The sequence below is a fragment of the Oncorhynchus kisutch genome, linkage group LG14, assembly GCF_002021735.2.
Source record: "Oncorhynchus kisutch isolate 150728-3 linkage group LG14, Okis_V2, whole genome shotgun sequence".
NCBI classification, from domain to species: domain Eukaryota; kingdom Metazoa; phylum Chordata; class Actinopteri; order Salmoniformes; family Salmonidae; genus Oncorhynchus; species Oncorhynchus kisutch.
This window is the reverse complement of record NC_034187.2, coordinates 28,800,768-29,056,136: the sequence shown is the minus strand read 5'-3', so window position 1 is coordinate 29,056,136 and position 255,369 is coordinate 28,800,768. Positions and strand designations below refer to the sequence as shown.

At 43.0% G+C, this 255,369-nt stretch overlaps 6 protein-coding genes, 1 long non-coding RNA gene and 3 pseudogenes across 13 annotated transcripts; 7 read left to right on the top strand and 3 right to left on the bottom strand.

Annotated features, from left to right (window-relative positions):
• The first annotated feature begins 46,906 nt into the window (after positions 1-46,906).
• Positions 46,907-56,067, top strand: LOC109904027 (zinc finger protein 658B-like). Its single transcript, XM_020501088.2, has 2 exons — positions 46,907-47,542; positions 53,537-56,067. Exons 1-2 carry the CDS (start codon positions 47,377-47,379, stop codon positions 54,535-54,537), a joined length of 1,167 nt encoding a protein of 388 aa, XP_020356677.1. The 5' UTR covers positions 46,907-47,376; the 3' UTR covers positions 54,538-56,067.
• Positions 56,068-63,016: 6,949 nt separating this feature from the next.
• On the top strand, positions 63,017-77,327 carry LOC109904026 (uncharacterized). Its single transcript, XM_020501087.2, has 4 exons — positions 63,017-63,273; positions 67,924-68,376; positions 74,232-76,472; positions 76,612-77,327. Exons 1-4 carry the CDS (start codon positions 63,108-63,110, stop codon positions 76,929-76,931), a joined length of 3,180 nt encoding a protein of 1,059 aa, XP_020356676.1. The 5' UTR covers positions 63,017-63,107; the 3' UTR covers positions 76,932-77,327.
• Positions 77,328-93,204: 15,877 nt separating this feature from the next.
• On the top strand, positions 93,205-97,511 carry LOC109904028 (sushi domain-containing protein 6-like). Its single transcript, XM_020501090.2, has 7 exons — positions 93,205-93,445; positions 93,817-93,968; positions 94,359-94,550; positions 94,669-94,863; positions 95,051-95,213; positions 95,558-95,955; positions 96,066-97,511. Exons 2-7 carry the CDS (start codon positions 93,851-93,853, stop codon positions 96,089-96,091), a joined length of 1,092 nt encoding a protein of 363 aa, XP_020356679.1. The 5' UTR covers positions 93,205-93,445; positions 93,817-93,850; the 3' UTR covers positions 96,092-97,511.
• A 4,298-nt stretch (positions 97,512-101,809) lies between these two features.
• Positions 101,810-114,905, bottom strand: LOC109903283 (sodium/bile acid cotransporter-like; annotated as a pseudogene).
• On the top strand, positions 113,908-127,055 carry LOC109904031 (protein max-like). 4 transcript variants are annotated; one of them, XM_031788204.1, is made up of 4 exons: positions 113,908-114,101; positions 123,789-123,896; positions 124,253-124,421; positions 124,596-125,483. In XM_031788204.1, exons 1-4 carry the CDS (start codon positions 114,066-114,068, stop codon positions 124,781-124,783), a joined length of 501 nt encoding a protein of 166 aa, XP_031644064.1. In that variant the 5' UTR covers positions 113,908-114,065; the 3' UTR covers positions 124,784-125,483. The 4 variants fall into 4 exon arrangements, with proteins under 4 accessions (XP_031644064.1, XP_020356684.1, XP_031644063.1 ...); XM_020501095.2 differs by having other exon boundaries at positions 113,915-114,101; positions 124,238-124,376; positions 124,596-127,055; XM_031788203.1 differs by having other exon boundaries at positions 113,917-114,101; positions 124,238-124,421; positions 124,596-127,055.
• LOC109904029 (elongation factor 1-gamma-like) lies at positions 115,109-116,635 on the bottom strand (annotated as a pseudogene).
• Positions 127,056-135,916: 8,861 nt separating the features above from the next.
• Positions 135,917-155,919, top strand: LOC109904030 (ras-related protein Rab-15). Of its 3 annotated transcripts, XM_020501092.2 has the most exons (8): positions 135,925-136,166; positions 137,423-137,521; positions 153,567-153,627; positions 153,807-153,867; positions 154,003-154,080; positions 154,246-154,335; positions 154,428-154,493; positions 154,850-155,919. In XM_020501092.2, exons 2-8 carry the CDS (start codon positions 137,515-137,517, stop codon positions 155,006-155,008), a joined length of 522 nt encoding a protein of 173 aa, XP_020356681.1. In that variant the 5' UTR covers positions 135,925-136,166; positions 137,423-137,514; the 3' UTR covers positions 155,009-155,919. The 3 variants fall into 3 exon arrangements, with proteins under 3 accessions (XP_020356680.1, XP_020356681.1, XP_020356682.1); XM_020501091.2 differs by lacking the exon at positions 137,423-137,521 and having other exon boundaries at positions 135,917-136,166; XM_020501093.2 differs by lacking the exon at positions 135,925-136,166 and having other exon boundaries at positions 136,607-137,521.
• An 800-nt stretch (positions 155,920-156,719) lies between these two features.
• Positions 156,720-163,400, top strand: LOC109904535 (glutathione peroxidase 2-like; annotated as a pseudogene).
• A 2,181-nt stretch (positions 163,401-165,581) lies between these two features.
• LOC109904033 (signal-induced proliferation-associated 1-like protein 1) lies at positions 165,582-254,155 on the top strand. Of its 2 annotated transcripts, none has more exons than XM_020501098.2 (21): positions 165,582-165,829; positions 218,959-220,520; positions 220,769-220,899; positions 221,945-222,133; positions 222,412-222,586; positions 226,369-226,472; positions 226,655-226,812; positions 234,234-234,813; positions 236,574-236,848; positions 239,543-239,794; positions 239,890-240,039; positions 240,362-240,501; positions 240,952-241,031; positions 241,566-241,936; positions 248,345-248,569; positions 248,867-249,023; positions 249,275-249,476; positions 250,562-250,705; positions 250,836-250,944; positions 251,206-251,284; positions 252,236-254,155. In XM_020501098.2, exons 2-21 carry the CDS (start codon positions 219,074-219,076, stop codon positions 252,377-252,379), a joined length of 5,112 nt encoding a protein of 1,703 aa, XP_020356687.1. In that variant the 5' UTR covers positions 165,582-165,829; positions 218,959-219,073; the 3' UTR covers positions 252,380-254,155. The 2 variants fall into 2 exon arrangements, with proteins under 2 accessions (XP_020356687.1, XP_031644061.1); XM_031788201.1 differs by having other exon boundaries at positions 250,562-250,714.
• LOC109904034 (uncharacterized) lies at positions 177,823-179,251 on the bottom strand. Its single transcript, XR_002257121.2, has 2 exons — positions 178,989-179,251; positions 177,823-178,177 (listed from the first exon to the last, which is right to left on the bottom strand). It is a non-coding gene; the product is annotated as an uncharacterized LOC109904034 (long non-coding RNA).
• Positions 254,156-255,369: the final 1,214 nt, after the last annotated feature.

Below are 255,369 nucleotides of genomic sequence, written 5' to 3'. Positions count from 1 at the left end.
CATCCGGCCGTGTTTGGGAGTCCCATAGGGCAGTGCACAATTGGCCCAGCGTCATCCAGGTTTAGCTGGGGTATGCCATCATTGTAATTAAGAATGTGTTCTTTACTAACTTGCCTAGTTAAATTATATATATATTTTAAATAAGGTGTAGCACATTGAGAAACGGAAACTTAAGTAAGTAAGCTTAAGTAAATGAAGGTTAGGTACATTAGCCTACTGACAAAAAAATATACAATTAAGAAATAAGAAATTATTCTGATTGTATAATTATTCTTAATTTACAGATGTAATGTTTAAGAAAAGTCTTTATTTTTGTTATGTTGCACAAACAAATTTCACTCTACAGGAAAAACGATTGATTGTGTATCCATAAAACCAGGGTCCAGTCTACTCACGAGACTCCCTAGAATACCAAAAAAAAAAAAAAAGCTAGGGATCAATTCCAATTTTATTGGTCACATACACATATTTAGCAGATGATATTGCGGGTGTAGCGAAATTCTTGTGTTCCTAGCTTCAACAGTGCAGTAGTATCAAACCATTCACAACAATACACACTAATCTAAATGTAAAAGAATGGAATTAAGAAGTATATAAATATTAGGATGCGCAATGTCTGACTGACATTGACTAAAATACAGTAGAGTACAGTATATGAAATGAGTAAAACAGTATGTAAACATTATTACAGTGACTAGTGTTCCATTAAAAGTGACCAGTCATTCCATATCTATGCAGATAGGGCAGCAGCCTCAAAGGTGCCGGGTTGAGTAAGCAGGTGATAGCCGGCCAGTGATGGCTATTTAATAGTCTGATGGCCTTGAGATAGAAGCTGTTTTTCAGTCTCTCGGTCCCAGCTTTGATGCACCTGTACTGACCTCGCCTTCTGGATGAGAGCGGGGTGAACAGGCCGTGGCTCAGGTAGTTGATGTCCTTGATGATCTTTTTGGCCTTCCTGTGACATCGGGTGCTGTAGGTGTCCTGGAAGGCAGGCAGTCTGCCCCCGGTGATGCGTTGGACAGACCGCACCACCCTCTGGAGAGCCCTGCGGTTGCGGACGGTGCAGTTGCCATACCAGGCAGTGATGCCACCCGACAGGATGGTCTCAATTCTACCTTGTTGCGCCTTCTTCACCACACTGTCTGTGTGGGTGGACCATTTCAGATTGTCATTTATGTGTACGCAGAGGAACTTGAAGCTTTTCACCTTCTCCACTGAGGTCCTGTCAATGTGAATAGGGCCATGCTCTCTCTGTCTTCTGAAGTCGACACAACCTGCCTGGTATGGAAATTGCTTGGCCTCTGACCGCAAGGCACTACAGAAGGTAGTGCGTACGGCGCAGTACATCACTGGGGCTAAGCTGCCTGCCATCCAGGACCTCTACACCAGACGGTGTCAGAGGAAGGCCCTAAAATTGTCAAAGACCCCAGCCACCCCAGTCATAGACTGTTCTCTCTACTACCGCATGACAAGCGGTCCCGGAGTGCCAAGTCCAGGACAAAAAGACTTCTCAACAGTTTTTACCCCCAAGCCATAAGACTCCTGAACAGGTAATCAAATGACTAACCGGATTATTTGCATTGTGTGCCTCCCCCAAACACTCTTTTATGCTGCTGCTGCTCTCTGTTTATCATATATGCATAGTCACTTTAACTATACATTCATGTACATACTACCTCAATTGGGCCGACCAACCAGTGCTCCCGCACATTGGCTAACCGGGCTATCTGCATTGTGTCCCACCCACCAACCCCTCTTTTACGCTACTGCTACTCTCTATTCATCATATATGTATAGTCACTTTAACCATATCTACATGTACATACTACCTCAATCAGCCTGACTAACCAGTGTCTGTATGTAGCCTCGCCACTTGTATAGACTCGCTACTGCATATAGCCTGTCTTTTTACTGTTGTTTTATTTCTTTACCTACCTATTGTTCACCTAATACCTTTTTTGCACTATTGGTTAGAGCCTGTAAGTAAGCATTTCACCTGTTGTATTCAGCGCACGTGACAAATAAACTTTGATTTGATTTGAAGTCCACAAAAAGCTCCTTCGTTTTGTTGAGTTTATTTTCCTGGCACCACTCCGCCAGGCCCCTCACTTCCTCCCTGTAGGCTGTCTCGTCATTGTTGGTGATCAGGCCTACTATTGTTGTGTAATCTACAAACTCGATGATTGAGTTGGAGGCATGCGAGGCCACACAGTCATGGGTGAAACAGGAGGGGGATGAGCACGCACCCTTGTGGGGCCCCAGTGTTGAGGATCAGCAAAGTGGTGTTATTTCCTACCTTCACCACCTGGGGGCAGCCCATCAGGAAGTCCAGGACCCAGTTGCACAGGGCGGGGTTCAGACCCAGGGCCCCAAGCTTATTGATGAGCTTGGAGGGTACTATGGTATTGAAGGCTGAGCTATAGTCAATGAACAGCATTCTTACATAGGTATTCCTCTTGTCCAGATGGGATAGGGCTATTGCATCATCTGTGGATCTATTGGGGCGATATACACATCGATGTGGGCCAGGGTGTCAGGTAAGGTGGAGGTGATATGATCCTTAACTAGCCTCTCAAAGCACTTCATGATGACAGAAGTGAGTACTACGGGGTGATCGTCATTTAGATCAGTTACCTTTGCTTTCTTGGGTACAGGAACAATGGTGGACATCTTGAAGCAAGTGGGGACGGCAGACTGGGATAGGGAGATATTGAATGGGTCAGTAAACAAACGGCACAGGAATGAAATCATCAATATGTATTGATCACATCTTTACTAGTGCTGCAGAAATGTGCTTGAAAGCAGTATCCAGATCCATCGGATGTAGTGATATTAATATAGTAGCCATATCTACGAAAACCAAAGTTCCAAAGGCTGGGCCTAATATAATGTATAAGAAGTCATACAATACGTTTTGTAGTGATTCCTGTTGTTGAATATCTTTTGGTCCGTGGTGTTTAATGAGGAGCAAACAGACACTGCACTTGACACATTTATGAAATAGCTTATTCCAGTTGCTAATAAGCATGCACCCATTAAGAAAATGACTGTAAAAACTGTTAAATCCCCATGGATTGATGTGGAATTGAAAAATGTAATGGTTGAGAGGGATGAGGCAAAAGGAAAGGCAAATAAGTCTGGCTGCACAACCGAATGGAAAAGTTATTGCAAATTGAGAAATCATATGAGTAAACTGAATTAAAATAAGAAAAAAATACACTATGAAACCAAGATAAATGAAATAAAGAATGATAGAAAAAAGCTTTGAAGCACCTTAAATGAAATTCTGGGAAAAAAGGCAAACTCAGCTCCATCATTCATTGAAACAGATGGCTCATTCATCACAAAACCAACTGATATTGCCAACTACTTCAATTATTTTTTAATTGGCAAGATTAGCAAATTTAGGCATAACATGCCAGCAACAAATGCTGACACTACACATCCAAGTATAACTGAATAAATTATGAAAGACAAGCATTTTAATTCCATAAAGTTAGTGTGGAAGAGGTGAAAAAATTATTGTTGTCTATCAACAATGACAAGTCACCGGGGTCTGACAACTTGGATGGAAAATTGCTGAGGATAATAGCGGACAATATTGCCACATCTTCAATTTAAGCCAACTGGAAAGTGTGTCCCCTCAGGCTTGGGGGGAAGCAAAAGTCATTCCGCCAACTAAGATTAGTAAAAAAAACTTTACTGGATCAAATAGCCAACCAATCAACCTGTTACCAACCCTTAGTAAACTTCTGGAAAAAATGGTGTTTGACCACATACAATGCTATTTTACAGTAAATGAATTGACAGCAAACTTTCAACATGCTTATAGAGAAGGACATTCAACAAGCACAGCACTTACACAAATGACTGCTGATTGGCTGAGAGAAATATTTGACAAAAAGATTGTGGGGGCAGTTTTGTTAGACTTCAGTGCGGCCTTTGACATTATCGATCATAGTCTGCTGCTGACAAAACTTATGTGTTATGGCTTTACACCACGTGCTATATTGTGGTTAAAAAGAGTTAACTGTCTAACAGAACATAGAGGGTGTTCTTTAATGGAAGCCTCTCCAACATAATCCAGGTAGAATCAGGAAATCCCTAAGGCAGCTGTCTAGGCCCTTTACCTTTTCAATCTTTACAAATGAATTTCCACTGGCTTTGAGGAAAGCCAGAGTGTCAATGTATGCAGACGACTCAACACTATACATGTCAGCTACTACAGCGACTGAAATGACTGCAACATTTAACAAAGAGTTGCAGTTAGTTTCAGAGTGGGTGGCAAGGAATAAGTTTGTCCTAAATATTTCTAAAACTAAAAGCATTGTATTTGGGACAAATCATTCACTAAACCCTCAACCTCAACTAAATCTTGTAATACATAATCTGGAAATTGAGCAAGTTGAGGTGACTAAACTGTTTGGAGTTACCCTGGATTGTAAACTGTCATGGTCAAAACATTTATACAACAGTAGCTATGATGGGGATAGGTATGTCCATGATAAGGCACTGCTCTACCTTCTTGACAGCACTGTCAACAAGGCAGGTCCTACCTACCCTAGTTTTGTCACACCTGGACTACTGTTCAGTCCTGTGGTCAGGTGCCACAAAAAAAGGAAAATTGCAATTGGTTCAGAACAGGGCAGCACGGCTGGCCCTTGGATGTACACAGAGAGCTAATGTTAATAATATGCATGTCAATCTCTCCTGGCTCAAAGTGGAGGAGAGATTGACTTCATCACTGCTTGTATTTATGAGAGGTATTGACATGTTGAATGCACCGTGGTGTCTGTTTGAACTACTGGTGCACAGCTCGCACACCCATGCATACCCCACAAGACATGCCACAAGAGGTCTCTTCATAGTCCCAAAGTCCAGAACAGACTATGGAAGGTGCACAGTACTAAATATGAACCGTCCAGAGTAGTGATTGCTAATCAGGCGGGCAGGTGCGGGCAGCAATTGGTTGAAGAGCATGCATTTAGTTTTACTAGCATTTAAGAGCAGTTGAAGGAGAGTTGTATGGCATTGAAGCTCGTCTGGAGGTTTGTTAACACAGTGTCCAAAGAAGGGCCAGAAGTTTACAGAATGGTGTCGTCTGCGTAGAGGTGGATCGGAGAATCACCAGCAGCAAGAGTGACATCATTGATGTATACAGAGAATAGAGTTGGCCTGAGAATTGAACCATGTGGCATTCCCATAGAGACTGCCAGAAGTCTAGACAACAGGCCCTCCGATTTGACACATTGAACTCTGTCTGAGAAGCAGTTGGTGAACCAAGTGAGGCAGACATTTGAGAAACCAAAGCTGTTGAGTCTGCTGATAAGAATGTGGTGATTGACAGAGTCGAAAGCCTTGGCCAGGTCAATGAATACGGCTGCACAGTATTGTCTTTTATTGATGGCTGGTATGATATCGTTTAGGACCTTAAGCGTGGCTGAGGTGCACCCATAACCAGCTCGGAAACCAGATTGCATAGCGGAGAAGGTAAGGTGGGATTCGAAATGGTTGGTGATCTGTTTGTTAACTTGGCTTTCAAAGACCTTGGGAAGGCAGGGTAGGATAGATATAGGTCTGTAACCGTTTGAGTCTAGAGTGTCTCCCCCTTTGAAGACGGGGATTACCGTGGCAGCTTTCCAATCTTTGGGGATCTCAGAAAGAGAGGTTGAACAGACTAGTAATAGGGGTTGCCACAATTGCAGTGGATAATTTTAGAAAGAGAGGGTCCAGATTGTCTCGCCCAGCTGATTTGTAGGGGTCCAGATTTTGCAGCTCTTTCAGAACATCAGCTATCTGGATTTGGGTGAAGGAAAAATGGGGGAGGCTTGGACAAGTTGCTGTGGGGTGTGCAGAGCTGTTGACCGGGGTAGGGGTAGCCAGGTGGAAAGCATGGCCAGCCGTAGAAAAATGCTTATTGAAATTCTCGATTATCGTAGATTTATCGGTGGTGACAGTGTTTCCTAGCCTCAGTGCAGTGGGCAGCTGGGAGGAGGTGCTCTTATTCTCCATGGACTTTACAGCATCCCATAACTTTTTAGAGTTTGTGCTACAGGATGCAAATTTCTGTTTGAAAAAGCTAGCCTTAGCTTTCCTAACTGCCTGTATATATTGGTTCCTAACTTCCCTGAAAAGTAGCATATCGCGGGGGCTATTCGATGCTAATGCAGTGCACCACAGGATGTTGTTGGCATGGTCAAGGGCAGTCAGGTCTGGAGTGAACCAAGGGCTATATCTGTTCTTAGTTCAAAAATTTTTTTATGGGGCATGCTTATTTAAGATGGTGAGGAATGCACTTTTAAAGAATAAGCAGGCATCCTCTACTGACGGAATGAGGTCAATATCCTTCCAGGATACCTGGACCAGGTCGATTAGAAAGGCCTGCTCGCTGAAGTGTTTTAGGGAGAGTTTGACAGTGATAAGGGGTGGTCGTTTGACCGCGGACCCATTACGGACGCAGGCAATGAGGCAGTGATCACTGAGATCCTGGTTGAAAACAACAGAGGTGTATTTAGAGGGCAGGTTGGTCAGGATGATATCGATGAGCGTGCCCGTGTTTACGGATTTAGGGTTGTACCCAGTAGGTTTCATGATCATTTGTGTGAGATTGAGGGCATCTAGCTTAGATTGAAGGATGGCCGGGGTGTTAAGCATATCCCAGTTTAGATCGCCTAACAGTACAAACTCTGAACATAAATGGCTTGCGATCAATTCACATATGGTGTCCAGGGCACCGCTGGGGGCTGAGGGGGGTCTATAACAAGCGCCCAACAGTGAGAGACTTATTTTTGGAAAGGTGGATTTTTAAAAGTAGAAGCTCGAACTGTATGGGCACAGACCTGGATAGCATGACAGAACTCTGCAGGCTGTCTCTGCAGTAGATTGCAACTCCACTCCCTTTGGCAGTTATATCTTGGCGGAAAATGCTGTAGTTGGGGATGGACATTTCAGAATTTTTGGCGGCGTTCCTAAGCCAGGATTCAGACACGGCTAGGACATCAGGGTTGGCGGAGTGTGCTAAAGCATTAAAAAAACTTAGGGAGGAGGATTATGATGTTAACATGCATGAAACCAAGGCTTTTATGTTTACAGAAGTCAATAAATGATAGCGCCTGGGGAATAGGAGTGGAACTGGGGGCTACAGGGCCTGGGTTAACCTCTACATCACCAGAGGAACAGAGAAGTAGGATAAGGGTACGGCTAAAGGCTATAAGAACTGGTCATCTAGTGCGTTGGGGACAGGGTTCTGGGCGTGGTAGAATAGATTCAAGGCATAATGTAAAGACAACCTATGCGTTGGGTGACGATGAGAGAGGTTTCATCTCTGGAGGCATCAGTTAACCTCGGTGAGGTCTCCGTATGTGTGTGGGGTAGGACGAAAGAGCTATCTAAGGCATTTTTTAGTGTGACTGAGGGCTCTACAGTGAAATAAAACAATAAAAACTAGCCAATACAGCAGTAGACAAGGCATATTGACATTAGAGAGAGGCATAAAGCAATCACAGGTGTTGATCAGGAGAGCTAAGACAACAACGAGTAAATGGCGATGAATGGGCGAGGACCACTAGCAGCTGGTTAGGTGGCTAGCTCCTGATGGAATTTCCAGTTATAAAGAATAAAAATAGCAGATCCGTACCAAATTGGGTGAGGCGGGTTACAGGGAAGTAAATTTAGTTTGTAGATAGAAAGAGAGATTAAGATATATACGAAAAAGACCGGCTATTTACATGGGATAAGACACTGGAAAATACATATACACGTCCTACTTCGCTGTCATCTTGGATTTAAAATAATAATAATTAAAAAAAAATGACCAAGGTTTAATCCACAAAAGCAATGTTACAACAAAAAAATAATTGTGACATGTGTAACGAAAACGGCAGATGTAGGAGAAATGTTCTAAAGATCGACTAACATTTTATCCGTTCGACAGGGGTGGGTTTTTATTTTGTGGTTGTAAGGCCGGTTGGATGCCAAATCTCTAAAACGACGTTGGAGGCAGCCTATGGGAGAGAAATGAACAGTCAGTTCTCTGGCAAAAGCTCTGGTGGACATTCCTGGAGTCAGCATACCAATTGCACGCTAACTCAAAACTTTAGACATTGTGTTTGTGTGACAAAACTACACATTTTAGAGTGGCCTTGTATTGTCCCCAACGCAAGGTGCACCTGTGTAATGATCAGGCTGTTTATGTCAAGCCTGTCAGGTGGATGGATTATCTTGGCAAAGGAGAAACGCTCACTAAGAGGGATTTAGACAAATTTGTGCACAAAATTTGAGAGAAATACACGTTTTGTGCAAATGGAACATTTCTGGGATTTCACCTCATGAAACATGGAACCAAAACTTTACATGCTGTGTTCATATTTTTGTTCAGTATTGCTTACAAGAGTGCAAATTTCACATCACGGACCATGGCGATAAGTAGGCACATGAGAATATTTAGAATATGGCAAAACGTCAATTCTTGCATTCAATTCAATGAGCAGGGCATACAGATTGTCGTCACTTTATTTTACTAATAAGTTTATGGAAACACTTCAACCACTTCATTTCTATTCGACATTCTGGCTTTTTAGGAAAATGTACAGCATTTTTTTGGTGTGACGACATTTTGTCCAGCTGTTTTTATGAGAGGGGTCCAGCTGTAACATCATGCCTTAACTTATATAAAATGCATCAATTTTACAATGTATTATTTATTATTGAATATTTAAAAATAATAATAATAATTTAAATATCATGTTTTAAAAGATTCCTTTCGAAATCCCCACTTCTCCTTATATGGTTCCTTTCAAAACCACACTCCTTTCGACCACCACTTTTCCCAAGAGATGACATATCAGTAGGTGGCAACCAAAAGACCCTGAGGAATGACTGCTCTGAGACATGATGTCGCAGCTGGACCGTATTGGTTTTTATCGACAACACAGTTCAATGGAACTGCACAGTGTAAGACAATTGTCGCTATCTATTTTCATTTCAAATTTTCTACAACAACAAAAAAATCAGAAGACCAACATCCCAGAGTCGCTTCTTCAATGTTGACGTTGAGACGGGTGTTTTGTGGGTACTATTTAATGAAGTTGCCAGTTGAGGACTTGTGAGGCGTCTGTTTCTCAAACTAGACACTCTAATGTACTTTTCCTCTTGCTCAGTTGTGCACCGGGGCCTCCCACTCCTCTTTCTATTCTGGTTAGTGCCAGTTTGCGCTGTTCTGTGAAGGGAGTAGTACACAGTGTTGTACGAGATCTTCAGTTCCTTGGCAATTTCTCATATGGAATAGCCTTCTTTTCTCAGAACAAGAATAGATTGTTCTTGAAGAAGAAAGTTCTTTGTTTCTAGTCATTTTGAGCCTGTAAACGAATACACAAATGCTGATGCTCCAGACACTCAACTAGTCTAAAGAAGGCCAGTTTTATTGCTTCTTTAAATCATAACAACAGTTTTGAACTGTGCTAACATAATTACAAAATGGTTTTCTAATGATAAATGAGCCCTTAAAATTATAAACTTGGATTCGCTAACACAACTTGTCATTGGAACACAGGAGTGATGGTTGCTCATAATGGGCCTCTGTACGCCTATGTAGTTTCCATTAAGAATCAGCCGTTTCCAGCTACAATAGTCATTTACAACATTAACAACGTCTACACTGTATTTTTGATCAATTTGATGTTATTTCAATGGACAAAAAATGTGCTTTTCTTTCAAAAACAAGCACATTTCTAAGTGACCCCAAACGTTTGAAAGTTGGTTAGGACATCTACTTTGTGCATGACACAAGTAATTTTTCCAACAATAGTTTACAGACAGATTATTTCACATATAATTCACTGTTTCACAATTCCAGTTGGTCAGAAGTTAACATACACTAAGTTGATTGTGCCTTTAAACAGCTTGGAAAATTCCAGAAAATGATGTCATGGCTTTAGAAGTTTCTGAAAGGCTAATTGACATAATTTGAGTCAATTGGAGGTGTACCTGTGGATGTATTTCAAGGCCTACCTTCAAACTCAGTGCCTCTTTGCTGGACATAATGGGAAAATCAAAAGAAATCAGCCAAGACCCAAAAAAACTGTAGACCTCCACAAGTCTGGTTCGTCCTTGGGAGCAATTTTCAAACGCCTGAAGGTACCACGTTCATCTGTACAAACAATAGTACGCAAGTGGGACCATGCAGCCGTCATACTGCTCAGGAAGGAGACGTGTTTTATCTCCTCGAGATGAACGTATTTTGGGGCGAAAAGTGCAAATCAATCACAGAACAACAGCAAAGGAACTTGTGGAGATGCTGGAGGAAACAGGTACAAAAGTATCTATAGCCACAGTAAAACGAGTCCTATATCGACATAACCTGAAAGACCACTCAGCAAGGAAGAAGCCACTGCTCCAAAACAGGCCATAAAAAACAGACTACGGTTTGCAACTGCCCATGGGGACAAAGATCGTACTTTTGGAGAAATGTCCTCTGGTCTGATGAAACAAAAATAGAACTGTTTGGCCATGATGACCATAGTTATGTTTGGAGGAAAAAGGGGGACGCTTGCAAGCTGAAGAACACCATCCCAACCGTGAAGCACGGGGGTGGCAGCATCATGTTGTGGGGCTGCTGGAGGGACTGGTGCACTTCACAAAATAGATGGCATCATGAGGAAATAAAATTATGTGGATATATTGAAGCAACATCTCAAGACATCAGTCAGGAAGTTAAAGCTTGGTCGCAAATGGGTCTTCCAAATTGACATTGACCCCAAGCATACTTCCAAAGTCGTGGCAAAATGGCTTAAGGACAACAAAGTCAAGGTATTGGAGTGTCCATCACAAAGCCCTGACCTCAATCCATTAGATCATTTGTTGTCAGAACTGAAAAAGCGTGTGTGAGTGAGGAGGCCTACAAACCTGACTCAGTTACACCTGCTCTGTCAGGAGGGATGCGCCAAAATTCACCCAACTTATTGTGGGAAGCTTGTGGAAGGCGACCCGAATTGTTTTACCCAAGTTAAACAATTTAAAGGCAATGCTACCAAATACAAATTGAGTGTATGTAAACTTCTGACCCACTGGGAATGTGATGAAAGAAATAAAAGCTGAAATAAATCATTCTCTGTACTATTATTCTGACATTTCACATTCTAAAAATAAAGTGGTGATCCTAACTGACCTAAAACAGGGATTTTTTACTAGGATTAAATGTCAGAAATTGTGAAAAACTGAGTTTAAATGTATTTGGCTAAGTTGTTTGTAAACTTCCGATTTCAACTGTACGTACGTACGTATGTATGTATGTATGTATGTATGTATGTATGTATGTATGTATGTATGTATGTATGTATGTATGTATGTATGTATGTATGTATGTATGTATGTATGTATGGGGGACAGAGGAAGGGGTAATCATTCAAAAATCATGTCAACCCCTATCATTTCACACAGTGAGTCCATATGCGGTGCATTCGGAAAGTATTCAGACCCCTCGACTTCATCCACATTGTTACGTTACAGCCTTATTCTGAAATGGATTAAATTGTTTTTCCTCAATCTACACACAATACCCCATAATGACAAAGCAAAAAATGTTCCATACGTTTTTGCAAATGTATTAAAAATAAAAACAAATACTTTACTTACAGTTTTCAGACCCTTTGCTATGAGACTCGAAAATTGAGCTCAGGTGCATCCTGTTTCCATTGATCATCCTTGAGATGTGTCTACAACTTGATTGGAGTCCACCTGTGTTAAATTCAATTGACTGGACCTGATTTGGAAAGGCACACACCTGTGATATAACGTCCCACATTTGACAGTGCATGTCAGAGCAGAAACCAAGTCATGAGGTCGAAGGAATTGTCTGTAGAGCTCTGAGACAGGATTGTGTCGATGCACAGAACTGGGGAAGGGTACCAAAAAATTCCTGCAGCCTTGAAGTTCACCAAGAACACCATGGCCTCCATCATTCTTAAATGGTAGAAGTTTGGAACCACCAAGACTCTTCCTAGAGCTGCCCGCCTGGCCATACTGAGCAATCGGGGGAGAAGGCCCTTGGTCAGGGAGGTTACCAAGAACCCGATGGTCACTCTGACAGAGCTCCAGAGTTCCTCTGTGGAGATGGGAGAACCTTCCAGAAGGACAGCCATCTCTGCAGCACTCCACCAATCAGGCCTTTATGAAAGAGTGGCCAGACGGAAGCCACTCCTCAGTAAAAGGCACATGACAGCCCGCTTGGAGTTTGCCAAAAGGCACCTAAATGATACATTTACATATGTAAATGTGATATCACAAAAAATAAATTTGCAAAAGCCTAAAAAACAGTTTTTGCTTTGTCATTATGGGGTATTGTGTGAAGATTGATGGAAATAAACATTTTAATACAAACGTAACAAAATGTGGAAAAAGTCAAGCAGTCTGAATACTTTTCGAATGCAGTGTAATTTATGTGATTTGTTAAAGGGATACTTCAGGATTTTGGCAGTGATCCTGAAGTATCTAATTCCCCAGAGTCAGATGAACTTGTGGATACCATTCTTATCTGTGTCCAGTATGAATGAAGTTAGAGGTAGTTTTGCGACCCAATGCTAACTAGCATTAGTGCAATGACTGGAAGTCAATGGGCATCTTGACTTTGAATCATTGCGCTAATGCTAGTTAGCAATTGCACTAGGATTATTATGGATTATTGTTAAATTTAGGAGTCAGGGTTAAGGTTAGTGGAAGGGTTAGCTAACATGCAAAGTAGCTAAAAAGTAGTATAAAAGTTGCTAAAGTTGTCCATGATGAGATTCAAACTCGCAACCCTTGGGTTGCTAGATGTTTGCATTATACACCAACCTATCCACCCCACCTTAAGTAACCATCTCTTATGTAACCATACCAAACGTACCATATCATAATCATTTGAGTGTCCCGGATTTACATTTACTATGTCACGTCTGGTCTATGAGACGAGGCTGATAAAATGGGTACTTGTGTGAAACTCTGCATTTGGGTTGAGTGTGCAGTCCGGCAGTGTCAATTATGTGTGTGCTTTGAATATATGGCAACTTTGTGTGAAGTAAATACACTAGGCTTCCAAGCGACAACGTGCTATTTAATTTTTTACAAATATACTGCTGCACATGTTGTGTATTTTATGGAATTGTATTCATACGACATTGGGGGGAAAAAAATTAATTTCCCGGGTCTTGTCATTTTATTTTTTCAGTAAATGTGAAGTGAGTTCCCGGGCCGTCCCGGTGTGATGATATAACTCGATCAGGTGATATTCGACGATACAAGCACTTATTTCAACGTGAAATCGTCCTCCTCTTTCGCTCTGCAAGTTTCTTCCTCTTCTTTTACTTTAACCTCTTCCTCTTTCACTGTAAACTTATTCCTCTTCCACTTTCACTGTAACAGCCTCACCCGCTACTTATTTTTTAACAGTGACAGCATCCTCTTCCTTCTCTTTAATGAGTGTCTTCCTCCGTACAGCAGACCTCCTCTTCTTTAGCAAGGGGGAGTAGCTTATTGGGCTCAGGGTCTGGGATGTTAGCTAGTAATTTAGCATTACTAGCGATTAGCTATGTTAACCAGCTAGCATCACTAAGAACGTACATATGAAATGGATTAACTCATAGTTAAATTCGCAGACTGTTTAAACAGGTTAATACACACAAATAGTTTAAATAGCTTCAATGTTTCGCTTATGTTGTCTAGCAAGTTACCGAGGTGGCTGAATTAGAAGCTGTGTTGTTGTTGAAGAGTCGTTAACACCTGCTGTGTTCCGGTCGAATTGGACCGATTTACAAGTTCTCTCTCTGAAAAATGTAGTTCATTTAATCTGATTGTCATAAGGTTCCATGACTTTGTCCACACAGAGCATCTGAACACACAATATACATGTTGATGATTTTCATTACATTGTGGGTGTTTTATTTAACTTTTGTACACCTGTGGTGTTCCGGTCATTAGAAATGAATGGGTGAGACTACAATTAGTGTATAAAATTGAGTTAAGGCACATGCCCATTCATCAGATGGACACACTTCCTCTCCCAGACCCCCCCCCCCCCCCCCCCCCCCCCCCCCCCCACACACACACACACACACACACACACCTCACTCCCCTTCTTGGCTTCCATGGCAACCCCCACTGGAACCTTTCCCCAATAGAATCTTTCCCCCACAGGAACCACACCTGTGTCACGCCCTGGTCTTAGTATTTTGTGTTTATACATTTATTTGGTCAGGCCAGGGTGTGACATGGGTTTATTTTGTGTTGTGTTTTTGTATTGGGGTTTTAGTAGGTATTGGGATTGTGGCTGAGTAGGGGTGTCTAGCATAGTCTATGGCTGCCTGAGGTTCTCAATCAGAGTCAGGTGATTCTCGTTGTCTCTGATTGGGAACCATATTTAGGTAGCCTGGGTTTCACTGTGTGTTTGTGGGTGATTGTTCCTGTCTCAGTGTGTTTGTATTCACCTGATAGGCTGTATAGGTTTTCACATTTTCCGTTTGTTGTTTTTGTATTGTTCGTGTTTTTGTCTTCATTAAAGATGTCTCGAACTAACCACGCTGCATTTTGGTCCGACTCTCCTTCGACCCTTCGACGGAAGAAAGCCATAACAACCTGTTGGCATTCTCACAAACAATTGCAACATTGTTTCAATAATATTTAGAACTTTTCTCGCAGCTCTGGTATATAAAATCTTTTTTGAGGCCTTGCTCACAATTCATTCTGTGGCAGCACAATGACCAAATGATATACTTGATCATATCTTTGATCATGACACTGGTGAGGTGAGAATCCTTGTTAAACTTTGACACAAAGTAGTCTGTGATAAATAGCACAATATATTTATTTATTAGTATTTATTATAGGCAAAATAATCCATACATTATGCTTTTTTTCACTCAAAAACGAGTCGTATGAGCTCAGGCCAATGAGGCCTACAAGGCCATAAATAGCAAACAGAAGTTCAAAACTTGTAATGTTCACAAGAATGTAAATTGATGCAAAGATCTAACACAACATTAGGTGATTATATATGTATTATTATGGATTTATAATCAGCTATAATGGGGCAGTCATTTTGGACCAGGAACACAGAATTAATTAACGTGAAACAACACAACAGGGTGACTAGTTACCACAGCCACACAGTCACACACCCCACCCATTTATAAAATGCATCTTCTTAAAATGTGATTTTAAACCTTAACCACACTGCTAACCTTATGCCTAATCTTAAATTAAGACCAAAAGGCTATTTTATTATTTTGGGGAATTTTTACAATATATCCAATATTGACTGTGGTAAATAGTGGATGCCTTGAGGAAAGGTCAGTGCTATCCTGGCTCATTTGGACATCCCTACCCTAAACACTTAAACTTCAATGGAGATTTTTCATGCCAATCCCAGATAGCACAGAGCCTTGAAGAAGCGTCCACTAGATTTTACGGCACCCTAGAAGCACCTGAAAGACTCACATCACCATCTGCTGGGTAAAGCAGTTTAGGAAAAATGTTTTTTTTTTATATTGGCAAATAATGTAATTTTAACTTCAAAAGAAAGCTCATATTTCTTACAAATATTTTAATATACAAAAACATAGATCCTTAAAATATGAATATGTACATGATGAATAAATACTGTTATATGTTCATTTGTTTTTTCTCGGTTTGTTCTTTTTTCACATTCATATTGATGTGACCATACTATTCCCTTAGGGGGGAATTCCGACCCGAGTTAAGCGTGCGTAAATGGAACGTAATTGTCTTTAATGCACTTTTCTCTGACCTTGAATTTAAGCATGAGAATAGTGTAGCTTCAGTCCCTCTACCTGGGCTCAAACCAGGGACCCTCTGCACACATCGACTGTCTGCATCGTTACCTGCCTTACAGAGCAGGGGAAACAACTACTTCAAGGTCTCAGTGATGTCACCAATGTAAAAGCTATTGGCGCGCACCCCGGTAACTAGCTAGCCATTTCACACCGGTTACACTTACCCCCCACCCTTTGATGCCCATTTTACCTCCCCCTTTTCCTCAGTAACCAGTAATCCGGGTCAACAGCATCAATGTAACAGTTTTGCTGTTTTCCTCACCCCCAACCTGGGCTCAAACCAGGGACCCTCTGCACACATCAACAACTGCCTCCCAAGAAGCATCGTTACCTTATCACTCCACAAAAACTGCGGCCCTTGCAGAGCAAGGGGAACAATTACTTCAAGGTCTCAGAGCAAGTGACATCACCGATTGAAACGCTATTAGCGCGCACCCGCTAACTAGCTAGCCATTTCATACCAGTTACAATAGCATGCTATGCTATTTGTTTGGGGTGGAGATCAAATAAATTGTGTGATAGAGGTGTGTCTTCCACACAATTTATTATTTTCTAATAATTCCAAGCTCAAGGAAAACAAATAAGGTCGAAAAAGCATCTACTTTCTCCATGCACTGGGGCATCCTGAGTGCCGCAGAGGTGTCACTACAGACCCGGGGTTCATTCCCAGGCTGTGTTATGACCGGGGGACCCATGAGGAGGTTCACAATTGGCCCAGCGTCTTCCGGGTTAGAGGAGGGTTTGGCCGGCCTGGATGTCCTTGTCCCATCGCGATCTAGGAACTCCTTGTGGCTGGCTGGGCACATGCACGCTGACATGGTCACCAGTTGCATGGTGTTTTCTCTGACACATTGGTGCGTCTGGCTTCCAGGTTAAGCAAGCAGTGCAGCTTTGCAGGGTTGTGTTTTGGAGGACGTATGGCTCGACCCAATATTTTTATTTATTTTTAATGATTTTTCCTTATAATCCCTGGGCACTAATGTGAAACCAGTCATATGGAAGCAAACTGAAAATCATATCAACATGACATATTGCGGCCCATTTTCCACAGTGAAGTAGGCTATAAATAGCTATGGCATTATTCAGAATCTTAAATTGTATGTCCTGATAATTTGCAGGGATGAAAGAGACCTGGCTTTTCTCAGATTTATTTTACAATTTGTATCATGTTAAATAATTAGCCACTATCGGGAGTCACCATCAGTAATACGATACAAAATTCTTGCAACCAATAGAATGATATATACAGTGGGGCAAAAAAGTATTTAGTCCGCCACCAATTTTTTGGCCCACTGTATATGGGATACAACCATCCCAGGTTTGCAGATTTTGCTGCGAAGAGACAGAATCATTAGATCACTTGTTTTGGAACTGCAGCTTGTTTTTGGTCGATGGTTTAGGGATGGCTGAAGAGTTGCAACATTTACCTGGAGCTAACTCTGCAGATAGCACTGCTGGGTGACTTGAAAATCCATAGTCCATTGATCAATAATATCATACTCTTAGTAAACATTTTCATCTTTAATTTACAATCTGTAGAAAATATGAGAATGGAAATGTTCAGAACTTTTGTGAAACATTACAACACAGTTGAAAAATATATGTCGATTAGAAATCAAAACTGGATGGTTTTCAGAGATAGATGGGAGGTGTTGAGGGTAGCTGAAGGGTGGGACAAAAATGTTTTTTAAAAAAGAGAACATGGAAAATGTCCGTAAAATGTATATTGTATGTATAAGCTGAAAGTACAAGCCTAATTAGGGGAGGTAGCATTAGGGGGAAAAAATTAAGGAAAAAATATATGCGGGATTGGAAATGATGCACACAATTACATTGATAGAATCCACAATGTGCAATATTAAAGCTGATCATTATTGCTCTCTCCTCACTCGCAAAATTTCTGTCACATCTTGCAACCTATAGCAAGCTGCTCTATCCGCAGTGATTAGTGAAGTAATTTAATGTCAAGCTAAAAGTACATTTCTAAGGTTTAAAAAGGAACAGAAAGGGACCATATAAACCGGAATATTGTTTAGTTTGGAACCGGGTCAGAACTAACTGTTCAGAAGTAAATAATTGGAAAGCCAGATTGAAACTGATATAATCTATGTTGAAACTCACATACTCCCATATTACATTTATGTTAAGACATAAAAAAACATGTATATTTACACTGACTATACCAAACATTAGGAACACCTTTCTAATATTGAGTGGCACCCACCCCTTTTGCCCACCGAACAGCCTCAATTCCTCAGGGCATGGACACTACAATGTGTTGAAAGTGTTCCACAGGGATGCTGGCCCATGTTGATTGCAATGCTTCCCACAGTTGTGTAAAGTTGGCTGGATGTCCTTTGGGTAGTGCACCATTCTTTATAGACACAGGAAACGGTTGAGTGCGAAAACCCCAGCAGCGTTGCAGTTCTTTACACAAACCGATGCACCTGACAACACAAGAGGCTGCTGGACAGCTCAAAATGTCTGGAACTGAGAGTATGGAATGGCATCAAACAGATGGAAACCATATGTTGGCTGTATTTGATATCATTCCACTACAGCCATTACAGTGAGCCCATCCTCCCTAAGTAAGGGGCCAACAACCTCCTGTGTCAGGCACCTACTACAAACCGCACTAACCCTATTATTTGTGATGTAAATTGAGTATATAGTATGCTTATTGGTCAAAGTATGGATTTAGATAGTATGCCAGAGGTTCCCGGATATCGTACTACATTCACCAAAATACGAAGTATAACATAGTGGACACTATTTCCATACTTTCCGGGCCCATAACATAATACTTCAGGAAAGGGGCATGGCTTCACAACCAGCTAAAGTCCGACGAGAGTGGATACAAATTCATTGTTTTAACTATTTCTGACAAATGTTAAGAAAATGTTGAGCAATGTATTAAAGTAATGACTTTCGAATAAGTTACGTTACACGTTATGTTGGATGACAATTTGTTGGCTACGCTATCCTTACGAACCTCAAAGCTATCATTTAGAGGACGACCAATTAATCAGCACGGCCGATTAATTAGGGGCGATCAAGTTTTCATAACAATCGGTAATCTGCATTTTTGGACGCCAATTATGCCCGATTAAATTGCATGCCATGAGGAAACAGTCTAGATGGGGTGATATAGAGCTGATGGAGGAAATTAAACTGGATCAGTCTGTATCTGGAGTTCAATGTGGATGTAACACCATCCCTGCATAGGTCACTCCATAGACCCTCATCAAGATCAATAACCAGATCTTTTTCCCATCTAAGTCGGGTTTATCTATCTCAGGCAGTGTTAGTCCTGACATAAGAGCATTCTATACACGGGAAATGGTCTTGAACAGTGGTTGGTCTACGTGGCAGAGTTGTTCAACAGGTGACATCTTAGGTAGGTTCCATTGTCCCTTGAGAGTCACCCTAATAAAGTTTCATAGTTGTAGGTAGCTAAAGAAGTCCCTGTTATGCAAGTGGTATTTCTGTTTCAGCTGATCAAAAGACATAAGTACTCCCTCCTCGTAACAATGTTCCAGAAGAGTGATCCCCTTATCAGACCATGGTCTAAAGTTACTATTCTGGAAAAACATAGGGTTCAATATATTGTTCCATAAAGGGGTTTTAGGGGAAAGGAATCCCCCTCGTCCGAACAGCTCATGCAGTTTGCACCATGCCAGGACAGACTGTATGATTAAAGGGTTGTCTGTGATGGTTTTTATAAATTTTCTGTCCCATTTGTAAAACAATTCTGCCCCAGTGTCATCATTTACCTCAAGCTTTTCAATGTTCAACCATGAGGGAGAGGGACCATTGTCAAACCTCTGAGCCAGAAACCTAGACTGTGCAGCCCAGTAGTACATTCTAAAATTGGGGAGGTTTAAGCCCCCTTGACTGTAATCAAGGGTCAGTTTATCCAGGCCAACCCTAGGGGTTTTGCCGTGCCAGATAAACCGTCTGGTCAGCTTGTCGAGAGAGGAAAAGAATGCTGCGGGAACAGGGATAGGGAGAGATTGAAACAGATATAGAAATCTGGGCAGGACATTCATTTTAATTACATTGATTCTACCCAGTAGAGTGAGAGGTAAATCCATTAATTTACAAAGGTCACCCTCCACCTTTTGCAACAAACTGGCCAGATTGAGTTTATAGAGGTTGTTCAGATTACCATCCACCATTATGCCCAAATATGTGAAGCCCATAGGCGACCATCTAAAAGGAAACTTGTGCTTGATGGTATGATGGTCAAAGACAGATGGTAAGATTGAGCTTTTATCAAAATGGACCTTATATCCAGAGAAAGAACTATAACACTGTAGTAGGATCTACAAGTGATAGAGGGAGTGTTCTGGGTTTGTTAGAAATAAAATAAGGTCGTCCGCAAAGAGCGATAATTTATGGGTATGGGGGCCCACCTCAAAGCCATGTATGTCAGGGCACGTTCTAATAGCCTCATCCAACGGTTCGATGTCGAAGGCAAAGAGGTGGGGGCTAATTGGGCAACCTTGTCTGTTAGCCCTATAAAGAGGGAAAGAGGAGGAAGTAATCCCATTGGTAGCAATCCTAGCTTTAGGAGATTTGTAGAGTGATTTTATCAAATTTACAAACACGGTACCTAAACCGAAAGAGGTATGGCCATTCAACCCTATCAAAGGCCTTTTCAGCGTCGAGGGAGACTGCGACACTAGGTATTTTGTTTTTGTTAGCAAGGTGAATTATATCAAAGAACCTTCTGAGATTATTGGAGGACAATCTATTAATTATGAAGCCAGTCTGATCTGGGTTGACCAACAGGGGAAGACATGACTCCAGTCTCTTAGATAGCATCTTGGTGACCAGTTTACAATCTGTGTTAAGGAGAGAGATTGGTCTATAGGAGGCGCACTTTAGCGGGTTTTTCCCTTTCTTGTGGATTACAGTAATCACTGCTTGAGAGAAAGACTCTGGAAAGCAGTTGTCTTCCCTGGCTTTTTTAAGTACCTCCATAAGGTAGGGGACGAACAGCTCCCTAAATTCTTTATAGAACTCTGGAGGGAAGCCATCCTCCCCAGGAGATTTATTAGAAGGTAAGGATTTAATGGCCTCCAACAATTCAGGAACTTTGAAGTGTTCACTCAGGCGCTCGCTGTCTTCCCCTGACAGGCATGGGAGGTTGAGAGAGGAGAGTAAGGAGTCGATCTCTGATAGATCATCGCTTGATTGGGAAGTGAAGAGGTCTTCATAGTATTTCTTAAAAGTATTAGTAATTTCAGTAGGGTCAAAAGATATCTCATTTGTAAGAGTTTCTATAGCATTAATTGTCCTCTTACTTTCCTCTGCTTTCAGTTGCCATGCCAATACTTTGTGAGCTTTCTCTCCAAGCTCGTAATAATGCTGTTTTGATTTAGTGATGGCCCTCTCAGCTTGATATGTGTTCAGAATATTATATTTAAGTTTTTTATTTACCAAAAGCCTGTATAGATCTTTAGTCGGGCCTCTTTGGTAGGTTTTCTCTAGCTCTGAGATTTCAGATTCAAGGGCACTCAGTTCCGCACCGTGTTTTCTCTTCAGCCCTTTAGTATAGGAAATGAACTGTCCCCTCAGATAGGCCTTCAATGTGTCCCAAAGAATGAAACTGTCAGGAGCGGAGGGTTTGTTTGTCAAAGTAAAAATATTGATCTGCTCTTTGATGAATGCACAAAATTCAGGTTGCTTTAGGAGTGTAGAATTTAGTCTCCATCTATATGCACCATTTACCTTGGTAGGAATGGAGATTGATAATACTAGAGGAGAATGGTCACTAAGCAATCTGGGGAGATACTCGACATCTAACACTCTATGAAACAGTTGTGTCGAAAGTAAAAAGTTATCTATGCGTGTGTGTGTCTTGTGTGGGTGTGAATCAAAAGAGTAGTCCCTATCCTGTGGGTGCAACTGTCTCCAGATATCTAGTAAATTGAGATTTTTCATGAATGACATGGTGAGCTTGCCGGCTTTGGTAAGAAGTGAGGGTTTATCAAAGGACCTATCAAGAACTGTATCTAAACAAAAATTAAAATTTCCTCCAACCAGTAGCCATCCTGGTGGTGCTTGAGCAACCTGAAGGAAGACATTCTGAATAAACATATGGTCATCGAAGTTAGGAGTATAAATATTCAATAGGGTCCAAATATTCAATAGGGTCCAAGACTCTGAAAACATATGCCCCTGCACCAAAACAAACCTGCCAGAGGGATCAGAGATAGTGTTGTTGACGCAGAAGGGGATGTTTCTACTTATCAAAATTGCAGTTCCTCTTGCTTTGGAGTTAAAAGAGGAAGTAAAAACTTGTCCTACCCATTCCCTCTTCAATTTCTTGTGTTCACTGACTGTAAGATGTGTTTCTTGTAAAAACATAATGTCAGCCTTTAATTTCTTAAGGTATGTATAGACTCTTTTCCTTTTAAGGAAAGACCTTTTACGTTGAATGTTACATATTTTAGTGGATTAAGCATAGGTTGGGTTTCAAATATGTAACTGAATGGAAATCTATCATATGTAGATAATTAGGAAATGTTTCAACTTTGGTTTGAGCACAAAGGTGACCTGTGTGTCTCTTTAGGAAGGAAACAATAAACTTAGAAAAAAGGAAGAAAAATAAAATAAAATAAAAATCCCACCCACCCCGATAAAACAACAATCCTAACAATCAAACATGAATACACTTGTAGAGATACGTTGCTGCTCGCTTTCCATCTTGCTCTTACTAGCTAAACCTTGGCGTAAACTAAAACCTGCGAGCTCTAAGTTGAAAACAAACGTTGTGAATAGATATTTATGGCTGAATATTTACTGCCCACGGTAAGGGCTGCTTGAGTCTCTTTTCGAAAGATGAACATAAATAAGGGGGAAAGCAGTGGGCCTAAGCCCACTTATTTGCTTCGCCCAGTGGATATGGACTAAAACAAAATATACTCTCCTGTAAATGTAATAGAACTCACCCCTGAAAGATACGGTTAGTTGAAAATGTACAAATCAATTATAGTGACTGGAAGATACCAGCAGTTCAGTAAGAGAAAACAAACAGACTGCATTTTATCCCCCAGAGAGACCGTCCTGGCTCAGACGTTGTTCAGTTCTTTGAGAAAAGTGTGCACTTCTCCCGGTGTGTTGAAGACACATCCGCGCAGGGTGGATGAGGTAGCCGGTGATGTTCTTCTCCTTCAGTGCTTTGGCGGCAGGTCTGAACTGCTTGCGACGTCTGGCGAGGTCCGCGCTCATATCCGGGAAAAGGCTGACCCTCTTTCCATCGATGGTGATGTCCCCTTTGGCTCTTGCGAGTTGCAGTATCTACTCTCGGTCTTGGAAACGGAGGAACCTGATCAGGACGGCTCGTGGGGGCTCATCTGGCCGGGGTTTCGGCGCTGATGTTCTGTTGGCGCGTTCGATTTCCAGAGGCTTGGTGAAGTTGATTATGCCTATGACCTCCGGGATCCCTAGAGTGAAGAAACGGACCGGGTCACGGCCCTCGCTGTCCTCTTTCAATCCCACCACACGGATATTACTACGTCTACTCTGGTTCTCCATCTGATCTACCTTGTTTTTGAGGTAGGCATTGTCCTTTTGCAGTTGTATCAAGACCTGGTCATGTCGAACGATGGTATCTTCAACTGTGCTAATGCGCAACTCTGCCTCAGTCGTTCTCAAAAGGAGATCATTCATGGGGGATTTCAGGTTGTCAATGGAAGAATGGTGTTCAGCCGATTTCTTATCAATTTTCATAGAAAGACCTTTGTTACCATCCTGAATTTCCCGGAGGAGAGTAGCCAGCATGTCGGCAGGCTCGCAAGAGGCTGCTGAGAGCAACAGTCTGGAACTGTCGCCTGAGTTATGAGGGCTAATGCTAATCTTGCTAGCTGTATCGTTATCTTGGGAATCAACAACGTTTGGGTTGTCCTTCTTGCCTCTCGGTCGGAGTTCCATGGCTCTTTGGGAAGGTACTTGACAATTTATCAGCCGATGTTAGAATATTGTTTTAATGTTGTTATTTAGGTACAAATAGAATAACTTTGAAGAGCTCGGTTTGTCAACGGCTGCTCAGCTCCGCGGCATCACGTGCTCCCCCTGGATTTGTTCTTAGATTGACTTTAAGTCTGTGTGATGTGAAATATCAATTTCAACACTCGGAGAAGAGGTAAGCATTATCTTTTGTGTATTATTTTATGCCTTTTCAGGTCCCCTAACTGGATGAAACTCTTTCCACACTGAGAGCATTGGAATGGCTTCTCTCCTGTGTGTATTCTCTTATGTACTTTCAGGTTCCCTAATTTAGTAAAACTCTTTCCACACTGGGAGCAGTGGTAAGGCTTCTCTCCGGTGTGTGTCCTCTCATGATTTTTCAGGGTCTTTAACTGGATGAAACTTTTTCCACACTGGGAGCATTGGAAAGGCTTGTCTCCTGTATGTATCATTTTATGTTCTTTCAGTTGCCCTAATCGGGTAAAAGTCTTTCCACATTGAACGCAGTGGTGTGGCTTCCTCCCTGTGTGTTTATTCTTGTGTTCTTTGAGTTGCCTTAACCGGGTAAAGCTCTTACCACACTGGGAACAGTGGTATGGCCTTTCTCCTGTGTGTGTCCTCTCATGTGATTTAAGGTCCCCTGATTGGGTATAACTCTTTTCACACTGGGAGCAGTGGTAGGGCTTCTCTCCTGTATGTATGATTGCATGCTTTTTCAGGTTCCATACATTGATGAATCTCTTTCCACATTGAGAGCAGTGGTACGGCTTTTCTCCTGTGTGTATTTTCTCATGATCTTTCAGTTGACCTGCGTGGATAAAATCTTTTCCACACTGGGAGCAGAGGTAAGGTTTTGTTCCTGTGTGTGTCCACTCGTGTTTTTTCAGGCCCGCTGATGAAAAAAATCTATTTTCGCACTGGGAGCAGTGATAAGGCTTCTCCCCTGTATGTATCCTTTCATGCATTTTCAGGCCCCTCAACTGAGCAAAACGTTTTACACATTTTGAGCATTGGTAAGGCTTCTCTCCTGTGTGTGTCCTCTCATGCATATTCCGGTCCCATAACCGGATAAAACTTTTTTCACACTGAGAGCAATGGTAAGGCTTCTCTCCCGTGTGGATTCTTTCATGGTCTTTCAGCTTCCCTAACCACCTAAAACCCTTTCCGCAGTGGGAGCAGTGATGTGATCTTGCTGGTTTGGGCTTCTCTTGTTCTGTTTCCCCTGATGGATTCTTCCCACTGTCAGAGCAAGAGTCTGGTCTCTGTCCTGCCAAAGACAAACAGCATTTAGTTAAACAGAGAGACCTGAATGAAAACGTCACATGATAATAACACTTCTATGAGGTTTAATCCAGTTTTTAAAATATTTAATCCAAATCAAAATGTGGATTCGTTGTCTTCATTCTGTCCTCTTAATTGATTGAAAAGATACGTAAATGCAAGATCACAACCAAATGTCATGACATTAGACATGAGTTGGTTGTTATGATAGGCTATGCGATATGGTATCAAAACTATTTTAATTGGATCAGTCTTTCTTATCTAATAACAAAACACCTAAAGGACCTTATAACACCATTGAAATTCTACAAAACAAATCATGTAGAGCTTCAGCCTGATATTGCTGTTTACTAATCTGTATCATTCCATTTCTCTGTTCCCACAGTGGGAGGGAGTGAAAGTGGCTGGCTCACACAGCAGCCGACAGCGAAACAGGGACAGGCAGATACTTTCAAAGCAAGGCTTCCTGAGTGGCGCAGTGGTCGAAGGCACTACATCGCAGTTGCTAGCTGTGCCGCTAAAGATTCTGGGTTCGAGTCCAGGCTCTGTCGCAGCCGGGCCGCAACCGGCAGACCCATGGGGCGGCGCACAATTGGCCCAACGTCATCCGGGTTAGGTAGGTTTTGGCTGCCAGAGGTGTCCTTGTCCCATTGCGCACTAGCGACTCCTGTGGCGGGCCGGGCGCAGTGCATGCTGACATGGTTACCAGGTGTACGGTGTTTCCACTGACACATTGGTGTGGCTGGCTTCTGGGTTAAGTGGGCATTGTGTCAAGAAGCAGTGTGGCTTGGTTGGATTGCGTTTCGGAGGACGCACACCCCCTTTCATCCCCAACTTCGATCCTGTCTCATCAATGCAACTCCCCAATGGGCTCGGGAGGCGAAGGTCGAGTCATGCATCCTTAACACCTGCCCACTTAACCAGAAAGCCAGCCGCACCACTGTGTCAGAGGAAACACCTGACGACCGAGGTAAGCCTGCAGGCGCCTGGCATACCACAAGGAGTCGCTATGAGCCAAGTAAAGCCCCCCCATCTACTGCTCACATTAGTGTCCACACTGCAACACATAGCAATACTGTTGTTACATCCTTTCTCTTATTTGTGTGAAATCTGACCATAACAACTGTATACAGTGTCTCAAAACTGTCAGAATTGCCCAATATCAATTAATACGGAAAAAGAATATACTGGACAAAAATATAAAACGCAACATGTAAAGTGTCAGTCCCGTGTTTCATAGGCTGAAATGAAAGATCCCAGAAATTTCCCTACACAAAAAAGTTTTTTTCTCTCACATTTTGTGCACAAATTTGTTTACATCCCATGTTAGTGAGCTTTTCTCATTTGACAAGAAAATCCATCCACCTGACAGGTGTGGCATATCAAGAAGCTGATTAAACAGCATGATCTTTACACAGGTGCACCTTCTGCTGGGGCTGCAATTGGCATGCAGACTGCATGAATGTCCAACAGAGCTGTTGCCTGAGACTTCAAAGTGAATTTCTCTACCATAAGCCACCTCTCCAATGTCGTTTCAGAGAATTTGGCAGTACAGCCAACTGGCCTCACAACTACAGGCCACGTGCAACTATGCCAGCCCAGAACCTCCACATCCGGCTTAATCCCCTGTAGGATCTTCTGTCTGAGGAGGGGGAGAGGGGTGCTGAGGAGTATTTATATCTGTAATAATGCCTTCGTGTGGGAAACTCATTCTGATTGGCTCCCAAGTGGGTTGGCCTATGCCCTCCCCCCTTTTTCTTCTTCTTTTTCTCACCTTCATTTAACCAGGTAGGCTAGTTGAGAACAAGTTCTCATTTGCAACTGTGACCTGGCCAAGATAAAGCATAGCAATTCGACACAATATAACAACACAGAGTTACACATGGAATAAACTAAACATACAGTTAATAATACAGTAGAACAAAGAAAACAAAAAGTATATATATAGTGAGTGCAAATGAGGTAAGTTAAGGCAATAAATAGGCCATGGTGGCGAAGTAATTACAATATAGCAATTAAACACTGGAATGGTAGATGTGCAGAAGATGAATGTGCAAGTAGAGATACTGGGGTGCAAAGGAGCAAGATAAATAAATAAATACTGTATGGGGATGAGGTAGGTAGATAGATGGGCTGTTTACAGATGTGGACAAAGTGTCTCCTTTTGTTGTTTTGCATCCATAGACCTGCAGATGTAACACTTTTCTATGAATGTCTTAACCCGTTTGTTCATGTCTTGCCAGTATACACATTCTCTTGACCTCCTGAGAAATCTTTCAATCCCAATGTGAGAAGAGTGAATCCAGTTAGTTATTTCACCTCAGAGGGTCTGGGCTAACAGCACTCTCTCCTCTGAATAGGATTCCATCTTGAACACTCAGTTCATCTTGAAACGAGTAGTAGTGTATGACATCACTTTTCGCCATCTCCAGCATATCACCCTCTCCCGAAATCAAAATATAATCTGCCATGACGTGTTTTCCGGGTAAACCCTCCAACGCTTCGCTCAATTTCCTTAGGAACATTTCAGGTTGCTGGGATAATCCCCATTGGCATCTTCCATCATTCATTTGTATCTCCCACAGTGTAGAGAATGTAGTCAGATAGCTTGACTCTTCTTCTAGCTGTACATTCCAGAAACCATTCTTGAAGTCACACACTAAATACTCTTGCTTTTGATAGGTCCAGTAAGATGACATCTACTGTTGGTAGAGGAAAGTGACTTATCTTTAGTGGTCTGCAGTATACACATATTCTCAGTTTACAATTGTACAATCACAAGGCTGCTTATCCAGTCTGTGCTTTTCTCCACCAGTGTAATAATCCTTCTGCCTTGAAGGCTGCTCAACTCTTCATCATTGTGACTGGAACTATTCTTCCTTTAGGTAGTTTCACTGACTCCACCTTGTGGTCAATCTCAAACTTGTAGATTCTCCTGTGAAGAGATCGGAATATTCTCTCTTTTATGTTCTCAATAGTCCAATGACCCTCTGTTTCAATGCTATCCACAGCAAGACTGCTCTCAAACGGCACTTTCACTAGGTTCATGGCCTGAACTGCTTTACTACCTAGTATTGGCTCTGTTTGTCAGTTTAATCTTGCATTTTCCCAGTGGCTCTAGTGTGATCTTGTTGTACATCACTAAGACTTGTTTTGTTTTCTCAAATTTGAGTGACCGGGTTCAGAAGATTTATCAGGATAATATTACAGCTTGCTCCACAATCTAACTGAAATCTCACTAGTTGTTTGCCAATGAGCATTGCTGAAAAAAACTGACTAGGTCTCGTCTGTTGTGTATTTTACAATGTTTACACTCTCTGCAGTAACACTCAGAATTTCCTTGTATTTCTCGTCTGTCTCAGCCACTTTATCCACCGATTTTCCTTTCCCTTGCTTTGACATGCACTTTGCAACAAAATGATTGTCCTTCTCACACTTTTTACACTGCTTTCCAAAAGCTAGGCATTTCTTTTTATTTCTCTCGTGTGTTTTCCCACAGAATCTGCATGAGATTGGTAGGAATCTTAGAACTTTCAACATCCTTTCAATTGGGTTCAAGTCCAGTGTCTGAGAAGACCATTGTAAAATGTTGACTTAGTGGTCAATTAACAACTTCTTTGTGGATTTTGATCTTTGCTTGGGGTTGTCGTCTTGCTGGAAGATCCACTTCTGGACAACTTTCAGCCTCCTGGCAGACGCAACCAGGTTTTTGGCTAAAATGTCCTGGGGCTTAATTTATAAATGCTGCGCAATATATATCCCAAAACGTGTGTGCACCCTACCTGCAAGCAGGGTAGGATTAAATCCATTTGAATTCACCTTTTGATTTGAACGAATCCCTCCATACATATTTGCCCAGTGTAGAAGTGCTCAGAAAGTGACCTTTTGGACCTGAATTCCAAAACATTCAAGAAATAAAAGGTGCTCAACGTTGCCCTATTTGGCTTACCATGAGACATCTACGTCTTTTTCACTGGAAAAGATAAACGGTTGAGATTGATACAATTTTAAAATCTTAGAAACAATGCTGTCAAACTATTTGATCATTTGTATTAAAACATTTTTTTCCCCCAATTGCGTAAACTTGAATGTTTTAGCATAGAATCTATTTTACATCATCTGAGGTTGTGTTGTGCCCTCCATCGTTTGAGACAACATGCTCTTGAATACAGGGTGGGTGTCATATTTTGGCTGACAATACAATTTAAACGTCAACTTTGAAAATGGTACCAAAGATGGTACCAAAGATGGTTGCTGGTCCACACAGAGAATGTTGACTTGAATGGGAATATTTGTTGTTATACTCTAAAGGTCAAAAGTTTTAGAACACTCATAGGTTTTTCTTAATTTTTACTATTTTCTACATTGTAGAATAATAGCGAAGACATCAGAACAATGTAATAACACATATGGAATCATGTACAGTTGTGGCCAAAAGTTTTGAGAATGACACAAATATAAATTTTCACAGTCTGCTGCCTCAGTTTGTATGATGGCAATTTGCATATACTCCAGAATGTTATGAAGAATGATCAAATTAATTGCAAAGTCCCTCAGTGTCATGCAAATGAACTGAATCCCCCAAAAAACATTTCCACTGCATTTCAGCCCTGCCACAAAAGGACCAGCTGACATCATGTCAGTGATTCTCTCGTTAACACAGGTGTGAGTGTTGACGGGGACAAGGCTGGAGATCACTCTGTCATGCTGATTGAGTTTGACTAACAGACTGGAAGCTTCAAAAGGAGGGTGGTGATTGGAATCATTGTTCTTCCTCTGTCAACCATGGTTACCTACGAGGAAACACATGCCGTCACCATTGCTTTGCACAAAAAGGGCTTCACAGGCAAGGATATTGCTGCCAGTAAGATTTCAACTAAATCAACCATTTATCAGATCATCAAGAACTTCAAGGAGAGCGGTTCAATTCTTGTGAAGAAGGCTTCAGGGCACCCAAGAAAGGCCAGCAAGCGCCAGGACCGTCTCCTAAAGTTGATTCAGCTGCGGGATCAGGGCACCACCAGTACAGAACTTGCTCAGGAATGGCAGCAGGCAGGTGTGAGTCCATTTGCATGCACAGTGAGGCAAAGTCTTTTGGAGGATGGCCTGCTGTCAAGAAGGGCAGCAAGGAAGCCACTTCTCTTCAGGAAAAACATCAGGGACAAACTGCTATTCTGCAAAAGGTACAGGGATTGGACTGCTAAGGACTGGGGTACAATAATTTTCTCTGATGAATCCCCTTTCCGATTGTTTGGGCATCCGGAAAAAAAACTTGTCCGGATAAGACAAGGTGAGTGCTACCATCAAACCTGTGTCATGCCAACAGTAAAGCATCCTGAAACCATTCATTTGTGGGGTTGCTTCTCAGCCAAGGGAGTGGGTTCACTCACAATTTTGCCGAAGAACACAGCCATGAATAAAGAATGGTACCAACACATCCTCCAAGAGCAACTTCTCCCAACCATACAGGAACCGTTTGGTGACGAACAATGCCTTTTCCATCATGATGGAGCACCTTGCCATAAGGCAAAAGTGATAACTAAGTGGCGCGGGGAATAAAACATTGATATTTTGGGTCCATGGCCAGGAAACTCCCCAGACCTTAATCCCATTGAGAACTTGTGGTCAATCCTCAAGAGGCAGGTGGACAAACAAAAACCCACAAATTCTGACAAACTCCAAGCATTGATTATGCAAGAGTGGGCGGCCATCATCATGTGGCCCAGAAATTAACTGACAGCATGCCAGGGCGGATTGCACAGGTCTTGAAAAAGAAGGGTCTGCAAATATTGACTCTTTGCATCAACTTAATGTAATTGTCAATAAAAGCCTTTGACACTTATGAAATTATTGTAATTATACTTCTGTATTCCATAGTAACATCTGACAAAAATATCTAAAGACACTGAGGCGACACTGATCAAGTGGTTGGTGCACAACGACTGACCAGCATGGTAGTTGGAGTCTCACATGTATTTGGTTCTATGAGATTCCCATGGAGTGAAATAAATGTAAATTATTTGGTCATGTGTATGTAGACAGGAGGAGTATTATATGCCAGCTGAGCCTCAATGCTGCAATTGTGGTGGTGAACATGCACCTAAATGCTGCAATTGTGGTGGTGAACATGCACCCGCATTTATGAAGTGTCCTGTTAGGGTTAGATTAGGGCCTAATGAATTTAAATTGACTGATTTCCTTATGAAATGTAACTGTCTTTTTTAATGAGGCGCACTCATAACAATGGTCATAAAACTGTACGAAATGGTCTATCATCGTAGGCTATGTAGCAATGTCACATAGATATTTTAATTACATTTTTGACAAAGCATTTTTTTAAATATTCAAATAACCGTGCCCATCCCTAGAAGTCTTTTGAGTAGTTATATACTTTTTGCCATGTAGCAGTGTAGATAAATACTGGCGCAAGTCAATACTTCTTTTGCTCAAATAAAATATGAGTCAAATATTCTTTTTTTGCCATCAGACTTACCTAATTCTCACTTGAAACATAGTTTGTGTTTAATAGGCTAAATCAGTGGTTCCCAAGCAGGGGTACTAGGACCAAATCAAATCGTTATTTGTCACATGCTTACTTACAAGCCCTTAACCAACAATGCAGTTTTTAGTAAATAGAAAATAAAAGTAACAAATAATTTGGGGTACTTGAGAAAACTCATTGGCCTACTGTTAAAATGCACATGAGGGGGTACTTCAGGGGCACTCCTGGCAGGGCAAAATTCAGTTGGTTGTAAAGTGACAGAAAAAGGTTGGAAACCACTAAATTATACATGCTGTTAACATCTGATTCCAGAGTGATGTGTTCTTTCAATTTGTAGTCTGACAGTTCAGATTTAGATATAATTTATCATGAAGTAATTTGAATGTAGTGATACACTTTTCAAAGTGACTTTAGTAAAGTAAACTATATTTTTTATTAAGGATAGCTTTAGCGTAGCTTAACTTCTTCCAGTGTGAAATAATTGGTAGCTTGGTAAGCTATATTTTCAGAGTAGTTCGCCAACACTGTAGGTAAGCATGCAAATCGTGCCCTTGGTGCCATCATTACAAAGTGTAAAGACATGGGTGGCCTATCTTTTTAAATGTTTTACAAAACTGTTTGATTCATTAGTACTACCTATTATTAATTATGCTGCAGCAGTATGGGGAACGGAAATTATACTTAATTCTGTTTTTAACCATGCTTGCCGATTTTAACTTTGTGTGGGTAAATACACACCAAATGCTGCTATTCAAGGCGGTATCGGTTGGAAAATTCTGAGTCAAAACTGGCCAGCGAGTGATTTGAAATTGTTGCATGTTGCGTTTATATTTTTGTACAGTATAATTATGTTCTGGCCCCATGACCATCGGCTTGGAGGGGCGCACCGATTGGTGTCACACCTGTACTGGTTGCCGTCTCATTAGTGGTAAGGTGTTTCACCTGTGCTGGCCCAGGTGCTATTTAAGAGTGGCTGGCCCAGTGTTCCAGATAGATGCGGAGGGTGAACAACTTTAGTTGATGCGCCCTATTTTGAACTCTAGACAAACAATCCTTCATCTAATCTTTCCAATTTCAGTTTTTGCCACCTTTGTGGTTTGCTTCCTGTCTAAGTTTGGTGTGCTTTTAAGTTTTGTTTGCCTGTTCTTGGGCAAATTTAGTGGGCGCTCATGGTGGGTGTCTTTTAGGTTCCAGTTGTTATTTTTAGTCAACTTTCAGTGGACACCCCCCAAGACTGTCTTTCTGAACCCCTCCTAAAACCCCACCTGTTTCATTTTGGTTGTTGGTCAGTGACTGTTAGTTCCCCCTTCTGTTTGAGTGACAGTTTCGTTTTATCTTGCTTGGGAATGTAACAAAATGGGGGCTCGTCTGAGGTCTTGTTTCCCATGAGTATGGTAGTCGCTCTAGTCACCTACTCTGAAGCTCTGATGTGCCCAGATATGTGACCAAAATACACTATTGGGTTGTTTGTCACTGACATCCACCTTGAGCTGTTACGAGACTGGTGGAATCATTTTGAAAGTTGCATAAACACACAGGCTAATAAAAATCAATAAAGCCATGGACTTCAAGTTGGATGCATTTGTAGAAAACCCTACATGGGAGATGCTAGATAAATGTACAAAGACGAATCTGCTCATTATTTCAAAGCATTATGACATCAAAGTGGCTGACAAGACGCCATCTTTGATTTTTTTATTTTAAATATATGTATATATTTTTTATTGGACAACACACCTTCGTCTTGTCAGACGTCTTTGTCCTTCGTCTTGTCGTGTCCCATCCCATGTATGTATATTTTTATATATTTTTCCAAACTTCAAAATACTCTCCTGCAAACCGCCTCACCCAATGTGGTGTGGATCTGTTTTTTCTAAAGTATTTTTATTTAACTCGGAACCGGAATCCCCCAACAGAAGCTAGCCAGCTCACTAGCTACTAGTTGGTACTCAGCTAACCACTGCTAGCGGTCATCAGCTAACTTTAACTCGGAAAGCTCTCACCAGTTTGTACAACGCGACTCAAACCAGAGCATACTGGACCTAATTTCTCTCCATATCCCCGAATTCCTACCGCAAGCTCTGGACCTTTTCACCTGGATCATCGCGGCTAGCTAGCTGCTATCCGAGTGACTACTCCTCACTAACGTCTGTCCCGAAGCAAGCACCAATTAGCCTGGAGCTAGCCCATGCTAGGCCCATTCACCCAGCTAGCTGAAGAGGCCCATCAGCCACTCCTGGGCTACAATACCCGGACCCCTTCTACTGCCAGTATGGGGCACGGAACCCCGCCGATCCTTCACGACTGGACTATGACGTAATCTGCTCGAGGGGGTACTCAACTGTCCCCTACATCACAACGTCCCCTGAATGCCCATCTAGAGCATATTGGACTGTTAGCTGAATAGATCCATCAGACAATATCTTGGGCCATTATACCTATTTTGCCAATTGGACTTGGACCCCTCTGCAACTCAGAATCCTTCTAATCCATCACGACTGGTCTATCGACATCACTGCACGCGGAGGCTAAAACAGACTTTCCTCCATCGAGACGTCCCTCTAAGGCCCTTCTGCTAGCTTGCTAGCCCCGGCCTGCTAGCTGTCTGAATCGCCGTGTCGCCAGCCCAACCACTCACTGGACCCCTGTGATCACCCGGCTACGCATGCCTCTCCCTAATATCAATATGCATTGTCCATTACTGTCCTGGTTAGTGATTATTGTCTTATTTCACTGTAGAGCCTCTAGCCCTGCTCAATATGCCTTAATCTTTCTGGGATCGTTCGGGACGCAAGCGTCCCACCTCGCCAACAGCCAGTGAAATTGCAGGGCGCCAAATTCAAAACAACAGAAATCTCATGATTAAAATTCCTCAACCATACAAGTATTTTACACCATTTTAAAGATACACTTCTCGTTAATCCAACCACAGTGTCCGATTTCAAAAAGGCTTTTCAGCGAAAGCAGAACAAATCATCATGTTAGGTCAGCAACTAGTCACAGAAAGCATTCAGCCATTTTCCAACCAAAGAGAGGTGTCACAAAAAGCAGAAATATAGATAAAATTAATCAGTAACCTTTGACGATCTTCATCAGAAGACACTCCCAGGACTCAATGTTACACAATACATGTATGTTTTGTTCGATCAAGTTCATATTTATATCCAAAAACCTCAGTTTACATTGGCGCCATGTTCAGAAATGCCTCCAAAACATCCGGAGAAATTGCAGAGAGCCACATCAAATAACACAAATACTCATCATAAAATTTGATGAAAGATACATGTTTTACATAGAATTAAAGATAAACTTGTTCTTAATGCAACCGCTGTGTCAGATTTCAAAAAAGCTTTACGACAAAAGCACAATATTCAATAATCTGAGAACAGGGTTCAGCAACAAAAGCAAGCCATACAGTTACCCGCCAAATTGTGGAGTCAACAAAAGTCATAAATAGCATTAGAAATCTTCACATACCTTTGCTGATCTTTGTCGGAATGCACTCCCAGGACTCCCAAGAAATGTTTGTTTTGTTCGATTACGTCCATATTTCTGTCCAAATACCTCCTTTTAGTTTGTTTCTTTGGAATAATGAACTAAACGCGCAATGTGCGAGCGCAAAATCCAAACGGAAGTCAAAAGAGTTCCATTACAGTTTGTAGAAACATGTCAAACGATGTTTACAATCAATCCTTAGGGTCTTTTTATAATAAATCTTCAATAATATTCCATCCGGACAATAGCGTATTCATTACAGAGGAAAAAGAAGGAACGGCGCGCCCGCGTGACCGCGCAGTAAACAACTGATTGGCCTCAGCCTAGTCCACTTGTTGAAACAGCTCTCATTCGACACCCTTCCACAATAGAAGCCTCAAACAACTTTATAAAGACTGTTGCCATCTGCTGGAAGCCTTGGGAAGTGCAATCTGGCCCCATAGACACAGCGTATTGAATAGACAATCACTTAAATGAAACTACAAACCTCAGATTTTCCACTTCCTGGTTGGATTTGTCTCAGGTTTTCACCTACCATATGAGTTCTGTTATACTCACAGACATCATTCAAACAGTTTTAGAAACTTCAGAGTGTTTTCTATCCAATAATAATAATAATAATATGCATATATTAGCATCTGGGACAGAGTAGCAGGCAGTTTACTCTGGGCACCTTATTCATCCAAGCTACCCAATACAGCCCCCGTCACCAAGAATTTAACCAACCATTTAGTTACACCTCCCACATATGCGGTGACATCACCTGGTTTAAACATCTCTAGAGACAATATCTCTCTCATCATTACTCAATGCCTAGGTTTACCTCCAATGTATTCACATCCTACCATACCTTTGTCTGTACATTATGCCTTGAATCTATTCTATCGTGAACAGAAACCGGCTCCTTTTACTCTCTGTTCCGAACATACTAGACGACCAGTTCTGATAGCCTTTAGCAATACCCTTATCCTACTCCTCCTCTGTTCCTCTGGTGATGTAGAGGTTAATCCAGGCCCGGCTGTGCCTAGCTCCACTCCTACTCCCCAGGTGTTCTCATTTGTTGACTTCTGTAACCGTAAAAGCCTTGGTTTCATTCATGTTGACAATCAAAAGCCTCCCTAAGTTTGTTTTATTTACTGCTTTTAGCACACTCTGCCAAACAGGAAGTCCTAGCCGTGTCTGAATCCTGGCTTAGGAATCTACTGCAGAGATAGCCTGCAGAGTTCTGTCTTACTCTCCAGGTCTGTCCCAAACAATTCGAGCTTCTACATTTTAAAAATCCACCATTCCAGACACAAGTCTCTCACCGTTTCCGCTTGCTATAGACCACCCTCTGCCCCCAGCTGTGCCCTGGACACCATACGTGTATTGCCCCCTGAAAAAAAACAGAAGAAATCCAACCAGGAAGTGGGAAATCTGAGGTTTGTAGTTTTTCATCTCAACCCCTATTGAAGATACAGTGGGATATTGGTCATGTTGCACTTCCTAAGGCTTCCACTAGATGTCAACAGTCTTTAGAACCTAGTTTGATGCTTCTACTGTGAAGTGGGGCGAATGAGAGGGGATTGAGTCAGAGGTCTGGAAGAATGCTTTGAGCTCGTGATGCTCGTTCACGTGAGAGGTAGCTCTCGTTCCATTGCTTTTCTGAAGACAAAGGAATTCTCCGGTTGGAACATTATTGAAGATTTATGTTAAAAACATCCTAAAGATTGATTCTATACATCATTTGACATGTTTCTACAGACTGTAACGGAACTTTTTGACATTTCGTCTGCAAATAGTGAATGCGCTTCGTGAACAAAAGTAGCTATTTGGACATAAATTATGGACATTATCGAACAAATCAAACATTTATGTAGAACTGGGATTCCTGGGAGTGCATTCTGATGAAGATCATCAAAGGTAAGTGAATATTTATAATGTTATTTCTGACTTCTGTTGACTGCACAATATGGCGGATATCTTTTTGGCTTGTTGGGTCTCTGAGAGCCGTACTCAGATTATTGCATGGTTTGCTTTTTCCGTATAGCTTTTTTGAAATCTGACACAGTGGTTGCATTAAGGAGAAGTGTATCTATAATTCCATGCATAACACTTATTTTCATCAACATTTATAATGAGTATTTCTGTAAATTGATGTGGCATTCTGCAAAATCACCGGATGTTTTTGGAACTACTGAACATAACGCGCCAACGTATACTGAGATTTTTTGATATAAATATGAACTTCATCGAACAAAACATACATGTATTGTGTAACATGAAGTCATGAACATGAAGATTATCAAAGGTTAGTGATTTCTCTCTCTATTTCTGATTTTTGTGACTCCACTCTTTGGCTGGAAAAATAGCTGTGTTTTTCTGTGACTTGGCTCTGATTTTAATTATGAGATTTCTGTTGTTTGAATTTGGCGCCCTGCACTTTCACTGGCTGTTGTCATATCGATCCCATTAACGGGATCTCAGCCCTAAGAAGTTTTAACACCCCGGCCATCCTACAATCTAAGTTTGATGCCCTCAATCTCACACAAATTATGGATGAACCCACCAGGTACAACACCAAATCCGTAGATATCATCCTAACCAACCTGCCCTCCAAATACACCTCTGCTCTTTTCAACCAAGATCTCAGCGATCACTGCCAGCATCCGTAATGGGCCTGCGGTCAAACGACCACCCCTCATCACTGTCAAACGCTCCCTAAAACACTTCAGCGTGCAGGCCTTTCTAATTGACCTGGCCCGGGTATCCTGGAAGGATATTGACCTCATCCCGTCAGTAGAGGATGCCTGGTTATTCTTTAAAGGTGTCTTCCTCACAATCTTAAATAAAAATGCCCCATTCAAAACAAATTGAACCAGGAACAGATATAGCCCTTGGTTCTCTCCAGACCTGACTGCCCTTGACCAGCACAAAAACATCCTGAGGCGTTCTGTATTAGCATCGAATAGCCTCCGTGATATGCAACTTTTCAGGAAAGTTAGGAACCAATATACACAGGCAGTTAGGAAAGCTAAGGCTAGCTTTTTCAAGCATACATTTTCATCCTGTAGCACAAACTCTAAAAAGTTCTGGGACACTGTAAAGTCCATGGAGAATAAGAGCACCGCCTCCCAGCTGCCCACTGCACTGGGGCTAGGAAACACTGTCACCACTGATAAATCCACTATAATTGAGAATTTCAATAAGCATTTTTCTACGGCTGGCCATGCTTTCCACCTGGCTACCCCTACCCCGATCAATAGCCCTGCACCCCCCACAGCAACTCGCCCAAGCCTCCCCATTTCTCCTTCACCCAAATCCAGAGCTGATGTTCTGAAAGAGCTGCAAAATCTGGACCCCTACAAAATCAGCCGGGCTAGACAATCTGGACCCGCTCTTTCTAAAAAAGTATCTGCCAAAATTGCTGCAACCCCTATTACTAGCCTGTTCAACCTCTCTTCGTATCGTCTGAGATTCCTAAAGATTGGAAAGCTGCCGCGGTCATCCCCTCTTCAAAGGGGGAGACACTCTAGACCCAAACTGCTACAGACCTATATCTATTCTACCCTGCCTTTCTAGGGTCTTCGAAAGCCAAGTTAACAAACAGTTCACCAACCATTTTGAATCCCACCGTATCTTCTCAGCTATACAATCTGGTTTCAGAGCTGGTCATGGATGCACCTTAGCCACGCTTAAGGTCCTAAACGATATCATAACCGCCATTGATAAGAGACATTACTGTGCAGCTCTCTTCATCGACCTTGGCAAGGCTTTCGACTCTGTCAATCACCACATTCTTATCGGCAGACTCAACAGCCTTGGTTTCTCAAATGATTGCCTCGCCTGGATCACCAACTACTTCTCCGATAGAGTTCAGTGTGTCAAATCGGAGGGCCTGTTGTTCGGACCTCTGGCAGTCTCTAAGGGGGTGCCACAGGGTTCAATTCTCGGGCCGACTCTTCTCTGTATACATCAATGATGTCGCTCTTGCTGCTGGTGATTCTCTGATCCACCTCTACGCAGACGACACCATTCTGTATACATCTGGCCCTTCTTTGGACACTATGCTAACAAACCTCCAGACGAGCTTCAATGCCATACAACCCTCCTTCCGAGGCCTCCAAGCGCCATATACTACCCACCACTGCGACCTGTATACTCTCGTTGGCTGGCCCTCGCTTCATAGTCGTCGCCAAACCCACCTACAAGTCATCTACAAGTCTCTGCTAGGTAAAGCCCCACCTTATATCAGCTCACTGGTAGCACCCACCCGTAGCACGCGCTCCAGCAGGTATATCTCACTGGTCACCCCCAAAGCCCATTCTTCCTTTGGACGCCTTTCCTTCCAGTTCTCTGCTGCCTTGACTGGAACAAACTGCAAAATTCACTGAAGCTGGAGACTCATATCTCCCTCACTAGCTTTAAGCACCAGCTGTCAGAGCAGCTCACAGATCACTGCACCTGTACATAGCCCATCCAACTACCTCATCCCCATACTGTATTTACTTATTTATCTTGCTCATTTGCACCCCAGTATCTCTACTTGCGCATTCATCTTCTGCACATCTACCATTCCAGTGTTAAATTGCTATTTTTTAATTACTTCGCCACCATGGCCTATTTATTGCCTTACCTCCCTTATCCTACCGCATTTGCACATACTGTATATAGACTTTTTCTACTGTATTATTGACTGTATGTTTGTTTATTCCATGTGTAACTCTGTGTTGTGTGTGTCGAACTGCTTTGCTTTATCTTGGCCAGGTCGCAGTTGTAAATGAGAACTTGTTCTCAACTAGCCTACCTGGTTAAATAAAGGAGAAATAAAAAGTTTGAAAAGTAAATAAATATGTAAACACTCCCTCTTCAAATTAGGGTTGATTGGAAAAAGCTGTTCAAAAGATGACATTGTACTTATTACCTTATCTTATTACCCTGTCGAAGGCCATGCAGCCAAAATGTGTCAGAGTTTTAAAACTTTGTTTCCATTGAACATGCCATACAAATAAAGGCATTTTAATGAATTATTTGAAGAGTGCCTTGGCCCTTCTTTCTTTTTGATGTTGAAACCATACTTCGCCCGCTACGATCAGAGATGTCGGTGGAAACCGGTAGTGATGTTCTGCCTGTAGCCACTGCTGTAACTGGAGACTATAGTCCTCCTCAAGAGTATGAGGAAAGCCCAATACACCCTGTGCTGGTTGGTCGGTTGTCTGTCCCAGAATCACCCAGAATGTACCGCACGTCCATGTAGTGAATCTGTTATTCAATGTGTTTGTATGGGCTGATAGCAGTTAGGCCAAAAACAATTTTACATCAGATAATTTTTAAAATATTTTTTTTGATGCTTCAAGGTATCTTAAAATTAAAAATCAAAACAATGAAAATATAAATGGTACACATTCGATCCATTAACGTTTTGTTGGTGGCCCTCACTCTTTGTAGCCAGTACATAACATATTCAAGTGTAGAATTTAAGTAAAGTGCCACTTTAAAACCACACATTAGTTCAACAACTGAAGACAGATTTTGTGCCCCTGTTTTTAGGACAGTCCGCCTACTTACTGGTGTTAATCAGATATTTAGTCTCCTCTTTTTCTTCATCCTCTTCTTTAACTGTGACAGTCTTCCCCTCTTCCTTTAATCCCTCAATCTCCCCTTTCATTCCAAAAACGTCCTCTTCTTCCTTCACAGAAACATCCTCCTCCTCTTTCACCCTGAAAGCTTCTTCCACTCCTATCACTGTGACGGTTATCTCCTCTTTCACTCCAAAAACGGCATCATCTTCTTTCACTCCAACATCCTCCACCTCTTTCACTCCAAAAGCTACATCCTCTCCTTTCACTGTAACATAGTCTTCCTCCTCTTTTATCCCGAAATCCACTTTTTCCTCTTGTTTCACTGTGATAGTAATTACCCCTTCCTCTCCTTTCGCTGTAATATTGTTCTCTTCTTCTTTCACGACAATGTTCAGACCCAGAGCTTCTTTCTCCATCCAGCAGACATCTTCATTAGCAGGGGAGGAGTAGCTCGTCATGTTCGGGGATGTAGCTAACGTTAGCTGGTTAGCATTAGCGAATAGCCTAGTTCAAGGCTATCTTAACCAGTACTAACTAACAACGTAAATATTACATGAAATGGAGTAACAAGTAAATATGCAGACAGTGAGTTCAAAATCGCTAAAGTTAATATACAAAAAAAAATTCTAAAGAGCTCAGATGTTTTGGTTTAATATACGCTGGCAAGTTACACCGCTGTGACACAGGCAAGAATACGTACTTTTGGAGTCACGGATTTTGGAATCCTTCAGAATAAGAGTCCCGTCCTGTATACTTTGTAAATGTATAATTTGGGTGAAAGTGAGGGAAAATGTGCACAATTATTTATATATTCTATAATAGTTATCATACAAAGAATAATTACAGGTATTGCTATAAGATATGTCATTTATTTGTCATTTTTACAAGCTTAAATGATCAACAATGTTTTTGTTTGGTGTGTACTCCTATCATTTATTGCATCAAAAAACAACTTCTGTCAGAAAAAGAGTGTCCATTATACTCATGAGCACTTTTGGGTTTCGGTCCAAACACTTAAAAGACACAGCCTCGTCCACTTACCCTAGCCTTATGGGGATTTAGAGGTTAACCCATGCCCTGTGTGTCCCCAGGTGCTCTCATTTGCTGACTCCTGCAACTGTAAAAGCCTTGGGTTCATGCATGTTAACATCAGAAGCCTCCTCCCTAAGTTTGCTTTATTCACTGCTTTAGCACACTTCACCAACCCTGATGTCCTAGACGTGTCTGAACCCTGGCTTAGGAAGGCCACCAAAAATTCTTCCATCCCCAAATACAACATTTTCCGTCAAGACAGAACTGCTAAAGGGGACGGAATTGCAATCTACTGTCGAGATAGCCTGCAGAGTTACAGTGCCTTGCGAAAGTATTCGGCCCCCTTGAACTTTGCGACCTTTTGCCACATTTCAGGCTTCAAACATAAAGATATAAAACTTTATTTTTTTGTGAAGAATCAACAACAAGTGGGACACAATCATGAAGTGGAACGACATTTATTGGATATTTCAAACTTTTTTAACAAATCAAATACTGAAAAATTGGGCGTGCAAAAGTATTCAGCCCCTTTACTTTCAGTGCAGCAAACTCTCTCCAGAAGTTCAGTGAGGATCTCTGAATGATCCAATGTTGACCTAAATGACTAATGATGATAAATACAATCCACCTGTGTATAATCAAGTCTCCGTATAAATGCACCTGCACTGTGATAGTCTCAGAGGTCCGTTAAAAGCGCAGAGAGCATCATGAAGAACAAGGAACACACCAGGCAGGTCCGAGATACTGTTGTGAAGAAGTTTAAAGCCGGATTTGGATACAAAAAGAAGAAAAAAAATTGAACTTTTTGGCAACAATGCAAAACGTTATGTTTGGTGTAAAAGCAACACAGCTCATCAACCTGAACACACCATCCCCACTGTCAAACATGGTGGTGGCAGCATCATGGTTTGGGCCTGCTTTTCTTCAGCAGGGACAGGGAAGATGTTTAAAATTGATGGGAAGATGGATGGAGCCAAATACAGGACCATTCTGGAAGAAAACCTGATGGAGTCTGCAAAAGACCTGAGACTGGGACGGAGATTTGTCTTCCAACAAGACAATGATCCAAAACATAAAGCAAAATCTACAATGGAATGGTTCAAAAATAAACATATCCAGGTGTTAGAATGGCCAAGTCAAAGTCCAGACCTGAATCCAATCGAGAATCTGTGTAAAGAACTGAAAACTGCTGTTCACAAATGCTCTCCATCCAACCTCACTGAGCTCGAGCTGTTTTGCAAGGAGGAATGGGAAAAAATGTCAGTCTCTCGATGTGCAAAACTGATAGAGACATACCCCAAGCGACTTACAGCTGTAATCGCAGCAAAAGGTGGTGCTACAAAGTATTAACTTAAGGGGGATGAATAATTTTGCACGCCCAATTTCAGTTTTTGATTTGTTAAAAAAGTTTGAAATATCCAATAAATGTCGTTCCACTTCATGATTGTGTCCCACTTGTTGTTGATTTTTCACAAAAAGATACAGTTTTATATCTTTATGTTTGAAGGCTGAAATGTGGCAAAAGGTCGTAAAGTTCAAGGAGGCTGAATTCTTTCGCAAGGCACTGTATGTCATACTATCCAGGTCTATGGACCTTCTCTTCCTAAAATTATCTGCCGAAATTGCTGTAACCCCTATTACTAGCCTATTCAACCTCTCTCTCGTATCGTCTGAGATCCCCAAAGATTAGAAAGCTGCCGCAGTCATCCCCCTCTTCAAAGGGGGTGACACTCTAGACCCAAACTGTTATAGACCTATTTCCATCCTGCCCTACCTTTCTAAAATCTTTAAAACACAAGTTAACCATTTAGAATCCCACCATACCTTCTACACAATGAGAACTTTCTCTCAACTGGCCTACCTGGTTAAATAAAGGTGAAATAAAATAAATATTGTGATATTTGTTATGAATAAAGTGGGCTTTCTTTGGACCAAAACTCTTGACTTTTTTTTTATAAACAAATTGTACTACAGTGTATTGACAATTCTTCAAAGTGTCCACCAGAAGGAATTTTATAAGGTATTTTGGTATGACAATGCATCCTATGACGCAGGACTATATTGTAACCATATAGTGTCCAGGCACCCTGGACCCTTCGACCACAGAAAAAGTCCAGCAACACTTTCTATGACCTAGCTTGTTGTTCAAACTCATCTGATTTGTATTCTAGGGACTGTAATGATTAGACTGGACCCTTGTTTTATGGACACACAATCAACGTTTTTTCCAATACAGTGCTATATTGGTACAGTCTATTACAATGTATTGCATTGGGGGCTATGGAGGGGGCGGAGTGAAAGCCAGCAGCAGGCTGTGCAACATAGTCCCCCTCCAAAACAAATCATATTTGGTTAGTAGAGACCCTACTGAGTATTTCCCACCCCACTTTAGCAGAGACAGGGAGCAAGGTTCTCTCTACAGTGCTATATTTGTACTGTATATTGTCCAGGTGCCCATGCAACTTATTTGACCATAGTAAAAGTCCAGCAACACTTGCTATGACCTAACTTTTTGTTCTAGCTCACCTGTTTTGTATTCTGGGGGCTCTAGTGAGTGCATCTATCCAGTGTATGTGAGAAAAAGATATGTATATTTTTTTTATTTTTGACTGGACCCTGGTTGTATGGACACACAATCAAATGTTTTTCCTGTACAATGCAATCTGTTTGTGAAATACAATAAAAATACAGTAAGACTTTTCTTAAACATTACATTTAAAAATCGCAAACTTGAACAATAACACCAGTAAATAAACAATAATAATATGATCAAAATAATTATGTATTTATTACATTTTTTATTGTATATATTTTTCTACCAGTAGGCTATTATTAAGGTCTTGACATGAATTTACTTACGTTCCAACCATTTGTTAATGTGCTCCACCTTATAACATTCTTTATCTTATATAAAGTAATAATTCTCTGCAAAAAAGGATTGACTTCATATCATACACATAACGTTTTACCGCGGAGAACAAGGCACCAACCGACATGGTCGCTCTGTTTCTAGCTAGCTCCTAGCCAACTTTGCAGTATTTTGTTTTTTGCTCAGAACGTTTCTTGTAGTATTACCTACAGACAGAAATAACTTTTGGATAATAGATCGGCGGTCACTCACCAGAATTTCGAGCAGATATTTGACTTCCCTGACTTGGATCCTTTGTTTGAACTTCACGAGGTAGCTCTATTCATCCTGGGGGCTGCACCAAAATGCTGCCCCCGGAGAAAAGGTAGAAGGAGTGGAGCCCTAGTCAGACTCAGGCAGCGTGCATACCAACCACCGTTTACGAGTATATTACTCGCTAACGTTCAGTCCCTGGACATCAAAGTAGACGAGCTCAGGGCGAGGATCTCCCTCCAGAGAGAAATCAGGCACTGTAACATACTCTGTTTTACAGAAGCATGGCTCTCTCTGGAGATATTGTCCCTGTCGATTCAGCCAGCGGGGTTCTACGTCAATCGCGTGGACAGGAAGAAAGAACTAACTGGGAAAAAGAAAGGCAGAGGGGTTGGACAGATGGCAGCATTCGAGCAAAACTGAAAATATAAACCACCACATTTAACCATGGCAAGGTGACTGGGTACATGGACGTGTATAAACAGACCAGCTACATCCTCCGTAAGACAATCAGAGGCTAAACGAGGAGGTGAGAACCGGAGTGGTGGAGTGGTGCTGGGAAAATATCCTCTCCCTCAACGTCAACAAAACGAAGGAGCTAATCGTGGACTGCAGGGGACAACAGAGCGAGCACGCCCAACGCATCACTGGGGGCACATTGCCTGCCCTCCAGGACATCTACAGCACCCATTGTCACAGGAAGATCATAAAGAACCTCAGCCACACGAGCCATGGCCTGTTCACGCTGTTAGAAGGTGGAGGCAATACAGTTGCATCAAAGCTGGGACCAAGAATGAGAAACCGCCATCTCCAGGCCATCAGACTGTCAAACAGTCACCACTAGCCTTAGTCCTAGCCGGCTACCACCCAGTACTCTACCTTAGAGACTGCTGCCCTATGTACATAGTCATTGGACACTGGTCACTTTAATAATTTTTTACATACTATTTCACCCACTTTATATGTATATACTGTATTCTTGTCATAGATCATCCTATAACTACTGCTGTACACACCTTTTCTATTCATATACTTTTCATACTGTCATTACACACCATTATATGTATATATACACATTACACACCTATACATTATCTGTATATATTCTTATATTCTGGGCTTTGACATTGCACATTCTGCTATTTTTTTATTACTTTATATCTTTTTTTCTGGATTATGGGTGTATTTTTTTATTGCTTGGTATTACTGGTAAAGTGAAAGGGGGTTACCTAGTCAGTTGTACAACGGAATGCCTTCAACTGAAATGTGTCTTCGACATCTTCTGAATCAGAGGTGCGGAGGTCTGCCTTAATCGACATCCACGTCTTCGGCGCCCGGGGAACAGTGGGTTAGCTGCCTTGCTCAGGGGCAGAACGCCAGATTTTTTTTACCTTGTCAGCTCGGGGATTAGATCCAGAAACCTTTCGGTTACTGGCCCAACCCTCTATTGCTATCTGAGCAGCTAACCGATCTCTGCAGCTGTACATAGTATATTGGTAAATAGCCCACCCAATTTTACCTACCTCATCCCCATACTGTTTATATTTATTTACTTTTCTGCTCTTTTGCACACCAATATCTCTACCTGTACATGACCATCTGATCATTTATCACTCCAGAGTTAATCCGCAGAATTGTAATTATTCGCCTACCTCCTCATGCCTTTTGCACACAATGTATATAGACTCTCTTTTTTTCTACTGTGTTATTGACTTGTTATTTGTTTACTCCATGTGTAACTCTGTGTTGTCTGTTCACACTGCTATGCTTTATCTTGGCCAGGTCGCAGAACTTGTTCTCAACTAGCCTACCTGGTTAAATAAAGGTGAAATAAAATAAACATACATTCTGACCAAATGCTGTTCATTCATGATATTGTTTGAATCTTGTATAGAGTAATGACATACAGTCGACTTCTGATGAAGAATGAATTCTCCCAGATCATCCTATACTTATGATAACCACTGGTTGTCTACATGAAGTAATCGTTTCCATTTACTACTGGTCTGTAGGCTGCCTTGAAGCGTAGTAAAACCTCCCATCCGGATGGCGGGGCTGTTGTACATTTCGGGGCTCGCTACCCACTAAAAACAAAGAACGTTCTCAAAATTCCTTGACTAGACCGCGGAAGTAGGATTGGAGACGACTTTGTTAAGACAAACCAGTACAAAGAGAACCAGTTTTAGCCTGTCTTCATTAAGAGAAATCCCCGATCACATTTGTAGGCGACGATGGCTAGCTAAGGTCATGAGTAGAAATGCGTCATCGGGTCGTCTCGTGCCGAACTGCGCATGCGCCAGCTGTTAACTCAAAGGAGCTCCTTCGATATTAAGTTGTTTTTGACCTTAATGAAAATTTCACGAGGTTGAAGTAATTACATGTTCAACTGCTTAAAATATTGACTCGAATCTAGGTTGTACCTCTAGATTTCGAGAATTTTATTCAACCAAGGAATCATTTTTACCCTTCTGTCATTGACTTGTCAAACCACGGCGTGGTCCGTTTCGCAAGTCTCGCGACCTTTGGGTGGAGTAAACAAAGACACACTACTGACTGAACAGGCTACCGAACCCACAATCGACCGAAATGTCTCAACTACAGTTGTTGCGTGTATTTTTAAATGAGCGTTTAATGGCGGCTGCTGTGGAGATTTTCGGGGCAGTTGAGAAAACGGTGGTGGAGTACGAGGAGGAGAATGATCGGCTACGGAGACTTCTGCGGGTCACACCGGAGATAACACTATGCAGAAAAGGTTCGTATGTAATTTAGCTATGAAGATTCACTGATAGCTAGCTATAGTTCTACCGAATTAACTATTTAAGCTAACAGGAATCAAACATTTTAATATATTTTTAACCCCTAGGCAACCCTGGTCCTGGAGCGCCGCAGTCACTTCATGTTTTTGATCTAACCGACCTGGAAGACCAGGTGTTTTGAATTTAGGCAATCATTGAACTGATCAATTAGTTCAATTGGTCAGGTGTGGTGGCTAGTTGAAACAAAATCCTGCGGCACACCAGGAAACAAGTTGCCTACCGTAAACAGTTACCAACATATTTTTGACCTCAAGGAGAAACTTATTGGAAAAAGCAACAATCATAGTTTGAGTTTATTTATTCTTGCTCACAGATAAAACTGAAGAAATGCAGAATTTATATTACTAATAATTGTAAAACACTCATTTAAAATACATAACACATAATACTGAACGCTTGAAACATTAACAGGACATTTTTCATGATGGAAATTGAAGTATTAATGTGATTTTTAAAACATAATTTTGGGGCCTGCTTAGCAGGCGGTTCTTACGGGCAGTTATACAGGACAGTTCGTGGCTGTTTCTCAGGAGCCTGGTGGTGCAGTTACCTTTGAGGGAGCAGGTCATTCAGCAGGCCACCACCCTTTGCCTTCTTCTGGTGGTGTAGCTGTGGAGCCAGGAAAGTAACATTGGACACAGGAGCTTTGCGTGATCATTTTGATCAAAGGCTTTGGGCAAGTTTATCAGCAAGTTACACCCTCACCATTGTTGGTTTTCTGGAATCTGTAGCTGTCAGCCAGGAGTGTGGCTTTCACAGGGGTGGTAGTAGTGCTAGACTTGGTAGGTAGGCATACTGATTCGTGCACGCTGATAAAACTGTTGGCATTAGTTCTTTTTAAATGATGAAGCTCCTGGATTTTTCCAAGGCATGAAGTTAATGAGTCCTTTGTTAATGAAGTCCCATCATTCCTTAGGGTTTTACTTCTATAGATCGTGGATTTCAAATTTGTAGTAGTTTGTCTTTGCTTCCTTGATAAGAATTTGTGCTGTGTTTCTGTATTTTCTCAATTTCATAGTTTTTTCCCCATCTGTTGAAAATATGTATTTTCCTGATGGCAGCCTTTATTCGTTCAGTCATCCAGGGCTTGTCCAGTGTTTCTTATTGGCATGCATACATCATGTGCAGTTTGAATGCAGGAGTGATACGTCTCCACCTTTGCATCGATGCTCTCCACCTCATAATATATGTGGGGCGGCAGTGTAGCCTAGTGGTTAGAGCATTGGACTAGTAACCGAAAGGTTGCAAGTTCAAATCCCCGAGCTGACAAGGTACAAAATCTGTCGTTCTGCCCTTGAACAGGCAGTTAACCCACTGTTCCTAGGCCGTCATTGAAAATAAGAATTTGTTCTTAACTGACTTGCCTAGTAAAATAAAGGTAAATATATATATATATATATATGGCAGACCATGCAGTACTGGCCATACATCGTGCCAAGGCCTCCTGTCTGTTCTGGGTTACCAGACATTCTTTTTTCCCGCTGCCCCTGCTTCTCCCTCCTGATGTTGTGTTTGAGGAGAACAGCAGACATTTGTGATCACTGGATCCCAGAGGAGCAACTACAGTGGGGGTGTTGCAGCGATTCTTCATATTTGTAAGGATCAGATCTAGGATGGTGTCCTCTGGTCTTGTCTTTGACCACTTGTTTCATGTCTGGATGGGAGTTTGTCAGCATCTTGATGGGCAGGTGATTATAGTCCCCACACAGGATGAGACCCATTTGGGGAGAGGACATCCTGATCACATTGACAGTGTTTATGAGAACACTTCAGCAGAACACTGTGGATTTTTTCATTTGCCCATGGTGGATGGTAGAGTACTCCCACTTCCAGAGTTGAAACTGAGCTGCGGAGTTGTTTCGGACAGAGCTGAAGCCACATACACTCAAATACCTATTTCTCTTGGTCAGTTCTTCTCTTTTCCTGCATACTGTGATTCACATACATAGCCACGCCCCATCCTCTCATCCCCTCTCTGGACCTGTCATTTCTGAGCAGCTGATAGTCTTGTATGAAAAGAGATTAATCTAGGATATTTTCGTGGGCCCAAGTTTCAGTGACACATCCAATGTCTGCATTTACTGATTGAAGAAGCAGTTCAAATTCATCCACTTTGGTTATCAATGATCTTGAATTCGGAACATTTGGAGTCTCTGGGGCTTTTTTGGACATATTTGCGACTTTGCATAATACATTTAGAACTCTGCATTCAAGTGAGTGATTGTATTGATGTATTTTAGATTTGTTACCTTCTACTGTCAGTATTTTCCTCAATCTGCCCTTACCAGCTGTATTCCCTCTCACCCGGCTTCTTGTGCACATTATCCCGAGCACTGAAGTTTATCTTGGATATGCGGTGCCAATGGAGATGCATGTTTTTTGTAATATCGTAAAAAATGTGATGAGTATTCCACAACGATCCAATCTATTGTTGTCAAAGCCATGCTTACTCCCATTAAAAGAGCAAGGAAAAGTATGCAGCGCAACAAAAAAAGCATTTCAAACATTGTAACACGCTGCCTGGAAGCGCCAACCTGCTTTGTGCGCCTGCTACATTAGCAAAATATAAACTTATTTCTTACATGTACTAATTACTATTATCTGAAAGAAAAGTTGACGATGAGACTAGTTTTAGCATATTCTGTAAAACAAAAATATCAATGTTTCCTTTATGGCAAACTAATCAACCTATTCCGCCCCAGCCATTACCATAAGCCCGTCCTCCTCAATTAGGGTGCCACCAACCTCCTGTTTTCTGAATGTAAATCCGAGACTGTGGATTTAGTATACCTTTCGATTGGTGTGTATTCAGTTGTGGATCTCCAGCATCCATTTCGTATGATGCTGTATGTTACGATTTACAAGGGAAGGGTTAGCTAACATGCTAAGTAGTTGCTAAAATGCTAAGGCAGCTGCAATCCACATTAGTACTAAAAAGCTAATTTACCATTATTTGATTATAGTATCATCTAGTTTTCACAATGTTGAAATAGATATTTGTGGTAAACAATTGCCATTTAAAGTTATACTTCATTTTATTGACAAAAAGTGATTAATCTATTGATCCAGAGACATTGAGTTTTCTTTATTTAGCAATGCTGTAAGTGAAACAATGGAAGTGGTAGCTGCTATGGTAGCTCTTAAACTCTAGGCTGCATTTAGCTCAAACCCTTCTCTGTACAATGCTTTCAGAAAGTATTCACATCACCTTACTTTTTCCACATTGTTGTGTTACAGCCTGAATTTAAAATTGATTAAATTGAGATTTTGTGTTACTGGCCTACACACAATACCCCATAATATCAAAGTGAAATTATGGCATTGGAAAACTTCCCTGGTCTTTGTGGTTGAATCTGTGTTTGAAATTCACGGCTCGACTGATGAACCTTACAATTATCTGTATGTGTGAGATACAGAGATGAGGTAGTCATTTAAAAAATCATGTTTAACACGATTATTGCACACTATGAGTCCATGCAACTTATTATGTGACTTGTTAAGCACATTTTTACTCCTGAACTTATATAGGCTTGTCATAACAAAGGGGTGAATACTTATTGACTCAAGACATTTCAGCTATTCACTTTTAATTAATTTGTTTTAAAAAATTACTAAAAACATCATTCCACATTGACAATATGGACTATTGTGTGTAGGCCAGTGACAATCGCAATTTCATACATTTTTAATTCCGGCTGTAACACAACAAAATGTGGATAAAGTCAAGGGGTGTGAATACTTTCTGAAGAAACTGTGTGTATATATAAGTTTGGACGCCTACTCATTCCAGGGTTTTTATATTATTTGAACTATTTTCTACATTGTAGGATAATAGTGAAGAGCCACTGTGCTTTTACACCTGCATTGCTTGCTGTTTGGGGTTTTAAGCTGGGTTTCTGTACAGCACTTTGATATATCAGCGGATGTAAGAAGGGCTATATAAATAAATACATTTGATGACATCAAAACTGTGAAATTACACACATGGAATCATGTAGTAACCAAAAAAGTGTTAAACAAATCCAAATGTATTTGAGATTCTTCAAAGTAGCCACCCTTTGCCTTGATGACAGCTGTGCACACTCTTGGCATTTTCTCAACCAGTTTCATGAGGAATGCTTTTCCAACAGTCTTTAAGGAGTTCCCTCATATGCTGAACACTTGTAGGCAGCTTTTCCTTCACTCTGTGGTCCAATTCATCCCAAACCATCTCAATTGGGTTGAGGTCAGGTGATTGTGGAGGCCAGGTCATCTGATGCACCACTCCATCACTCTCCTTCTTGGTCAAATAGTCATTCCACAGCCTGGAGGTGTGTGGGGTATTTGTCCTTTTGAAAAACAAATGATAGTCCCACTAAGTGCAAACCAGATGGAATGGCGTATCACTGTGGTAGCCATGCTGGTTAAGTGTGCCTTGAATTCTAAATAAATCAGACGGTGTCACCAGCAAAGCACCATCACACCTCCTCCATGCTTCATGGTGGGAACCACACATGTGGAGATCATCCATTCACCTACTCTGCATCTCACAAAGATATGGCGGTTGGAACCAAAAAATCTCAAATTTGGACTCCGATCAAAGGACTGTTGATTCTCTTTGCTTAATTCAGCTGTTCTTGCCATAATATAAACAGGGTCTTTTACCAAATAGGTCAATCTTCTGTATACCAGCCCTGCCTGGTCACAACACAACTGATTGGCTCAAACGCATTAAGAAGGAAAGAAATCCCACTATTTAACTTTTAACAAGGCACACCTGTTAATTGAAATGCATTCCAGGTGACTACCTCATGAAGCTGGTTGAGAGAATGCCAAGCGAGTGCAAAGCTGTCATCAAGGCAAAGGTTGGCTACTTATAAAATATAAAATATTTTGATTTAACTTTTTTTTTTTTTGGTTACTACATGATTCCATGTGTTTTTTCATAGTTTTGATGTCTTCACTATTATTCTACAATGTAGACAATTGTAAAAAAATAAAAATAAACAAAGACCCTTGAGTAGGTGTATCCAATGTTGACTGGTACTGTAAATATACACACATACAGTGCTGTTCAAAAGTTTGGGGTCACTTAGAAATGTCCATGTTTTTGAAAGAAAAGCACTTTTTTTGGTCCATTTTAAAATAACATAAAATTGATCAGAAATACAGTGTAGACATTGTTAATGTTGTAAATGTCTATTGTAGCTGGCAACAGCTGATTTTTAATGGAATATCTACATTGGCGTACAGAGGCCCATTATCAGCAACCATCAAGTTGATTGACAAAGTCATGATAAATTGGAACAATTTAATAAACCACCTTTGGACTGTGAAATATTCCTCTGGGTCAAAATGACAGATTTATAATACCTAGTTTACATCACCAAATGGTGCCCAGGAAATTATTCAATCCAATTGTTACCACTCCCCCTCCAATTCAAACCAAAACATGGATGTCAATGTTTGCTCGCACATGCTTCGGTCTACTTCCTGACTGCAGCAACATGATACCTGTATTGCGAGGCTGATTAGCTAGGACAGACAGGTGTGAAACAGACAGATGTGTGTGCAAAGCGATAACAACATACGATCCATGTACGGGGATTGTAGCATCTAATTTATGGATTTAATTATTTCCTGTGCACCACTCTGTGATGCAGAAGACCCGTTCCTTATCAGAACCGTCCACCGATGACAGATATACCCTCCTAAAAGCATTGCCAAACAGGCACAGACACAGGTTGTTAAATAAGTCGCACGTTTGGCTCGTTATAGCCTACTGCTAGATACAATCTCGGTCTAGAAGCTGAGCCTAGCTATCTGCACTCGGGCACATCTAAAGGCTGTATAGATCATAGAAGTCTATAATTCACCTTTATGATTCAAGTGTTCTATATTAATTTTGTGGTATATAGATAACCTTCTGTTCCTCCTCTCCCTCCCTCCAGACTCCCTGCAGCTCTCTCTCGCTGTCTCTGAAGAGGAGGTTCCCTATGAGCAGCAGCACTGTGAGAAGGAGTGGAGCCACAGTCTGGGGCAGGAGGATCTAGAACCCACACAGATTAAAGAGAAACATGAGGAACTCAGGACCAGTCAGGAGGAAGAGCAGCTTCAAGGGCTGGAGCCTGATATCATAGAGTTCAAATTCACTCCTTCCTGTGTGAAAAGTGAACATGATCAGGAAGACCCACTTTGGTCCTTGACTCTGTCCCAAACAGTGGAGAACAGAGAGTGTGACTCTAAACTAGTGGATCCTAAACCTTTTGGCACTGTGACCCACCTAAAGGGTTATGAAATGCTCTGTGACCCTCCAGATAATCAAAACATTGTCTACAGCCACAGCTCAGCCTTAAGCAGCAACCCAGTAGGACTTGACAGAAGCCAACCATTGGATCCAAACCCACCAATGGAGGAACACTGTTCCAAACCCAGCACCACATCTATAAAAACTCATCGCTGCTGTGACTGTGGCAAAATGTTTCCTCTCACAGCTGACCTGCAGAGGCATGTGACTCTCGCCAAGAAGAGACTCAGCGAATGTCACTTCTGCAAAAAACAGTACATTTCCACCTGTAAACTGAAGGACCATGTCCGACTCTGTCACAGTGGGAAACCCTGCACCTGCCCCTTTTGTGGCAAGACCTTCAAACAAAAAGGAAATCTGTCCATGCACATGAGGATTCACACAGGAGAGAAACCATTTAGCTGTGGTTACTGTGGGAAAAGCTTCAATCACAAGGGAGACCTAAGAAGACATATACTGACTCACACAGGAGAGAAACCGTTTAGCTGTAATTTTTGCTGTAAGTGCTTCAATCAGAAGGGGGACCTAAGGAGGCATACACTGACTCACACAGGAGAGAAACCATTTAGCTGTGGTGAATGCGGTAAAGGCTTCATACGCAAGGAGCACTTAACTGCACATATACGGATTCACACAGTAGAGTAATCATCACACAGCAAAGTAATCATTTATCTGCGGTGACTGTGAAAAGTGTAAATCATAAGGGGAAGCTGAATATGTATATACAGACTCACACAGGGGAGATATAATTTAGCTGTGATGACTGCGGGGAAAGCTTCACTCAGAAGACTAATCTAACTGACCATATATGGACTCAGACAGGAGAGAAACCGTTTATCTGTGGGAAAAGCTTCAATAAGAAGGGGGACCTAATTGAGAATAAACTCATTCACACAGGAGAGAAATCACATGGATTCTCAGTCTGTGGTAGAAGATTCAAGACTAATCTTCCGACACATAAAACAATATCTACAAAGAAAGAAAACAGGATGAAAACACAAAGAATAAAGAAAATCAGGACAAATATATCTTCTGTTAGCAGATGGGTATAAAAAGGCAGGTTGTGGATAACTCTTAGAAAAGAAACAATCATTCATGCACTGGGTTTCAGAGAAATAGATACATGATGGATTTACTTTGAAAAATGCTCTTTGTAAATAAAGTTTGATTTAAATAATGGGGATATTAACAAACAGTAGTGCATGTATCATGGTAATCTCGCAGATCTGCTGTTCAGATCGGTTGATGTTTTCACGTCATTAGAAATAAGAATATCTGGTTTGTTTTAGAATGTCTCTCAGGGTGATGAGAAAATGGTCTGACCAATGTTATTGATTTATAAAAATGTATACTTTTCTGAAAATATCTCCTTCAATCCAAGAGAGTTTCTCATGCAGTTTTGACATTAATACAGCTCAATCATGATATTGTTTGAAATGTAATGATACACAGTCGACTACTCACGAGTGCAGTTTGTATAAGTGCAAACTCTGTTTTAAGTGTACTACAGTGTTTTTCCTGTCCCAATTCAACAACATCGACAACTCACCAGCCGGTTTATTAAGTACGCCCATCTAGTACCGGTTCGGACCCCCCTTTGCCTCCAGAACAGCCTGAGCTCTTTAGGGCATCATTCTACAAGGTGTCTGAAACATTCCACAGGGATGTTGGTCTGTGCTGATGCGATGGCATCAACCAGTTGCTGCAGATTGGACAGCGATACATTCATGCTGCGAACAGCCCGTTCCATCTCATCCCAAAGATGCTCTATTGTGTTGAGGTCTGGGGACTGACGTAAACTGAACTTGCTGTCATGTTCCAGGCAATGTTTTTCCACTCAATTGTCTAGTGTTGGTGATCGTGTGCCCACTGGAGCCGCTTCTTGTTTTTATCTGATAGGAGTGGAACTCGGTGTGGTCGTCTGCTGCAATAGCCCATCCGTGACAAGGATCGACGAGTTGTGTGTTCCGAGATGCTGTTCTGCACACCATTGTTGTACTGCGCCATTACTTGTCTGTTTACGGCTCACCTGTTAAATTGCACGATTCTTGCTATTCTTCTTCGACCTCTCATCAACAAGCTGTTTTCGCCCAAAGGACTGCCACTGACTGGATGTTTGTTGTTTGTCACACCATTGACGGTATACCCTAGTAGAGGTCGACCGATTATGATTTTTCAACGCCGATACCGATAATTTATTGGAGGACCAAAAAAAGCCGATACCGATTAATTGGCCGATTTTATTTATTTATTTAAAAATATATATATTTATTTGTAATAATGACAATTACAACAATACTGAATGAACACTTATTTTAATATAATACATCAATAAAATCAATTTAGCCTCAAATAATGAAACGTTCAATTTGGTTTAAATAATGCAAAAACACAGTGTTGGAGAAGTAAAAGTACAATATGTGCCATGTGAGAAAGCTAGCGTTTAAGTTCCTTGCTCAGAACATGAGAACATATGAAAGCTGATGGTTCCTTTTAAAATGAGTCTTCAATATTCTCAGGTAAGAAGTTTTAGGTTGTAGTTATTATAGGAATTATAGGACTATTTCGCTCATATACCTTTTGACTATTGGATGTTCTAATAGGCACTTTATTATTGCCAGTGTAACAGTATATTCAAGGTCTCAGAGCAAGTGACGTCACTGATTGAAACGCTATTAGCGCGCACCACCGCTAACTAGCTAGCCATTTCACATCGGTTACAGAGGTAGGGAAGAGTGTAGAGGATAGCCCAAGGGTGAGTGATTTGACTGGGATCCCCGCACTGAATAGACCTGAAGAGAGAGATAAAGAGAGGGTAAGCGTTAGGATTTCTTGTTTTATTGCTATGGTTATTGTACAGCACTGATGGAGCATGAATCCCCCCAAAAATAGATGTGGCAGCGAAATGTTGTGGTGTAAGAGATTTTACTGCAGAACATTTACAAGGGTTTTTAAGAGAAGGGATTCCATCCTCCCAGGCTGGTAGGGTAAAGTAGTAGGATAGGGATGGTGAGTTTTATGGGTATGGTGTATATGTGTAGGGTTAGATGGTGGTGCGATTGATTTATTTTCCCTTTTTTGTGACATTGTGCAATTCACACTCCAACCTGTGAAAGGCAGCAATACACAACACAGCATCTAGTCCGCCAGAAACTCGCATGAAGAAGCCGAAGAAGAAATTAAGCAACTTAACAGGAGAGGAAGAGGCAAAGCGAGAGGATCCACTCCCATCAAAATCTGTCTCCCTTGCCTTCCCGCCTTTTGGGACAACGACTTCCATTGTTAGGGCGGAGACAAGACCATCTCGTCATTATATATACTATCTCTGATATAACCAACAATGGTGGATAAATTAAGATGGTTCACTCAGGCTGTTTACCATTGGAAAAAAATGTCAGTTCCGGGTCTGCTTGAACCCCTTATACTCGTGGGAATTGGCCTACTGTATATGGATAGGGCTAAATGTTTCTTACAGAAGAAATATAGAAAGCCTATGGATAACCATGATACCAATTTAAAGGGAACAGTTTGAAGGTTATGGGGAAATTGTTAGACTAAAGGTGAGGACACAACAGTTAATCTGACACAACTGATTCCAAATATTACACTTGATTTTATCTGCATTTAACAGTTGCTGTACTTTCTGCAATGTGTTTAACTCTGGATACATTCAGTAATAAAATAATATTCTTGGAAAATTTGGGGTAGGTGAGACGAAAAAATAGTGAGAGGTCTAAGTAGTGTTTCCAAGTGACCACACACCTTTCCAAAGTGTGCACTTTGTAATTTCCATGCACTTTAATGACTCAAAGAAGATTATTTGGCTATAAGGTGCTTTTTCGAGCTCTCTTACCTGTGCCGTTGAGGAATTAGAGCAAGCACACCTTTATTTGTTTTGTTTGCAACACAGCACTGAATCAACACCTTTACACAATTACTGTTGCTGTGTATACAATCCCCAAAAATGGAGGGGGGGGCATTGCAGGTCTGGAAGAGGGGAGCCAACAAGATGCTGTGGTGGATCTGATGGCGGCTGCCCCCTCCACCCAGGAACAGGCAGTAGGAGTACCTCAACGGTGAGGGCTTGTAAGACCCCCAGGGGAAGTGCAGGAGTCATTGACCCAGAGGACACCAGGACTGGAGACCGCAGGGCCACAGCAGCAGAGCACTACGAGGGTCTCAGGACTGGAGACCACAGGGCCACAGCGGCAGAGCACTACGAGGGTCTCAGGAGTGGAGGCTGCAGCAGCAGAGCTCGATGAGGACCCTGGGACTGGATACTTAGGCTGCTGGAGCCACAAAGCAGCAACATGCGGTGGCCACCGGACAGGTCGGACCCAGGCAGAGGGAACAGGTGAGGACCCACGGATCAGGTCTTATCTCAGCTCACTGGTCACCATAGCAACATCCACCAGTAGCACGCGCTCCAGCAGGTATATTTCACTGGTCACCCCCAAAGCCTATTCCTCCTTTGGCCGTCTTTCCTTCCAGTTCTCTGCTGCCAATGACTGGAACGAATTGCAAAAATCACTGAAGCTGGAGACTTATATCGGTTGGTGACCACTCAGCTATACACAATAGTGCTAATTGAATAATAGCTACAATTTAATAGCATTGTATTAACATAGGCCAGTGGTACTCATTGCGGCTCTCGGTAATTTTCCTAGTTTCCATCCACAATACCTAAATTATACAATTTAAATTCAATGTGTTTAATGCAGGCCTGAATCACTTCATTGGCTATGTCTATTGCTCCCTGGAACGCAGATAGATGGCCGTATAGCTCAGCTGTTAAACAGAAAGTTTGCCGAAATAGAACGCAACTGCTCAGTTACATCGATCAACACATCAGTTTGCTACTAGCTAATAATGCAGTCTGGTAGACATGGATCGATTTATTGTAAAAAAAAAAGAAACGTAAATCTATTGACAATTAAAATTAGGGGGAAGAGCTGAAGAACAGCGTGTCCGCTATGAACGAGTAACCATCGGAGAACCAGGAAAATCAGGAAGATTGCGGCAGGGAAATGAGTCTAGCTAACGTGACTCCGGTGGCTAAGAGAAGAATAAGGTCGATTCAAGAAGAATGCAGAAAGTTCCATGAGAAATGGACAGACAAGTATAGTTTTATACTGCATAATGGGACTAGCTCGCCTTGACTTATTTGCCAGAAGGCAGTCAATGCCTTCATGTGGAACGCGTAATTCAAAGGCTCAAACGGTTTAGAATCATCTCACAGACAGTGCCAATCAACCTCTCATCTAAAATGGACAAAATACTTTGAATCTGTGCTGCTCTGTGTAACCTGCGTGGCGATATCATCCATGGAGATGCTGAATGAACTGACCAGTCAAATACCATTCACAGGGTCGATTTCCAAATATGAATTAAAGTTATCTGTCATAAGTTACATGATGTTTCATTTCAATTTATTATACAACAACTCAACTTAATTATTTGTTTTACATACTGATTCATATTAATAAAAAAAACATAGCCATAAAAACAGTTTCCACAGTACTGTGACTGTTGATGCATTAAGTCAGGCTTTTTAATCGAAAAACAATGTGTTTATAGTAACTGCAAACAGAAGAGACATCTGACTGCATACTTCTACAGAGCTGCATATATATATTTGTCACTCGGTGGCAATCTGCCTGCCTGACGATCCTCAACAATAAATGTCAGAATGTGTGTAAAGTAGAATGCCTTCAACCTCAGGACAGCCACTGCACAGAACTGTGCATCATAGGGAACATAATTGAACGTTATGTTTTTATGTACTGAACGCAGCCCCAGTTTAGTTACAGTATCTCTGGTCCGTACCTTGTAGTAAAAACCCATACACATTGGGCCGCTGTGTTGTGTTTATGGGCTCCCCACCTGCTAATAAAATACAAGAAGAAGACAATGCGGAAGTGAATTTGCGAGCGGGTTTGTTTTATTAGCGTCCCAGCAGCAGCATTAAGACTTCCGATTTTGCCTTCAAAATAAACGTCTGGGGTAAAATGCTATGTGTATGATACGAAATCAATATTATATAATCAACTGTTTTGCAGCTTTGCATAGTCATAGTGCATAATGTTAAAATTATATTACACGATTATAACTACATTAGGGAAAATTTCAACTAAAGATAATTACTACTTATTATAAGATAAGTAATATAATAAGGTGGAGCCCATTAAGAAATGGCTATGTTTTGAATATGCCATTGTATGTTATGTAAATGACTGGTGCTATGTTTAGAAGTGTTTCTTGGTTCTTACAGATGCTATGACGGTTTAAATATATTTCCACTTTACTTGAGATGTATTCCTGGATAATAGCCGCCAATGCAGTTAACTGCATATGGAATACATATTGGACTGTAGAGGAAAATGTTGCTACCTGTCTCAACTGAAGTCTCTAGTAACCAAATATGTTTAGTTTTGGAGGGGGACTGTGTCATATGGACTGTTGCTGGCTTTTTATTCCACTCCCTCCATAGCCCCCAACACAATACACTGTTTTGGACTGTCTACTACTTGTCTTAGCTAAACTAGGGTTGAAAAGACAAAATAGGGTGAGTTTGAACAAAAAGCTAAGTCACAGGAAGTGTTGCTGAACTTTTACTGTGGTCAAAAAGCTTAAGATTGGGTGCCTGTTTCAAATATAGCACTGTGTCATAGGACGCATATACTGTGCCTTCGGAAACTATTCAGACCACTTGACTTTTTCCAGATTTTGTTACATTACAGCCTTATTCTAAAATGTATTAAATCTTTTTTCCCCATGATGACAAAGCAAAAACAGGTTTTGAAAAATGTTTGCTAATTTCTAGAAAAATGTAAAACTTAAATATCAAATTTACATAAGTATTCAGACCCTTTACTCAGTACTTTGTTGAAGCACCTTTGGAAGTGATTACAGCATCGATTCTCCTTGGGTATGACGCTACAAACTTGGCACACCTGTATTTGGGGAGTATCTCCCATTCTTTTCTGCAGATCCTCTCAAGTTCTGTCAGGTTGGATGGTGAGTGTTGCTGCACAGCTATTTTCAGGTCTCTCCAGAGATGTTCGATCAGGTTCAAGTCCAGGCTCTGGCTAGGCCACTCAAGGATATTCAGAGACTTGTCCCAAAGCCACTCCCGCGTTGTCTTGGCTGTGTGCTTAGTGTCGTTGTCATCTTGGAAGGTGAACTTTCGCCCTAGTCTGAGGTCCTGAGCACTCTGGAGCAGGGTTTCATAAGAGGATCTCTCTGTACTTTGCTCTGTTCATCGTTGCCTCGATCCTGACTAGTCTCCCTGCCGCTGAAAAACATACCCACAGCATGATGCTCCCACCACCATCCTTCACTGTAGGGATGGTGCCAGGTTTCCTCCAGATGGGACGCTTGGCATTCAGGCCAAAGAGTTTAATCTTAGTTTCATCAGACCAGAGAATCTTGATCTTTCCTACCAGAAAGGCCTGATTGGTGGAGTGCTGCAGAGATGGTTGTCCTTCTGGAAGTTTCTCCTATCTCCACCGTGGAACTCTAGAGCTCTGTCAAAGTGACCATTGGGTTCTTGGTCACCTCCATGACCAAGGCCCTTCTTCCCTGTTTGTTCAGATTGGCCAGGCGGCCAGCTCTAGGAAGAGTCTTGGTGGTTTCAAACTTCTTCCATTTATGAATGACAGAGGCATCTTGGGTACCTTCAATGCTTCAGAAGTGAAATGCTTACTTGCTAGCTCTTTCCCAACAATGCAGTATTCAATATCAAAATGTATAAAGTAGATTTGTTATTTTTAAACACACAAGAAATAAGAATAACACGAGAAAGTAAGCTATATACATTTAGTAATTGCAGATGGTCAGTGCAGATGGACCATGGGTTAGGGTGGGCATCCATTGCCTAGCTGTTTAAATGTCTCAGTGCCTGGAGTCTTTGGTTGTTCAAAAGTCTCAGAGCTTGGGGATAGAAGAAGTCCTCGAGCCTGTTGGTCCGAGACCCAATGCTCCGGTACCACCTGCAGGAGAACAGTTCACGGCTGGGGTGGCTGGAATCTTTGGACATTTTTCGGGCCTTCCTCAGACACAGCCTGGTATGTCCTGGATGTCCTTATATGCAAGATCAGGGTTCAGGATATTAGCTCCTGAAATACACCAAATAATCTGAGAACCATAGTACATATGCAAGTTACACCACTTCATCACATCATTGCAGATTGATCTTCTTTTGGCAATTATAGCATTCTTTCATGGCGTTCACCATTATTCTCAATGAATCTGATATACATGTTCTTGCATAACCCCTTCTGTACTCATGCCAACACCTTCCCTATTTTCTTGGCAACAGAAATGTGTACATGGGGGTTTGACTTGTGTCATGCTGAAAACCTCCAGTAAATTGGACACTTTAATGTTTCCTGCAATTAGGCCTAACCATAAGAACTTTTTGAAATACCTACCACTTCTCTGCAAATGGTCCTTCTCCCATTCATCACGAGTCAATGTAAGCACACCATTATTTGGAGTGGTATGCCTGAACCCTCCAAAATTTGCCTCATCTGACAAAACACATTTCTGTGTATCCTCGCTTATTTCGATGCTGCTCATTTGATTCAGTTTTCATAGAGCTTGCTATTTCCTCAGCTGATTAATCAATAACACAACTTTCTGTCTCTAAGTGGTAGTATTCATTCCCAATATCTTGGGTGTCTGAGAATATTTTTTGCTTTATGAGTAAGCCGAAATGTATTCCACATACAGTGATTCACATTGTGGCCAATGGAATGGGTGGACTCAAAGAACAGCAACACTCCTTATTAATCCAGTAAGACTCCGTATTATTCAGTGCCCCATGAAATGACACCATATATACATTCAACAAAGCCTGCTGAGTATTGCCTACAATATGTTTACTGTGCCACCTAGAATAATTTCTGCTCTATAAGCCAATATGCATTTCAGTGTTTTACATTTGGGGCATTTATTTGACATTAAAACATGTCATGCAAAAGTAATGCAAATGTTACTTACATGAATCACTGTTAATGTTTAGACAAATATTTTTTATATATAATAAATAAATATAGGTTATTCAACACTTTTCTACTATTACGTGGGGACTTTTATTTAGACCCGGAAGTACTTGTTTAGTGTTGCTGACGAGACGCTGATTTTTATGGCCACTTTCCTCGTGGATTAAGCCACACTCGTTGAAAAATACCTAACTCTCAGTCTACAGAAACATGTCTAAACTAAAGTCGTTTCGTGTATTTTTAAATGAGCGTTTAACGGTGGCTGCTGTGGAGATTTTCGGGGCAGCTGAGAAAACGGTAGTGGAGTACCAGGAGGAGAATGATCGTCTACGGAGACTGCTGCGGATCACACCGGAGATAAAACTATATAGAATAGGTTAGTATACGGTAGAGCTACTGGCTAGCTATAGTTCTACTCAATTGATAAACTGTTTTGGCAAACGGTGATCACCACTATATCAATTTTTAAAGACGTTATCTACTGTAACTTTTACCATACATTGTTTTGTCACGAAAAGCTGATTTTAAAGAATGTACAGTTGCATTCAGGCATGTTTAAAGGCTGCTTAAATCATAACTAGATCTGCAATGGTCGATATGCAATTTAATCTGGGGTGCTTTCATTACGACAGAACATTGTTCAACGTTGAATTCAACTGAAACAATACGGTATTTGGGCGTAATGTTTAGTCCAAACAGTTGCAAAACACAACGACAACGAAAGTTACAATTGGACAAATTCAGGTAGTTTGCTTCCGTTTATGAAACCCTTCTGCAACAGAATCGGCGTAATGATACCCGAGTTGAAGAACTGTGATTATTGTGGCCCTGAGGGCGATGAGTTTTGCGATTTGAAATGATCACACCCATATTGATCAGGCCGCCCTATGGGAGCAAACATACCTCAACGGTTGTTAAAGAATGGTGTTCACCGTTTTGGGGAAACGTGTTGCTCAGTACAAACCATCACAAAACGTAACAAACAATGAATTGAACGGAACACACCCCTTTACTTAAATGTATTTATTTTTAATTCACCTTTTATTTAACTAGGTCAATAAAGAACAAATTCTTATTTACAATGACACCCTATGGGACTCCCAATCACAGCCAGTTGTGATACAGCCTGGATTCGAACCAGGGTGTCTGTAGTGACGCCTCAAGCACTGAGATGCAGTGCCTTAGACCGCTGCGCCACTCGGGAGCCAATAACATCTGCTAAATATGTGTGTGCCCAATAAACATTTATTTTTACTTGCATTGCAGCTTGGGTGGGGTGGTAAATTAACTTACCTTTACTTTGAGATACTTCATTAATTCTCAACTTGGAAGGCACTGATGTCTTATAAATGTGTTTTTTTCAGTTGCAGGTGTAACTCCGATAGCTAGAGAATGTTCAGAAAAGTGTGAAATCCACCCCTTTCATCAAGTGAGAAAAGTAATTTAGCATATGTGTAAATCTTGGTCTACATGTGGCCACCAGTGTGTAGCTTAGAAATGACTAGTTCCAGCAAAGATTTGGGGTATTGCGAGATGTCGGGCAGCTAAAATGGCACGGGGAACAACACACTCGGTGCAAAACAGGGCTTTTATATTTTTCGGAATATTCTCTGGTTATCAGAGTTACACCTGCAACTGGAAACAGAAAACAGTGCATTCCAAATTGAGAATGAATGAAAGTATCCCCAAGTATGGTTGGTTGAAAGATGTAGCATATTGTCAACATAGCTGTGGGATGTAGGGGTCTTGCAGCACCCCCTGAAAAATCAGATTTTTTAACATTTTTTTCCCCCAAAAGTCACTAGCCTTTACTAGTCCTGTATTAGCAAGCTGTCTGTGGTGCCCCTCCCCCAAAAAATCTCACAACCCCACCCCCAAACTGATTGTAAGTGCAGAGCTCTAGATTAACATTTTCCCCTCAGTTGATGGCACCAGCCCATTATTTGGTCGCACCCCCAAAAAATTGCCAGTGTCACCCTATAGAAAAAATATGTGTAATCAGCTTAGAACGCCATTCGAATGCCATTCACAATGCATTATTAAGGTGTGTAAAACACTACTGAGATATTCAATAAATAGGTTATACAAGTGATTGTCATGAATTTTAGCATGACAATTAGGCTATTTTTGTTATTTTACTGTCAAAATAGGGCTAGATTGCTATCTCCTAAGTAGCTTTTAACACCTACTGCTAATTGCCATTTATTAACAGTAAATGTAATGGCTGAACAAAAACTTTGCAATGAGGGGTATTGCAGTCTTGATAGCCTATGCGCATTCCGCACGCTCCGTATTTCAAAGCCATATCAGATATCTCGATTGTAAAGCAGTGTGCTTTTGTAACGCGTAAAATTAAACCTGGTCTCCCATAAAAATACAAATAAATCCTTAACCTAAAAAAAGAGTAATCCCTAACCGAAAATATTTTTTGTTTCCCCCCCCACTTAATTTTAAATCACAGTTAATTTAACACAAAGCATATATTTCTTGTGTGTTATAGCCTATAGGCTCTTCACTAATGATGCAAGTGTGTGTCTGTTGGCTGTAGAAATCTTACCCTAATCACGGGGTAACCTACTCTTCATTTTTGCTTCATATGAAATGACTTTAGGCTACAGGACCTGTATTGATTATGCTTTTCAGACATGCTTTTCTGTCTGTTAGGGTAGGCTACACAATGTGAAAAAATAAACACACAACCTTCTCTGGTGATACGGACGTTTTACTTTTCTGTAAAGGAATACAACCTTCTGAAGCGGGACTAAAATCCATCACTAGGCAACAGAACTGTCAATCAAATAATCTCCAGCTGCTGAGCGTTAAATACTATGACTTAGCAAGACATTTAGTAGAAATAAAACACACCTAGCTACCATACCATAAAAAGCTGCATAAAAAAAAGAACACAGCAGCACATCAATCAGCGATGTTTGATGTCAGGGACAGATAAAATACAGATCATTTTACGCTGGAGCAGAAATCCACTGTCTGATGCAGCACTTTTTAAAAATTGTCTGAAAAGTTATACATTGTCGTAATCGACATGTTACTATAGCTGCGTTCTGTCTGTAAAGGGTTGATGTAGATAACTTCATTGCCCGGCACTAGCGGTCATACATACAGTACCAGTCAAAAGTTTGGACACATCTACTCATTCCAGAGTTTTTTTTTATTTTTACTATTTTCTACATTGTAGAACAATAGTGAAAACATCAAAACTATGAGAACACATATGGAATCATGTAGTAACCTATTTTTTTCTATATATATATTTGAGCTTCTTCAAAGTAGCCACCCTTTGTTTTGATGACAGCTTTGCACGCTTTTGGCATTCTCTCAACCAGCTTCATGAGGTAGTCACCTGGAATGCATTTCAATTAACAGGTGTGCCTTGTTAAAAGTTGAATAGTGCCATTTCTTTCCTTCTTAATGCGTTTGAGACAATCAGTTGTGTTGTGACATGGTAGGGTTGATATACATAAGATAGCCCTATTTGGTAAAAGACTAAGTCCATATTATGGCAAGAACAGCTCAAATAAGCAAAGGGAAACGACAGTCCATCATTACTTCAAGACATGAAGGTCAGTCAATTTGCAAAATTTCAAGAACTTTTAAAGTTTCTTCAAGTGCAGTCGCACAAAAACCATCAAGCGCTTGATGAAACTGGCTCTCATGAGGACCGCCACACGAAAGGAAGACCCAGAATTACCGCTGCTGCAGAGGATAAGTTCATTTGAGTTAATAGCCTCAGAAATTGCAGACCAAATAAATACTTTGAGTTCAAGTAACAAAGACATCGCAACATCAACTGTTCAGAGGAGACAACGCGAATCAGGCCTTCATGGTTGAATTGCTGCAAAGAAACCACTACTGAAGGAGAGACTTGCTTGGGCCAAGAAACATGAGTAATGGACATTAGACCGGTGAAAATCTGACCTTTGGTCTGATGAGTCCAAATTTGAGATTTTTGGTTCCGACCACTGTGTCTTTGTTAGACGTAGAGTAGGTGAACGGTTGAGCTCCATTTGTGGTTCCCACTGTGAAGCATGGAGGAGGTGTGATGGTGTAGGGGTGCGTTGCCGGTGACACTATCTGCGATTTATTTAGAATTCAAGGCACACTTAACCAGCATGGCTACCACAGCATTCTGCAGTGATATCCCATCCCATCTGGTTTGCACTTAGTCCCACTATCATTTGTTTTTCAACAGGACAATGACCCCACACACATCCAGGCTGTGTAAGGGCCAAGAAGGAGAGTGATGATGACCTAGCCTCCACAATCACCCGACCTCAACCCAATTGAGATGGTTTGGGATGAGTTTTACTGCCGAGTGAAGGAAAAGCAGCCAAGAAGTGCCTAGCATATGTGGGAACTCCTTCAAGACTGTCATGAAACTGGTTGAGAGAATGCCAAGAGTGTGCACAGCTGTCAAGGCAAAGTGTGGCTACTTTGAAGAATTTCATATATTTAAAAAATAATAATAATTTTTTTACATTTAAAAAAAAACGTATTTGTTTAATACTTTTGGTTACTGCATGATTCCATATGTGTTATTTCATAGTGTAGAAAATAGTAAACATAAAGAAAAATCATTGAATGAGTGGGTGTGTACAAACTTTTGACTGGTACTGTATGTCCCTCTTTGCCGCACAGGGCGGTGGTCCAGGTGCGACAAATCTAGGGCCTGTAGGACCTGTCTGCTAGACTGAGATGTCAAGAAGGCAGTGCAGCGCACTATCATGGACAGACCTCTTCCCGTTTTCTCAACCATTGAGTCTATGTTTTGAGCATGACAGCTTGCTATCTAGGGTTACACCCAGGAGTTTAGTCTCCAAGTTGCTCAATTGCCATATTATTCAATAGTAGATCTAAATGAGGTTGAGCGAGTGATTTGTCCAATTTGTGATTTGTTCGAGGCCACTGTTATGTAGGTCATAGAGAGCTATAATTCACATGTATAATTGTTCTATTTAATTCTGTGGTATATAGCTTAAACCTCTTCTCACCCTCTCCTTCCCTCCAGACTTGCAGCTCTCTCTTTCTGTATCTGAAGAGGGTGTTCCCTCTGAGCAGCAGCATTGTGAGCAGGAGTGGAGCCCCAGTCAGGGGCAGCAGGATCCAGAACCCACGCAGATTAAAGAGGAACAGGAAGAACTCAGGACCAGTCAGGAGGAAGAGCAGCTTCAAGGGCTCTTTGATACGAAAGATTCCATATTCACTCCTCCTTATGTGAAAAGTGAACTTGATCAGGAGGACCCACTTCACAAAGCCAAACTAGCTGAATACCCAACTCTCAGTCGACTGAAAATGTCTAAACTAGAGTCGTTTCGTGTGTTTTTAAATGAGCGTTTAAAGGCATCTGCTGCTGTGGAGATTTTCAGGGCATTTGAGAAAATGATAGCGGAGTACCTGGAGGAGAATGATCGCCTACGGAGACTGCTGCGAATCACACCGGAGATAAAACTATGTAGAATAGGTACGTATATATACCTACTAATATCTAACTACAGTTCTACTGAATTGATAAACTGTTTAGGCTTTCAGTGATCACCATTTAAAAAATGTTAAACACCCACACCAGTAGAAATCCACTTTTTCAATCTGAAAGACGATCGCCAAAGCTTACCCATGATGTTTGACGATTTAAGTCAATAAGTCATAGTTTGAGTCAAAGTGTGATATACAGTGCCTTCATAAAGTATTCACACCCCTTTACTTTTTCCACGTTGTTGTGTTACAGCCTGAATTCTAAATGGATTACACTGAGATTGTCACAGGCCTTGACACAATACCCCATAATGTCAAAGTGGATTTATGTTTAGACATTTTTACAAATTAATAAAAAAAATGAATAGCTGAAATGTCTTTAGTCAATAAGTATTCAACCCCTTTCTTATGGCAAGCCTAAATAAGTTCAGGAGTAAAACAAATCCCACACTGAACAAGTCACATAAGTTGCATGGACTCTCTTTGTGCAATAATATTTTTTAACATGATTTTTGATCCACTACCTCGTCTCTGTACCCCACACATACAATTATCTGTAAGGTCCCTCAGTCGAGCAGTGAATTTCAGGCACTGATTCCACTACAATGACCAAGGAAGTTTTCCAATGCCTCGCAAAGGACACCTATTGGTAGATGGGTAAAAAAAACACACACACATTGAATATCCCTTTGAGCATGGTGAAGTTATTAATTACATTTTGGAAATTGTATTAATACACCCAGTCACTGAAAAGATATACGTGTCCTTCCTAACTAAGTTGCCATAGAGGAAGGAAACCGCTCAGGTATTTCGCCATGAGGCCTATGGTGACTTTAAACAGTTAGAGTTGAATGGCTGTGATAGAACTGAGGATGTATCAACAACATTTTAGGTACTATACAATACTAGCCTAAATGAGAGCGAAAAGAAGGAAGCCTGTACAGAATAAAAATATTCCAAAACGTGGATCCTGTTTGCAATAAGGCACTAAAGTAAAACTGCAAAAAATGGAGCAAAGAAATGACCTTTGTCCTAAATAAAGTGTTATGTTTAGGGAAAACACAACACATCACTGAGTACCACTCTTCATATTTTCAAGCATGATGGTGGCTGCATCATGTTATGGGTATGCTTGTCATCGGCAAGGACTAGGGAGCTATTCCCTGGCAAAATCCTAGAGGAAAACCTGGTTCAGTCTGCTTACCAACAGACACTTGGGGACAAATTCACCTTTCAGCAGGACAATAACCTAAAACACACTGTCAAATATACACTGGAGTTGCTTTACAAGATGATGTTGAATGTTCCTCAGTGGCCTAGTTTTGACTTAAATCGTCTTGAAAATCTATGGCAAGACCTGAAAATGGTTGTATATCAGTGATCACCAATCAATTTGACAGAGCTTGAAGAATTTTTTAGAAGAAGAATGGGCAATCCAGGTGTGCAAAACTTTGAGACTTACTCAGAAAGACTCACCGCTGTAATCGCTGCCAAAGGTGATTCTAACCTATATTGACTCTGATTGTCGTGAATACTAATTAAATGAGATATTTCTGTATCTCATTTGCAAAAATGTCAACATGTTTTCACTTTGTCATTATGGGGTATTGTGTGTGTAGAATAAAATATATTGAATCAATTTTCAATTCCGGCTGTAACACAACAAAATGTGGAATAAGTCCAGGGGTATGAATAATTTCTGAAGGCACTGTACTAGGGTTTAAAGTCGCATCAGAACTACCCACTTTGCAAATCCATGTGAATGCTGTGTCTTTTCCTATGATATGATGTAAAAAATGTCAGCCTACGTTTTGTTTCAGGACTGGGTTTTATTTAGATTTTAGTCATTTAGCAGACGCTCTTATCCAGAGTGACTTACAGTTATAGCATGTGTCTTAAGATGGCTAGGTGGGACAACCACATATCACAGGTATAGTAAGTAAGGGGGGAGTCAACATCCAAGCTGAGATCTCTGCCAGGCATGCAGAGATGCACATCACCACCTGGGTGTCAGAAGGGGGAAGGAGAAAAGTAGTTGAGTGTCATCTGCATAGCAATGATAGGAGAGACCATGTGAGGATATGACGGAGCTGAGTGACTTGGTGTATAGAGAGAGGGTGGAGAGCCTGAGACGCCCAGTGTGGAGAGGAGAATCTGATCACAGTTCAGTGTCGAAGGCAGTGGATAGATCTAGGAGGTTGAGAACAGAGGAAAGAGAGTTAGCTTTGGCAGTGCAGAGAGCCTCTGACACAGAGGAGAGCGGTCTCAGTTGAGGGACCCTTCTTGAAGCCTGACTGGTTATGGTCAAGAAGATCGTTATGAAAGAGAACTAGAGTTGATCAGAGACATCGCGCTCAAGTGTTTTGGAAAAGAAAGGAGGGATACAGGTCTCTAGTTTTTGACGTCAGATGAGTCAAGTTTGGTTTCTTGGGGGTAGTGACTCCGGTGATTTGAACTCCGAGGGGACGCAGCCAGTGGTCAGGAATGAGGGAATTGAGGAATAGGAGAAGGTCTCCGGAGATGGGGTGTCAGGGTCGAGTGGGCAGGTTGTCGGGCGGCCAGACCTCACTACTTGCAGGATTTTATTTGGAGAGGGAGGTGAGAAAGAGGTCAAGGCATAGTGTAGTTCTGTGCGAGTGGGACCAGTGGACTCAATAGGCTGAGTGAATGATGAGCGGATGTCATCTACCTTTTCAGCAGGACATGTTTTTGCACCTCCAAAATGATCATAATCGATTGGATAAATTGTCAATTTTCAATTATTTTTGTAGCTGGTCTGTATTAAAAATAAATATGTGATTAATTTTACGAATGGTATAATTGTGTTCTATGCTCCTCCTGCTCCCCAAGATGAATGGTTTTGACCACTCAAGTTTTGCTTCACTACACGTTCCACAGCTTTCAAGGAACTTAGTTACATGTCATTTGCAGCATGCATGATCATGAGCAAAGTCATTGTAGCCTATCATTTCACTTCCCCTGTGAGAACCATGAGCACAGGCTGACTTGGATTTGCTGTGCCGAAGCCTGCCAGCAGCCTACCTACCAAAGGTTGCACTGTGTCCATTACATTGTAGAAAAACGCATATCGGCTATCTTTCAATAGTTATCGATATTTTTATATATACAGTACCAGTCAAAAGTTTGGACACACCTACTCATTCAAGAGTTTTTCTTTATTTGACTATTTTTTACATTGTAGAATAAGTGAAGACATCAAAATGATGAAATAACATGCATGGAACCATGTAGTCACCAAAAGTGTTAAACAAATCAAATTATATTGTATATTTGAGATTCTTCAAAGTCACAGGAAATAAAACAAATATTCAAAACTCCTTGCACACAGAACACCCATCAATGCCTTGATGACAGCTTTGCACACACTTGGCATTATCTTAACCAGCTTCATGAGGTAGTCACCTGGAATGCATTTCAATTAATAGCTGTGCCTTGTCAAAAGTTAATTTGTGGGATTGCTTTCTTTAATGCGCTTGAGCCAATCAGTTGGGTTTTAACAAGGTAGGGGGGATATACAGAGGGTAGCCCTATTTGGTAGAAGACCCAAGTCCATATTATGGCAAGAACAGCTCAAATAAGCAAAGAGAAACGACAGTCCATCATTACCTTTTAAGACATGAAGGTCAGTCAATGAATGTCAGTCAACTGCAGTTGCAAAAACCATCAAGTGCTATGATGAAACTGGCTCTCATGAGGACTGCCACATCAAAGGAAGACCCAGATTTACCTCTGCTGCAGAGGATAAGTTCATTAGAGTTACCAGCCCCAGAAATTGCAACCCAAATAAATGCTTCAGATACATCTCAACATCAACTGTTCAGAGGAGACTACTTGAATCAGGCCTTCATGGTTGAATTGCTCCAAAGAAACCACTACTAAAGGACACCAATAATAAAAATAGACTATCTTGAGCCAAGAAACACCAGCAATGAACATTCGATCGATGGACATCTGTCCTTTGGTCTGATGAGTCCAAATTTTTGATTTTTGACTCCAACCGCTGAGTCTTTGTAAGACGGAGAGTAGGTGAACGGATGATCTCCGCATGTGTGGTTCCCACCGTGAAGCATGGAGGAGGAGGTATGATGTCGCTTTGCCTTTGCCTTAATGTGGCTACTTTTGAAGAATCTCCAACATAAAATATATTTTGATTAACACTTTTTTGGTGACTACATGATTTCATGTTATTTCATAGTTTTGATGTCTTCAATAATAATTCTACAATGTAGAAAATAGTTTTTTTTAAATAAAGAAAAACCCTTGAATGAGTAGGTGTTCTAACTTTGAACTGGGTCTATATGTACACTGCTGTTCAAAAGTTCGGGGTCACTTAGAAATGTCCTTGTTTTTGAAAGATAAGCACAAAAAAAGTGTCCATTAAAATAACATCAAATTGATCAGAAATACAGTGTAGACATTGTTAATGTTGTAAATGACTATTGTAGCTGGAAACGGCAGATTTTTTTTATGGCATATCTACATAGTCGTACATAGGCCCATTATCAGCAACCATCAGTCCTGTGTTCCAATGGCACGTTGCATTAGCTAATCCAAGTTGATCATTTTTAAAAGGCTAAATGATCATTAGAAAACCTATTTGCAATTATGTTAACACAGCTGAAAACTGTTGTTCTGATTTAAAGAAGCAATAAAACTGGCCTTCTTTAGACTAGTTGAGTATCTGGAGCATCAGCATTTGTGGGTTCGATTACAGGCTCAAAATGGCCAGAAACAAAGAACTTTCTCCTGAAAGTCTATTATTTTTCTGAGAAATGAAGGCTATTCCACGTGAGAAATTGCCAAGAAACTGAAGATCTGGTACAACACTGTGTACTACTCCCTTCACAGAACAGAGCAAACTGGCTCTAACCAGAATAGAAAGAGGAGTGGGAGGCCCCGGTGCACAACTGAGCAAGAGGACAAGTACATTTGAGTGTCTAGTTTGAGAAACCGATGCCTCACAAGTCCTCAACGGGCAGCTTCATTAAATAGTACCCGCATAACACTAGTCTCAACATCAACAGTGAAGAGGCAACTCCGGGATGCTGGCCCTTTTGTTGATGTTTATCAACTCTGCGTGGAAATTCCCAACCACAATTTGTGAATATGTATAACTACCCATCCTTCTCTCTAGGACAGGAAATTATGTTGAAATAGTGCCGACAACTTCCTCTGGGCAGGTCCTTTTAAGAAGTCATTTTTTTACTTTCACCATCAATAGATGAAAGTAGCACAAACGTGCCAGTACTTTCTCTTGTTTGGACAGAATTGTCAAATTTTTTCTTTTGACAAATGTTGCATAATATTCTTTTAGAACTTCCTCTGACGATTCTCCGTATAGTTCGTCCTTATGATGCCCTTCAGACTCAAATGCTACATTGGAGCCATAAAGGTCCCTTTTGACTAGCTTTTGACTAGCTAAGTGTGAAACGCTCTATCTAGAAACAATTGATTGTGTGTACGACAGCGCATTGCCAATATACAGCAACTTCGCCAAGCTATTGAAGAGGAGGGGGACAACATTCCACAATAAACAGTCTGACCAGCTGTATGCAAAGGAAATGTTTCCCACTGCATGAGGCAAATGGTGGTCACACCAAATACTGACTGGTTTTCTGATCCGCTCCCCTACTTTTGAAAAATAGAGTATCTGTGACCAACAGATGCATATCTCTATTCCCAGTCATGTGAAATCCATAGATTTAGGGCCTAATTTATTTATTTCAATTGACTGATTTCTTAGAAATGAGAAGTTGTTGCATATTGCATTTTATTTTTTTGTTCAGTATAGATAACTTCTGCTCCTCCGCTCCTTTCATCCAGACTCCCTGCAGCTCTCTCTTGCTGTTTCTGAAGAGGAGGTTCCCTCTGAGCAGCAGCGCTGTGAGCAGGAGTGGATCCCCAGTCTGCAGCAGGAGGACCCAGGGCCCACACAGATTAAAGAGGAACAGGAGGAACTGGGGACCAATCAGGAGAAAGAGCAGCTCTTTGATGCCGAAGACTCCATATTCCCTCCTCCCTGTGTGAAAAGTGAATGTGATGAGGAGGATCCACTTCAGTGCTGGACTCTTCCCCAAACCCAGACTGTGGAGAATAGAGAGAGTGACACTAAATCAGTGGATCTCACACCTTTTGTAACAGTGACTCACATAAAGGATTTCAAAATTCCCTGTGACCCTCCAGATTATCAAAACAATGGCTCCAGCCACAGCTCAGCCGAAAACTGCGACCCAGTAGGACTTGACAGCAGCCCACAATTGCATCCTAGCCCACTATTAGATCCAAACCTATCAATGGGGGAACATTATTCCAAACTTAGCAACATGTCTAAAAAAAAACACCGCTGCCATGACTGTGGTAAAAAGTTTGCTCTGAAACCTGACTTGCAGAATCATTTGACTCTCGCCAAGAAGAGACTCAGCGAATGTCAGTTTTGCAAAAAACGCTACAACTCCACTTGTGAACTGAAGACCCATGTCCGACTCTGTCAAGGTGGAAAACCCTGCACCTGCCCTGTTTGTGGCAAGACCTTCAAAGAAACAACATTTCTGTCCAGGCACATGAGGAGTCACACGGGAGAGAAACCATTTAGCTGTGTTGACTGCGGTAAAAGCGTCAGTCTCAAGCAACTCACAAATGTGGAAATTCTGGACATTTTTGTCAATTCTGACAATGAGTCTGAGTATGAAACGGAGGAATCAGATTCTGACAGTGACTGTAAGGAGCTGCCGCCAAACCTCATGGGCATTGAGAACCCTGAATCTGAGGACCCCTTGACCATCGACAAAGTCCCAGGTCCCTCTGAAGATGCTGGTGGTGATGGAGGCAGACCAACAGTGGGTGAAGTACTGGAGGTCTGTGGTAGCTGGAAGGCCACCAGCCATTTCACCCCTCCTGGCCTTGCTGTTGGCTTTGATGAGTCCCAGTCTGGAGTAAAAAGCCCCTTGCCAACTCCCTCTGCAGCAGAGTGCTTCAAGCTGTTTCTGACAGAGAAGCTGGTGGGAGACATAGTGGAGGAGACTAATCGCTATGCCTTGGAGTTACAGGAGAAGAGAGAGCCAGGAGTGAGGGGTAAACTCGCTAAATGGGTGACAACCACAATTAGTGAAATGTATACCTTCCTAGTGACAGTCCTTCTCATGGGAATAGTGAAGAAGAACTCTCTAAGGGAATACTGGAGCACGGATCCTATGTTTGCAACTCCCTTCTTTGCCACTCTCTTTTCCCAAGATCGCTTCCTAGTCCTGCTGCGATGCCTGCATTTCGTCAACAATGCTACTGCCAACCTAAATGATCCCTTACACAAAATAAGAACTGTTCTTACCAGCCTGACATCAGCATTCAGTCAGGTCTTTATGCCATACAAGGACTTATGCATTGACGAGTACTTGATGTTATGGAAGGGTAGGCTGGCATTCCGTCAATATATTCCCTCCAAAAGGCACAGGTTTGGGGTCAAGTTCTTCTTTTTGTGCGACGTGAAGACAGGATTTGTCCAGGACATTCTAGTTTACACAGGGTCCACCACTGACGTCCAACATTATGAGGGGCTTGGGGTGTCCGGGTCCGTGGTGATGACCATGCTGGCTCCTCATCTCGGGAGGGGCCACACTTTGTATGTGGACAATTGGTACAGCAGTCCAACACTCTTCCAGCATCTGTTCTCCAACAGCACAGGGGCCTGTGGCACAGTCCAATCAAACAGGAAGGGGATGCCGTCATTTGGAAGCAGGAAGATGCAGAGGGGGGAGGTGGAGTTCAAGGAGAACGGTCAACAGCTGGCAGTAAAGTGGCATGACAAACGAGACGTCCATGTCCTCTCCACTGTCCATACAGCAACCATGTCACCCACAGGGAAGGTGGACCACCTGACGGGAGAGAGAAACATCAAACCAGACTGTGTGCTTGACTATAACCGCAAAATGGGGGCAGTGAATAAGGCATACATGATAAACCGCTTTGTGGCATGCGCCTGGAAAACCACCAAGTGGTATAAGAAGATATTTTTCCATCTGATCGACACTGCTGTCCTCAACGGCCACATAGTTCACCGCCAGCTATCAGGTGAGATAATTAATGAACAAGGTTTTTTGAAATGTTACAAACAGTTCACATACAAGTCACATTTTTCCATTATGCAATTATATTGACAATATCTCTCACCTACCCACTCCTTCATTCTCCCTCTTTATCGCCCCCATAGGTGAGGTGATTACCTACCAAAAGTACAGAGAGAACCTCATGAGAGAGCTGCTGGAGGAGCACCACACCCCTCGGCGTCCACCCACTGGGGGCCGTCCTGCTGCAGACAATCCCTTACGCCTCAATGCCCGGCATTTTCCCTCAAAAGTACCTCAAACTGCTGCACAAGGTAGTCGCACACGGAGGCACTGCAAAGTCTGCCTTTCCAGCACCAGGAGGAGGAAGCAGAGGAAGTTGACAAAGTACATGTGTGTACCTTGTGACATACCCCTGTGTGTTGCGCCGTGCTTTGGGGAGTACCATACGCTCAAGCACTATTGAGCACATCTGCAGCAATTACTGACTGACTGAATTGAAAGGTGACCTGCCATGATACAATGACTTTAGGGGTGGGATGCAGTTTTTGTTCAACCGCTACGTGAATATTGAATTATGGGCTAGGCATGTTTGTAATGAAATGACAGTTGTCATTGTCTTTTCTTTAATTTTTTTCCTCCCTCCAGTAAAACTGTAAAGAAGTGTATGTTCAAAGAATATGTTGTTAGAATACAAAAGCTAGCCTCACTCTTCATGAACAAAGATGTCAGCAACTCCACTTCCAGTGATGTTGGCAAATTACATTCAATATGGTTTGTTTCTGAAAGTAAAGAATATAGATGAATGATTAGTAATTACAGTAGAATATCAGGAATAGCAATAAAACAACATTACACTGCTGTAAGAATAATACATTGCATTTACAACATGACATGTATAAATGCACCAGTAACTGAATAGCTCCACAAGGGGGCAGGGCAGAGCTATGTTTAACTGGCCAAATAAATACACAGGACTGGTCATGAGGGCATCTTCAAAAGGATACAACACAAGCTTATACTTCTATGACGTGATTAGCAGTTTTTTACAGAACTAATGGAAGAATGTACATAAGCACAATTGAGTATAACACCATAAAGGTTATGCAATTAGTACCTCGCATGTTGGCAGTTATAAAGGAATAGACAGAATACATATTGCTCCATACATGCATATCTTGTGCTACAGTTGAAATGAGTTAAAACGATAATACAGAACCTGTATTATGCTAAGGTAAACGCACATGTGTACAAAGTAATTATTATTAAGGAAAACAACATTGAAAGCAATGCGGGCGCCAGCAGCAAACCCTGCCAGGGGTAAAAGGTTTGGGAAAGTTTTGTTCTGACTGGAGATGCACAAATGTCTACATACTTGACCTAGGGAAACCCTGGGGGACTGCTTGGGCTCTCATCCAAGAGAGAAGTTGCCTGGCTCATTTAAACATTAGCATAGCATGTCTCAAATGTAAATTGCCCACGACAGTGAAATGGGCTAGCAACTTCTGTGTATTAATGAGCCGGAATGCACCTAATTTCAGAGTGACATTTGAAATTGAAACAGCCTATAGATCATTAGCACACAGCGTGCTGTGCTTTGAAGGCAGCAGGGGTTAACTGTCCTGTTGTGTAATTTTGGTACAGAGAGCGCATTCTGACATCACAAAGATAAAAACGGACATTTGGAACTCCCGTGTGAAAAGGTAAAACATTTATACTTTCCGGAAAATATATCCTTCTGTCCAAGAGGATTTTTCGTCCATTTTGACCCTATGGTACTCATTCATGATATTGTTTGAAATTGAACCTTTTGGGAAGTAATTATATACAGTGGAGTCGTAAGTGCAAACTGTTTAAAGAGCTATTCCAGAGGCTTGAAAACGACCTCCCGTTTTGGACTTGACGTGTCAATGTTTGGCTCATACATGCATAATATACAATCTACCTGACATTTAGTGCTTGTACCTGTCATGTGGTGAATGTGCGCGCTCTGAAGTCGCAGGGCTGCATGGGTTTATCATTAGTTATCTCAATAACAGCGAAAATACACGGAACAAAAATAGAAACGTAACATGTAAAGTGTTGGTCCCGTGTTTCATGAGCTGAAATAAAAGATCCCAGAAATGTTACATTCACACAAAAAAAACGTATTTCTCTAAAATATCAAATCTTAAATATATTTAGATTTGTTTAACCCTTTTCTGTACACTACATGATTCCATATGTGTTATTTCAAAGTTTTTATGTCTTCACTATTATTTTACAATGTAGAAAATATTACAAATAAAGGAAAACCCTGGAATTAGTAGGTGTGTCAAATCAGTTACACATACATGTCAGTACATATACACAACAACGAGGTCACAGATGTTGTCCCATGAGGTGTTGCTTTATTTGTTTTTTGAAACCAGGTTTTCTGTTCACTAGCACTATATAAGATGGAAGGGAGTTCTGTGCCCTCATGGCTCTGTATAATAGTGTATGTTTCCTTGAATTTGTCCGTGACCTAGGGACTGTGAAAAGACCCCTGGTGGCATTTTTTATTTTTTTTATTTCACCTTTATTTAACCAGGTAGGCTAGTTGAGAACAAGTTCTCATTTGCAACTGCGACCTGGCCAAGATAAAGCATAGCAGTGTGAACAGACAACACAGAGTTACACATGGAGTAAACAATTAACAAGTCAATAACACAGTAGAAAAAAAGGCATTGTGTGCAAAAGGCATGAGGTAGGCAAATAATTACAATTTTGCAGATTAACACTGGAGTGATAAATGATCAGATGGTCATGTACAGGTAGAGATATTGGTGTGCAAAAGAGCAGAAAAGTAAATAAATAAAAACAGTATGGGGATGAGGTAGGTAAAAATGGGTGGGCTATTTACCGATAGACTATGTACAGCTGCAGCGATCGGTTAGCTGCACAGATAGCAGATGTTTGAAGTTGGTGAGGGAGATAAAAGTCTCAAAATTCAGCGATTTTTGCAATTCGTTCCAGTCACAGGCAGCAGAGAACTGGAACGAAAGGCGGCCAAATGAGGTGTTGGCTTTAGGGATGATCAGTGAGATACACCTGCTGGAGCGCGTGCTACGGATAGGTGTTGCCATCGTGACCAGTGAACTGAGATAAGGCGGAGCTTTACCTAGCATGGACTTGTAGATGACCTGGAGCCAGTGGGTCTGGCGACGAATATGTAGCGAGGGCCAGCCGACTAGAGCATACAAGTCGCAGTGGTGGGTGGTATAAGGTGCTTTAGTGACAAAACGGATGGCACTGTGATAAACTGCATCCAGTTTGCTGAGTAGAGTGTTGGAAGCAATTTTGTAGATGACCTCGCCGAAGTCGAGGATCGGTAGGATAGTCAGTTTTACTAGGGTAGGTTTGGCGGCGTGAGTGAAGGAGGCTTTGTTGCGGAATAGAAAGCCGACTCTTGATTTGATTTTCAATTGGAGATGTTTGATATGAGTCTGGAAGGAGAGTTTACAGTCTAGCCAGACACCTAGGTACATATAGATGTCCACATATTCAAGGTCGGAACCATCCAGGGTGGTGATGCTGGTCAGGCGTGCGGGTGCAGGCAGTGAACGGTTGAAAAGCATGCATTTGGTTTTACTAGCGTTTAAGAGCAGTTGGTGGCCACGGAAGGAGTGTTGTATGGCATTGAAGCTCGTTTGGAGGTTAGATAGCACAGTGTCCAAGGACGGGCCGGAAGTATATAGAATGGTGTCGTCTGCGTAGAGGTGGATCAGGGAATCGCCCGCAGCAAGAGCAACATCATTGATATATACAGAGAAAAGAGTCGGCCCGAGGATTGAACCCTGTGGCACACCTGTAGAGACTGCCAGAGGACCGGACAGCATGCCCTCCGATTTGACACACTGAACTCTGTCTGCAAAGTAATTGGTGAACCAGGCAAGGCAGTCATCCGAAAAACCGAGGCTACTGAGTCTGCCGATAAGAATATGGTGATTGACAGAGTCGAAAGCCTTGGCAAGGTCGATGAAGACGGCTGCACAGTACTGTCTTTTATCGATGGCAGTTATGATATCGTTTAGTACCTTGAGCGTGGCTGAGGTGCACCCATGACCGGCTCGGAAACCAGATTGCTCAGCGGAGAAGGTACGGTGGGATTTGAGATGGTCAGTGACCTGTTTGTTGACTTGGCTTTCGAAGACCTTAGATAGGCAGGGCAGGATGGATATAGGTCTGTAACAGTTTGGGTCCAGGGTGTCTCCCCCTTTGAAGAGGGGGATGACTGCGGCAGCTTTCCAATCCTTGGGGATCTCAGACGATATGAAAGAGAGGTTGAACAGGCTGGTAATAGGGGTTGCGACAATGGCGGCGGATAGTTTCAGAAAGAGGGTCCAGATTGTCAAGCCCAGCTGATTTGTACGGGTCCAGGTTTTGCAGCATGTCTGGTGGGGTAAGTGTGTGTAAGTTGACAATGCAAACAATTTGACGCAGTCAGTTTTTCCTCCACTCTCAGCTAAGAGAGACTGGCATGCATAGTATTAATATTAGCCCCCTGATTACAATGAAGAGCAAGACGTGCCACTCTGTTCTGGGCCAGCTGCAGCTTAACTAGGTCTTTCTTCGCAGCACTTCACCATATGAGTGGACAATAATCAAGATAAGATAAAACTAGAGCCCGCAGGACTTGTGGTGTCAAAAAAAAGCATCTCTTTATTACGGACAGACCTCTCTCCATCTTTACAACCACTGAATCTATATGTTTTTACCATGACAGTTTTCAATCTAAGGTAACATCAAGTAATTTAGTCACTTCAAGTTGTTAAACAGCCACACCATTCATTACCAAATTCAGAGATGTTCAGGACCAGTTTATTACAGGCCACCCGTTCCAAAACCGACAGCAGTGACTTCATTAGCTGTGGTTGCTGATGTGTATATGGTTGAAGCATCAGCAAATGGTGCATTCGGAAAGTTTTCAGACCCCTTGACCTTTTCCACATTTTGTTACATTACAGTCTTATTCTAAAATTCATTCAATTGTCTTTTTCCCTCATCAATCTACACACAACACCCCATAATGACAAAGCTAAAAGACTGAAATATCACATTTACAAAAGTATTCAGACCCTTTACTCAGTACTTTGTTGAAGCACCATTGGCAGTGATTACAGCCCCGAGTCTTCTTGGGTATGACACTACAAGCTTGTCACACCTGTATTTGGGGAGTTTCTCCCATTCTTCTCTGCAGATCCTCTCAAGCGCTGTCAGGTTTGATGCAAAGCTATTTTCAGGTCTCTCCAGAGTTGTTTGATCGGGTTCAAGTCCGGGCTCTGGCTGGGCCACTCAAGGAAATTCAGAGACTTGTCCCGAAGCCACTCCTGCATTGTCTGTGCTGTCTGCTTAGTGTCGTTGTCCTGTTGGAAGGTGAACCTTCGCCCCAGTCTGAGGTCCTATGCGCTCTGGAGAAGGTTTTCATCAAGGATCTCTCTGTACTTTGCTTCGTTCATCTTTACGTCGATTGTGACTAGTCTCCCAGTCCCTGCAGCTGAAAAACCTCATGGATGCTGCCACCACCATGCTTCACTGTAGGCATGGTGCCAGGTTTCCTCCAGGCGTGACGCTTGGCATTCAGGCCAAAGAGTTCAATCTTGGTTTCATCAGACCAGAGAATCTTGTTTCTAATGGTCTGAGAGTCCTTTAGGTGCATTTTGGCGAACTCCAAGCGGATTGCCATGTGCCTTTTACTGAGGAGTGGCTTCTGTCTGGCCACGCTACCATAAAGGCCTGATTGGTGGAGTGCTGCAGAGATGGTTGTCCTTCTGGAAGGTTCTTCTCCCCTGATTGCTCCTGAGTGGCGCAGCGGTCTAAAGCACTGCATCTCAGTGCTAGAGGCGTCACTATCTCAGTGCTAGAGGCATCACTATCTCAGTGCTAGAGGCGTCACTGGTTCAATTCCAGGCTGTATCACAATCGACTGTGATTGGATGACCCACAATTAGCCCAGCGTCGTCAAGATTTGGCCGGGGTAGGCTATCATTGTAAATAAGAATTTGATCTTAACTGACTTGCCTAGTAAAATAAATACATTATGGAAACTCAAAGGAGTCATAACTAACCGCCCCAGTGTCTTCCCATAGCCCCCCAACACACATCGCAGCTTGTGCTGACACAATGCAGCGGAGATACAGATTTTGCTCCAACCTGTCACGCAATCATTTTAAATGTTTTGACATTTTTATATAGGGACATAAAACTAAAACTGAGGGGCCACAAGTTTCAACTGAGGGGGCTAAGCTCCCCTTTGCCCCCTCGTGGACCCTGCCCAGAGCATACCCACTTAGCCATGTTGGTAATAATGTGGCCAGTTCCTGCCCATGAGCGTCATTGCATGCCTTAACAGCTAGCTCTCAATGTGATTTCCACAGAGAAAAACATTCCTTATCTTTGCCATCTCCATGAAAACTAGAGGGGAGTTCAACTCTATAGTGGATTACCAGGTTGGTATTGTCAAAGACGGTACAATATGAAGAAAGGCAGAAACTGCTTCTCCAATATAAATCTCTTATCACACTTGTAGGTGATGTCATGGCAACGTTGGCCAGCTAAGCTCATGCACAGAAACACGTCAGTGCAAGATGACTGGTCTAACAGTCGTCTTGCGCCAAACTGGCACTCCTTCAATATGAAGTCTTTTTTTTTTTGTGTGTGAATTTTACCCCTTTTTCTCCCCAATTTCGTGGTATCCAATTGTTGTAGTAGCTACTATCTTGTCTCATCGCTACAACTCCCGCACGGGCTCGGGAGAGACGAAGGTTGAAAGTCATGCGTCCTCCGATACACAACCCAACCAAGCCGCACTGCTTCTTAACACAGCGCGCATCCAACCCGGAAGCCAGCCGCACCAATGCGCCGGAGGAAACACCGTGCACCTGGCCACCTTGGTTAGCGCACACTGCGCCCAGCCCGCCACAGGAGTCGCTGGTGCGCGATGAGACAAGGACACCCCTACTGACCAAGCCCTCCCTAACCCGGGCGACGCTAGGCCAATTGTGCGTCGCCCCACGGACCTCCCGGTCGTGGCCGGTTACGACAGAGCCTGGGCGCGAACCCAGGGACTCTGATGGCACAGCTGGCGCTGCAGTACAGCGCCCTTAACCACTGCGATGAAGTCATTTTTTATGGAAATGAAAACGTGTCAGTTTGTCACTTTCATGAGGTTGGAGCAATAACATGTTCAACTAAATTGGCTCGAATTTAGGTTGTGCTTTTAGATTTTGTTCAAATTAACAACTAAGTAAGAATTTTTCACTTCTCTCATTGACTTCTCAAACCCCAAACCATGGCCTGGTCGGCTTGGTTTGGTAATTGGATACTGCTCTAACTTGAATACTCTGTTAACAGTCAGTTTGTAATCCCCACAGATTCTCACAGTGTTGTCAGGTTTTAAAACATGCACTATGGGAGTTGCCCATTCTGAGAATTTGACTGGTTCCATAATGTCCTCTTTGAAAAGACAGTCAATCTCTGCCTCTGGCTTCATGGCATAAGACACAGGTCTTGGTTTATAATACCTTGGTATGTCCACCTTGTCTATATAGATTTTAGCTGGGGGCCTTTCAGTGTTCCAAGTTCCTCCTTGAACACATTCCCATGTTTTGTCAACACATCTTACAATGTCCACTGTTGACCTTCATCAATCTGATTTAATGTTCCCCAGTCTAACTTCAGTTCTTTTATCTATCCCTGACCTAGCAGTTTTGGTCCGGTGCCTGATACGGCCACTACAGGTAGCTGTGGCACTGTGTCTCTGTGCTTTACAGTTACATTAGCTGCACCTAATGTGTCTAGTCTCTCACCTGTGTACGGTTTCAGATGCAGAGAAGAAGGCTTTAAGTCTGGAACTGTCCCACAACTCTGAGTAAGTACTCCGACCTGTTCATTGTGGTTACACTGCACCTTGTATCCACTTGCTTAGCTTGTGCACACTTCCCTGGAATGTCTCTTGCTTCATAGCAAGTCATATTAGCAATGTCCACACATTACCTCTGGATTTCTTTTACATCCTTGTTGGCAGTCTACATTGCTTGAGCAAGGACCAATGCTTTATCAAAAGTAAGTCCAGTCTCAGATAATAGTTGGATCCGGTCATTATTTGTGCCGCAGACTAGCCTATCTCTCAGCATTTCCATCAGATTGTCTCCATAATTGTAATCTTGTGCCAGTTTACGCAACACAGCTACATAGTCCACAACACTCTCGTCCCCATTTCTGTTCTTTGAAATAAACCTTTGCACAATCTCACTCGGCTTCGGGTTGAAATGTGCTTTTAGCAACTAGCTCCTTAAAAGTGTTTATCTCCTGGCTTCCAAAGACTAACCAGATTTCTCATAAGACTGTAGCAGGTTTGGCTTCCCACTGAACTCAATAGAATGGCTGTTTTCTTGTCATCATTTCTATTTCGTTTGCCTCGAAAAATGGCCAAGTACGTCACAGTATTCCACCCAAGATTGAGCCTGATGATCAAAGGGAGATCCCAATCCTACAGTGACAGCCATATCTCTGTTAGCAACTACACTACATGACCAAAAGTATGTAATTTAATAATTCCAATATGTTTTCATTAATTGAATGCACTTCCTCTATTTTATGAGAATTTGTAAGATTCTGATTTGCATAAAATAGACAGAGACCAGTCTTATCAAAATTAGATAATAGTATTTATTCTCGGAGCGCACTGCCATGAAACCACGAACAACAGTTTATATACAAAATATGACGTCATAGGTTATAAAATGTCCTTCCTCCTATCGACAAGGGCAGAACAGGTTCAGAAGTTTATTCCAACCCCCTCGCTCGCTCACTCCAGACACACACTTATCAAGATTAATTTCAGAAATCTCACCTTCATATATCACTATTCAGAAGACAGCTCCAGATAATGGAAAACCTAGGAAAACATTCTCTGCCTTATCTAAACATCCCAGAGATAAGTTGAGTCGGTTCAACCATAGGTTAACGATCCTTTCTGCTTACTTAAAACCCACAATTCCAGTCCTCCCCAACCTAGCTGGAATGGTATTTATTTTATTTAATTACCCCCTGTTTCATGCTCCACAATCCCTTCCTTATGAATTAATATTATTAATCAGATATAATAAAACAGAGTATAAGTTTAATTAGTTATAGTTCTATTTAAAATGTAGATATTGTTTAGTCATTATTCATAAAATTCCTAACAACACCTGCTCGTCGAACATTTCATTCCAAAATCATGGGCATTAATATGGAGTTGGTCCACCCTTGGCTGTTATAACAGCCTCCACTCTTCCTGGAAGGCTTTCCATTAGATGTTGGAACATTGCTGCTGGAACTTTCTTCCAACAAGGCATAAGTGAGGTTGGGCACTGATGTTGGGGGATTAGGCCTGAATCGCAATCGGCGCTCCAATTCATCCCAAAGGTGCTCGATGGGGTTGAGGTCAGGGGTCTGTGCAGGCCAGTCAAGTTCTTCCACACCGATCTCGACAAAACATTTATGTGATTTGGTTTGAAGAAGAATCTTTAACCTGACAAAGTAACGTTAGGATATGTCAGTTATCCCATGAGAGCTTTTGTGCCCAACCCACTATGATGTTTCAGGTCCCAAGCTTATGGTCATGTTGCAGCAGTATGTAGGATTTTACTGCAGAGGAGTTGCAGGGTGTGTTGAATGGAAATGTCCTGTCTTCACAGGCCTAGATGGGTGAAGATGAGAGCACAGAGAGTGTGAATGAGTGGGTTACAGTGGCAAAAAAGAAAGGAAACGAGAAGTAAAGTTGTGGTGGAAAATAGGAAACCCCCTAGACTCGTTTTAAATCGGAGTGAGGGTTTTGAGCCAATGTAACCTGGGAGATCCTTTTGAAGTCTTGATAAATGTCATGAATGCATTGGGTGAAGTGGCGTCAGTGAGGGTCGAAAGAAGCATGCATTCATTGGGCCTTAAGTAGATATATGAGTGGAATTTTTTGTGTATGGATCATCAAAGCAGAGTACCTATAAAGGGGTAATCTTTAGGGTGGCGCATACCGTGCATGCAGATGTAATACTTGAGGAAGTAGGTGGAGTGGTTGGTTTACGTCAACTGACCCATAGGAGACAGTAGATGGAGTGAAGAAATTCACTTCATCCATACTTTAGTTTTTTGATGAAGAGTCTCTCCCTTCTCATGTAAAGTTGGACTACATGAGATACGCTATAAGAGCTTTTGTGCACAAACCCCTATAGTGTCATAAATGCTAAAGATTTGGACTTGTCAAGTGTATGCAGATGGGAAGAGGAACAAATGCCAGTGGAGGTTAGATGTTGCAATTGTGGTGGCAGACATGCGGCCAAATTCCCCTGTTAGGGTGAAGGAGACAGAGATGGCAAGAGTAAGGGCTGTCCAACGTGTCTCCTACTTGAAAGCAGTGAAAAGAGTTGAAGGAGCGAGTAGAGCTGAAGAAGAAATGGTAGTAGAGCCTACACCAGTGATTGTTTCTCAGCAACTGAGTGGTCCTAATATATTGAATGTTAAAAAGATGGACTTTGTAGCATTTATTTATGTTCATAAACTGAACAGCACAAACGAAGAAGAAACCAGAGAACATTTGAATCATTGTGAGTGCAGTAGAACACTTTTTGGGCCTCCTGTCAAAGGATGTTCTGCCCTCACAGGCCCCTGAGACTGTGTAGGGATGTGACTTGAATTGGAATGTAACTAAAGAAGTGAGATGGGTTTTTTAATGTGTCTATATTTTGTATTTTTGATAATGTGGGTTTTTTCCTCCCTTTTAAAAATATTTTTTTCCTATATATAGTTTACCACCCATACTGTGTGTGTGTGTGTGTGTGTGTGTGTGTGTGTGTGTGTGTGTGTGTGTGTGTGTGTGTGTGTGTGTGTCTGTGCCTATGTTTGTGTTGCTTCACAGTCCCCACTGTTCCATAAGGTGTTTTTTAAAATCTAATTTGAATGCTTGCATCAGTTACTTGATGTGGAATAGAGTTCCATATAGTCATGGCTCTATTTGGTACTGTGCGCCTCCCATAGTCTGTTCTGGACTTGGGGACTGTGAAGAGACCTCTTGTGGTGTCTGAGCTGTGTGCCAGTAGTTGAGACAGACAGCTCGGTGCATTGAACATGTCAATACCTCTCATAAATATAAGTAGTGATGAAGTCAATCTCTCCTCCACTTTGAGCCAGGAGAGATTGACATGCATATTATTAATATTAGCTCTCTGTGTACATCCAGGGCCAGCCGTGCTGCCCTGTTCTGAGCCAATTGCAATTTTCCTAAGTCCTTTTTTGTGGCACCTGACCACACGACTGAACAGTAGTTAAGGTGCGATTAAACTAGGGCCTGTAGGACCTGCCTTGTTGATAGTGTTGTTAAGAAAGCAGGGCATTGCTTTATTATAGACAGACTTCTCCCCATCTTAGCTACTACTGTATCAAATTGTTTTGACCATGACAGTTTACAATCTAGGGTTACTCCAAGTCATCTTAACTTGCTCAATTTCCACATGATTTATTACAAGATTTAGTTGAGGTTTAGGGTTTAGTGAATGGTTTTCCCCAAATACAATGCTTTTAGTTTTAGAAATATTTGGGCTAATTTATTCCTTGCCATCCACTCTGAAACGAACTGCAGCTCTTTGTTATGTGTTGTAGTCATTTCAGTCGCTGTAGTGGCTGACGTTTACAGTGTTGAGTCATCTGCATACATAGACACACTGGCCTTACTCAAAGTCAGTGGCATGTCGAATTCCTGATTTTACCTGATTATGTTTGAGAGGCATCCATTGACGAATAACCTCTGTGTTCTGTTAGACAAGTTAGACAAGTAACTGTTTATCCACATTATAGCAGGGGGTGTAAAGCCATAACACATACTGTAGGTTTTTCCTGCAGCAGACAATGATTGGAAATGTCAAAAGCTGCACTCAAGTCTAACAAGACAGACCCCACAATAATTTTTTCATCAATTTCTCTCAGCCAATCATCAGTCATTTTTGTAAGTGTTGTGCTTGTTGAATGTCCTTCCCTATAAGCGTGCTGAAAGTCTGTTGTCAATTTGTTAACTATGAAATAGCATTGTATCTGGTCAAACACTATTTTTTTAGGTTTAAGGGTTGGTAACAAGCTGATTAATTGGCTATTTGAGCCAGTAAAGGGAGCTTTACTATTCTTGGGTAGCGGAATGTCTTTATAGCCTCCCTCCAAGCCTGAGGACACACACTTTCTAGTAGGCTTAAATTGAAGATGTGGCAAATAGGAGTGGCAATATCGTCTGCTATTATCCTCAGTAATTTCCCATCCAGATTGTCAGAATCCGGTGGCTTGTCATTGTTGAAAGACAATAATAATTGTTTCACCGCTTCCACACTGACAGAATTCAAAAGTACAATTTCTGTCTTTCAAAATTTGGTCCGATATACTTGCATGTGTACAGTCATGGCCAAAGGTTTTGAGAATGACACAAATATTAATTCCCACAAAGTTTGCTGCTTCAGTGTCTTTAAATATTTTTGTCAGATGTTACTATGGAATGCTGAAGTATAATTACAAGCATTTCATAAGTGTCAAAGGCTTTTATTGACAAGGATGCTTTACTGTTGGCATGGCCAGGACTGATGGTAGCGCTCACCTTGTCTTCTCCGGACAAGCTTTTTTCCGGATGCCCCAAACAATCGGAAAGGGGATTCATCAGAGAAAATGACTTTACCCCAGTCCTCAGCAGTCCAATCCATGTACCTTTTGCAGAATATCAGTCTGTCCCTGATGTTTTTCCTGGAGAGAAGTGGCTTCTTTGCTGCCTTTCTTGACACCAGGCCATCCTCCAAAAGTCCTCACCTCACTGTGCGTGCAGATGTACTCACACCTGCATGCTGCTATTCCTGAGCAAGCTCTGTACTGGTGGTGCCCCGATCCCGCAGCTGAATCAACTTTAGGAGACGGTCCTGGCGCTTGCTGGACTTTCTTGGGTGCCCTGAAGCCTTCTTCACAACAATTGAACCACTCTTCAAGTACTTGATGATCCGATAAATTATTGATTTAGGTACAATCTTACTGGCAGCAATATCCTTGCATGTGAAGCCCTTTTTGTGCAAAGCAATGATGACGGCATGTGTTTCCTTGCAGGTAACCATGGTTGACAGAGGAAGAATAATGATTCCAGGTATCACCCTCCTTTTGAAGCTTCCAGTCTGTTATTCGAACTCAATCAGCATGACATTGTGATCTCCAGCCTTGTCCTCGTCAACACTCACACCTGTGTTAACGAGAGAATCACTGACATGATGTCAGCTGGTCCTTTTGTGGCAGGGCTGAAATGCAGTGGAAATGTTTTTGGGGGATTCAGTTAATTTGCATGTCAAAGAGGGACTTTGCAATTAATTGCAATTCATCTGATCACTCTTCATAACACTCTGGAGTATATGCAAATTGCCATCATACAAACTGTGGAAGCAGACTTTGTGGAAACTAATATTTGTGTCATTCTCAAAACTTTTAGCCACGACTGTAGTGTCAGCGTTTGCTGCTGGCATGTCATCTCTAAGTTTGCTTATCTTGCAAATAAAAAAGTAATTAAAGTAGTTGGAAATATGGGCTTTGTGATGAATAAGCCATCTGATTCAATGAATGGAGCCGAGTTTGCTTTTTTCCCCAAAAAATGTAATGTAAGGTGCCCCAAAAGCTTTTTACTATCATTCTTTATATAACTGATCTTTGTTTCATAGTATAATCTCTTTTTATTGTTATTTAGTTTAGTCACACAATTTTTTTATTTGCAGTACGTTTGCCATCAGTTGGGAGGCCAGACATATTTGCCATACCTTTTGCCTCATCCCTCTCAACCATACAGTTTTTCAATTCCTCATCAATCTAAGGGGATTTAACTGTTTTTACAGTCATTTTCTTAATGGGTGTGTGCTTATTAGTAACTGGAATAAGCTATTTCACAAATGTGTCAAGTGCAGCTTCTGGTTGCTCCTCATTACACAACACAGACCAGCAAATATGAATCACAAAAAAAAACATATGAATCACTACAAAACGTCTTGTATGACCTCTTATACACTATATTAGGCCCAGCCTTTGTAACTGGTTTTCCCTGATATGGCTATTATACTGTAATCACTACATCCTATGGATTTGGATACTGCTTTAAAGCAAATTTCTGCAGCATTAGTAAAGATGTGGTCAATACATGTTGATGATTTAATTGCTGTGCTGTTTGTAACTACCCTGGTAGGTTGTGTAACAATGTGCGCTGGGAGTCAGGAAGCAAGTTCAGGGAGTGAGTGTTTTAATAAAATAAACGTAACATAATCCAAAACAAGAAACACTAACAGAACACAGCCATGAAACGGAAACAGAGACAATAACGCCTGGGGAAGGAACCAAAGGGAGTGACATATATAGGGAAGGTAATCAGAGAAGTGATGGAGTCCAGGTCAGGGACAGATTTTTGGAGAAGTACAGATCAGGGTTGGGTTACAAAAAAATATCTGAAACATTGAACATCCCACAGAGCACCATTAAATCTATTATTAACAAATGGAAAGAATATGGCACCACAACAAACCTGCCAAGAGAGGGCAGCCCACCAAAACTCACGGACCAGGCAAGGAGGACATTAATCAGAGAGGCAACGAAGAGACCAAAGATAACCCTGAAGGAGCTGCAAAGCTCCACAGCGGAGATTGGAGCTTCTGTCCATAGAACCACTTTAAGCCGTACACTCCACAGAGCTGGGCTTTACGGAAGAGTGTTCAGAAAAAGCTATTGCTTAAAGAAAAAAATAAGAAAACTAATTTGGTGTTCACCAAAAGGCATGTGGGAGACTCCCCAAACATATGCAAGAAGGTACTCTGGTCAGATGAGACTAAAATTGAGCTTTTTGGCCATCAAGGAAAACGCTATGTCTGGTGCAAACCCAACACTTCTCATCACCCCGAGAACATCATACCCACAGTGAAGCACGGTGGTGACAGCATCATGTTGTGGGGATGTTTTTCATCGGCAGGGACTGGGAAACTGGTCAGAACTGAAGGAATGATGGATGGCACTAAATACAGGGAAATTCTTGAGGGAAACCTGCTTCAGTCTTCCAGTGATTTGAGACTGGGACGGAGGTTCACCTTCCAGTAGGACAATGACCCTAAGCATACTGCTAAAGCAACACTCGAGTGGTTTAAGGGGAAACATTTAAATGTTTTGGAATGGCCTGATCAAAGCCCAGACCTCAATCCAATTGAGAATCTGTGGTATGACTTAAAGATTGCTGTACACCAGCGGAACCCATCCAACTTCACGGAGCTGGAGAAGTTTTGCCTTGAAGAATGGGCAAAAATCCCAGTGGCTAGATGTACCAAGCTTATAGAGACATACCTCAAGAGACGTGCAGCTGTAATTGCTGCAAAAGGTGGCTCTACAAAGTATTGACTTTGGAGGGGTGAATAGTTATGCACACTCAAGTTTTCATATTTCTTTGTCTTATTTAAAACTAAAGAAAATGTACGCCTACCACGCTGCACTTTGGTCTTCATTTAACGACGGACATTACACAAACCCCCCCCAAAAATCTATTTTAATTCCAGGTTGTAAGGCAATAAAAAAGGAAAAATGCAAAGGGGGATGAATACTTTCGCAAGCCACTGTAGTCCTCCACAAGCAAGCAATTGCTACATTGAAAGTCAGCGTATACCACGTTGTCCCGGAACAAAGCAAAGTAAACACCGCCCTTGCAGTGCTGGAAACTTTCAATAGTGGTCTCCATTTGAGACCCGCCGAACCAACTAGGAGGCTAGCTGGGCTTTCGTGTCTCTCCCCCTATGCAGAATCTAGTAGGATCCTGGGACAGACTGCAGCGCTCACAGCAATTTAGCCCAACAGAGCCACAGGTGGCAACTGCAGAGAAGTACCTGGGTATATGAGATTTTACTGCAGAAGAGTTAATGGGGTGGTGATTTACTGTAGGTGTAGGGTTAGTTGGATTATAGTGTTGAATGCAAAAGGAAATAAGAGAAGTAAAGTGTGTGGCGTACAGCAGATCAGCCACCAGGGGGAGACTCATCGAGGCCTGGTAACAGATGGAGTATACATGTGGTTGTGATGTGATGTGATTTCAGTGGTGTAAAGTACTTAAGTAAAAAATACTTTAAAGTACTACTTAAGTAATTTTTGGGGTATCTGTACTTGACTCAACTATTTAGATTTTTGCAAACTTTTACTTTTACTACATTCCGGAAAAAAAAGTACTTTTTACTCCATACATTTTCCCTGACACCCAAAAGTAATACATTTGGACAGGACAATGGTCCAATTCACACACTTATCAAGAGAACATCCCTGGTCATCCCTACTGCCTCTGATCTGACGGACTCACTAAACACAAATGCTTCATTTGTAAATATGTCTCAGTGTTGGAGTGTGCCCCTGGTTATCCGTCAATACATTTTTTTTTTTATTGTGCCGTCTGGTTTGCTGAATATAAGGAATTTGAAATGGTTTATACATTTACTTTTGATACCTAAGTAGATTTAAAACCAAATACTTTTAGACTTTTACTCAAGTAGTATTTTACTGTGTGACATTCACTTTTGCTTGAGTCATTTTCTATTAAGGCATCTTTACTTTTACTCAAGTATGACAATTAAGTACTTTTTCCACTACTGTGTGATTTGAATGTGACTGAAGGAGTGGGGATATATACTTTTTGTTTTGTTTCAATATCCCATACAGTAGGTGGCGGCAATACATTAATAGGTGAAGTCTGCCATAAAACGTAAAAGAAGAAGAACCCAGTCCAGAAGAAGAGCTCAGCCTACCCGGAGATTTTCAGTCTCCCCTGATCGCGCATTGTTGATTCATCTGGCGAAGGACAGTTGCCTTTTTACTTCGACAGAGACTGATATTATGATCCAGATGTATCCACAGTAAGCGAGGAAGAGGGTGGAGGAGGATCTAACTGGCTGTATTGTTGTGTGGGTAAGCATGCAAAGCGACACGTTAGTTAAGTATAGTATAGCAGAGCTAACGCTAGTTCGTTAGCTATGCAGCTACTATAGATAGCTAAGGGTTTTGTTGTTAGCATAGCTAGTTCTAGCTAGAGCTAATTGATTCGCAGTTAGCTAGTGTGCTGACGTCTGGCGATAAATAACGATAGCTAGTACCGCTGCTAGTCAGGTTTTGTGGTGTAGCTAAGTTAGGTAGCTTAAAACAAAATGGACCTGGGTACAGTATGACCTAACAGAACGTAACAAGCTGGCTAGCTAGTTATCAAATTGAATGTTCGTATTTGCTCCGTCAAATGTGGCTAGCATAACGAGCTGTGATGGGGATGCTCTTATATCCCCTAGGTTGAGCTGACAACCTCTGCAGTGGAAGTAAAAGATGTGCAATGGAATGTTAGAATCCACGTCAAAAGCCCTTGGGCTGCCCACCTCCGCAGACAAGCAGTCAATTTCTCTGTTGCTCTTCCTGACTGTGCTATCCACTGGACAAGGGTCAGGTAAGAGATCACTCATCTTCAGCAAAAGGCTCTCTCACACAGCTTCATTCCTCCTTTCTGTACACTACAGCTGCTTTTACCCTGCTAAGATTCAGCTCCCCTCTTTAAGTCTAATAATGCTAGATGTACATTGCTCTTTATGGTCAATTGTAACATCGGAATTGGGTTTATTTGAGCTGGCCCAAAAAATGCTGGATGTGGATGGGGGCTTGAAGCTGTTGCTAGAGATCCTCTCTTGCCTTGTGCCAACTCTGCTCCCACTGTTTTCATGACTCATTGATATTATATAAGCATCCGAAATACCTTTTAACAACATTGTTTTAAAACCATCAAATAGAACATTAACATCAGAATGTTCTAGCATCAATTATATCCCCTTTTGTCCCTCAGGATGTGTGAGGCCCTTCATGGTGCAGAACAGCCTGGTCAACCTGACAGAGACCAACAGGGGTTCCTTCCCTGTGGGCACGGTGCTCCAGTACAGCTGTGACCCAGGCTTCCTGGAGGACGGGCCCAACATCATCACCTGCACCCCCCTGGGCTGCTGGTCCTCAGACCCACCCCGCTGCATACGCAGTGATGGTACTAATGGCTTTACTAAATACTCTGAATTCATTCCAAACACACTAACATATTTTTAAGCCAAAAATTTGGTTTGTGCGCTCACTGATAATGTTTTTTTTTTAATTTTTGTCGACAGTGTGTCTGCCTCCATTTGAACCAGAGAATGGGGGCTATACCTGCCACCCGTCCCCCTGTCATAGACTAAACCATCACACTGTGATCGAGTACTTCTGTGATGAAGGCTACATCCTGAAGGGAGACTATAAATACCTGACCTGTCAGGACGGGGAGTGGGACGGCTCCATGCAGATTAGCTGTCTCCTGGACCAAGGTTGGTGACCATATTGTGATTACACGGTCTTATTCTCCAGGGTTCAGTGTTAGGTGGCTTGGAACTATTTGTTTTATTGTTGTATCAACCTGTAAGATGAAATTATACTGTGCTACCTTTTGAAGCCTCAGGCTTTTTAATGGACAGTGTTTGAGTGTGGTCTCATTGCCTGCTTCCCCTCTTACAGACAGAGACCCTACCCCTGTGTTTGGCATACCCACCCTATCCATTGTGGCCTCCACTGCCAGCTCTGTAGCCCTCATCCTGCTGCTGGTGGTCCTGTTTGTCCTGCTGCTGGTGGTCCTGTTTGTCCTGCTGCAGCCTAAACTCAAGTCCTTCAACCACAGCCGGTGAGTGGCCTGAAACCACAAACATGCTTATTCAGTATCAGCTGTGATAGGCTAATCCTACTAAAGCTGTGTGTACTCCAGGGGTGTGCATGTCTCATAACTGTTCAAGCAGGCAGAAATCGTTCATATGATGCAAAACTTCTCATTCCGTCTGTATTCATATCTGCTTGAACGGTGAATAGCTCGGCTACACATGAAAACATGATATGACCCTGGGGATCGATAGTCCATCGCTCAGAAATGTACAAATACGATAACTTTCTAAATGGGTGAGTCTTTCCTTTTAAGAGTCTAAAGTAATGAGGTATTAACAGACTGCTCCACTCCTCTGTGCTCCCCCTCAGCCGTGAGCAGGGGGTGTCAGGCCAGCCCGTGTCCATCATGGTGGAGGGGGTACAGGTGGCCCTGCCCTCCTATGAGGAGGCGGTGTGTGGGGAAGGGGCTCTGAGTCTCAGCTCTGAGTCCCGAGTCCAGATAGTGCTGTCAGAGGGCCAGCAAGCTGCAGGGACGACAGAACCTCTCATTGCTCAAGCCAGGCCCTCCACCCTCCCCCAGCTCTCAGAGATGGCAGTGGTTCACCCAGTACCATCATCCTTCGCCTTTCCCTCCTCTCTCTCATCCTCCTCCCGCTGGGGCCTGGAGCGGGCTGCTGCTGCAGTGCCTTCACCCTCACTGCGGAGGGACTCCACATGCAGTGAGCAGCACAGCCTGCACCTCAACTCTGAGATGGACTACTCTGATGGTGGGACGTTGATCCATGTCTCTCCAAACAGGCCTCTCTTCATGCATGTATTGGTTGATAATGCCCATATATGCATACAGTGTATTGATGTATCTTGTTTCGTCCTGCAGATATGCCTTTGTTAAAGGAGGCCTGAAGCATGCTGCAGACGCTGGGGTGTATGTTACGGAAACACCCAGAGTTGCTGACAGGGTTGCTGTTTACCTGCTGTGTTGAGCCAGAGGCCTGTCTGGAGCTCCCCACTGCAGCAGCTGCCAACACAACAGACTATCCACCCACCCCCTCTTGGGGCACTAAGTGAGGCTGTGTCATTCTCAGCAGAATGTTACCTCTGTGCCCTCCTCTGGATGGGGAAAGAGGGATTTCACATGTACATACATGCTTAGCAATTTTATAGGACTTCTTACACTATGTCCAGTGTCTGACACGTGCTCTTTTAACCATTGGCTTAGTTTTATGTCTCTGCACTGAGAGAGCACCCAGTATGTTGGAAGTTTTTTTTGAAAGGCTCAATATGCCTTTTGAAAATTCTGTACTTGTAATCCATATGTATTTATTTATTTTTTTCCCCATGATGGTTAATGCTGCAAACACATTTTGAGAACCATTGCCCCCATCACCAATTTGTACCATGTCAACCTGTTTTTGCATGATCACTGCAGCACAACAGGCATGATGCATGATAAAGACAACTGCAACTTAGATTGAACCAGTCATTCTCACACATACACAGATTTGACAATTACTCTTAACATTTTAATGATAAGAACGTATGATTTTAACTTTTCATATTCTCATTGGGGTTCTTTATGCCACAACTATTTGATGTCACATCCTTTCTGATCATGGTTTTGAACTCAATGTTTTCCCCACGCACTTATTTGAAGATTTTGCTTAAGGCAAGTGTTCCCAAGGTTGAGGCACACCTTTTCTCAGCTCATTGACATTGGGCTTAGCATTCATATTCTCTCACTCATGTCAGTACACCCTTTCTCTAATGGCCTTAGATCTCCACTTCTATGCACAAACACCATCTGTATTGGGTTTCATTCCTGAAAAGGATTTTAAAATGAATGTACATTTTCAGTCGCCACAGCTTAGTGATGTAACAAATTGGAGCATAGTTGGTGTTTCTTGGACACCTAATACTTACTATTTATTTGTGGGTTGTTTTTGAAATTGTTTTAATTAAGTCTAGATAGGGAAACTTAATTGAGTGTTTAATATATTCATGTTCAGAATGCTGTTGATCAGCCATGGTTCCTTTGACGCTTCCGCAATTCTTGGGAAATTATATGAAGACTGGTCTTTTAACTTTGCCACCTTGGTGGACTCATAAGGACATAATGTGAGACTAAAGTTAATTGGGTTAACTATAATTAATGAAAAACAGGTCATTGTTATGTACAGAAGCTTAGTGTCATGTCTATTCAAATGGTTTCAGTTGCTTTGGATTCAGTTGCTTTGGATAAACAATGCAATTGGTGTGAAGATAGTTAATTTTACTCTGTGTATATACCCTGTGATAATTTTGATAAAATATAATTTGAGCTGTGCAACATTTTGTTCTTGTCAACCAATCCCAAACTCTTTCACTGAATAGTTTTATAGCCATGGTTAGTGTACTTTTTCAGCACCAGGTAACATTGTGAATTACTTGATTCATAGTCTTGACTTCTAAAACCCACTTTTTGAAAATTAATTAGCAGAAAATTAGGTTTGTAATTACAAGCATCACAATTGTTCATAAAACTGCCACAAGAACACTGATGGATTTTTGGCTACTCCATACTATCAGCAAAAGGAACAAATATGCTGCTTTTATGTCATACAGAAATGACTTGTCATTGTATTTGGTTAACCTTAATCTACATTTTTTTTTTTTTACACACTAAGTATAACATACCTGGGCATTCCCTGTTGTGTCAAATTCTAGGGTCAACCATACATGATAAGTATCTAGTTTCTTAGACACTGCATTCCACCTACAGTATACAGTTGCATTGGTAAAATTGTGCTGCACATCCCAAGCAAGCTATGTTGCCCTAAATGCCATACATTTGATGTCTTCTGTTGTATCTGCTGTGGTGGTTCCTGTCCTGGACCTGTTCAGTTTGGTCTGATGTCCTCCTGTGCACTCTCCATCTCTATGGGCTTCTCCCTTCTGGGACTTATAGTAACTTTACTTCCTACACTGCCAGGTATACAGGCTTTGCTATGGGAGAGAAAGAAGAGATTATTTTAGAAGAAAGACTGCCTTTATTTTGTCAAACAGTCTGGCACACTAACGACAGCGTGGTTCGGCTACATTAAGTTCTGTGAGCCACACCTACTTTAGTGTTATCCAAACATCTGTGACACTTACCCTAAACTGGTGGCTTGAAGCTTTGGTAACAGCTGAAGAGGATGATAAAAAGTGCCTCGCCTCCCTGGAATATGATGTAGAACAGATAAAGGGGGCCAATAAACTCCGGGGGAAAGGCCACCTATTTGTTACATGGTTCACTCGACTGTATTTTATTATTGATAGCTATGAATGGATACATGCCCCTTGGCCCCATCCTTGAACAGATGAATACAGCAGTGCACTTACTGATGATTGACTTTGAAGATGGTGGACATGATGTATCCCAGCAAGGTAGCCTGTCAGGGGCATCAGTGCAACTGCAGGCATGAGTTGGGGTGAGAAAACCACCCACACTGTTCCCCCAATGGAGATGCCTGACTTGACGCCAATGCCCATGTAGGCAATCTGTAAGATTCTTAGACCAACCTGTGGAGTTAAAGCTCTGCCAAATCAGGCATGCTTTTACATAGGCTGTCCATTCATGTGCTTTAGTAATTACAACATGCTGTATAAATGCATTAGAAACAAAATGTTATAAAAAGGTACACTCTTATACACTGTGTGTACAAAACATTAGTAGGTGCCAGGCGGTTTGAGTGTGTCAAGAACTGCAAAAGCTGCTGGGTTTGTCACGCTCAACAGTTTCCCGTGTGTATCAAGAATGGTCCACCACCCAAAGGACATCCAGCCAACTTGACACAAATGTAGGAAGTATTAGAGCCAACATGGGCCAGCATCCCTGTGTAACACTTGACACCTTGTAGAGTCCATGCCCTGACGAATTGAAGGCTGTTCTGAGGGCAAAAGGGGGTGCAACTCATTAGGAAGGTGTTCCTAATGTTTTGTCCACTCAGTGTCTCTCTCCAGACATGTCACTTTTTTGGTCAAAAATACAAGACCTGGGACCAGATTCACAAAACCTTCTTAAGAAGAAATGTATTCTTAACTGACATTTTTTTATTAACTATAGACATATGAAGAAAGTTAAGCAAAGTTGCTATTCCTCAAAAAGGTTATTGGAAATGTTCTTGTGCTATTTCTTATGTTTCTCCTTAAGCAAAAAGTTAAGAAGTTAGATTATTAAACATTTTGGGATTTTTTCTTATTCTAAAATAGCTACACCCTTTTAAACTCAGGGTAGTGAGAGAATACGCTCATAAAGCAATTGAACATGTTTCATTGACTCACAAACTTAATCTGAGTTTCAGTATAGTTTAAACCCAAGAACATGTTTTAGAACAGTAATCTCAGTAGGAAATATGCTAACATGATTGTCATCCGAGATAGACAGCTAGCTAAATCGGTTGCCTAGCAACAAACATTTTAAGTTTGTAATAATATACACTGCTCAAAAAAATGAAGGGAACACTAAAATAACACCTCCTAGATCTGAATGAATGAAATATTCTTATTAAATACTTTTTTCTTTACATAGTTGAATGTGCTGACAACAAAATCACACAAAAATGATCAATGGAAATCAAATTTATGAACCCATGGGTGGTCTGGATTTGGAGTCACACTCAAAATTAAAGTGGAAAACAACACTACAGGCTGATCCAACTTTGATGTAATGTCCTTAAAACAAGTCCAAATGAGGCTCAGTAGTGTGTGTGGCCTCCCCGTGCCTGTATGACCTCCCTACAACGCCTGGGCATGCTCCTGATGAGGTGGCGGATGGTCTCCTGGGGGATCTCCTCCCAGACCTGGACTAAAGCATCCGCCAACTTCTGGACAGTCTGTGGTGCAACGTGGCGTTGGTGGATGGAGCGAGACATGATGTCCCAGATGTGCTCAATTGGATTCAGGTCTGGGGAACGGGCGGGCCAGTCCATAGCATCAATGCCTTCCTCTTCCAGGAACTGCTGACACACTCCAGCCACATGAGGTCTAGCATTGTCTTGCATTAGGAGGAACCCAGGGCCAACCGCACCAGCATATGGTCTCACAAGGGGTCTGAGGATCTCATCTCGGTACCTAATGGCAGTCAGGCTACCTCTGGCGAGCACATGGAGGGCTGTGCAGCCCCCCAAAGAAATGCCACCCCACACCATGACTGACCCACCGCCAAACCGGTCATGCTGGAGGATGTTGCAGGCAGCAGAACGTTCTCCACGGCATCTCCAGACTCTGTCACGTCTGTCACATGTTCTCAGTGTGAACCTGCTTTCATCTGTGAAGAGCACAGGGCGACGGTGGGGAATTTGCCAATCTTGGTGTTCTCTGGCAAATGCCAAACGTCCTGCACGGTGTTGGGCTGTAAGCACAACCCCCACCTGTGGATGTCGGGCCCTCATACCACCCTCATGGAGTCTGTTTCTGACCGTTTGAGCAGAAACATGCACATTTGTGGCCTGCTGGAGGTCATTTTGCAGGGCTCTGGCAGTGCTCCTCCTTGCACAAAGGCGGAAGTAGCGGTCCTGCTGCTGGGTTGTTGCCCTCCTACGGCCTCCTCCACATCTCCTGATGTACTGGCCTGTCTCCTGGTAGCGCCTCCATGCTCTTGACACTACGCTGACAGACACAGCAAACCTTCTTGCCACAGCTCGCATTGATGTGCCATCCTGGATGAGCTGCACTACCTGAGCCACTTGTGTGGGTTGTAGACTCCGTCTCATGCTACCACTAGAGTGAAAGCACCGCAAGCATTCAAAAGTGACCAAAACATCAGCCAGGAAGCATAGGAACTGAGAAGTGGTCTGTGGTCACCACCTGCAGAACCACTCCTTTATTGGGGGTGTCTTGCTAATTGCCTATAATTACCACCTGTTGTCTATTCCATTTGCACAACAGCATGTGAAATTTATTGTCAATCAGTGTTGCTTCCTAAGTGGACCGTGTCACGAACCGGCTCAAAGCCCGTAACAAAAGGGAGACAACGTGGAGATAAGGCGTAACAAAATATATATTTATTAACTAAAGCAACTAAGGAAAATATACAATGGTGTGTGTAATCAGTAATCAGTAGTGTAAGTGAGTGTTTTGCATGCATGAATGTGATAATGCAGGGTGTTGAAAGATGTTGTCGCAAACAACCCAAAAACCACCAAGAAACACAACAAAATCCATAAAGGTGTCTGCATGGAGAGAGTCTCCTCCATGAATGGGGAAGTGGTGTATTTATCCTGGGTGACACCGGGCCCAGGTGTTTCCCATGTAGCTGACGACCCTCCCAACTCCCAAGTTTTTGTGTAAGAATTGTGAATCTGGGACCTGTATTTCAGTTTACTTTTATTATGATCTGAGCGTATTGTGGTACACAATGGTTGATGGCTATGCCAATGGCACAGGGCACTAGTGTCATGATGAGAGCTATGGTGATGCCGGTGTGAGGCACAGCATTTTCCAAGTTATTGAAGCTATGACAATATAGGAAGAGCAGCAGAGGCATCATACCCAGGGCCAAAACAGTAGAACATGTGGTCATTACAATGCTGTAGGATATAAAGAGAAGGGGGAATTAAACTTTTTATAATTTTCATTCCATATTTTATTTACTGAGTTTGTGTGATTTTTTTGTTGTTTAGCATTCATGCCATGTGCAAAATTATTTCAACATTTGCATTTTTCTATTGTGAAACAAATTTACTTTCAAGAAGTTACCATTTAGGTTTTGTCCGACAGCCTCTGTGGCCTGACGTAAATGTGCTGAAAACCCTCAGCAGCCTGATGGAGCAGACTGCTGTAATCTCCTCACAACAGACATATCAATGAGTTTCACCTGAGTTTCATGTCACCCTTCAGGGCCAGGGTGAATATGTTGGAGAGGTTTCCCCCCGGACAGCAGCCACAGATCAGCATGGCCACACCCTCTATGGGGCCCAGCTGGAAGCTTTTGGCCAGACTGAAGGCAGTGGGGGGCATAATACCAAACTGGGCCACCACTGCAATGGCCACCGCTTCAGGATATGGGCCTTGATCTTGGAGATCTCCATGGTGCAGCCCAGGGACACCATGGTGATGAAGAGGATGATGATGGTGATGCCACTGATGGCCTTGTCCATGACCAGGGGGGATGAGGGGACTGGAAGACAGCGGTTACATTGAGAGGTGTGATGTTGTAGGTGTTGCTGCCATTCCAAACGTCATAGTTGTCTCTGTGCTGCCCCTCTGTCTGGTTCATGGTGCCATTCATCCCAAAGTTGTTCATTTACTTTATATTTATTATACCTTGAGACACAGAACGTAACAATCAAACAGACAAAATATATCCTGTCAATAGAGAGCAAAGGGTTCTTTGTTGTCTCTTGGACTTGATCAACTGCAGTTAAAATTCATCCTGTTTACTCTATTACACTTCAACCTTGTGATCAAACTTTGAATTCACTTCCACGAGTATTACTATTTTCACAATAAGACAGTTTAGTTCTTGAAATAGCTACAAAAACATAGTTTTTAAAACATTAACTACCTTTTCTATGACATTTCCATGCTCTTTCCATGACATAGACTGACCAGGTCAATCCAGGTGAAAGCTATGATCCCTTATTGATGTCACTTGTTCAATTACTTGTTCAATCACTGTAGATGAAGGGGAGAAGACAAGTTGAAGAAGGATTTTCAAGCTTTGAGACAATTGAGATATGGATTGTGTATGTGTGGGCAAGACAAAAAATTGCGTCAAGAACTGCAACACTGCTGGGTTGGGGGGGTACAACTCAATATTAGGAAGGTGTTCCTAATGTTTGGTATACTCAGTGTATAATGTATCACTCAATTCAAACGCACAATTCAAATACAAGATGAAACTTGAACAGCAATATCAATTCATGTATTTTGCTACCAGGTGACATTTCACCTCAAAATATGATTAAAATATGTCCTGTAATGTTGAATGACTCTGTAGGCTATGCAGATAATGTCTCACCAGTCCAGAGAGTTAGTAGACTACTCTATAAATGCATGCCATTGTCACTCAGTTCTGACCATGCAGCGGTTAGTATTACCCTTTGGAATTTCTTATAGATATTCTCCTTGTGACTTTCAGCTGCTAGGATAAGGGGCAAATCATTTTTTAAAGAATATGCCACTTTCCTTGTGACTAAGGAGCAAACATAGCAATGTTAGCATAATGAATTGGATGAGTAGGATTTGTTTTTCTAGATGCTTTGCTATCCTTATGCGATTCCATAGGCACCCACTGACAGGCTGGGGAGCCATATGAGGGGGGAAAGTTAGGACGATTCTAAGGGGCCTGTGACTGACGGGCCCTAAAAAATTATTAGAACATTAGGTCAAATGTTTTCAATATTCAATTATTAACCTATCATCATTAATATAATATTTTATTTACAATGTACTAACCCCCCCCACCTCCTCACCCTTTATTTACAATGTACTAACCCCCCCCACCTCCTCACCCTTTATTTACAATGTACTAACCCCCCCCACCTCCTCACCCTTTATTTACAATGTACTAACCCCCCCACCTCCTCACCCTTTATTTACAATGTACTAACCCCCCCACCTCCTCACCCTTTATTTACAATGTACTAACCCCCCCCCACCTCCTCACCCTTTATTTACAATGTACTAACCCCCCCCACCTCCTCACCCTTTATTTACAATGTACTAACCCCCCCCACCTCCTCACCCTTTATTTACAATGTACTAACCCCCCCCACCTCCTCACCCTTTATTTACAATGTACTAACCCCCCCACCTCCTCACCCTTTATTTACAATGTACTAACCCCCCCCACCTCCTCACCCTTTATTTACAATGTACTAACCCCCCCCACCTCCTCACCCTTTATTTACAATGTACTAACCCCCCCACCTCCTCACCCTTTATTTACAATGTACTAACCCCCCCCACCTCCTCACCCTTTATTTACAATGTACTAACCCCCCCCCACCTCCTCACCCTTTATTTACAATGTACTAACCCCCCCCCCCCTCCTCACCCTTTATTTACAATGTACTAACCCCCCCCACCTCCTCACCCTTTATTTACAATGTACTAACCCCCCCACCTCCTCACCCTTTATTTACAATGTACTAACCCCCCCACCTCCTCACCCTTTATTTACAATGTACTAACCCCCCCCCACCTCCTCACCCTTTATTTACATTCAATAGTTGGGTCCTGCCCCCAAACCAGGCGTAAACAGTACATGCTAGCAGTGAACTGTGAGTGAGGAGTGACGGTGGAGCATCATGTCTCAGCTTCCTAAAGAAAAATATGGCTTCCAAAAAAACGTAAAGAAAGACAGGTGAGAGAAAAGAAAGGGTGACAGTATGTCACCCAATTTTTCACAAAGGAAGGAGGGTGTAGTCCGTGAGTGGTGGAAATTAACCTGCTTAGTTCATGGTGAAAGAGGCAACTTTTGCTCCCCTGACATTAGTTACTAAATATTGTCACAGAAAATTCTGAGTGTTTACATTTTGCTCCTCTTTTTGCTGACATGTAATCAATGCAGGCGAAATTTTAGCAAGCTATTCATACTAAATCAGTTGTCCCTGCCTCTGCCTGGTGCCAGGCCCAACAGATGCAGCTTCAGGCTCAACAGCCCTGTCTCCTCATCTCCATACCCCTGAAGCAGCCCTACTCCCAACTGAAGGAGGTGAGCAGCATTGTGTTCAATGACATATCATTTGGCATAATTGCAGGTACTGCAATGCATTGAGGACAGGAATGTGATTCTACAGTCAGGAAAAATTTCACTTGACACAGAGGCAGCCAATATCAGAGCCGTAAAGGAAGATATGCAGGCTCTTAGAGATGGATGTGAGTCTCTCCTGTCTGAGGCAACAATGACTGCTACACAAATGGATGTTTAACCTCAAGGAACACAGCTGTCAGAGGAAAAGGAAGAGATTCCATGATGAGACCTCTCAAGAGGAGACAGCTCAGGAAAGTGCAGCAAAGGTGTTTTGGAACACAGTGTTTTTTACTGCTATGGACAACATCATAAGTGACTTGGACACTACTGCAAACATTTTTTTATAATTTTCTGCTGTTCTGAATTTTGGGCAGATTAGTAAGGATAAAGTCCCTTCTGTGTGCCAACCACTGATCATGAAGTATTCCAGAGATCTTACACCTGAGTTTCAAAATGAAGTAAGACACCTGAACACTGTATATGCTGCAACTTCCCCCCCTAACTTATTCCCTCTTGGTCTCCTGAATGCAATTTGTTAGATGCAGCTGCAAAGCATTTTTGGAGAATGTCTCCTTATATGGCTGTGAATGCGCCATGAATGAGCCTGCACTTTCTGTCGTTTCCCCAAGGTGTCTGCAGCATTGTGACGTATTTGTAGGCATATCATTGGAAGATTGACCATAAGAGACTACATTTACCAGGTGTCCGTCCGGTGTCCTCCGTCGAAATTATTGCGTAATCTCCAGGTCCATGCGCGTTCCATTTCTTCAGAGGAGAAACCAAACTGCCACGAATGATTTATCATCGATAGATATGTGAAAAACACCTTGAGGATTGATTCTAAACAACGTTTGCCATGTTTCTGTCGATATTATGGAGTTAATTTGGAAAAAAGTTTGCATTGTAATGACTTAATTTTCGGGGGTTTTCTTACCCAAACGTGATGAACAAAACGGAGCGATTTGTCCTACACAAATAATCTTTTCGGAAAAACTGAACATTTGCTATCTGAGAGTCTCCTCATTGAAAACATCTGAAGTTCTTCAAAGGTAAATGCTTTTATTTGAATGCTTTTCTTGTTTTTGTGAAAATGTTGCATGCTGAATGCCAGGCTTAATGCTAGGCTAGGCTATCAATACTCTTACACAAATGCTTGTTTAGCTATGGTTCAAAAGCATATTTTGAAAATCTGAGATGACAGTGTTGTTAACAAAAGGCTAAGCTTGAGAGCTAATATATTTATTTCATTTCATTTGCGATTTTCATGAATAGTTAACGTTGCGTTATGGTAATGAGCTTGAGGCTATAAATAGGATCCCGGATACGTGATTGCTCGTCGCAACAGGTTAAAAACATCCTAAAGATTGATTCTATACATCGTTTGACATGTTTCTACAAACTGTAATATAACTTTTTGAACTTTGTCTGAACTTTCACCTGGACTTGCCCACGCCTCGTGATTTTGGATTTGTGATCTAAACGCGCTAACAAAAGGAGGTATTTGGACATAAATGATGGACTTTATCGAACAAAACTAAAATTTATTGTGGAACTGGGATTCCACAAGTGCATTCTGATGAAGATCATCAAAGGTAAGTGAATATTTATAACGCTATTTCTGACTTTTACGGACTCCACAACATGGCGGGTATCTGTATGACTTGTTTTTGTGTCTGAGCGCTGTACTCATATTATTGCATATTTGAAATATTGAGTGCTTAGGTTTAGAGGGTCTACACCAGAAGGTATATAGTGTGTGCAATTAAGCTTGGAATGTGCTGAGTTCAGGGAAAGTGATCACGTGGCAGGTATTGATAAGGGGAGAGAGCTGTGGATTAGTGATGAAGGGGGTCGAGGTCAGGTCATGTTAAGGGAGAAAGAACCGTTTATGGCCCGTATCACTTAGTTTCCTGCCTAGCAGTAAAGATACAATGTTTGTTCAGATGTGTAGGAGGAGACTCAGCCTAGGAGAAAGGGTTAAATATCAGTGCTTGTGTGAACAATGTCTTTGTCTAATGCAGCTGTATTGAAAATAAAGTTGGTTAAGCTTTCATATTGTCCGTTGAGTTTTTCCTCTGAAAATTAGAACCTAAAAATGGTCTCTTAACAAAAACATCTGAACCCAACATGATGTTTTCACAAGACACATACACAGTTATTTTATTGCCCTTACTAATTTGTAATCCAGAAAAACTCAAGCTAGATCTCCTTTATGTGTAAATAGGTTACTTTCATGCAGGTCCTGTCTGTTTTAAACGCACTAGTACTTAAATGTCACTGTATTCCAACTAGTTGTTATTATAGTCCATATGATGTAAGAGAAAAATTAAGCACAAAACAATCCCAAAATATAATACAATTACTAATGAAGTTAGTTATCATGACACCTCAAGGCACTGTCATTATTTTAAAAGTATTTTCTTACCTTTATTGTGTACAGTCTTGTGATGTTCAAATCTCTGGTTCGCTTTGTGCTTCGTCTCTCCTCTCTCACTCCCCCTGTCGCTCCCCTCTCTCTTACACACACACACACACGTTCCCCATCCCGCCTCACATTCTTCTCTAGAACCCCTTTGCTTTCTGTCTAGAACCCCCTGTCACATGGCATTATGGTCACATGGTACGGGGTCTAAATCCTGAACAATAGGCTGCATCTGCAAAATCCTAACTATCATTAATTTCTGTACTCATCCATGCCTCCAGAAAACAGATCCTGCGAATTTGCAGAGCCACATTAATTTACAGAAATACTCATAATAAACATTGATAAAAGATACAACTGTTATGCATGGAATTATAGATACACTTCTCCTTAATGCAACCGCTGTGTCAGATTTCAAAAAAACTTTACGGAGAAAGCAAACCATGCAATAATCTGAGTACAGCCTTTAGACAGCAAAGCAGCCAAAAAGATACCTGCCATATTGGGTAGTCAACATTACTCAGAAATAGCATTTTAAATATTAACTTACCTTTGATGATCTTCATCAGAATGCACTCCCAGGAATCCCAGTTCCACCATACCGAGGCCGTGGAACTCTGCCAGACCACTCACTCAAAGAGCACTTATGAGCACCTCCTTTAGAGTAGAATCCTCAAAACAGGTTCTAAATACTGTTGACATCTAGTGGAAGCCTTGGGAAGTTAAACATAACTAATATCATTCTAACCTCAATGGGGCTGAGTTGAAAAACTACAAACCTCAGATTTCCCACTTCCTGGTTGGATTTTTCTCAGGTTTTCGCCTGCCATATGAGTTCTGTTATACTCACAGACATCATTAAAACTGTTTTAGAAACTTCAGAGTGTTTTCTATCCAATATTAATAATAATATGCATATATTAGCATCTGGGACAGAGTAGGAGGCAGTTCACTCTGGGCACGCTATTCATCCAAAAGTGAAAATACTGCCCCTATCCCAAAAAGATTAATGTGAGTCTGGAAGGAGAGTTTACAGTCTAGCCAGGCACCTAGGTATTTATAGTTGTCCACACATTCTAAGTCAGAAACGTCAGAACTGATGCTAGTCGGGCGGGCGGGTGCGGGCAGCGATCGGTTGAAGTGCATGCATTTAAATTGACTAGTATTTAAGAACAGTTGAAGGCCACGGAAGGAGTGTTGTATGGCGTTGAAGCTCGTTTGGAGGTTTGTCGGAACCCTCGACAACATCCGCTGAAAAGGCAGAGCTCAAAACTAATATAAATATTTAACTTTCATACATTCACAAGTGCAATACACCAAATTAAAACTGAACTTCTTGTTAATCTACCCTTCGTGTCTGATTTCAAAAAGGCTTTACAGCAAAAGCACACCATATGATTATGTTAGGTCAGAGCCTAGTCACAAAAACACATACAGCCATTTTCCAGCCAAAGAGAGGAGTCACAAAAAGCAGAAATAGAGATAAAATGAATCACTAACCTTTGATGATCTTCATCAGATGGCACTCATAGGACTTCATGTTACACAATACATGTATGTTTTGTTCGATAAAGTTCATATTTATATCCAAAATATCAAGTCTTGCCATAGATTTTCAAGCAGATTTAAGTCAAACTAACTCGGCCACTCAGGAACATTCCCTGTCTTTTTGGTAACCAACTCCAGTGGAGATTTGTGTTTCAGGTTATTATCCTGCTGAAAGGTGAATTCATCTCCCAGCGTCTAGTGGAAAGCAGTGGAAAGCAGACTAACCAGGTTTTCCTCTAGAATTTTCCCTGTGCTTAATCCTGAACAACTCCCGAGTCCTTAATGATTAAAAGCATACCCATAACATGATGCAGCCACCAGTATGCTTGAAAATATGGAGAATGGTACTCAGTAATGTGTTTTATTGGATTTGCCCCAAACATAACACTTTGTATTTAGGACAAAAAGTTAATTGCTTTGCGAAATGTTTTGCAGTATTACTTTAGTGCCTTGTTGCAAACAGGATGCATGTTCTGGAATATTTTTTAATCGGTACAGGCTTCTTTTCACTCTGTCAATTTGGTTAGTATTGTCGCGTAACTACAATGTTGTTGATCGATCATCCGTTTTCTCCTATCACAGCCATTAAACTCTAACTGTTTTAAAGTCACCATTGGCCTCATGGTGAAATCCCTGAGCAGTTTCTTTCCTCTTCGGCAACTGAGTTGATTCCACACCTCTGGTGAATACTTTATAAAGGCACTGTATGTGTTATGATAATTGCATTGTAGTTCATATGCCTTGCAACCGTGATATATAGGCATAATGCCGAGACAATAAGAAGACACAGTTGCAGAAAGAAATTCAACCACACCTTCATTTAATCACAAAACCGTCTACAAAGCATATTGCATGTAACAAGCAGTTACATGACCTACAGCATGGTCAATCAAGTTAATGTTTCCGACATTTTTGGACTACTAAACAACTATTGACTTTGAACCACGCAGAGTTACCTACCGCATGTCGCAAAGAAAACAGTTACTGCCTCCACTATTCCAGCACCATTTCCACTTCAACAACATCAAATCACCTATCCTTAATCTAGTACAGTGACAACTAAAAGATATCAAAAACAGTTTATTCCAATCAATATAAGCTAAATATGTGGCTGTCAATGGTTCTGATTTGTGTGTGTGTGTGTGTGTGTGCGTTTGTGCAAATAGAAAAAACATGTTGACTCACCCTACTTGTAGAGAAATGGTAATGGCATCCTCCTGTCTTTCATGCAGTGGTGTGTATTCATGGATGCCTAGGCAACACAGGCTTTCCCAAGAAAAAATACGAAAAGATACAAAATTATCTTTCGTCTCTCTCTATGTTTCATAAAATTCCTTAAATTTGATTGTATCTCACAAGAGAAAGCATCCGACGAAACAACTACTGTCTCAATATGTGGAACTTATCTATCTGATGCTGTTTGGTCAACATTGTTGCTGCACCTAGTATAGAATGTAAGAGATGGGTCCTGAGATCCTCAAAAGGTTCTACAGCTGCAACATCGAGAGCATCCTGACCGGTTGCATCACTGCCTGGTATGGCAATTGCTCGGCCTCCGACCGCAAGGCACTACAGAGGGTAGTGCGTATGGCCCAGTACATCACTGGGGTAAAGCTGCCTGCCATCCAGGACGTCTACACCAGGCAGTGTCAGAGGGAGGCCCTAAAAATTGTCAAAGACCCCAGCCACCCCAGTCAGACTGTTCTCTCTACTCCCGCATGGCAAGCGGTACCAGAGTGCCAAGTCTAGGACAAAAAGGCTTCTCAACAGTTTTTACTCCCAAGCCATAAGACTCCTGAACAGGTAACCAAATGGTTACCCGGACTATTTGCATTGTGTGCCCCCCGCCAACCCCTTTTACACTGCTGCTACTCTCTGTTTATCTTATATGCATAGTGACTTTAACTATACATTCATGTACATACTACCCAAATTGGCCCGACCAACCAGTGCTCCCACACATTGTCTAACCGGGCTATTTGCATTGTGTTCCACCAACCGCCAACCCCTCTTTTTATGCTTCTGCTACTCTCTGTTCATCACTTTAACGATACCTACATGTACATACTACCTCAATAAGCCTGACTAACAGGTGTCTGTATATAGCCTTGCTACTCTTTTATCAAATGTATTTTTACTGTTGTTTTATTTCTTTACTTACCTACACACACACCTTTTTTTCAATTTTTTTCCCGCACTGTTGGTTAGAGCCTGTAAGTAAGCATTTCACTGCTGTATTCGGCGCACGTGACAAATAAACTTTGATTTGATCAACAACACATAGCTCAGGCAGTAGGAAGCTCTCTCATCCATTTATATGCAGATGATACCGTCTTATTCAGCTGGCCCCTCCCCGAATATTGTGTTGAACGCTCTACAACAAAGCTTTCTTAGTGTCCAAAAAGCTTTCTCTGCCCTTAACCTTGTTCTGAACACTTCCAAAACAAAAGTAATGTGGTTTGGTTAGAAGAATGCCCCTCTCCCCACCGGTGTGATTATTACCTCTTAGGGTTTAGAGCTTGAGGTAGTCACCTCATACAAGTACTTGGGACTATGGCTACACTGTCCTTCTCTCAGCACATATCAAAGCTGCAGGTTAAATCTAGACTTTGTTTCCTCTATCATAATCGCTCCTCCTTCACCCCAGCTGCCAAACTAACCCTGATTCAGATGAGCATCCTACCCATGCTAGATTACGGAGATGTAATTTATAGATCAGCAGGTAAGGGTGCTCTTGAGCGGCTAGATGTGCTTTAAAATTCGGCCATCAGATTTGCCACCAATGCTCCTTATAGGACACATCACTGCACTCTATACTCCTCTGTAAACTGGTCATCTCTATATACCTGTCGCAAGACAGTTGAAGGTTATTCATAAAACCCTCTTAGGCCTTACTCCCCCATCTGAGATATCTACTACAGCCCTCATCCTCCGTATACAACACCCATTCTGAGTCACATTCTGTTATAGGTCCCCAAAGTGCACACATCCCTGGGTTGCTCCTCTTTTCAGTTTGCTGGAACGAGCTGAAAAAAACCAACACTCAAACTGGACCGTTTTATCTCTTCATTCAAAGACTCAATCGTGTACACTTACTGACAGTTGTGGCTGCATCGGGTGTTGTATTGTTGTCTCTACCTGCTTGCGGTTGTCTGTGCCTTATAATGTTTGTATGATGTTTTGTGCTGCTGCCATGTTGTGTTGCTATAATGTTGTTATCATGTGTTAGTGCAATGCTATGTAGTTATCTTAGGTCTCACTTCATGTCGTGTTATACAACACAGAGACGTAAGAGGGGGGGGGGGGGGGTGGCTTCTCTTGGTATCTATAAATACACACCACTGACCAGGGGAATTCAGGTGAAAGCTATGATTCCCTATTGATGTCCCTTTTTAAATCCACTTCAATCAGTGTAGATGAAGGGGGGGAAACAGTCAAATAAGGATTTTTAAGCCTTGAGACAATTAAGACATGGATTGGGTATGTGTACCATTCAGAGGATGAATGGACATGAGAAAATATTTAAGTGCTTTTGAACAGGGTATGGTAGTAGATGTGTTTGTGTCAAGACCTGCAATGCTGCTGTGTTTTTCATGCTCAACAGTTTCCCGTGTGTATCAAGAACGGCCCACTACCCAAAGGACATCCAGCCAACTTGACACAACTGTGGGAAGCATTGGAATCAACATGGGCCAGCATCTTGAACGCTTTCGACACCTTGTAGAGTCCATGCCCCGACAAATTGAGGCTCAATATTAGGAAGGTGTTCTTAATGTTTGGTATACTCAGTGTATAACTTCACATTTCAAAGGATTCTTTGGAGGAGAGGAAGCAAGATGTCAATGGATGTATGTTGGCCATTTGTTTATGGAAACGACAGTGAGGGTTGAGGGTAGCATATGGTGTGGGTGGTGATAAATATGGCGTTGGAAAGAGCTGGTTGTTCTATGTACAAGTCGAGCTTACTTAGGTTTATCATTTGATAGTGTCATTCTCTTCATTGCTAAAGAATCAGTGTCAAACATAACTAATACAAGAAGCACTCTATAGTGTTTATTTTCAGAATATATCTACTGTAAGATCATCCATTAACTATCAGAGGATCATATGGCTTAATTGCAGAATGTCAGATGGTTGGATAATTTATGTTTACTTATCTGATTGATTAGGTGAACACCAAACACAATCCCACTATGAATACTATAGGTGGCCTGTTTTTTGGGGGGGTACTACAAGTACAAAAAAGTATATATCTAAAAAGTGCAGAGTTATTTCCTTGATTTTCAAATATCATACCCATTTGTGAGACGATAAAATGTTTTACTTGTTCTGCCAATGTTGAATACCATCAGACTGCAGCCAGGGACATTTTCAGGTGCTGGTAGGGAAACAATGGCTATATGCAGGTCCTATGGAGAGAAGTGTATGCTCGGAGTGGGGGAGGGCTGCTGAAGCTGAGCTGCCATCTGGCTTATAATCACAGGCTGCAGAAGGAGATGCCTGGTTATCATCGCCACCTGCCTATACTCCTCTATTATTCTTGTGATCAATGACGTCTGCAAACAAGAATGTTAACCATGCATGCTTAAACAGGAAAAATATAGATTGTACATACCTACACCTAATTCTGAATAATAATAAACAGGTAAAGACACCTATGATGATATGACCAAATATATTGTTAGGTTTCCCCCCTTTCATCTGTGATATTGTGCTCTCATCTGTATGTAGTTTGATAATTCCATCAGAATCCCTCCTTAATCAAGGGTAATAAATTAACACAATTTATCAATGTGAATTTACTGATCAGAATCTGTCTGTCTTTCTATGCATCTGTAGAAGTCACTGAATTAGGATCAGTTGCCTATTCACCACAAGGTGTACGGTAAAATTATAAAGCAGATATTGTAATGGTATTTTAAAACTTTGTCAGGAATAATACAGTCCAATTACAAAATGGTGACAATGGTACGCGTTTAATGAGTCAAGGACACCAATACCCATACAACATTTCGTCTTCGCACATGCGCTTTACAGGCTGTTGTGTCCATGTGTAGGCGAATCACGTGGGGAGAATCCGTTGATCGTCTTGTCCCTGCTGTAGGAGTTGCTCCGTTCTTGATTTCATTTTGGTTGCTACCTCGCTTTGTTTTTAAACACTCCCCCCCCCTCATAAATTTCACCGAAGAATGAGCGACAACGAAGATATCGATGTTGACAGTGACGTAAGTTAATGTGCTCGCTCGAGCCTTTGAGGGAAACGTGTACTAGCTAGCTAGTGTAGCTGAACTGGCAGATCAGAAATATTTGACCCAAACCCAGTTGGCTAAAACATTCAAACGTTTGACTTCCTAGTTAATGTTATTTAGCGTTACCAGTTTTAGAAGAATGTAGTTAACGTTAGCAAGCGTTAGCCAACACGGAGCTTGCCTGTTCTAGTTGAAGTAGTTAACTGAATGAAAATCGCTGGCTAGACCCTTGGGCATCAGCGATGCCTGCTACGCAAAATCCATCTGCATCATTTGTATATTGTAAGATGATAACCCCACCATTACACTGCTCTGCACTGAGGTTGTTTATCTTGAAAGAAGATAAGCCCAAAATTATGCTGAGATGCACTGGTGTCGGAACGCAAACATGGTTACATTAAGACACCTGGAGCTGGTGCCAGATATGGGTCTGAAAACGTACCTCAATGCAGGAATGAGATTAGCTCATGACGCTGTCCCATTACATTACACATCATTGGATGAAGGCGTATTTTGTACGGGGAGCCCTGACACTTAGTCTCAACATTAACACGCATCACTTGCAGTCGAGTTTTGGAACGGAGCTTGTATTTCATATTAGTGAAAAATAAATGTAATACAATATGTTCACTTGATACACACCTTTTTATAGGGTCAGCGTTCCCACACTGCCATATCTTCACGAACAACGCGTGTTGACAGAGGCACCACCTGTGCTAATTCGCTATGGTCCGAACACCTGTGTGTAAAGGCGTCAAGCATGCTTCCGTCCGGCTGGCATATACTCCCTTAATAAGACCTTCGCGAGAGAAAAAACGGCAATAGTACTGTTTGTCCATTACATCAAGATATCTGTCATTAATTTTGACATTTTGTAGAGGAGATAATAGTTGCACAATTTTGCTTCTGACTAGGATGTTTGGTGCAGTATTTCAAGTAAAAAAATGTGAATGAGGACGAGTCTTTTTATTATTATTATTTTTCATTGTGGAAAACATGTTTATTTGTCAACTCAAAACAACCGCTTCTGTTAAGACCATTGAGACACAATCCACTCCAACTGAAGATCAGTTTGAGAAGGTCCAAGCACAAGGTGTTTGAATGTCCTTAGGTTAAGGTGTTGATGTATAATGGCAGACGTATAGGGGTCATGGTGCCATCATCCTCCACGCTGCTCACTTGAAGCACTTGCCCTGGTTAAAGGGTTTTCCCACGTGTTTGAACTCTCCCTCCCAAGCAAAGTCTTCCTTGACCATGGTCTTGGTTTCGCCGCTGTCGGGGTCCAGTTTGCGCCAGGCGTATGACTCGTACTCAATCTGCCAGTCATCAGACAGAGTGAAAGCTAAGTCCTGTCTGAAGATCCAGATTCCAGAAATGCTACTGTCGTTGTTCCCGCCGAACAGGATCACGATGGCAAAGCCGTTCTTGCAGAGTTTGTCAAGTCGCTGGAACATTCCCATGATGAGGTTGCAGCTCATGAAGGTCATGGTAAGCTCCTCGGGGTATTTGTACTCACCGTACCAGATGGAGTAGCCCTGTCAAAGTGTTCCCAGAAGTGGGGCACGGCTACAGTCAGCGTGTCCTCGTTAGAGTACTTCCTCTTGAACTCGTCCATGACAAATGCACTCTTTGGTAGGTGAGTGAAAGGGTCCTTTGTTTTGGGTTCTGAAGCCAGAGCTGCTTCACACTTGTCCATTTCCTCCTCAGCAGGGGCAGCTTCCTTCTCTTCCTTCTTGTCCTTCTTCTCCTGAGGTCTGCCTGCCTCCTTTCCAGCCTTCTCTTTCTTGGAAGGGGTGTCTTTCTTGGGAAGGCTGTCCTTCTTGGGCTGCATGTCAGATAACTTCTTGGGATCAAACTGAGCCATGTTGTCGCAGAGCTTGACCTCTCCGAGCACGGTCTTGAACTGGGTCTGGTTGACGCAGGTCTGGAACCAACGGGTCACGTTGGGGAAAGGTTGGCGGAAGGAAGGCTCAAGGACCTGTTTAAAGAGCCAGATCATGCTACAGGCCACGCTGATATCAGCTAGGCTGACTCGCTCTTCAACCAGGAAGGTCCTGGTGTTGAGGTGATGGTTGAGGACAAACAGAACCTTCTTCACCTCCTTGGCCTGCTCTGTTGCCTGCTTGTTGAACTGCATGATTCCCAAGGTCGGGAAGACCCACGCAGAGCCTGGAGGGATGATTTCAGCATCAGCAAAGCTTACCCACGGAAGCACCTGGGACTGGGCCTGGGGACTGCTGCCATGCAGGGCCTCATTGCTCAGGTAGTGAGTGGCATTACTCTCGAAAAGACAGAAGCCGTCATCGCCCTGAAAAGCTGGAACCTTGCCCAAGGGGAAGTTGTTGAGGAAGGCGGGGGTACGGTTTGTCTGCCCGAAAGTGAAGGCAGGGGCGCTGCTGGCCACCTTGAGGCAGGAACCGCTGTACTGGGCTGCAATCTGAGCCTTGAAGGCTCTCCAGTTTTCTGGATATGTGTACAGAGTCCCTGCCGCCATCTTTAGAAAGAGAGAAAAAAAAGCGAATGAGGACGAGTCTTCTCTCCTTGAATGACAACGTGCACGTCATTGTAGAATCCCTACTGTTGACCAATCGCTGACGAGGAGGGCGTAGACTTCGGCTACCAACTTCTGCTTGCCTCGAGGAAAGAAACGTGTTCTCGAACAACCTGTGCTAATTATCAATCTAGCATCCGCTGAACACCTGTCACAGGAGGTTGGTGGCACCTGAATTGGGGAGGATTGGCTCGTGGTACTGTTGGGAGTGGAATGGTAACAAATACATCAAACACATGGTTTGATGCCATTCCATTTACTCCGTTCCAGCCATTATTAGGAGCCGTTCTCCACCGAGCAGCCTCCACTGACCTGTTTGTACACCGTGGGAAAAAGTGTAGTTCGTCAACTGGAGGCACACACAGCATATAGATCTGTACAGAACTCCCACAGTAAGTCTTTTTTTATTTGAAATATTGCTGACATGAGAGATAAGGAGCATGCAGTGCGTTCTGAAAATATTTAGACCCCTTGACTTTTTCCACATAGTTACGTTACAGCCTTTATTTTTCCTCGTCAGTCTGCATACAATACCTCATAATGACAAAGCAAAAATGGGCTTTTAGAAATGTTTGCTAATGTATAAACTGATACCAAATTTACATAAGTATTCAGACCCTTTGCTATGAGACTCGAAATTGAGCTCAGGTACATCCTGTTTCCATGGATCATCCTGGAGATGTTCCTACAACTTTGATTGGAGTCCACCTGTGGTAAATTCAATTGATTGGACATGATTTGGAAAGGCACACACCTGTCGATATAACGTCCCACAGTTGACAGTGCATGTCAGAGCAAAAACCAAGACATGAGGTCGACGGAATTGTCCGTAGAGCTCCGAAACAGGATTGCGTCGAGGCACAGATCTGGGGAAGGGTACCAAAACATTTCTGAGTGCCAAACTTTTTCAGCCTCCTGAGGGGGAACAGGCACTGTCGTGCCTTCTTCGTGACTGTGTGTGTGGACCATTTTAAGTCTAGTGATTTGGACACAAGGAACTTGAAGCGCTCTACCTGCTCCACAACCGCCCATTGATGTGGGTGGGGGTGTGCTCGTCCCCCCTTGTTTCCTGTAGTCCACAATCAGCTCTTGTCTTCTTGACGTTGAGTTGTTGCTCCGGCCCCACACTGCCAGGTCACTGACCTCCTTCCTTTAGGCTGACTCTTGTCGCCGGTGATCAGGTCTGCCACTGTCGTGTCGTCGGCGAACTTGATAATGGCGTTGAAGTCCATTCAGTTGTGGGTGAACAGGGAGTACAGGAGGGGACTAAGCACACACACCTGTGGGGCCACTGTGTTAAAGGTCAGTGTGGTTGAGGGGATGTTGCCTACCCTCACCACATGTGGTTGGCCCATCAGGAAGTCCAGGATCCAGTTGCAGACCTGGCCAAGATAAAGCAAAGCAGTGCGAAAGAAACAACAACACGGAGTTACACATGGAATAAACAAGCGTACAGTCAATAACACAATAAAAACATAAAAAAGTCTATATACAGTGTGTGCAAATGGCATGAGGAGGTATGGCAATAAATAGGCCATAGTAGCAAAGTAATTACAATTTAGCAAATCAACACTGGAATTGGAGTGGGTCTAGAGTGGCTGGGATGGTGGAGTTAATGTGTGCCATAACCAGCCTCTCAAAGCACTTCATGATTACAGAAGTGACTGTTACAGGGCAGTAATAATTGTGGCATGAATCCTTAGAGTTCTTAGGAACAGGAATGATTGTGGTCATCTTAAAACATGCGGTGACTACAGACTGGGAAAAGGAGAGGTTGAAAATTGAATGTGAATATGCCTGCCAGCTGTTCTGGACATGCTCTGAGAACGCACCCTAGAATATTGTTGGGGCCCGGGGCCTTGCGGGTGTTGACTTGATTTAAAGACCCTTCTCACATCGGCCTCAGCGTGAGATCACCCAGTCCTCACACACGACTCAACGTGGTCAAAGCGTGCATAAAATGCATTGAGTTAATCTTTTAGAGAGGCATCGTTGGGTAGATCACGGTTGGGTCTTCCTTTGTAATCTGTAATGGACTGTAGCCCCTCTCACATGTGGCGGGTGTCGGGGCCTGTGTAATATGAGTCCACCTTATTCTTATATTGTCCTTTTGTTCATTTGATGAATCTGCTGCGTTAATAGCGGGCCTCCTTGTACTTATTCCTGTCTTTGGTCGTAGCATCAGGGTTGTCTACGATAGCTCTGTGTGCGGTAGCCCTGATTTTTAGTTTAGCTCCAACCTTGGTGTTAATCCAGGGCTTTTGATTGGGGAAGCAGCAAACCCTCACCGTGTGTACCACATCGCCAATGCATTTTCTAATGAAGCCGGTGGCGGGTGGTTAGCTCATCTATGTTATCGGTGGAGTCTCTAAACATATTCCTATCAGCGCTAGTAAAGTAGTCCTGTAGCATAACCTCTGATTCTGGAGACCATTTCTAAACAGAGTGAATCGTGGGTACTTCCGGTTTCAGTTTCTGCTTGTAAAACAGGAAGCAAGAGTACGGAGGCCTGATTTGCTGATTTTTATTTTATTTTGAACCTTTATTTAACTAGGCAAGTCAGTTAAGAACAAGTTCTTATTTTCAATGACTGCCTAGGAACAGTGGGTTAAAAACTTCTTATGGGCAGGTGGGAGTCCCACATCCGGTGGAATTGCAGAGCGCGAAATTCAAACTACGGTATTATAAATATTTAACTTTTCATAAAATCACAAGAGTAATACATCAAAATAAAGCTTAACTTCTTGTTAATCCAGCCGCTGTGTCAGATTTCAAAAAGGCTTTACAGGGGAAAGCACACCATGCAATTATCCGAGGACAGCGCCCCGCATACAAACACATGAAAAACATATTTCAACCAGGCAGGTGCGACACGAAAGTCAGAAATAGCGATATTAAAAATCCCTTCCCTTTGATGATATTTTTCTGTTGGCACTCGAACGTCCCAGTTACATCACAAACGATCCTTTTGTTGATCCTTTTGTTTGATAATGTCCTTTCTTTATATCCATAAAAACTCAGTTTAGCTGGTGCGCTTCAGTCAATAATCCACCCAATAATTTCCCTCCATCAAAATGCATTCAAAATGAATCCCAAACGTTACTAATAAACTTTTCCAAACAAGTCAAAAAACATTTATAATCAAACCTTAGGTACCCTAATACGTAAATACACGATAACATTTAAGACGGAGAATCGTTATTGTCTTTACCGGAGAAAAATACCACGCTCTTGGAAACACTACAGCCAAAATGGGAGCCACCTAGAAAAACTTCAATTTCTGGCTCATTTTTCCAAAAACCAGCCTGTAACTCTAAAGCCTTGACATCTAGTGGAAGCCCTAGGAACTGCAGTCTGGGAGGACTTGGCTTTATAATAAAAGTGATAGCCATTGGAAATAGTGGTAGGCTGAAATGTCTTTTTTTGGGGATGGTTTGTCCTCAGGGTTTTGCCTGCCATATCAGTTCTGTAATACTCACATACATAATTTTAAAGGTTTTAGAAACTTTAGAGTGTTTTCTATCCAAATCTACCATATGATATATACATATCCTAGCTTCTGGGCCTGAATAACAGGCAGTTGACTTTGGGCACGTTTTTCATCCGGACGTCAAAATACTGCCCCCTACTCGAGAGGTTAACTGCCTTGTTCAGAGGCAGAACGACAGATTCTCAGGGATTCGATCTTGCAACCTTTCGGTTACTAGTCCAACGCTCTAACCACTAGGCTACCTGCCGATTTAGCGGATGAGGGAGGGCCTTGTATGCTTGCTTGTGGGTAGAATATCAGTGGTCTAGGACTGTATCCCCCCTAGTCGTGTTATCTTTCACCAGCGAGAAAGACTCCTTAAAATGAAAAGGATACTTACTGTAGCAGTTTTGCACACATCCATACAGCTATGGGTGCCTACAGCCAACAAAACTATACTTTTGCTACACTTCTCGAGTTACGCTGACACACAGGTGTTCAAAGCACGCTAGATAGCTAATTAGCACAGGTGGTCGCCTCTGTCTGTTTTCCGTTAACAAGCACTGTAACATGGAGATATGGCCTTCTGGTAACCCTATAAAAGGTGTGTAGTAAATAGAGGTCGGCCGTTTATGATTTTCCAATGCCAATGCCGATTATTCTAGGACTAAAAAAAAGCTGATACCGAGTAATCGGCCGTTTAAAAAATAAATATATATATTTATATATATATATATTTTTTTTTTAATTGATTTAAATGTATTTATTCATTAATCATTATTTTTGTTTATATATTTGTAATGCCATTACAACAATACTGAATGAACAATAAACACAACTTCATATAATACATAAATCAAATCTATTTAGTCTCAAATAAATGAAACATGTTTAAACAATGCAAAAACACAGTGTTGGAGAAGAAAGTAAAAGTGCAATATGTGCCATTTAAAAAAGCGAAAGTTTAAGTTCCTTGCTCAGAACATGAGAACATATGAAAGCTTGTGGTTCAATATTCCTAGTTCTTCAATATTCCCAGTTAACTTGTTATGGCTGCAATCCCGATATCGGGATAAGTGTCAACAACCGCTGAATAGCATAGCGCTACATACAATAAATATTACTATAAATATTTATATTCATGAAATCACAAGTGCAATATAGGAAAACACAGTTTAGCCTTTTGTTAATCCACCTGTCGTGTCAGATTTTGAAATTATGCTTTACAGAGAAAGCAATCCAAGCGTTTGTGTAAGTTTATCGATCGCACAATAAAACATTAAGTACACTTAGCATCAGGTAGCTCGGCCACGAAAATCAGAAAAGCAATCAAATGAATCGTTTACCTTTGATCTTCGGATGTTTTCATGCACGAGACTCCCAGTTACACAACAAATGTTCCGTTTGTTCCACAAAGATAATATTTATATCCAAAATACCTCCGTTATGTTCAGAAATCCACAGGAAAGAGCGGTCACGAAAACGCAGACAAATTCCAAATAGTTTCCATAATGTCCACAGAAACATGTCAAACTTTTTTTTATAATCAATCGTCAGGTTGTTTTTAAAATATATAATCGATAATATATCAACCGCAAATGTCTTTCACAGTAGGAGAGGGGAAAACAATGGCTGTCCAAATTCTGTTGCGCGAGCAAAACTCATGTGACCACTTGACGCAATGTTATTATCGTCGTCTGACACCTTGAGGAAGCGATAGGAAAAGGAATCTGGTTCATATCCCTTTAAATCCAGCAAAGGGAGGCTATGGAACATGGAGTTTTCAAAATAGAAGCCACTTCCTGTTTTGATTTTCCTCAGGGTTTTGCCTGCAATCTCAGTTCTGTTATACTCACAGACAATATTTAGACAGTTTTGGAAACTTTAGAGTGTTTTCTATCCAATACTAATAATAATATGCATATATTAGCAACTGAGACTGAGGAGCTGGCCGTTTACAATGGGCACCTTTTCATCCAAGCTACTCAATACTGCCCCTGCAGCCATAAAAAGTTAAGACGTTTTAGGTTGTAGTAATTTTAGCTAGCTACATGAGGCTTATGAAAGGGTAATTCCCACATATAATACCTGAACACATCCTGTATTTAGCTAGCTAGCCGTATGAAATTACCCATTCCTTTAGTTTGTTTTCTTGCAAGAAACTTGTAAACCGTGCGGCTTAACATAAACATGTCTGATAGGTAAATTCCGTATCAAACTAGTATCATGCTATGCAGAGGTTGCCATTCAAAAGTCATGTCATTTTGAATGGTACTATGCACCCCATGAGAGGGAATAATATACATTGTGTCCTTCCCATCACGATTACACATTGATTTAGTCTTTTGACAGGTTGTTCACACTTCATCAATAGGTGAAAAGACAATGCAGTTATTGCATTTGCGGCTGTTTGTTTCTGTTAAAGCCCAGAAAGCAACATACAGTGCTTTTGGAAAGTATTCTGACCCCTTGTTCTAAAATTGATTACATCGTTTTTTTCATCAGCAATCTACATACAATACCCCATCATGACAAAGCAAAAACAGGTTTAGAAAAAGTAGCAAATTAATAAAATAAGAACAAACGGAAATTGCATCGCTGCAAAGCTATTTTCAGGTCTTTCCAGAGATGTTCGATTGGATTCAAGTCCGGGCTCTGGCTGGGCCACTCAAGGACATTCAGAGACTTGTCCCAATGCCACTACTGTGTTGTCTTGGCTGTGTTCTTAGGGTCATTGTCCTGTTGGAAGCTGAACCTTCACCCCAGTCTGAGGTCCTGAGCACTCTGGAGCAGGTTTTCATCAAGGCTCTCTGTACTTTGCTCCGTTCATCTTTCCATCAATCGTGACTAGTCTCCCAGTCCCTGCTGCTGATAAACATCCCACAGCATGATGCTGCCACCACCATGCTTCACCGTAGGGATAGGTCCAGGTTTCCTCCAGATGTGACACTTTGCATTCAGGAAAAATAGTTCAATCTTGGTTTCATCAGACCAGAGAATCTTGTTTCTCATGGTCTGAGAATCCTTTAGGTGCCTTTTTTTTTTTTTTAGCAAACTCCAATTGGGCTGTCATGTGCCTTTTTACTGAGGAGTGGTTTCCGTCTGGCCAGTCTACCATTAAGGCCTGATTAGTGGAGTGCTGCAGAGATGGTTGTCCTTCTGGAAGGTTCACCCATCTCCACAGAGGAACTTTGCACCTCTGTCAGAGTGACCATTGGGTTCTTGGTCACCTACCTGACCAAGGCCTGTCTCCCCCGAGAGTCTTGGTGGTTCCAAGTATTGTGAAGCTCAAGTCACTTAGATGTTTTGAACATGTGTTAAAAAAAATGCTAATATTGGTCCCATGACTTTAATGGCATTTGTGCCACCAATACCTTGTCTATAGACTGCTTACAGGGTAAGGAAACCAATGTAATTTTGTAGTTTGGGTGAAATATCCCTTTAAATCGTGCATCAGTCTATATTTATCCTTCCTGTTACTAGGATCAACTCATGGCTAATGTGTTAAATCGTTGAGTTCGGATTCTAATGGAAATTCAAATGGACAGCCAACTTTAAAATGTTTGCTTTATCATTTTGCAACCTATTAGGCCTATTGCTAGTTTGGGTTGACTTTGATTCCTCTGTGAATCTCTCTTTGCAGGCTGACAAACGAGCACATCACAATGCGCTGGAGCGCAAACGTAGGGACCACATTAAAGACAGCTTCAGCAGTTTACGGGACTCTGTGCCTGTGTTACAAGGGGAGAAGGTTAGTGAAGTTAGTAATCGGTATTTTCTACTATCCAGCTCTGTCGGACTGTAGAATAAATGCAATATGAAGTTAGTAGTTTGTATGAATGTCCAAATGTATTAATGCTAAATGTACTACTGTAGCAATGGTGATCAAATAAGCCTCACCCATTATTTTGAATGGTTTATTTTTCATTAATGAGTTAATAATCAGCTTGGAATGATACTTGGTTCCAATAAGCTAATGGTATTTAGCCTAATCTTGAATAACTAGGCCAGCAGTGTGTGTCATCTGTAATGCTCTGATAAGGACAAATGAAACATTGCCTCATGGCTGAGTTTTTAATTTGCTGCTGACAGCAATCTGTCAAACAGGCTTCCCGAGCTCAGATCCTAGACAAAGCCACAGACTACATCCAGTACATGAGACGAAAAAACCACACACACCAGCAGGACATTGACGACCTGAAGAAGCAGAATGCAATGCTAGAGCAGCAGGGTGAGTGTGGGCTCAAGGCCCAGGGACAACTGCAGGTGCAGGAGGGTGAGTCATGGTGTGTCTTGGTCATGGGCACTACTGATCAGAACCATACTTGCACTACTTACACTCTGCTTCTGATGGCCTTTATTGCATTATCCCAGTGAACAATGTTTCACGGTGGAGAAGGGAGAGACTTATACTTATCCTATTGTTCTGTGTTTCTCTGGTTGATTTTAGTCCGTGCACTGGAGAAGGCCAAAGGGAACACTACTCTCCAGGCCAACTACTCTTCCTCTGACAGCAGCTGGTACACCAACCCCAAGGGGAGCACAGTGTCTGCCTTCGACGGAGGCTCCGACTCCAGCTCTGAATCAGAGACAGAGGAGCCGGCCAATAGAAAGAGGCTGCGTGTGGAGCCCATCTAGACTCCATCCACAGTGTTATCACCAGAGAGACTCTTATCCACCAGCCCTCTCCTGTTCAGTCTGTTTCCATTCTTCTCATGCCAGTCCAGGAGACAGAGGGAAGACCATGTGAGAAAGGTGCGATCGTGGCTTTTCCAACATTTTGTTACGTTACAGCCTTATTCTAAAATGGATTAAAATGTTTTTTAAATGTATGCGCATTACCCCATAATGACAAAGCAAAAACTGTTTTTTTATAGACATTGTTGCACATTCATTAAAAATAAACGTATCACATTTGCACAAGTATTCAGACCTAGTACTTTGTTGAAGCACCTTTGGCAGCGATTACAGCCTCGAGTCTTGGGTATGATGAAGTTTGGCACACCTGTATTTGTGGAGTTTCTCCCATTATTTTCTGCAGATCCTCTCAAGCCCTCCAGGTTGGATTTGGAACATCACTGCATGGCTATTTTCAGGTCTCTCCAGAGATGTTCGATTGGGTTCAAGTCTGGGCTCTGGCTGGGCCATTCAAGGACATTCAGAGACTTGTCCTGAAGCCACTAGTGCATTGTCTTGGCTGTGTGCTTAGTGTCTTTGTCCTGTAGGAAGGTAAGCTGTCACCCCAGTCTGAGGTCCTGAGCAGGTTTTCATCAAGGATCTCTGTACTTTGCTCCGTTCATCTTTCCCTCGATCGTGACTAGTCTACCAGTCCCTGCCGATGAAAAACATCCACACAGCATGATACTGCCACCACCATGCTTCACCGTAGGTATGGTACCAGGTTTCCTCCAGATGTGACACTTGGCATTCAGGCCAAAGAGTTCAATCTTGGTTTCATCAGACAGGTGAATCTTGTTTCTACATGGTCTGAGAGTCCTTTAGGTGCCTTTTGGCAAACTCCAAGCGGGCTGTCATGTGCCTTTTACTGAGGAGTGGCTTATGTCTGGCCACTACCATTAAGGCCTGATTGGTGGAGTGTTGCAGAGATGGTTGTCCTTCTGGAACGTTCTCATATCTCCACAGAGGACCTCTGGCGCTCTGTCAGAGTGACCATCATTATTTATTTACAATGACGGTCAACAGTGAGTTAACTGACTTGTTCAGGGGCAGAATGACAGATTTTTACCTTGCCAGCTTGAGGATTCGATCTAGAAATCTTTCGGTTACTGGCCCAACACTCTAACCACTAGGCTCCCTGCTGCCCCTTTGACCTCATGGCTTGGTTTTTGCTCTGACATGCACTGTCAACTGTGGGACCTTATATAGACGGGTGTGTCTTTGTCATTATGGGTTATTGTGTGTAGTTTGAGGAAATGTCTCTATCCATTTCAGAATAAGAATGTAACAATGTGAAAAAAGTCGAGGTCTGAATACTTTCCGAATGCAGTGTATATACAACTCTTCAACCTTTATCCTCCTTTGCCAGTGTATTGTCACGCCTCATGGTGCACCAACACCTCTCAACACCCCCAAAGTGAGACAGCTCTGCAGTTTGAAGGACTTGATGCTTTTAAAACATCATTGTTCAGAATCGGATATAAAGGTGAGCTGGTGAACAGCTTTAGTCTAGCTACAACAAATACTCCCATCTCTCGTTTTGAATCACCTCAATGAACCTGTTCGAAGAGTTGAGACTTACACAGACCTTTGAGAAAATGTCCGTAGGAATAGTTTACCTTTTTAATATTTGTACTTTTCCACAAAATAATGCGAAGTTGCTTTGAATTTTTTTTTTATCTAATGCAATCTTCTGGAATCAAGGTGGATGGCTGAAGTCTTTAAATATAGGGATTTGAATACACATATTTCAAAGTGATATGTTGAAATTGATTTCTTATTCCATATTGTACATTTTTGTTCAACTTTACCACTTGTCAATGGAGATTGTTCACCTCACAGGTTCAGCAATGTTTTTATTTTGTTATTCTCAAGAAAATGGAGATTACATTTTTATTTTTTCGAAATGGATAAATACTTAATGTTACACAATGCAGTTAAAAGGTAGTAACCTTTTTATTTGTATTAAAGGAAAAGGCCATATCAGTGTCGTGCATATTACTGTATACTTGTAAATGTTGTCCATTCTACAAAGAAAAACCCCTCAAAATATTTGTCTATCCTGGGAATGTTTGTCATTTAGATTTTTTATTTTACAGATAATTAGTGTGTAAGAATCTAGATTTTTTAAAATTCTATTGATATTACAGGTGTTGTAAGTACTGCCAACAATTTTTGGAAGTTGAGGCATACCTTTGCTGAGGAACTATTATAAATAAAACTATTTTATCCAGTCCTGTGTTTAGTGACAGGATGCATTTATTTTGAACGGTAAACTCTTGGTCTGATAGGGTGTTGTTATAGCATAGCATACTTTTAGATGAACCGTCAACTAGATTACCCTTGTTTGACAATACATGTGTGAAAACCTAGATAGACCATGCTTCAAGGTGGTCTTGCTTACAATCTTCCAGCTTTTGTTATGACCTTTGTTAGTGGGGGACTACAATACAGACGTAAAATGGTTCCTTACCAAGTCTACCTTTATCCAGGAAGTCCAATTGCGGTCAGAATACCTATTTTACAAGGGAGACCTGACCTCGATGTCAGCTTAAAATATATGTCAAAGAATGCCTTACTGTTTGGTGAGTTTTCTTGCATGGTGCTGGCTGGCTGGCCGGCCTATTGCCACTGCCAATTTGAAGTGAGCACTGAGCTCAGATTATCCACATAGCTGACACACACCTCTCATGCAGGCTCATCATGCATTTTAAAGGAGCCATCTTTATCTGGTGGTGTAGGCTAGTACCTGTTCTGTTTAATCAAATCAAATGTTATTTGTCACATACACATGGTTAGCAGATGTTAATGCGAGTATTGTGAAATGCTTGTGCTTCTAGTTCCGACCATGCAGTAATATGTAACAAGTAATCTAACAATTTCACAACAACTACCTTATAAACACAAGTGTAAAGGAATGAATACGAATATGTACATAAAAATATATGGATGAGCGATGGCCGAACGGCATAGGCAAGATGCAGTAGATGGTATAGAGAACAGTATATACATATGAGATGAGTAATGTAGGGTATGTAAACGTTAAAGTGGCTAGTGATACATTTATTACATTTAATTTTTCATTATTAAAGTGGCTAGAGATGTTCAGTCTGTTGGCAGAAGCCACTCAGTGTTAGTGATTAACAGTCTGATGGCCTTGAGATAGAAGCGGTTTCTCAGTCTCTGTTCCAGCTTTGATGCACCTGTACTGACCTCGCCTTCTGGATGATAGTGGGGTGAACAGGCTGTGGCTCGGGTGGTTGTTGTCCTTAATGATCTTTTTGGCCTTCTTGTGACATCGGGTGGTGTAGGTGTCCTGGAGGGCAGGTAGTTTGCCCCCGATGATGCGTTATGCAGACCTCCCTACCCTCTGGAGAGCCTTACGGTTGTGGGCAGAGCAGTTGCCGTACCAGGCGGTGATACAGCCCGACAGGATGCTCTCAATTGTGCATCTGTAAAAGTTTGTGTGTTTTTGGTGACGAGCCACATTTCTTCAGCCTCCTGAGATTGAAGAGGAGTTGCTGCGCCTTCTTCACCTGTCTGTCTGTGTGGGTGGACCATTTCAGTTTGTCCGTGATGTGTACGCCAAGGAACTTAACTTTGCACCTTCTCCACTATTGTCCCGTCGATGTGGATAGGGGGCTGCTCCCTCTGCTGTTTCCTGAAGTCCACGATCATCTCCTTTGTTTTGTTGACATTGAGTGTGAGGCTATTTTCTTGACACCACACTCCGAGGGCCCTCACCTCCTCCCGGTAGGCCGTCTCATCGTTGTTGGTAATCAAGCCTACCACTGTGTCGTCTGCAAATTTGATTGATTTGGAGGCGTGCATGGCCACGCAGTCATCGGTGAACAGGGAGTACAGGAGAGGGCTGAGAACGCACCCTTGTGGGACCCCAGTGTTGAGGATCAGCGGGGTGGAGATGTTGTTTCCTACGCTCACCACCTGGGGGCAGTTCGTCAGAAAGTCCAGGACCCAGTTGCAGAGGGCGGGGTCGAGACCCAGGGTCTCGAGCTTAATGATGAGTTTGGAGGGTACTATGGTGTTAAATGCTGTCGTCGATGAACAGCATTCTTACATAGGTATTCCTCTTGTCTGGATGGGTTAGGGCAGTGTGATTGCGATTGTCTCGTCTGTGGACCTATTGGGGCAGTAAGTAAATTGGAGTGGGTCTAGGGTTTCAGGTAGGGTGGAGGTGATATGGTCCTCTCAAAGCACTTCATGATGAAGGAAGTGAGTACTAGTCATTTAGCTCAGTTACCTTAGCTTTCTTGGGAACAGGAACAATGGTGGCCCTCTTGAAGCATGTGGGAACAGCAGACTGGGATAAGGATTGATTGAATATGTCTGTAAACACACCAGCCAGCTGGTCCGCGCATGCTTTGACGCGGCTGGGGATGCCGTCTGGCCCGGCAGCCTTGCGAGGGTTAACACGTTTAAATGTTTTACTCACGTTGGCTGCAGTAAAGGAGAGCCCGCAGGTTTTGGTAGAGGGCCGTGTCGGTGGCACCGTATTGTCCTCAAAGCGAGCAAAGAAGTTGTTTAGTTTGTCTGGCAGCAAGACATCGTGGTCCGCGATGGGGCTGGTTTTCTTTTTGTAGTCCGTGATTGACTGTAGACCCTGCCACATACCTCTCGTGTCTGTGCCGTTAAATTGCGACTCTACTTTGTCTATACTGACGCTTAGGTAGTTTGATTGCCTTGTGAATGGAATAGCTACACTGTCTGGTCATGTTTCAGGTCGCCTTGCCCTGATTTAAAAGCAGTAGTTTGCGCTTTCAGTTTTGTGCGGATGCTGCCATCAATCCACAGTTTCTGCTTGGGAAGGTTTTAATAGTTGCTGTTGGTACAACATCACCAATGCACTTGCTAATAAACTTGCTTACCGAATCAGCGTATTCATTAATGTTATTGTCCGACGCTATGCGGAACATATCCCAGTCCACGTGATCGAAGCAATCTTGAAGCGTGGAATCCGATTGGTCGGACCAGCGTTTCCTGTTTTAGCACGGGCGTTTCTGTCTATAGGCTGGGAGCAACAAAATTGAGTTGTGATCAGATTTTCCGAAAGGAGGGCGGGGAGGGCTTGTGTCGTGGCATTTAGGATAACAATGATCCAGGGTTTTGCCAGCCACGGGTCGTGCATTCAATATGCTGATCAAATTTAGGGAGCCTTGTTTTCAGATTAGCCTAGTTAAAATCCCCAGCTACAATAAATGCAGCCTCAGGATATGTGGTTTCCAGTTTACATAGAGTCCAATGAAGTTCTTTCAGGGCCGTCGATGTGTCTGCTTGGGGGGGGATATACACGACTGTGGTTATAATCTAAGAGAATTATCTTGGTAAATAATGCGTTCAGCATTTGATTGTAAGGAATTTTAGGCCAGGTGAACAAAGACTTGAGTTCCTGTATGTTGTTATGATCACACCACGTCTCGTTAATCATAAGGCATACACCCCCGCCCTTATTCTTACCAGAGAGATGTTTTTTTCTGTTGGAGAGATGCGTGAAGAAACAAGGTGGCTGTACCGACTGATAACGTATCCTTAGTGATCCATGTTTCCGTGAAACAAAGAACTTTACAATCTCTGATGTCTCTCTGGAAGGCAAACCTTGCTCGGATTTCGTATACCTTGTTGTCAAGAGACTGGACATTGGCGAGTAGTATACAGTCGTGGTCAAAAGTTTTGAGAATGACACAAATATTTATTTCCACAGTTTGCTACTTCAGTGTCTTTAGATATTTTTGTCAGCTGTTACTATGGAATACTGAAGTATAATTATAAGCATTTCATAAGTGTCAAAGGTTTTTATTGACAATTACAGGAAGTTGATGCATAGAGTCAATATTTTTAGTGTTGACCCTTCTTTTTCAAGACCTCTGCCATCCGCCCTGGCATGCTATCAATGAACTTCTGGGCCACACCCTGACTGATGCAGCCCATTCTTGTATAATCAATGCTTGGAGTTTGTCTGAATTTGTGGGTTTTTCTTTGTCCACCCGCCTCTTGAGGATTGACCACAAGTTCTCAATGGGATTAAGGTCTGGGGAGTTTCCTGGCCTTGGACCCAAGATATTGATGTTTTGTTCCCCGAGCCACTTAGTTATCACTTTTGCCTTATGGCAAGGTGCTCCATCATGCTGGAAAAGGCATTGTTCGTCACCAAACTGTTCCTGGATGGTTGGGAGAAGTTGCTCTCGCAGGATGTGTTGGTACCATTCTTTATTCGTTGCTGTTTTCTTAAGCAAAATTGTGAGTGAGCCCACTCCCTTGGCTGAGAAGCAACCCCAAAGGTGAATGGTCACAGGATGCTTTACTGTTGGCATGAAAAAAGACTAATGGTAGTGCTCACCTTGTCTGGCCAAACAAGCTTTTTTCCGGATGCCCCAAACAATCGGAAAGGGGATTCATCAGAGAAAATGACTCTACCCCAGTCCTCAGCAGTCCAATCCCTGTACCTTTTGCAGAATATCAGTCTGTCCCTGATGTTTTTCCTGGAGAGAAGTGGCTTCTTTGCTGCCCTTCTTGACACCAGGCCATCCTCCAAAAGTCTTTGCCTCACTTGTGCATGCAGATGCACTCACACCTGCCTGCTGCCATTCCTGAGCAAGCTCTGTACTGATGGTGCCCCAATCCCACAGCTGAATCAACTTTAGGAGACGGTCCTGGCGCTTGCTGGACTTTCTTGAGTTCCCTGAAGCCTTCTTCACAACAATTGAACGGCTCTCCTTGTAGTTCTTGATGAGCCGATAAATGGTTGATTTAGGTGCAATCTTACTGGCAGCAATATCCTTGCCTAGGAAGACCTTTTTATGTAAAGCAATGATGACGGCACGTGTTTCCTTGCAAGTAACCATGGTTGACAGAGGAAGAATAATGATTCCAATCACCACCCTCCTTTTGAAGCTTCCAGTCTGTTACTCGAACTCAATCAGCATGACAGAGTGATCTCCAGCTTTGTCCTCATCAACACTCACACCTGTGTTAACGAGAGAATCACCGACATGATGTCAGGTGGTCCTTTTGTGGCAGGGCTGAAATGCAGTGGATATGTTTTTGGGGGATTCAGTTAATTTGCATGGCAAAGAGGGACTTTGCAAGTCATCTGATCACTCTTCATAACATTCTGGAGTTTATGCAAATTGCCACCATACAAACTGAGGCATCAGACTTTGTGAAAATTTATATTTGTGTCATTCTCAAAACCTTTGGCCATGACTGTACTCGGGAGTGGTGCGCCCGTGTCCATCCATTGTCCTGGTTGGTGGACCAAAGAGAGGATCCGCTTCGGGAAAGTTGTATTTCTGGTCGTAATGTTGGTGATTTGACATTGCTCTTATATCCAATAGTTCCTCCCGGCTGTATGTAATAAAACTTCACATTTCCTGGGGTAACAATGTTAGAAATAATACATAAAAAAACAAATACTGCATAGTTTCCTAGGAACGCGAAGCGAGGCGGCCATCTCTGTCGGCGCCGGAGAGTGAAGAGAGTAAAAGAATGACAACACATCCACACTAGGACATGAAAGACTGATGTTTGTCAAAGGTTGAGGATGAAAACATGTTAGCAATTCAAACAAGTTTGAAATGATGCGTTCAGTATGTACACTTCACCGGTTTTCAGTTTTTGGTAAATGAGCCTCATGAAAATATTCTCGGAGGATGTATGGTAGACTGGTATGTCCATGTCCATGTACGATTTTAGATAAGCATGCTCCGTTCAAAAAAATGCAGAACTAAGAACAGATACAGCCCTTGGTTCACCCCAGACCTGACTGCCCTCGACCAGCACAAAAACATCCTGTGGCGGACTGCAATAGCATCGAATAGTCCCCGTGATATGCAACTGTTCAGGGAAGTCCGGAACCAATACACGCAGTCAGTCAGGAAAGCTAAGGCGAGCTTCTTCAGGCAGAAGTTTGCATCCTGTAGCTCCAACTCCAAAAAGTTCTGGGACACTGTGAAGTCCATGGAGAACAAGAGCACCTCCTCCCAGCTGCCCACTGCACTGAGGCTAGGTAACACGGTCACCACGTATAAATCCATGATTATCGAAAACTTCAATAAGCATTTCTCAACGGCTGGCCATGCCTTCCGCCTGGCTACTTCAACCTCGGCCAACAGCTCCGCCCCCCCCGCAGTTCCTCGCCCAAGCCTCTCCAGGTTCTCCTTTACCCAAATCCAGATAGCAGATGTTCTGAAAGAGCTGCAAAACCTGGACCCGTACAAATCAGCTGGGCTTGACAATCTGGACCCTCTATTTCTGAAACTATCTGCCACCATTGTCGCAACCCCTATTACCAGCCTGTTCAACCTCTCTTTCATATCGTCTGAGATCCCCAAGGATTGGAAAGCTGCCGCAGTCATCCCCCTCTTCAAAGGGGGAGACACCCTGGACCTAAACTGTTACAGACCTATATCCATCCTGCCCTGCCTATCTAAGGTCTTCGAAAGCCAAGTCAACAAACAGGTCACTGACCATCTCGAATCCCACCGTACCTTCTCCGCTGTGCAATCTGGTTTCCGAGCCGGTCACGGGTGCACCTCAGCCACACTCAAGGTACTAAACGATATCATAACCACCATCGATAAAAGACAGTACTGTGCAGCCGTCTTCATCGACCTTGCCAAGGCTTTCGACTCTGTCAATCACCATATTCTTATCGGCAGACTTTCGGCAGGCAGGTTTTTCGGATGACTGCCTTGCCTGGTTCACCAATTACTTTGCAGACAGAGTTCAGTGTGTCAAATCGGAGGGCATGCTGTCCGGTCCTCTGGCAGTCTCTATGGGGGTGCCACAGGGTTCAATTCTCGGGCCGACTCTTTTCTCTGTATATATCAATGATGTTGCTCTTGCTGCGGGCGATTCCCTGATCCACCTCTACGCAGACGACACCATTCTATATACTTTCGGCCCTTCATTGGACACTGTGCTATCTAACCTCCAAACAAGCTTCAATGCCATACAACACTCCTTCCGTGGCCTCAAACTGCTCTTAAACGCTAGTAAAACCAAATGCATGCTTTTCAACCGATCGCTGCCTGCACCCGCATGCCCGGCTAGCATCACCACCCTGGATGGTTCCGACCTAGAATATGTGGACATCTATAAGTACCTAGGTGTCTGGCTAGACTGCAAACTCTCCTTCCAGACTCATATCAAACATCTCCAATCGAAAATCAAATCAAGAGTCGGCTTTCTATTCCGCAACAAAGCCTCCTTCACTCACGCCGCCAAGCTTACCCTAGTAAAACTGACTATCCTACCGATCCTCGACTTCGGCGATGTCATCTACAAAATGGCTTCCAACACTCTACTCAGCAAACTGGATGCAGTCTATCACAGTGCCATCCGTTTTGTCACTAAAGCACCTTATACCACCCACCACTGCGACTTGTATGCTCTAGTCGGCTGGCCCTCGCTACATATTCGTCGCCAGACCCACTGGCTCCAGGTCATCTACAAGTCCATGCTAGGTAAAGCTCCGCCTTATCTCAGCTCACTGGTCACGATGGCAACACCCATCCGTAGCACGCGCTCCAGCAGGTGTATCTCACTGATCATCCCTAAAGCCAACACCTCATTTGGCCGCCTTTCGTTCCTGTTCTCTGCTGCCTGTGACTGGAACGAATTGCAAAAATCGCTGAAGTTGGAGACTTTTATCTCCCTCACCAACTTCAAACATCAGCTATCTGAGCAGCTAACCGATCGCTGCAGCTGTACATAGTATATTGGTAATAGCCCACCCATTTTCACCTACCTCATCCCCATACTGTTTTTATTTATTTACTTTTCTGCTCTTTTGCACACCAATATCTCTACCTGTACATGACCATCTGATCATTTATCACTCCAGTGTTAATCTGCAAAATTGTTATTATTCGCCTACCTCCTCATGCCTTTTGCACACATTGTATATAGACTCCCCCTTTGTTTTCTACTGTGTTATTGACTTGTAAATTGTTTACTCCATGTGTAACTCTGTGTTGTCTGCTCACACTGCTATGCTTGATCTTGGCCAGGTCGCAGTTGCAAATGAGAACTTGTTCTCAACTAGCCTACCTGGTTAAATAAAGGTGAAATAAAATAAAAAATATACTCCACACTATCTGCTGCAATAGCCTATCAACACCAAGATGTGTTTATGTTGCTAAAGTGCTTCTGAAATTATGCCTATGCAGGCATCAAACCTTAACAGGAGGAAATAATTCCAGTATTTGTGACGAGAAATAGAACAGCACTGACATCTGGCAGATAAGGGTAATAAGTAGCAATACTTTCTTCAGAAAATCAGTATGTGCAGTTCAACGTGAATAAAACATTTTCCCCAACTGCTACCATTTGACACTAAATGTAAATAAGAAATACTGCTTGTATTTTGTTTTTAAACTTTTTACAGAGATGAAACAAATATATAATTTATGCTTCATTTGTGAAAGAAATTGTAACCTATTTATTTTCGATCCTTCCCTCTGTCAGATCGGGTCGCAAATGATAGAGCCACCCACATGTATGTGAGTTTTCGCCATAGAGATCATGACTAGGAAATAACACATTTTTGCATGGACATTGCCAGTAGGAAAAGTAAACGGGTTGGGAGCCATCAGCTAATGATCAGAGAGCATTGTCTTTTTAAAATTGGTTTGTGTAGTTGTAAATGGCTTTAAGATATGACCGCCAACTTGTCGCCACAAATTAATTACAATATGTGGTTCAACATTCCAGCATCGCAGGTGCATCAAACTAAGAAGAAAATATACTACTTTAAAATAAAGATACCCTCAATGACGCTGCCCATGCTGTCACATACGCGATAATGGCACGTGTAGATCTACAACGTTGCGATTTCTATACTTCTCTATGGTTCTCACTAAGGGGGAATAAGGGGAAAACTCAGGGCAACAGGTGTATTCATTATGTCTTGCAACGGAAACCATTTATCGTTTAAGAACCAAATGGTGCGAAACAGCGTGGGACCTACCTGAATTTGTCCAATAGAAACTCGTTTTCGTCACCAAGCTTTTCGGTTCGGAGTAAACGGTTTCTGTTGCAAAACCTTTAGCAACAGACGAAACGTTTTGCAACAGAAAAGGCGTAATGAATACATCCCATGAATACCGACAAGGAATGCAACTAATTTCCTCATCACTAACTATGCTTTATCCTTGGAATATGCGACAGGCATTTTTGATTTCATAGTTTGTTTTGTCCACCATGGCAAAGCAGTACGACGTTTTGCTCAGGCTGTTGGTTTTAGGAGATTCCGGGGTTGGGAAAACGTGTTTGTTGTGCAGGTTCACGGATAACGAATTTAATTCATCGCATATCTCTACTATTGGTAAGCTGTTGTTGATTGCAATCGGTTAGTTAGTTTGACAATTGATTAATGCAAGTTTGCCGCAAAATATGCGGCTCCCACAATAAGGGATTAAAATCAAGTAATTCTATACGAAAAGAGAATGGACTTTCTTGTAGATTTATCATGCGGTTCTTCACCAATCTTGGTTGAGGGATATGTTTCTGAAACACTACTACGCCGTAGTCCTAACTGTCAAAGGTTGTCTTTGTTATTGCTACAAACTTAAACAGGAAATGTTTCACCGAGTGAGAATCTACCACAACTTTGAACCAGATTTAAAAAAAAAATATATATATATTTTTTTTTCTTCTCAGTTTCCATTTTCAACATGTAATTCGTCCCTGGGCCCTGGCTATGTACAGTTTGTTTAGACACCCCAGTGAGCGCTCTGTGGACAGTGGAAGTGCTTAAAATGAGTAGGGCCTTGGTCACATTTTTTTCAGAATCTGAGAGTGGAATACTTACACCCTGGTCTCTGACATGTAGTTTCAGCAGTCCCATTACAAGACAGAATGTTGAACGAACTTCATTTCAAATTAGTTTACACCTGTTGTCCGCCGATTTTTGTCCCTATGTCGGAGGTAATCTGATACAAAATGTCAGTGTTATCAACCCGAACTAAGGTATTCTTGTCTATATTTCTGGTTTTAATTTTCAATACTGATGCAATTCGCACATGACAAAACACTTTCGCAATATATAGCCAAGCCTTTACTGAATAGCAAACACGTCCAGCTAATTGCGAGGAGAAAAGTGCTTCAGTACGCTATAATCGGTTAGTGTGTTGCGCATCACATGCAACTCTTCAACAGATTGAAAATATGAGCGACAGAGGCTAGCGCCGCCGAAAAAAACTCAGCTAAACAACACTTTCCTGTGGGTACTCTATATCCACCAAAAGGACCAGTAGCATGGACAATAGTGATCGGCCATTCGCAATAACAACTTTTTGAACGGATTTGTTTAGTGATGGTCGTTAATAGGGGTGAAACGGTTACCGGTTCACGGTTTTAGTATTACCGTAGTCCGTGTTTTGAAAAACTCAACCAAAGTTAGCAACAGTCTGAAGCAGGCGTAGGGTTTGTGGGTTTTGTTATGTGTAGAAACATTGCGGAAGGCAATGCTCGGGAGATTTCTCTGCCTTCTAAGAGGACCAAATCTGAAGTGTGGTCGTACTTTGGGTTTTACAAGAGTGCTGAGGGAAACCTAATCGAAGATGGTCACACTTTCTGCAGAATCTGCAACAACAAAAAATCGCTGTGAAAGGGGGCAACATTTCAAGTCTCTTGAGTCATCTTCGTGACCACCACCCGCTACTTTAAACTGAATGCAAGGTAAGTTACATTTTAGCTCAATGCATGATGTGGCGACTTTGGAATGTTGGGGAAATGTAATGGTTTTGTCTAACTTACTAATAGCTTGTCAATCATGTAAACTGAAGCTTTCAGTGCTACCTACTCTTGTATAAACACTACAGTTGTTCTGCTGTTGTATGCATTGTGTGTCTGCAGACTATATTTGCCCATTGCACACGTTATGTAGTTTAGTCACCCAACCAACATATTTTGTTCATTTAAAATCCGTCAGTCGTCGAATTGGTTGTAAAAGTGTTCCAACAGGAGAAACACGATAAGACTCCTGTATTTATGTAAATTGTTGGGCTCATTGCATTTACTATCACTGTCTAAAGATGCATTTGTATTTATGTCAATTGCATGGTCATTGCATATACTGTATGTACAGTCGTGGCCAAAAGTTTTGAGAATGACACATTAATTTCCAGTTTGCTGCTTCAGTATCTTTAGATATTTGTCAGATGTTACTCTGGAATAGTGAAGTATAATTACAAGCATTTCACAAATGTCAAAGGCTTATTTTTTTTTATATTTTTTTTTTGCATTTTCCAATTATTAAGAACATTCAAAACAAAAGTGACAACGTATTAGACAACGATAGGACAAAGTGACAGTAACAGACGAGCGTAACAAAAATAAATAATAATTATATAAACATACAATAAGAAAAAAAAATAATAACGAGACATTGCATCACCTGCCGTAGGCTACATATTATACATTACGTGTGAAACATTGTGGGGATTATATATAGATTCAATCAATGATATGTGGGGGGAGATTCTCCATAGAGTCAAAAGGTTGCCAAATTCTGTAAAATGTCTAACTTATTCCTCAAGCAGTAAGTGATTTTTCTCCAAATGGTACAACTATTAACTTCCGATAGCCACATTGCAACTGGCAGGGAGGAATCCAATTTCCATTTCTTGGCAATCGCTAGCAATATTTCTGTTAGCTTTATAGTATGGCTTTGCCTAAGATTGGTGTTAGTAAAGTTACCCAGTAGACAGACCTCCGGGTCTAAAGGGAATGCAACCCCGTGAATTGAGGATATGGTATCGCATACCCCCTGCCAGAAACCGTGTAGTTTTGAACACTGCCAAGTGGAATGGAGGAATGTTCCTTCATCTGAGCCACATGTAAAACATAGGGAGGAGATATCTGGGTTGAACTTGTGCAGTCTAGATGGGGTGATATAGAGCTGATGGAGGAAATGAAACTGGATCAGTCTGTATCTGGAGTTCAATGTGAATGTAACACCATCCCTGCATAGGTCACTCCATAGATCCTCATCAAGATCAATACCCAGATCTTTTTCCCATCTAAGTCGGGGTTTATCTAGCCCAGGCAGTGTTAGTCCTGACATAAGAGCATCGTATACATGGGAAATGGTCTTGAACAGTGGTTGGTCTGCATGGCAGAGTTGTTCAATAGGTGACATCTTAGGTAGGTTCCATTGTCCCTTGAGAGTCACCCTAATAATGTTTCGTAGTTGTAGGTAGCTAAAGAAGTCGCTGTTAGGCAAGTGGTATTTCTCTTTCAGCTGATCAAAAGACATAAGAACTCCCTCCTCGTAACAATGTTCCAGAAGAGTGATCCCCTTATCAGACCATGGTCTAAAGTTACTATTCTGGAAAAACATAGGGTTCAATATATTGTTCCATAAAGGGGTTTTAGGGGAAAGGAATCCCCCTCGTCCGAACAGCTCATGCAGTTTGCACCATGCCAGGACAGAATGTATGATTAAAGGGTTGTCTGTGATGGTTTTTATAGATTTTCTGTCCCATTTGTAAAACAATTCTGCCCCAGTGTCATCATTTACCTCAAGCTTTTCAATGTTCAACCATGAGGGAGAGGGACCATTGTCAAACCTCTGAGCCAGAAACCTAGACTGTGCAGCCCAGTAGTACATTCTAAAATTGGGGAGGTTTAAGCCCTCTTGACTGTAATCAAGGGTCAGTTTATCCAGGCCAACCCTAGGGGTTTTGCCGTGCCAGATAAACCGTCTGGTCAGCTTGTCGAGAGAGGGAAAGAAATGCTGCAGGAACAGGGATAGGGAGAGATTGAAACATATAGAAATCTGGGCAGGACATTCATTTTAATTACATTGATTATACCCAGTAGAGTGAGAGGTAAGTCCATCCATTTACAAAGGTCAACCTCCACCTTTTGCAACAATCTGGCCAGATTGAGTTTATAGAGGTTGTTCAGATTACCATCCACCATTATGCCCAAATATGTGAAGCCCATAGGCGACCATCTAAAAGGAAACTTGTGCTTGATGGTATGATGGTCAAAGACAGACAACGGTGAGGTTTCGCTTTTATCAAAATGGACCTTATATCCAGAGAAAGAACTATAACACTGTAGTAGGATCTGCAAGTGAGAGAGGGAATGTTCTGGGTCTGTTAGAAATAAGATAAGGTCATCTGCAAAGAGTGATAATTTATGGGTATGGGGGCCCACCTCAAAGCCATGTATGTCAGGGCACGTTCTAATAGCCTCAGCCAACGGTTCGATGGCAAGGGGCAAAGAGGTGGGGGCTAATTGGGCAACCTTTCTGTTCCCCCTATAAGGAGGGAAAGAGGAGGAAGTAATCCCATTGGTAGCAATCCTAGCTTTAGGAGATTTGTAGAGTGATTTTAATCAAATTTACAAACACGGTACCTAAACCAAACTTTTCCAAGACTCGAAAGAGGTATGGCCATTCAACCCTATCAAAGGCCTTTTCAGCGTCGAGGGAGACTGCGACACTAGGTATTTTGTTTTTGTTAGCAAGGTGAATTATATCAAAGAACCTTCTGAGATTATTGGAGGACAATCTATTAATTATGAAGCCAGTCTGATCTGGGTTGACCAACAGGGGAAGACATGACTCCAGTCTCTTAGATAGCATCTTGGTGACCAGTTTACAATCTGTGTTAAGGAGAGAGATTGGTCTATAGGAGGTGCACTTTAGCGGGTTTTTCACTTTCTTGTGGATTACAGTAATCACTGCTTGAGAGAAGGACTCTGGAAAGCAGTTGTTTTCTCTGGCTTTTTTAAGTACCTCCATAAGGTAGGGGACCAACAGCTCCCTAAATTCTTTATAGAACTCTGGAGGGAAGCCATCCTCCCCAGGAGATTTATTAGAAGGTAAGGATTTAATGGCCTCCAACAATTCAGGAACTGAGAAGTGTTCACTCAGGCGCTCGCTGTCTTCCCCTGACAGGCATGGGAGGTTGAGAGAGGAGAGAAAGGAGTCGATCTCTGATAGATCATGGCTTGATTGGGAAGTGTAGAGGTCTTCATAGTATTTCTTAAAAGTATTATTAATTACAGTAGGGTCGAAAGATATCTCATTAGTAAGAGTTTATGGCATTAATTGTCCTCTTACTTTCCTCTGCTTTCAGTTGCCATGCCAATACTTTGAGCTTTCTCTCCAAGCTCGTAATAACGCTGTTTTGATTTTGTGATGGCCCTCTCAGCTTGATATGTGTTCAGAATATTATATTTAAGTTTTTTTTATTTACCAAAAGCCTGTATAGATCTTTAGTCGGGCCTCTTTGGTAGGTTTTCTCTAGCTCGGAGATTTCAGATTCAAGGGCACTCAGTTCCGCACCGTGTTTTCTCTTCAGCCCTTTAGTATAGGAAATGATCTGTCCCCTCAGATAGGCCTTCAATGTGTCCCAAAGAATGAAACTGTCAGGAGCGGAGGGTTTGTTTGTCAAAGTAAAAATATTGATCTGCTCTTTGATGAATGCACAAAATTCAGGTTGCTTTAGGAGTGTAGAATTTAGTCTCCATCTATATGCTTCATTTACCTGGGTAGGAATGGAGATTGATAATACTAGAGGAGAATGGTCACTAAGCAATCTGGGGAGATACTCGACATCTAACACTCTATGAAACAGTTGTGTCGAAAGTAAAAAGTTATCTATGCGTGTGTGTGTCTTGTGTGGGTGTGAATCAAAAGAGTAGTCCCTATCCTGTGGGTGCAACTGTCTCCAGATGTCTAGTAAATTGAGATCTTTCATGAATGACATGGGGTGAGCTTGCCGGCTTTGGTAAGAAGTGAGGGTTTATCAGAAGACCTATCAAGAACTGTATCTAAGCAACAATTAAAATTTCCTCCAACCAGTAGCCATCCTGGTGGTGCTTGAGCAACCTGAAGGAAGACATTCTGAATAAACATATGGTCATTGAAGTTAGGAGCATAAATATTCAGTAGGGTCCAAGACTCTGAAAACATATGCCCCTGCACCAAAACAAACCTGCCAGAGGGATCAGAGATGGTGTTGTTGACGCAGAAGGGGGTGTGTCTACTTATCAAAATTGCAGTTCCTCTTGCTTTGGAGTTAAAAGAGGATGCAAAAAATGTGTCCTACCCATTCCCTCTTCAATTTCTTGTGTTCACTGACTGTAAGATGTGTTTCTTGTAAAAACATAATGTCAACCTTTAATTTCTTAAGGTATGTATAGACTCTTTTCCTTTTAATCTGGCTGTTAAGACCTTTTACGTTGAATGTTACATATTTTAGTGGATTAAGCATAGGTTGGGTTTCAAATATGTAACTGAATGGAAATCTATCATATGCAGATAATTAGGAAATGTTTCAACTTTGGTTTGAGCACAAAGGTGACCTGTGTGTCTCTTTAGGAAGGAAACAATAAACTTAGAAAAAAGGAAGAAAAATAAAATAAAATAAAAATCCCACCCACCCCGATAAAACAACAATCCTAACAATCAAACATGAATACACTTGTAGAGATACGTTGCTGCTCGCTTCCCATCTTGCTCTTATTAGCTAAACCTTGGTGTAAACTAAAACCTGCGAGCTCTAAGTTGAAAACAAACGTTGTGAATAGATATTTATGGCTGAATATTTACTGCCCACGGTAAGGGCTGCTTGAGTCTCTTTTCGAAAGATTAACATAAATGAGGGGGAAAGCAGTGGGCCTAAGCCCACTTATTTGCTTCGCCCAGTGGATATGGACTAAACCAAAATATACTCTCCTGTAAAAGTAATAGAACTCACTCCGGGAAGATACGGTTAGTTGAAAATGTACAAATCAATTATAGTGACCGGGAGATACCAGCAGTTCAATCCGAATAAGAGAACACAAACTAACTGCATTTTATCCCCCAGAGAGACCGTTCTGGCTCAGACGTTGCTCAGTTCTTTGAGAAAAGTGTGCTCTTCCCCCGGTGTGTTGAAGAGATGGCTTCGGCCTTTGTACTGAACTTTCATCCGCGCAGGGTGGATGAGGTAGCCGGTGATGTTCTTCTCCTTCAGTGCTTTGTCGGCAGGTCTGAACTGCTTGCGACATCTGGTGAGATCCGCGCTCATACCCGGGAAAAGGCTGACCCTCTTTCCATCGATGGTGATGTCCCCTTTGGCTCTTGCGAGTTCCAGTATCTTCTCTCGGTCTTGGAAACGGAGGAACCTGATCAGGACGGCTCGTGGGGGCTCATCTGGCCGGGGTTTCGGCGCTGATGTTCTGTGGGCGCGTTCGATTTCCAGCGGCTTGGTGAAGTTGATTATGCCTAGGACCTCCGGGATCCATTGAGTGAAGAAACGGACCGGGTCACGGCCCTCGCTGTCCTCTTTCAATCCCACCACACGGATATTACTACGTCTACTCTGGTTCTCCATCTGATCTACCTTGTTTTTGAGGTAGGCATTGTCCTTTTGCAGTCGTATCAAGACCTGGTCATGTCTAGCGATGGTATCTTCAACTGTGCTAATGCGCAACTCTGCCTCAGTCGTTCTCAAAAGGAGATCATTCATGGAGGATTTCAGGTCGTCAATGGAAGAATGGAGTTCAGCCGATTTCTTATCAATTTTCAGAGAAAGACCTCTGTTACCATCCTGAATTTCCCGGAGGAGAGTAGCCAGCATGTCGGCAGGCTCGCAAGAGGCTGCTGAGAGCAACAGTCTGGAACTGTCGTCTGAGTTATGAGGGCTAATGCTAATCTTGCTAGCTGTAGCGTTATCGTTATCTTGGGAATCAACGATGTTTTGGTCGTCCTTCTTGCCTCTCGGTCGGAGGTCCATGGCTCTTTGGGAAGGTAAGTACTTGACAATTTATCAGCCGATGTTAGAATATTGTTTCAACGTTGTTATTTAGGTAAAAATAGAATAGCTTTGAAGAGCTCGGTTTGTCAACGTCTGCTCCGCTCCGCGGCATCACGTGCTCCCCGTGTCAGGCTTTTATTCACAATTACAGGAAGTTGATGCAAAGAGTCAATATTTACAGTGTTGACCCTTCTTTTTCAAGACTTCTGCAATCTTCCCTGGCATGCCATCAGTTAACTTCTGGGCCAAATCCTGACTGATGGCTGCCCATTCTTGCATAATCAATGCTGGAGTTTGTCCGAATTTGTTAGGTTTTGTTTGTCCACCCGCCTCTTGAGGATTGACTAAGTTCTCAATCGGATTAAGGTCTGGGGAGTTTCCTGGCCACTTAGTTATCACTTTTGCCTTATGGCAAGGTGTTCTGTCTTGCTGGAAAAGGCATTGTTCGTCACCAAACTGTTCCTGGGTGGTTGGGAGAAATTGCTCTCGGAAGATTTGTTGGTACCATTCTTTATTCATGGCTGTGTTCTTAGCAAAATTGTGAGTGAGCCCACTCCCTTGGCTGAGAAGGAACCCCCACACATGAATGGTCCCCACACATGATGCTATACTGTTGGCATGACACAGTACTGATGGTAGAGCTCACCTTGTCTTCTCTGGACAAGCTTTTTTCTGGATTCCCCAAACAATTGGAAAGGGGATTCATCAGAGAACATTACTTTACCCCAGTCCTCAGCAGTCCAATCCCTGTACCGTTTACAGAATATCATATCAGTCTGTCCCTGATGTTTTTCCTTGATAAGTGGCTTCTTTGCTGCCCTTCTTGACACCAGGCCATCCTCAAAGTCTTTGCTCACAGATGCACTCACACCTGCCTGCTGCCATTCCTGAGCAAGCTCTGTACTGATGGTGCCCGATCCCGCAGCCGAATCAACTTTAGGAGACGGTCCTGGCGTTTGGTGGACTTTCTTGGGTTCCCTGAAGCCTTCTTCACAACAATTGAACCGCTCTCCTTGTAGTTCTTGATGAGCCGATAAATGGTTGATTTAGGTGCAATCTTACTGGCAGCAATATCCTTGCCTTGGAAGACCTTTTTCTGCAAAGCATTGATGACGGCACGTGTTTCCTTGCAAGTAACCATGGTTGACAGAGGAAGAATAATGATTCCAATCACCACCCTCCCTTTTGAAGCTTCCAGTCTTACTCGAACTCAATCAGCGTGACAGAGTGATCTCCAGCCTTGTCCTCATCAACACTCACACCTGTGTTAACGAGAGAATCACTGACATGTCAGGTGGTCCTTTTGTGGCAGGGCTGAAATGCAGTGGAAATCTTTTTGGGGGATTCAGTTCATTTCCATGGCAAAGAGGGACTCTGCAATTAATTGCAATTCATCTGATCACTCTTCATAACATTCTGGAGTTTATGCAAATTGCCATCCATACAAACTGAGGCAGCAGACTTAGAAAATTTATATTTGTGTCATTCTCAAAATGTTTGGCCACGACTGTGTGAGTGAACAATAATAATTACAATGTAACAACGAGGGGCCATGCATCAGATCTGCCTCACCTTGCCAGGGTTTCCAGGAAGCTTTTGTGTGTCCCGCCATGCCATCAGTGTGTTCGGTGCCAGCGGGCGCATTGTCTCCCTTCGCAGATCACTACTTAAACCTGACAAAGTAAAAATGCTGACATTTCTACATTTTAATCTCAATTGAACAAAGATGCATACATACAGGGCGTTAGGCCAGCAGCACCTTATTTATTTATGGAGAGAACATGCATACAATCAGTGCTGTTCATTTTATTTGTTTACGTATTTTGTTATTTTAATGTCATCACCTGGGGCCTGTTGCACAAAACTAGGATAAGAGATTAAGCCAGGATATCTTGGTGATCCTGGCTCAATTGATCTGTAATCCGGTTGCACTAAAGATGGATAGGGGGCAGGAGGATATGTTATGGTATAAATTACCATGGAGATTTATTCTGTGGAGCTAGCCTGCTCCAGACCAGGCTAAATTCCAGGATCTATTTAATCTCATCCCTAATGTCAGTCAGCAGTCACCACAAATGGAAACCAATAGTTATTTCACTGCTCACTATACATTATCACATATAACTAGACCCACTGTTATTAAACGTTTGTGATCATTAATTTCAATGATTTTGGATAAATGATTTTTAGATGATGTTGCTATCATTAGATAATTTAGTTTCCCATAGACTATAAGGCTATATATAAAATGATAGAGCCACAGAGGGGAAAAAAACACAAGTCATAATATTGTAACCAGTTGTTTTAAAGGAGGACAGTTCTTAAAATGACATGTGGGGCATTTCGTGAAATTGTACTTCAGTATGGTTTCATAAACAAAGACATGCTGATGTGCCAGAATATTAAGTATCACATTGTCATAAGTATCAAAACAATGTAGCTTTTCTGCAGAAAGAACCAGCCTCATAAATTTATGACTTTATCCTTTTTCTTCAGTGTGGCCCTAGTACTCTGTCATATAAACAAATACACATTCCATATGAATATAAAAACACAATGTGTAACAGTATGTTCCTTTATTGAATAAGGACAAAACAAAGCAGGTAAACCATCAGCTCCTTTCGAAACTGAAGTCACAGTGACTCTACAAGATGGAAAGCACAGAATCCAAGCATATTATACAAAATGATACATACACATTCAAAGGTCTGTATATAACACACCCTGCATGTCTGCACACTAAAATAAATGCAGGACAAATCCATACACATCAACTGAACAGACAAATGAATGGATGCAGTAGCCTCCCTGCAGCCTTGTATTACACACAGTATACCGCACAAACATCATAAGAGGCCAAATTCGTCAAAAAACGAACCCCCAAAAAAACTAATTCCTCTGCCACCGCAGGACATATTTAACCAAAATTGAAATGACACACATACTAACTAAAATAATTCAACACATATTGGTCCCTCAGCAGCCGACCACTGTCGTCATCAGGGAAGATTGCCGGATTGTCCCAGTCCATGGCTGGAGGCACTCTGGGGGCCCTCTCCTTCCTCAGGCAGGCCACATTGTGGAGGACAGCACAAGCCACAGTAATATCACATGCCCTAACAGGGCTGACACTTAATTTGTGAAGGCAGTGAAAGCGTGCCTTCAGGAGGCCAAAGGTCATTTCAACTCTGGCCCTGGTCCTGGCATGGGCATGGTTGTAGGCCTGCTGTGCTTCCTGGGGGTCTGTGAAAGGTGTCAGGAGAAAAGGCTGGCAGCCATACCCCCTGTCTCCCAGCAACACACCAGAGAATTCACCTGTCAACACAAAATCTCATCATTACTACCTCATAAACACAGTGATATTCTTGACACAGCCATGATGGTTATAAATAGGGGTTGTGTGGCTTACCTTGTGATAGGCACTGATAGATTTCAGAGGCCCGAAAGATTCTGGAGTCATGGACTGAGCCAGGCCATTTTGCCACAACATTGCTGATCACACAGTCAGCATTGCAGACCATCTGAAATCATAAGATGAGGAATATTACACCAATCAATGCACATCACTGGCAATGCAGAGTGTTCGTCAATGGATGCATAGATACCTGATGCCATCTGCAGAAAACCTGTATCTTTCATATAGATGGTCATCAGGGAAGGCCAGTGGGTCCAACCGGTCCCTGAAGACCCTTTCTCGCCTGAAGGCTCTCCTCAGCACAAGTGCTTCTTCATCCACCACATCTCGCACGAATGGGCATGCCATTGTCAGAGCAGAAAGGAACACACAATTTTGGGCCTTCATATAGGCTAGTGGCCACACCTGGTGCTGGGGGGGTGGGCAAAAGAGGGCAATGCCTTATAACGATGACTTGGTTGTACTGATTGCTGGGAAAATAAAAAAAACCTTAGAAAGATGCCACCGTCCTGTGTGCTCACAATAAGAGCTCATATGTCATGGCTCACTTGACTTTACGAGAATATACCTAATTTTTATTTTGAGCTGTGTCATCTTCTTGGAGCTGGGGGAGGAAAGAAAAATAATGATTAATACATTTGTGTTACAGTTAGCATACAGTGTACATTGAAGGCATATCTCACCTCCCTCTCAAGTTTTTTTATTTCAAGGTCCAGTTTCCTAATTGTCCTCTTTATTTCGAACTCCAGTGCAAGATTTTCCATCTTTTTCTTCTTGTACTGAATGTCTGTCTGCCAGTTCTATTTGGCGCCGGAGGTGGTTGCCATACAACTTTCTGATAGCTTGTGAGCTCTGTGAACACAATACAATTAGCGCAGCTGGAATTTGGCAGGATGTGGTGTCCTTTTATTAATACGCACTGTTGCCAGGCTGGTTTTCCCACTGTATAGCATCTGGGTCCTGTAAAAGAAATTAGATTTTTTGATTTTGATGAGGACTCCTCACCATTGTAGAGTAAATAGTACTTTCACAGTCTTAACATGATACCTCATGCCTTCTGGAATCCAGAGAGATGGTCTCCTCCTCCTCATCGTCTCCATCATGTGCGGTTGCTGCTGCACTGGGGCCTTCACCCTATCACATTTAATCGGATTCATATTGAAGCTAGTAGACAAGACATGCCAGGCCTACAGTATGCCTTTGATGGAGTACTCACTGGATCAGCATCGTCTGGTGCTTGTGCTGGTGGCTCTAACAGGAACACAGTGCTGCCAGACACTGCAAGGCAATAGGTAAACCAAAGTCAGACAGTCCAAATTGATTCAATATGAATGTGGTTGTATCCCATGTAGAGATGGAAGGACATACCTTGAATGAAGCGGGTGGCATCTTGGGAGGAACCTATGCTCGTCTCTTTCCCCCCAGGGATCCCCTCTAAGACGGGCCTGCCTTTATTTAGCTCCAAGGCCATGTCCTCTGCTGGGGTAAGGTCAGCCTTTGGTGACCCACCACCCGTGCCTTGTCTGTGGGTATTCTTTTTCACTGCTAAAACAGTACAGACAATGTGTGAGCAGGCACCTTCTGGGTACAATATATGCTTGTGCTTTGTTAAATATTAGTCAGGGACCATACCATTCTGCAGAATGTTCTTGTATTTGATTTTGACCTGCTGCCATGTCCGTTTTGGCCCGTTCATGTTTAATCTACACACACACACACACACACACACACACACACACACACACACACACACACACACATTTAATGGAGTCACACTGCAAAAAATTACTTGGTATTTTTGTCTTGTTTTCAGTAAAAATATCAAAAAATGTATCATAGCTTTATACAGTGTGATGGAGTTACTTTACACAATTGCACTCATATCTGCAGTGCATTTCAATAAAAAATTTAACCGTTTCATAATTACAGTACAACTGCATTTTTGGAGATGTGAATTAAATATTTGAATTGTAATTGTGATGTTTCAGCGGAGCGGTGAGTGTGTAATTGTGCACTACTTACGCATTCAGGCGGTCTGCAATACTTTGCCACGCTTTTTCTCTTTGCTTTATCACTGTGGCGGTGTTGCCTTTCTTCTTAATTATATCTTTTACCTCCTCGTATGCCTCCATGAGGATTTGTGCTTCCGACGGGGAAAAGTACGCGGCTCTAGTTGCCATGGTAAATCAGTTAATCTGTGATCTGTGGCGGGGTCTATTTGAGTGAGCCGTGAGCGCGCACCTATCCAGGATTGGTTTCACCTGGTTTAATGAATCCGTGTCTGCTCATCCTGGCTTGGTCTTTGTGCAACCAATTAAGCCTGGACGCACATGTTTTGGCTTCATTGAGCTCAGCTGAGTCATTTATCCCGGATGTCTTAATTCTACTTTTGTGCAACAGGCCCCTGCACATTGGATTTGTTTACATATGGTTGTATTGTTCTTACATGCACATTGCTTTACTTGTGTTGATTTTATATGCACATTTTGATTTGCTTACTTAAGGTTGTGTTCATTAACCAGGGAAACTTTTACCTCATGGCCACATGGTGCCATCTTTAATGTTATTATTTAAATGTTAATGCACAAAGTGCACTGTGCTGCTCATTTTATTTGTTTGCTGATTTTCAATAAAACTTGCTAAAATTATTTCAGCGTATCAGTACTTTGAAAATTTTCAGCACATTTTAATAATAGCACGGTTATCAGTATTATCGTGGTAATTTTGGTCACTATAATCGTGATATGAAATTTTCATACGGTTTCATCTATTTTTTTTTAGCTCAAAACAACGATGACTTCAAATAAGTTAAAAAAAATTATTCTCTAAAGAGGGTGAATCCTCAAAGCATGAACAATTAAATAGTAGGGAGAATGCGTCATTCTGGTCCATGCCGTTTTACATAAAATAAAAAAAACTTGTTGTAGTTCTAATTTATTCAGGTAAAAATGTATTTTATGATCTGACAATGCTGGACTACGTTTTGGCCTTTTACATTGGATATTTGACAAGTTTCTTTTGGTTTTATATATTTACTTTTTAAAGCATTTTGAACAGAACCAGCTCAATGAAAATACTCAATTCCCATCACTAATTTACAACTGGTAAAGGAAGTCTAAATATAATTTTATTCAACATTCTGCCTTGTAGAGACTATTCCCAGCTAGCAATGAGGAAGCAGCACTCTTCCGGGGGGATGGAACTGATTTTGATTCGGCCCAAAATCAAAATGAATGACTGCCCAGAATCGGCCCACCTACATCGGGCCGTTTACAGGAATTCAGCAGACTTTTCCGGCATCCCCCCCAGAGGCGGCCCGATGCAAATTTTAAATAAATGTATACAAAAACATTTTGTGTTGGAGGAAACATGCTAACTGTGTCAGCATGCATGTGCCTGGCCCGCCACAGGAGTCGCTACAGCGCGATGGGACAAGGACATCCCGGCCAGCCAAACCCTCCCCTAACTCAGACGACGCTGGGCCAATTGTGCGTCTTCTCATGGGTCTCCCGGTCGGCACGGGTCTCAAACCAGCATCTGTAGCAACACAGTTTGCACTGCGATGCAGTGTCTTAGACCGCTATGCCACTCGGGAGGCTCCATCCACAAAGGTTTTCAAAGGAATCAAAATACTGCACAGGGCTCTTAAAGAATTACATTTAAACGTTAATGGTATTTTTTGATCACAGAAACAATGAGAAAATATGGAAAATTAATGAAATGTTGATTACACATGCTGCTTTATATAATTATCGGCCCGAACCCCAAGTAATATATTTGGGCAAGATAACTCGCACCGGAATCGGACAGAACTCAGTCCCGCCATCCTAGCCATAAGTACCACTGCCAAAGGCGGCCGAGACTCGAGCCACATAACATTGGCCGGGTCTGACCTACAGCCGAGCCCCCCGACTCTCAGCCGGAATCGGCCCAGATCCACTATGTTAGCTGGGTTGCGTCTTTTTTACAGCAACTTCTTTCAGACTGATATCCATGGAGGAACCTTGGTAAGTCTGATATTTAGGCAAATAATTATTCCTCTGAGTGGTTAGATTAAGAGCTATCATCCTAATAACATTTTGTCCTGTGAAAAAAAATACATGGTTTAAATATAGGAATAACTGAAGTTTTCAGCCAACATGTGTATGCATATACACACATTGTACAAAACATTAGGAACACCTGCTCTTCCCATGACACTGACCACACACACACAGGTAATGAAACATGTACAGCGTCTCTCTCGCTCTCTCGCCTGCCTCATCACCATTTAGAGCTGGCATTTGTTAATCAAGGTCGACAGTTTCAAACATTACTAGACGCACAGTTTGGATTCACCAACAACACATAGCTGATGCAACGACTTCACAACAGGATATGATTTTGGTAACAGATTGGCATCATACAGTGCCTTAAAGTATTCACACTTCCACATTTTGTTGTTAGCCAGAATTTTAAAATGGAATAAATTGAGATTTTTTTTGTCACTGCCCTACACACTATACCCCATATTTAATTGTTTTTAGACATTTTTATAAATTAATAAAAAAAATGAAACGCTGAAATATCTTGTAAGTATTCAACCTCTTTTTGTTATGGAATGTTCAGAAGTAAAAATGACTAAGTAACACAAGTTGTGATAATAGTGTTTAAACTTTGTTGAATGGGGGGGGGGCGCTGACATTGAATATCCCTTTGAGCATGGTGAAGTTATTGATTACACTTTGTATGTTTGTAACAATACACAGTCACTACAAAGTTACAGGCGTCCTTCCTAATTCTGTTGCCGGAGAGGAAGGAAACTGCTCAGGGATTTCACCATGAGATCAATGGTGACTTTAAAACAGTTAGTTTAAATGGCTGTGATAGGAGAAAACTGAGGATGGATCAACAACGTTGTACACTCTACATGTTGCCTTTATTTTTGTAAAGTGTTGGTCCCATGTTTCATGAGCTGAAATAAAAGATCCCCAAAATGTTCCATATGCCAACATTTCTCTCAAATGTTGTGCATAAATTAGTTTACATCCCTATTAGTAAGCATTTCTTCAAGCTAAGATAATTCATCCACCTGACAGGTGTGACATATCAAGAAACTGATGAAACAGTATGACTATCACATAGGTGCACCTTATGCTGAGGACAAAAGGCCACTCTAAAATGTGCCATTTGTCACAAGACAATGCCATAGATGCCTCAAGTTGTGAGGGAGTGTGCTGACTGCAGAAATGTCCACCAGAGCTGTTGCCAGATAATTGAATGTTAATTTCTCTACCGTAAGCCGCTTCCAACTTAATTTTAGAGATTTTGGCAGTATGTCCAACCGGCCTCACAAACGCAGACCACGTGTAACCACATCAGCCCAGGACCTCCATCTGGTTTCTTCACTTGCGGGATCATCTAATAACAGCCACCCGGACAGTTTTTGAAACCAAAGTATTTCTGTCTGTAATAAAGCTGTTTTGTGGGGGGGGGGAAATCACTGATTGCCAGGGCTGGGTTTCTCCAGTGGGTGAGCCTGGCTCTCAAGTGGGTGGGCCTAAGTCCACCCATGGCTGTGCCCCTGCCCAGTCATGTTTAAGCCATATATTGAGGCCTAGTGAAAGTATTTCTGTTGACTGATTTCCTTATGTACTGTAATTCAGTGAAATCTTAAATTGTTGCGTTTTATATTTTTGTTCAGTTAAAATTGTATTTCATTTTCAATACATTTGAAAACATTTCTAAATGTGTTTTCACTGCCATTATGGGGTATTGTTTGTAGATTGGTGAGATTATTTTGTTTAATCCCTTTTGAATTCAGGCTGTAACACAACAAAATGTGGAAAAAGTCGAGGGGTGTGAATACTTTCTGAAGGCACAGTATGATGCCGATCTGTTACCTGAAGCATATCCTGGTGTGAAAGTGTTTGCTTCAACTCTGTTGTTTACTGTGTTTGACAGGTGTGGTTGTTGTTAAGGTAATGTTGCAAGCAGCTGACCTTTTGCACCTGAATATTTGATGGGTTTTTACGCTTCAACTGTGAAGCTATCACACACACACACACACTGACATTTAAATTTATATTTTCATGCGGAAGTCGATAGACAGCCCAAGTCACGTCTTCCTTGGCCCTGCAGGAATGCACTGTAGTAAATAACAATTGAATTCCCTTTAGCAAGATGACCTCTAAAGACTGCTTGAAAGGACCTTCAACTGGGTTAAGTGGGTATCTTAGTAACCCAGTCCTCATCAGTATCCACTTCAAGTTTGTGTCACTGTTACCATTAGCCCAGGGGTACGAATGTTAACCTAATAGGGATACTTATTGACTAGTACAGGCTGCTTTGACGCACGAGTAGGATATATTGAGATTAGGCTACACTCTGAGGCTTCGGTAAAACTCCAGTCCAGCAATGGAAAAATGAAGAATAAAGATGCATGAAGGCACAAGCTCAGTATGGCAAACCGGAGGGAGATACAGAATTCAACAATAGGGAGATGGATAGAAGATGCAGCCAAGAGTAATGCATGTTTGTTTGCAAAACTTAATTTTGCTTACTTTTTTAGGAGTTGATTTCAAAATGAGAACATTACAAGTAGATGGCATTAAAGTACGAGTGCAGATATGGTGAGTGAAAAGATCTTCCAGACAATGATTTACCACACTACAGTAGTGATTGACACACTTATCACACATGTACATTTTATGTTCTGTCAAACAGTGTTTCAACAGCTTTACTTGTTGATTAGAAATATTCTGAAATGTGGTCACATGTAAAACTGGGAATTACCTCTGTCTGTGTGCAGGGATACTGCTGGCCAGGAACGATACCAGACCATCACCAAACAGTACTACAGACGGGCTCAGGTGGGTTCTCCATACACCAATAATCCCTGTTCGGGAATGAATAACCTGTACCAGTTAAGTTTCCTTAATATGAAGTGCCTAGTCATGTGCTCACAATCTGTCATGATAGTCCCTCCCCTCTTGATCTTTCACTAGGGAATTCTCCTGGTGTATGACATCACAAGTTCCAGCTCCTTTCAGCACATTTTGAAGTGGGCTAGTGATGTGGATGAGGTAAGGCTAACACCTACTGATAAAACACAGCCCTCTCCATGTCATTCTTTTTGTGCCCCCTTGTCCTTTTCTCAGGTTCTGTGTATGACTGACCTAGTATTTACATCGTTTCTCATTGAACTGGTGCCCGGTCGTCTATTTCTCAACCCTGTCACACTGTTTCAGTTCGCCCCTGACAAGGTGCAGAGGGTCCTGGTGGGGAACAAGGCTGATGAGGAGCAGATGAGGAAAGTTCCTAAAGAACAAGGAAGCAAGGTTGGCCTTTATCTCACTGTTTGACTTCGCCATAACTATTTTCTTCCATACACAGTTGAACATTTTCCATCCTTAATGAGCTCTTGTTACAGCTAGCAAAAACCTATGGAATGGAATTCTTTGAGACAAGTGCCTGCACCAACTGCAACATAAATGAGGTGAGACAGGTCTTAATGAGTCAATACCTTGGATATTGAACAAAAATATAAATGAAACATGCAACAATTTGAATAAGGTGAATAAGCCAAATGTGGAGGTCCTGGGCTGTCTGGTGGATGAATTATCTTGGTAAAGGAAAAATGCTCACTAACAGGGATGTAAACACATTTGTGCACAATATTTGAGAGAAATAAGCTTTTTGTGCGTATGGAAATGTTTTGAAATGTTACTTCTGCTCATGAAAAATGGGACCAACACTACGTGTTTGCGTTTTTATATTTTTGTTTAGTATATTTACGTTATGTTGGGGAACATGAGGCAATTGTGGTGATATATTTTCTTTTACATCTTCTAGTCATTCATCCGGTTGACACAGCTGGTTCTGCAGGCTCACAAGAAAGAGATGAATGCGTTCCAGGGTTCCACTAATTTATACCGAGACATGACTTCTCTGTGGGGAGAGCAGGACAAACAGGCCAGTGACGCAAACTCCCCGAAGCCCTGCACATGTTAGCAGAAGGGCAAAGCTCTCAACCTGGGGGTGTTTGGCTAGAATAATGCCCCTTTCCCTGGGACATAATGGACATTGGAATGAGTAACTTATGAAATGTGAGGGTATGTTCTATGGTTACTGAATATTGCCCTTGCTTATGCTCAGATGAATGTATTATCACTTTTTGGCCTACTCGCTGTTTTCATCTTCATTCATAATTTCATAGTTACTTGGCTTTTTCATGTTTATTACCCTATTCTGCAACACCTAAACTGATGGCGCTGAGTTAAGTAGTCCACATGTAATAAGAACATTTTCCAGCTGAGGGAAAGTTGTCTGCAATACTCTGAAAGCTGCAACTCAGTTACTGGGTATACTTAAGCCTTCTCCTGTATAATTTGTGTTGCCAAAATGTTATTTTTCATATCACAAATGACTTTGCTGTCTACTTGAAATAACAAAAACTATGAATTGTTGGACTATAGTGAAAGACAATCTGAGGCTCTTGAGTGGTCCTTTTATGAGGACAGGGGAGACAGGGTGGGCAGAGGGCAAGGCTAAATTATTAATACACAGAAATGGAATAGAATCCAAGCTATCTGGAAGGGATAATTTACCTATGGAAGACTAACCCTTTACTCAGACAAGCATTAACGCAAAAACTCAATCTAAAACTGAAAATGTTCAACTCAATCTTTGAGTATGTTGTGTGAATTTCACTGCTAATACTAAGTGTTTTTCCAGGTTGAAAACCTTTAGCAAATGCCACAATTGTGCATACACATATACTATTATAAAGGGCATTTAGGGTGTCACTGATTGCTGACTGTTTTTGTGAAGTTTTTTAATCGCTGTGCTAGCAATAAGAATCTTTTTTTTGTTTGTGTGAAAAATAACAAATACTAATTAAAAGTCCACATTAATTTATTGGAGATCTTGTGGTTTGTTTTTGAGATTTACTAAAGGGGAGTTGAGTAAAGCCTTGTTCCTTTGAGTTTTTAAATAGAACTAGAAGATCAAGTTGGACAGTCATTTAAAAAAAAAATCAAATACTGGGAAAGGCAGGTAATGACTTGATAAATGGCTGATGGTTAGAACCTGAGATATGCTAGTTCTAGGGCCTAAAGCTGAAGATTGTGCCCATATCATAATACATGGTTCCCTTCCTCATTATTCTCCCAGGAAAAAAAGTTGTTTGTCATGACAAACAACTGTAAATAGCTACAACCACAGTGCATTTTATTTTACATTAGATCTCTGGTAAATGTTTTGATACTGTGGAATACATTTTTACAAGATCAGATTAACAGCCGAGTCTGACTAAAACCACTAGGTGTATTTGTCCTTAATACAAAAACTTGAAGGGGTGAAGATATAAAATGGCATGTTTAATGCCTAAATGAAATTTGTATGACACTATTTACACTATTTAGTGTGCAATTAATCCTGTTATGATATTATGCTGTTTTAACAAACCATGCAAGGTATAACCACAGGTTTGATATAACATGACCCTCTTCATACCGATCTGTGCAAGTTTACAAGCTGAAATATGAGCATGTCTGTGTGTTAGAGAATTGTATGTCAGGTGGGTATTCGTTTTCTGCAGTTATTTGACACCCAGGTAAGGTAGAATGGTAGCATATATTTTTTTGAAGTCAGATGAGCTGTAGTGGGATTAACACAGACCCACTGGTCCTCACTTCTGCCAGCGTGACCATAGTACAGGACCATGACGTTCATTGCTAAGACCTATGATCTGAAGTCCACAATGCTGGAGGGGGATTCAGTAGACTCTAATGTGCTTCGAAGGGCGGTTGGTCCTCATTGAGGATGTGGCATCCCTCTGAGGGACAACCACACAGGACTATAGCCAGCTCAACCTTCTCCAGAGCAAGTACCCTCACCAGCTATTTCTATTTTTTTATTTCACCTTTTTATTTAACCAGGTAAGCTAGTTGAGAACAAGTTCTCATTTGCAACTGCAACCTGGCCAAGATAAAGCATAGCAGTTCGACACGCACAACAACGGAGTTACACATGGAATGAACAAAACAGTCAATAATACAGTAGAAAAAAAGAGTCTATGTACAGTGAGTTCAAATAAGGGATTTAAGGCAATAAATAGGCCATGGTGGCGAAGTAATTACAATATGGCAATTAAACACTGGAATGATAGATGTGCAAGTAGAGATACTGTGGTGCAAAATAAATAAATACAGTATGGGAATGAGGTAGGTAGATGGGCTATGAGCAGGTGCAGTGATCTGTGAGCTGCTCTGACAGCTGGTTCTTAAAGCTAGTGAGGGAGATGGGGAATATCCAGCTTCAGTGATTTTTGCAGTTCGTTCCAGTCAGTGGCAGCAGAGAACTGGAAGGAAAGGCGACCAAAGGAGGAATTTGCTTTGGGGGTGACCAGTGAGATATACCTGCTGGACCGTGTGCTACGAGTGAGTGCTGCTATGGTGACCAGCTGGCTGAGATAGGGCAGCGCTTTACCTAGCAGAGACTTGTAGATAACCTGTAGCCAGTGGGTTTGGCGACGAGTATGAAGCGAGGGCCAGCCAACGAGAGCGTACAGGTCGCAGTGAAGGGTAGTATATGGGGCTTTGGTGACAAAACGGATGGCACTGTGATAGACTACATTCAGTTTGCTGAGTTGAGTGTTTGAAGGCTATTTTATAGATGACATCGCCGAAGTCAAGGATCGGTAGGATGGTCAGTTTTACGAGGGTATGTTTGGCAGCATGAGTGAAGGAAGCTTTGTTGCGAAAGAGGAAGCCGATTCTAGATTAAATTTTTGATTGGAGATGCTTAATGTGAGTTTGGAAGGAGAGTTTACAGTCTAGCCAGACACCTAGGTATTTGTAGTTATCCACATATTCTAAGTCGTCCAGAGTAGTGATGCTGGATGGGCGGGCAGGTGTGAGCAATGATCGGTTGAATAGCAAGCATTTAGTTTTACTTGCGTTTAAGAGCAGTTGGAGGCCACGGAAGGAGAGTTGTATGCCATTGAAGCTCGTCTGGAGGTTAAGAGTGTCCAAAGAAGGGCCAGAAGTATACAGAATGGTGTCTGCGTAACGGTGGATCAGAGAATCACCAGCAGCAAGAGCGACATCATTGAAGTATACAGAGAAGAGTCGGCCCGAGAATTGAACCCTGTGGCAGCCCCATAGAGACTGCCAGAGGTGCGGACAACAGGCCCTCCGATTTGACACACTGAGCTCTATCAGAGAAGTAGTTGGTGAACCAGGCGAGGCAAACATTTGAGAAACCAAGGCTGTCAATAAGAATCTGGTGATTGACAGAGTCGAAAGCGTTGGCCAGGTCGATGAATACAGCTGCACAGTAATATCTCTTATCGATGGCAGTTATGATATCGTTAAGGACCTTGAGCGTGGCTAAGGTGCACCCATGACCAGCTTTGAAACCAGATTGCATAGCGGAGAAGGTACGATGTGATTCAAAATGGTCAGTAATCTGTTTGTTAACTTGACTTTCGAAGACCTTAGAGATGCAGGGTAGGATAGATATAGGTCTGTAGCAGTTTGGGTCTAGAGTGTCTCCCCCTTTGAAGAGGGGGATGACTGCGGCAGCTTTCCAATCTTTTGGAATCTCAGACAATATGAGCGGTTGAACAGGCTAGTAATAGGGGTTGCAACAATTTCGGCAGATAATTTAAGAGAGGGAGGGTCCAGATTGTCTAGCCTGGCTGATTTGTAGGGGTCCAGGTTTTGCAGCTCTTTCAGAACATCCGCTATCTGGATATGGGTGAAGGAGAAATGGTGGTCGCTTGGGCGGTTTGCTGTGGAGGGTGCCGGGCAGTTGACCGGGGTAGGGGTAGCCAGGTGGAAAGCCGTAGAGAAATGCTTATTGAAATTCTCAATTCTAGTGGATTTGTCGGTTGTAAAAGTGTTTCCTAGCTTCAGAGCAGTGGGTAGCTGGGATGAGGTGCTCTTATTGTCCATGGACTTTAGTGTCCCAGAACTTTTTTGAGTTTGTTCTGTGGGATGCAAATTTCTGTTTAAAAAAGCTAGCCTTAGCTTTCCTAACTGCCTGTGTATATTGGTTCCTAACTTCCCTGAAAAGTTGCATATCACGGTGGCTATTCGATGCTAATGCAGTACACCACAGGATGTTTTTGTGCTGGTCAAGGGCAGACAGGTCTGGAGTGAACCAAGGGCTATATCTATTCCTGGTTCTACATGTTTTGAATGGGGCATGCCTATTTAAGATGGTGAGGAAGGCACTTTTAAAGAATAACCAGGCATCCTCTACTGTCGGGATGAGGCCAATGTCGTTCCAGCATACCCCGGCCAGGTCGATTAGAAAGGCCTGCTCGCAGAAGTGTTTTAGGGAGCGTTTGACAGTGATGAGGGGTGGTCGTTTGCTCGCAGACCCATTACGGATGCAGGCAATGAGGCAGTGATCGCTGAGATCTTGGTTGAAAACAGCAGAGGTGTATTTGGAGGGTGAGTTAGTTAGGATGATATCTGAGGGTGCCCGTGTTTAAGGATTTGGGGTTATATCTGGTAGGTTCATTGATAAGTTGTGTGAGATTGAGGGCATCAAGCTTAGATTGTAGGATGGCCGGGGTGTTAAGCATGTCCCAGTTTAGGTCACCTAGCAGCACGAGCTCAGAAGATGGATGGGGGGCAATCAAATCACATATGGTGTCGAGGGCACAGCTGGGGGCAGAGGGGGGTCTATAGCAAGCAGCAATGGTGAGAGACTTGTTTCTGGAAAGGTTCATTTTTAGAAGTAGAAGGTCAAATTGTTTGGGTACAGACCTGGATAGTAAGACAACCTGCAGAGTTCTATCTTTGCAGTAAATTGCAACACCGTCCCCTTTGGCAGTTCTATCTTGTCGGAAAATGTTAGGAATGGAAATTAAGGTTTTTGGTGGTCTTCCTAAGCCAGGATTCAGACACTGCTAGGACATCCGGATTGGTGGAGTGTGCTAGGGTAGTGAATAAAACAAACTTACGGAGGAGGCTTCTAATGTTAACATGCATGAAACCAAGGCTTTTACGGTTGCAAAAGTCAACAAATGAGAGAGCCTGGGGGATGGGAGTGGTAGTAGACACTGCGGGGCCTCGATTGACCTCTACATCACCAGAGGAGTAGGATAAGGGTACGGCTAAAGGCTAACAGAACTGGATGCCTAGTTTGTTCAGAACAGAGAGGAAAAGGAGCAGAGTTCTGGGCACGGTAGAATATATTCAAGGCATAATGTACAGACTAAGGTATAGTAGGATGTGAATACAGTGGGGGTAAACCTGTGCATATAGTGATAATGAAATAGATGTTGTCTCTAGAAATAGCATTTAAACCAGGTGATGTCACTGCGTGTGTGGGGGGTGGAACTAAATTGTTAGTTGAGCAGTGCTAGAGGCTCTACAGTGAAATAAAACAATAGTTACAAACCAGAACAGCAATCGACACGGCATGGTGACGTTAGGGAAAGTCATGCGTAGCCGGGTGATCATACAAGTCTACTGGGTGGCTTCAGGCAGCTAACTGCACGGGGCTAACAGAAAGTCCTTAGAGGGATGACGCGACAGAGGGAAGTCTGTTGTGGCCCCCTCGTGCAGTTACATCAGCGGACGGATCAGCAGGGCTCCGTGTGGTAAACCAGGCCAATTGGCAAAATATGTATAGTGGCCAAAGAAATATGTCCGAAGGGCCTCTTAAGCCAGCAGTCCAATGTGCTTTAGATAGCTAGCAGGCCGCAGATTAGCGGCTGTGCGTTCAGGGGTCGTTAGCTGCTATGATTCCAGGTGGATAAAATAAAAAATAATACAAATTTAAATAAATAAATAGGTTCAGAGCTTGCGGTAGGAATCCGGAGATATCGAGAAGAATAAGTCCGACTAGCTCTGGTTTGAGTCTCGCTGTACAGACTGGCGAGAGTTAAAAGGTATAAATGTAGCTGATGACCGCTAGCAAAGGATAGCTGACTGCTAGCTAGTGACTTCGGCATGTATTCGATGGGCCTCGTAAGCCAACAGTCTGTTGCGCTCTAGACAGCTAGCATTCAGGGGACGTTAGCTGTGAAAGTCGGAAAGTGAGAAGGTTCAGAGCTTGCGATAGGAATCCGGGGTGTTGGAGAGATTCCAGTAATCGAGGCAGACATACGTTAGTGGAAAAAGCGGGTCGACACCACATTGGGTGAGGCGGGTTGCAGGAGAGTAGTTTGAAGTAAGGGTTTAGAAAAATATAAGATATGCGAAAAATACACTGCTCAAAAAAATAAAGGGAACATTTAAACAACACAATGTAACTCCAAGTCAATCACACTTCTGTGAGATCAAACTGTCCGCTTAGGAAGTAACACTGACAATACATTTCACATGCTGTTGTGCAAATGGAATAGACAACAGGTGGAAATTATAGGCAATTAGCAAGACACCCCCAATAAAGGAGTGGTTCTGCAGGTGGTGACCACAGACCACTTCTCAGTTCCTATGCTTCCTGGCTGATGTTTTGGTCACTTTTGAATGCTGGCGGTGCTTTCACTCTAGTGGTAATATGAGACGGAGTCTACAACCCACACAAGTGGCTCAGGTAGTGCAGCTCATCCAGGATGGCACATCAATGCGAGCTGTGGCAAGAAGGTTTGCTGTGTCTGTCAGCGTAGTGTCCAGAGCATGGAGGCGCTACCAGGAGACAGGCCAGTACATCAGAAGACGTGGAGGAGGCCGTAGGAGGGCAATAATCCAGCAACAGGACCGCTACCTCCGCCTTTGTGCAAGGAGGAGCACTGCCAGAGCCCTGCAAAATGACCTCCAGCAGGCCACAAATGTGCATGTGTCTGCTCAAATGGTCAGAAACTGGTCAGACTCCATGAGGGTGGTATGAGGGCCCGACGTCCACAGGTGGGGGTTGTGCTTACAGCCCAACACCGTGCAGGACGTTTGGCATTTGCCAGAGAACACCAAGGTTGCAAATTCGCCACTGGCACCCTATGCTCTTCACAGATGAAAGCAGGTTCACACTGAGCATGTGACAGAGTCTGGAGACGCCGTGGAGAACGTTCTGCTGCCTGCAACATCCTCCAGCATGACCGGTTTGGCGGTGGGTCAGTCATGGTGTGGGGTGGCATTTCTTTGGGGGGGGGGCGCACAGCCCTCCATGTGCTCGCCAGAGGTAGCCTGACTGCCATTAGGTACCGAGATGAGATCCTCAGACCCCTTGTGAGACCATATGCTGGTGCGGTTGGCCCTGGGTTCTCCTAATGCCAGACAATGCTAGACCTCATGTGGCTGGAGTGTGTCAGCAGTTCCTGCAGGAGGAAGGCATTGATGCTATGGACTGGCCTGCCCGTTCCCCAGACCTGAATCCAATTGAGCACATCTGGGACATCATGTCTCGCTCCCATCCACAGACTGTCCAGGAGTTGGCGGATGCTTTATTCCAGGTCTGGGAGGAGATCCCTCAGGAGACCATCCGCCACCTCATCAGGCGCATGTCCAGGCGTTGTAGGGAGGTCATACAGGCATGTGGAGGCCACACATACTACTGAGCCTCATTTGACTTGTTTTAAGGACATTCCATCAAAGTTGGATCAGCCTGTAGTGTGGTTTTTCACTTCAATTTTGAGTGTGACTCCAAATCCAGACCTCCATGGGTTGATAAATATGATTTCCATTGATATTTTTTGTGTGATTTTGTTGTCAGCACATTCAACTATGTAAAGAAAAAAGTATTTAATAAGAATATTTCACTCATTCAGATCTAGGATGTGTTATTTTAGTGTTCCCTTTTATTTATTTTTATATATATATACTTATACTTATATATATTATATATATAATATATATACATGGGACATGACAAGACGAAGGACAAATACGTCTGACTGCTACGCCGTCTTGGATCATTTTGTGGTCCTGGGTTTCCCCTGCAATTGGTTTGGCTACCAATTCAGTATGCAACATCTTGGCCTGGTTATGTGGTTCAGTGAAATCCATAAAAACAAGCTAATCTAGTAAAATATTCTGTTACCAGTATGAGTTAATTTAATAAATCATGAATGTCGGATGAGAATGTTAGTGTTTTACAGGAGAACTATTTAGGATCTCCCCATTTTAACTCATTGAGGTATGTGCAACCAGGAGATGGCTACCAGCCTGGCTTCACGGTCTTTGAGAAGCGTGACGTGAATGGAACCAACACCCACCCTGTCTTCGTCTATTTTAACGACAAACTTCCCTACCCTGATGATGATGATGATCCACACTCCCTCACCCAGGATCCTAAATTCCTCACCTGGAGTACCATTAGCAGGCCAGACATTTTGAGAAATTCCTCGTTGTGCCAGAAGGGAGAGCCCTTTAAACAGTACAGCAAAAAATTTGAAACTATCAACATGGAGCCTGAAATCCAAAGCCTGAGTCTAACCAAGACATGAAAATGGCATTGAAATGTTTTTCTTGTGCACTACTCTTTCTGCTACACAAATGACTTCACATCTATGATGGTAGAGAGGACCTATTATGGTGTCGTCCATCCTTTTGAGGTTTATTGGATGAGGATAATATTCTAAAAACCTATGGGAATATTATCTGAAGCCTTGTAAATGCTCAAGTGTTTGTTGGTCATGTTTCGATAGTTTGCCTTACTCACAATGTAATGGAAAGCATCAGAAATATTTTTGTTACTCCTCTAACATATACTCCCCTATGTATTTATTTGGAAAGTGAAGATAATGTTTAATTTGGCACTATACTCCAGCATTCTGGATTTGAGGATGTTTTGTGAGGCGACGGCACAGAATATGACCTTTTTATTTGAGGGTATTTTCATACATATCTGTTTTAACATTTAGAAATTAATGCACTTTATCTACTTCCCACATTTTTAAAGGTGTCAGGTTTGACTATGCTAACTTGTTGGTTGTTTTTGGTTGTTTCCTATTATTTTGTGCCCAATAGAAACTAATGGTAAATGTGTTGTCATTTTGAAGTCACTTTTTTTGCAAATAAGAATATAATTTGTTTCTGAAATGACTTTGACATTAAAACATTTTGAGCATTACACATTTGATTTAGTAGCCTACTAGTTCATTCCCCCCAAACATGCTAACCTTTTACCATTACCAATAATAGGGGAGGGTAGATTTTTTTTGGGGGGGGGGGGGTGCAGTTCATGATATGACATGCCTGTGTAACTTTCTCATTCATCATTATTCACAATGCATTTATGATTATGTGTAATCATGGTACATTAATATCCTATTCCTATTTTCAATAAGTGTCTGACTTTAGTGAACCCTTTCCTCGCTCTATTCCCATGCTGGCCAGCAGGTGATGCCACTGACTCATTGAGGAAAAAGTAACATTATTGTCCAAGTTGACATATAACTGTAGTTGGAATGAAGTTATTGTATTCTACTTTTATTACCGAAAAAGTATCTAATTGTTCCACCATACAGCACGTGTAGTAATCATGTTATAATTTTACATTGTCTAGTTTCATATGACATGTTATTTTAAAGATTTAAAGACCTTTTGTGTTGCAGAGTAGAAATAATATATTAGTAGTACAGGTGTTGTATATCTTGTTTAGAAAGGTACTTCCAGGTAATTCCCCTGCACTGAACCACATTCATGATGACAGAGGCTGGCCTGCTATAATAGATCTGTTTCTGTGTCTACAGGCATTCGCATATGTAATGGTGCCAAGTTTCTCAACATCACACCCCCTGCATTTCTGCAGTCCCCTTGTCTACCCTGTCCATCCTGTGTCCTCACTGAACACTAGAACACCTCCAGTCATTCTTCTGATCCCCATTGTTTTAGTTCCAATAAATGGGAAGTTTTGGCAGAGCCACCCAGCAGTAGAGGAAAAAATGGACAATTGCATGTCTTCTCAAATAGTCCCATCTACTGCTGACTGAGAGACAGTGCTGCTGAGTAATCCCCTAATGTAATTTATGTTATGGCAGTCCCTGGAGAGATCTGTGACAACAGTGAAAGGTTAGGCTACTCTTCTCTGAGAGGTAGCTATGCATTTTCTCTAAAGCCTGTGTTTTTTTGCAAGTAGAATGAGTGCCTTGACTAATGCAATATCGTAGCTCAGTCCAGCAACAACACATAGCCTAAATGTACAAGAACTCTAGCCTATAACTCGTTATGGGAAACAGAAAGCTCATATGACACGGAAATTATTGATTGCATTTAATCGAGCGGCAGGGTAGCCTAGTGGTTAGAGCGTTGGACTAGTAACCGGAAGGTTGCAAATTCAAACCCCGAGCTGACAAGGTACAAATCTGTCGCTCTGCCCCTGAACAGGCAGTTAACCCACTGTTCCTAGGCCGTCATTGAAAATAAGAATTGGTTCTTAACTGACTTGCCTAGTTAAATAAAGTTAAAACAATTAAAATATCACATTGACTGATTTTCACAGTATTGCAGTTGAGTTCACATGCTCTATCCTAGATGGGGGATGTTTTATTTTCGAAAAGCCAATTCAAGAGCGCTACTGCAGAAACTCAACCAGGTGAGCAGAAATTGATGTTACCACAGTAACGTTTGCTTTATAGTATGAAGTCCTCTCGCGAGATTCCAGTACAGTGAGGGAGGGTGTTGGTATGATCTCATCTCTACAGCAGCTGCATAGTGCAGCGAAGCAAACCCGTAACTTTGTATCAAACTTCTACATATCTGACGAAGGCAACAGGATCATTGGGATTTTAACCGGAACGGAAACAACTGTTTAAAGCAATATACATAACGGTGTTGCTGCATTTTTACACTGACTGGTCCTGGAAAACAAAAGGGGAAAAACGCTTAGTATTGTGTTCATGCCATCCAATGGTTGACGGGGAGAGGAGAAAAGGTGAGTCGGGAAACATGCGTTTTAACGTTGGGGAACGATCCATGTCATGTGCATGATGTTTTGAGGTACATAGTCGCAAGCAACATCAGGATAGTCTCCTCAACCAATAAACATTTTAAACAGCTACATCTGACCGAATAGTATGTGTTCTATAGTAGCCTAAGTAGCCTACATTAGAGTGCGCAATCAGGGTATTTTCTTTCCCGAAATTAGGAGGGAACCAGAAAGGTTGCTTTGTGGGTTCAGAACGCGCACTCTGCGCGTGACACGAGTGGAAAATGTCAATTTTGGTCAATGCAAACCGCAATTATATCACGTTCGATGTGCATTGTTTCGGATGTAACTTGGGTTTGGTGATTTCCAGGTGGCATCGAGCAAACGGGCTTGATGTAATAGCGCTGTAATAGGTGTGTAATGCTGCAGCTTTTTGTGTAGTCCCCTCCTTAGCAAGCTATAAGCTATAGCCTACATCATTTTCTACCATTAATATAGTTAGTTCGGTGGGTTAATGTGGTGAGTTAATGTTGATGTTCCATTGTAAGTGACAGACCACCACTATCAACCCAAATGGTTAAGCTATTGGGCATTACACATTTGAGCTACACATTTGATTTAGTATAGTAGGCTACGTGGTGAAGCAGCTTGATGGATCTTGCTATTAGCAAGGCAACAACCATTGATGTGGTTTGGACTGTCACAAGGGATAACACTATTGTCTACTCAACCACTTGGTAGAAACACTACAGTATTGCTCAACACTGTGCACTTAGGAGAAACCCCTTCAAATGAGTAGATTCAGCTATTTCAGCCACACCCGTTGCTGACAGGTGTAAACATTTGAGCAAACAGCCATGCAATCTTTATAGACAAACATTGGCTGTAGAATGGCCTTACTGAAGAGTTTAGTGACTTTCAATGTGGCACCGTCATAGGATGCCAACTTTCAAACAAGTCCATCACATTTCTGCCCTGTAAATGCTGTTATTGTGAAGTGGAAACGTCTAGGAGCAACAACGGCTCAGCCACGAAATGGTAGCCACACATGCTCACAGAACAGGACCACCGAGGACTGAGGTACGTACAAATCGTCTGTCCTCAGTTGCAATACTCACTACTGAGTTCCAAACTGCCTCTGTGAGTAACGTCAGCACAATAACTGTTCATCGGGAGCTTCGTGAAATGGTTTTCCATGGTCGAGCAGCCGGACACAAGCATAAGATCACCCTGCGCAATGCCCAGTGTCGGCTGGAGTGGTGTAAAGTTTGCCGCCATTGGACTCTGGTGCAGTGGAAACTGGTTCTCTGGAGTGAATAATCACTCTTTACCATCTGGCAGCCCCAATGCATAGTGCCAACTGTAAAGTTTGGTGGAGGAGGAATAATGGTCTGAGGCTGTTTATCATTGTTCGGGCTAGGCCCCTTAATTCCAGTGAAGGGAAATCTTAACGCTACAGCATACAATGACATTCTGCTTCCAACTTTGTGGCAACAGTTTGGGGAAGGCCCTTTCCTATTTCAGCATGACAAAGCCTACGTGCCCAAAGTGAGATCCATACAGAAATGGTTTGTTGAGATCGGTGTGCAAGAACTTGACTGCCCTGCACAGAGCCCTGACCTCAACCACATCGAATACCTTTGGGATGAATTGGAATGCTGACTGCGAGCCTGGCCTAATTACCCAACATCAGAGCCTGATCTCACTACCCGCAGCAGTGTTCCAACATCTAATGAAAAGCCGTTCCAGAAGAGTGGAGGCTGTTATAGCAGCAAAGGGGGACTAACTCCACATTAATGCCCATGATCTTGGAATGAGATGTTCAGCAAGTGTCCACATATTTTTAGTCATGTAGTTTATTTTTGTGTGCAACCTGTGAGACATGGTAGAAATTACACTGAACAAAAATATAATATAATGTTTCATGAGCTGAAATAGGTCCCAGAAATGTTCCATATTCACAAGAAATGTATTTCTCTCAAACTAATTGTGCACAAATTAGTTTACATCCCTGTTAGTGAGCATTTTTCCTTTGCCAAGATAATCCATCCACCTGACAGGTGTGGCATATCAAAAAGCTGATTAAACAGCATGATCATTACACAGGTCCACTTGTGCTGGGGACAATAAAAGGCCACTCTAAAATGTGTAGTTTTGTCATACAACACAATGACACAGATGTCTCAAGTTTTGATGGAGTGTGCAATTGGCATGCTGACTGCAGAAATGGCCACCAGAGCTATTGCCAGAGAATTGAGTGTTAATTTCGCTACCAAAGACCGCCTCCAACGTCGTTTTAGAGAAATTGGCAGTACATCCTACCGGCCTCACAACCCCATACCACATGTAACTACACCAGCCCTCCACATCCGGCTTCTTCACCTGTGGGATCGTCTGAGACCAGCCACCTGGACAGCTGATGAAACTGTGGGTTTGCACAACCAAATAATTTTTGCACAAACGGTCTCAGGGAAGCTCATCTGTCTGTTTGTCGTCCTCACCAGGGTCTTGACCTGACTGCAGTTTGGCGTCATAACCGAATTCAGTGGGCAAACTCTCACCTTCGATGGCCACTGGCATGCTGGAGAAGTGTGCACTTTACAGATGAATCCCGGTTTCAACTGTACCGGCAGATGGCAGACAGCATGTATGCCGTTGTGTGGGTGAGTGGTTTGCTGATGTCAACTTTGTGAACAGAGTGCCCCATGGTGGCGGTGATGTTATGGTATGGGCAAGTATAAGCTATGGACAACAAACACAATTGAATTTTATTGATGGCAATTTGAATGCACAGAGATAACGTGATGAGATCCTGAGGCCCATTGTCGTGCCATTCATCTCTCGCCATCATCTCATGTTTCAGCATGATAATGCACGGCCCCATGTCACAAGTATCTGTACACAATTCCTAGAAGCTGAAAATGTCCCAGTTCTTCCATGAACTGCATACTCACCAGACATATCACTCTTTTAGCATATTTGGGATGCTCTGGATCGACGTGTACAACAGCATGTTCCAGTTCCCACCAATATCCAGAAACTTCGCACAGCTATTAAAGAGGAGTGGGACAACATTCCACAGGCCACAATCAATAGCTTGATCAACTCTATGCGAAGGAGATGTGTCACGCTGCATGAGGCGAATGGTGGTCACACCAGATACTGACTGGTTTTCTGATCCACGCCACTACCTTTTTTTAAAGGTATCTGTGACCAACAGATGCATATCTGTATTCCAGTCATGTGACATCCATATTTTAGGGCCTCATTTATTTATTTAAATTGGCTGACCTCCTTATATGAACTGTAACTCAGTAAAATCGTAGAAATTGTTGTTGCGTTTCTTTTTTTGTTCAGTGTACTTAGTTTCAGGGGCAATTCAAATGCCTCACTGACCAAGGCTATTGAATAACATAACGCTATTGGTTGAAACTTTATAAGGCAGGCAATGTTTTGGAATTGAATGAGCCCTACAGTGGCAAATCTGGATTGACTTGGACACAGGACTTGAATTAGACCTCTATGACCGGCTGTTACTCACAGTTCCAGTAGCTGTCAGAAGGAGTCCAAATAGAGTATATTTAGCACTCATTCACTGTTTGCTCTTTTTTTGTATATCTTTGCATTTGTACTTGCTGTCCTATGCAGATAAGAGATTCAGTGTTTAATTCCTCCCCTAATATTCCATCTGTATTGGTGTATGCTATTCTGTGGAAACCTGCTTGGTTATGGTGGGATGTGTCAGATAGGGGGAGGAAAGAATATTGAGTTGCATAGTTGGCAAAATATTAGCATTCTTCATAAGCTTGGCTGACTGATGACTGGGATAACATCAGTCAGGTCCATAGTCATAACAATTAAAGACTTCTGTTTTGCCGCTTAATACATATTTTCTTTACAACATTACTCTCATATTTAGTCAGATATTGTTTTGCTGAAGCCAAATCATCATGCAAACTGGACCAGTGCCTCTTATTATGGACTTTACACTTTAAATCAATGCAGTGCTGACACTACTATGGGAAAAATAATGTTTCTATTTTAATCATCATTGATGAGCAAACCAGTCTACTTTGTGCTATAGACAAAAATATCCTTCATGGTTAACATAAGACAAAAAAGTGAAAGTATTCACCCCCCTTTGGCATTTTCTCTATTTTGTTGCCTTAAACCCTGGAATTAAAATAGATTTTTTTGGGGGGGGTTGTTTCATTTGATTTACACAACATATCTACCACTTTGAAGATGCAAAATATTTTATATTGTGAAGCAAACAACGAATAAGACAGAAACTGAAAACTTGAGTGTGCATAACTATTCACCCCCCCCCCAAAACAATACTTTGTAGAGCCACCTTTTGCAGCAATTACAGCTGTAAGTCTCATGGGGTGTGTCTCTATAAGCTTGGCACATATAGCCACTGGGATTTTTGCCCATTCTTCAAGGCAAAACTGCTCCAGCTCCTTCAAGTTGGATGGGTTCCGCTAGTGTACAGCAATCTTTAAGTCATACCACAGATTCTCAATTGGATTGAGGTCTGGGCTTTGACTAGGCCATTCAAAGACATTTCAATGTTTCCCCTTAAACCACTCAAGTGTTGATTTAGCAGCATGCCTAGGGTCATTGACCTGCTGGAAGGTGAACCTCTGTCCCAGTCTCAAATCTCTGGAAGACTGAAACAGGTTTCCCTCAAGAATTTCCCTTTATTTAGTGCCATCTATCATTCCTTCAATTCTGACCAGTTTCCCAGTACCTGCTGATGACAAACATCCCCACAGCATGATGCTGCCACCACCATGCTTCACTGTGGGGATGCTGTTCTCGGGGTGATGAGAGAGGTTGGCTTTATGCCAGACATAGCATTTTCCCTGATGGCCAAAAAGCTAAATTTTAGTCTCATCGGATCAGAGTACCTTCTTCCATGTGTTTGGGGTGTCTCCCACATGCCTTTTGGCGAACACCTAACATGTTTGCTTATTTTTTTCGGGACACTTCCATAAATCCCAGCTCTTTGGAGTGTACGGCTTAAAGTGGTCCTATGGACAGATACTCCATTCTCAGTTGTGAAGCTTTGCAGCTCCTTCAGGGTTATCTTTTGTCTCTTTGTTGCCTCTCTGATTAATGCCTTCCTTGCCTGTTCCGTGAGTTTTTTCCGTTTTTTATTATTTAGAATTTTTGGAAAAAAGTAATTTTTTTCATTTCACTTCACCAATTTGGACTATTTTGTGTATGTCCATTACATGAAATCCAAATAAAATTAAAATGGCAGGTTGTAATGCAACAAAATTGGAAAAACGCCAATGGGGGTGAATACTTTTGCAAGGCACTGTATATGCAGCTCACATCTCATCACCAGAGTATTATGACTGTAGGTCATTACTAAACTCTAAGACTCTAAGAACAGGTCAGTCATGAGGAGCATGACATCCAGCCACAGTATACGGCAGACTACAGTGAGGGACAGTAGCCAACAGCAGGGTCAGGGAGGTGGACTCCAGGGCAGGCTCTCCAGGGCAGGTATGATTTTGAGCATTGTTCAGGTTTATAAAGTGCCTTTCTGGAATGCGTTTGCTACAATTCTGAGTAGCCATCGTGAAATACTAACACTAACTGTTTGCTTTGTTGTTCATAAGAGTAAGCCTACACTCTACCAAAAATGGGTTCCAAAAGGGTTCATTGGCTATCCCTATAGGAGAACCCTTTTTGGTTCCAGGTAGAACCCATTTTTGGTTCCAAGTAGAACCCTACATGGAATCCAAAAGGTGTTCTACCTGTAACCAAAAAGGGGTTCTACCTGGAACCAAAAAGGGTTCTACCTGGAACCAAATAGTGTTCTTCTATGTGGACATTAAGTGATAATGCCGCGCTTGCAGTGCAAGGGGAACAACTACTTCAAGGTCTCAGAGCGAGTGACGTCACCGATTGAAACGCTATCAGCGCGCACCCCGCTAACTAGCTAGCCATTTCACATCGGTTACCCCAGCCTAATCTCAGGAGTTGATAGGCTTGAAGTCATAAACAGCACAGCAAAGAGCTGCTGACAAACACACGAAAGTGCTGTTTGAATGAATGCTTACGAGCCTTCTGCTGCCTTCCACTGCTAAGTCAGACTGCTCTATCAAATATCAAATCATAGACTTAATTATAACATAATAACACACAGAAATACGAGCCTTAGGTCATTAACATGGTCAAATCTGGAAACTATAATTTCGAAAACATAATGTTTATTCTTTCAGCGAAATACGGAACCGTTCCATATTTTATCTAACGGGTGGCATCCCTAAGTCTAAATATTGCTGTTACATTGCACAACCTTCAATGTTATGTCATAATTATGTACAATTCTGGCAAATTAATTACGGTCTTTGTTAGGAAAAAATGGCCAGGCAACCGACATTGCTTTTTTCGTGAATGCGCTTGTTAAATCATCACCCGTTTGGCGAAGTAGGCTGTGATTCGATGAGAAATTAACAGGCACCGCATCGATTATATGCAACGCAGGACAAGCTAGATAAACAAACTAGTAATATCATCAACCATGTGTAGGTAACTAGTGATTATGTAAAGGTTGATTTGTTTTTTATAAGATAAGTTTAATGCTAGCTAGCAACTTACCATAGCTTCTTGCTGCACTCACGTAACAGGTAGTCAGCCTGCCACGCAGGCTCCTTGTGGAGTGCAATGTAAGGCAGGTGGTTAGAGTGTTGGACTATTAACTAGAAGGTTGCAAGATCAAATCCCTGAGCTGACAAGGTAAACATCTGTCGTTCTACCCCTGAACAAGGCAGTTAACCCACCGTTCCTATGCCATCATTGAAAATAAGAATGTGTTCTTAACTGACTTGTCTAGTTAAATAAAGGTTTAAAAAAATAATCGGCCACAATTGGTGTCCAAAAATGCCGATTACTGATTGTTATCGGCCATTCCGATTAATCGTCGACCTCTAGTCCTGATACAAATCTAGGGTTGCTACCCAAGCCGGCTGGTTATCAGTTCGGTTGCCAGAGACCTATGGATACAACCCAGTTGTTCGTTCTAAACGTTCCATTGCCATATTGGCTGGCAGCGTTATTATCCCTTGCTTGCTTGCTAGCCAACAACGGCTAATTTACAGTCACGTTAAACAGTGTAGCCAGAATAACAACAGTAGCTGCCTTTGCATTTGTTTAAGCTGTTTTCTAGTGACATTTATTTGGATACATCCATAACAATGAGATAATGATACATCCATAACAATGAGATAATGAATCATTCATAACAATGAGCTTTCTTCACCTCGAGCAATGTGCCGCTTGTATTGACAATGTTGAATGGCTTCCCTCCTTATGTTAGTTGGTCCAGGCTGAAAACAGACATAAGAGACCCTGGGATGTGCCACTGAATGGACTGATACACCAACATGTCTGGTGTCAGTACAAGGCCATCTTCTTTTAATTTCTATTATGACTCATCACTGTGAAATAAAATAAGTGGATTGAACTTTTGGCCAACCGTCCGTAACCACAAAAGATAATGACTAGAAATATATTAACATTATGGAAACATTTGTTGGCTCCTGTTCAAATGATTAAGCAGTGTTTGTCAGACCCAAAGGCAGAAGAGTAAATTATTGGCTTGGCAATCTGTCCTCCAGTGCCCTACGATGTCACCATTGAATTGAAGGGGGATGATAAAGCTGACTGGGATGAGGATGACTGTAGTAGTGTCTCCTATTAAACTGTTGGAATGCACCGGCTTTGTCTGCTTGGGCCTACCGGGGGTATGCCAACCGATGGAAACGGCGAGAGAGCTCAGTACTCACAATGGAGATGATGTAATCTCTTTCAGCTCACTGTCACAGAGTACATGCAGATGAACAAAGAAAACTGCCCCTTCGACCACGTTTGGGGAACGTCAACCTCACAAAAATGCTCTCGGCTTTTGTGGTTACACTATTATATATGTGGAGATCAAATGTTTTGCCTTGTGATGCCCCCTACTTATTCTCCTGATGAGGCAGAATGTAATGTAGTGGTGCAGGTGCAACATAGTTGATGTGCTGATTTGGGACAAGATGTCTATTCTAATCTAGCCCTCCCACAGCTGACAAATAGTCCTATTCCCTACAGAGTCAGTCCAATTCTTGTTCTGCCCTGATAGTCTGTTAGTCTGTTGCTGATGAACTCAAGTAACCTCACACTAAAGCCTTGTTCACACTGCATGCCTTAATGCTAAAATCAATTTTGTTTTTCAAGTACTTTTTGGAACACTGACTGGCCAAATGATATACAGCCACGTTTCATCTTCAATGCCCTTGCTGATGGAAGGAGGTTTTCACTCAAAATCTCACGATACATGGCCCCATTCATTCTTTCCTTTACACGGATCAGTCATCCTGGTCCCTTTGCAGATAAACAGCCCCAAAGCATGATGTTTCCACCCCCATGCTTCACAGTAGGTATGGTGTTCTTTGGATGCAACTCTGCATTCTTTGTCCTCCAAACACGACGAGTTGAGTTTTTACCAAAAGGTTATATTTTGGTTTCATCTGACCATATGACATTCTCCCAATCTTCTTCTGGATCATCCAAATGCTCTCTAGCAAACTTCAGACGGGCCTGGACATGTACTGGCTTAAGCAGGGGGACACGTCTGGCACTGCAGGATTTGAGTCCCTGGCGGCGTAGTGTATTACTTATGGTAGGCTTTGTTACTTTGGTCCCAGCTCTCTGCAGGTCATTCACTAGGTCCCCCCGTGTGGTTCTGGGATTTTTGCTCACCGTTCTTGTGATCATTTTGACCCCACGGGGTGAGATCTTGCGTGGAGCCCCAGATCGAGGGAGATTATCAGTGGTCTTGTATGTCTTCCATTTCCTAATAATTGCTCCCACAGTTGATTTCTTCAAACCAAGCTGCTTACCTATTACAGATTCAGTCTTCCCAGCCTGGTGCAGGTCTACAATTTTGTTTCTGGTGTCCTTTGACAGCTCTTTGGTCTTGGCCATAGTGGAGTTTGGAGTGTGACTGTTTGAGGTTGTGGACAGGTGTCTTTTATACTGATAACAAGTTCAAACAGGTGCCATTAATACAGGTAACGAGTGGAGGACAGAGGAGCCTCTTAAAGAAGAAGTTACAGGTCTGTGAGAGCCAGAAATCTTGCTTGTTTGTAGGTGACCAAATACTTATTTTCCACCATAATTTGCAAATTAATTAATAAAAAATCCTACAATGTGATTTTCTGGATTTTTTTTCTCATTTTGTTGTCATAGTTGAAGTGTACCTATGATGAAAATTACAGGCCTCTCTCATCTTTTTAAGTGGGAGAACTTGCACAATTGGTGGCTGACTAAATACTTTTTTGCCCCACTGTATGTGTGTGTTCAGACAGCAGTCATTTACTGACATGGCTACGCTAGTTGTCATAGTGATGATGGGTGTGTGCACATTGGTGTAGGCTGATGATGGTGATGCTCGTGCTTCCTATCACTCAGAAGTTATGTAACAAGCTAGGGTGACAACCAAAGTTCCCTCAATTTTTTTCAGCATTGAGCAAATTTCAGGTCTGCTGAGCGCAAACTTGAACTTGTGAAAATTCTGTGCAACATTCGGCATGCGTTTACTGTGAACACTGAGGCTGTTCCCGCTTAAAGTTACAGTGCCAAGAGGGCTACTGTGGCTATTTGATCATAATGTAGACCTACCAGAGTGGCCTACCATCAAAAACAAGAGAAACGCACCCCATAACATTTTAACATGGAAATAGCTGTTCTATCATTCAGCCTACAGTAGTAGCCTATGTGTGGTGTTCAATGCCTACCTTCCATGAGACTTTTAAAAAAACATGCAGGGCTTGACATTAACCTGTTTATCCACTTGTCCATCAGACAAGGAGGTGACTGAAAATGTTGTGTTTGATGCAAGAAACCACTTTACAAAATAAAATGCATTAATATTTACAACCATTATTACAGAGAATCAGACAAATTATGCTACGCTCTGTCTATTTGCTACTTAGCTTATTCAAGACCGCCTCAAAATACAACACTTCCCCTTTAAGACATAAACAAGCTCAAAGATGGCTAGAAATGTACACATTTTGTGCTCTTGTTGGAAGCAACCACTCCCCCATTGTTGACCCGACATGAGCTATAACTGGGCTAATAACTCACTAACTAGCAAAGAATATGAACAAATGTGCACATGTGGCTACATGCAGCTCTCACTTTGATCTAAAAACAAGCGCATCTACTCGCAACCGCTCATACTGTAAACACAGTCCAGTTCAAAGTCAATGGCACAGCTTCATATGGCAATCGCTATTTGCATATAGGCCTACTGCAACTCTGATTGGTTATGGCACACTTGTCTGTGTAGAGTACAGGCTTGATTAGTGCCTGTCAACGCAATAGAATCCTACTCCAATATGCTCTGCCAACAAGAAAATCTCTTGCACAGTTAGTTTTGCATATTAAATCTTGCATAGTTCATTTTGTTTCAGTATATTACATTGAAAGTGGCTAATATTGCGTTGATTCGATCACAATTCCCACAGTAGAGCGAAGTGTTGATCGTGTTAACTAAAGGGGAAAACTGTCAAAAGTTGAGTGAAGTTCAACCCCGTGCTTCTCTGTGTGAGCTCACATTTATTTTTTTATGTGCAGCAGTCCAAAGGGAGCTGAGCCCCCATGCGCAACTTAGAGGGAACATTGACAATAAAAATGCGTGCCATGGACGTTTCCCGTTTTTTTTGAATGTTTTGAATGTTCAAAATCATAGTGTAAGAATAAGATAAGATGGTCCAACTTTCAAAACAAGTTATCTTTGACTAGCCACAGTAGTCAACTAGCTAGCTTGGTGGCTTTCTGGCACATGAACTCATTTGTTTGTAAACAATTAACTGGCTAGTTAGCTACCATGTCATGTTCTTGTCAAACTGTCAACAGAGTAAAATAACAGTCTAAATACCACTTGAGGGCAACTAAATCAGAACTGACCGTTTAGACACAAGTCACATGGCCGGGAATCAGTTTTGTATCTGACTTCGTAGGTGGTTTTAAATGTTGCTTGAAATATCTGATTCCATGTGGCTTTTGACTGTTCAGACTGCAGGAACAATAACAGATTTGAATCGGATATGCCAAAAAATGTGATTGTAAACATGACTTAACCGAACCCTAACGCAAAGCCACATTCCCACTACACCAGACAGGCTGTAATTCCCATCTCTCAGGTCCAACAAGTGCTGGAAATAATGTGTGGTGGGCAGGCATCGAGGAACAAACAACCACACAGAGAGAGAAAAAAACTGTTTGGAAAGAAAAGGTTTCCGTAATGAAATGTTGGTCCCTGAGGATGTGTTGTGTTGCTTCAGACTATTTTGCCTGACATAGTGATGATCTGTCTGGTTTTGTCTGAACATGCCAGTCAGTCTCTACACGGTATCACACTTTAAAGCCTACTCCCCCTGTCTTTTCCTCACATACTGTAGTTGACAGGGCTCTCTCTGCTACTATTCGTAGTCTATAAACAGAGAACAAGGCCAATGCCCCATGCTGTGTCTGCCATGCAATAGTGACATATTATCTGCCCATACGGGTCGAACAACAAAGCTGTACTGTTGTTCTGTGGACAGAAACATGAGCAGATTGGAATGTGATGTGGATTGGTCATTCATGAATCAGGATATCAATCTGCAGACAGGTCTTGAAGAAAAAAGAAGCAGCAGGGGCGCTTCAGGTATTCCAAAACAACCACAGGTGCTTTTGAAGGGAGATAGTACTAGAAAAGCAAAAGGAAAAATTATAACCACAAATAGATGCTAAGTGGCATAAAAAAATCCAAGTCCAGGCACCCGTGTGAGTTTTCAAGTAAAAAAGCCTTTAATTTGTGGGATAAGCCATAATTAAAATACAATGAATGGACCTGGATTTTTTTTATGCCACTTAGCACCTATTTGTGGTTATAATCTTTTCTGCAGACACGTCTGTTCAGCTGGTCCTTCACTTTAACAGCTCAACTGTTTTTGTTACTTTCAGGAGCGTGGAATTCAAAGCTCCATAGCACCGCATGAGTTCTCCTCAGAACTTAGTGTGATGGGGGTTTCAACATATTATCTTATCAACATATTATCTTTGTTAACAACATTTTTTAAAGAGTTGCAGGTTCCCCTTTGTTTCCTGCATCCCGACCAGCAGAAATCCCACTTCATATTGCTCCAAGATTTCACATCTTCTCTGTAGTCTAAGCACATAATACGTTTCCATCCTGTGAGTTAAGTTCCTGCTCCGCTTTGGGCATGGTGGGGGTGAGGAATGAGACTGCTTGGCTCCAGTTCCTTCCTTGTCCTGTGTGAGGATGTCAGGGGCTCTTCTCTGAAACACACAAAGAGAGAGTGGGGGAAGGAATTCAATGCAATGGAATAGTCCATTTACTGTTCTCACCTGATATCTCTATGATTTCCTGACAAGGGGGGACAATTCTGTAATATTAAACAGTAGATAGCATAAACACAATCACATGTAACATGTGTTTGCATTAGTATACACATCAAAAGTGGCAATGCAAAGTTATTACATAAACCTATCAGAATTCCGAAGTCATGCCGAAAAAATAATTTTTGCGGGTGTGTCGTTATATGGAGGACCCAGCAAGGCAGCCTATTCCCTATAATGTATACTCCAACAGAAATAACTTCCAAATGTATAACTTAAAATCAAACCAAATCGTTTGCATTCATGACTGCTGGTTTCAATAAAATGTTCAGCCAACAGGCAAATACTTTAGGAATGTATTGGTACAAATCAGCTTGCAAGGTTGCTAGCCAATTAGCCTGCTAATGTTAGCCCTACCAGTCTGCTAACATTACCTTGGCACTGCATGAGTCAGTCAGTTGCAATCAACACCTAGCTTACAGCTACATTAAAGTAAACCAGTGTTTTGGAAATGCATAACACCATCTAACAAATTATCAATAATGTTACTGGTATATGCAGTTATGTTTGCCAGCAAGCCAGCCAGCTAAAGTTAGTTATTTTAAAATGCTAGCTAGCCAACCACCAAAGTCGACATAGCTAAGTAGTAAACCAGAGAACAACACCAACTAGTATAGCACAGGCAGGAACCCACAGAACACAACAACAACAAAAATCCAGCCAATAAAAAGTAGAGAGAGCATAGACTTACCGATTGACGGCTGAGTTAGCTACCAAAGAAAAGCCAAGGACAGAGACTCTTCAGAGGGAGAGGCCATTTCACTGGTTGAGAGAGAGCCAGCTAATCCAATAGCCATATAGTGATGTAAATCTAAAGTAGATAGATTCCAGAGGCAATAATCTAGAGGCGCATCACAGGAGATAAGGGGAAGAGTCCTACAATAAGACGTTGATTGGAGGAAGTCCCCAGTCAGATGGAAATGATCACAACAGCACAGTAACTCAGCTACTGTAGTGCGCTACTACTAATCCAAGGTTGGAAAACTCTGCTAGCCTACTTCACAGAGATAATGCCCCCACGTGTAGGGAATCTGATTGGTTGTTTACATCACACCACCTCGTGATTGGTGGATTGTAGCTCACCACTGCCAACACTAGGTCTGCATGGCTAGTGGCTAATGTCAGCCAGCTCGAGCTAGCTAACGTAAAGTAGATTCTCCATATGATGATGCATTGTGGGTCGTTTAGAAGATATCTGGAAATAAATTCATAATAAACATAATTATGTTTGTAGTTATAGGTCACCAGATCGTGACGACAACTGAGTTAGTACGTTTTTGACCACTCTGTGTTGTTACGTTGGTGAATAAAAACTAGAGCTGACCCCAATTAGTCGACTGGCCGATTGTTTTAGTCAAGCAGTACCGTATATATTTATTTATTTTTATGGCACACGAGACACCTGTCTTATTCGCGCACACCTCAGTGAACTAATCCATTGCGGAGGCCGAGACTAATCCATTGCCGAGACCGCGGTGATGGCACAGTCCAAGAAGAAGGTGAGTGTGGCTGCACAATGCACATCTCCCTCCAGAATGCGCTCTCTTCCACCAATTTGTGCACATTCATTGTTTCATAACTTCATTGTGTAAATTGTTTGCGTTTGATTGTTAGTCTATCAATTCCCAATTACATACAGTGCCTTTGAAAGTAGGCAAATTTCTCTTGGCATTATCTAAGAGAATTCTCTTAGATAGTAATCACAGCCCCATATATTCCCCCCCAAGCAGACACATCGATGGCCCTGAACAAACTTTATTTGACTCTTTGTAAACTGGAAACCACATCCTGAGGCTGCATTCATTGTAGCTGGGGATTTTAAGAAGGCTAATCTGAAAACAAGACTCCCTAAATTCTATCAGCATATTGATTGTGCTACCAGGGCTGGTAAAACCCTGGCCCTCCCCAGCCCTCCTTTCGGAAAAGCTGACCACGACTCCATTTTGTTGCTCCCTGCCTATAGACAGAGACTAAAACAGGAAGCTCCCGTGCTCAAGTCTGTTCAACGCTGGTACGACCAATCTGATTCCACGCTTCAAGATTGCTTCGATCACGTGGATTGGGATATGTTCCGCATTGTGTCAAACAACAACATTGACGAATACACTGATTCGGTGAGCGAGTTTATTAGCAAGTGCATCTGCGATGTCGTACCCACAGCAACTATTACAACATTCCCAAACCAGAAACCGTGGATTGATGGCAGCATTGGCGTGAAACTGAAAGTGCGAACCACTGCTTTTAATCAGGGCAAGGTGACCGGAAACATGGCCGAATACAAACAGTGTATCTATTCCCTCCGCAAGGCAATCAAACAAGCTAAGCATCAGTATAGAGACAAAGTAGAGTCGCAATTCAACGGCTCAGACACAAGAGGTATGTGGCAGGGTCTACAGTCAATCACGGATTATAAAAAGAAAACCAGCCCCGTCGCGGACCAGGATGTCTTGCTCCCACTACAGTGCCATTGACACCGCCCGCTACCAAATCCTGCGGACTCTCCTTCACTGGAGCCGACGTGAGTAAAACATTTAAACGTGTTAACCCTCGCAAGGCTGCAGGCCCAGACGGCATCCCCAGCCGCGTCCTCAGAGCATGCGCAGACCATCTGGCTGGTGTGTTTATGGACATATTCAATCAATCCTTATCCCAGTCTGCTGTCCCCACATGCTTCAAGAGGGCCACCATTGTTCCTGTTCCCAAGAAAGCTAAGGTAACTGAGCTAAACGACTACCGCCGTGTAGGACTCACTTTGGGTCTCGACCCCGCCCTGTGCAACTGGGTACTGGACTTCCTGACGGGCCGCCCCCAGGTGGTGAGGGTAGGTAACAACATCTCCACCCCGCTAATCCTCAACACTGGGGCCCAACAAGGGTGCGTTCTGAGCACTCTCCTGTACTCCCTGTTCACCCATGACTGCGTGGCCATGCAAGCCTCCAACTCAATCATCAAGTTTGCAGACGACACTACAGTGGTAGGCTTGATTACCAACAACGACGAGACGGCCTACAGGGAGGTGGTGAGGGCCCTCGGAGTGTGGTGTCAGGAAAATAACCTCACACTCAACGTCAACAAAACAAAGGAGAAACAGCAGAGGGAGCACCCCCCTATCCACGTCGACGGGACAGTAGTGGAGAAGGGTAGTAAGTTTTAAGTTCCTCGGCGTACACATCACGGACAAACTGAATTGGTCCACCCACGCAGACAGCGTGGTGAAGAAGGCGCAGCGGCACCTCTTCAACCTCAGTAGCCCGAAGAAATTCGGCTTGTCACCAAAAGCACTCACAAACTTTTACAGATGCACAATCGAGAGCATCCTATCGGGCTGTATCACCTCCTGGTATGGCAACTGCTCCGCCCACAACCGTAAGGCTCTCCAGAGGGTAGTGAGGTCTGCACAACGCATCACCGGGGGCAAACTACCTGCCCTCCAGGACACCTACACCACCCGATGTCACAGGAAGGCCATAAAGATGATCAAGGACAACAACTACCCGAGCCACTGCCTGTTCACCCCGCTATCATCCAGAAGGCGAGGTCAGTACAGGTGCATCAAAGCAGGGACCGAGAGACTGAAAAAAAGATTATATCTCAAGGCCATCAAACTGTTAAACATCCACCACTAACATTGAGTGGCTGCTTCCAACATACTGACTCAACTCCAGCCACTTTAATAATGGAAAAATTTATGTAAAAAATGTATCACTAGCCACTTTAAACAATGCCACTTAACGTAATGTTTACATACCCTACATTACTCATCTCATATATATATACTGTACTCTATACCATCTACTGCATCTTGCCATCTTTATGTAATACATGTATCACTAGCCACTTTAAACAATGCCAATTTTATATGTTTACATACCCTACATTACTCATCTCATATGTATATACTGTACTCGATACCATCTACTGCGTCTTGCCTATGCCGTTCTGTACCATCACTCATTCATATAACTTTATGTACATATTCTTCATCCCTTTACACTTGTGTGTATAAGGTCGATTACCCGTTGGTTATTACTGCATTGTCGGAACTAGAAGCACAAGCATTTCGCTACACTTGCATTAACATCTGCTAACCATGTGTATGTGACAAATAACATTTGATTTGATTTGAATGCTGTCATCAAGGCAAAGGGTGGCTATTTGAAGAATCTCAAATATAAAATATATTTTGTTTTTTTTAACCCTTTTTTGGCTACTACATGATTCTATATATAAGTTATTTCATAGTTTTGATGTCTTCACTATTATTCTACAATGTAGAAAATAGTAAAATAAAGAAAAAGCCTTGAATGAGTAGGTGTTCTAAAACTTTTGACCAGTAGTGTATGTAAATAAGGTATTTTTTAAATTTATTTTTAATCCATTTGCAAAAAAATCTAAACTGTTTTAGCGTTTTTTTCGTGTTTTTTTCTGTAGATTGATGAGGATAAAATGTAATTTCATCCATTTTAGAATCAGGCTGAAACGTAACAAAATGTGGAAAAAGTTTAAGGCTCTGAATACTTTCCAAATGCACTATATATCACCAGTAGTACGTTTACCGTTAATTCGTATAATTTCTAAGATACAGTGTTTGTTTTTGTTACGGTAATGTCTGTTTAATGCATTGAATATAATATTATTCCAGTATTTTCCGTTCTCTTTGTCAGAGTGGACATGTTGTTCGCAGAGCGCACAACCAATGCTACACTTGTGAGAAACAAGTTTTGGTTTAATTCTTTCCATTTACAAGTTTTGTCCATTTTTGTTTGGAGCGCTCCTGTCAATGTTGTGTGAGGACGCGCACCTGATTACCCCTAGAAGTTGGCCTATAACTACCTGTCCTGCGAGCAAATGTTGGCATATAAATGTTCCCCTTTGGGGATCTGATAGTATTTCTGATTGTCTTAATTAACGCACCACCACTAATGAGCTGTGGAGCTTCTCAAAGTAATGTTTTCTTCACCTCAAGCAGCAAGCAAACAAAGTCTGTTTTTACATACATTTAAGGAATATTGTCATTCTTAATGTATTTGAAAAATCTTTCCAGCTCTCTCCCTTTTGAAAACCACTCAGCGTGAAAGGGAATAATGTCATGCTCTGATCCAGAGGAAACATCATAATATAGGCTTACCTGATTACCTCTTATGCCTTGCGCAAATAGCCTACAGCTATTTCTGTCCCAAGCTCACTAGAGCAGGAATCTCTGAGGGCTCAGAATATTGTATACAATGTTGCAAGTTTGCAATTATGAGCTTTTGGCCAGACCAAAGTTGATAGTTACAATGTTTCAAGTTGGTTGCAGACAGGCCATACGTAGTCAATGTGATTTATAGGATATTTATTTTTTTAAGGATGTTTTCTACCTGCAGGCTGCAATGTTTGTATTTGTTGGCTTTATAGGCTATTTTTTACATAGTTGGCAATAGAAGTTAAGGTTTGTATCACTCCTTGCGTACCGGCAACAGAATCTAAAAGACATTAGGACCGGGAGAACGAGGGTCGGGAAAGGTCAAGGTTTTTTCTTCTGGTTGATATCTGGCTCCCTCTTGAGTCATTTGTGTCTTATTTCATCAAACAGTACGCTTATTAAAGCATCAGAAAAGTTCAATGCATATAGTTGATTTTATTCATTAGGGATAGCCCCCTTTTTTTCAATTTTCACCTAAAATGACATACTAACTGCCTGTAGCTCAGGCCCTGAAGCAAGGATGTATATTATTGGTACCATTTGAAAGGAAACACTTTGAAGTAGGGAAATATAACACAATAGATCTGGTAGAAGAAAATACAAAGGAAAAAACACGTTATTTTTTTCCTACCACCATCTTTGAAATGCAACAGAAAGGTCCCACTTCTAGCCATCACTCTGGTTGTAATTCCGATGGTGTCCACAAGATGGCAGCAGTGTATGTACAAAGTTTCAGACGGATACCTTGAAGTATGAGCAAACTACATGCGTGTGAAGTCACCCAGGTACATTTGGGCAAATTGTGAATTTTTATTTTACCTTTATTTAACTAGGCAAGTCAATAAAGAACAAATTCTTACTTTCAATGACTGCCTAGGAACAGTGGGTTAACTGCCTGTTCAGGGGCAGAATGACAGATTTGTACCTTGTACCTCAGCTGGGGGGTTTGAACTTGCAACCTTCCGGTTACTTTTTCTGCAAGAATATCGTCAAATCTGTATACTTGGACTTTTCCAGTATTAGTAGCCATCTTATAAGTGGTGTCTTATAGGATATACTACACCCCTAATGATATAGTGAAGTCTGGTTGCATTCTAGTATCTCTGAGGAATACATACGAATGTGATTTGACTGGATGAAACAACGTTTAGGCTTAGATTTTCACAGATTCCTTTCTTTGCAAATTGAACGAGTGGAAATACAAAATTGACCGTGCATGCTATATATATGAAAAATAATTGTATCTACCAAAACGACACTTCATGTTATCTTTGGTACCATTTGGATGATAAATAAGAGCAAGATTTCACCGTACCTTCTCCGCTGTGCAATCTGGTTTCCGAGCCGGTCATGGGTGCACCTCAGCCACACTCAAGGTACTAAACGATATCATAACCGCCATCGATAAAAGACAGTACTGTGCAGCCGTCTTCATCGACCTGGCCAAGGCCAAGGCTTTCGACTCTGTCAATCACCATATTACAGAGTCAGACTCAGTAGCCTCGGTTTTTCGGATGACTGCCTTGCCTGGTTCACCAATTACTTTGCAGACAGAGTTCAGTGTGTCAAATCGGAGGGCATGCTGTCCGGTCCTCTGGCAGTCTCTATGGGGGTGCCACAGGGTTCAATTCTCGGGCCGACTCTTTTCTCTGTGTATATCAATGATGTTGCTCTTGCTGCGGGCGACTCCCTGATCCACCTCTACGCAGACGACACCATTCTATATACTTTCGGCCCGTCTTTGGACACTGTGCTATCTAACCTCCAAACAAGCTTCAATGCCATACAACACTCCTTCCGTGGCCTCCAACTGCTCTTAAACGCTAGTAAAACCAAATGCATGCTTTTCAACCGGTCGCTGCCTGCACCCGCATGCCCGACTAGCATCACCACCCTGGATGGTTCCAACCTAGAATATGTGGACGTCTATAAGTACCTAGGTGTCTGGCTAGACTGCAAACTCTCCTTCCAGACTCATATCAAATATCTCCAATCGAAAATCAAATCAAGAGTCGGCTTTCTATTCCGCAACAAAGCCTCCTTCACTCACGCCGCCAAGCTTACCCTAGTAAAACTGACTATCCTACCGATCCTCGACTTCGGCGATGTCATCTACAAAATGGCTTCCAACACTCTACTCAGCAAACTGGATGCAGTCTATCACAGTGCCATCCGTTTTGTCACTAAAGCACCTTATACCACCCACCACTGCGACTTGTATGCTCTAGTCGGCTGGCCCTCGCTACATATTCGTCGCCAGACCCACTGGCTCCAGGTCATCTACAAGTCCATGCTAGGTAAAGCTCCGCCTTATCTCAGCTCACTGGTCACGATGGCAACACCCATCCGTAGCACGCGCTCCAGCAGGTGTATCTCACTGATCATCCCTAAAGCCAACACCTCATTTGGCCGCCTTTCGTTCCAGTACTCTGCTGCCTGTGACTGGAACGAATTGCAAAAATCGCTGAATTTGGAGACTTTTATCTCCCTCACCAACTTCAAACATCAGCTATCTGAGCAGCTAACCGATCGCTGCAGCTGTACATAGTCTATTGGTAAATAGCCCACCCTTTTTCACCTACCTCATCCCCATACTTTTTTTATTTATTTACTTTTCTGCTCTTTTGCACACCAATATCTCTACCTGTACATGACCATCTGATCATTCATCACTCCAGTGTTAATCTGCAAAATTGTAATTATTTGCCTACCTCATGCCTTTTGCACACATTGTATATAGACTCCCCCTTTGTTTTCTACTGTGTTATTGACTTGTTAATTGTTTACTCCATGTGTAACTCTTTGTTGTCTGCTCACACTGCTATGCTTTATCTTGGCCAGGTCGCAGTTGCAAATGAGAACTTGTTCTCAACTAGCCTACCTGGTTAAATAAAGGTGAAATAAAAATAAAAATAAATAAATATAAGTACACATTTCACCTTCAGAGGTGAATTTATCAAACCTATCCTGGTGAAAAAAAGTGTTGTTAGGAGCTCTCCTCAAACAATAGAATGGCACTTTTTTCGCAGTAATAGCTACTGTAAATTGGACAGTGCAGTTATGTTAACAAGAATTTAAGCCTTCAGCTGATATAAGACTCTTATATGTACCGACATTTGTTGTTTCTCTAAAATCTGTGATCGTGACACAAGGCGCTGCATGATTTACAACTGTCCCGTTGACGGTACGCCTATCCATACAATGTTTTAAATGCCTAGGGCAGCGTTTCTTAAAAGTGGGTCGCAGACCTTTTAATGGTGGGTCACGACATAAATGTATAATAACTTCATTAATTGCTGGAATTGATTTGGCCAAGTGCAACTGCGCTCTCAGTTCAGTGCACTCTGCTTAGCAGCGGTCTCTGCTCAGTTTGGCAGCTGTGGGAGAGGTAGAGGGAGATGCCCGTGTGCTTCGCGGTTTAACGGATATTTTTTCTGCAGTTACTTGAAGATCCCTCTGCGACCCACACGCTGCAGCGCTGTCGTTCAAACCACTAACTTGTTATTTCCACTTGCCAACACTCACCGCTGTCATGAAATAGACTCATGCTAGCCACAAGTTCTGACTGAGGTCAATCGTCATGAAACGCAAATACAATGATGACTTTCTGTCTCTTTCATACAAACTGAGAAATAATAAGGAGCGCACACAATGTGTTTTGTTTGGGGAAGTGCTTACTAATGAGTCTCTCAAAAACAAACAAATTAATAAAATGACACGTCCTGAACTAATCTTCCAGGCACAACATGACGGTAAACCCAGGGAGTTATTTCAGAACAGGGCAGAATGCTTCAGGAAACAGTGCTTCCACAGTGGAAAAGTAAGTCAGCTAGCAAGGCATTGTTGTCATTTTATAAGCAGAAATAAGGGAGTACTATCTCTCATAGTAGTACATGTGAGTTTCTCTTTCAAACAATCCCCTGGCCTTGTAACATTACACAGCTAATAGCTAACGTTAGCCAAAGCAAGCTAGCTAGCTACTGATAGTGCAAACCTAAGAAACAGTACAGATGAAGATGAAAAATGATCATGCCTACTGTACATTTAACTGTAGAAATTATTGTTGAGAACAAGTCTAGGTTGGAACTGTTGCTATTAAAATACAAGTAATCAATTTTATTCTGAACTGGAATAAACTGATTGAAGCAAGATGCTTCACACACACACAGTTCTGGGTTGCTCATCTACAGCAGGAAGTGGTCTCCTGCCTAACTTAGAAAGAAGTAGATGTTCTGATCCAATTTGGGAAGTCAGGGTTCTCAAGTACAGAAAGAGTCTCAATGCTGAGCATGACCTCAGAGTTGTACTGTCAAAAACTGAGCCCCGAATAGACATGCTTGTTGAAAACTTCAACCAGCCGCACACCTCTCATTAGGAATGTGTGTGTGTGTTTTCTGGTCTAAATCTGTGTGATGTTATCAATCAGTTTATTCCAGTTCAGAATAAAAACATATGTATTGTATTTTAATAGCAACAGTTCCTACCTAGACTTTCTTTCAACAATAATTTATACAGTAAGATGTACATTAGGCCTGATAATTTTTCATCTGTACTGTTACTGAGTGTTGCACGATCAAAAAGCCTGTGTGTGTTCTGTTATTCATCTCTGTGATGTGATCAATCCGTTTTTTCCAGTTCAGAATTGAAATTATATATTGTATTTTAACAGCAACAGTTCCAACCTAGACAGAAATATAAGAGTGTTTTTAATGGGGGAAATAAGCATGAAAATATATTTATGGGTAACCTTTTTTTTTGCCATAAGGGCAATTAAGTGTACTGATATTTACGTATAGTTGCATATTTTCCTAAGCTTGGGTCCCAGGAAAACACAGAATTTCTAATTTGGGTCCCAGGCCGAAAAGGTTTAAGAACCCCTGTCTATATATAGAAAAATACATGACCAATCGATTGGTCAGACGACTTTCGGTTGACTTAGATTTTTTGGGGTCGCGGACAGCCCTAGTAAAAACTCATGCGTCCCACCCTTCAAGGATCACCCTTCTCTTTCTGTGTTACTTTTTCACTTTTGTGGTTCACAGTGACTCAACCTCATAGATTAGGAGTAGTAGAAATTGGTAACACATGAGTGCCTTGCCTACTTTCTGACTAGATAAACTCATAGGGAGTGAGTGGGACAGCTTAACTGCTGGAGAGAGACACTTTCCATCTGTCCCTAGGTGGAGAGAGCAGATTGGGCCCGACCAATAACAAACATGACTGCTGCTTTTCCAGGCTTTCCTCCCAGCCTGTTTCCTGTGTATTTCATTTATGTATTCCTGGGTACCTTGGCTACAGCTTTGCTGCTGGAATGAGATACATACATCAACTCCCCAAATCCAAAGCTGCTGGATGGAGGCCTATTTGGAAGCTCATCCTCTCAGCAATAAATAGCAATACACTTTTGACAGATTTGGTCTGTTTTTTATGATGTTGCTCTTGAAGCCAAGGACAAGGAGCTAGACTACTAGACTAACTCTAGATCTGATCTATGGAAATGGCAATTGAAACGGTGGCACTGTGTCTCATATCTAAATAAGGGTGTACCATTATATTCTCCCTTAGTTACGGTAGCAAGTGCTGAGTTGAAGGGTGGTCATCTGCTACAATACATTACCTAAGGATGGACTGCATGGCAAAGAGGTGTGCAGTCTGCAGTGCAAGGTATCACATAAAAGCCTGCCTGCCATTATTGCTCAATTAGAGGCAGGGAGGATCCGTTATGACATGGGCCTTTTGTGGCTGGTGGAATAGTTTTTATGTGGGGTGGCTCCCTGCCTTGAATGCTAATTAGCAGAAGTCACAAGGGATCAAGTACTGTTGGAATCAAAACCCCCTGCACCTGCACACCATGGCCTCTCACCCTTCTGCTCCATTTGGTTCCCTGTAAACAACACGGATAACCTTAACTTTGATATGTTGTTAGTTAACCACTGCAGACGTCACTATGTCTGCAGTGAACCAGGTTGACGCTCCCTCCACAGCTCTGATGCAATGTGTGTGTGTGTGTGTGTGTGTGTGACACTCCTGTTATTGTACAAATGCAAATTAAGGATCACACAGAGCTCAAACCTCAGCATGTTTTTTCCTTCAAGACTTCTGGGGATTCTGAGCCTTGATTAGAGCGAGGTGGGGGTATGAGTGGGGCGTGTTAATTGCATTCCGCTTTTTCCTGAGTCCCTTGAACCAAGACTACAATGGAAAAATTGGAACAACTGTTACACGTTGTCAGCCCAATAAAGTATATGCTAATCTGTAGGCCTTTTGGTGTTTTTGTCTGTGAATGACTTCTCTGTATTTTTCAGTTTCTTTTTGATGGGTATAGGGAAGCGCTCCACCCTAGGTCTTGTGTAGATAGATCAGTTCTGGCTTGTATGGAAATTATTTTTGATCAGCACTGTTCCAGAGTTGTCTACAGTGTGAGCTACAGTGTAGTGTGTGTGCTAGAGGTCGATCGATTATGATTTTTCAACGCCGATACCAATTATTGGAGGACCAAAAAAAGCCGATACCGATTAATCTGCCGTTTTTTTTTATACAGTATATATATTTGTAATAACAACAATTACAACAATATTGAATGAACACTTTTATTTTAACTTCATATAATACATAAATAAAATCAGTTTTGTCTCAAATAAATAATAAAACATGTTCAATTTGGTTTAAATAAGGCAAAAACAGTGTTAGAGAAGAAAGTAAAAGTGCAATATGTGCCATGTAAAAAAGCTAACGTTTAAGTTCCTTGCTCAGAACATAAGAATATATGAAAGCTAGTGGTTCCTTTTAACATAAGTCTTCAATATTCCCAGTTTAATTTTTTTTATTTCACCTTTATTTAACCAGGTAGGCTAGTTGAGAACAAGTTCTCATTTGCAACTGCGACCTGGCCAAGATAAAGCGTAGCAATTCGACACATAGAACAACACAGAGTTACACGTGGAATAAACAAAACATTCAGTCAATAATACAGTAGAACAAAAGAAGACAAAAAGTCTATATACAGTGAGTGCAAATGAGGTAAGTTAAGGAAATAAATAGGCCATGGTGGCGAAGTAATTACAATATAGCAATTAAACACTGGAATACTAGATCGGCAGAAGATGAATGTGCAGGTAGAGATACTGGGGTGCAAAGGAGCAAAATAAATAAATAAATACCAGTATGGGGATGAGGGATGGGGATCCACCTCTACGCAGACGACACCATTCTGTATACTTCCGGCCCTTCTTTGGACACTGTGTTAACAACCCTCCAGGCAAGCTTCAATGCCATACAACTCTCCTTCCGTGGCCTCCAATTGCTCTTAAATACAAGTAAAACTAAATGCATGCTCTTCAACCGATCGCTACCTGCACCTACCCGCCTGTCCAACATCACTACTCTGGACGGCTCTGACTTAGAATACGTGGACAACTACAAATACTTAGGTGTCTGGTTAGACTGTAAACTCTCCTTCCAGACCCATATCAAACATCTCCAATCCAAAGTTAAATCTAGAATTGGCTTCCTATTTCGCAACAAAGCATCCTTCACTCATGCTGCCAAACATACCCTTGTAAAACTGACCATCCTACCAATCCTCGACTTTGGCGATGTCATTTACAAAATAGCCTCCAATACCCTACTCAACAAATTGGATGCAGTCTATCACAGTGCAATCCGTTTTATCACCAAAGCCCCATATACTACCCACCATTGCGACCTGTACGCTCTCGTTGGCTGGCCCTCGCTTCATACTCGTCGCCAAACCCACTGGCTCCATGTCATCTACAAGACCCTGCTAGGTAAAGTCCCCCCTTATCTCAGCTCGCTGGTCACCATAGCATCTCCCACCTGTAGCACACGCTCCAGCAGGTATATCTCTCTAGTCACCCCCAAGACCAATTCTTTCTTTGGCCGCCTCTCCTTCCAGTTCTCTGCTGCCAATGACTGGAACGAACTACAAAAATCTCTGAAACTGGAAACACTTATCTCCCTCACTAGCTTTAAGCACCAACTGTCAGAGCAGCTCACAGATTACTGCACCTGTACATAGCCCACCTAAAATTTAGCCCAAACAACTACCTCTTTCCCAACTGTATTTAATTTTTATTTATTTATTTATTTTGCTCCTTTGCACCCCATTATTTTTTTATTTCTACTTTGCACATTCTTCCATTGCAAAACTACCATTCCAGTATTTTACTTGCTATATTGTATTTACTTTGCCATCATGGCCTTTTTTTGCCTTTACCTCCCTTCTCACCTCATTTGCTCACATTGTATATAGACTTGTTTATACTGCATTATTGACTGTATGTTTGTTTTTACTCCATGTGTAACTCTGTGTCGTTTTATCTGTCGAACTGCTTTGCTTTATCTTGGCCAGGTCGCAATTGTAAATGAGAACTTGTTCTCAACTTGCCCACCTGGTTAAATAAAGGTAAAATAAAAAAATAAAAAAAATGAGGTAGGTAGATAGATGAGCTGTTTACAGATAGGCTAAGTACAGGTGCAGTGATCTGTAAAATGCTCTGACAGCTGGTGCTTAAAGCTAGTGAGGGAGATGTGAGTCTCCAGCTTCAGAGATTTTTGCAATTCGTTCCAGTCATGGGCAGCAGAGAACTGGAAGGATAGACAACCAAAGGAGGAATTGGCTTTGGGGGTGACCAGTGCTATATACCTGCTGGAGCATGTGCTACGAGTGGGTGCTGCTATGGTGACCAGTGAGCTGAGATAAGGTGGGGCTTTACCTAGCAGAGACTTGTAGATAACCTGTAGCCAGTGGGTTTGGCGACGAGTATGAAGCGAGGGCCAACCAACGAGAGAGTACAGGTCGCAATGGTGGGTAGTGTATGGTGACAAAACGGATGGCACTGTGATAGACTGCATCCAGTTTGTTGAGTATTGGAGGCTATTTTACAGATTACATCACCGAAGTCGAGGATCGGTAGGATGGTCAGTTTTACGAGGGTATGTTTGGCAGCATGAGTGAAGGATGCTTTGTTGCAATATAGGAAGCCGATTCTAGATTTAATTTTGGATTGGAGATGCTTAATGTGAGTCTAGAAGGAGAGTTTACAGTCTAACCAGACACCCTGGTATTTGTAGTTGTCCACGTATTCCAAGTCAGAGCAGTCCAGAGTAGTGATGCTGGACGGGCGAGCAGGTGCGGGCAGCGATCGATTGAAAAGCATGTATTTAGTTTTACTTGTGTTTAAGAGCAGTTGGAGGCCACGGAAGGAGAGTTGTATGGCATTGAAGATCATCTGGAGGTTAGTTAACACAGTGTCCAAGGGGCCAGAAGTATACAGAATGGTGTCGTCTGCGTAGAGGTGGATCAGAGAATCACCAGCAGCAAGAGCAACATCATTGATCTGTACAGAGAAGAGAGTCTGCCCGAGATTTGAACCCTGTGGCACACCCATAGAGCCTGTCAGAGGTCCAGACAACAGGCCCTCCGATTTGACACACTTTACTCTATCAGAGAAGTAGTTGGTAAACCAGGCGAGGCAATCATTTGAGAAACCAAGGCTGTCGAGTCTGCCAATAAGACTGTTGTGATTGACAGAGTCGAAAGCCTTGGCCAGGTCGATGAATTCGGCTGCACAGTAATGTCTCTTATCGATGGCGGTTATGATGTAGTTTAGAACCTTGAGCGTGGCTGAGGTGCACCCATGAACTGCTCTGAAACCAGATTGCATAGCGGAGAAGGTATGGTGGGATTTGAAATGGTCAGTAATCTGTTAAGAAGTTTTAGGTTGTAGTTATAGGAATTATAGGATTATTTCTCTCTATACCATTTGTATTTCATATACCTTCATATACCTTTGTTCTTATAGACATTATAGTATTGCCAGCCTAATCTCGGGAGTTGATAGGCTTGAAGTCATAAACAGCGCTGTGCTTCAAGCATTGCGAAGAGCTGCTGGTAAACGCAGTAAAGTGCTTTTTGACTGAATGCTTACTAGCCTGCTGCTGCCTTCCACTTCCAACGAACCAGGAGGCCCAAACTGCTGAATATACCCTGACTCTAATTGTACTGAACGCAAGAGAAGCGGCACAATTTCCCTACTTAATATTGCCTGCTTACATTAATTTATTTTAGCTAAATATGCAGGTTTAAAGAAAGGCATTGATGTTCATTGTTAGGTTCATTGGTGCAACGATTGTGCTTTTTTTCACGAATATGCTTTTGTTAAATGATCACCCGTTTGGCGAAGTAGGCTGCGATTCGATGATAAATTAACAGGCACCGCATTGATTATATGCCATGCAGGACAAGCTAGTTAAAGCTAGTTAAACTAGTAGATTGCAGATTACCGATTGTTATGAAAACTTGAAAATCGGCCCTAATTAATCGGCCATGCCAATTAATCGGTCGACCTCTAGTGTGTGCAGTACAGGTCAGCAGCAGCGCACCATGCAGGTTTGACATTTGTAATTTAGCGTGGCTACCGTTATGCAATGCTGCCTGAATGAATGCTGCACAAATGACACTGTATGAATTGATTAACTCTGAGGCTTTATTGTACATAATAGGAGCAAAAGTGAATCAAGCCAGAACTGGAACCATGCTCAAATAAATAACTGGAAATAATTCACATGCAAAGGAAATGTTATGGAATTTAAATATGGTATATAAGACTAATATAATACAGTGTGATATGTTGATCCTACATACACTATATATACAACAGTATGGGGACACCCCTTCAAATTAGTAGATTCGGCTATTTCAGCCACACCCGATGCTGACAGGTGTATAACATGAAGCGAACAGCCATGCAATCTCCATAGACAAACACTGGCAGTAAAATGGCCTTACTGAAGAGCTCAGTGACATTCAACATGGCACTACTGTCATAGGATGCCACCTTGCCAACAAGTCAGTTGGTCAAATTTCTGCACCGCTAGAGCTGCTCCAGTCAACTGTAATTACTTTTATTGTGAAGTGGAAATGTCTAGGAGCAACAACGGCTCAGCCATAAAGTGGTAGGCCACGCAAGCTCACAGAATAGGACCGCCGAGTCGGTAACACTACCGAGTTCCTAACTGCCTTTGGAAGCAATGTCAGCACAGTAACTGTTTGTTGGGAGTTTCATGAAATGGGTTTCCATGGCCGAGCAGCTGCACACAAGCCTAAGATCACCATGCGCAACGCCAAGCGTTGGCTGGAGTGGTGTAAAGCTTGCCGCCATTGGACTCTGGAGCAGTGGAAACGCATTCTCTGGAGTGATGAATCACGATGCATCATCAGGCAGTCTGATGGACAAATCTGGGTTTGGCTGGTGCCAGTAGAAAACGACCTGCCCCAATGCATAGTCCCAACTGTAAAGTTTGGTAGAGGAGGAATAATGGTCTGGGGCTATTTTTTATGGTTCGGCCAAGGTCCCTTAGTTCCAGTGAAGGGAAATCTTAATGCTACAGCATACAGTGGCATTCTAGACGATTCTGTGCTTTCAACTTTGTGGCAACAGTTTGGGGAAGGCCCTTTCCTGTTTCAGAATGATATTGCAGAAAGGGTTTGTTGAGATCGGTTTGGAAGAACTTGACTGGCCTGCACAGAACCCTGATCTCAACACCTTCGAACACCTTTGGGATGAATTGGAATGCAGACTGCGAGCCAGGCCTAATCGTCCAACATCAGTGCCCGACATCACTAATGCTCTGGTGGCTGAATGGAATTAAGTCCCCGAAGCAATGTTCCAACATCTAGTGGAAAGCCTTCCCAGAAGACTGGAGGCTGTTATAGCAGCAAAGTGGGGACCAACTCCATATTAATGCCCATGATTTTGGAATGAGATGTTCGACAAGCAAGTGTATACAACCATTTTGGCCATGTAGTGTATTTTACTTCACATTGCTGCATTTTCATGCTGTGTGAATCTGCAATAAGGTGCCCACATTCTGTTAGATCTAGCTCTTTGACTGAGCCAGCTTTCTGTGTGCTGCTTTCTGAGGAGCCCACTGTCAGCTGGGCTCCTCAGTGTGGTGATCCAGTGTTTCTCCTCCCCTTCATCATAGCCTGGGACTCTTAACAGCAACATATTTATCCTGTAGTCAGCACCTGCAGGCAGCTAGGACTTGATGTTCCTACAATTACGACATGGTCTTGCAGAACATTAGAGTTATAGTAGCCCTTACTCTTCTATGAGATTTGAATGGATAAGACCCCTTACTGTTAATCCACAGTCGTTCGATGGGTTAATTAAAAGTACTCATCTTTTCCAGAACACATCGTCTTGTGTGGTAGAGAAGCAATTAGTGTATGGGAGCAGCAGAGCAGCTATTTGGCGGTGTGAGGGGATATTAATGAGGCTTTCACCTTGACATCTGTGTTACCGGGGAAAAGGTGTCTCACTGTGCTGCTGCGTCAGGCTTTCTAAATGACGTGTATCTTAATGATCCTCATACACATGCTATTACTCTGTTATTATTCTAGAAAAACCACAGAATTTGTGGCACAATAACCGTATAATCATGTAACCGACGATTATGGATGAAGACCTTCATGAAAATAAAATAACCGTCATAACCGTTTAAAACTATTTTCATTATTTGTATTTTTTGTAGGGCTGTCCCCGACAAAAAAAAACACATCTTGGTCGACCAAGAGTCGTCTATTCTTTCGACCAATTGATTGGTTGAAATGTTTAAACTTGTATTTTTCCATGTATAGAAACATCCTATGTGTTTTAATCAAACAAACTACAGTATATGCACTGAGCTTATCTGATGCTTTGAGCAGACTATTTGATGAAATAATTAAGTGACTAGAGGGAGTCCAACCGCAATTGATTTGATTGTGCCGGGACACATGTATGCATTGCATGCACATGACCAATAGGGCCTGACCTACAGCATATCATAATCGCATCAATAAATTGGTTATAACAAATTCCGAACACCTTGACAGCAAAATGGATGCAGAGGACATGACAAGTAAACTCTAAATGGGGGAATATTTACTGGTTGCTCAGGAGGTAAAGGGGAAGTCAGATGTCTGTAATAAATATGACTAGTTGTGGAAAATACTGGACATCAAGAAAAATAAGGTAAGGAGCAAGTGCTACATGCATATTATGTGTGCCACACGGGTGCTGTCAGATTACAATAAAATGTTTCTGACGATTTGGAACAATGTTAATAACACCACATCAATTATAAGCATACCAGAATCTGTTGTAATGTTTCTTTTGTTAAGCCATGATTACAGCAAAGACTAAAAAAGTTACATTCATTCGGGAATGCAATTTCCAAAATCAAACAGTTCATTTTTGTTTATGCTAACTTTTTCAAGGCTCTCTTTGTTATTTTATTTATTTTATTATTAACTAAAATGCTTGATTGAACTTCAAATCATGAATGAAACATGCAGTGTCCCCTCTGATTATTTCACCATTAAGCACATTTCTGTTCTGCTGATCGCACACTTTAACTTTTTGATAATTCTGTGTAACTTCGGGCGCACGTTTACTGTGAACACTGACGCTGCACCTGCTTTAAGTTACAGCTATAACAGTGGCCAAGTAGGTTACTGTGACTATTTGATCATAATGAAAGCCTACCATAAAAAACTATGGAGAAAATGTATCCCATAACATTTTAACCTGGAAATAGCTGTTATATCATTCAGCCTACAGTAGCAGCCAATGTGTGGTGTTCAATGTAGGCCTACATTCCATGAGACTTTTGAAAAAAACATGTACGTATTGAAATGAACCTGTTTATCCTTCAGACAAGTTGACTGAAAATGTTGTTGTTTGATTCAAGAAACACTTTACAAGATAAAATGCATTCCATTATTACAGAGAATGAAACAAATTATGCTAACCTCTGCCCAACGGCTACTTACAGTAGCTTATTCAAGCCTGTCTCAAAATACAACACTGCCACTTTAAGACAGAAAAAGCTCTTTACCTGACTAGAAATTAGCTATAACTGGGCTATTAACTCACTTACTAGCAAAGAATATGAACAAATGCACACATGACTACATGAAGCTCTCGCTTTTACCTCAAAACAAGCGCATCTACTTGCAAACACTCTTGCTGTAAACACAGTCCAGTTCAAAGTGAATGGCAAAGATCCATATATAGCAATGGTCTATTTGTATGTAGGGGTACTGCGGCTCTGATTGGTTATGGCGCACCGGTCTGTGTATAGTATGGGCCTGAGTCATGCCTGCCAATGCAATAGAATCTTACTCCAATGCGCTCTGCGCAAAATAAAATCTCTTGGATAGTTTGTTTTGTTTAGCTATGTTGCATTGAATGTTGCTAACATTGCGTTGATTCAATTACAATTCCCACAGTAGAGGGAAACATTGAAAGTTCAATCTCGTGCTTCTCAGTGCAGGCTGACAGGCTGCACAACAGTCCTGTGGAAATTAGAGGGAACTCATGCTGTGTGATGACATGAATGAGTGAATGATTGATTGATACAGTAGCCAATATAAGTATAAAAAAATATGGGCCTAAGTTAGTTACGGTATTAAGACTAAACAGGATTCGCTCTAACATGCTGACCAGACTGGACACGTCTCGTGCTCGAGCATTGCAAAATAAATTTAGAAATCCATGTTATTCAATTATTGCACCTACACTGCTCGCACGCACCAACGAGCGTCTGCGACGCCAAGGGCTAAAGTAGAAGTCATTCCTATTTTTGACGCAGATCGCGCTGTAACTCCTGCCTCTCCCATCTCCTCATTGTTTTATAGAAGCAGAAGCAAGCTTGCACTTGCTAGCTAATGTTAATTTGTACTATTTAGCTAGCTTGCTGTTGCTAGCTAATTTGTCCTATTTAGCTAGCTTGCTGTTGCTAGCTAATTTGTCCTGGGAGTTATTTTACTTGAAATGCACAAGGACCTCTACTCCGACAATTAATCCACACATAAAATGGCCAACCGAATCGTTTCTAGTCATCTCTCCTCCTTCCAGGCTTTTTCATCTTTGAATTTATATGGAGATCGCATCTAAACTTTCATTGAAAAACAAAGTATAGTTCCACTAAGCGCAAACCAGATGGGATGGCGTATCGCTGCAGAATGCTGTGTTAGCTATGTTGGTTAAGTGTGCCTTGAATTGTAAATAAATCATAGACAGTGTCAACAGCAAAGCACCCCCACACCATCACACCTCCTCGCCCATGCTTCATGGTGGGAACCACACATGCAGAGATCATCTGTTCACCTACTCTGCGTCTCAGTAAGACACGGCGGTTAGAACCCAAAATCTCAAATTTGGACACATCAGACCAAAGGACAGATTTCCAACTGTCTAATGTCCATGCTCGTGTTTCTTGGCCCAAGCAAGTCTATTCTTCTTATTGGTGTCCTTTAGTAGGGGTTTCTTTGCAGCAATTTCACCATGAAGGCCTGATTCATGCAATCTCCTCTGAACAGTTGATGTTGAGAATAGAGGTTGACCGATTAACCGGCATAATTATGGCCGATTTCAAGTTTTCATAACAATCGGTAATCAGCCTTTTTGGACACCGATTATGGCCGATTACATTGCAATCCACGAGGAGACTGTGTGGCAGGATGACCACATGTTATGCGAGTGCAGCATCAAAATGACCTCATGGCTGCAAGGAGGGAAGGTAAGTAGCTAGCTAGCATTAAACGTATCTTATAAAAAGCAATCAATCTTCACATGATCACCAGTTACCTACACATGGTTGATGATATTACTTGGTTAACTAGCTTGTCCTGCATTGCATATAATCAAAGCGGTGCCTGTTAATTTGCCATCGAATCACATCCTTCTTCAACTTCGCCAAACGGGTGATGATTTAACAAAAGCACATTCGCAAAAAGAGCACAATCGTTGCAGAAATGTACCTAACCATGAACGTCAATGCCTTTCTTAAAATCAATACACAGAAGTGTATATTTTTAAACCTGCGTATTTAGTTCAAATAAATGCATGTTAGCAAGCAATATTAACTAGGGAAATCTCTTGCGTTCTGTGCAAGCAGAGTCATGGTATATGCAGCAGTTTGGGCCGCCTGGCTCATTGCGAACTGTGTGAAGACCATTTCTTCCTAACAAAGACCGTAATTAGTTTGCCAGAATTACATAATTATGACATAACATTGAAGGTTGTGCAATGTAACAGCAATATTTAGACTTAGGGTTGTCACCCGTTCTATAAAATATGGAATGGTTCCGTATTTCACTGAAAGAATAAATGTTTTGTTTTTTAAAGGATAGTTTCCGGTTTTGACCATATTTGACCTAAGGCTTGTATTTCTGTGTGTTTATTATGATTAAGTCTATGATTTGCTATTTGATAGAGCAGTCTGACTGAGCAGTGGAAGGCAGCAGCAGGCTCGTAAGCATTCATTTAAACAGCACTTTACTGCGTTTGCGAACAGCTCTTAGCAATTCTTGATGCGTAGCGCTGTTTATGACTTCAAGCCTATCAACTCCCGAGATTAGGCTGGCAATACTAAAGTGCCTATAAGAACATCCAACAGTCAAAGGTATACGAAATACAAATGGTATAGAGAGAAATAGTCAACACGTCATAATTCCTATAATAACTACAACCTAAAACTTCTTAACTGGGAAAATTGACGACTGATGTTAAAAGGAACCACCAGCTTTCATATGTTCTCATGTTCTGAGCAAGGAACATAAACGTTAGCTTTTTTACATGGCACATATTGCACTTTTACTTTCCTCTCCAACACTGTGGTTTTGCCCTATTTAAACCAAATTGAACATGTTTCATTATTTGTTTGAGACTAAATAGATTTTATTCATGTATTATAAATAAGTTAAAATAAAAGTGTTCGTTATTCATTTAGTATTGTTGTAATTGTCATTATTACAAATATATATATAAAAATCGGTCGATTAATCGGTCTCAGCTTTTTTTGGTCCTCCAATATTCGGTATCGGCGTTGAAAAATCATTATCGGTCGACCTCTAGTTGAGACGTGTCTGTTACTTGAACTCGGTGAAGCATTTATTTGGGCTGCAATTTCTGAGGCTGGTAACTCTTAATGAACTTATCCTCTGCAGCAGAGGTAACTCTGGGTTTTCCTTTCCTGTGGCGTTCCTCATGAGAGCCAGTTTCATCATAGTGGTTGATGGTTTTTAGCGACTGCATTTGAAAAAAAAATCCAAATTCTTGAAATGTTCTGTATTAACTGACCTGCATGTCTTAAAAGTATTGATGGACTGTCGTTTCTCTTTGCTTATTTGAGCTGTTCTTGTCATGATATGGACTTGATAATTTACCAAATAGGGCAATATTCTGTATACCAACCCTAACTTGTCACAACACAACTAAAACACACTAAGAAGGAAAGAAATTCCACAAATGAACTTTTAACAAGGCACACCTTTTAATTGAAATTCATTCCAGGTAACTACCTCATGAAGCTGGTTGAGAGAATGCCAAGAGTGTGCAAAGCTGTCATCAAGGCAACGGCTGGCTACTTTGAAGAATCTCAAATATAAAATATATTTTGATTTGTTTAACACTTTTTTCATTACTACATATGTGTTATTTCATAGTTTTGATGTCTTCACTATTATTCTACTATGCAGAAAATAGTCAAATTAAATTTAACAGTTAGACTATTGATTATAGACCTAATTTAGCTCGGGTTTCCTCTCTCCTAACTTTTCTTCGACAATAAGGGCTGCTCATTCTGCTGCTGCCTCAGCCGCATTGTTCTCAACACCAATATGCTGGTTAACTTTGCTATTATGCACATAGCAACATGGTCTAGGAAAAGGAGCTAATTCAGCAGCGCACTTATGTGTTTCAGGACCTCAGACAGCGGCCACTATCCAATGCGAGAGATAACGCATGTGTTATTGCTGCACCATTGTTGTTACATAATATAACCATATACAATTTCATTAGCACATGTCTTAGAGTGATGGACTATGCCATCCCCACAGCCTTCACAATGTATTAGTCCACTCAGGCGGAAGCGAATCAGACAGTTGTCTTGAACACCGTTCATTTTGTACTACATTTTTGGCAACTGCTCTCGGTCAACCAACAGCCTATCGACCAGTCGGCTAAATGGGGTCAGCCGTATTTTTTTGTGTGGAACAAACATCTCACTGAAGAGAGGATGGTCAGGTATTTGAGTCAGTTTCTACAGTTTTACAACGTGATGAATCTTTGCTCCTTGCTGAAACAAACAAGTCTTTGGTTGCCTAAGCAATGCTCCCCTCCCTTCAGCAGTACACACCGTCAGGAGCGGAGGAAAAGAGAAAATGTGCATCTTTTAAAAACACAATTATTATGATTTTTTGTTTTCTTTTTTGTTGTTGTTTGCTATTTAAACTATTATAATGGCGACCGCGGTCATTTGGCTGACCAATAACCGTCATCCAAAATGCCTTGACCATCACAGCCCCATGTCTGTCGTATTCACTTCTTGGTAATGAGGGATCATACATGTATCTATTTTTTTATGAATGACAATATAGGTTTTGGTTAGTGTGTGTGTCCTTCCTTGCCGCATGTTGCTGGTCACAGGCTTACTCAACAGAATCTGTCAATACGAGATGAAGTTTACTGTATGTGTGTTTGGTGGTAGACGGGAGCTGATGGTAGCTTATCATATGTTTACTCAGTGAGTTCCTGACCCTTTTCATACTGATGTTTCCACCTGTCACTACAGCTCTCCAGTCAGATCAACCCAGCCAACCAGCTCTGACAGCCCAATGTCAAAAAGAGTCACAATAAATTGACAACGTCCCTGTCCTGAGCAAAAGATTATTCGGGGAGAGACATTTTTTAAATGTTTTTAAAGTTATTATCAATATGGCATGATTTATACATGTGATATAATATTTATCAGAAAGCAATGTGTAACCCACAACCTAGAGGTGTGTTGTTTTGTGTCATCTGATAGGATTGATGAAGTTATTTCATTGTCAGTGTTATGGCAACAGATGCAATGTTTATGTAACAGAGATACTCTAAACATGATGATGACATATTCTCTATGCAGCATTAGTAGTAACAGAGTTATAAGTACATGAGTTGACAGGTCTGTAGATAGCATATTATTCTCAGTATCTTGTTAGACTCTGAATTGAAAGATATTTAAATTATATTTTTGTCTCATTTAGCTGTGCTTTAGCCCATGTGTCTCTGTGCCTCTATGCCCTGGCCCATGGTGTGAAAGGATGCTGCTGGATGGCTTACAAACATCACAGGTCTGTGCCATATTGACACCTCTGCAGAGGGAATCTGTCAGCTCACTGTCAACTGACCTTGCTGCTATACTGCAGTTTGTCACTAGAACCACACATTTCTCTCTCTCTCTCTCTCTGTCTCTCTCTCTCTCTCTCTCTCTGTCTCTCGCTCTCTCACACACACACACACACACACACACGCATGAACTTGCGCGCATGGATGTTGCGCAGCCCGCAAACACGCTCACACACACAGGGACATAAGAGAGATTTTGTTAATTTGTGTATTTTGTGGGAAATGGGTATGATTATGTACATGGTTTAACAGTTATCCAGGACTGTTGTTCAGTCCCTGTTGTCCTGAGACCCACAGCGTACAATATGGAAGACAAAAATTGGTGTTTTGGCTGTGGCCCAGTATGGACTGGCACTGGGCAGTTTACCAAATTATCGCTAACGGGCTGACTGGCACACAAAGCACAAATCTACCCCCATACAGCACCAGCACAGAGCCCGGACACTGGCTGCCCTTAATGTCCCAGGCATGTGTCAATGCACTGCTCCTGGATCGAACACTCACCCAATCATCTATTGAACTACCTAATGAAGGGGCAAAATCAAAATGTCTCCGTTCTAATCCTCATCGTGGAAATACTAGCCTGTCATTAAGGTGTTGATTAGTTTAACTGCTTGCATTTTCACTAGATTCCCCAAACGCAGTTCATACATTCTCTCATAGTGAGCATTCTCTGTTCGTATTATTGGTTCTGACGTTGATTCAGTGTAGCAGTCAAACGAGTCTATGCTAGGCTCGTGGAAATTTAGCCTGAGTGCAAAGTCCCCATTGTTTTGATGCTGAATTACTGTCATCTGAGGGCGAGTTGATAGCAGCCTTGGGGGAAGGAAGGAAGGCTGGTGCTTGGCTCGCCACCAGGGCTTTGCATCTGGAGAGGATGAATTATATGATGCAGACACTCAACGAATTCAACCGCCCCATCCCTGGGTTAATTATACTGCTATGCTATCTATCACTTCTATTTCAGGCTCATCTCTCCCTGTTTGTGTCGCTATAGCATTATCCACCCACCGCCCCCAAATCCGTTAAGATGAGGGTATTTGTTTGATCACAAATGGGTCCAGTTTTACCTCCGATTATTTGAAGGGATTATTTACCTTTGTGGACTGCATTGAGGAAGGTGACATTCACTCCCTTTTAGCTCATCCTGCTCTGCTTAATTTTTATACCGCATATGCTTCTGGGAACTGCTCAAGCTAGCAAAACAAATGAATGGCCCGGTTGCGAAATCCTCCCTGCAAGGCAAACTTTGGTCAAGGGCTCCTAACATTGATTGCATTGTGTATTGTGGCCTAGAGGAAAAAGCAGCACATAGTTTCACAGTCGTTTCTATTCAGAGTGCAAGGTGGGTGGTTGGATAGGGAGTTGATGTGAAGTCTGCATGCACATCCTCTATTCTAAACGAACATTGGGTGAGAGAAAGACACTGAGTGTGAGAAAGTTGTAGAGAAGAGGTAGTAGAAGGGGAGTCAATCACACCAATAAGCATAAAACAACAGTGGAGAAAGCCCCCCATCACTCCTCACAAATTGACTGCAGTAAACCATGGCAGTGCCACTGGCATCAACGATCTGAATTTCAAAGACATCTCTCAAGGCGACATGTCATGAATCTCTTGTCTGTGTTTAATTCAGAGGGGAAGCTAAGGTGCTGGGAAGGGTAAGACGTTGGCAGAGAATTTTGATGGAAAATGGCTGTCAGTGTTCTCCCTCTAGAGCACGACTGAGATGTGGTTGTCACAGTTAATACCTCCAGATGTCTTTTGAATCTCCTGCACCCCCACCATCACCACCACTACCACCACCATCACTACCACTACCATCACTACCACCACCATCACTACCACCACCACTACCACCACCATCACTACCACCATCACTACCACCATCACTACCACTACCACCACCATCACTACCACCATCACTACCACCACTACCACCACCACCACCATCACTACCATCACTACCACCACCATCACTACCACCACCACCACCACTACCACCACCACCATCACTACCACCACCACCACTACCATCACTACCACCACCACTACCACCACCATCACTACCACCACCACCATCACTACCACCACCATCACTACCACCACCACTACCACCACCATCACTACCACCACCATCACTACCACCACCACTACCACCACCATCACTACCACCACCACTACCATCACTACCACTACCACCACCATCACTACCACCACCATCACCACCACTACCTCCATCACTACCACTACCACCACCATCACTACCACCACCATCACTACCACCACTACCACCAACACTACCACCACCATCACTACCACCAACACTACCACCACCATCACTACCACCACCACCACTATCACCACCATCACTACCACCACCATCACTACCACCACCATCACTACCACCACCATCACCACCACTACCTCCATCACTACCACCACCATCATCACCACTACCTCTATCACTACCACTACCACCACCATCACTACCACCACCATCACTACCACCACCAACACTACCACCACCATCACTACCACCACCACTACCACCACCATCACTACCACCATCACTACCACCACCACTACCACCACCATCACTACCACCATCACTACCACCACTACCACCACCATCACTACCATCACTACCACCACCACTACCACCACCACCATCACTACCACCACCACCACTACCATCACTACCACCACCACCACCATCACTACCACTACCACCACCATAACTACCACCACCATCACTACCACCACCATCACTACCACCACCACTACCACCACCATCACTACCACCACCATCTCTACCACCACCACTACCACCACCATCACTACCACCACCACTACCATCACTACCACTACCACCACCATCACTACCACCACCATCACCACCACTACCTCCATCACTACCACTACCACCACCATCACTACCACCACCATCACTACCACCACTACCACCAACACTACCACCACCATCACTACCACTACCACCAACACTACCACCACCATCACTACCACCACCACCACTATCACCACCATCACTACCACCACCATCACTACCACCACCATCACTACCACCACCATCACCACCACCACCTCCATCACTACCACCACCACCACCACCACCACCTCCATCACTACCACCACCATCACCACCACTACCTCCATCACTACCACTACCACCACCATCACTACCACCACCATCACTACCACCACCACCACTACCACCAACACTACCACCACCATCACTACCACCACCACCACCACTACCACCACCATCACTACCATCACTACCACCACCATCACCACCACTACCTCCATCACTACCACTACCACCACCATCACTACCACCACCATCACTACCACCACCACTACCACCACCATCACTACCACCACCATCACTACCACTACCATCACCACCACCACCATCACTACCACCACCCCCACCATCACTACCACCATCACTACCACCACTACCACCACCACCACCATCACTACCATCACTACCACCACCATCACTACCACCACCACCACCATCACTACCACCACCACTACCACCACCATCACTACCACCACCACTACCACCACCATCACTACCACCACCATCACTACCACCACCATCACTACCACCACCACTACCACCACCATCACTACCACCACCATCACTACCACCACCACTACCACCACCACTACCATCACTACCACTACCACCACCATCACTACCACCACCATCACCACCACTACCTCCATCACTACCACTACCACCACCATCACTACCACCACCATCACTACCACCACTACCACCAACACTACCACCACCATCACTACCACTACCACCATCACTACCACCACCACCACTATCACCACCAACACTACCACCACCATCACTACCACCACCATCACTACCACCACCATCACCACCACTACCTCCATCACTACCACCACCATCACCACCACTACCTCCATCACTACCACTACCACCACCATCACTACCACCACCATCACTACCACCACCACCACTACCACCAACACTACCACCACCATCACTACCACCACCACTACCACCACCATCACTACCACCATCACTACCACCACCACCACCATCACTACCACCACTACCACCACCACCACCATCACTACCATCACTACCACCACCACCACCACTACCACCACCACCATCACTACCACCACCACCACTACCATCACTACCACCACCACTACCACCACCATCACTACCACCACCACTACCACCACCATCACTACCACCACCATCACTACCACCACCATCACTACCACCACCACTACCACCACCATCACTACCACCACCATCACTACCACCACCACTACCATCACTACCACTACCACCACCATCACTACCACCACCATCACCACCACTACCTCCATCACTACCACTACCACCACCATCACTACCACCACCATCACTACCACCACCACCACTATCACCACCATCACTACCACCACCATCACTACCACCACCACCATCACCACCACTACCTCCATCACTACCACCACCATCACCACCACTACCTCCATCACTACCACCACCATCACCACCACTACCTCCATCACTACCACTACCACCACCATCACTACCACCACCATCACTACCACCACCACCACTACCACCAACACTACCACCACCATCACTACCACCACCACCACCACCACTACCACCACCATCACTACCATCACTACCACCACCATCACCACCACTACCTCCATCACTACCACTACCTCCATCACTACCACCACCATCACCACCACTACCTCCACCACTACCACTACCACCACCATCACTACCACTACCACCACCATCACTACCACCACCATCACTACCACCACCACTACCACCATCACTACCACTACCACCACCATCACTAAATCAAATCAAATCAAATCAAATTTATTTATATAGCCCTTCGTACATCAGCTGATATCTCAAAGTGCTGTACAGAAACCCAGCCTAAAACCCCAAACAGCAAGCAATGCAGGTGTAGAAGCACGGTGGCTAGGAAAAACTCCCTAGAAAGGCCAATACCTAGGAAGAAACCTAGAGAGGAACCAGGCTATGTGGGGTGGCCAGTCCTCTTCTGGCTGTGCCGGGTGGAGATTATAACAGAACATGGCCAAGATGTTCAAATGTTCATAAATGACCAGCATGGTCGAATAATAATAAGGCAGAACAGTTGAAACTGGAGCAGCAGCACAGTCAGGTGGAAGTTGAAACTGGAGCAGCAGCATGGCCAGGTGGACTGGGGACAGCAAGGAGTCATCATGTCAGGTAGTCCTGGGGCATGGTCCTAGGGCTCAGGTCCTCCGAGAGAGAGAAAGAAAGAGAGAAGGAGAGAATTAGAGAACGCACACTTAGATTCACACAGGACACCGAATAGGACAGGAGAAGTACTCCAGATATAACAAACTGACCCCAGCCCCCCGACACATAAACTACTGCAGCATAAATACTGGAGGCTGAGACAGGAGGGGTCAGGAGACACTGTGGCCCCATCCGAGGACACCCCCGGACAGGGCCAAACAGGAAGGATATAACCCCACCCACTTTGCCAAAGCACAGCCCCCACACCACTAGAGGGATATCTTCAACCACCAACTTACCATCCTGAGACAAGGCTGAGTATAGCCCACAAAGATCTCTGCCACGGCACAACCCAAGGGGGGGGCACCAACCCAGACAGGATGACCACAACAGTGAATCAACCCACTCAGGTGACGCACCCCCTCCAGGGACGGGCAGACCGTTCCATAAAAATGGAGCTCTATAGGAGAAAGCCCTGCCTCCAGCTGTTTGCTTAGAAATCCTAGGGACAATTAGGAGGCCTGCGTCTTGTGACCGTAGCGTACGTGTAGGTATGTACGGCAGGACCAAATCAGAGAGATAGGTAGGAGCAAGCCCATGTAATGCTTTGTAGGTTAGCAGTAAAACCTTGAAATCAGCCCTTGCTTTGACAGGAAGCCAGTGTAGAGAGGCTAGCACTGGAGTAATATGATCAAATTTTTTGGTTCTAGTCAGGATTCTAGCAGCCGTATTTAGCACTAACTGAAGTTTATTTAGTGCTTTATCCGGGTAGCCGGAAAATAGAGCATTGCAGTAGTCTAACCTAGAAGTGACAAAAGCATGGATTAATTTTTCTGCATCATTTTTGGACAGAAAGTTTCTGATTTTTGCAATGTTACGTAGATGAAAAAAAGCTGTCCTCGAAATGGTCTTGATATGTTCTTCAAAAGAGAGATCAGGGTCCAGAGTAACGCCGAGGTCCTTCACAGTTTTATTTGAGACGACTGTACAACCATTAAGATTAATTGTCAGATTCAACAGAAGATCTCTTTGTTTCTTGGGACCTAGAACAAGCATCTCTGTTTTGTCCGAGTTTAATAGTAGAAAGTTTGCAGCCATCCACTTCCTTATGTCTGAAACACATGCTTCTAGCGAGGGCAATTTTGGGGCTTCACCATGTTTCATTGAAATGTACAGCTGTGTGTCATCCGCATAGCAGTGAAAGTTTACATTATGTTTTCGAATAACATCCCCAAGAGGTAAAATATATAGTGAAAACAATAGTGGTCCTAAAACGGAACCTTGAGGAACACCGAAATTTACAGTTGATTTGTCAGAGGACAAACCATTCACAGAGACAAACTGATATCTTTCCGACAGATAAGATCTAAACCAGGCCAGAACATGTCCGTGTAGACCAATTTGGGTTTCCAATCTCTCCAAAAGAATGTGGTGATCGATGGTATCAAAAGCAGCACTAAGGTCTAGGAGCACGAGGACAGATGCAGAGCCTCGGTCCGATGCCATTAAAATGTCATTTACCACCTTCACAAGTGCCGTCTCAGTGCTATGATGGGGTCTAAAACCAGACTGAAGCATTTCGTATACATTGTTTGTCTTCAGGAAGGCAGTGAGTTGCTGCCTTCACTACCACCACCATCACTACCACTACCATCACCACCACCACCATCACTACCACCACCCCCACCATCACTACCACCATCACCCCCCCCCCTCCATCACTACCAGCACCATCACTACCACCACCACCACCACCACCACCACTACCACCCCACCCCATACCTGTTCTTAGTGTGGGTTTTCAGATGTAGGAGCAAAAATCTACTTTGCAGACAGATGCACCTGTGTAGACCTACTTTCCTGATTCATTTAGTCTCTTTGAGAACTCAGATTGGGTCATTTGAAATATCATATCCAATATCAGAAAATCTTTACTGAGGATAGATTCGACCCAGACTGCTGAGCCCTTTCGTCAATAAAACCCATTCACCTTTTGTACTACTGTGGTGTGTGTACGAAGAAGTGACTTGCAGCATATTACCCCTGTGGCCCTGTCTTGCCTTGCTTCTTGTCTCTCAAATGGAGTGAAAACCCTTCTGGTTGGGGAGAGAGGAGAGGTAAGTTCAGAGGCTGCCAGCATTGAGGGCAGGGAGAGGGAAAGTACAGCCTACAGCAGGCTCAGACTGACTGACTGACTGATGCAGCTCTCTATAGCCAGTAACAGAGGCAGCCAGGCACCTCATTAGAATGCTTCACATTCCTCTTCAGGCACCAATGCTCTCTCTGCTTCCTCTTCACTGCTCTTTATACTACAGAGCAGGCTGGGGAAAGTTGCCGACCTCAGAAGTCTGAGCCTCTTTGTAAAACGGATAAAGCTCATGCTCCTCTATTAAATAGGACCAGTTTTACCGTCTCGTCTCCACCCACTCAACCACATAGACAGCTTGTGAATAAATCATATTAATCTATAGAATGATTAAGCAGACCATGAATAATTACTTTTTATACATAGAGAGAATCCCCCCGTGAGACATAGGCTTTGTCAGACATTGGATCTTAGAGCTGTTTTGCTTGCAGTGTTTTTTAGTCTGGACAGTGAGACCACATAAGCCAAAACCAGTTCAGTTATTCATTTAGGCAGTTCAATATGGCCCTCCACAAAATAACACAACTTCATGCCAAACCTCCAGCAAACCTCTAAATACACCACTTTTGGTTGAAACAAATACCACGAGCTTAAATGTAATTTGGACAGTGGTGCCACCCACCCATTATCTCATTACTACCCACAACACAAAACAATTGAATGTGGTTGAGCGAAGATCCAAGGATAGGAGGAGGAGAGAGCGAGAGGGCCCTAGCAGAGATATCGACAGTGTCTTCGTTTGGCTGGCCTCCAGATCTGTCCTGTTGCGTAGGGTTCAGTTAATCACACTTTGTCAGTGGTTAGCTATGCTCATTGAACTGTGGTGGGCATCCTCTGAAGGCCCTGGTGGTGGTGGTGAGCTGTGCTGTAGCTAGTAGTGCTGCTTTGAAGTGTTCACATGCCAAGCCTTTTGTATGTCTGTGTGGTCAGTAGAGCATGTCATCGCTCCAATTACTGTTTATTGTGGTGTGCTAATCCATGTGAGGAAATTATTCCCATGATCAAAGCTGATGTCATTGACACTGATTGTGAAATCAAAGTGGATTTGGGCTTCTTTGGGTATTTTGTGTGGTTTTCTTTGTAACTGTCTGTTGTCAGACAGTCTCGACCTTGTACTATCAACTCTCTGTCTCTAACTCTGTCTGGCTTGCTTTTATCTCTCCTCTCTTGCTCACACACTCATCACTTCCTCCATTGACGAAATTGGCGTAATTCCAGCCCGTCCGCCTGCGGTTTGGTGTGGGTGGGTATCGTTTGCTTCCCGACGGTAGGCATGTGTGTTTCTCTCAGGTGTCAGATTCTCACCCACTCTGCAACCACGTCATTTCTATGTGGAAATGTGCGTAATAACGGTTGAGACATTGATCAAGGAGATGTCAACCTTTATTCACCCAATCATAAAGACAGCCAGAAGTTTGTTGCTTCCAACCATTTTAAAAGCACAACCAAATTCCAATAGAAAAACACCGTCTGATTTAGCTGTCATCTAAATGTGTTGTCACTGCGCTTTCAACCATTTTAAAACCACAACAAAGTTCAAAAGGAAATGCAATGTCAGCTATCTTGTATGTATACAACAATTTCATGTGTTATGACTGTGCTTCATCTAATGGCACAACTAAATGACCTGGATTGCAGTTCACGTTAAATTAAAAGTACATAGTGCAAGTGATCAATGCTGTTCAAGATTCTGAGCAGATTATTATCGCAATTGTGAAGATCTCCACAGACCTGCAAACTTTGCATGCTATCTTGAACATGCACACTTTCTCTGATGATATAGGAAGACATTTATAGTTACAATAAACTCACTGTGGCAATTGATGAGTTACTAATTTTAAGGTTGAATAAATACTGTTACATTAGTTTGTAATATGGCCTTAACTTTAGACTATCTACTGTATTACATAAGTAATATTGAATTATATTTGGTTGACAACGCAACCAAATATGAACATTTAAAGGGCAAGTATCTAATGCTTGGATAGTTTCATCTGACCCACTGGCTTGATCATATTCATTGACTTTTATTTTTGGTTTAGTTGGAGCCTTGAATCCAACATATCATTAGTTAACCTGTCGACAAGTAAATAGGCTATTTACTGTATTGCAAAACTGATATTGAATCGTGTTTGGTTGTCAATGCAACCAAATATTAACATTTGAAGGAGATGTAGGCTAACCCATGTATAAAATTGAGGACACCGCCATGCAATCTCCATAGACAAACATTGGCAGTAGAATGGCCTTACTGTAGAGCTCAGTGTCTTTTCAACATGGCACCATCATAGGATGCCACTTTCATCAAAGTCTATCAAATTTCTGCCCTGCTAGAGCTGCCCCAGTCAACTGTAAGTTCTGTTGTTGTGAAGTGGAAACAACTACGAGCGGGACTGCTGAGTGCTGAAGCGCCTAGCGCGTTAAAACCGTCTGTCCTCGATTGCAACACTCACTACCGAGTGCCAAACTGCCTCTGGAAGCAACGCCAGCACAATAACTGTTTGTCGGGAGTTTCATGAAATGGGTTTCCATGGCCGAGCAGTCGCACACAAGCCTAAGATCACCAAGCGCAATGCCAAGCTTTGGCTGGAGTGGTGTAAAGCTTGCCGCCATGTTTGCCGTGTTCTCTGGCGTGATGAATCATGCTTCACCATCTGGCAGTCCGACGGACGAATTGGGCGGATGTCAGGAGAACGCTACCTGCCCCAATACATAATGCCAACTGTAAAGTTTGGTGGATGAGGAATAATGGTCTGGGGCTGTTTTTCATGGTTCGGGCTAGGCCCCTTAGTTCCAGTGAAGGGAATACAATGACAGCATACAATGACATCCTAGATCAGGGGTGGGCAATTTCAGTCCTTGGGGGCCTGATTGGTGTCACAGTTTTGCCCCAGCCCCAGCTAACACAACTCTCCAATAATCACCTAATCATGATCTTCAATCTAGAATGAAATTTGATTAATCAGCTGTGTTTGCTAGGGATGGAGAAAAAGTGTGACACCAATCATGCCCCTAAGGACTGGAGTTGCCCACCCCTGTTCTAGATGATTCTGTGCTTCTAACTTTGTGCCAACAGTTTGGGGAAGGCCATTTCCTGTTTCAGCATGACAATGCCCCTGTGCACACAGCGAAGTCCATGCAGAAATGGTTTGTCAAGATCGGTGTGGAACTTGACTGGCCTGTACAGAGCCCTGACCTCAACCCCATCGAAAACCTTTGGGATGAATTGGAATGCAGGTTGCGAGCCAAGCCTTTCAGTAAGAGATGTTCGACGAGCAGGTGTCCACATACTGTTGCTCATGTAGTGTACATTTCCTTCAAATGGTGAAATTTGGCTGCGTTGAAAACCAAACATAATTCAATATCCAGTTTGTTTACAAATGAATAATTGACATGTTGGATTCACGTCTCCATCTCAACCAAACATCAACGTTAAAGAATAGGACTAAATCATATCAAACTTTTAATGTACTTTAACTAAGGGGGTGGGGGGCGAGTTTGAGAAACCCTGCAGTACAGTAGGAGGTGCTGCCCAGCCTGTTTTTTTCTCTGATAGTGGATATAACGTTGAAGATCTGACGTTGTTTCCAGAGTACCAATTCAACAGGTTGGTCTATGTTGAAAATGAATTACCACGATGACATAATCCTGCGGTTGACACCCTCAAAACAACAGTTCACGTTGATTACTTTTTGCTAATCTAATGCATTTCCCACAACAATTTCACGTGCCAATGCATTGACAAATTCTGTTGAGACAGCGTTAGTCTGCCGCCAGCTGCACAGAGGCAGTAGGCAGAGAGTGAGTGAAGATGAGGGTGTATATGGGCCTCTACTGCCTTGTCTTTTCCCGTGCCTCTGCTCTGTTCGTGGGCTGCAGCAATGGGTCTCTCATCACAGTGGTGGCTGACTCAGACCTATACCTCACCTCTCGTTTTCCCTGTACTCCTCCTACCATTCTCGGAAGGGAAGGAGTGTGGGAGAGAGTGTATTGCTGGGGAGTGTTTTTCTTTCAAAGCTATAATTCTCTCTGCTCAGTTGGTGCATGACCTCTTGGTCCTGGCTCGCTGTGGAGGAGTTTGTGGTTGAGCTGTGGGTTTGTTTTCTGTTTTAGTCCTTTTGAATACGAGGCTAGCCAGTGATGTTGGTTGCGTATCATTCTCTGGCAGCTCATCTGTCAGACAGAAGTCATCTGCTGTGTCAGGTGCATGTCATGTTAGTCAGGGATTAGAGCTTGACTCACTTGATTAGACACACTTCATCATGTCCCAATGTTTGACTCACACACGACATGGCCTTTTTTGGATTGTCCCATTTTACCTTCCTTTGCTTATCTCTCTGATTATTTATCATCTTCTCATCCCTTTCTAATGCCTCTAGGACAGTGCTTACCAACTCTGGCCCCCCAACAGTACACATTGTTATTGTAACCCTGGACAAACACACCTGATTTCAACTTGTCAACTGATCATCAAGTCCTCAATTCGTTTTTTTAAACCTTTTTTTAACCTTTATTTAACTAGGCAAGTCAGTTAAGAACAAATTCTTTTTTTACAATGATGGCCAACCCCAGCCAAACCCTCCCCTAACCCGGACGAAGCTGGGCCAATTGTGCGCAACCAATTGTGCGCCGCCCAATCACATCTGGTTGTGGTACAGCCTGGGCTCCCCCCAGGAGCTCGGGAGTTGAATGAGGTGTGTTTGTCCAGGGCTACAACTAAACTGTACTTGGAGGTACTGGAGGACCAGGGATAGGAAACACTGTTCTAGCACACACCATCTCTCCCTCTCTCCCCCACCCCCCTTTCCCATATCTCTCTCTCCCCCACCTCTCTTTCCCATCTCTCTCTCTCCCCCACCTCTCTTTCCCATCTCTCTCTCTCCCCCTTCTCCTCTCTGTGATTCATTAGGTCCTCTTAGTGGCTCCTACACAATCAGGGTCAGCCTCTTATCAAAGGCCTCTCTGTACTGGAGATGAGGCCCAGTCTTCCACAGGACAGAGGGAACTTTGTGCCAGCTGACCACAGCCCAGTGGGCCTGTTGGGGGAGAGGAGTAGGGAGACAGGGAGAGGTAGGGAGGCTGAGTGATGCCTCTTTAAGAGTTGTGGTGTGGGCCAGGCAGTCCCATTCAGTGAGTCTCACAAGGCCAAGCAGCTAAAGTTGAAGTGATTACAGCTTGTAGGCCAGGGATTCTGCTCTATTCTGCTCCATTGTTGGGGGCTTTGTTAATACTGAAGCAGGGCACTGGGAATCTGCTGCCACTCTGTTCATGGAAACAGCTAGAGGTCTCCTAGGCATTCCCGGACATGTTGTTGGTTCTCTCATGGGGGCGTAGCTTGGCCTCCATGGGGCTCAGGCCGACCAACAGGAGTGTGCCTCTCACCATTGTAAGCTGGCATCAGTGAGCCCTGGCTGGGAGTTGCCTGGGTAACATATACACTACTGAATGTACCCTCACAAGGAAATGCTTTTAGCAGGAGCTTTTAGAATACCTTGGAAAAGTGCAAGGTTCTCATCTCAAATTATTCTAATAATAAATTCTAAGTGCTAAGTGTTCTCGCCAGTGGCTTTGATGTTGTGTTCTTGGTAACTGGGTCTGTGTATCTGCTTAATAACACAGTAGACTGAAAGCACCTGGCTGTGCAGATCACTCATAAGGCTATATTACCCTAGCTGGCACAACAAACCCAACCCCTCCTAGTCTCCCCAGTGGCAGCCGTGATGACATGACCCCTGTCTCTCTCTCTCTGTCTGAGTGGTGCAGCCTAATACTCATTTGTCCCCAGGCCCAGTGGAGCAGCTGGGAGGTCAGAGTCTCAATTACAGGAAGTTAACCTCACTTAGTCAACAGGCTTACAGTGCCTCGACATGTCCCACTGACATGCTAATATACACTACCGATAGGGAGTTGGGAGCCAGAAGCAGAAGCTTCATTCACTTTCCCCCAGTTTTTTCCCTCCTCAGTTCTCCTCACACATTCTCAGGCTCTCCCCACCCCTGGCTAAAGTCTGAAATTGAGGTTATGTGAGGAAACGTGAGCATATCATTATGCATGTTACACACACACCGGTCCCTCAAAATGTCTTTTGGAAGCCAGATTAAGGCCTGTGGCTGTGTTTCGGCTGCGGTGGCTGTGTGTGTGTGTGTGTGTTATGGTTCTATTTATCTGTCCCTGTGGACTCTGCTCTGTGCAGCCGGCAGGCAGCGGGCCCAACGCTGCAGTGATTGAAATGCGGAGTGCAAACAGGACAAGGTTTAGCCATGCCGTGGCTAAGTGTCCATCCATTATAGTGGCGCGCCAGCTGCACAGCCCCGGCCCAGCCAGGAGGAAGGAACCTCTGCTCTTTATGCACTGTGAGCGCCACCAACCACAGTCTCCATTACCCTATTTATTATAGCTTGGATTTCATCATTCATGATATGACTTACTTAACAGTCAAATGTGAAACTGATGCGGAATAATGAACAATAATGACATTATGTTAAGATGAATTAAGATGCTATTTTTGATCCTTTTTGTAGACTGTCTGGTGCAGGAGCAAATCGCAGTGCATTTTGAGATTTCGATATGGAGCCTGAAATAGAGCGAGTCTACATCAGTCCGAGCAGTATTCATGTTCTGATTAAAAGTCAATGAAACAGTGTGATATCCAGTTTGTTTGTTTAGAATGGGAATTATTTATCTCAATCTGTCTGCAAACATTTACACTACTTATACTAGATCCAATAAGATCATTAAGCACATCAGGAAGGAGGCTCAGACTGGTGCCCTGGAGCACTAGGCACCCCGGAGGAACTCTAGTGCACGGGTCGGCAACAGACAGGCACGCAGGCCAAAACCGGAACCCCAAAGGTTTCAGCAACAACAACAAAAAGACTAAAATCAACAGTTCACCAAGTATTCCCACGAATTAAAAAAATAGACTTGATCCCTGCCATAGAATATAGCCTATATTTGTTTTGGTTCCTAATGTACTGTATTTTATTCACAATATTTCTATTGGTGCAGAGTGTACGTATGGCACTCCTTTCAGAGTGACAATTTAACCCATCTCCCTGGGGTCACTGGCTTACAGTAGCAACACTGATTGCTCCTGGGTAATATGGACTGGTTGTGTGGATAGAAATCTATTTATTCATTTATTGTGTTTGGAGATTCTTAGTGGCAGAAGCATTTATTTATACTGCTTTTGATTTTCTTTTAGCTTGTAATCATTTCTGACACATTTTCAACTTAACATGCTTAGAGAACGTGTTCATATTTCTGGTGTCTCATCAAGTAAATCAATTCGCATACATGTCAATGTCCATTTCCCCAGAAAGTGGGACTGTTTTGCATGTATGAAATAGTGTATGTGTCTGTATGAAGCAGTTTTCTCTGATGTGTGAATGTGGCATGGAGAAATGCAAGCCCATCACAGCATTGACAGCCAGTGGCTAATGTGATCACAGCGTGTGTGCTGCAGGACTGACTGAGAGGAACCGTAATCTCTCCCAGTGTCTCGCTGCCAAATTGGCTCAATCTGCCAGGGAGAAACATCAGAGTTCTCTGCTGTAGACTTTCCAAGGGCCTTTTTTTCTATGTGGGCTCAGGATGTTTGATCCAGTAAACTGTATCTCAGCACTTTGATTTGGTGAACCTGCTATCCATAGCATGTGAAGGGCCTTCATAGGAATCACTAGTCCAGTGTCAGTGACATAGAGAGGGGAACCAGAGCCCTGCCTCCCAGCTGAACACACTAGCCTATATCGATCAGATAATGTACTCTGGACAAGATTTGTTGATAGATCAAAACCTCACATTTTGTTTAACACTTGATATATAAATAGTTAATAGTGCATTCTATTGGTTTATTGATTTACCTTATAGTCTACTTTGGGAGTTTGTGACATGAATGTAATGATTAGGTTGAAGGCATAATTCTGCTCAGGTTGGATTAGGCTGAGCTTTCATGTTTTCCCCAGATGTTTATGCTGAAATTGGTTTGAAAAGTAGAGCCATTATATGAAATTGAAATGTCAGTGACTTTTTACTGTGTCAATTTGCCGGGAGGCGAAAATCACATCCAAATATGACTCTGCAGGCCTGTTTGTGAAATCCAGAAATCCCTTTCAATCCTGAAGAATAGAAATGTCTGCATGTTTGTAAGGCTGTCCTGGAGTTCCTAAAAGCATCTATCTGACTGACTCTGCCGATCATAAATACCCCCCCGGACATGTCGGGAGAAAGCACGTCAGGAAAACCCTGAATTCTGAAAAGAGAGAGGCCATTTCTAATTTAGCAAATGCCTCGAGAGAAAAAAGCAAAACTTTTTATTAAGATTTTCGATTTGGGAAATAAATTTGTTCTGCAGCCATTTCCTCCTCCCACACAGTCAGTCAGATGATTCAAGTTGGAGAACATTAGCTTGCTTACTCAAGGCCCAAAGGGAGATTAACTAATTAGACACAGTCCAATACTTTCCACTGTGCTGCCTGCTAGTCTGCAATAAAAGCTAGGAGCATGAGAGAGGCCACATCAGTAACAGGGCACTGCACACAGCCAATTATCAGGCAGGTAGCCACTGTGTCATTGTCTACCTTTCCAGACCAGAGCTATTGGTTTCATTTTCAACACCAGTTAAGCAGCTTACATTCCCCAACTGTTTCCACTCTTCGCCTGGTTAGAGAAAGTTGTTGTTAATTTCAAATGAGAGGGTATGCAATTATTGAGTTTACAGTATGTTCTAATACCAAACCTATTTTCAGGTTGTAGCCAGTTGGAGTGAGATGAGAGCCCAGTGGAGTAGCAGACACACTGAGCATCCAGCCTAGCCATGCCTTGCTGCTGAGTGCCCTGGTGACCAGCTCTGGCCTTGGCACCATGACCAGTCTGAAGCGCCCACCCATGGAGCGCATCGTGGGGGGCTCTATCCCAGCCATCGACGAGTTCTACACACGCCACCTCCGCCTGGCCAACGGAGGGGCACGCATAGACAGCGCCCACCCTCCAGGGGGCCCGGGGGTGCCTAAAATGGGGGTACGGGCACGGGTTGCCGAGTGGCCCCCGAGGAAGGACCTGGGTGCTCTCTGGCAGGCTACCACAGAGCCAGAGTCCCCAGCCCTAGTCGGAGGTGGGCAGAGCCACCTGAAACTGGGTCACCTGATGAGCCCCCAGGACGCATCCATGCTCCGCAGCATCCACAACACACTGAAGAGTAAAACCCAGGGGGCCAGCTACAGCCCAGACAGCCGTTACCTGTCCCCCACAGACTACAGAGTCCTCTCCCACAGAAACATCCGCCGCATCCGCCAGCGCAGCAACAGTGACATCACCATCAGTGAGCTGGACGATGGCGGGGACAGTGGGGAGGAATTGGGCCCCTCAGGGGCCAAGTGGTCCCCACTACACAGAGAGTATGGCAGCACCTCCTCTATAGACCAGCACGGGGTGCCAGGGGAGAGCTTCTTTGAGATGCTGAAGGGCTACCAGGGGGACAAGCCTGACCAGCGCAGCCCTGCACCAGACAGACTAGAGGACTTGCTGACTGCTGGGCTCAAGCAGGCCTCCATAGAACTACATGAGGAGACTAGTGAGAGCCAGACATCCAGCAGAGTCAAGGAGAGAGAGAAGCCCCCAAAGAGACGCTCCAAGTCAGAGACAGGGGGAGAGTCTATATTCCGTAAACTACGCAGCGTGAGGGGGGAGTCGGACTCACCACGGGCCGGCTCTGATGCTGAGGACGGTCGGTCAGAGGACTGGGTAACCCCCCTCAAGCCATGGGTGTGCCAGAGGGGCTTCTCCCACTACGACGTGCAGAGCATGATGTTTGACCTGAATGAGGTGATCCAGAGCAGGCAGATGGCAGCGGGGAAGAGGAAGAACACCACCACAGGGGCGTCTGCTGCAGCTGCAGCCTCCAACACCTCCACCGTGTCCTCCACCCAGAGCCTGGCCTACAGCTCCCCCGCTGGCAGCCAGGAGGAGCTCAGTGCCGGGGCCAGGGACAGCCCCAGCATGGGCACCGGGGACGAGCAGAGCAACGAGATGCTCCTCAGCTGCCCCTGCTTCCGCAATGAGATTGGGACCAACGGAAGGCGCACAGCAGGAGCCGGGGCCCCCAAACAGGGGAGTGGCGGCTCGGAGACCCTGGGAAGCGAGGGCAGTCAGTTTGAGTCGTCCCTCAGCTCCCACTGCACTAACGCTGGGGTGGCAGTGCTAGAGGGGCCCAAGGACAGCCCCAGTTCCCTTAGTGACAGAGGCAAACACTACATCGTAGAGCATGTGGACCTGGGAGCTTACTACTACAGGAAGTTCTTCTACCTTAGAGGTGAGATAGACTCCGCTGAACATACACTATGTACCCTCTCAAACGTATTCAGTTACAAACATTATACAGTACATGAAGTACTATAACACTAGAATGTGTAACGTAAACAAATAGTCCTACACAGCCCACTGTGTAATACAGTTTCCAAATTCAAATGCATGAAGTGTATGTTTATACATAGCTGTCTACTTCCCTTTCTCTCGCTCTCTCTTGCTCTCTTTCTCCCATTTTCTCTCTCTCTCCCTCAGAACACTGGAACTACTTTGGAATGGACGAGGCTCTGGGTCCGGTGGCTGTGAGTCTGCGCAGGGAGAAACAAGAGGAGCACAGAGAGCACGGCCAGCAGTACAACTACCGGGTCATCTTCAGAACATCAGAGGTCAGACAGCTAGCCTCCGGCCTTTACAACTGCTCTCCCTGGACCATGCAACGTATAACAACGTTAGCAGTTAATGATCCTGCTAGATAGATTGAGATTTCTGGAATTGTTATCAAATCCAGTCACGACGATTGTCTGTAGATTTGTTTTTCTGTAGATCAGTAACTCTCCCCTGTGTCTGTCTTCCTGGTAGTTTCACCGTAAGACTAGCTGGAGGTGAAACTCAGCTCTCCATCCCTCTCTGCTGATTATGTAAGACGCCCAGAGGGCATCAGCTGTTCCCTCAGATCAGCACTGTGTAAAGAAACTATAGAAAACGCTCTCATCCTCCTCACGTCTCCATGGCCTGTCAATGCTACACAACCTCAAACCACTATAGAGAACTCTCCTTTCACATTTCACTGGAAAATCATTTGCTTCATTAAGTTGGAAGGTTGTGATTTTAGTTATGGACTGCGACACAGCACCGTTACATTCCCAGCTATAGATTTAAGGCACCTGCCCTGGAGTGTCCAGAGATGGTTGTCTGGGGGTTTTCCCTGGGTTGGAAGGTAGCCAGGTGTGGGTGAATAGACCATCCAGCTCTGTGTGAGACACCCCGGGACCCCAGGGCCCCAAACCTGGGGAACACTGTCCTTTTGTTACGGACCTCTCCTAGGAGTGTGGGAGAGAAAATTCCCCTCCGTTCCAGCTGTATATGATAGCAAGTGATTGAGTTCATGGCCTCTGCTGAACACAATGCACACTCTGTGTACATATTATGCGTTGCTGAACAACCCCAACCTCAGCTATCTGCCCCCAGGCCAAAAGTTTGATTCATAACCTTGTTCTTCTCTGTTGTTTTATGTCAGATTCATTTAGATAAATAGTTCTGAACTTACTCAGGAGAAGTAAGGGTGTTTAGGAAGCAAAACCGACATGTTCATTTTGGCTATCGCTTTGTTCCATCTTGATGTGAAAGTTCCATGGACTGGGGATTCCTGAGGCACATTCCTCCTCTCACACCTCTTTCTCTTCCTCTCCTTCTTTTCATCCCTCCATCCAGTTGATCACACTCCGGGGGTCTATTCTGGAGGATGCGGTGCCCTCGTCCTCTAAGCATGGCACTACCCGTGGGCTGCCCCTGAAGGAGGTGTTGGAGCACCTGCTTCCAGAGCTGGATGTGCCCTGCCTCCGCTTGGCCCTCAACACGCCCAAGGTCACAGAACAGCTGATGAAACTGGATGAGCAGGGGGTAGGAGGATACATAAACACTACATAAAACACTCCCTGAAGAGACCAGCCGTGCTACAGCTATATGCTGTTATTGGGCCAGTTATCATATTTCATAGCTATTTTGATTGGCACTATATGTTGGCACTATATCATGCTATAAATGTAGGCTTGTCTGATCTCGTATAGTTTTTGTACTGCAAACATTTTTTTTACGTGAAATCTGTCACTCTCTCTTCTCTCTCTCCCCCTCTCTTCCTCCCCCTCTCTCCCCCCCTCTCTCCCCCTCCTCCTCTCTAGCTGAGTTTCCAGGTGAAGGTGGGGGTGATGTACTGCAGGGCTGGGCAGAGCAGTGAGGAGGAGATGTACAACAATGAGACAGCGGGCCCTGCCCTGGAGGAGTTCCTACAGCTGCTGGGGGAGAGAGTCCGCCTCCAGGGCTTTACCAAGTACCGCGCCCAGCTTGACACCAAGAGTACGCTCACACACACACACACACACACACACACACACTAGCAACGGTAGTCAAAATTGACAAAAGGTCAAAAATACAGTTGTGATGAATGTAACAGCAACATAAGAGTAAGATGCTTAACTATTTTAGACTTTTTAAAATACATCAAATATGGACCTTCTTATCAAAATTGTATAATGAGAGAGAGAAAATCTATGGAATCGAGACATTATGGCGGAACTTCAGGTATTCAGTTGAAGGTTAGATATAAAATGTTTTCTTATTTGAAATGACACATGCCAAAAGTGTTTATTAACCATATATAGCCCTTTTATGTTTTGTTATTATATTGATAGAATAATAAAGTTCGGAAATAACAACTCATTTGCATATACGGTGCATTCGGAAAGTATTCAGACCCCTTGACTTTTTTCACATTTTGTTACATTACAGCCTTATTCTAAAATGGATTGAATCGTTTTTTTTTATTCTCATCAATCTACACGCAATACCCCATAATGACAAAGCAAAAACAGGTTTTTAGACATTTTAGCATTTAAAGTTCAAAACTGAAATATCACATTTACATAACTATTCAGACCCTTTACTCAGTACTTTGTTGAAGCACCTTTGGGAACGATTACAGCCTCAAGTCTTCTTGGGTATGAAGCTACAAGCTTGGCACACCTGTATTTGGGGAGTTTTTCCCATTCTTCTCTGCAGATCCTCTCAAGCTCTGTCAGGTTGGATGGGGAGTGTTGCTGCACAGCTATTTTCAGGTCTCTCCAGAGACGTTCGATCGGGTTCAAGTGGCTCTGGCTGGGCAACTTAAGGACATTCAGAGACTGTCCTGTTGGAATGTGAACCTTCCAACAAGAAGTCCTGAGCGCTTTGGAGCAGGTTTTCATCCAGGATCTTTCTGTACTTTACTCCGTTCATCTTTCCCTCGATCGTGACTAGTCTCCCAGTCCCTGCCGCTGAAAAACATCCACACAGCATGATGCTACCACCATCCTTCACTGTAGGGGTGGTGCCAGGTTTCCTCCAGATGTGACGCTTGACATTCAGGCCAAAGAGTTCAATATTGGTTTCATCAGACCAGAGAATCTTGTTTCTCATGGTCTGAGAGTCCTTTAGGTGCCTTTTGGCAAACTCCAATCGGGCTGTCATGTGCCTTTACTGATGAGTGGCTTCCGTCTGGCCACTCTACCATTAAGGCCTGATTGGTGGAGTGCTGCAGAGATGGTTGTCCTTTTGGAAGGTTCTCCACAGAGGAACTCTGGAGCTCTTTCAGAATGGCCATCGGGTTCTTGGTCACCTCCTTGACCAAGGCCATTCTCCTCCGATTGCTCAGTTTGGCCAGGCGGCCAGCTCTAAGAAGAGTCTTGGTGGTTCCAATCTTAAATGATGTAGACATTTTTTGGTACCCTTCCCCAGAGCTGTGCCTCGACACAATCCTGTCTAGGAGCTCTACAGACAATTCCTTCCACCTCATGGCTTTGTTTTTGCTCTGACAGGAAGTCAGATGAGGAAAATGTTGATGAGGAAAGTGTTTTATGTAATCCATTTTAGAATAAGGCTGTAACATAACAAAATATGGAACAAGTCAAGGGGACTGAATACTTTATGTTCCTAATGAGAGCATACCACCCTGCATACCACTGCTGGCTTGCTTCTGAATCTAAGCAGGGTTGGTCCTGGTTGGTACCTGGATGGGAGACCAGATGCTGCTGGAAGTTGTGTTAGAGGGCAAGTAGGAGGCACTCTTTCCTCTGGTCTAAAAATATTCCAATGCCCCAGGGCAGTGATTGGGGACCCTGCCCTGTGTAGGGTGCCGTCTTTCGGATGGGACGTTAAACAGGTGTCCTGACTCTCTGAGGTCATTAAAGATCCCATGGCACTTATCATAATAGTAGGGGTGTAAACCCTGGTGTCCTGGCTAATGGTCACCTAATCATCCCAAGCTTACAATTGGCTCATTCATCCCCCTCCTCTCCCCTGTAACTATTCCCCAGGTTGTTGCTGTAAATGAGAATGTGTTCTCAGTCAACTTACCTGGTAAAATAAATAAATACAACTTTCCAAGTGCACTGTACATGTGGGCATTAATAAATGAATTAGCATGAAGTTGCTCTATCCAAACAGCTATTTCTAAGGTACCACCCCAAAGAGAATTTGTAAATACCCCACAATCTCCTATCAACATCACCATGACTTTTACCCAAATATGTGCAACATTACTTATTCATGATTGTCATCTAGAATATTAACTACAAGGCAGAAATGTTTTGTGTCAAAATAGCACCCACTTGAGAATTAACCAATGCGTATTTATTTGACAATAGGGGAAAGATACAAAATTGCGTGATTGAATAAGATATGTGGATTTTTTGTGTCGGCTTTCTTTTCTGCGTGTCAACTTTGTGTACGTTATCATCTAATCAAACATCAACCTTTTTTTATCCCACAAAGGGAAGACTAACTGTAAGTAGACCAGTTTCTCTTCTCTCTTGTCATGTGGTTGCCGTGTCAGTGCGTTTAATCTCCATCGGCATATCAACTGGGTCAAAACCTTTTTGTCTTCAATTTCTGACAATACCCCCATCCTTACCAGACATCGTTTCACACTTTTCCTTAACAGTAAAGTCCAGGAGAAAAGGTGGTAATAGGATGAATATTGTAAATTTTTATTTTGAAATCAATCGGTGAATTGACAGTTAGTTGACAAATAGATTATCCACTTCTCAAACACAGCCAAATGATAGCTAAAGAGAGGAGTATTCTCAGGTGGGCGTGGCTTGTGCCTTGCTACACACACACACAAACACAAACACACAGTGGTGTTTAAATAACCCTGGGACACACACACACACACAATTGATTCCCATTGAAAGCAAAGCACTGACAGTGCATTTAAAAGTGTGATTGGCCTTTTATATTTGACCAAGGATGTAACATGACAGGCTCCTGTGTGGGAGCCTTACTGACCCTCTCTCTGACCTCCTCACCCCAGGTCTCACAGCTGTAGAGTCTGCTGAATATTTGCTGTAGGCGGTGCTCTGATCTGCCTTGTGTGTTATCAACAATAGGTTTGGGGTCATCTCTGTAATCCAGGAAACAGGGTTTCCTCTCCTGTCTCTTGCAGTTTTTTAATGTGTGTAGTCCCTTTTTACTTAATGTAGCCTGTTTTTCTTTCAAATCTCTCTGGTGTATTGAGGACTAAATCAGGTACACAATGGCTGGCCCACACGCTCCACTACACCCTTTATGTTCCTAATGAGAGCAGAGCAGGAAATGGCAGCTCATCGCAATTATGCACTTAATTACATTAGGCTATTTCTGGCACTTCCTCTATTCATGAGCTCAATGAATATGAACATTCCTCTTTTGTCCATACATTTTAATTGTGGTGGCTGCCTGGGTAATCTTGCACCCAAAACCAAATCAGTTACTGTCATGAGAGGCAAGCGCATGGGTACCTCTGCTCTTAGGGTTATAGTAGACTGGTTGTGGCATACTCTTTACAATGCTGCATTCTTAGATGTAGTATTTTTGAGCAACAATACAGTATTCTCGATAGTACTCTACCTGTATTACTACAATTACTCGTTGTTGTTTTCCCATCACACTATGTTGGCAGACATTGGTCAGGCTACACTAACATGGCTTATTGTTTGGGCTATGAAACAGGAGACAGTCTGGTACATAAAGCACTGAGCAGATAGGTTGCTGGAGGACAGAGTTGGGTTGCAGTCGCAGTACAATGGGGCCTTATATTGTGGTGCTCCTCTCCCTTCCTCCAGCTGATTCCACTGGCAGCCACTCCCTGTACACGGCCTACAGGGACTATGAGATCATGTTCCACGTGTCTACCCTGCTGCCCTACACACCCAACAACAAACAACAGGTACGGAAGGGTTCTATGATATCACATAATACATGAATATCTAAGAGACATGCTTTAAGATAACATGATATGCCATAGATGGATTCAATTATTAATCAAGTTTATTGCTGCCATGCTGAAGAATAGGATATTAATTGAGATAGTGTAATTCTTGTATGGTTATACCATGTTTGTCCTTGTAGTTGCTGAGGAAGAGACACATTGGAAATGACATCATCACCATCGTGTTCCAGGAGCCGGGAGCGCTACCCTTCACCCCCAAGACCATCCGCTCCCACTTCCAACACGTGTTCATCATCGTCCGTGTGCACAGCCCCTGCTCTGACAATACCTGCTATAGGTGAGTGTAAACCGTGTTCAGACCACTAGAGGGCCTGGCGGTCACTAAGAACCTGGAAAGCCCCTGGTACTACAACAGTGGTTGTTTTGAACTCACACAGGTAGATAACATAATGAGGAACGAGAACCACTAGAAGGCATGGTCACCAACCCAGATAAATTTGCTTGGGTAACTACTGGCTCTCCTTATTTCTCTCTGTAGCCAGGGTACTATAGGCAGGGTACTATAGGCAGAGTACTGTAGTCAGGATACTATAGGCAGGGTACTATAGGCAGGGTATCATGCAGGGTACTGTAGGCAGGATACTATAGGCAGGGTACTATAGGCATAGTACTGTAGTCATGATACTATAGGCAGGGTACTATAGGCAGGGTATCATGCAGGGTACTGTAGGCAGGATACTATAGGCAGGATACTGTAGGCACGGTACTGTAGGCAGGGTATCATGCAGGGTACTGTAGGCAGGATACTATAGGCAGGGTACTGTAGGCAGGGTATCATGCAGGGTACTGTAGGCAGGATACTATAGGCAGGGTACTGTAGTCAGGGTACTATAGGCAGGGTACTGTAGGCAGGGTACTAAAGGCAGGGTACTAAAGGCAGGGTAGTGTAGGCGGGGTACTAAAATCAGGGTATTGTAGGCAGGGTACTGTAGGAATGATACTATAGGCAGGGTACTGTAGTCAGGGTACTAAAAGCAGGGTATTGTAGGCAGGGTACTGTAGGAATGATACTATAGGCAGGGTACTATAGGCAGGGTACTGTAGGCAGGGTACTATAGGCAGGGTACTATAGGCAGGGTACTGTAGGCAGGGTACTATAGGCAGAGTGCTGTAGTCAGGATACTATAGGCAGGGTACTAAAGGCAGGGTACTGTAGGCAGGGTACTATAGTCAGGGTACTGTAGGCAGGGTACTATAGTCAGGGTACTAAAGGCAGGGTATTGTAGGCAGGGTACTATAGTCAGGGTACTAAAGGCAGGGTACTGTAATCAGGGTACTAAAGGCAGGGTACTGTAGGCAGGGTACTAAAGGCAGGGTGCTGTTGGTGTGGTGCTGTAGGCAGGGTACTGTAGGCAGGGTACTGTAGTCAGGGTACTATAGGCAGGGTACTGTAGGCAGGGTACTAAAGGCAGGGTAGTGTAGGCGGGGTACTAAAAGCAGGGTATTGTAGACAGGGTACTATAAGAATGATACTATAGGCAGGGTACTGTAGTCAGGGTACTAAAAGCAGGGTATTGTAGGCAGGGTACTGTAGGAATGATACTATAGGCAGGGTACTATAGGCAGGGTACTGTAGGCAGGGTACTATAGGCAGAGTGCTGTAGTCAGGATACTAAAGGCAGGGTACTGTAGGCAGGGTACTGTAGGCAGGGTACTATAGTCAGGGTACTATAGTCAGGGTACTGTAGGCAGGGTACTATAGTCAGGGTACTAAAGGCAGGGTACTATAGTCAGGGTAGTAAAGGCAGGGTACTGTAATCAGGGTACTAAAGGCAGGGTACTGTAGGCAGGGTACTATAGTCAGGGTAGTAAAGGCAGGGTACTGTAATCAGGGTACTAAAGGCAGGGTATTGTAGGCAGGGTACTATAGGCAGGGTACTGTAGGCAGGGTGCTGTTGGTGTGGTGCTGTAGGCAGGGTACTGTAGGCAGGATACTATAGGCAGGATACTGTAGGCAGGGTACTGTAGTCAGGATACTATAGGCAGGATACTATAGGCACGGTACTGTAGGCAGGGTATCATGCAGGGTACTGTAGGCAGGATACTATAGGCAGGGTACTGTAGGCAGGGTATCATGCAGGGTACTGTAGGCAGGATACTATAGGCAGGGTACTGTAGTCAGGGTACTATAGGCAGGGTACTGTAGGCAGGGTACTAAAGGCAGGGTACTAAAGGCAGGGTAGTGTAGGCGGGGTACTAAAATCAGGGTATTGTAGGCAGGGTACTGTAGGAATGATACTATAGGCAGGGTACTGTAGTCAGGGTACTAAAAGCAGGGTATTGTAGGCAGGGTACTGTAGGAATGATACTATAGGCAGGGTACTATAGGCAGGGTACTGTAGGCAGGGTACTATAGGCAGGGTACTATAGGCAGGGTACTGTAGGCAGGGTACTATAGGCAGAGTGCTGTAGTCAGGATACTATAGGCAGGGTACTAAAGGCAGGGTACTGTAGGCAGGGTACTATAGTCAGGGTACTGTAGGCAGGGTACTATAGTCAGGGTACTAAAGGCAGGGTATTGTAGGCAGGGTACTATAGTCAGGGTACTAAAGGCAGGGTACTGTAATCAGGGTACTAAAGGCAGGGTACTGTAGGAAGGGTACTAAAGGCAGGGTGCTGTTGGTGTGGTGCTGTAGGCAGGGTACTGTAGGCAGGGTACTGTAGTCAGGGTACTATAGGCAGGGTACTGTAGGCAGGGTACTAAAGGCAGGGTAGTGTAGGTGGGGTACTAAAAGCAGGGTATTGTAGACAGGGTACTATAAGAATGATACTATAGGCAGGGTACTGTAGTCAGGGTACTAAAAGCAGGGTATTGTAGGCAGGGTACTGTAGGAATGATACTATAGGCAGGGTACTATAGTCAGGGTACTGTAGGCAGGGTACTATAGGCAGAGTGCTGTAGTCAGGATACTAAAGGCAGGGTACTGTAGGCAGGGTACTGTAGGCAGGGTACTATAGTCAGGGTACTATAGTCAGGGTACTGTAGGCAGGGTACTATAGTCAGGGTACTAAAGGCAGGGTACTATAGTCAGGGTAGTAAAGGCAGGGTACTGTAATCAGGGTACTAAAGGCAGGGTACTGTAGGCAGGGTACTATAGTCAGGGTAGTAAAGGCAGGGTACTGTAATCAGGGTACTAAAGGCAGGGTATTGTAGGCAGGGTACTATAGGCAGGGTACTGTAGGCAGGGTGCTGTTGGTGTGGTGCTGTAGGCAGGGTACTGTAGGCAGGGTACTGTAGGCAGGGTACTATAGGCAGGGTACTAAAAGCAGGGTATTGTAGGCAGGGTACTGTAGGAATGATACTATAGGCAGGGTACTATAGGCAGGGTACTGTAGGCAGGGTACTATAGGCAGAGTGCTGTAGTCAGGATACTATAGGCAGGGTACTAAAGGCAGGGTACTGTAGGCAGGGTACTATAGTCAGGGTACTATAGTCAGGGTACTGTAGGCAGGGTACTATAGTCAGGGTACTAAAGGCAGGGTACTGTAATCATGGTACTAAAGGCAGGGTACTGTAGGCAGGGTACTGTTGGCAGGGTACTATAGGCAGGGTACTGTAGGCAGGGTACTATAGTCAGGGTACTAAAGGCAGGGTACTGTAGGCAGGGTACTATAGTCAGGGTACTAAAGGCAGGGTACTGTAGGCAGGGTACTATAGTCAGGGTACTATAGTCAGGGTACTATAGGCAGGGTACTAAAGGCAGGGTACTGTAATCAGGGTACTAAAGGCATGGTACTGTAGGCAGGGTACTATAGGCAGGGTACTATAGGCAGGGTACTGTAGGCAGGGTACTATAGTCAGGGTACTAAAGGCAGGGTACTGTAGGCAGGGTACTATAGTCAGGGTACTAAAGGCAGGGTACTGTAGGCAGGGTACTGTAGGCAGGGTACTATAGGCAGGGTACTAAAGGCAGGGTGCTGTTGGTGTGGTGCTGTAGGCGGGGTCTGTGGCATTCTCACTGACACGCTCATCCACACCTCACTCCCTCACTCACTCAACCCTCCTGCCTACCACACTGCCTTGGGGCAACGGAGCTGGAGTGATCTTAAGGAGTTAGCTGCATACACGTCAATGATTCCCTTGCTGGACGAGCGAATCAGAGGATTCTTGAGCAGCCGTGCAGTGCTCTGTCCCTCAGTGCTCACAGACCCTCCCCGAGGAACACTTGTACAGGCTCTGGGTCTCAGCTCAAACCTCATCAAAGTTGGGCTAATTTATTCTGAGCCCTCCCCTCCAGTAACCCCTCTACCCCCCCCAGTGCTGACTGCCAACGATTAGATGCCCTACTCAGCTGGAGTTGTTCTTTTTTAAAGGGGACATCTTTTGATTTGAAGCCAACGAGTGTCGTCAAGGAGAAGAGGCTGAGAGGGAGAAATGCTGGCTTTTCTTCTTGGATGAAGTAGGGAGTGGGACCCTGAAGCAGTGAAGACTCCACTTCACCCAGAGCAGCTCTCAGCATCCAGCCTCTGGCTCAGTCCCATGGATCTAATGAACACACTACAAGTTCCAACCCCTATCTGTTCTGTTCTGCCACCAGAGCGCTGATATGCTAGAAGCCTGAATTGCTGGGAGCCTGGGATGCCATTTCAAAGAGGAGTAAAAACTCACAAGATCTAGTAACAGAACAGCGGTTGGACGAGTGGCGGAAGCAGCTATAATTAGCTGGATAAAGCTGTGTGTACCTGCAGTAGTGTGATCAGATCAAGCAGACAGGAGAGGAGGATTCACTTCAAGGAGACATATTTTTATAATGCCTAGCCCAGTCAGGAGTTGGTAGAGTCACATAAACAGACCAACTGGGAAACGTAAGGGTCAGATGCCGGAGCAAGAACAGGTGGGTCTGGGGGTTGTGTCACTGTGTGTGTGTATATACAGTGTGTGTGTGTGGGTGTGTGTCGGGGGGATCCGAGATGTGATGCTGATGACCAGTGTGAAAAGAAGGGGGTCTGAGGACACAGGAGTTTCAGCGACCTCTCACGCACACGCACACACACACACACACACACACACACACACACACACACACACGGCTGCACTACTGTGATGTATTACATAATGCGTGATACAATGACTACGTTTTGCCAAGGTTTTATTGGATATTGCTGTTTTGTGATAGTACGGTTGAATTCTGACTCATCAGAGATTATAAAGTTGCTACAGTAGCTTTAAATATTGATCAGTATTGTGTGTGTGACTGGCTCTGTATCCTGTTCACACGCAGTGAAAACGGGATCTTTGGAATGATGCATCAGTGATCTCTTCAGGCCAACATAGAAGTAGTTGGCCTGTGGCCAGCCTAGGGACACAGCCTAGTGATAATCTTGTGCTATCAAATGCTGTCCAAATGCAGATAGGTCAATTTAGCCATATTGCATAACGATCAGAGCTTTGTTTCTACAAATAGGGAGTAGCCCCCTCCTCTCCACTCCTCTCCACGTATCTTCTCTGTGATCTGGGGTCTAGGGCAGGCTGAGAGTGGCCATCTCAGTGGTAGCTGGCTTGTCAGCTGCGCTGAATGTATAGTTATATCCGCCTGCCTGGTTGAGCGAGGCTTGGGCTGTAATGTCACAGCTGCATGTGATGACTGTGTTATCTGTTTAATGGACTGGACTGAGGCTTGTCAGGACTCTGACATCAGCCTACATGAGCCTGGCCTACAGTGGGTTTCTATAGTGCTACTGTTCAGCTTTTCCTCACCATTGTTGGATTATATATGGATTTGGAAGCCAATCATTGTCAGTCATCTGCATCAGAACTAGGTTAGCTTTCATGCTAACTTGTTTCCTTTAACTCTAGGAGGCCTATTGTGGAGCAACAATGGGAGTTGAATGGGAAGGGTAGTAGGTAACCTAAGTAGAGCCTTGACCATAGAAAGACTCATGCCATCCTTTATGCTGGGAAGGAAAAGGGGCTAGGAGGAACGATAGCCACATGAAAACTCTATAACAATGTCCCTGCTCTTCTTTCCCAGCCTATGAAACTGTTTTCTGTCCTCTGGTCTACTGTTTTCTGCCCTCTAGTCTACTGTTTTCTGCCCTCTAGTCTACTGTTTTCTGACCTCTAGTCTACTGTTTTCTGCCCTCTAGTCTACTGTTTTCTGCCCTATAGTCTACTGTTTTCTGCCCTCTAGTCTACTGTTTTCTGCCCTATAGTCTACTGTTTTCTGCCCTCTAGTCTACTGTTTTCTGCCCTCTAGTCTACTGTTTTCTGCCCTCTAGTCTACTGTTTTCTGTCCTCTAGTCTACTGTTTTCTGTCCTCTAGTCTACTGTTTTCTGCCCTCTAGTCTACTGTTTTCGGCCCTCTAGTCTACTGTTTTCTGTCCTCTAGTCTACTGTTTTCTGCCCTCTAGTCTACTGTTTTCTGCCCTCTAGTCTACTGTTTTCTGTCCTCTAGTCTACTGTTTTCTGTCCTCTAGTCTACTGTTTTCTGCCCTATAGTCTACTGTTTTCTGCCCTCTAGTCTACTGTTTTCTGTCCTCTAGTCTACTGTTTTCAGTCCTCTAGTCTACTGTTTCCTGTCCTCTAGTCTACTGTTTTCTGCCCTCTAGTCTACTGTTTTCTGCCCTCTAGTCTACTGTTTTCTGCCCTCTAGTCTACTGTTTTCTGTCCTCTAGTCTACTGTTTTCTGCCCTCTAGTCTACTGTTTTCAGTCCTCTAGTCTACTGTTTTCTGCCCTCTAGTCTACTGTTTTCTGTCCTCTAGTCTACTGTTTTCTGCCCTCTAGTCTACTGTTTTCAGTCCTCTAGTCTACTGTTTTCTGCCCTCTAGTCTACTGTTTTCTGCCCTCTAGTCTACTGTTTTCTGTCCTCTAGTCTACTGTTTTCTGCCCTCTAGTCTACTGTTTTCAGTCCTCTAGTCTACTGTTTTCTGCCCTCTAGTCTACTGTTTTCTGCCCTCTAGTCTACTGTTTTCTGTCCTCTAGTCTACTGTTTTCTGCCCTCTAGTCTACTGTTTTCTGCCCTCTAGTCTACTGTTTTCTGCCCTCTAGTCTACTGTTTTCTGCCCTCTAGTCTACTGTTTTCTGCCCTCTTACTGTTTTCTGTCCTCTAGTCTACTGTTTTCGGCCCTCTAGTCTACTGTTTTCTGTCCTCTAGTCTACTGTTTTCAGCCCTCTAGTCTACTGTTTTCTGCCCTCTAGTCTACTGTTTTCTGCCCTCTAGTCTACTGTTTTCTGTCCTCTAGTCTACTGTTTTCTGCCCTCTAGTCTACTGTTTTCTGTCTTCTAGTCTACTGTTTTCTGCCCTCTAGTCTACTGTTTTCTGCCCTCTAGTCTACTGTTTTCTGTCCTCTAGTCTACTGTTTTCTGTCCTCTAGTCTACTGTTTTCTGTCCTCTAGTCTACTGTTTTCTGCCCTCTAGTCTACTGTTTTCTGTCCTCTAGTCTACTGTTTTCTGCCCTCTAGTCTACTGTTTTCTGTCCTCTAGTCTACTGTTTTCAGTCCTCTAGTCTACTGTTTTCTGCCCTCTAGTCTACTGTTTTCTGCCCTCTAGTCTACTGTTTTCTGCCCTCTAGTCTACTGTTTTCTGTCCTCTAGTCTACTGTTTTCTGTCCTCTAGTCTACACCTTACACCTGTTCAATTCTGTCAGATCTAGTGCCTGGGAATCCATTGAGTTTGGGTATAGGACTCCCTCCTTTAGTGTACTTACTAGTTAGTGACCCCTCTCTCTCTCTCTCTCTCTCTCTCTCTCTCCCCCAGCGTGGCTGTGACTCGTTCCCAGGACGTGCCCTCCTTCGGCCCTCCTATCCCCAAGGGTGTGACCTTCCCCAAGTCCACTGTCTTCAGGGACTTCCTGCTGGCCAAGGTCATCAACGCAGAGAACGCCGCCCACAAGTCTGAAAAGTTTGGTGCCATGGCGACACGCACGCGACAGGAGTACCTGCGGGACCTGGCAGAGCGGCATGTGACCAGCACGCCGGTGGAGCCCACGGGGAAATTCCCCTTCATCTCATTGGCTCACAAGCGGAGAGAGAGGGTACGGCCGTACAGTGGGGCAGAGCTAAGGAGCCTAGGTGCAGTGACATGGCCGGTGCATGCGGAGGACCAGGTAGCCGGGGCGGAGAGGGAGTGTCTACTGGCCATATCCAACGATTTCCTCATCCTATTGGATCAGGAGGCTAAGGCTGTGGTCTTTAACTGTGCAACGCGCGACGTCATTGGCTGGTCCTCTGGCAGCCCCGCCTCCATGAAGATCTACTATGAGCGTGGGGAGAGCATGTCGCTGCGCTCAATCAACAACAACACAGAGGACTTCGGAGAGGTGGTGAAACGCCTGGAGGTCAGTAGCAGCACAGTTGGTCTGTGTATTATTGCTACACTGATGGCTTTATAATATTTCACACACCATCTGTTGTGATTATTATTACAGGTGTCCCAAGTTTCAAGCCAGATAAGGACCTTTCATCACTAACCAATGGGTTATAATAAACATACCTCTCATTTCCACCTCAGATAATCCATTATGTTCAAAGGAGATGCAGAATAGGCCTACAGTGATTACAAACACAATGTTGCAGGTATAACACTCAGCATTGGCCGTATTTGGAGAGGTAGTTTAATCATTTTCATGCGATTAGGCAATGCCAGTTGTCTTGAATGAAAGATGAACACTATTTGCTAAGGGTTATTTCATGTTTGTGTGTAAAGTAAGTGTGTATGCCATACCCTTTCTTGTCGGAAAGCGGAGGCGTGTGATGTAGCATAATGATGTAGCATAATATCCTGCGCTGGCCCTGTTGTGGTTGCCTGGGGGTCTGTGTTAAGTACTATGTTACAACCTCTTTCTACCTGACACTGGGTCAGAACGGCCAGGCAAGGTGTATTAAACCTTAAACCCTCCCTCCTGTACAAAAACACTTTAATTGAAGGGTGGCGCATCCGCTGATGATAGATTCAGTCTGTTAGTGTGTGTCTTATCAGATCTAAGCCCAAGGGCAGATTATGTTTATGTGATGTGTTGTACAGTAGCAGCAGCCAACAGAATAGTTGTGTTTTTTATTTATTCAACCCTTTATTCAACCCCTTATTTTACCAGGTAAGTTGACTGAAAACACATGGTCATTTACAGCAATGACCTGGGGAATAATTACAGGGGAGAGGAGGGAGGATGAATGAGCCAATTGGAAACTAGGGATTATTAGGTGGCCATAATGATATGCAAGACACTGGGGTTAACACCCCTACTCTTACGATAAGGGCCATGGGATCTTTAGTGACCACAGAGAATCAGGACACCCGTTTAACGTCCCATCCAAAAGACAGCACACTACACAGGGCAATGTCCCTAATCACTGCACTGGGGCATTTTTTTAGACCAGAGGAAAGAGTGCCTCCTACTGGCCAGCTCTAAAACCACTCCCAGCACCATCTGGTCTCCCATTCAGGGACCAACCCTGCTTAGCTTCAGAGGCAAGCCAACAGTGGGATACAAGGTGGTATGCTGCACAGAGCATACACAGCACATGCAGTGTAGTCTGTTTCTGGATTTAGAGGTTTCTTACGTTATGTAGTGTGGCAGACCAGGGGGTTGAGTCAAAGTGTTTACACAGATCAGACACAGACAGAGTAGGATTAGCTCAGTTTCAAAAGGTGTTTATTAAAATAATTGCCCAAAAGAGAGATCCTCTCTGGGATACCGTCTTCTGGGCTCCGGGTCTTGCTGTATCCTGTGGGGATCAAAACTGAACTCCCTCCTGTTACCTCTGGTACCATCCCCAACTATACAGGAGTCCTTTCCTCCCCCCAGTCTCTTCCCTGTGTGCTGCCCTTCTGGCAGCTTTATGGGACTTGTACATCTGGTGAGAAATCAGCCCTTGATTACTCACCAATCCCCAATCAGGCCCAATTAGTCCTGGCCGGAGAGCCCATCGAGACCTGGCACGTCCAGCAGATGGAGCCATCGCCTGGTGATGTATACTCCGTCTGTCACCAGGCCTCGGCGAGCCTCTCCCTGGTGGCTGACATGCTGTACGCCACAATAGTTATAACTCTTCTCCTTCACCTCTTTCTCCTCCCCCTCCTTCTCTCCTCTGTCTCTAGCTCCTGTCAAAGGGCAGCCAGACCACAGAGATGACCCTGAGGAGGAACGGCCTGGGCCAGCTGGGCTTCCATGTAAACTTTGAGGGCATCGTGGCAGAGGTTGAGCCCTACGGGTACGCCTGGCAGGCGGGGCTGCGCCAGGGCAGCAGGCTAGTAGAGATCTGTAAGGTTGCCGTGGCATCGCTGTCCCACGAGCAGATGATCGATCTCCTGAGGACCTCTGTCACCGTCAAGGTGGTCATCATACCCCCGCACGAGGACTCCACCCCTCGCAGGTACAGTTCAGAGACAACAAATAAGTTATTTATCAACAGATATATCCCTCTATCAGTAGCATGCATTTATGCTATATCTCGATGTAATAATGGCGCCGAAGGAGATTGTGCTATTGTGTATGTTTTTTCGCGTTATTTGTAACTTATTTTGTACATAATGTTTCTGCCACCGTGTCTTATGACCGAAAAGAGCTTCTTGATATCAGGGTAGCGATTACTCACCCCGTACTAGAGGAATATTTCTTCTTCAACAAGTTGGACAGGAAGGATTTATTCCAGACACCCGACATGACCTCATCCCCGTCATTCACAGGAGGAAAAGACGGAGATATCGTGGACAACGGTCCGGGTGCCTTGTAAAGATCCGTCGCCGCGAGGGTAATCTACCTTTACCATCGGTCCTATTAGCCAACGTACAATCAATTGATAATAAAATATATCCTACCAACGGGACATTAAAAACTGTAATATCTTATGTTTCACCGAGTCGTGGTTGAACGACAACATGAATAACATACAGCTGGCGGGTTTTAAGCTTTTTCGGCAGGATAGAACAACGGCCTCTGGTAAGACAAGGGGCGGCAGACTATGCATATTTGTAAACAACAGCTGGTGCACGCGGGACTCTAACCCGGAAGCTTATAAGAAATCCCGCTATGTCCTCCAAAGAACCATCAACCATCAAACAGACAAAGCGTCAATACAGAACTAAGATTGAATCGTACTACATCAGCTCTGACGCTCATCAGATGTGGTAGGGCATGCAAACTATTACAGACTACAAAGGGAAGCACAGCCACGAGCTGCCCAGTATCACGAACCTACCAGATGAGCTAAATTACTTCGATGCTCGCTTCGAGGCAAGTAACACTGAAAGATGCATGAGAGCGCCAGCTGTCCTGGACAACTGTGTGATCACGCTCTCCGTAGCCAATGTGAGTAAGACCTTTTAAACAGGTCAACATTCACAAGGCTGCAGGGCCAAACGGATTACCAGGATGTGTACTCTAAGCGTGCACTCCGTGACCAACTGGCAAGTGTCTTCACTGACATTTTCAACCTGTCCCTGACTGAGTCTGTAATACCAACATTCAAGAAGACCACCATAGTCCCTGTGGCCAAGAACACTAAGGTAACCTGCCCAAATGACAACGGACCTGTAGCACTCACGTCTGTAGCCATGAAGTGCTTTGAGAGGCTGGTCATGGCTCACATCAACACCATCAACACCATTATCCCAGAAACCCTAGACCCTCTCCAATTTGCATACCGCCCCAACAGATCCACAGATTATGCAATCTCTATTGCACTCAACACTGCCCTTTCCCACCTGGACAAAAGGAACACCAATGTGAGAATCCTATTCATTGACTACAGCTCAGCGTTCAACACCATAGTGCCCTCAAAGCTCGTCACTAAGCTAAGGACCCTGGGACAGAACACCTCTCTCTGCAACTGGATCCTGGACTTCCTGGCGGGCCGCCCCCAGGTGGTAAGAGTAGGGAACATCACATCTGCCACGCTTATCCTCAACACAGGGGGCACCTCAGGGGTGCGTGCTCAGTCCCCTACTGCACACCCTGTTCACTCATGACTGCATGGCCAGGCACGACTCCAACACCATCATCAAGTTTGTCGATGACACAACAGTGGTAGGTCTGATCACCGACAATAAAGAGACAGCCTATAGGGAGGAGGTTAGAGACCTGGTCATGTGGTGCCAGGACAACAACCCCTCCGTGATCAAGACAAAGGAGATGATCGTAGACTACAGGAAAAGGAGGACCGAGCACGCCCCCATTCTCATTGCCGGGGCTATAGTGGAACAGCTTGAGAGCTTCAAGTTCCTTGGTTTCCACATAACCAACAAACTATCATGGTCCAAAAACACTAAGACAGTTGTGAAGAAGGCACAACAAAGCCTATTCCCCCTCAGGAGACTGAAAAGATTTGGCATGGATCCTCAGATCCTCAAAAGGTTCTACATCTGCACCATTGAGAGCATCCTGAGTGGTTGCATCACTGCCTGGTATGGCAACTGCTTGGCCCCCGACCGCAGGGCACTACAGAGGGTAGTGCGTACAGCCCAGTACATCACTGGTGCCAAGCTTCCTGCCATCCAGGACCTCTATCTCATGCGGTGTCAGAGGCAGGAGGCCCTAGAAATTGTCAAAGACTCCAGCCACCCTAGTCATAGACTGTTCTCTCTGGTACAGCATGGCAGACGATACCAGAGCGCCAAGTGGAGGTTTAGACTTCTTAACAGCTTCTATCCCCAAGCCATAAGACTCCTAAACACCTAATCAAAGGGCTACCCAGACCCCTCTTATCGCTGCTGCTACTCTTTTGTTCATACTCTATGCATAGTCACTTTAACTCTACCTACATGTACGTATTACCTCAATTACCTTGACTAACCGGTGCTCCCGCACATGGACTCTGTACCGGTACCCCCTGTATATAGCCTCACTATTGTTATTTTACTGCTGCTGTTTAATTATGTGTTACTTTTATTTTCTATTTTCACTTATCTATTTTTTACTTAACACTTATTTTTATTTGTTTTCTTAACCTCTTAAAGCGTTGTTAGTTAAGGGCTTGTAAGTAAGCATTTCACTGTAAGGTCTACACCTGTTGCATTCGGCGCATGTGACAAATATTTTTTATTTGATTTATCTCTGTCTCTTCTCACAGAGGCTGTTCAGAGCTGTACCACATGCCCCTGGTGGACTATAAGAACCACAAGGAGGGGATGCCCTATGAGTTTAAATTCCCCTTCCGCAGCAACAACAACAAGTGGCCCCGCACCTCCTCCAGCCCACAGAGCCGCACCACAGCGGCCCTGGGGGGGACGCTCATCAAGGCCCCTGCTTCAGAGTACCAGGAGCCGACCGGAGTCATCCCCCGCAGTGTGTCCAGCGATGGGCGCCCTCTCAACCCTAAAAGGTAAGAGAGCCACCCTGGCTAATAATATGATATAGTAGGGAAGATGTACAAGCTTTAAGCTTAGTAGTGGAATCTGTTTTATCTGTATCCTTCAGGTATTCCCCAGGGAATGATAACTATGCCCTGGCTTGTTCCATCGTGATGGGCCGCTCTCCGCACACCCGCAAAGCCCCTACCAGCCTCTCCTACATAGACACTGGGAGCGCAGGCTCCAACCACTGGAGACAGAAGTCCATGCCAGACGGGTGAGAGGTCACTCAGGCCAGAACAAACCTGGGCCAATGGCCACATTCAGACCACACCCAGATCATACACAGACCACAATTCAGATCTAGAAACAGATCGCTGTAGGGTTTCACTTAAATTGCTCTATTTTCAGATGTAGTCTGTATTCACTGTAATTACTTCTTTGGGAGTTATCCAATAATAGAAAGGAAATGACTAAATGATATGTTATCATTATATGTCTCGTTGATATGTTGTACTCATCGTGGCAGAGGTACTCCTGTTTTGTTCAGTAAATGATGCAGCTAGACATGATGGCGTCTTCTTCCATCTATTTTCTAGGTTTAACAACAATACCCGCCACTCCCCTGTGTCTGCTGAGCATCAGGGAGTGGGAGAGGGGTCTAACGAGACTAAGCCTGCCACTGGATGGCCCCATGCGGTGGAAGGGGAGGTGGCAGACAGGGGGGCTGATAGAGCAGGTAAGAGGACATGCTTTAGAACAGTGTCATTCAAAGTCGTGGTCACGACCCCAGGTACCGCAGTGGGGTCGCCAAAATGATAGTTTTTGAGAAAGATGATATGAAACATCGAATTGTATTGAGTAAATGTATTTATTGGTTTATTTTCATTCTGATAAGAGATGAAAATGCAATTAAGTTATTTTTTGATAAAAAATTCGAAATGTACCGATTTTAAGGTTGTGTCATTAGATTTGACGTGGGGTGGGGGTCACGAGAAAATCTTGGGGGAAAGTGGGGTCCCCAGAAATTTGCTGAAAATCTTTGAATACCACTGCTTTAGAAAATGCCCAAGCCATGTCTCTGGTGTTTTGGGTGATGCAGATGATGAGAGTCAGAGACAGGAATAGCTCTCTATGTTACTGGTATTGTTATGTTTCTCATTCCTCTGTTTGTTCCTGTCCCTCCCAGACCCAGCTGTATCCAAGGCAGTAACTCGTCTCCAGCAGCAGGAACAGGGGACACACCTGTCTCCCAACAAGAACATCAAGGTGAGGTACCAGGCTCAAATATGACCAAATATGACTTCTAACATGCTGACCAGACCGCTTGTGCGTGATCAGGACAGGATCAGGACACGCAGGTTGAAATATCAACTATATTCATTTGGGGACAGGTCGAAAAGCAAACATTTATGGAAATGTAGCTAGCTAGCTTGCTGTTGCTAGCTATTTTGTCCTGGGATATAAACATTGGGTTGTTATTTGACTTGAAATGCACAATTACCTGAAATTAATAATTATGTTAATGTAATATTTCAGTTTTTTATTTGTAATACATTTGCAAAAAAATCTAAAAATCCGTTTTTGCTTTGTGATTATGGGATATTGTGTGTATATTGATGAGGGATTTTTTTTTAAATCCATTTTACAATAAGGCTGTAACAAAATGTGGAAAAAGTCAACGGTCTGAATACTTTCCGACTGCACTAGCTTGGCAATGTAGATTGTTGTCTATGTCAAAGTAGTCTTTATTTACTATGATCAAACAACCAGGACGTGACTGTAGGGTCTCTGTCTCTACAGGTGGAAGCTTCCTACTCCTCCAGCCAATCAGGCAGCAACACACTGTCCAGTAATGCCTCCAGCTCTGCCCAGAGTGATGAAAAGTGGTATGAGATTGGCTCCAGCAGGACAGGGGTACGGCCTGACTCAGAGCTCAACGGCTACCTACAGGGGGCATCCACAGACAGCGGCATTGATGCTACCTCCTACGGGGCCACAGGGTCCGGGGGTTCCAGAGCCAAAGATCGGCTGACCCAAGAGACCTCTCCTTCAGCCCCAGACTCCCCCGGCCCCCCAGGGAGCAGTGCATACCCATCCCAGAGCCCCCTTGTGTTCCCCCCAGCCCCGGACAGTGGTTCCTACACCCTCAGTGATGCTGCGTCCCACTCCAGGTGTGTGTGCCTCCCTGTGCTGTGCTACCCCACATGAAAAAATACTATAGTGTATACTATGGTAGGAATACTATCGTATTCACTGTATTGTTTTTGCTGACTTTACTGTAGTATTCACTGTTTGTTTGTTTTTTTGAAATTATTGAACCTTTATTTAACTAGGCAGTTAAGAACAAAATCTTATTTACAATGATGGCCTACACCGGCCAAACCCGGACAATGCTGGGCCAATTGTGCGACGCCCTATGGGACTCCCAATCATGGCCGGTTGTGATACAGCCTGAATTCGAACCAGGGTGTCTGTAGTGACGCCTCTAGCACTGAGATTCTTAGTGCCTTAGACAGCTGCGCCACTCGGGAGCCTGTAGTAGTGAATAATGTAGTATTTACTGCAGTTTACTGTAGTATTTGTAGTTTACTATAGTATAAATACTGTAGTAAAAAAAAGTTGTATATACTATAGTATGTATTTTAGTGTTTTTGTATACATTACTGTAGTATTTACTATAGTATTTTTGTTTTACTATCTTTGACATAGAAGTGGAGGTGTTCTCCTCCTGTTCTTTTCTATAACCATGGGGTACACAATCATGTGCCACCACAAATTGGGATATGTGGAAGGGGAATGGGCAGGGTATATGCAAATTAAATACTGTAATATTTACTATAGTTTTTTTAAGTCTATTTGCGGACTGTAGTGTTTTTTTTTTGTTTTTTTTTGTGGATAATACTGTAGTATATACTATAGTATTCTACAACATTCTATACTAAATACTACACATGATTGAGGGATACTTCAGTGCATGGTTGTGTTCGAGATCGATTCAAGACCAAGACCGGAGCAAATCGTGTCCAAGTCAAGACTAATCCCGGAGGGGGGCGAGACCGAGTCAAGACTAATCCCGGAGGGGGGGGGGCGAGACCGAGTCAAGACTAATCCCGGAGGGGGGGGGGGCGAGACCGAGTCAAGACTAATCCCGGAGGGGGGGCAAGACCGAGTCAAGACTAATCCCGGGGGGGGGGGCGAGACCGAGTTAAGACTAATCCCGGAGGGGGGGCGAGACCGAGTCAAGACTAATCCCGGAGGGGGGGGGCGAGACCGAGTCAAGACTAATCCCGGAGGGGGGGCAAGACCGAGTCAAGACTAATCCCGGGGGGGGGGGGGGGGGGGGGGGGCGAGACCGAGTCAAGACTAATCCCGGAGGGGGGGCAAGACCGAGTCAAGACTAATCCCGGGGGGGGGGGCGAGACCGAGTCAAGACTAATCCCGGAGGGGGGGCGAGACCGAGTCAAGACTAATGCGAGTCCAATTCAAGACCTTGATTGTAATTTTGTCAAATCACCACCATAATATAATAAGAGTTCATAATGTCCAGTATTTCTGTGTTCATTTTTCAGAACATCATATGGATTCTTTAGACATTCAAAAAGTGAGAAAAAAAATGCATGCTGGGGGAAAATAGAGCCACACATTATTATTAACCCAAACACAGTGGGGAACAATGAGGGCCTTCTACACCTTCAGAGAAGGGCTAAGGATTTTTTTAAATAATGATTATAAAAATATAATAACAATGATAATCATATCATTATGTTCACTGATGTTCTGATTCAATCCCTTCAGTTTTTGTTGGAAGGGAAAGGGTTAACACTGAAGAGATAAAAATATACAATCAGGATTCTTTCTTTGCTGGTCTGTGGGGAGATACATTTAGCTAGCTAAGTTAGCCATTGGCTAGGCCATCAGAAGGTAGATAAAGGCATCTGCCATTCAACTGTATTAGGGCAACATTTTGACAGTGGAATCAACCAATCATATTTTGACTTAATGGGTGGGACCGTTTTCAGAAAAACGTATGGAAACTTCTGCCTTCTTTCAGGCCAACAGGTCACTGCACAATCTGGTGAGTGGAACTGTGTTTTTTACTGCAGCACACTTGCCGTTGTTAGCCATCTCTTTGAAAATAACTTATGTGTGTGAAACATGGTTGCATTTAAAGTGGAACTGACAGCATTTTAGCAACATGAAATCTTATTAAGGTGCATTACCACCACCAACTGGACTGGAGTGTGGACCTCAGTTCAGCTTTCAATCACCCACGTGGGTATATGCTCCTAAAAACCAATGAGGAGTTGGAAGAGGTGGGACTTGCAGCGCGTCTAGCGTCACAAATAGAACCAAGTTACGCAGACGCTCGTTGACTTGCGCGAGCAGTGTGGGTGCAATGATTGAATCACATGTATGTGTACATTTATTTTGCAACGCTCACGGACACGACGTGGGCGGTGTAGTCAGCATGTTAGTGTACGTCATGGAACGTTGAGTCAAATATAACCTATTTTTAAGTTGGTTTTGTAGCATAAGCATTTGATATTTTTGACTGATATTATGATTGTCTGTTTGTTTCATATCTGCAAAGTAGTTAAAATGCTGTCAGTTTTACTTGAAACTTTAGGTCATCAGTTACTTTGTGGGCTAAACATGAAATTATTTTTGCCATGGGAGGTCATAGTTGTACATTTCGATTCGGAAATGTTTAATGGTTGTGTTTTTGTATTTTTATGATTGGGACCTACTGGCTTATTATGTCAGAGTTTATGGACTGCTTATCCTTTAACATCATGCTGTGTGTGACTGCTGTCTTTCCATCGGCCCTATGCAGTGGTGTAGTGGTGCCTAGAGAAGTGGGTGTACTCAAATTTTGCCTAAAAGTTCCCAAACGACCTTCCCAGTGAAGGAAAGACACCCTGTGTGAAAAATTGTATCTTTTCCTATGGTTTTTTTATGAGTTTTCCTATAGATTTTTCAGATTTTCACTCTCAAAATCACACAAAAATATGTCAATTGAAAATAGACTAAAAATGTGTGGTCTAACTCCACAACAATGCTTAAACCACATCGATCTGATTGGGTGGGCCTGTCAGGGCCTGGCTCCCCAGTGCGTGGGCCTCTGTCCACCCAGGCTCATCTATGTCTATGTCACTGATGCAAACAGTGCATGAGGACAATTGCGCATCACAAATAGCCTACTAACCAACACTTCGGACTAAACTTTTTAATACTTGGTTTGATAACCCATTGTTGCCTTCGTTAGCATTTACTGGTTGATATCATAAGTTTAAACGTCTACCAGCTACTGATGTCATTCTGCTGTGAGCTGCTCCATGCCAAAACCAGTTGAGAGCAGCACGCTCTTGCTGCCTGCAGATGATATTCCACTGAAACTAGGCTATGTGTGCAGCGCTCGCGTATATATTTCAGGTGCTTTGTGATTGTGTAGGCTACTTTGTGCGTGATTTCTCAGTTGATGGGGCTCCTTGTGGCTCCCGAATGGCACAGCGGTCTAAGGCACTGCATCTCAGTTCAAGAGGCGTTGCTACAGATCCTGGTTCGATTCCAGGCTGTATCACAACCGACCGTGATTGGGAGTCCCATAGGGCGGTGCACAATTGGCCCTTTATGCACTCTCCTACATGAGTGTGTTGGTATTACGGTATATACCTGCATATACCCTCCACTACAACACTGGCCCTTTATGCACTCTCCTACATGAGTGTGTTGGTACCACGGTTGCTGTCCTTTCAGAATCACAAACTAGTCACACACTGAAGACCTATAGGTTTGCCACTGTACAAACATGTCTATAATAGATATAGGCGGTTGAAATAATGTTTCAAGAAAAAAGTATATACAGTGGGGCAAAAAAGTATTTAGTCAGCCACCAATTGTGCAAGTTCTCCCACTTAAAAAGATGAGAGGCCTGTAATTTTCATCATAGGTACACTTCAACTATGACAGACAAAAATGAGAGAAAAAAATCCAGAAAATGACATTGTAGGATTTTTAATGAATTTATTTGCAAATTATGGTGGAAAATAAGTATTTGGTCAATAACAAAAGTTTATCTCAATACTTTGTTTTATACCCTTTGTTGGCAATGACAGAGGTCAGACGTTTTCTGTAAGTCTTCACAAGGTTTTCACACACTGTTGCTGGTATTTTGGCCCATTCCTCCATGCAGATCTCTTCTAAAGCAGTGATGTTTTGGGGCTGTTGCTGGGCAACACGGACTTTCAACTCCCTCCAAAAATGTTCTATGGGGTTGAGATCTGGAGACTGGCTAGGCCACTCCAGGACCTTGAAATGCTTCTTACGAAGCCACTCCTTCATTGCCTGGGCGGTGTGTTTGGGATCAGTGTCATGCTGAAAGACCCAGCCACGTTTCATCTTCAATGCCCTTGCTGATGGAATCTTACGATACATGGCCCCCATTCATTCTTTCCTTTACACGGATCAGTCGTCCTGGTCCCTTGGCAGAAAAACAGCCCCAAAGCATGATGTTTCCACCCCCATGCTTCACAGTAGGTATGGTGTTCTTTGGATGCAACTCAGCATTCTTTGTCCTCCAAACACGACGAGTTGAGTTTTTACCAAAAAGTTCTATTTTGGTTTCATCTGACTATATGACATTCTCCCAATCTTCTTCTGGATCATCCAAATGCTCTCTAGCAAACTTCAGATGGGCCTGGACATGTACTGGCTTAAGCAGGGGGACACGCCTGGCACTGCAGGATTTGATGCCCTGGCGGCGTAGTGTGTTACTGATGGTAGGCTTTGTTACTTTGGTCCCAGCTCTCTGCAGGTCATTCACTAGGTCCCCCTGTGTGGTTCTGGGATTTTTGCTCACCGTTCTTGTGATCATTTTGACCCCGCATGGTGAGATCTTGCGTGGAGCCCTAGATCGAGGGAGATTATCAGTGGTCTTGTATGTCTTCCATTTCCTAATAATTGCTCCCACAGTTGATTTCTTCAAACCAAGCTGCTTACCTATTGCAGATTCAGTCTTCCCAGCCTGGTGCAGGTCTACAATTTCATTTCTGGTGTCTTTTGACAGCTCTTTGGTCTTGGCCATAGTGGAGTTTGGAGTGTGACTGTTTGAGGTTGTGGACAGGTGTCTTTTATACTGATAACAAGTTCAAACAGGTGCCATTAATACAGGTAACGAGTGGAGGACAAAGGAGCCTCTTAAAGAAGAAGTTACAGGTCTGTGAGAGCCAGAAATCTTGCTTGTTTGTAGGTGATCAAATACTTATTTTCCACCATAATCCACCTACAATGTGATTTTCAGATTTTTTTTTCCTCATTTTGTCTCATTTTGTCTGTTTGAGTGTACCTATGATGAAAATTACTGGCCTCTCTCATCTTTTTAAGTGGGAGAACTTGCACAATTGGTGGCTGACTAAATACTTTTTTGCCCCACTGTATATTTTTGGCCTGGCGAAGCGGTTTTATGTGCTGACTGAATGGAAGCTGATAATTATGAGATTTTTACTCTGCTGGTCTCGGGAAGAAATTAAGAGTCCTCACTGTCCGAGACCGAGTCAAGACCGAGTACAAATGTATCCGACATTGAAACAAGACCCGAGGCACTCAATATGTGGTCTCGAGACCGGTCTCGAGCACAACAACACTGGTACAGTGTGTAATATAGTATACTACAGAATTCTATAGTAAGTACTGTAGTATTGTGTAGTAAACTGTAGTAGTTTTTCATGTGGGACACTAGAGTTCTATTACAGTCTCCTCTTTATGCAGCCAATGCATTTCCTCTCATGTATCAATGTTTCATTAAGCAGACAGTGATGCTTTGTAGTCCTTATATATCCCCTATTGTCCCAGATGGAAAACTCCCAAGCCTTGCGGTTTGGTGGTGAGAGGTAGCAAGCAGCAACCTGCTGTGTGTGTGTGTGTGTGTGTGTGCACATGTGTCTGTGTATCTGGGTGTGTGTGTTTGTGCACATGCGTGTGTGTATCTGAGTGTGTGTGTTTGTGTTTGTATGTGCGCGTGTGTGTGTATGCGTGCTTGTTTGTGTGTGAGCCAGGTTCTCACAGAGAGAAAGAGAGCACTTGAAACACTGTGGAATGCTGAATGTGAGAGCTCAGCACTGTTAACACTCCTAAACCACAGTTCCTTTGAGTGAACAGAGCGTTTCCTCCTCTCCTCAGCCTCTCCTCTGTGGCTCTGAAATAACTCCACCAGACTAGTGACTGTTTTATTGTACACACAGCATGTCTGAGGAGGGAGATGCTCGCTTTCATGTCAAACTGGGGAGAAATGTTGTTTGAAATGTTAACATGGAAGAAGTCCAAGGACACTCTGTCCTATTTCTTTTTCTTTATGAATTTAAATTCTAATCTCAAGATGTGGAGACATCAGAGATGTCGTGTGTGGGGAAAGTAGTCACAATTACCATATGTTTTTGAAATATTGTACAGAAATGTGTTCATAGATGAGTGCACATTACAGAAATGTGAAGTGGAACACCGATGTAATGGTGTCTGCGAGTTATGAATACATTAGTATAAATATACCTATACTAACCCATATCCATGTTTTTCCGTACCAGTACTCTGAGCTCGGGCCAGTCTGGCAGTCCCATGGGTCCAGGCTGCAGTCCCAGCTCCTCCCAGGAGGAGTCAGCCCTTGCCACCTCCCCCACCTCTCAGACCTCCCTCTCCCCTGGAGGCCCCAAGAGCTTCTACCCCCGCCAGGGAGCCACCTCCAAGTACCTGATCGGCTGGAGGAAGCCTGGAGGTACCATCAACTCTGTGGACTTTGGCAAAACACGCAAGTAAGCATGGGGAGCAGTAGAGGAGGAATGTTGAACATACATGTGTTTATTGACACGTCACTGAGGCCATTACAAGTCATGTTGTGAAAGGATGTTCTTTCCCTATTGAAACAAATCTTACTGTTCTAGATTGTTGATGTTAGAGAGACTTGAGATCTGAGTCAACTGAGAGGAGATGCCTTTCCCACTTGTTGTGGCTCATGTTTTTGTTTATAAACGAGTACAACACTCCCACCATGTGGTTGAACCGAGAACTGCAACCTAACACTGCTGGTCTTTGCACTCCCTCTTTCTCAGACGTCACCAGAGTGATGGGTTGCTTGGTGGCCAGCCCCAGCTCAGGGCTCAGCTCAGGGCCCAATCCCCCCAGCGTGTCACCACGTCCAGCCTGCAGGAGGACCTGAAGAAACTCATCACCCTAGACAGCCCCCCACCCTCCTCCCACGACCAAAAGGTAGCGGGCAGCACTGCTCTGTGTTAACAGGCAATGTCACCATCATCCATTTTACCATGATAATTGTCAAATTGATGAGAACTCCCATGGAACTTCCAGAGTAGTCGATATGCTGTATTTGCATGATGAATCCAAACTCCCTCCCCTGCTTTGCCACATACACTGGTCAACATGCTAAAGGCTAAATGCTGAGTTTATGGGGTCAATCAGCAGCCTCACATTGCTCCTCTCTCTCCCCTCACTCTCTCCAGCCCTCTTTCCCCGTCCCCCCTCCCAGCCGGCGCTCCTTGCAGAGGACCCTGTCAGACGAGAGCATCTACAGCGGGCAGCGGGAGCCCGCGTTCAGCGGGCACAGACAGACACCCAACGACCTGCTCTTCAGCTGCTCCACCATACCCCGCTCGCCCACCACCCGCCACGCGCCACCCCGTCAACCCTCACACAAGTCTCTGGGTTAGCCTCTGATTTTCCTGAAAGTAATCCTTGAGTAATGCCAATGCCTGTTTATCCTACATGGGCTCCATCTAAAACCAGAGGAGCACAGTTTATCATAGTGTCGTAGTGAAGCTGCATTTCAGTAGTTTGGTGGTAGATGGAAGACCGTGTTGCCCAACCGAGTCCTTTGTCCTTTGAAGAATGTCTCTTCTGGTAAATTGGATACGTTATAGTAACGTTGTTGTGTGGTAGACGGAATACTCTGTCTGTTCCTTCCTAACCTGCGTTTGCAGTTGCTGTTGCTAACTCAATGGCTAGGAGGTATCACTTCTGTAGTGAATAAGAGTTCAAAGTTCATACCATTCGCAACCAAAGCTCACGCTGATGTTGGCTTCATTCTGTAGTTATTATCTGAACCATTCTGACATCGGACCGTCGTCCTCACGTCCTCGGAACAGGAGGTTATATTGTCGTCAAGGCTTTATATAGGAAGGGAGAAAAGGGGTGTGTTTCATAGTTTACAACCTATATCTCTTCACGTGGGCGGGCCACTGAGTCAGGCCTAATTCACTCATGAAAACCCAAATCTCAAATTTTAGAAGCTAAAATCACCTTTTATCCCATCACAAATAATTTCATATTCAAGCATTTAAATTGAACAACAATTCCATGTGTATCCGATAACTCTGATGTGTAGACTTTCCACTGTAGAGTTTATGTCATCTTATCATTGATGAGAATGTATGAGATGACAACCGAAATGACATCATATTCATTAAGTACCACCGCATATGTTCAATTGGTCGGATTACCAGAATATAGTTCATTTCCCCCCACCTTCGGAAGTTCCCAGAATCTCTATGTTAACCAAGGTGTTTGCAAATGTAACATCAGTAGGGTAGAGAGAGGAAAAAGGGGGGAAGAGGTATTTATGACTGTCATAAACCTACCCCCAGGCCAATGTCATGACAATAGACTGTATCAGTGTATACTTATGTCCTTAAGTATGGGTGACTCTAAACAAGTTATGTGTAATCTTTTAGTATGTACTTTATTCTGTTCTAATCTGCTGTCTCTCGTCCCCCCGCTCCTCTTCCCTGCAGGTGATCTATGTGAGTCGTCCAGCCAGGACCAGGGGGGTAGGAGACAGCAGCTGGGGGACCCATGCCTCATGCCCCTGCCTAACTCTGGAGCTGACCGTGCTCTGGACTGGTCCAACCTGGTGGATGCTGCCAAGGCCTTTGAGGGTAGGCAAAGTAAGCTGGAGATTTACTATCTTTACCAACCAGAGGGTAGCAGTGCCCTGTCTCTTTCCTGTGTGTTGTCAATCTGAGCTGTAACTGAAGCTGTAACTGTTGTGTTTTTCTCTGTCTTCAGTTCAGAGACTGTTATCTGTTAATGATGGGAGCACCAGCCCAGAGGTCACATCCCCCAGCCCCCAGCAGGCCGAACCCCAGGCTTCCCCACAGAGAAACACCTCGCCTGGGTAAGACCCACTTACCTACTACATACCATGCACCTCCAGAGAATTCTGTAGACATAGGTAGGGCCTGGAGCTTATCCTAAAACTTGGGCCAGGTTTTTCCTGGCCAGGCAACCTGATTATGAAAAACTCCTGGCCCTACTCCTAGGCTCTAAAGCTGTGGCTTGCTACACCTCTTGACTATTTTAAGCCAATATGCCCCAGGTCATGCTAGTCTTATTATAGTTTAGAATATGGTAGTTAACAGTGTCCCCCGTCCCACAGTGAGAGCCCAGCTTGTCTGATGGAGAAGGTGAGCCAACTGGAATCCATGGTGAAGCTGCTGCAGGATGATCTAAAGAAGGTGAGACAAGAAACAATCAGGTCTTCAGCACCGGAAGCTAAGCCTTAGCCTAGCCATCTCTACTCTACTGTTCACTTCTTACTAAACCTGGTGCCCTTTCCCTAACAGTGGTTAGAAAGACCAGTTGAAAGAGCAGCCTTCTCAGTGTGGAAAGGTCAAACAAGGGTGTAGTGTGGATCCAGTTCTCCATATATCAGTAGTGCCCATTCGGCACAGGTACTTACTACTCAGCCTTTTGGTTATACCTGCCCTGTATACATCTCCTGAGGACAGTATTAGAGAGTAATGAGAGCCTCCCACTCCTCTTTGTGTTAATGATGACTCCCTGTGTGTGAGGACAGTACTAGAGAGTAATGAGAGCCTCCCTCTCCTCTCTGTGTTAATGATGACTCCCTGTGTGTGAGGACAGTACTAGAGAGTAATGAGAGCCTCCCTCTCCTCTCTGTGTTAATGATGACTCCCTGTGTGTGAGGACAGTACTAGAGAGTAATGAGAGCCTCCCACTCCTCTTTGTGTTAATGATGACTCCCTGTGTGTGAGGACAGTACTAGAGAGTAATGAGAGCCTCCCTCTCCTCTCTGTGTTAATGATGACTCCCTGTGTGTGAGGCCAGTACTAGAGAGTAATGAGAGCCTCCCTCTCCTCTCTGTGTTAATGATGACTCCCTGTGTGTGAGGACAGTACTAGAGAGTAATGAGAGCCTCCCTCTCCTCTCTGTGTTAATGATGACTCCCTGTGTGTGAGGCCAGTACTAGAGAGTAATGAGAGCCTCCCACTCCTCACTGTGTTAATGATGACTCCCTGTGTGTGAGGACAGTACTAGAGAGTAATGAGAGCCTCCCACTCCTCACTGTGTTAATGATGACTCCCTGTGTGTGAGGACAGTACTAGAGAGTAATGAGAGCCTCCCACTCCTCACTGTGTTAATGATGACTCCCTGTGTGTCCCCAGGAGAAGGATGCCAAGGTGTCTCTGCAGGCCCAGATACAGAGCCTGAGAGAGGACAACCAGCGGCTCCAGGAGGAGTCGTACAGCGCCTCGGCCAAGCTCAAGAAGTTCACAGAGTGGGTGTTCAACACCATCGACATGAACTGACTGATCCATGTGCTATTGAGAGGAACAACTGAACACACGTGACCACAATACACTCAAACTCAAACTGATTCACACTATGGGGGCTCAGAACCACAGGACTTGCTTCTTTGATTTCTTCATTAGAACTGATATTCTGCTATTGACATGGACCGATTCACAGTGGATGTAAATGCTGTATGATCAACATGAACTGTTGATCCCATCATGATCGGCCATTATTCTTCAACACAGTGGATCTGTAGTACCACCACCACTAACGACTCAATGAGAGGTGTTTTAAAGGAGGAGAGACAGAGATGACCAGCATGCAGTCCTTTCTTTAGGATTTGCTGGCACTATACTGTAGTGTCCCTGCATGTCTGACAGAGATGAATTAACTTCCCTGGGCTATGCTGTGGAACCTTCTCATGTTGACCTTGTCCTTCAGATCCTGCTCCTTCATACTGTACTCCTCTCCACAGTGGAACAAATTGTCCATTGTAGGACAGCCGTGTGTTATTTAAGACATTCCCAGCAGGGAACAGTTCAGAAACGTGTGTTGCATTCAGTTCATACACATACACACATATACCTGTTTGTTAACAGGTTCACAGCACATTTAAGAGATTGCGAAAGTCCAAGTTGCATATTGAAAGTTTGAGTGATCAGATGTTATTTTGTTAGCAATTTATGGAAAAACACGACGGGGCTGTCGCTTGTCCCCTAGAATTGAACTTGTCCCTTTCAGTACAAGTCTAGAAAGGAAATGACAGGCAGTGTCTTGGCCTGTGTACTGTGTATTGGATATAGTTTAATATTAGTACTATTATGGTCGATGCCTCTCAGTGATGCCTCTCCCATTGATCCTCCATAAAGGGATGTAAAACATGTTATAGGGGGTTGAGTATACCTCACATACAGTACTGTACATGACTACAGCTAGTTAACTGATGAAAAGTACTTAACTTGCCACGTAAAAAAATATACAAATGAAATAATATGGGTGCCATAATGACGAGAATAAGCTTCAAAATTCATCATCGACCAAAGCTGTTCAACAATTTATTTTGTAAATATATATGAGCAGAAATGTTACCACTGCAAAACACCTTATATTGTTTTACCACTACACACTATGACTCTCTGTGGACTGCGCTCATTTCAGGAGGGTAAGATGGGCTTACTGGATACAGTAGTTCCAGAATGTACTATTGGTTATTATATCAAAACAACTGGACTGACTGGGTGGATGACTGGAAGACCAGGCGTACTGTTCAATTCACTTCTAACTGATGATACTGATTCTACTTGGTCTATTTGATTATTGGTATGGTCCCATCCTCACTTGCCTGCTGTATTGGATCCACAGTGCCACCTAGTGATGATAACATGTCGTTACATGGAAATACGTTCCATACCTGATCCACAGCATGTTACAAAGCCCCTGGTGCCACATGTATTTCATCCTGTTCTACTCTCTGTCGATGAAATCGGTACTGTATGTCATGACACATAACGATTTTAAGTAAATCCTGAAATGCCAGCTACAGTCATCTAAGTCTATTAGTAAGTAACTTGGTAGACCCTCCATGGCTACAGTCAGTTGTACTATTAAAACCCCCACGCTTCCCCTTTGGTTCCCATTCTGTACAACCTGTATATATATCAACGGATTCCGACGCTCATCATCATTTGCACCTTCCTTCCTGACATGTATTACAGCATGTGATGATGTTTCCTTTGAGCTGTGATGTGTAAAAATGTTTATATCTATTAAAGATATTTTGTTCAATTGTATCTTTGTAGTGATGCCTGCAGACCCAGATGCAGGTTTGGTATGTATGATGTAGCGGCAGTACAGGCTTCCACTTAGCTTCCAGGAATCCTTATAGATTATTATTAGGTTCTAGATTATTACCTTCATGTACGTTTTCCCCCCAGCAACAATGCATTGGGCTTATGAACAAAAAGCTACACGGAGCCTATGGAGTACAGCACACCCCATATCTTCCCTGTTGGAGCATGACAATAGAGAATAACCCACCGAGGTGTTACCAGGACTTGACAGTCCAGTGACAGCCTCAGGAGTGTCATACAGGAAAGTAATTTGTGATATTGATATTGTTTTAATATTGAACCAGGTTTTTCATGCAAGAAACATATTTCTCATTGAGATTAACCTGGATAAATTAAGATTAGATACAAGGGGGAAAAAACTAAAGGGACCATATTTTTCCATTTGTGAATCTACTGGCGAAAAATGTTCTCCCTGCTGAGTTCAGAGTTGTTGACTTCCTCAGATGTTCTCTCTAGGTCCTAGGACATGATTTAGATCACGCTGTACTGTACACAGATCAGAACCAGTCCCAGTTTACTGATCCTGTTGATTAATGCAGCGAGTCCAGAGAGGAGCAGAGAAGCAGAAGAGTTTGGGGACGTCATATTTCACAAATGAAGAACTGTTTGGCCTTTACTGCTATAGCCCATAGAAACACATTGAATAAGCATTCATGGCAAAACAGACAGTCAAAACATAAATCATAAGGAATAAGGTTTTTAAGTGTCTGTCGTATACCGAAGAGATATAAGAAAGCTCAGGAATTATTTATATATTGTTGACACATATCTAACCCTTGTTTTGGGGGGCACAAAACTACTTCCATCCATTTTTTTTCCGGTACCGGGTTCCCTTCAGATGAGTCCCATGACACTTGTGGAGTACACCATTGTGTTCGTGAGAGTCTCCCCTTTCCACTGAGTATATTGTAGGCCAAACCGGATGCTATAGATGTTTTCGTGAAACGAAGCCCATACAAAAACAAATATATCTAGCTGAAACAGATGGATTTAGCTGGAGATCTTTTTATCATGTTAATTAAATGATGCACGAGCCTAGCCCGTCTTAATGGTACATTTGACTGATGTACAGTGCCTTCAGAAAGTATTCATTTTGTTACTTTACAGCCTTATTCTATAATTAATTGAATAGTTTTTCCCCCTCATCTACACAT

What these genes read in the sequence shown, in the direction of transcription:
- LOC109904026 (XM_020501087.2), top strand. Translation starts at nt 63,108, where the DNA reads ATGTCTAAACTAAAGTCGTTTCGTGTATTTTTAAATGAGCGTTTAACG. An exon ending in GATAAAACTATATAGAATAG is followed by an intron (nt 63,274 to 67,923) that starts GTTAGTATACGG and finishes CCTTCCCTCCAG; the next exon opens with ACTTGCAGCTCTCTCTTTCT. An exon ending in GATAAAACTATGTAGAATAG is followed by an intron (nt 68,377 to 74,231) that starts GTACGTATATAT and finishes CCTTTCATCCAG; the next exon opens with ACTCCCTGCAGCTCTCTCTT.
- LOC109904033 (XM_031788201.1), top strand. Translation starts at nt 219,074, where the DNA reads ATGACCAGTCTGAAGCGCCCACCCATGGAGCGCATCGTGGGGGGCTCT. An exon ending in CCTCCTCCCACGACCAAAAG is followed by an intron (nt 249,024 to 249,274) that starts GTAGCGGGCAGC and finishes CACTCTCTCCAG; the next exon opens with CCCTCTTTCCCCGTCCCCCC. An exon ending in GGCCTTTGAGGGTAGGCAAA is followed by an intron (nt 250,715 to 250,835) that starts GTAAGCTGGAGA and finishes CTCTGTCTTCAG; the next exon opens with TTCAGAGACTGTTATCTGTT.
- LOC109904028 (XM_020501090.2), top strand. Translation starts at nt 93,851, where the DNA reads ATGTGCAATGGAATGTTAGAATCCACGTCAAAAGCCCTTGGGCTGCCC. An exon ending in CCGCTGCATACGCAGTGATG is followed by an intron (nt 94,551 to 94,668) that starts GTACTAATGGCT and finishes TTTTGTCGACAG; the next exon opens with TGTGTCTGCCTCCATTTGAA. An exon ending in TAGCTGTCTCCTGGACCAAG is followed by an intron (nt 94,864 to 95,050) that starts GTTGGTGACCAT and finishes CCCCTCTTACAG; the next exon opens with ACAGAGACCCTACCCCTGTG.
- LOC109904030 (XM_020501091.2), top strand. Translation starts at nt 136,043, where the DNA reads ATGGCAAAGCAGTACGACGTTTTGCTCAGGCTGTTGGTTTTAGGAGAT. An exon ending in AGTACTACAGACGGGCTCAG is followed by an intron (nt 153,868 to 154,002) that starts GTGGGTTCTCCA and finishes ATCTTTCACTAG; the next exon opens with GGAATTCTCCTGGTGTATGA. An exon ending in CTAAAGAACAAGGAAGCAAG is followed by an intron (nt 154,336 to 154,427) that starts GTTGGCCTTTAT and finishes CTCTTGTTACAG; the next exon opens with CTAGCAAAAACCTATGGAAT.
- LOC109904031 (XM_031788203.1), top strand. Translation starts at nt 114,066, where the DNA reads ATGAGCGACAACGAAGATATCGATGTTGACAGTGAC. An exon ending in ATATCGATGTTGACAGTGAC is followed by an intron (nt 114,102 to 123,788) that starts GTAAGTTAATGT and finishes CTCTCTTTGCAG; the next exon opens with GCTGACAAACGAGCACATCA. An exon ending in ACAACTGCAGGTGCAGGAGG is followed by an intron (nt 124,422 to 124,595) that starts GTGAGTCATGGT and finishes GGTTGATTTTAG; the next exon opens with TCCGTGCACTGGAGAAGGCC.
- LOC109904027 (XM_020501088.2), top strand. Translation starts at nt 47,377, where the DNA reads ATGTCTCAACTACAGTTGTTGCGTGTATTTTTAAATGAGCGTTTAATG. An exon ending in GATAACACTATGCAGAAAAG is followed by an intron (nt 47,543 to 53,536) that starts GTTCGTATGTAA and finishes CCCTCCCTCCAG; the next exon opens with ACTCCCTGCAGCTCTCTCTC.